This window comes from Pseudophryne corroboree, chromosome 10, assembly GCF_028390025.1.
Source record: "Pseudophryne corroboree isolate aPseCor3 chromosome 10, aPseCor3.hap2, whole genome shotgun sequence".
NCBI classification, from domain to species: domain Eukaryota; kingdom Metazoa; phylum Chordata; class Amphibia; order Anura; family Myobatrachidae; genus Pseudophryne; species Pseudophryne corroboree.
Window position 1 is genome coordinate 200,097,457 of NC_086453.1, and position 288,358 is coordinate 200,385,814.

Consider the following 288,358-nt stretch of genomic DNA (forward strand, 5'->3'; position numbering starts at 1 on the left):
GGATGTCTTCCCCTCCCCCTTTCAGCCATGTGGTGTGGTCTTTGGAATCAAGTGGAGGTTTCTCAAAATGGAGTCTAGCTTCCATCCCATGCTGTATTCAGCATTGACTAACTGCGCAGCGATTGTCTCTCACATGTGTAGTTTTATCTGCAACCATGTTGTCTCTTATTTAATGTTATCATGAGCCATTTCTCTCTATCTCTCTCTTCTTCTCTTCCCCTTCCATTTTCCCATAAATAGTAATTGTATTGTATTGTATTTCTTGTGTAGTTATCTGGTTAGGTAGTCTCTGTTATATTGTAGTGTATCATTTGTACTGTTATCCCCTTTTACAAGTATATTAGATATAATACAGTTAATAGGCTTTGGAACCTAAACCAGTATCTGTGTATTTTCTATAGTGTTAAGTGTTCACTTGAGCGTCGGTGACGCTCAAGCAGCTTTGTAGTTAGTCAGGTTACACAAGGTTGCACTTACACCCTGTGCTCACATTAAGGTATTCAGAGTATTTCATTGGTATAAGGTTTTATCATAAAGGTATAGTGTTGTGAGCGTCTGCATCGCTGGTGACCTCCTCGTGGTCTCGAGCGTAAGCTACGCCATAGCGAATCATTACCCTAGACATAACCAATAACGTGTCCTGTGATCCCTGGGCCGTGAGCGAACGTGACGCTTGAGCGTCTCGCCTACGGCTGAGCGATCGTTACGCAACTAGCGTACCATTACGGTACTTCTTAAGTAAACAGCGTACAGTGTTCTTAGCTTCATAAAGGGTTGTTTATACGACAAGGAATTTAGCATTGTCAATGGTCATCCCAGAGGGGAAGTCGTAAGCCCACTTTTACTACTTCCACCAAGCAATTGACTGTCCAACAGTCCTTTGCGAGGAAGATGAAATATCACAGCAGTCATCCTGTTGCAAAGCGGATAACTGAGGCCTTGACAACTATGTTGGTGTTAGACGTGCGTCCGGTATCCGCCGTTAGTTCACAGGGAACTAGACAATTTCTTGAGGTAGTGTGCCCCCGTTACCAAATACCATCTAGGTTCCACTTCTCTAGGCAGGCGATACCGAGAATGTACACGGACGTCAGAAAAAGACTCACCAGTGTCCTAAAAAATGCAGTTGTACCCAATGTCCACTTAACCACGGACATGTGGACAAGTGGAGCAGGGCAGGGTCAGGACTATATGACTGTGACAGCCCACTGGGTAGATGTATGGACTCCCGCCGCAAGAACAGCAGCGGCGGCACCAGTAGCAGCATCTCGCAAACGCCAACTCTTTCCTAGGCAGGCTACGCTTTATATCACCGGTTTCCAGAATACGCACACTGCTGAAAACCTCTTACGGCAACTGAGGAAGATCATCGCGGAATGGCTTACCCCAATTGGACTCTCCTGTGGATTTGTGGCATCGGACAACGCCAGCAATATTGTGTGTGCATTAAATATGGGCAAATTCCAGCACGTCCCATGTTTTGCACATACCTTGAATTTGGTGGTGCAGAATTTTTTAAAAAACGACAGGGGCGTGCAAGAGATGCTGTCAGTGGCCAGAAGAATTGCGGGACACTTTCGGCGTACAGGCACCACGTACAGAAGACTGGAGCACCACCAAAAACGCCTGAACCTGCCCTGCCATCATCTGAAGCAAGAAGTGGTAACGAGGTGGAATTCAACCCTCTATATGCTTCAGAGGTTGGAGGAGCAGCAAAAGGCCATTCAAGCCTATACAATTGAGCACGATATAGGAGGTGGAATGTACCTGTCTCAAGCGCAGTGGAGAATGATTTCAACGTTGTGCAAGGTTCTGCAACCTTTTGAACTTGCCACACGTGAAGTCAGTTCAGACACTGCCAGCCTGAGTCAGGTCATTCCCCTCATCAGGCTTTTGCAGAAGAAGCTGGAGGCATTGAAGGAGGAGCTAAAAGGGAGCGATTCCGCTAGGCATGTGGGACTTGTGGATGGAGCCCTTAATTCGCTTAACAAGGATTCACGGGTGGTCAATCTGTTGAAATCAGAGCACTACATTTTGGCCACCGTGCTCGATCCTAGATTTAAAACCTACCTTGGATCTCTCTTTCCGGCAGACACAAGTCTGCTGGGGTTCAAAGACCTGCTGGTGAGAAAATTGTCAAGTCAAGCGGAACGCGACCTGTCAACATCTCCTCCTTCACATTCTCCCGCAACTGGGGGTGCGAGGAAAAGGCTCAGAATTCCGAGCCCACCCGCTGGCGGTGATGCAGGGCAGTCTGGAGCGACTGCTGATGCTGACATCTGGTCCGGACTGAAGGACCTGACAACGATTACGGACATGTCGTCTCCTGTCACTGCATATGATTCTCTCACCATTGAAAGAATGGTGGAGGATTATATGAGTGACCGCATCCAAGTAGGCACGTCAGACAGTCCGTACTTATACTGGCAGGAAAAAGAGGCAATTTGGAGGCCCTTGCACAAACTGGCTTTATTCTACCTAAGTTGCCCTCCCACAAGTGTGTACTCCGAAAGAGTGTTTAGTGCCGCCGCTCACCTTGTCAGCAATCTGCGTACGAGGTTACTTCCAGAAAATGTGGAGAAGATGATGTTCATTAAAATGAATTATAATCAATTCCTCCGTGGAGACATTGACCAGCAGCAATTGCCTCCACAAAGTACACAGGGAGCTGAGATGGTGGATTCCAGTGGGGACGAATTGATAATCTGTGAGGAGCGGGATGTACACGGTGATATATCGGAGGATGATGATGAGGTGGACATCTTGCCTCTGTAGAGCCAGTTTGTGCAAGGAGAGATTAATTGCTTCTTTTTCGGTGGGGGTCCAAACCAACCCGTCATTTCAGTCACAGTCGTGTGGCAGACCCTGTCACTGAAATGATGGGTTGGTTAAAGTGTGCATGTCCTGTTTATACAACATAAGGGTGGGTGGGAGGGCCCAAGGACAATTCCATCTTGCACCTCTTTTTTCTTTCATTTTTCTTTGCGTCATGTGCTGTTTGGGGAGTGTTTTTTGGAAGGGCCATCCTGCTTGACACTGCAGTGCCACACCTAGATGGGCCAGGTGTTTGTGTCGGCCACTAGGGTCGCTTATCTTACTCACACAGCTACCTCATTGCGCCTCTTTTTTTCTTCTTTGCGTCATGTGCTGTTTGGGGAGTGTTTTTTGGAAGGGCCATCCTGCGTGACACTGCAGTGCCACTCCTAGATGGGCCAGGTGTTTGTGTCGGCCACTAGGGTCGCTTAGCTTACTCACACAGCTACCTCATTGCGCCTCTTTTTTTCTTCTTTGCGTCATGTGCTGTTTGGGGAGTGTTTTTTGGAAGGGCCATCCTGCGTGACACTGCAGTGCCACTCCTAGATGGTAGAGATGAGCGGGTTCGGTTTCTCTGAATCCGAACCCGTACGAACTTCATGTTTTTTTTCACGGGTCCGAGCGACTCGGATCTTCCCGCCTTGCTCGGTTAACCCGAGCGCGCCCGAACGTCATCATGACGCTGTCGGATTCTCGCGAGACTCGGATTCTATATAAGGAGCCGCGCGTCGCCGCCATTTTCACACGTGCATTGAGATTGATAGGGAGAGGACGTGGCTGGCGTCCTCTCCATTTAGATTAGGAGAGAGAGAGAGAGATTGACCTGAGGCTGATACTGTAGAAGAGAGTGCAGAGTTTAGTGACTGACCACAGTGACCACCAGCAGTGGAGTTGTTTTATTTAATATATCCGTTCTCTGCCTGAAAAAAACGGTACACACAGTGACTCAGTCACATACCATATCTGTGTGCACTGCTCAGCCCAGTGTGCTGCATGCCTGCATCATCTATGTATATATTATATATCTGACTGTGCTCAGCTCACACAGCTTATAATTGTGGGGGAGACTGGGGAGCACTGCAGTGCCAGTTATAGGTTATAGCAGGAGCCAGGAGTACAAGACAGTCACATACCATATCTGTGTGCACTGCTCAGCCCAGTGTGCTGCATCTTCTATGTATATATTATATATCTGACTGTGCTCAGCTCACACAGCTTATAATTGTGGGGGAGACTGGGGAGCACTGCAGTGCCAGTTATAGGTTATAGCAGGAGCCAGGAGTACAAGACAGTCACATACCATATCTGTGTGCACTGCTCAGCCCAGTGTGCTGCATCATCTATGTATATATTATATATCTGACTGTGCTCAGCTCACACAGCTTATAATTGTGGGGGAGACTGGGGAGCACTGCAGTGCCAGTTATAGGTTATAGCAGGAGCCAGGAGTACATATTATATTAAAATTAAACAGTGCACACTTTTGCTGCAGGAGTGCCACTGCCAGTGTGACTGACCAGTGACCTGACCACACTGACCACCAGTATAGTTAGTAGTATACTATATTGTGATTGCCTGAAAAAGTTAAACACTCGTCGTGTGACTTCACTTGTGTGGTGTTTTTTTTTTTATTCTATAAAAAACTCATTCTGCTGACAGACAGTGTCCAGCAGGTCCGTCATTATATAATATATATACCTGTCCGGCTGCAGTAGTGATATATATATATTTTTTATATCATTATTTATCATCCAGTCGCAGCAGACACAGTACGGTAGTTCACGGCTGTAGCTACCTCTGTGTCGGCACTCGGCAGTCCATCCATAATTGTATACCACCTACCCGTGGTTTTTTTTCTTTCTTCTTTATACATACATACTACTACATCTCTTTATCAACCAGTCTATATTAGCAGCAGACACAGTACAGTACGGTAGTTCACGGCTGTGGCTACCTCTGTGTCGGCACTCGGCAGTCCGTCCATAATTGTATACCACCTAACCGTGGTTTTTTTTTCTTTCTTCTTTATACATACATACTACGACATCTCTTTATCAACCAGTCTATATTAGCAGCAGACACAGTACAGTACGGTAGTTCACGGCTGTGGCTACCTCTGTGTCGGCACTCGGCAGTCCGTCCATAATTGTATACCACCTAACCGTGTTTTTTTTTTCTTTCTTCTTCATACATACATACTACGACATCTCTCTATCAACCAGTCTATATTAGCAGCAGACACAGTACAGTACGGTAGTTCACGGCTGTGGCTACCTCTGTGTCGGCACTCGGCAGTCCGTCCATAATTGTATACCACCTAACCGTGGTTTTTTTTTCTTTCTTCTTCATACATACATACTACGACATCTCTTTATCAACCAGTCTATATTAGCAGCAGACACAGTACGGTAGTTCACGGCTGTAGCTACCTCTGTGTCGGCACTCGGCAGTCCGTCCATAATTGTATACTAGTATCCACCCATCTCCATTGTTTACCTGAGGTGCCTTTTAGTTGTGCCTATTAAAATATGGAGAACAAAAATGTTGAGGTTCCAAAATTAGGGAAAGATCAAGATCCACTTCCACCTCGTGCTGAAGCTGCTGCCACTAGTCATGGCCGAGACGATGAAATGCCAGCAACGTCGTCTGCCAAGGCCGATGCCCAATGTCATAGTACAGAACATGTCAAATCCAAAACACCAAATATCAGTAAAAAAAGGACTCCAAAACCTAAAATAAAATTGTCGGAGGAGAAGCGTAAACTTGCCAATATGCCATTTACCACACGGAGTGGCAAGGAACGGCTGAGGCCCTGGCCTATGTTCATGGCTAGTGGTTCAGCTTCACATGAGGATGGAGGCACTCAGCCTCTCGCTAGAAAAATGAAAAGACTCAAGCTGGCAAAAGCAGTAGCACCGCAAAGAACTGTGCGTTCTTCGAAATCCCAAATCCACAAGGAGAGTCCAATTGTGTCGGTTGCGATGCCTGACCTTCCCAACACTGGACGTGAAGAGCATGCGCCTTCCACCATTTGCACGCCCCCTGCAAGTGCTGGAAGGAGCACCCGCAGTCCAGTTCCTGATAGTCAGATTGAAGATGTCAGTGTTGAAGTACACCAGGATGAGGAGGATATGGGTGTTGCTGGCGCTGGGGAGGAAATTGACCAGGAGGATTCTGATGGTGAGGTGGTTTGTTTAAGTCAGGCACCCGGGGAGACACCTGTTGTCCGTGGGAGGAATATGGCCGTTGACATGCCAGGTGAAAATACCAAAAAAATCAGCTCTTCGGTGTGGAACTATTTCAACAGAAATGCGGACAACAGGTGTCAAGCCGTGTGTTCCCTTTGTCAAGCTGTAATAAGTAGGGGTAAGGACGTTAACCACCTCGGAACATCCTCCCTTATACGTCACCTGCAGCGCATTCATAATAAGTCAGTGACAAGTTCAAAAACTTTGGGTGACAGCGGAAGCAGTCCACTGACCAGTAAATCCCTTCCTCTTGTAACCAAGCTCACGCAAACCACCCCACCAACTCCCTCAGTGTCAATTTCCTCCTTCCCCAGGAATGCCAATAGTCCTGCAGGCAATGTCACTGGCAATTCTGACGAGTCCTCTCCTGCCTGGGATTCCTCCAATGCATCCTTGCGTGTAACGCCTACTGCTGCTGGCGCTGCTGTTGTTGCTGCTGGGAGTCGATGGTCATCCCAGAGGGGAAGTCGTAAGCCCACTTGTACTACTTCCAGTAAGCAATTGACTGTTCAACAGTCCTTTGCGAGGAAGATGAAATATCACAGCAGTCATCCTGCTGCAAAGCGGATAACTGAGGCCTTGACAACTATGTTGGTGTTAGACGTGCGTCCGGTATCCGCCGTTAGTTCACAGGGAACTAGACAATTTATTGAGGCAGTGTGCCCCCGTTACCAAATAGCATCTAGGTTCCACTTCTCTAGGCAGGCGATACCGAGAATGTACACGGACCTCAGAAAAAGACTCACCAGTGTCCTAAAAAATGCAGCTGTACCCAATGTCCACTTAACCACGGACATGTGGACAAGTGGAGCAGGGCAGGGTCAGGACTATATGACTGTGACAGCCCACTGGGTAGATGTATGGACTCCCGCCGCAAGAACAGCAGCGGCGGCACCAGTAGCAGCATCTCGCAAACGCCAACTCTTTCCTAGGCAGGCTACGCTTTGTATCACCGGTTTCCAGAATACGCACACAGCTGAAAACCTCTTACGGCAACTGAGGAAGATCATCGCGGAATGGCTTACCCCAATTGGACTCTCCTGTGGATTTGTGGCATCGGACAACGCCAGCAATATTGTGTGTGCATTAAATATGGGCAAATTCCAGCACGTCCCATGTTTTGCACATACCTTGAATTTGGTGGTGCAGAATTATTTAAAAAACGACAGGGGCGTGCAAGAGATGCTGTCGGTGGCCAGAAAAATTGCGGGACACTTTCGGCGTACAGGCACCACGTACAGAAGACTGGAGCACCACCAAAAACTACTGAACCTGCCCTGCCATCATCTGAAGCAAGAAGTGGTAACGAGGTGGAATTCAACCCTCTATATGCTTCAGAGGTTGGAGGAGCAGCAAAAGGCCATTCAAGCCTATACAATTGAGCACGATATAGGAGGTGGAATGCACCTGTCTCAAGCGCAGTGGAGAATGATTTCAACGTTGTGCAAGGTTCTGATGCCCTTTGAACTTGCCACACGTGAAGTCAGTTCAGACACTGCCAGCCTGAGTCAGGTCATTCCCCTCATCAGGCTTTTGCAGAAGAAGCTGGAGACATTGAAGGAGGAGCTAACACGGAGCGATTCCGCTAGGCATGTGGGACTTGTGGATGGAGCCCTTAATTCGCTTAACAAGGATTCACGGGTGGTCAATCTGTTGAAATCAGAGCACTACATTTTGGCCACCGTGCTCGATCCTAGATTTAAAGCCTACCTTGGATCTCTCTTTCCGGCAGACACAAGTCTGCTGGGGTTGAAAGACCTGCTGGTGAGAAAATTGTCAAGTCAAGCGGAACGCGACCTGTCAACATCTCCTCCTTCACATTCTCCCGCAACTGGGGGTGCGAGGAAAAGGCTCAGAATTCCGAGCCCACCCGCTGGCGGTGATGCAGGGCAGTCTGGAGCGACTGCTGATGCTGACATCTGGTCCGGACTGAAGGACCTGACAACGATTACGCACATGTCGTCTACTGTCACTGCATATGATTCTCTCACCATTGAAAGAATGGTGGAGGATTATATGAGTGACCGCATCCAAGTAGGCACGTCACACAGTCCATACTTATACTGGCAGGAAAAAGAGGCAATTTGGAGGCCATTGCACAAACTGGCTTTATTCTACCTAAGTTGCCCTCCCACAAGTGTGTACTCCGAAAGAGTGTTTAGTGCCGCCGCTCACCTTGTCAGCAATCGGCGTACGAGGTTACATCCAGAAAATGTGGAGAAGATGATGTTCATTAAAATGAATTATAATCAATTCCTCCGCGGAGACATTGACCAGCAGCAATTGCCTCCACAAAGTACACAGGGAGCTGAGATGGTGGATTCCAGTGGGGACGAATTGATAATCTGTGAGGAGGGGGATGTACACGGTGATATATCGGAGGGTGATGATGAGGTGGACATCTTGCCTCTGTAGAGCCAGTTTGTGCAAGGAGAGATTAATTGCTTCTTTTTTGGGGGGGGTCCAAACCAACCCGTCATATCAGTCACAGTCGTGTGGCAGACCCTGTCACTGAAATGATGGGTTGGTTAAAGTGTGCATGTCCTGTTTTGTTTATACAACATAAGGGCGGGTGGGAGGGCCCAAGGACAATTCCATCTTGCACCTCTTTTTTCTTTTCTTTTTCTTTGCGTCATGTGCTGTTTGGGGAGGGTTTTTTGGAAGGGACATCCTGCGTGACACTGCAGTGCCACTCCTAAATGGGCCCGGTGTTTGTGTCGGCCACTAGGGTCGCTAATCTTACTCACACAGTCAGCTACCTCATTGCGCCTCTTTTTTTCTTTGCGTCATGTGCTGATTGGGGAGGGTTTTTTGGAAGGGACATCCTGCGTGACACTGCAGTGCCACTCCTAAATGGGCCCGGTGTTTGTGTCGGCCACTAGGGTCGCTAATCTTACTCACACAGTCAGCTACCTCATTGCGCCTCTTTTTTTCTTTGCGTCATGTGCTGATTGGGGAGGGTTTTTTGGAAGGGACATCCTGCGTGACACTGCAGTGCCACTCCTAAATGGGCCCGGTGTTTGTGTCGGCCACTAGGGTCGCTAATCTTACTCACACAGTCAGCTACCTCATTGCGCCTCTTTTTTTCTTTGCGTCATGTGCTGATTGGGGAGGGTTTTTTGGAAGGGACATCCTGCGTGACACTGCAGTGCCACTCCTAAATGGGCCCGGTGTTTGTGTCGGCCACTAGGGTCGCTTATCTTACTCACACAGTCAGCTACCTCATTGCGCCTCTTTTTTTCTTTGCGTCATGTGCTGATTGGGGAGGGTTTTTTGGAAGGGACATCCTGCGTGACACTGCAGTGCCACTCCTAGATGGGCCAGGTGTTTGTGTCGGCCACTAGTGTCGCTTAGCTTAGTCATCCAGCGACCTTGGTGCAAATTTTAGGACTAAAAATAATATTGTGAGGTGTGAGGTATTCAGAATAGACTGAAAATGAGTGGAAATTATGGTTTTTGAGGTTAATAATAATATGGGATCAAAATGACCCCCAAATTCTATGATTTAAGCTGTTTTTTTAGTGTTTTTTTAAAAAAACACCCGAATCCAAAACACACCCGAATCCGACAAAAAAAATTCGGTGAGGTTTTGCCAAAACGCGGTCGAACCCAAAACACGGCCGCGGAACCGAACCCAAAACCAAAACACAAAACCCGAAAAATTTCAGGCGCTCATCTCTACTAGATGGGCCAGGTGTTTGTGTCGGCCACTAGGGTCGCTTAGCTTACTCACACAGCTACCTCATTGCGCCTCTTTTTTTCTTCTTTGCGTCATGTGCTGTTTGGGGAGTGTTTTTTGGAAGGGCCATCCTGCGTGACACTGCAGTGCCACTCCTAGATGGGCCAGGTGTTTGTGTCGGCCACTAGGGTCGCTTATCTTACTCACACAGCTACCTCATTGCGCCTCTTTTTTTCTTCTTTGCGTCATGTGCTGTTTGGGGAGTGTTTTTTGGAAGGGCCATCCTGCGTGACACTGCAGTGCCACTCCTAGATGGGCCAGGTGTTTGTGTCGGCCACTAGGGTCGCTTATCTTACTCACACAGCTACCTCATTGCGCCTCTTTTTTTCTTCCTTGCGTCATGTGCTGTTTGGGGAGTGTTTTTTGGAAGGGCCATCCTGCGTGACACTGCAGTGCCACTCCTAGATGGGCCAGGTGTTTGTGTCGGCCACTAGGGTCGCTTAGCTTACTCACACAGCTACCTCATTGCGCCTCTTTTTTTCTTCTTTGCGTCATGTGCTGTTTGGGGAGTGTTTTTTGGAAGGGCCATCCTGCGTGACACTGCAGTGCCACTCCTAGATGGGCCAGGTGTTTGTGTCGGCCACTAGGGTCGCTTAGCTTACTCACACAGCTACCTCATTGCGCCTCTTTTTTTCTTTGCGTCATGTGCTGTTTGGGGAGTGTTTTTTGGAAGGGCCATCCTGCGTGACACTGCAGTGCCACTCCTAGATGGGCCAGGTGTTTGTGTCGGCCACTAGGGTCGCTTAGCTTAGTCATCCAGCGACCTCGGTGCAAATTTTAGGACTAAAAATAATATTGTGAGGTGTGAGGCATTCAGAATAGACTGAAAATGAGTGGAAATTATGGTTTTTGAGGTTAATAATACTTTGGGATCAAAATGACCACCAAATTCTATGATTTAAGCTGTTTTTTAGGGTTTTTTGAAAAAAACACCCGAATCCAAAACACACCCGAATCCGACAAAAAAAATTTGGTGAGGTTTTGCCAAAACGCGGTCGAACCCAAAACACGGCCGCGGAACCGAACCCAAAACCAAAACACAAAACCCGAAAAATTTCAAGTGCACATCCCTACTATCTACATGATACTGGTGGAGCTTCAAACTAGGGGGCCTAGAAATATTGAATTTCTTGTCCACCGGTCTCCCCCCTTGTAATTCGAGTACCTCATCTATTGCTAAAGGGTACTGTACTAATCCTGACTTGCTCTGACCTTGAGGTACTTGTGAGCACACCCAGCATTCTGTCTGGTTTAAGACCTTACCCACTACTGAGTGGTAATCACTCAATGGATGACGGTCCATGTTGATATTAAGGCTGGACTGACATCTCTGGATGCACCCTCCCTCGACTATGTTCTCACAATTCCTACAAATGCAATTTTCCTCAGCCAATAACCCTTCACAGTGCCTCCGAGCTCCCTGACTACCAGATCGCTTTCTTATACTCGCCTTTGCTCGAGTGATGTGTTGCTCTTGAGATTCTACAAATCCATCCTCGCCATCAGAACCCATTCCAGATCCTTTCTCGACCTCTCTGGGACCCTCACCGAAACAGACTGTCCTGGTCAACAACAGGATTAACAGGAAAACCTGGAACGCAGTCTCTTGGGGTAAGTCCATCTTGTTAAGGGAAGAGAAGGGAAACAAGAAGGGGGAGAAAGAGAAGGAGAGAAGGAGGGTAGTGGGGGATGGAGAGAATAAAAAAAAGAACTGGTGCGACAACCGCCTCTGGTCTCGTTGTTCTCCGCGCTCAGGTGCCGTCTCAGCAGGTGGAATTCATGTGACCGGCGGTCTGCTGACTGACAGTCACATGACCTCCTCCACCATCCCGCCAGCTCAGTATCCCGATGGTCGGCATGCCGACCAACAGGGACTATTTCCACTCGTGGGTGTCCACGACACCCATAGAGTGGGAATAGAACCTGTGGCGACCGCAGGTCCCCACCGAGCCCGCAAGGGGCTTGCTGCACTCGCCCCTCCCCGCCGGGATCCCGGCGTCGGTATGCTGCCGGGATCGCGGCGTCGGTAAGTTGACCGGCGGTCAGGAGACCGCCGGTCAGCCATACTACACCCGTCTCAACAGTACTGCCTCTCAACCTTCCCGGAACAGACACTCCAGTGATACGATGTTCTCTACACTCTGCTCTTTGTCACAAGTTCTCTCTGGGTCAGCGACCTTCTTACAGTGGGACGAGTGGACCCAAGTCTCTCTTTCGGCAACCTTTAATGCTGTCGTGCTGGTTAGCAAGACTTGGTACGGTCCTTCCCACCTGTCATTGAGGCAACCTGAGCGTAGAAAATTTTTAATCATTACATAATCCCCAGGTTCAATATCATGACAATTACTGTTCGGTAGGTTAGGAATCACCAGCTTTAGATTTCTATTTTGATTCCTCAGCTGCTGGTTCATCCTAACCAAATATTTTACAGTCACTTCGTTATTGCATTTCAAATCATCCTGGGGGTCTATCATTACATGAGGTTGTCGGCCAAAAAGAATCTCAAAGGGTGATAGGTTAAGGGGGGACCTGGGAGTGGTTCTGATGCTGTACAATACTAGTGGCAAAGCTTCTGGCCACAACAATCCAGTCTCAGCCATCACTTTGCTCAGCTTGTTCTTAATAGTGCTGTTCATTCTCTCCACCTTCGCACTCGCCTGTGGTCGGTACGGAGTATGCAGCTTGCTATTAATTCCCATCAGTTTGCACATTACCTGAAAGACTTCACCTGTAAAATGGGTACCCCTATCGCTTTCAATTATTCTAGGGATACCATATCTACACACAAATTCCTGCACAATTTTCTTTGCAGTGAATGTAGCAGTATTTGTGGCAGCAGGGAACGCTTCTACCCAATTGGAAAATACATCAATACAGACTAACACATATTTTAAATTCCTACAGGGTGGTAACTGTATGAAATCAATTTGTATTACCTGAAAAGGGCGGTCTGTCGGAGGAATATGGGATGGTTCTGTTGGTATTGACTTTCCAATATTCTTCCTCAAGCAAGTAAGACATGTCATTGCTCTCTTACCCGCATGAGAAGAGAATCCTGGCGCACACCAGTAGGCTCTCACCAGCTTACACATACCCTCTTTACCCAGATGAGTCAGACCGTGTGCCGCCTCAGCTAAGCTTGGAAGATATGCTCTGGGGGCCACTGGCTTACCGTGTCCACCTGTCCAGAGTCCTGAGGACTTCTGGCCATACCCCTTTGACCTCCAGACCGTCTTTTCCTGGAGAGAATACAAATTTTGCATTTCAATTAATTTTTGTGTGTTGATTGTGTTGAATGTCATCAGTGATGTGATGTTCGTTTGTATGGGGGTGCTGGCTGCTGATTTAGCAGCTTCGTCTGCCCGGCTGTTACCAAGTGAGATTGGGTCTTGGTTGTAAGTGTGTGCTTTGCACTTGATAACAGCCACTCTGTCTGGTTCTTGTATCGCTGTTAGAAGCCTTTTTATGTGGGATGCATGCGCTACAGGTGTGCCAGCTGCCGTCATGAAATTTCTGAGGCGCCATAGAGCCCCGAAATCATGCACTACTCCAAAGGCATACCTAGAATCTGTATATATATTGGCTGACTTACCCTTGGCCAATTCACACGCTCTGGTTATGGCGACCAGCTCAGCAACTTGTGCTGAGTGCGGTGGGCCCAGGGGTTCAGCTTCTATGATACCTCTGTCATCTACGACTGCATATCCAGTACACAAGTCTCCCGAGTCCGTCTGTCTGTGGCATCTACCGTCAGTGTAAAAGGTAAAGTCTACACCTCCAGTGGGTTGTCACTGATGTCAGGTCTCGCAGTGAAAGTCTGATTCAGGTATTCCATACAATCATGCGTATCAGTATCTGTACTAAATCCTCCATCACCATCATTCTCATTCTTCACCCTTTGTGCCTGTACAGGCACACTTGGCAGATAAGTTGCAGGATTTAGTGCGCTGCATCTCTTTATGGTGATGTTTACAGGGGCCATTAGTGCTAATTCCCACTTTGTAAACCGTGCCGATGAGACATGTCTGGTTTGGGCGGAGTTCAGTAAGGCTGATACTGCATGAGGTGTATGGATGGTCAGGTTGTGTCCTAACACTACGTCTTCGCTTTTACTTACTAGCAAAGCTATCGCTGCAACACTTCGCAAGCATGTGGGGAGAGACCGTGCTACGGTGTCCAACTGTGCACTGTAGTAAGCTACCGGCCTGCTGGCATCACCATGTCTCTGGGTTAAAATTCCTGCTGCGCACCCTGCACTTTCTGTACCGTATAATTCAAAAGGCTTCCCATAATCTGGCATACCTAATGCAGGTGCCTGTGATAGGCACTGTTTGAGTCTCTCAAAGGCCAATTCGGACTCATCTCTGTGTGAGATCTGATCTGGTTTGTTCGAGGAGACCATTTCTTGCAAAGGTAAAGCCAGTATGGAGAATCCTGGGATCCAGTTTCGGCAGTACCCACACATTCCAAGGAAAGTGCAGATCTGTTGCTGGGTTTTTGGCAGGGTCATGTCGCGAATCGCCTGTATTCTATCAGCGGTGAGATGTCTAAGTCCTTGAGTCAAGCAATGTCCCAAATATTTTACCCTGGTCTGGCACAGCTGCAACTTATCCTTTGAAACCTTTTGTCCCATATTAGAAAGGTGAAACAGGAGCTGTTTCGTGTCTTTCAAGGACGATTCGAGTGAATCAGAACACAGCAATAAGTCATCGACATACTGTATTAATACTGACCCGCTCTCAGGTTGAAAGGATTGTAAACAGTCATGCAAAGCCTGGGAGAAAATACTTGGGCTGTCAATGAAACCTTGGGGGAGACGAGTCCAGGTGTACTGTACTCCCCTGTATGTAAATGCAAAGAGGTATTGGCTGTCAGGGTGCAGAGGGACAGAAAAGAAGGCAGAACAGAGGTCAATGACAGTGAAAAATTTTGCAGTAGGGGGAATTTGCATGAGGATGACAGCTGGATTGGGCACTACGGGGAATTGGCTCTCAACTATCTTGTTTATCCCCCTTAGATCCTGCACTAGCCTGTAACCCCTCCCCCCACTCTTTTTCACAGGGAAGATGGGACTATTGGCAGGACGTCCTGACTAGTATGCCCTGTTGTAGCAATCGCTCTATGACGGGGTACACTCCTAATTCTACCTCTGGCTTCAGAGGATACTGAGGGATTTTTGGAGCTATCCTACCGTCTTTTACTTGCACTACTACCGGAGCTACATTCGCCATCAATCCAGTGTCTTGTCCATCTTTGGTCCAAAGGGAACCCGGTATTTGTGAGATAATTTCCTCTACCTTTAATGGACACTTGTCTATAACAGCAGAATGCGACATTAGCCTTTGAGGGGTGTCTAATATATCTTGCACTTCCTGAACGTGATTCTCAGGTATATCCAAGAAGACACCCTCAGGAGTACAGTATATGACACACCACATTTTACACAATAAATCTCTTCCAAGCAGGTTAGTCGGAGCCGCTGCAGCCAGCAAAAAGGAATGCTTGGTTTGCAAGGGCCCTATCGTAATCTCTGCAGGTCTACTCAAAGGGTAGTGTTGCACTATTCCTGTTACTCCCATTGCCGAAATTGTTTTACCCGTGGTTTTTATACCTACAGTTGAATTTAACACTGACCTGACCGCCCCTGTGTCTACAAGAAAAGGTAATGGTACACCAGCTACATCAACCGTGACCTCAGGTTCACTACCAAGGCTAGCAATCAACTTCACTGGCTGCAGACTACAGGTGTGGCCCAACCCCTATTGTGTGGCGAGACCCTCCGGCAGCGCGTTGACAGCTACGATATGTTGGGGAGGTAGCTGAGAATTTCTGGAGGTCTGCCCATCTCTCCTTGGGGGGTACCTCCTTGTTTCCCCTGCATGTGGCTCGTAACTTCTCCTATGTGGTCCCTGATCCCAATTATGTGAGTAGTAGTGTGGTTCGTATTCTCTGTCTAGGGTTCTATCTTGGCTATGCGCTCTACTATTCCTACAGTCTTTGGCAAAATGCCCTTCCTTCCTACAAATGTAGCATGTTCTAGGTCTGTCCCAAACAACAGGGGTCCGGGTTTTGGCTGATGGGGTTTTGCCGTAAGGGCCTGTATACTTACCGTCATCAGTTTTTCCCCCTGTGACTCCGTGTTTAATGATGTTCCTATCATGCTCGAGAGCGGACTCTCTCAATGCAGCCACTGAGATACCTCGCCAGTTTGGTAGCGAGGTCTGTACCCTTGTTCTGAGTGCCTCCTTCAACCCGTCCATTAATACTGAAACAGCTACCTCCCTATGATGTGCATTGTCTCTAATGTCCTCGATCCCAGTGTCTCTAGCCATTTCCTGCAGTGCTCGATGGAAATATTCGGATACCGTTTCACCTTCCTTTTGTCTTATGGAAAAGATTTTATTCCATTTGACAACAGTAGGGAAATATATTCCTAATTGCATATTGATTTGTCGTACCTTCTCCTGAGTGTACTCATCAGTGGTACTTCTTTGTCTAAATTGCAATCAGTTATGAACTTCGCGGGGTCAATATTGGAGGGTAAACATATCCGTAGCACTGTTCGCCAATCTTTGTTTGTGGGTTCGGTGGCATTACCTAACTCTTTAATGAACCTCTGGCATGCGACTAGATCCTTTCTGGGATCGGGAAATTCTGACATAATTGACCTCAATTCTGTCCGGGACCAGGGACAATGCATGGCAATGTTCCTGATGGGAGTGACTCCCTGAGCGTCAGTCTTCCCATTGGGGACTGCAATCACCCTGACAGGATTTAATTCAATTACATCATTCTGGTTTGATTCTACAATGTGGGGTGCTATGGTTTCTGCATAATGTACGGTACCGTACTTACCTGTGGACACGACCTCACTTATCTCTCCGCTAGGGGGCCTGACTACTGCTCTTGTTGGTTGGGCCGTGCCCACCTGAGTGTCTTGTATGGTGGCTGCTAGAGAGAGTGCCGATATCGTGCTGGGCTCATCTTGTTCGCAATCCTGGGGAAAATTTAAAACAGGGTACAACTGGCAAGGATTAGGGTTAGTACATTTTGCAATTACTCTCTTATTCTGTACCAATGTATCATTGCCTGTAGCCATTTTCTCCCCAACAATATATGGTGGTGGTGCCGTCGCCATTGTTTTCCCGCTAGGTTTGGAACCTGCTGCGCGAGCTAATTCCTTTTGCATATCCCCCTCCTGTTGCCATAAATTTAAACAGTCTGTATGTTTAATCCTTTGTTTCTTGGATTTTATCAGACATATCCTTAACCTTAAGTTCTGTAATACCTCTGGTTCAAAGCTGCCCACTCTAGGGAATGGTACCCTATCATTGTTGGTCATACATATCCACTCATTACATAAACCTTCTGTGTGTGAACCATATTTTTCACACATGATAAACCTTGCTGAGCCTTTTGGCCACAATTCTGCCTGAACCCTGTCTAAACGTCTCTTACTTGAGCAACTGGCTCCTATATTTGTGGGTCTCTTCTAATACCTTTAAAAAATTCCCACAAACACCAAAATACTCAATATAAGTAGACGGTGGAAGTATACCTGAGCGCCTTCCACTCGCTCGCGCCCATGCTGGCCAATACAACGATACACTGTTGATAGCGGATCGCAATGTACCCAACTTAGGGCTCCTATCAGACCTTACACCGTAATTTCTTTCGGTGGAAGTTCTGTTTGGAATATTTTCCTGAGAGAGGCAGTGAAAATTTCCTTTTCGGTATCTTTCAACTGGAATTGTTTGTAGGGTGAAAAACAGAGAAATTAGATAACTATCCTTCACCCTTTCCAGTGAAGCCCACCAGGGAGATTTCCCAAAGTTATCAAAGAAAAACTCCTTTGTCTGTACAATCACGTCTGCATATGCTCTTCCACAGCAAATGTGACACAATAATATCACGTTGCACTATGCAGAACAAACAGACATGTGATGCAATAGCACAGCCTATAGATACTAGTTATCTATATGCCCTACGATTGTTGTAGACCACCTAGTACCAGCTAGTAGACCACCTAGTAGACCACCTAGAGTTGTATGGGATACCACTCAGTCCACCAAGACCACCTAGTCCACTTTTTTTTTAATAACGCAGGGTTGCGAACCCTACGCCACCAGGTCTCTACTAACCCAGTGTGTCCACCTAGACCACCTAGCAGTCCACCTAGTTCTTGGGTTCAGTATCCACTCACTCCTGCACTCGCTCACTCAGATACACTTTATTTTTCTGTACAGAAAATTATCATTCAGACAAGCAGCTTTACTCCCAGAGGCAATACAGTAAATAAGGGTTTTATACTAAACTTTGGAAGCTGGGCAATCTTGTGTTATTGTAGCGTGGCTACTATCCCACCTTTAAACTATACGAACTATCGTGTGGTTATATTATGCGCACACAACGCTACGCAAGCTTGCGTAATTACGCAACCGTGCGTAACTTTATGCCACGTGTGCGGCCTTGCGCTACGTGCACATTTGTTGTACGCTGTCCTCATGTTCCGTACCACGTGTACCAATGTGCGGACGCAATAAAACAACTCACACAATTTTTATAAATGTGAGCAATATTAACTATAATCGCTCACTTAACACGCCACACAGTTTCTTTTCTGTATAAACCTTTATAACTAGGCCAGACTGCGTTTGTGTTTTACACTTACTTCCTTAATATTTATATTATGAATCTAGTAATCTGAATGTTATGGCAACAATGTGGGAGTGTATGCACAGGGTATGGGTGTACGCTTTTGTTGTGTACGCATTTGGCGCCAAAAATAAATTCACATATTTTAAATAGCTTTTTTCCTGCTTACCTTACGAGTTCTTACTAGCATCCCTACAAACCATACAGAGCAGACACCATCTAATCTGCAATTAAGTAGGGTTTTCAGTGTATCCACCGACCAAGAAAAGGATACGTAGGATCCCTGTCCACCCTTATGCTGATAGATTATGTTTGCTTGTGACCTGTTAAGCAGTAAAAATGTGGAAAATCGGACGATGCCCCCAATTGATAATGCTGATTATCTTTACAGGAATAAAAGCTATACCTTAAACACACCGTAAATACACTTTAAACCTTTAGCTGCTGCGGCCGCTATACTTAATTCACACTCTATGCACCATTTACGCCATTAGCGTACAGAGTCCCGTACAGTGTACGGACTTTGCGTACACACGCCGCGCTGGCGGTACAAAGTACTCACAGCGCGTACACACCCAGAGATACACTTTAAACCTTCTACAGCAATGCAATGCAATAATAATAATACACTTTAAACCTTCTACAGGGCAATGAGCACACGGCACCAATTGTGATTTTACCGCTGGGTTCCGACACCACAGTGGATTATTTCTGAAAGGGGGTTTACAATACAAATTATACACTACAATACAAGACAATATATAACAGAATAATGGCTACAGGTCAATGTACATACGTGAGTATATTCGCTTGCGCTTCCCGGTCCGGTCCTCCGTCATCAAATAGATAACGTTGTGAGTCTTGTGTCAGGCCGGGCTGCAGCAGGCTTTATTTATACAAGTCTTCCAAATGCAATACAATAGATGCTGTAATCCCGTTGTCCATTGGACACAGGAATGCACCTTTACAGTACAGGAGAGGTCATAGGTTGATTTGAAAAGGTAGGTGATGTCTTTCTCAATGCTCTTGTGGGTGGTCTCCTCTGGATTCCCGCCGCATACATAATATACAGTAAATACAGTTTATATCTATATTCTGCTTCTGATCTTCCGCAGACCAACACCGGAATGTTACCCTTAAAATACCCTACAGCTGGATACCAAATACCACCTTATAACCTTAGTCTGTCCCCTCCTATCCTGTAAAGGTGAATCCCTTTGTTCTGCAACCATTTAAACAGCTATAACTTTCTGATGTGGTGCAAGGAGACTATGTGTACATTGTGCACTATTTGGATTAAATATGTAATGTGTTTTGATGGCTCTCCATCGGTACACAAACTCTGCCGTAAATACCCATACCACGCGCCGATGCGCAGGTCCGCGGGAGCGACCATACGCAAATTGCGGATATGTGCACGTACGGCAGAACAAGTGCACGCGCAGTGGGCATGTGTGTGCAGTTTGTACGTGATGTGTGTTCTGCAATATTTTTCAACTTTGACAGCTTTGTATTGCTTAAGCTGTCTAAGGAGAAGGGATCTTTTAATCTTGTTGTTGAGCCCTCTAACATTCCAGCTCAAAACCTTAAGTTGGGTTGTGGACATTGGTAACCATGTTGATTAATGGGTCCACCTCTTACAGTCAAATAAGCATCTTCTGGAGTATCGTAGAAACATTCAAAATATATATGGTTACTGATGATGAAGTGCAATATGAATTTTTACCCTCCCTTTTTCCCTTCCAATTATGCAGCAAATCAACATAGGCCACTCCCGTTCCCTATGGGCATAAATAGCCCACACCAAAGATGGTTGATAAGGACTCCCTGACGAAGGCCAATACTGGCCGTTACGCGTTGGAGCATACAAGTACAAATGAGCACTTCCACAATAGACTTAACCAGTGTATACCAGAGTGATTTATTAAAGAACCAGAGGAGGAAGGACGAGAGAGGAAAGAGACGGCACCCATTGAGACTTCAACACGGTCACGTGATCGGACCAACCCGGAAGTGCGGGAGGATGCCGGGCGCAGCAGCGACAACAGAGCAGACCGCAGGCGGAGGGACAGGAGACGGAGCACAAGCTAGCAGGTAAGGGACTCTGTAGGAGAGGAGAAGGCACAGCGGACAGCCCGAGTAGGGCTAGAAGCAGTCCCCTTCCCCTCCTTTCTAAGACTAGTGACCGATCCCCTTTTGTCCAGGATACCGCGTTGCGCTCACCAGAGCGACATCGGGGCAGTCCAGGACTTAGAGGGATATGGTCTGTCTGGAGTCCTCATTACTAAGAGCACCAGCCCTACCCTGACCTCACACTGCCAGCGGCTACTCAGGGGTACCCCATGCTCATTTCCTGGATCCTATCTATATAAAGGACATTTTACAGATCTCATATTGACTCTGGACAATACCCATTTAGGGCATTATCCACTACAGAGGTGGGACGCCACCTTTCTGAAGTGGAACATCAGGACATTTATTCTATTTTTCTCATTGATGAACGTTATTCACGTACCTTCCTGAATATCACTGCTTCATCCATAGCAGCGGAATCCCTCCCCCCCCTTTTTTCCCCAACTTCCCCCCCTACCCTGCAGTTAGCAAACGATTACAGTGTACTAACACAAAATAAAAACACAGTTTTATTTCAACATTTATTGTTTTTTGTCAGTGATTACAATACAGCTAATACCTATTAGAAGTGCCATCACATTTAGTGTGCAAACTTGTAACAATTAGGAAGAGACAAATACGCAATCCTTTCAGGCGCACTTGTGAAACTCATTACTATTAGACTTTGGGTAACAGTGATCACTATATGATCACATTCGACATCAGTTTCAGGAAACATAGCTACAGGGGTTCCACCAAAACTTTTAACTTTAGGAAGGCTAATTTCAGTATGCTTAGATGTGCACTTAACGACATAGAGTGGGAGGTTCTGTTTAATAACAAGAACACTTCGGAAATGTGGGATGTTTTAAAAGGGTTGCTGGATAGCAATATTCATAAGTTTATTCCCATGGGCAGTAAATGCAGGAGTATTAAATGCAAACCGATGTGGCTTAACAAGTAGGTTAAGGCAGAAATGGATAAAAAAAACGCGGGCTTTCAAAGCATTTAAATCTAATGGAAAGGAGGAGTCTTTCAAGTATTACAAGGAGTGTAATAAGAAATGCAAAAAAGCAATAAGAGCAGATAAAATGGAAAATGAAAAGCAACTCGATATAGAGAGTAAAACCAATCCTAAGAAGTTTTTTAAATACATAAATGGTACAAGGTTAAAAAAGGAGAATATAGGTCCATTAAAAGATGAATTAGGAGAATTGATAAATGATGACGAAATAAAAGCGGAAATACTGAACAAATTCTTTTCATCAGCATTCACCAGTGAAGAACTGATGGTGGGAGTAGATCATCAAAATTGTGACAGTAATGATTCATGGTTAGATATTTGTTTAATCAAAGAAGTAGTCCGGGAGAGACTAAGCAAAATTAAGATTAATAAATCACCTGGTCCTGATGGACTTCACCCGAGGGTTCTTATGGAGCTTAGTTCACAACTAGCACGACTCCTATACTTGATTTTCAATAGTTCAATTAGATCAGGCATGGTACCGAAAGATTGGCGTATAGCTGAGGTAGTGCCATTATTTAAAAAGGGATCCAAAAATCTTCCGGGAAACTACAGACCAGTTAGTTTAACATCTATAGTAGGGAATATATTGGAACGGAATTCTAAGGGACATCATACAGGAGTATCTAAAGTCCGCTAGGATTATTAGCAAGAACCAGCATGGGTTTGTGAGGGACAGGTCATGTCAGACTAACTTATTTAGCTTCTATGAGGAAGTGAGCAATAATCTTGATCAAGGAAAAGCAGTGGATGTGGTCTTCCTAGATTTTGCAAAGGCCTTCGATACAGTTCCTCACAGGAGACTGATGATCAAATTAAAGGAGATTGGCCTAGGAAAAACTATTTGCACATGGATAAGTAGCTGGTTGGATAGCAGGGTACAGCGAGTAGTGGTCAACGGGAAGTCCTCAACCTGGTCCCCAGTAGTCAGCGGAATACCACAAGGGTCCGTACTCGGACCACTACTGTTCAACATATTTATCAATGACCTAGAAATAGGCCTGGAAAGCACAGTGTCAATCTTTGCAGATGATACTAAACTGTGTAAGGTAATTAATTCAGAATTGGATGTGGAGTCCTTGCAGAATGATCTATCTAAACTTGAACTCTGGGTGTCTAAATGGAAAATGAGGTTCAATACAGACAAATGCAAGGTTATGCATTTTGGGACTAAAAACAAACTTGCATCCTACATATTAAATGGGGAACACCTAGGGGAAACAGAGTTGGAAAACGATTTGGGGGTATTCATTGATAATAGGCTTAATAACCGTACACAATGTCAAAACGCAGTAAAGAAGGCAAGTAAGGTGCTAGCGTGCATAAAAAGGGGAATTGAGACAAGGGACTCAGATGTAATCATGCCGCTGTATAAGGCATTGGTACGTCCGCACCTGGAATATTGTGTTCAGTTTTGGGCACCATTGTATAAAAAAGACATCAGTGAACTCAAAAGTGTTCAAAGGCGAGCTACTAAATTGATTAAAGGCCTAGAAGGACTGGACTATAAGGAAAGACTTACTAGGCTGAATATGTATATACTAGAAAAGAGGCGCCTAAGAGGAGATATTATTAATATCTTCAAATATGTAAAGGAACATCACAAAGAGTTTTCAGAGGAATTATTTATTAAAAGAACACAGTTTAGACACGTGGGCACTCGCTGCGACTGGAGGAGAGAAAGTTCCGAACACAACGGAGGAAAGGGTTCTTCACTGTTAGGGCAATCAGGATGTGGAATTCCCTGCCAGGGAAGGTTGTAATGGCGGACTCTGTAATTGGATTTAAAAAAAGGAATGAAAAAGCTATCCAAGGTTATAATACTTAAAATATCAACGTGGTTAATCCGGGGGTAACATGAGTTATAGTAGCTAACTAGCCATAAAACATTATTTAGCAAGTATGTAGAATCATCACAACTTAAAACAGGTTGAACACGATGGGCAATTTGCCTCTATTCAACCACAAATACTATGTTATCACTACATGCACTTTCATGGGGGAAACAGTCCTCCAGTGTAGAAATGTGCATCTCAGCATCACTGACCTTCCTGTAAACCCTTTAGCAGTCCTGATGGATAATGGAAAGGTAAGACTGCACCTCCTACAGACGCCGGAATGCCAACAGTATTCAGAATGCCGACAACAGCATCCCAAATAGGTTCACCATCACGGCGTCGGAATCCCATCAGCCAAGATGCCGAATGAGGAGACACCGGCCCGCTTCAGAGGTAAGCCGCTGGGGGAGAGGTTAGATTTTGTATACTTACCTTCCCCTGTCGGGTTTCTCTAATCAGGATGCCGTGGTCGGTATACTGTCCATCGGCATCCCGACCCCTGGCAAAACGAACCCAATCAGCAGAACTCCCTCCCTGTGATGATGAATATGATCTGGCATATTTTTCCAGCTTAGAAGGTGCAGCTGTGTGATGTGTGATGTGTTTTGTTCATATTGAATATGCCCTGCAGTAGAAAGCTGCAGAGATTGATGGGAGTGCAGCTGCAGAGACAACGGGGACAAAATGGTGGTGCCAAGAGTATGCAGTTCCAGGAGCATGCTGACAAACCACAGGAGCTGATGGCACCAGGACCACACCGGAGATCATGTTTGTCCCAGCTTATACAAACCGTGTGTTTTAACAGCCACTTGTGAAGGCAGCCAGCCACCGACAAAGTGCTGCTCAGCTCCCCCGTGTACTCCTCTCTTTTGCCCAGCCACGGGTGGGAAGAGAATGCCCCATGGGAGACAGCATGGTGGTGAGTAAGATGAATGAAGCTGGGGAGCTCGCCTACAAGTCTACTACTCAATGTCCGCCTTGGCCACACCTCCAAGATTGTCTTTTAAGAATACATAATTTGTACAATGCTCTTTGCCACTTCCACACCCACAATTGACTCCATACATCAGGACATCACATTCCAATAAACCGGGTTACGGTCATTAGGTCGACAAGACTTAGGTCGACCACTATTGGTCGACATGCATTAGGTCGACATGGTCATTAGGTCGACACGGTCACTAGGTTGACATGGAAAAAAGGTTGACATGAATTCTTCACAATTTTTTTTTTTTTTTTAACTTTTTCATACTTTACAATCCACGTGGACTACGATTGGGAATGGTAACCTGTGCCGAGCGCAGCAGCAGCAGAGCGAGACACCTTGCCCAAAGCATGGCAAGCGAAGCGAGCCATGCGAGGGGATACGGTGCACTAATTGGGGTTCCCCGTCACTTTACGAAGAAAACAACACAAAAAAATTAAAAAAACTAATGTCGACCCTTTTCCATGTTGACCTACTGACCATGTCGACCTAATGACCATGTCGACCTAATGCATGTCGACCAATAGTGGTCAACATAATGACTGTCGACCTAAGTCTTGTTGCCCTAATGACCCATACCCCAATAAACCATCAGCAGCCATCCACCTCCTTTCCCATACCACTCCTCTCCATCCCTCTTACCAACTCTGACATCTTTCTCCCTATCTGGTGAAGAAGTCATGGCCCTCATCCATCCCCTACCCTTTCTTGCTTTGCTTATTTGTTTATGTACTCTCTAATTGGGTGCTGCAGATCCCAAGTGGTACCATATAAATACAGGAAAATAATAATAATAATAGCAGTAGTACAGTACATGATCAAATTCTCAAAGAGTTCAGCTCTCTGTTGTCTTTATCCCTCCCTGAGTTGCCAGTGTTTTCCTTCCCCTCTCACGAGCTCATTCCTGTGTTGACTCTTTCTGTAATCAGTTTCTGTCTGTTTTTATTGGCTAGGCTTTTGAGAATTACATTTCTCGTCTTCTCTATCTGGTATAAATAGAGATCTTCACCATAATGTTGGCTGAAATCCAGGTCAGCAAAACTGCATGACTCCTCTCATAGTGCATTGTGGTAAAGTAGCCTTTTGGTGATTATTAGATAAGAGCGATTCAACTAGCACCCTGTCTTCACTCAATGTCTGATTTCCAGGGTTTTTTGGATAACACTACTTGTTTTTTTCTTAAACAGGAAATAGCCTAATACAGCAACACACACAGCAGTCAGGGAAAGCTTTTAAATGCTTTCCTTGGAGTCTGGGAGTCAGAATGCAGCATAATACGCCTTTCACATCTCCAATGCCGCATCCCACCTGGGAACTGGAAACGGGTCCTTCCCGGGTGGGATCCGGCATTGGAGACTCTCCTACTCCTTTTGCTGGCTTTCAGACCCGGCAATATGCGGGGTCGGTTGCCATAGCGGTGGGGGGCGGAGCCGGCAGCGGGGGCGGAGGTGGAGGCGGCGCTGGGAGATGAGCTCATCTCCGCACCGCCTCTCCCTATCTAGTAAATGGGGAAATCCATTTATGCAGCCACTGACCTGGTATTCAACCCGGGAATAACACTGCTTATAATCCGGGTTGAATTATTGGGTCATGCGACCCGGGAATTCGGACTTGGCGCTTTCACACCGCACACTGACCCGGCAATATGCCGGGTCGATACCAGGTTATTTGTGCTGTGTGAAAGGGGTATAAGTTCATGATTTATGGATCACTTTACACAAGTACAGGTGGAGTAATTAGTGTGCCTGCAATTTGATACATTCACCTGTGCTCATGTGAGGAGATTCAGAAAACAAACCAGACTACAGGTTTGAGAACCTGAGGACACTTTCAGAACCATGGGGTCTATTTACTAAGCCTTGGACGGAGATAAAGTATTAGCCAACCAGCTCCTAACTGTCATTTCTCCGGCAAGGTCCACAGGTTATCCACAGCATAACATTGGGATATGATGAAGCGACAGCGGATTTGCACCAATCAGTCAAAGCTTTTCGGCCTCCCAACATGCAATGGGCCCATCCATTTATCCCCGCACCCTAGCTCAGACAAATCAATTTTTTGTTTGGTGCGGCAGGAGTCGGACCATGGTCAGAGGGCTGCTGTTTTTTTTAGCAGCCCTAAGCTTTCTCATTTTATTTTTATAGTCTTACTATTTTTTTGAGTGATCTTTCTAAAAAGCATTTTATATGTACCTTAGAAAGAGCCGCTCCAAAAACTCTCCGCCGGGCCGCGACAATGCTTACCCACGAGTACAGTGCTGTTTCGGCGGGCGTCTGTGTCGGATATACTAGCAGGTCCAGCAGACGTTACTAGGCTGTGGCCAGAGCATGAGGAGAAGTTAAGGCATCAGTTCTGCTTAGAGGGGGAATACAGACACAGTGGCACTGCTTTGGGAGGAGACTACCAAACAGTCGCTGACGCGGCTGCCACCTCGGGTGCACCAGCACTAGCCCTTAGGGATCATAGGCTCCAGGAGTAGTATGAGGCCGCGATCCCTAGGGTTGATGTCAGCAGTGGGGAGTCCGACATTCTCCTGGTCGCCCATCCCCCTGGTTCATGACCAGTTTCCTTTGAGTCTCCCGCCATGAACTGTTTTCCCGCTTCTGTCTGAGACGCTGTGTACTAAGGGACCCAGTCGCAGCATAGATGGCTGTGTGACTGATGGATCAGTGTTCACTTGGGCATCTGTGTTTACTATAGGTTCACGTAGAGGTGGTGTACACTAAGAGTGTCTGGATCCACTCAGCGTTCGCAGATGTATTGATCGATCCTGGAAGCGGGGTAAGTCTCCCTGTATCCCACTCTACTGAGTATGGGTTATACAGCATTAAGGGGGACATTTATTAGGCAGTGATAAGAGTGGAAAAGTGAGCCAGTGGAGAAGTTGCCCATGGCAACCAATCAGCACTGAAGTAACAGCTATAATTTTCATACTATAAAATGATACAGAGCTGCTGATTGGTTGATGGGGTAACTTCTCCACTAGCTCACTTCTCCGCTCTTATCACTGCTTAGTAAATGTTCCCCTAAGTCTCTATCTACCTTTTGAGTATGAATAGTTGGATAAGTGCATAATGCATAGGAGTCTGATAATATTACTGTGGTTTCTTTCACTATGGGTCTGAATACGGTTAAAACTTTTATAAAGTAATGCAGTAATATGTTTCTCCTACATACTTGAAATATATCTGTATTTGATTATGTGCTCACATTGCTTATTATACTAATGTATAACATGTGACTGACTGCTAGTGTGATTGCTGACTTTACTATAATTCTGTCAATTTTTTTTCTATCTAATCCAACCCTACCCTGCTGGTGTATAGCAGGTAGGGTCAGATTGTATGTCACTTTAACAAGTCTTAAAGTGATTACAGTCACAAATTGTGTAGTACACTGTGTAAGTGTTGATTATTTATCATGTCTAAGAGCGGCAAAGGTGAGGAAGATACACTCACAGCAACACCAACACTCATATCATGTTTGTCTTGCAAAGCTGGGTTAACCTCTCAGGATCTGGTTCAGGATGGTTTGTGTGCAAATTGTTTTAGCTTTCACCAAGGTCTCTTGAATAGTACAAGGCAGATATAGGTGCAAGTTGACCCCCCTTGGGCTATGTTTGCACAAACATTATCCAGTATAGCTGAGCGGATAATTCCAACTTCTGTACCAGGGATAGGTTACACAATTAACTCTTACATGCAGCTTCCCACCTGCAGTTTATCACTTCCAGCAGCAGCGTCTCAAAAGAAACAGGCTGAAAAGCCAGTGGTAAGTAAATCTATGTCACAACTGAGGGCTGGAGCTGACAAGAGGAAGCCTCTGTTGTAGGGGCTGAGATGTACTTAAACTTTGAGGGTTGGATCAGACCCTTAGACATGCAGGAGGAATGCAGTACAAATGCCCGAAGGCGTGACCATGACAAGTGAGATAAAAGTCTATGGATTTTATTTAGCACAATTCTTGTACAACAGCAGCAGTACTTTTCAAGAATACAATAAACAAGAAAACAACAATAGTTCCTTAGAGAGCTGCAGAATAGTGGATGCCACAGGGTACTGGTAATATCAGGTACAGTTCTTATAGACAAGGAGTTGGAATGTCCTTAACCAGATACCCGACTGCAGAGTACTGAAATAAATATTAGGAACTGGCCAGCAGATGTTCCCTGGAAACTGGCAATACTGTATAATGTGGTAATCTGCTGAGTGTACCGGATGGAGCCGGCCAGATGATGAAGTGTAGAATACTGTGCTTGAATGATGCTAGAGTGCGATGGATATGGAGATCGATAGTGAGTAGATAATCGACGGCGGAGCACCAGTATTGCTTAGAAACAAAACACCACTGGAAGCTTGGCGCTGGAAGCTGGTGAAATGATAGCCAGAAGTGAGACAATGGCAGAGCACTGCGGAGTCAGGCTGCACCGCAAGGTGGAAGGCTGGTGCGGGTCTCTAGTGGAAGTTGGAAGCAGGTGCTGGAAACCTGAAGCAGAAACGTCCACAGAAAGGAGAGACTTGGTAACACAAGGTTTGACAACCAAAGTCAAGTTGACCGTTTCCTAGTTCAGGCACAGGATATTTATACCTGCAGGGAGGCAGGCATTGGCCAAGCAATTAGGCAGATCAAAGTGGAGCAGTGGATTGGTGTAACCAAGACATGTGACTGAAACCAACATGGCTGCGCCCATTTAGCACTTGGAGGGAAAAGTTAGTTTGAGAAAACCATGTGGAAATTCAATAGTAATGGCGGCGGATGCCGCCGAGGACAGGAGACGCCACAAAGACAATCTGCACACTGGAATCACATGAATGATATCAGAAGCCACAGCAGGCAGGAGATGTTACTCTGCCGAATCTGTGAAGTGAAAACATAGGATCAGCGGCGGAGGCCGTGGCGGGCCGGGGACGCCAATCTGAAGTTCACATGAGGCCGCTGTAACAGCGCTGTGGGATGACAGGAGGGAGATGTAGAGTATGGATCTCAGAAACACAGCTGAGATCCGGCCCTGGAACGCTGAGCCAACCTCAGGAGATGTCTAGATGGTAAGTAATGGCGTCCAGTTACCCGAATCATGACAATCTACATGTTCACAGTCTACACATGTTTCAGATGAGGATTCATTGGAGGATGAAGGCTCATTAAGCTCTGGTTCTGCATACAAAGAGAAGGAGGTAGGTCTTAGCTCAGTGGACATAGCTGAGTTAATTAAGGTAATGAAAGCCATTTTATCCTTAGAAGAATCAACAGAGCCTGAGTTAGAATCCAAGTCACCTGTGTTTCAACATCCCAAAACGGTTAAGACTGAGTTTCCTGGGCCAGATCAGCTGACGGAAATCAAGGAAGAGGCTTGGGCTACGCCCAGTAAGAAGTTTAGAATTCCTAGGAAATGGAATCCCAATTATCCTCTTCCAGCTGGAGATTGTTTAAAGAGGGAGGTGGCCCCTAAAGTAGATATACATGTTATTCGATTAGTGCAAAAATCTACATTACCTCTGTCTTCAACATCATTAAATGATGTCATGGATAGGAGAGTGGATGGTTTTTTTAAAAAAAAATTCCCTGTCTGGGGCAGTCATTAGTCCAGCCATGGCTTCAGCTTGGATGGCAAAAGCAGTGGCTGCCTGAGCTGATGCATTGGAAGGAGATCTTTCAATGGCATCTAGAGAGCAAAAATCCCATATGGCACACATAAAACAGCCCGCGATGTTCTTGGAAGAAGCAGCTTTGGATATGGGTACAATTGCCTCCAGGGCATCAGCTTCATCAGTAGCCGCTCACAGAGCAGTTTGGCTACGTACATGGAAAGCTGATTCAGAATCTAAAAAGTTTTGGAGTCTTTACCTTTCTCTAGAGATATTCTTTTTGGTAAAGAATTTACAGATATTTTGGAGTCAGAAGAAAGATCCAAAAATGTAAAGTTTCTTTTCACATATAAATTCAAACCTTAAGTTCCAGCTTTACGGCCCTTTCGGTCTCAAGGAAAAGCTAAAGGGAAAAGTGATGGCAAACAGCCCCAATACAACAAGTCTGGTAAGACTAAAAAGCATTGGGCTACCAGAGGACCGGTTGGTAAAACAGAAAATAAGCCATCAGCCTGATGGTGCAGGCCTCCACCTGGGGGACTCCAGGGTGGGTGGCTGACACCTTCAGTTTGCTCAGATCTGGTAGCAGTCTACAACAGATGCCTGGGTGCAGAAAGTGGTATCTCTTGGTTATGCAATTGCCTTTAAAAAACACCCTCCTCTAAGGTTTTTGTGAACCAGCCCATCTCGGGTAGAGACAAAGTCCAGGGATTTGCAAGAGGCAGTTCAGAAATTGCTTCAGTCAGGGGTAATCATTCCAGTTCCTCCTGCACAATGAGGACAGGGGTTTTACTCCAAACTGTTTCTAGTTCAGAAGCCAAATGGGTCATTCTGGCCCATACTCAATCTCAAAGTGCTGAACAAGTACATTTGGGTACCTTAGTTTCATATGGAGACTTTACGTTCCATCATTTTGGCTATGGAGCCAGGGGATTATATGGTATCCCTGGATATCCAGGATGCTTACCAACATGTTCCTATAGCACTGTCCCATCAGTGCTATCTCAGGTTCGATATCCTCCAACAGCCTTTTCAGTTCCAGGCCCTACATTTTGGATTAGCCACAGCCCATAGAGTATTTACCAAATTTATGGTGGTAATGGCAGCTTCTCTCCACCAGCAGGGGATAAGAATTTTTCCATACCACAACAATTTTTTAATCCTGGCATAGTCTCAGGAATTGCTGTGTCATCTGCAACAGACAATAACGTGTTTGCAGAAGCACGGGTGGCTCATAAATTGGTACTGTCACAGTGGATGACTCACTTGGGGGCTGTACTGGATTCAAGCCTTCAAAGAGTATTTTTAACTCTGAACAAGATATCCAAAGTTCAGTCAAGGATTCAGGAGCTGCTACACATTCAAAGGGTATCCATTCACGCAGCAATGTGTGTGATGGGATTGATGGTGTCAAAATTCGACATGGTGGAGTATGCTCAGTTCCACTCAAGGCCTCTGCAGTATCTGATCCTTGCCAAATGGAATGGGTTTCATCAGATGATAAAAACGCAGACTATGGTCCTTACAGTGGAAGTAAGGAGGTCGTTAGCCTGGTGGATACAGACATCCCATCTGGACAAAGAGAGATATCAGGGAAATTCTGACAACAGATGCTGGGTGTGGAAGGTTTTGTTTCCAGGGGCAATGGACCGAGTAAGAAGGTTGCCTGCTAATAAATATATTGGAACTTCGGGCCATATACATGGCACTGATTCAGGCAAAGGACATCCTTCGGGGAAAACCAGTTCAGATCCGCTTGGACAATGCAATGGCAGTAGCATACCTCAACCATCAGGGAGGAACTCGCAGCCAAAATGAAGTAGGTAAGTCACACACTAAAGTGGGCAGAACTTCATCATCCAGCCTTGTCGCAGTATTCATTCTGGGAGTCCTAAACTGGGAAGTGGATTTTCTCAGTCGACACGCCATTCAAGCAAGCGAATGGGCACTACACCTGAAGGTCTTCCAGACTCTAGTCGACAAGTTGCGGTTGCAAGAGATAAATCTCATGGCGTCCCATCAGAACAACAAAGTTCTCGCATATGGGTCAAGAACAAAGGATCCCAGAGCGATCTTTGTGGATACCCTGTCGGTGAGATGGGACTTTCATCTGGCCTATGTGTTTCCTCCAATCACTTTATTACCCAGGGTGGTGAGAAAGATAAAGCAAGGAAAGGGTGCCGTGATGCTAATAACTCTGGCTTGGCCCAGAAGACATTGGTACACAGATCTGCAGAGAATGTCGACGGATGCTCCATTCCTGCTCCCTCAACATCCAGATCTACTGATGCAGGGTCCTTGTTATCACAAACATCAGGATCGGCTGTCTTTGAGGGCATTGCTCTTGAGACCTCTATCCTGAAGTCAAGAGGATTCTCACAACAGGTAATTCAAACAATGCTCAGAGCAAGGAAACCTCCCTCAGCTCGAATTTATCACTGAATGTGGCAAACCTATATTCATTGGTGCAGTGAATGAAAAATGGACCCTAGGTCTTTCAGAGTTTCCAGGGTCTTAGCATTACTTCAGGCAGGAATGGATAAAGGTTTGAAGGTTACTTCCTTGAGAGTGCAAATGTCAGCATTGACTGTGTGGTTCCAAAAGAAATTGCCAACTTACAGGATGTGCACACTTTTTTCCAGGGAATGCTGCGCATTCAACCTCCTTTTGTTCCTCCTACAGTGCCTTGGGTCTTAAGTTTAGTCCTAAAGGCCCTTCAAGTTGCCCCATTTGAACCACTTAATAAAGTGGATCTTAAATGGTTGACAGCTAAAGTTCTCTTTCTATGGGCCATGGCGTCAGCTAGAAGAGTATCAGATTTAGTATCAGATTTAGATTTGTGTCGTTCTCCATTTCTGATCTTTTATCTAGATATTGCGGTTCTCAGAACTAAATCTGGGTATCTTCCGAAGGTGGTATCTAAATTTCACCTTAACAAAGAAATTGTAGTCTCGGCTTTCCAGGTACCGGGCCTTTCTGCGGGAGATGCATCGCTGGACGTGGTCCGTGCCTTAAGGATCTACGTGGATGGTACCAATGCCATCAGAAAGACAGAATCTCTCTTCATTCTCTATGGATTTCACAGGAGAGGATGGCCTGCTGATAAGCAGGCACTGGCGAGGAGCCTTCAGATGACTATTTCAGAAGCATATTCTCATGCTGATCTCCCTGTTCTGGCTAATGTCTCTGCTCACTCTACTTGTAAGGTAGGTCCATCATGGGCAGCACAACGTGGTGCTTCAGCAGAACAGATATGTAAGGTAGCCACATGGTCTTCCATTAACAGATTCATTAGACATTATGCCTTGGATACCTTTGCCTCTCTGGACGCTGAATTAGGGCGAGGATTCTTCTGTCCAGTCAGGAGTGTCCCCACCACTAAATTGCTTTGGGAAATCCCAATGTTATCCTGTGGATAACCTGTGGACCCTGCCAGAGAAATATACATTATGGTAAGAACTTACTGTTGAAAATGGTATTTCTCCTAAGTCCACAGGATCCACAGGGATCCCACCCTGATGCACCTGATTTGAGGATCCTTTTACTCACTAACCTCTTCCTTCTTGTATGGAAGGGTGTGCATGTGTGTTCTTCTCGCCTGATTTGGGCTATCTATGATGCTCCTGCCTTAAGCTTTAGGAAAACAACTGATTTGTCTGAGCCAGGAGGCGGGGATATATGGACAGGCCCATTGCATGCTGGGAGGCCGAAAAGCTTTGACAGATTGGTGCAAATCTGCTGTCGCTTCATCATATCCCAATGTTATCCTGTGGATCAAAGGTAAGTTCTTACTATAATGTATATTTTTTAAACACAGCCTGTGACATGACAGTTAGGAGCTGATTGGCTGGTACTTTATATCCATCCACTTTATCTCCGTCCAAGGCTTAGTAAATAGGCCTGCATGTCACTAAAATAAATCTGTTTTCTTGAATGCTGTGTCAGCAAAGTGGAATGTTACGGGATTTATGGAGTATATTGTATAAATTACTGAGGCACACAGGGATAAATATTCTACCAAAAGCTAACCAGCCACTAGTTCTTCCTGACAGGCTGTATATACACAAATATTGGTCCATAAGACAAAATGGCTACTAATGTCTAGGCTATGGGTGTAATTAATATTTCATGATACTCATATATTCAAGTTTTTCCCTAGTCAAGAAATGGCTAACAAGTAGGGCAATCTTGGTGGCATCATTTGTGATACATGCCACTAACTCTACCCATCTATATCAAGAGAGAGCAGTTATACTGCAGTCTTTAGGACAAGTCAGGAGAATATTTGGAAGCACCCGCCTCTCTGCACTCCTCACCTACAATCGGCATCGCTAGGTGGCTGTGACATCAGCAGTGACGACTGTATGTGTTGGAGCTGGCACAGAGATATGGGTATCTCTAAACACTGTTCAGACATACACAATTCATTGACAAGTTATACTGGTAATTATTGTCTTGTCATGCAATCTCTAGATTTTCATGGCAATGTCCTATCCTGGATTTCATCCTACTTATTATATCGCTGTTTCAGGGTTTTGGATCCATCTCCTCTACGCTAAAGCCTAGATCCTCGACTTTATACCACCTCCGTTGAAAAACAACAGATTTCAGTATCATCTGTTTGCAGATGACACCAAAATCTACCTAACCTATCCAGATCTCTCACCATCTAGGTTGGTCCGCGTTAATCATGTCAAAGTTGAAAAATATTGTAATGCATATACCCTGTACTAACCCCATGCACATGCCCCCTGCTCATGCACTCAGTCCGCCGTGCGTGCACATATCCGCAATTTGCGTAGGATCGCTCCTGCGATCATGCGCGTGGTATGGGTATTTACGGCTGAGTTTTTGAGCGCGTAGAGGGTTATTAGAACATTACATATTTAACCCAAATAGTTTATTTTGTACCCATAGTTCCCCTACACCACATCAGCGAGTATCTATAGTTTAAACAGTTCCAGGACTAAGGGATTCGCCTTTGCATGATAGGAAGGGTCAGATAAAGGTTAGAAGGTGATGTCTAGTATCCAGCTGTAGGGTATTTTAAGGGTAACATTCCGGTGTTGGTTAGAGAAAGATCGCATGTTCCAGCATATAGCTATGTGCAAAAGTAGAATATAGATATTTACTGTATATTATGTATGCGGCGGGAATCCAGTGGATACCACCCACCAGAGCAGTTGGGGAAAGACATCGCCCATCTTTTCAAATCGACCTATGACCTCTCCTGTAATGAAAAGACACATCTCTGTGTCCAATGGACAATGAGATTACAGTGACCATTGTATTGTGTATGTAACTTGTGTATAAAAAGCCCATTGTTGCCTGGCCGGTCAGAAGACTCTGAACGATTTCTACCTGACAAGCGGAGGACCGGCCGGGTTGCGCTTGCGAACATTCTCACGTATGTACATTCTCTGTAGCCATTACTCTGTTTTAGATTTATCTTGTTAGCCTGTAGTGTATGATTTGTACTGTTTTACCTTTTGAAATAATCCACGGTGGCCTTAGAACCCTAGTAGCGTACAAAGTGCGTAGCACGTGTATTCAGTCTAGCGGCCATAGCGGCTCCACGGTAAAAGTGTATCTAGAAGTATAGCTTTATGGTTTAAGATAATATCGACATTATCAATTGGGGGCATCGTCCGGTTTTTCCTCATACCCGCAGCCTAGCAGGTTTACGCAGACTTTATCTATCAGCAAAGGGCGGAAAGGTATCCCCCGTAAGCCTTTTCTTGGTTGGTGGATACACTAGTGCTGATTAGATAAGCGTCTGCCCTGCATGGTTTGTAGGGATGCTGGAGGGATCCGTAAGGTAAGAACGGAAAAGCTATTTTTAAAGTCTGTAAATTTCTGTCTGGCGCCAAATGCGCACACAACACACACATACACCTGTATTTTGTACTTTGCGTATCTGCTCGCATTATTGCCATAAGTAGCGATTATTAGATTCATTTTGACCTGTACTGAGAAAATTTGTTGCTATTTAGTTAAAATATAGAGTTAATATTTAAGGAAGACGCACACGCAGACTGGCCTAGTTGTAAAGGTTTATACAGAAGAAACTGTGTGTTGTGTTAAGTGAGCGATTATAGTTAAATATCGCTTACATTTACAGAAGTGTGGGATTTGTAGTACTGCGGACGTACGGCCTTTGTACACGTCTCTCGGACAGAGTACGGGACTGCGTACGCAACGTAAAGGCATACACACATGGCGTGTTTACGCAACGTGCGTAAAGGTATGCCCGCTAAGTACAAATCACACAATAACATTGTTTTAGTTTAGGCGCGAGACGGTAGCCACGCGATAATAGCACAAAATTGTTCAGTTTCCAATATTTAGTTTAAAAACCTTTTTACTGTATTACCTCTGGGGAAAGCTATAAGTTAACAGGAAAGGATATTTTTCTGATCAGAAAAACTATAGAGTGTTAGTGTGGGCTGAATAAGGTGTGAATGTATTGAACCCCGGTTAGTGAACTTGGTGATCTCGGTGAAGCTTGGTGAAACTTGGTGAAGCACGGTCTAGGTGAATACGTGCAACGGAGTGTGATAAAGTTTTCGTGGTATTACACTCCAGCTGTTTTGGAGCACAGGGTGGAGACTCCAGTGATCCTACCACTTATAGATAGCAAGTGTCTATGAGCGGTACGATTGGACCGCGTGGTTGTATGGGCAATACGTGACGCAACGTGATACAAAGTTTTGCATATTTGTGCGTAAATCTCGTCATCATACGCGTTGTATGAACCACATGCAAGCGTGATTTGTGTAAAGTAAAGGTTTAGGGAGTTTTCGCTGGTCTCTCAGGAAAATCTCCAGAGGCAGATATTCACTGGGTACGGTAAGTTACTCCTAAAGGCCCAGGGGATATAGGCCGAAGTGGGGCCTGCAACGGCTACACGTGTCTGCTAAAAAAGGCGGATCCGTGATACTCGGAGCAGAAGAAGTTAGTGGAAGAACTTTGAAAACTTCCACCGGTAGACTACTGTGTTTGGTGCATTTTAGGAAGTTTTCCCGTGTTAAAAAAGGTCCACAATGGAAGCCAAGTGCACAACACAGGGATGTTCCTCAGTCAGGTTCAGACTGCAGAGTTCAGACCCAGGGGGTCAGCTCGGTTAGTAATGTGGGGGAAGTATGGTCCCCACACTGAGACCTTTTGTGATGAATGGACACGAATTACTGTGGGGGATAAATCACCATTTCCTGGGATAGGTAGTTTTGACTCAGAGGTGTTGCAGAATTTAAGGATTAGGATATGTCTGTTAAAGTCCCAAAAACAAAGGATCAGACACACAAACTGTTTACATTTATGGCAGCAAGAGGGCGATATGCAGAGGGAACTAGCTTACACAGCCGGTTCCAAACCCAGCAGGAAACTGATGGCAACCGCACCACCACCACCACCGTATATTACAGGGGAGAAAGTGGCTACAGACAATGGCATACTGATATATGATAAGAGTAAAGTTGATAAATGTATTAATGATGATAAGAGTAAAGCTGATAAATGTATTAATACTAACCCGTGCAAGTTGTATCCCATTTTAAACTTCCCTCAGGACTACGAGCAAGAAGATGAACCCAGCACGATATCGGCACTTTCTCTAGCAGCCACCATACAGGACACCCAGGTGGGCACGGCCCAACCGGTAAGAGCAGTAGTAAAGCCCCCTAACGGAGGGATAAGTGAGGTCGTGTCCACAGGTAAGTACGGTACTGTACATTATGCAGAGACAATAGCACCTCAGATTGTAGAGTCAACACAAAATGATGTAATTGAACTAAATCCTGTCAGGGTGATCGCAGTCCCCAATGGGAGGACTGACGCTCAGGGAATCACTCCCGTCAGGAACATTGCTATGCATTGTCCTTGGTCCTGGACAGAATTGAGGACAATTATGTCTGAATTTCCCGATCCCAGAAAGGATCTAGCCGCATGTCAGAGGTTTATTAGAGAATTAGGTAACGCCACCGAACCCACAAACAAAGATTGGCGAACAGTGCTACGGGCATGTTTACCCTCCAATATTGACCCCGCGAAATTCATTACTGATTGTAAATTAGATGTAGAAGTACCTCTCACTGATGAATACACTCAGGAGAATGTACGACAGATAAATCTACAATTAGGAGTATATTTCCCTACTGTTGTCAAATGGAATAAAATCTTTTCCATAAGACAAAAAGAAGGTGAAGCTGCTTCTGAATATTTCCATCGAGCACTGCAGGAAATGGCTAGATACACTGGGATCGAGGACATTAAGGAAAATGTACATCATAGAGAGGTAGCTGTGTCCATATTAATGGACGGGTTAAAAGATACACTAAGTACCAGGGTACAAACCTCTCTACCTAACTGGAGAGGTATTTCGGTGGCTGCATTAAGAGAGTCCACTATCGAGCACGACCGTAATATCCAGAGAACCAGAGAGGCACAGGGAGAGCGGTTGATGGTGATGAGCATCCAAGCACTGGAAGCATCAACTCGACCAAAACCCCAGGCCCCTGGCACGTGGAGAAACCAAGAGTTTGTTATCTGTGTAAAAGGGAAGGGCATTATGCCAGCAATTGTAACAGCACACATAAATTCAGACCCCCTAGACAAGAACACGAGCAAAGTTATGATACACGTAATTGGGATCAGGGATCACATAGGAAAAATTTTGGGCCACACCTGTAGTCTGCAGCCAGTGAAGTTGATTGCTAGCCTTGGTAGGGAACCTGAGGTCACAGTTGATGTAGTTGGTAGATCATTTCTTGTAGATACAGGGGCGGCCAGGTAAACTGTGATTTATCTTTAAAGTTTCCTTTTCATCTCTGACATTCACCGACAGAACTACAGCTCAAACGTCACATGTCTACTCGGTCTTTTCAGAGGTCTGCCCAACCACAGTATATCTTACCAGCATCACTGTGCCTGGCCATGCACAAAGGGTGAGGAGTGGAAATACTGGTGAAGGGAGACTGTGCAGAGATACCGATGGACATGTTGGTGTGACAGCCTGATGGTGAACGCAAATCTGACAAATTTCACACAACAGTTAAACACATTGTAATGCAGAATTTATGTTCCCTACAGAAAGGTCGCTGACTCGGAAAGAATATCGTATCACTGGAGTGTCTGTTCCGGGAAGACTGAGAGGCAGCACTGTTGAGACGGCACCTGAGCACTGAGAACAACAAGACTAGAGGCGGTTGTCGTACCAGTTTTCTTTTTTTTCCTTTTTATTATTTTCTCCATCTCCCATTACCCTCCTGTCCTCCCCCTCCTTGTTTCCTTTCTCTCCCCTTAACAAGATGGACTTTCCCCAAGAGACTGCATTCCGGGTTTTCCTGTTGACCCTGTTGTTGACCAGAGCAGTCTGTTTCGGTGAGAGTACCAGAGAGGTCGAGAAAGGATCTGGAATGGGTTCTGATGGCAAGGACGGTTTTGTAGAATTCCAAGAGCAACACATCCACCGAGCAAAGGCGAGTATCAGAAAACGATCTGGTAGTCAAGAAACTAGGAGGCACTGTGAAGGGTTATTGGCTGAGGAAAATTATATTTGTAGAAACTGTGAAAACATAGTTGAGGACGGGTGCCTCCAGAGATGTCATTCCAGCCGTAATATTAACATGGACCGTCATCCATTGAGTGATTATCACTCATTAGTGGGTAAGGTTTTAAACCAAACAGAATGCTGGGTGTGCTCACAAGTACCTCAAGGTCAGAGCAAGTCAGGGCTAGTACCGTATCCTTTAACAATAGATGAGGTACTTGAATTACGGGGTGGGAGACCGGTGGACAAGAAATTTAATATTTCGAGGCCCCCTAGTTTGAAGCTCCACCAATATCATGTGGATAGATCCTTAGTATGTTTCAACATTTCCAATTCCCGAAAGCCGGGAAATTGGGAAGTGACATGGAATAACCAAACCATAGTATTTTCACACAGAGCCGACAGAATGCCCGTAGACTCTGAACTTATACGCCAAATAGCCGACGATGGAAGGTATTTTCGGTATAGGTATACTCTAGGAAGTAGGACCATGCTGGTTGGAGAAGTATCACCAGGGTACTGTGCGCATATCATACAGCCTGATACGTGTACTGAACAGATGAGAGAGTTAGGGATAGGATTTTTCACTTGGAAGGTTTGCAATATGGTAATGTCATATTCTGTCCCATATGTTCTCCCCGATGATGCATATTTCATATGCGGGAGGAAGGCGTATAAGTGGCTTGCCCCAAACTCAGAGGGATTGTGTTACATTGGAAGAGTGTTGCCAGAAGTAATGACCATAACCCATGATAAGATGAAAGACGTTCACCGCAATGCTCAAGCTCCTTACACTCATACTCACTATGAGCACATCGTTAAGAGACACCTTATAGATAGGACAGAGAACGCAGCCTCTGATTTGATCCACAAATCCACCGGGATTCAATTCCTACTCGCGTTAGACCTCACCCGTACCGCCAGAGGAATTATAAATTATATGTATATCCACGCGCTAGCGAATCTGATAGATAATATCACCGAGATGTATGATGACACCTTCAGGTATACAGGGAGGGAGTTGCAAGCTTACAAAACGGAACTGATCCAGCACAGGATGGTTCTCAAATTATATCACAGCAGTGACAGGCGGGTACTGTGTCACTTTGGCAACTCAGTATGGTGTGAAGTGCTGCACGTACATTACAAACAGCACTGATAACCCAACCGAGGTCATAGATCAAAAGATGGACGATATCTTGCAATTGAAGTGGGAGTTCCGGAGAAGACACAACCTTACCCTTACTGCTGGGAGTAATGAACTGACCGTCTGGGTCTCATGGTTGAACCCACGAAATTGGTTCTCAGGTTTAGGAGAATGGGCTCAGAATGTTATCGTGAGTGTAGGAAAGTTTCTCCTTTGTATCCTGGGAGTTGTCATAATGATTGGTTTGATATTTAGGTGTGTTCGAATTTTAACGCGACGCAAGCGCGGTACCAAAGTGATGAGTTTGAGGAGCGGGGGCATTGTTACAGCAACTGATTTAATTTATGACCCATCAATAGAGACAATGTTGTGATAAGACGTGATTCCACGGTCCGTTTCTTTCACCCGTTTCTCCTTTGTTTTCCCTCAGCAAAAATACACCCATCCGGAGAAGACTACAATCAACATCCACGAATGAATACGCAAATGTCATGTGAATGTATCTTTGATATGTTTCTTATCTTCATCTCTACAACCTTCAGATAGTGACACACATAGTCGACAGGTGATACCCACATATTAGCATTCAAATGTGTTACCCCTCCATGTATAATCAACTAAATGTGCACCCCATTTGTTGGAACAAGAAGCCGAAAAGAGCTCGGTAGTGTTTGTTGGCCCACTTACAGACCCTTAATACGGGATGAGAAGGATTTAATGTATACTTCGCAATACCTTGAAGCTTATCTAGAACATATACGGCACGATGATACATGCCTCTCAGACATGGATTTCATACATACATGCTTTTACTATCCCACTAGGTCATACATTTCCCGCCTACACCTCTCCTCCTACCATCCAATCATCTGTGGATAATGTATTGTATATTTTTATCCAACCATCTATAGATAATGTATTGTATATTTTTATCCAACCATCTATAGATATTGTATTGTATATTTTTCTGTTTAATGTTTAGATAGTGGCAGTTATTGTTGACTGCCAAAGGGTGGACTGTCAAAGTCGAAAAATATTGTAATTCATATACCCTGTACTAACCCCATGCTCATGCCCGCTGCTCGTGCACTCAGTCCGCCGTGCGTGCACATATCCGCAATTTGCGTAGGATCGCTCCTGCGATCATGCGCGTGGTATGGGTATTTACGGCGGAGTTTGTGAGCGCGTAGAGGGTTATTAGAACATTACATATTTAACCCAAATAGTGCATTTTGTACCCATAGTTCCCCTACACCACATCAGCGAGTATCTATAGTTTAAACAGTTCCAGGACTAAGGGATTCGCCTTTGCATGATAGGAAGGGTCAGATAAAGGTTAGAAGGTGATGTCTAGTATCCAGCTGTAGGGTATTTTAAGGGTAACATTCCGGTGTTGGTTAGAGAAAGATCGCATGTTCCAGCGTATAGTTATGTGCAAAAGTAGAAAATAGATATTAACTGTATTTACTGTATATTATGTATGCGGCGGGAATCCAGTGGATACCACCCACCAGAGCAGTTGGGGAAAGACATCGCCCATCTTTTCAAATCGACCTATGACCTCTCCTGTAATGAAAAGACACATCTCTGTGTCCAATGGACAATGAGACTACAGTGACCATTGTATTGTGTATGTAAGTTGTGTATAAAAAGCCCATTGTTGCCTGGCCGGTCAGAAGACTGTGAACGCTTTCTACCTGACAAGCGGAGGACCGGCCGGGTTGCGCTTGCGAACATTCTCACGTATGTACATTCTCTGTAGCCATTACTCTGTTTTAGATTTATCTTGTTAGCCTGTAGTGTATGATTTGTACTGTTTTACCTTTTGAAATAATCCACGGTGGCCTTAGAACCCTGTGGTTTCAACTACAAATCGGTGTTGTGTCCTCACTTTCCTGCAAGGGTTTAAAGCGTATTTATCTGTATAAGGTTTATAAGTTTTGATAAGGTGTACGCACTGCGGGTACTTTATACCGTCAGTGCTACTTAAGGTTTAAGGTATAACATTCATTGCAGTGCTTTGCTGCATAAGGGTTTAAAGTGTAACCATATTATTTTGTTGTATTACTTATAAGGTTAAAAGGTTACCAATTGTGTGTGCGCACGCTGAGCGTACTCTGTACACTCAGCGCGGCGTGTGTACGCCAAGTACGTACCGCGTACGGGACTCTGTACGCAAATAGCGTACAAAGTGCGTAGCACGTGTATTCAGTCTAGCGGCCATAGCGGCTCCACGGTAAAAGTGTATCTAGAAGTATAGCTTTATGGTTTAAGATAATATCGACATTATCAATTGGGGGCATCGTCCGGTTTTTCCTCATACCCGCAGCCTAGCAGGTTTACGCAGACTTTATCAGCAAAGGGCGGAAAGGTATCCCCCGTAAGCCTTTTCTTGGTTGGTGGATACACTAGTGCTGATTAGATAAGCGTCTGCCCTGCATGGTTTGTAGGGATGCTGGAGGGATCCGTAAGGTAAGAACGGAAAAGCTATTTTTAAAGTCTGTAAATTTCTGTCTGGCGCCAAATGCGCACACAACACACACATACACCTGTATTTTGTACTTTGCGTATCTGCTCGCATTATTGCCATAAGTAGCGATTATTAGATTCATTTTGACCTGTACTGAGAAAATTTGTTGCTATTTAGTTAAAATATAGAGTTAATATTTAAGGAAGTAAGTGTAAGACGCACACGCAGCCTGGCCTAGTTGTAAAGGTTTATACAGAAGAAACTGTGTGTTGTGTTAAGTGAGCGATTATAGTTAAATATCGCTTACATTTACAGAAGTGTGGGATTTGTAGTACTGCGGACGTACGGCCTTTGTACACGTCTCTCGGACAGAGCACGGGACTGCGTATGCATCGTAAAGGCATACACACATGGCGTGTTTACGCAACGTGCGTAAAGGTATGCCCGCTAAGTACAAATCACACAATAACATTGTTTTAGTTTAGGCGCGAGACGGTAGCCACGCGATAATAGCACAAAATTGTTCAGTTTCCAATATTTAGTTTAAAAACCTTTTTACTGTATTACCTCTGGGGAAAGCTATAAGTTAACAGGAAAGGATATTTTTCTTATCAGAAAAACTATAGAGTGTTAGTGTGGGCTGAATAAGGTGTGAATGTATTGAACCCCGCTTGGTGAACTTGGTGATCTCGGTGAAGCTTGGTGAAATTTGGTGAAGCACGGGTCTAGGTGAATACATGCAACGGAGTGTGATAAAGTTTTCGTGGTATTACACTCCAGCTGTTTTGGAGCACAGGGTGGAGACTCCAGTGATCCTACCACTTATAGATAGCAAGTGTACGATTGGACCGCGTGGTTGTATGGGCAATACGTGACGCAACGTGATACAAAGTTTTGCATATTTGTGCGTAAATCTCGTCATCATACGCGTTGTATGAACCACATGCAAGCGTGATTTGTGTAAAGTAAAGGTTTAGGGAGTTTTCGCTGGTCTCTCAGGAAAATCTCCAGAGGCAGATATTCACTGGGTACGGTAAGTTACTACTAAAGGCCCAGGGGATATAGGCCAAGGTGGGGCCTGCAACGGCTACACGTGTCTGCTAAAAAAGGCGGATCCATGATACTCGGAGCAGAAGAAGTTAGTGGAAGAACTTTGAAAACTTCCACCGGTAGACTACTGTGTTTGGTGCATTTTAGGAAGTTTTCCCGTGTTAAAAAAGGTCCACAATGGAAGCCAAGTGCACAACACAGGGACGTTCCTCAGTCAGGGTTCAGACTGCAGAGTTCAGACCAAGGGGGTCAGCTCGGTTAGTAATGTGGGGAAAGTATGGTCCCCACACTGAGACCTTTTGTGATGAATGGACACGAATGACTGTGGGGGATAAATCACCATTTCCTGGGATAGGTAGTTTTGACTCAGAGGTGTTGCAGAATTTAAGGATTAGGATATGTCTGTTAAAGTCCCAAAAACAAAGGATCAGACACACAAACTGTTTACATTTATGGCAGCAAGAGGGCGATATGCAGAGGGAACTAGCTTACACAGCCGGTTCCAAACCCAGCAGGAAACTGATGGCAACCGCACCACCACCACCACCGTATATTACAGGGGAGAAAGTGGCTACAGACAATGGCATACTGATATATGATAAGAGTAAAGTTGATAAATGTATTAATGATGATAAGAGTAAAGCTGATAAATGTATTAATACTAACCCGTGCAAGTTGTATCCCATTTTAAACTTCCCTCAGGACTACGAGCAAGAAGATGAACCCAGCACGATATCGACACTTTCTCTAGTAGCCACCATACAGGACACCCAGGTGGGCACGGCCCAACCGGTAAGAGCAGTAGTAAAGCCCCCTAACGGAGGGATAAGTGAGGTCGTGTCCACAGGTAAGTACGGTACTGTACATTATGCAGAGACAATAGCACCTCAGATTGTAGAGTCAACACAAAATGATGTAATTGAACTAAATCCTGTCAGGGTGATCGCAGTCCCCAATGGGAGGACTGACGCTCAGGGAATCACTCCCGTCAGGAACATTGCTATGCATTGTCCTTGGTCCTGGACAGAATTGAGGACAATTATGTCTGAATTTCCCGATCCCAGAAAGGATCTAGCCGCATGTCAGAGGTTTATTAGAGAATTAGGTAACGCCACTGAACCCACAAACAAAGATTGGTGAACAGTGCTACGGGCATGTTTACCCTCCAATATTGACCCTGCGAAATTCATTACTGATTGTAAATTAGATGTAGAAGTACCTCTCACTGATGAATACACTCAGGAGAATGTACGACAGATAAATCTACAATTAGGAGTATATTTCCCTACTGTTGTCAAATGGAATAAAATCTTTTCCATAAGACAAAAAGAAGGTGAAGCTGCTTCTGAATATTTCCATCGAGCACTGCAGGAAATGGCTAGATACACTGGGATCGAGGACATTAAGGAAAATGTACATCATAGAGAGGTAGCTGTGTCCATATTAATGGACGGGTTAAAAGATACACTAAGAACCAGGGTACAAACCTCTCTACCTAACTGGAGAGGTATTTCGGTGGCTGCATTAAGAGAGTCCGCTATCGAGCACGACCGTAATATCCAGAGAACCAGAGAGGCACAGGGAGAGCGGTTGATGGTGATGAGCATCCAAGCACTGGAAGCATCAACTCGACCAAAACCCCAGGCCCTTGGCACGTGGAGAAACCAAGAGTTTGTTATCTGTGTAAAAGGGAAGGGCATTATGCCAGCAATTGTAACAGCACACATAAATTCAGACCCCCTAGACAAGAACACGAGCAAAGTTATGATACACGTAATTGGGATCAGGGATCACATAGGAAAAATTTTGGGCCACACCTGTAGTCTGCAGCCAGTGAAGTTGATTGCTAGCCTTGGTAGGGAACCTGAGGTCACAGTTGATGTAGTTGGTAGATCATTTCTTGTAGATACAGGGGCGGCCAGGTAAACTGTGATTTATCTTTAAAGTTTCCTTTTCATCTCTGACATTCACCGACAGAACTACAGCTCAAACGTCACATGTCTACTCGGTCTTTTCAGAGGTCTGCCCAACCACAGTATATCTCACCAGCATCACTGTGCCTGGCCATGCACAAAGGGTGGAGAGTGGAAATACTGGTGAAGGGAGACTGTGCAGAGATACCGATGGACATGTTGGTGTGACAGCCTGATGGTGAACGCAAATCTGACAAATTTTCTTTTTTTTTATTATTTTCTCTCTCTTTCTCTCTTTTTTTTCATTTTCCACGGATGGTTTATTTCACACAACAGTTAAACACATTGTAATGCAGAATTTATGTTCCCTACAGAAAGGTCGCTGACTCGGAAAGAATATCGTATCACTGGAGTGTCTGTTCCGGGAAGACTGAGAGTCAGCACTGTTGAGACGGCACCTGAGCACTGAGAACAACAAGACTAGAGGCGGTTGTCGTACCAGTTCTCTTTTTTTTCCTTTTTATTATTTTCTCCATCTCCCATTACCCTCCTGTCCTCCCCCTCCTTGTTTCCTTTCTCTCCCCTTAACAAGATGGACTTACCCCAAGAGACTGCATTCCGGGTTTTCCTGTTGACCCTGTTGTTGACCAGAGCAGTCTGTTTCGGTGAGAGTACCAGAGAGGTCGAGAAAGGATCTGGAATGGGTTCTGATGGCAAGGACGGTTTTATAGAATTCCAAGAGCAACACATCCACCGAGCAAAGGCGAGTATCAGAAAACGATCTGGTAGTCAAGAAACTAGGAGTCACTGTGAAGGGTTATTGGCTGAGGAAAATTATATTTGTAGAAACTGTGAAAACATAGTTGAGGACGGGTGCATCCAGAGATGTCATTCCAGCCGTAATATCAACATGGACCGTCATCCATTGAGTGATTATCACTCATTAGTGGGTAAGGTTTTAAACCAAACAGAATGCTGGGTGTGCTCACAAGTACCTCAAGGTCAGAGCAAGTCAGGACTAGTACCGTATCCTTTAACAATAGATGAGGTACTTGAATTACGGGGTGGGAGACCGGTGGACAAGAAATTTAATATTTCGAGGCCCCCTAGTTTGAAGCTCTACCAATATCATGTGGATAGATCCTTAGTATGTTTCAACATTTCCAATTCCCGAAAGCCGGGAAATTGGGAAGTGACATGGAATAACCAAACCATGGTATTTTCACACAGAGCCGACAGAATGCCCGTAGACTCTGAACTTATACGCCAAATAGCCGACGATGGAAGGTATTTTCGGTATAGGTATACTCTAGGAAGTAGGACCATGCTGGTTGGAGAAGTATCACCAGGGTACTGTGCGCATATCATACAGCCTGATACGTGTACTGAACAGATGAGAGAGTTAGGGATAGGATTTTTCACTTGGAAGGTTTGCAATATGGTAATGTCATATTCTGCCCCATATGTTCTCCCCGATGATGCATATTTCATATGCGGGAGGAAGGCGTATAAGTGGCTTGCCCCAAACTCAGAGGGATTGTGTTACATTGGAAGAGTGTTGCCAGAAGTAATGACCATAACCCATGATAAGATGAAAGACGTTCACCGCAATGCTCAAGCTCCTTACACTCATACTCACTATGAGCACATCGTTAAGAGACACCTTATAGATAGGACAGAGAACGCAGCCTCTGATTTGATCCACAAATCCACCGGGATTCAATTCCTACTCGCGTTAGACCTCACCCGTACCGCCAGAGGAATTATAAATTAGAGGTATATCCACGCGCTAGCGAATCTGATAGATAATATCACCGAGATGTATGATGACACCTTCAGGTATACAGGGAGGGAGTTGCAAGCTTACAAAACGGAACTGATCCAGCACAGGATGGTTCTCAAATTATATCACAGCAGTGACAGGCGGGTACTGTGTCACTTTGGCAACTCAGTATGGTGTGAAGTGCTGCACGTACATTACAAACAGCACTGATGACCCAACCGAGGTCATAGATCAAAAGATGGACGATATCTTGCAATTGAAGTGGGAGTTCCGGAGAAGACACAACCTTACCCTTACTGCTGGGAGTAATGAACTGACCGGCTGGGTCTCATGGTTGAACCCACGAAATTGGTTCTCAGGTTTAGGAGAATGGGCTCAGAATGTTATCGTGAGTGTAGGAAAGTTTCTCCTTTGTATCCTGGGAGTTGTCATAATGATTGGTTTGATATTTAGGTGTGTTCGAATTTTAACGCGATGCAAGCGCGGTACCAAAGTGATGAGTTTGAGGAGCGGGGGCATTGTTACAGCAACTGATTTAATTTATGACCCATCAATAGAGACAATGTTGTGATAAGACGTGATTCCACGGTCCGTTTCTTTCACCCGTTTCTCCTTTGTTTTCCCTCAGCAAAAATACACCCATCCGGAGAAGACTTCAATCAACATCCAAGAATGATTACGCAAATGTCATGTGAATGTATCTTTGATATGTTTCTTATCTTCATCTCTACAACCTTCAGATAGTGACACACATAGTCGACAGGTGATACCCACATATTAGCATTCACATGTGTTCCCCCTCCATGTATAATCAACTAAATGTGCACCCCATTTGTTGGAACAAGAAGCCGAAAAGAGCTCGGTAGTGTTTGTTGGCCCACTTACAGACCCTTAATACGGGATGAGAAGGATTTAATGTATACTTCGCAATACCTTGAAGCTTATCTAGAACATATACGGCACGATGATACATGCCTCTCAGACATGGATTTCATACATACATGCTTTTACTATCCCACTAGGTCATACATTTCCCGCCTACACCTCTCCTCCTACCATCCAATCATCTGTGGATAATGTATTGTATATTTTTATCCAACCATCTATAGATAATGTATTGTATATTTTTATCCAACCATCTATAGATATTGTATTGTATATTTTTCTGTTTAATGTTTAGATAGTGGCAGTTATTGTTGACTACCAAAGGGTGGACTGTCAAAGTCGAAAAATATTGTAATTCATATACCCTGTACTAACCCCATGCACATGCCCGCTGCTCGTGCACTCAGTCCGCCGTGCGTGCACATATCCGCAATTTGCGTAGGATCGCTCCTACGATCATGCGCGTGGTATGGGTATTTACGGCGGAGTTTGTGAGCGCGTAGAGGGTTATTAGAACATTACATATTTAACCCAAATAGTGCATTTTGTACCCATAGTTCCCCTACACCACATCAGCGAGTATCTATAGTTTAAACAGTTCCAGGACTAAGGGATTCGCCTTTGCATGATAGGAAGGGTCAGATAAAGGTTAGAAGGTGATGTCTAGTATCCAGCTGTAGGGTATTTTAAGGGTAACATTCCGGTGTTGGTTAGAGAAAGATCGCATGTTCCAGCGTATAGTTATGTGCAAAAGTAGAAAATAGATATTAACTGTATTTACTGTATATTATGTATGCGGCGGGAATCCAGTGGATACCACCCACCAGAGCAGTTGGGGAAAGACATCGCCCATCTTTTCAAATCGACCTATGACCTCTCCTGTAATGAAAAGACACATCTCTGTGTCCAATGGACAATGAGACTACAGTGACCATTGTATTGTGTATGTAAGTTGTGTATAAAAAGCCCATTGTTGCCTGGCCGGTCAGAAGACTGTGAACGCTTTCTACCTGACAAGCGGAGGACCGGCCGGGTTGCGCTTGCGAACATTCTCACGTATGTACATTCTCTGTAGCCATTACTCTGTTTTAGATTTATCTTGTTAGCCTGTAATGTATGATTAGTACTGTTTTACCTTTTGAAATAATCCACGGTGGCCTTAGAACCCTGTGGTTTCAACTACAAATCGGTGTTGTGTCCTCACTTTCCTGCAAGGGTTTAAAGCGTATTTATCTGTATAAGGTTTATAAGTTTTGATAAGGTGTACGCACTGCGGGTACTTTATACCGTCAGCGCTACTTAAGGTTTAAGGTTTAACATTCATTGCAGTGCTTTGCTGCATAAGGGTTTAAAGTGTAACCATATTATTTCATTGTATTACTTATAAGGTTAAAAGGTTACCAATTGTGTGTGCGCATGCTGAGCGTACTCTGTACACTCAGCGCGGCGTGTGTACGCCAAGTACGTACCACGTACGGGACTCTGTACGCAAATAGCGTACAAAGTGCGTAGCACGTGTATTCAGTCTAGCGGCCATAGCGGCTCCACGGTAAAAGTGTATCTAGAGGTATAGCTTTATGGTTTAAGATAATATCGACATTATCAATCAATATCTGTCTGCTATTTAATCTTGTAGATCATCTCACCACCTAAACTCAAAGTTGTTAATATTACTTTCGCCCAATAGTAGTTACCAACCATACATCTCTATTTCTGTTGCCAAGATGACAATAAACCCTACCTACAGTGGGCCTTATGCTCTGCTCATGTGGTACCCATGTTTGGGTTACCACTACTACCCCCATCATGGCCCTAACTGTAGCCAGCGCTGCCTGAGGAAACCTGTCAGTTGAACAAGCGCTGACAGTGTTAAAATTATCTTCTCTGGTTGCCTAGCAATGGCCCGCGGAGAAGGCTGAGGAGGAGGGTACTGGGACCCAGGGGAGCCAATCCATTTGTTCCCAAGAGCGGGAATCAGTGGTGCCAGGGATTGGACAAGGAGAGGCGCGAAGAGGAAGGAGGAGGACCCAGGCAGACTGACCTGAGGAGAGAAAGTGGTGCGGCATGCGGGTGAGGTGCGTGCAGAGCAGGGGAAGAGACGGCCCGACATGCAAGCCGGGAAGAAACACGGCTCGCCACAGCACAGCACAAGGCTCTGCTGCTGTGCTGACAAGCAGAGGAGAGACACGGCTGAAGACATAGCATCACAGGGCTCTGCTGTTCCCCCCTTCCTTCCCTCGTGCAATCTGGAGAGACAGCGGTACCCCAGGCAGCGAACACCAGACTGGGACCAGTGCCAGACAGAGGCGTTGCTACGGCCAGCCTGTGACGGAGGGACGTGGGCTGAAGACCGGCGAGAGCAGGTGAGACACTACTACACCCAGGGACACTCCAGTAGCAGGCACAGAGGAGCTGTTAAGCCACAGAGATAGTCACAACCAGCACGGGATACAAGAGGGGGTGGCCCTGACAGCAGGAGGAAAGGACAAGCAGCAGCTGCAGCCGAAGACAGGGATGCTCACCTGCATGTACTTGAATAAATCTCCCCAAGCTAACTATTATGGAATCACTCCACTCCTGCTGATAAACATTGTAGGGGAAACCAGGGGGACACCCCTAACCCCAAGTCTTCAGCCATAGACCCCAAGAAAAACATGACTTTTTTTAAATAATATTTTTATGGTTAACAAATTCAAGAGCTATTGACAAACATTATGTAAAAAATAAATAGCGACATATAGAAGTGAATTAAAATCTACTTTATAAATCCTAAATAAATTTCTCACTAAAGGTGACATTTGTAGGGTTAGATACGGTATATCAAGAAAATGTGCACACAGAGATATCCATATGCCCTACTTGCTTTTTATGAGTAGAAAAAAATGAATATTTTCTAAATAACAGCATATACTCTTTATATTGTTCTATATTGTTCTTATAGACACATCATCTAAATGGATTTGCACGTTAACTGTAGGTTACTAAAACACTTTATATTAAAAAAAAAATCTTCTTTTTTTATAATTGAAACCAGTCTTTTCAGACACAAACAGCTGTAGGCTGTCTGCTCGAACACGTTTGCACATTCCCAGGTGTGATCATGTGCTCCTACCCAGAACCCCCTGTTCTGTAGAACCTTGAGAAATCTACCATATACTGCAAGCTGTAACAGGTTTTATGTAACAGCAAAATGACATCTGAAAATTATATTGTTTCTTGTTTAGTATAGAGCTTCATATTTTGGCATTGTAACCCAGAACAGATATATTATATGTCACTACTGGATTACATATGTCAAAAACTATTCTAAATGTAAGATCCTACAGGAAAAATGTATTTGTGGTCTTTTAGTATAGACCTGCAGAGGAAGAAACCAGCATGTCACAAAAATTATGCAATACAGTGCAGGCATCCTGGATCATGACAAATAGCAAAAGAAAAGGCCTGGAGAGCCACCTGAATAACTTTAGATATATGCTCATATGTATTATATTGGACAATCTATTGTGATCCTAATGAGGGTGCCCTGAGCTCTGGTATCAGTGTGGGGGTGTTCAGGCACTTTCAGTGCCCTCCCTTTATCCCCTTGCCATTGCACTTCTGCAGTACAAACCTGAGCACCCAACAATTACATCATTATGTACTGCCTATTCCCCAGCTCCCAACGGCAAAACGCGTTCACCATTTCTGTAGTACACGAACAGTGAGTGTTAGTTATATAGTGCTGAGCCCCTTGCATGTGATCTGTTTGTAGCAATTTGGAGGTATAAGTGGAGGATTTATTCTTAGGGGGTATCCAAATGGCCGCTGTAATTTACCGCAACTAATTGTCCCACAGGGGGCTATCTGATTAGACGCGACTTATCTGGGATTTTGTTTCACCTGCCTCATGCGAAAATTTTGAATATATAGTCAAAATCGTAAGAAAAAATCTCACCGTGTGTACACACCATAAGTCAGAACACGAGATGTCTGGCTGAGAAGAGCAAATAAAAGGCTTGGATGGGGAACACTGCTTTGAAATAGGATATCTCCGGTTCCCCAGGGCCTATTTTCAACATTTTGGTACCACTGGAAATAGGGTCCTTATACTCCTGGGGCAACTGCCCATTGAGCTTATACGAAAAGACGGCCCTAATATACAGCGATAAGGATTCTTAACTTTAAGGGCTCACAGCAAGTTATGATTCTTAATTTTAGGGGTTCACAGCCTCTAAGTGACTAACACAGATTACCCACAAGGCAACGTACGCCAGGTCCTATGTCCTGAATTTGTAACAGAACAAAAAAACAGGACTTTTTTTTAGGTCACATACAAATTATAACTGTTCTGTTATAATCCATCTTGAGAACTGGTCAAATTTACAATGATTAATGCAGTAATGCTGTGGTTCCCACACTGTGGTGCCATAGAGCACTTGCAGGGGTGCCACGGGTTGGTGGTAAAGTACCAGATCGAATTTATAGTAAATGTGATAGGCAAAGAGAGCACTGGTGGCTGACAGTCATCCTAAAATATGTGGACAAACAGATGCGCATCCCTGTCCACAACCACATAACTACTCCCCAGGGTGACAGGAGACAAGAACAATTTAATATATTTAATTTATTTTTATTTTATTTTTTTAATTTCTCAGTAGGAAAAATTTAGCCTAGGTGTGCAGTAAAAAAAACAACAAGTCTGATAATCTAGGGCAATATGATTGAAGAAAGTTTGGGAAAGGGTCTTTTTGACATTACAATGGGCTGCAAATCACAGCAATACAAAATGCAAAATGTAGTTGCTTTTATCAATCAGTGTTCTTCCTCTGAAAAGATTTTTTTCTACGTTTTTTCACAGCGGGCAATCAGTTCTGAACTGCGCAGGGTGCCGGCGCATGCCAGAGATGCTATCAGCATCTCAGCCCAGCGATCGCCTCTGCCTGGTTGACAGGCAGAGGCATTCGCTGGGCGGGAGGGCTGGCCGGCGGAGTTGGGCTGCCATTTGGGGGCGCAGTCCGGCCAACGCATCCGTGCCCGGACCGCGCAGGGGGGCAGGCCGTGGCGGCTGCGTGATGTCACACGTAGCCGCTGCGACCCGGAGAACGACAGGTAGCTCCCTGCCAGCGCGCAGGAGCTGCGCTGGTAGCGAGCTACTCTTCAGGTACAAAAGCATCGCCGCCATGCAATGCCTTTGTACCTGTGTGGCGGGGGGAGGGCCAGACATGCGGGGCGGATTAGCCCTGTGCTGGGTGTCCCCCCGCATGTCAGGGTGGCTGATCGTAGCCATGCAAAATTTTGCACGGCTACGATCAGGTCTGAATTAGGCCCAGAGTCACCAGAAATCTAATACTGCCTTGCGAACAGCTCCAGTGAAATGCACATAAGCAGTCAGCACAGCAGCCTAGCATGCACATAGGCATTCGACCCATAGAGGACCCAGCATAGATTCTCTGGCTTTGTGGGTTTCCCACTGTCATGGATATGTATTTCCACCTCAAGTCAAAGTGCGCAGACACCACAGTCCCCATAGCAGTCTATGGGGATGTGGTAAACTGCGAAAATAGATACACCTAAAGGGAATTCAGTGATTTATCCATACCTGCCAACTGTACCGAGGTTCACGGGACAGTCCCATTTTTCTTGAGCTGTCCCATCCGCGGGCAGCAGTATCCCGTGGTGGTGGGGGGGGGAGGGGCAATTGAGAGACCATCTCTCACTTGCTGCTCTGCAGTTTCAACAGGAGAGAGGGACAGAAGGCATGGCAAGCTGCTCACAGAGCACTTGGCATGCCCCCATAGTGATGAAAATGGGGCTTTGGCTCACGATCAACCCCTTTTATAGAGGCCATGCCTCCTTTTTTGGAAAGAGTCCCTCTTTCTGGAGACAGGATGATGGTATGATTTATATGTGTGTTGTTAAATAGGAGAAAACATAAAAATAAGACAGAGAAAGGGGTTATCACTCTTTCCTAAATAGACCCCTAAAAAAAATCACTCTTTATCTATTACATATGCACAGTGAAAACTAGAGATGAGCGGGTTCTGTTCTCCGAGATCCAAACCCCCCGAACTTAACCTATTTTACACGGTTCCGAGGCAGCCTCGGATCTTCCCGCCTTGCTCGGTTAACCCGAACGCGCCCGAACGTCATCATCCCGCTGTCGGATTCTTGCGAGATTCGTATTCTATATAAAGAACCGCGCGTTGGAGATTGAACGGAGAGGACGTGGCTGCGTTCTCTCCCTGAAAAGCTCCGTATCTGTGCTCACTGTGCTGCAAATGTCTGTGCTCAGTGTGCTGCAAATATCTGTGCTCAGTGTGCTGAAAATATCTACGTTCTCTGCCTGAAAACGCTCCATATCTGTGCTCAGTGTGCTGCAAATATATGTGCTCAGTGTGCTGCATTGTGGGGACCACCAGTATATAATTATAGTAGTACAGTACAGTAGGCCATTGCTGTATCTTGCAGCTCTGTGTCAAGTATACTATCCATATCTGTGCTGCATTATTGTGAGCAGTATATAGTAGGACAGTGCAGCATTTTGGTGACCAGCAGTATACATATAATACAGTACAGTAGGTCATTGCTGTATCTTGCAGCTCTGTGTCACTTCTAGTATCCTGATCAGTGCTCAATATCTGCTGCATTGTTGTGACCAGTACGTATACTGTACTGTGCGACGTGTGTTATACACCTGGTGATTTTATACATCCTGTAATCTGTACTGAGCGATGTGTGAGATACACCTGGGTATTACACACCCTGTATACTGTACTGTGCAACGTTTGTGATACACCTGGTGATTATACACCCTGTATACTGTACTGAGCGATGTGTGAGATACACTTTGGGATTATACACCCTATATACTGTACTGTGTGATGTGTGAGATGCACCTGGGGATTATACACCCTATATACTGTACTGTGCGATGTGTGTGATACACCTGGTAATTAACTATACACCCTGTATACTGTACTGTGCGACGTGTGTTATACACCTGGTGATTATACATCCTGTAATCTGCACTGAGCGATGTGTGAGATACACCTGGGGATTATACACCCTATATACTGTACTGTGTGATGTGTGAGATACACCTGGGGATTATACACCCTATATTATTATTATTATTATTATTATTATTATTATCCTTTATATGGCGCCACAAGGGTTCCGCAGCGCCCAATTACAGAGTACATAAATAATCAAACAGGAAAACAGCAACTTACAGATGATGATAGTATAGGACAAGTACAGGGTAAATAAACATAGTTACATCAGCAGATGACACTGGAATAAGTATCAGGTGGCAGAAGACTGCTGGATGTGGTACAGCTGAAGATTATTAAAGTAAGACAAAGGATAAGCACATGAGGGAAGAGGACCCTGCTCGTGAGAGCTTACAATCTAAAGGGGAGGGGTAGACAGACATGGGTGACACAGATGGGGTACATAGAGAATGTGGAAAAGAGGGTTAGGATGAGATTTGGCTGGGTTTGGTGAAGAAGTGGACCCCCAGAAGGCACAAGTCAATACTTAACATTGTAACATTTTACTGGGCTATGCAGGAGAAAATTAAAAATAGGGGAAGGGGGGAAGAATCGATAACTTCTACCGCTTTCAAAAAGGTCAATGGAAGCTGAAATAATGGACAACTACCTCATGGAAGCCAGATACAGTATACCAAACAGTACTTAGCAGAGTTAGGAATGAGTGCTTATGAAATACAGTAACATTTTGTCATAATATTTCAGAAACTGCATGGCTGGTCTCTTGCACTCTTTTGCTCTAATACACCACCTGCTTTACGATTTATATTCAAAAACATTATGTCTCCATAATCCCAAAAATGTCAGTCTTCTTGTAAAGTGGTTTGTTCCTTTGTAAGGGGAAGAGAACAAACGTTCTCAAACAACGGTTTCTCAATTTCTTTTTTCTCTGGGAAAGGATTGTGGATTCGCAGTAATATCTGAGCATTTCTGTAATCAGAAAGCAGCGACTTTCTACAAATGTTTACATTAGATTACGTTTGGCAAAAAAAAAAAAGTACAGAATCCCATTTAGGATGTCTTCACCAAATCGTAGACATAAATATGGAAATCGTCATCAAACTTAATGAAGTACACAGATGGTTTAGCTTCAACTTGATGAATAACCATGCCAGTCCTTTTTGAGCCATCTTCTTTGGCATATTCCACTTGCTTGCCCACCAGGCTGTCCACAACCTCCCCTGGTTCTGTTTCAGCTGGAGGGGAATCATTTGAGTCTGGCATGATCCGAAGATCTCCTTCTTTATAGTCATCTAAAAGTTTATACATATATAAGACTGGGTCCTTTTCATAGGTTATATAATAATAAAACCATGTGTTCATAATAGGTGCTTGTGCTAATACCATCCCTCGCCACTCATCCTTGGAACCATCCTCTGTTTCAAACATATGCTCCACTGCTTTACCAATCATTGTGTCAGCCAAATGGGCATCGCTGATTCAGGATGAGGCAACTCTGTCTGGTAGAACTTCAAGAGCAGACACCCTTTCATCCTTGTGAAGCTCAAGTCCATTGACACAATCAAATCCATCATACTTTATAAGATAGAGGGAGGGATTCACTGGTACTTGATCCAGAACTGTTCCTTTGAAATGGGTTATTGGCCCACTGCCCTCTTTCCACCCATGCTGTATTCTACAGCCTACAATATTTCGCCTTGGCTGGGAGATTGGTTTACTTGGTCCCATATTGTTTCAATGTTTCTTATGAGATGTTCTTTTCTTCATCATATTTGCAGAAACACCTGCATGTGCTGCATCAGCTCATGATCGCTGAGCGGCCGCCTTTCCAAATGGAGTCTTCATTTATCTGTGTATTAAATGGCAGCAGGGCTGGCGAACTAGGGTGAAAAGTGTAGTCACTCCAAGTTTGTTGTAGTCCTTCCAGTCTACATGAAAAAGAACCCCTTCCTTTCCACCTTTCAGAAAAACTCCGACCCTCAATTGCTCTGATCAGAAGTCACTTATCTGGGGCAGATAGGATGTGTTTCCCTCCACTCCCCCTGCAGGTGATGGCTGCGGCACAGTGCTCCCCTGCTGCCAGTTGCCCCAATCCTTCTCCTCCCTCCTTTGTCAGACTCCGTCACCACCGCTGTGCGCTGCTATGGAAGAGCAGCTCCCGCCTCACTTCCCCTGAACTTCCAAGCCCTCCGCTCAGACACTCCAGCGCTCGTTCCCTTCCCTCACCCCCTCCCTCTCCACACACTGCCATATTTGGAGCTGGCTGCTACTATACGGCCGCCTGTCACTCTGCTGCTAGGACTAGGCCTCGCCTTCCTGCCAAATACTGATCCCTCCAGAGCTGCATACTGTATACTGTACTGTGCAACGTGTGTTATACACCTGGTGATTATACATCCTGTAATCTGTACTGAGCGATGTGTGAGATACACCTGGTAATATCTGTGCTCAGTGTGCTGCATTGTGGGGACCACCAGTATATAATTACAGTAGTACAGTACAGCAGGCCATTGCTGTATCTTGCAGCTCTGTGTCACTGCAAGTATTCATTCCATATCTGTGCTGCATTGTTGTGAACAGTATATAGTAGGACAGTGCAGCATTTTGGTGACCAGCAGTATACATATAGTACAGTACAGTAGGCCATTGCTGTATCTTGCAGCTCCGTGTCAGACTCAGTTCTAGTATCCTGATCAGTGCTCAATATCTGCTGCATTGTTGTGACCAGTATATAGTAGTATAGTGCAGCATTGTGGTGACCACCAGTATATAGAAGTACAGTACAGTAGGTCATTGCTGTATCTTACAGCTCTGTGTCACTTCTAGTATCCTGATCAGTGCTTAATATCTGTGCTCAGTGTCCGTGCTGCATTGTGGTGACCAGTATACTACAATACAATAGGCCAGTGCTGTTCTCGCTGCTCAGTGCCAGTTCTCCGTAGTATTATCAGTGATCAGTATAATCAGTTCTCAGTATAATCAGTGCGCTGTTAGATGTGTGCCTGTTTTCCGCCATTAGTGCAGTGAAATTTAGACAATTGATGAAGTTATTGTGTCCCCGGTACAAAATCCAATCTAGATTCCACTTCACTAGGCAGGCGATAATGAGATTTTACCAATTAATATCAGTGACTTATAATTATTAATTACAGTGATCTTGCCAAATAATTCCAGTGATTTTGTCATTTTCTTCCAGTGATTTGGACCAATAATACCATTGATTAGAACGAATAATTCCTGTGATTTTGTCATTTTCTTCCAGTGATTTGGATCAATAATACCATTGATTAGAACGAATAATTCCAGTGATTTGTCATTTTCTTCCAGTGATTTGGACCAATAATACCATTGATTAGAACGAATAATTCCTGTGATATTAAGGTGTTTGTGTCGCTTAGCTTAGCCGTCCAGCGACCACAGTGCACCTCTTTTTCCCGTTTCTTTGCATCATGTGCTGTTTGGGGCCAATTATTTTAAGTGCCATCCTGTCTGACACTGTAGTGCCACTCCTAGATGGGCCAGGTGTTTGTGCCACCCTCTTGGGTCGCTTAGCTTAGTCATCCAGCGACCTCGGTGCAAATTTTAGGACTAAAAATAATATTGTGAGGTGTGAGGTGTTCAGATTAGACTGGAAATTAGAGATGAGCGCCTGAAATTTTTCGGGTTTTGTGTTTTGGTTTTGGGTTCGGTTCCGCGGCCGTGTTTTGGGTTCGAACGCGTTTTGGCAAAACCTCACCGAATTATTTTTGTCGGATTCGGGTGTGTTTTGGATTCGGGTGTTTTTTTCAAAAAACCCTAAAAAACAGCTTAAATCATAGAATTTGGGGGTAATTTTGATCCCAAAGTATTATTAACCTCAAAAAACATAATTTACACTCATTTTCAGCCTATTCTGAACACATCACACCTCACAATATTATTTTTAGTCCTAAAATTTGCACCGAGGTCGCTGTGTGAGTAAGATAAGCGACCCTAGTGGCCGACACAAACACCGGGCCCATCTAGGAGTGGCACTGCAGTGTCACGCAGGATGTCCCTTCCAAAAAACCCTCCCCAAACAGCACATGACGCAAAGAAAAAAAGAGGCGCAATGAGGTAGCTGTGTGAGTAAGATTAGCGACCCTAGTGGCCGACACAAACACCGGGCCCATCTAGGAGTGGCACTGCAGTGTCACGCAGGATGGCCCTTCCAAAAAACCCTCCCCAAACAGCACATGACGCAAAGAAAAAAAGAGGCGCAATGAGGTAGCTGTGTGAGTAAGATTAGCGACCCTAGTGGCCGACACAAACACCGGGCCCATCTAGGAGTGGCACTGCAGTGTCACGCAGGATGGCCCTTCCAAAAAACCCTCCCCAAACAGCACATGACGCAAAGAAAAAAAGAGGCGCAATGAGGTAGCTGACTGTGTGAGTAAGATTAGCGACCCTAGTGGCCGACACAAACACCGGGCACATCTAGGAGTGGCACTGCAGTGTCACGCAGGATGTCCCTTCCAAAAAACCCTCCCCAAACAGCACATGACGCAAAGAAAAAAAGAGGCGCAATGAGGTAGCTGTGTGAGTAAGATTAGCGACCCTAGTGGCCGACACAAACACCGGGCCCATCTAGGAGTGGCACTGCAGTGTCACGCAGGATGTCCCTTCCAAAAAACCCTCCCCAATCAGCACATGATGCAAAGAAAAAGAAAAGAAAAAAGAGGTGCAAGATGGAATTATCCTTGGGCCCTCCCACCCACCCTTATGTTGTATAAACAAAACAGGACATGCACACTTTAACCAACCCATCATTTCAGTGACAGGGTCTGCCACACGACTGTGACTGATATGACGGGTTGGTTTGGACCCCCCCCAAAAAAGAAGCAATTAATCTCTCCTTGCACAAACTGGCTCTACAGAGGCAAGATGTCCACCTCATCTTCACCCTCCGATATATCACCGTGTACATCCCCCTCCTCACAGATTATCAATTCGTCCCCACTGGAATCCACCATCTCAGCTCCCTGTGTACTTTGTGGAGGCAATTGCTGCTGGTCAATGTCTCCGCGGAGGAATTGATTATAATTCATTTTAATGAACATCATCTTCTCCACATTTTCTGGATGTAACCTCGTACGCCGATTGCTGACAAGGTGAGCGGCGGCACTAAACACTCTTTCGGAGTACACACTTGTGGGAGGGCAACTTAGGTAGAATAAAGCCAGTTTGTGCAAGGGCCTCCAAATTGCCTCTTTTTCCTGCCAGTATAAGTACGGACTGTGTGACGTGCCTACTTGGATGCGGTCACTCATATAATCCTCCACCATTCTATCAATGTTGAGAGAATCATATGCAGTGACAGTAGACGACATGTCCGTAATCGTTGTCAGGTCCTTCAGTCCGGACCAGATGTCAGCATCAGCAGTCGCTCCAGACTGCCCTGCATCACCGCCAGCGGGTGGGCTCGGAATTCTGAGCCTTTTCCTCGCACCCCCAGTTGCGGGAGAATGTGAAGGAGGAGATGTTGACAGGTCGCGTTCCGCTTGACTTGACAATTTTGTCACCAGCAGGTCTTTCAACCCCAGCAGACCTGTGTCTGCCGGAAAGAGAGATCCAAGGTAGGCTTTAAATCTAGGATCGAGCACGGTGGCCAAAATGTAGTGCTCTGATTTCAACAGATTGACCACCCGTGAATCCTTGTTAAGCGAATTAAGGGCTGCATCCACAAGTCCCACATGCCTAGCGGAATCGCTCCGTGTTAGCTCCTTCTTCAATGCCTCCAGCTTCTTCTGCAAAAGCCTGATGAGGGGAATGACCTGACTCAGGCTGGCAGTGTCTGAACTGACTTCACGTGTGGCAAGTTCAAAGGGCATCAGAACCTTGCACAACGTTGAAATCATTCTCCACTGCACTTGAGACAGGTGCATTCCATCTCCTATATCGTGCTCAATTGTATAGGCTTGAATGGCCTTTTGCTGCTCCTCCAACCTCTGAAGCATATAGAGGGTTGAATTCCACCTCGTTACCACTTCTTGCTTCAGATGATGGCAGGGCAGGTTCAGTAGTTTTTGGTGGTGCTCCAGTCTTCTGTACGTGGTGCCTGTACGCCGAAAGTGTCCCGCAATTTTTCTGGCCACCGACAGCATCTCTTGCACGCCCCTGTCGTTTTTTAAAAAATTCTGCACCACCAAATTCAAGGTATGTGCAAAACATGGGACGTGCTGGAATTTGCCCATATTTAATGCACACACAATATTGCTGGCGTTGTCCGATGCCACAAATCCACAGGAGAGTCCAATTGGGGTAAGCCATTCCGCGATGATCTTCCTCAGTTGCCGTAAGAGGTTTTCAGCTGTGTGCGTATTCTGGAAAGCGGTGATACAAAGCGTAGCCTGCCTAGGAAAGAGTTGGCGTTTGCGAGATGCTGCTACTGGTGCCGCCGCTGCTGTTCTTGCGGCGGGAGTCCATACATCTACCCAGTGGGCTGTCACAGTCATATAGTCCTGACCCTGCCCTGCTCCACTTGTCCACATGTCCGTGGTTAAGTGGACATTGGGTACAACTGCATTTTTTAGGACACTGGTGAGTCTTTTTCTGACGTCCGTGTACATTCTCGGTATCGCCTGCCTAGAGAAGTGGAACCTAGATGGTATTTGGTAACGGGGGCACACTGCCTCAATAAATTGTCTAGTTCCCTGTGAACTAACGGCGGATACCGGACGCACGTCTAACACCAACATAGTTGTCAAGGACTCAGTTATCCGCTTTGCAGTAGGATGACTGCTGTGATATTTCATCTTCCTCGCAAAGGACTATTGAACAGTCAATTGCTTACTGGAAGTAGTACAAGTGGGCTTACGACTTCCCCTCTGGGATGACCATCGACTCCCAGCGGCAACAACAGCAGCGCCAGCAGCAGTAGGCGTTACACGCAAGGATGCATCGGAGGAATCCCAGGCAGGAAAGGACTCGTCAGACTTGCCAGTGACATGGCCTGCAGGACTATTGGCATTCCTGGGGAAGGAGGAAATTGACACTGAGGGAGTTGGTGGGGTGGTTTGCGTGAGCTTGGTTACAAGAGGAAGGGATTTACTGGTCAGTGGACTGCTTCCGCTGTCACCCAAAGTTTTTGAACTTGTCACTGACTTATTATGAATGCGCTGCAGGTGACGTATAAGGGAGGATGTTCCGAGGTGGTTAACGTCCTTACCCCTACTTATTACAGCTTGACAAAGGGAACACACGGCTTGACACCTGTTGTCCGCATTTCTGGTGAAATACCTCCACACCGAAGAGCTGATTTTTTTGGTATTTTCACCTGGCATGTCAACGGCCATATTCCTCCCACGGACAACAGGTGTCTCCCCGGGTGCCTGACTTAAACAAACCACCTCACCATCAGAATCCTCCTGGTCAATTTCCTCCCCAGCGCCAGCAACACCCATATCCTCCTCATCCTGGTGTACTTCAACACTGACATCTTCAATCTGACTATCAGGAACTGGACTGCGGGTGCTCCTTCCAGCACTTGCAGGGGGCATGCAAATAGTGGAAGGCGCATGCTCTTCACGTCCAGTGTTGGGAAGGTCAGGCATCGCAAACGACACAATTGGACTCTCCTTGTGGATTTGGGATTTCAAAGAACGCACAGTTCTTTGCGGTGCTTTTGCCAGCTTGAGTCTTTTCAGTTTTCTAGCGAGAGGCTGAGTGCTTCCATCCTCATGTGAAGCTGAACCACTAGCCATGAACATAGGCCAGGGCCTCAGCCGTTCCTTGCCACTCCGTGTGGTAAATGGCATATTGGCAAGTTTACGCTTCTCCTCCGACAATTTTATTTTAGGTTTTGGAGTCCTTTTTTTTCTGATATTTGGTGTTTTGGATTTGACATGCTCTGTACTATGACATTGGGCATCGGCCTTGGCAGACGACGTTGCTGGCATTTCATCGTCTCGGCCATGACTAGTGGCAGCAGCTTCAGCACGAGGTGGAAGTGGATCTTGATCTTTCCCTAATTTTGGAACCTCAACTTTTTTGTTCTCCATATTTTATAGGCAGAACTAAAAGGCACCTCAGGTAAACAATGGAGATGGATGGATTGGATAGTTTACTAGTATACAATTATGGACGGACTGCCACGGTTAGGTGGTATAAAAAAACCACGGTTAGGTGGTATATATTATAATAATAATACAATTATGGATGGACGGACTGCCTGCCGACTGCCGACACAGAGGTAGCCACAGCCGTGAACTACCGCACTGTACACTGGTTGATAAAGAGATAGTAGTATACTCGTAACAACTAGTATGACACTATGACGACGGTATAAAGAATGGAAAAAAAACCACGGTTAGGTGGTATATATTATAATAATAATACAATTATGGATGGACGGACTGCCTGCCGACTGCCGACACAGAGGTAGCCACAGCCGTGAACTACCGCACTGTACACTGGTTGATAAAGAGATAGTAGTATACTCGTAACAACTAGTATGACACTATGACGACGGTATAAAGAATGGAAAAAAAACCACGGTTAGGTGGTATATATTATAATAATAATACAATTATGGATGGACGGACTGCCTGCCGACTGCCGACACAGAGGTAGCCACAGCCGTGAACTACCGCACTGTACACTGGTTGATAAAGAGATAGTAGTATACTCGTAACAACTAGTATGACACTATGACGACGGTATAAAGAATGGAAAAAAAACCACGGTTAGGTGGTATATATTATAATAATAATACAATTATGGATGGACGGACTGCCTGCCGACTGCCGACACAGAGGTAGCCACAGCCGTGAACTACCGCACTGTACACTGGTTGATAAAGAGATAGTAGTATACTCGTAACAACTAGTATGACACTATGACGACGGTATAAAGAATGAAAAAAAAACCACGGTTAGGTGGTATATATTATAATAATAATACAATTATGGATGGACGGACTGCCTGCCGACTGCCGACACAGAGGTAGCCACAGCCGTGAACTACCGCACTGTACACTGGTTGATAAAGAGATAGTAGTATACTCGTAACAACTAGTATGACACTATGACGACGGTATAAAGAATGGAAAAAAAACCACGGTTAGGTGGTATATATTATAATAATAATACAATTATGGATGGACGGACTGCCTGCCGACTGCCGACACAGAGGTAGCCACAGCCGTGAACTACCGCACTGTACACTGGTTGATAAAGAGATAGTAGTATACTCGTAACAACTAGTATGACACTATGACGACGGTATAAAGAATGGAAAAAAAACCACGGTTAGGTGGTATATATTATAATAATAATACAATTATGGATGGACGGACTGCCTGCCGACTGCCGACACAGAGGTAGCCACAGCCGTGAACTACCGCACTGTACACTGGTTGATAAAGAGATAGTAGTATACTCGTAACAACTAGTATGACACTATGACGACGGTATAAAGAATGGAAAAAAAACCACGGTTAGGTGGTATATATTATAATAATAATACAATTATGGATGGACGGACTGCCTGCCGACTGCCGACACAGAGGTAGCCACAGCCGTGAACTACCGCACTGTACACTGGTTGATAAAGAGATAGTAGTATACTCGTAACAACTAGTATGACACTATGACGACGGTATAAAGAATGGAAAAAAAACCACGGTTAGGTGGTATATATTATAATAATAATACAATTATGGATGGACGGACTGCCTGCCGACTGCCGACACAGAGGTAGCCACAGCCGTGAACTACCGCACTGTACACTGGTTGATAAAGAGATAGTAGTATACTCGTAACAACTAGTATGACACTATGACGACGGTATAAAGAATGGAAAAAAAACCACGGTTAGGTGGTATATATTATAATAATAATACAATTATGGATGGACGGACTGCCTGCCGACTGCCGACACAGAGGTAGCCACAGCCGTGAACTACCGCACTGTACACTGGTTGATAAAGAGATAGTAGTATACTCGTAACAACTAGTATGACACTATGACGGTATAAAGAAAGAAAAAAAAATACCACGGTTAGGTGGTATATATTGTAATACAATTATGGATGGACGGACTGCCTGCCGAGTTCCGACTGCCGACACAGAGGTAGCCACAGCCGTGAACTACCGCACTGTACTGTGTCTGCTGCTAATATAGACTGGTTGATAAAGAGATAGTATACAATACATACAACAATGAATATACTACTATACTGGTGGTCAGGCACTGGTCACCACTAGTCACACTGGCAGTGGCACTCCTGCAGCAAAAGTGTGCACTGTTTAATTTTAAATTAATATAATATTATGTACTCCTGGGGGCTCCTGCTATAACAACCTGCAGTGCTCCCCAGTCTCCCCCACAATTATTATAAGCTTTGCCTTTTATACATTGATGTGCAGCACACTGGGCTGAGCTGAGTGCACACAGACTGAGTCACACTGTGTGACTGGCTGCTGCTGTGTATCGTTTTTTTTCAGGCAGAGAACGGATATAGCAGAGAACGGATATATATTAAAATAAATAAAAGTTAACTAACAACAACTGCACTGGTCACTGTGGTAAACTCTGTCTGACTCTGCACAATCTCTCTCTCTCTTCTAATCTAATTTCTAATGGAGAGGACGCCAGCCACGTCCTCTCCCTATCAATCTCAATGCACGTGTGAAAATGGCGGCGACGCGCGGCTCCTTATATAGAATCCGAGTCTCGCGAGAATCCGACAGCGTCATGATGACGTTCGGGCGCGCTCGGGTTAACCGAGCAAGGCGGGAGGATCCGAGTCTGCTCGGACCCGTGAAAAAAACATGAAGTTCGTGCGGGTTCGGTTTCAGAGAAACCGAACCCGCTCATCTCTACTGGAAATGAGTGGAAATTGTGGTTATTGAGGTTAATAATACTATAGGATCAAAATTACCCCCAAATTCTATGATTTAAGCTGTTTTTGAGGGGTTTTTGAAAAAAAACACCTGAATCCAAAACACACCCGAATCCGCCCAAAAATTTTCAGGGAGGTTTTGCCAAAACGCGTCCGAATCCAAAACACTGCCGCGGAACCGAATCCAAAACCAAAACACAAAACCCGAAAAATTTCCGGTGCACATCTCTAGTGAAAACTATACATCCCATAGAGACCAAAGAAGTCTGGTCATAATATTTTTGACAGTTGTTTCTTTGGGATTAGTATGAGATCCTGGCGGTCGAAATACAGACGCCGGGATTCTGTAGTTTTAAAATACAGACAGAGGTGAGTAAAGGGTGCTCTACCCTCTCCTCACCCCCCTAACCCTAACTCTCCCTACCCGCAGCCTAACCCTAACCTCCCCCCTTTGTGCCTAACCCTAACCACCCCATGGAGGTGCCTAAACCTAACCCCCCATCCCCGCTACCTAAACCTAACCCTTCCGCCCTACAGCCTAACCCCCGGGGATGCAGCCTAAACCTAATACACACACACCCCGTGGCTTACCTCACAGTGCCGTGTTGTCGTTCAGGATCCCGGTTGTCGGGATTCCAGCGCCGGGATGTTGCTTTCATTTGAATGCCGGTGTTGGCATTTAGACTAGTGTCGGGATCCCGGCGTCGGTATTCTGACTGCCGGGTTCCCGACAGCCCGGATCCTGACTACTTCCCTTTTCTTTGTGTCAGGGTTTTTGCAGCTACTCTCATGTATGTGTTCAGTACAGACCACTAGGACATTTTTTGTCCATTTATTTGTTAAAATATAATCCAACCATTTCTATTGGAGACAGTGAGGTTCCAGAGGCTCTTTCCTGCATGTGTGGTGGGATTGCCCTTTGATCAGTAATCATTGGAATAGCATTCTTGCCCTCATTGTGACATTCTCCAGGTTCCTATTCCTATTGGCCCCTTACATGCCTTGCTTTGTAAACCGTTGGAAGGGATTTCCAGACCCTCGGGTAGACTTTGCACTCATATCCTTAATGCTGCTGAGCTTTTAATAGCGACACAATGGACACAACCTGCAGCTCCGTCAAACTGTAATTAATAAAATTTGGTTTGTTGCATCAATGGAGTACATTACTGCCCTGCTCCACCATTCAGTGAACACATTTATAGAAACTTGGAGCACTTGGTACAGTATTTACATTTTCACAGACAGCTGCTGGGTACTCTATAGACTCTTATTCTAATTTACATTTAACACCCTCTTTTGTCACAAGAATGGAGCCCTTGTTACCCTATTTAATCTGCCCTGTCCTGTTTAGCGCAGATTGTAGCAGTATTGTTCCCCCCACCCACCTTTTTTTTAATTAATTTCCCTCCCTAATCCAGTCCCTCCCCACATTCCTCCCTCAAACAGTTTTGTACATACTGTTACCTTTTTTGTGCAAAAAAAAAGTGGACTCGACAACATTTACACTGTTTGAAGTGTACTTTAAAGTTTAGTGCTTCATGGTACAATACGTTATATTTTGACAATGTCGGCCTAATTCAGAGCTGATCGCTGCTACAACAGCCTTGTGAAACCCTTGTGATCGCCTCTGCCTGATTGACAGGCAGTAGCAGTCGCAAGGCGGGAGGGGGTATGCCAACGGCATTAGAGCGCCATTGGTGGGGCGTGGTCCGGACAATGCAGATGTGTCTTGCGGGTGGTGGGCCGCAGTGGCTGGGTGACATCGCATGCAGCTCTGCAACCCAGAACATGGTGGGTAGCTGCCTACCAGCGCAGCTAGGCTGCGCAGGCAGAGATCTACTTGGCGGGTGCAAAAGCATTGCTGCCGTGCGATCCTTTTGCACCTGTGGGGGGGAGGGGGGAATAGGGCCTGAAATGCGGGGCGGACTAGCCCTGTGCTGAGTGTCCCCCCGCATGTCAGAGAAACTAATCGTAGATGTGCTAAATTTGGCACATCTACGATCAGCTCTTAATCACCCTGTGTTCTTTGATTATGCATATGCTGTATACTTTTGCTCTCCACTATGATAAATAAAGAGTAAGAAAAAAAATCCAGCCAAATTGTAGAATTTAATCTATCTCCTCTGTTTACATCTAGTAAAACTTTGAGGTTACCAATACAGGATTTCAAAGCTCACAAGTCATTACCATGAAGAGCGTTGGTAGGGATATTTCTAACAAACCACAAGGTTCTTTGGCATGAAAATACCTCAAATTGGGGGATTTGCTGTTAAATACAATAGGCCAGATGCATCATCGCTTGGAAAGTGATAAAATGGAGAGTGAAAAAGTACCAGCCAATCAGCTCCTAACTGCCATTTTTCAAACACAGCCTGTGACGTGGCAGATGGGACCTGATTGGCTGGTACTTTTTCACTCTCATTTTATCACTCTCCAAGCGATGATGCATCTAGCCCAATAGCTGTACCCCGTCCTCGATGGTGCCCTCTCCTGTTTCTTCAGCAGCCCACCACTACCGACTACGGTCTACTGGTTAATGCGCATGGGTGACGGACATCTGCACATACACATTGCGCTTCAAGCCAGTGATGACTCAGCAAAGCCACAGAGGTCAATTCATGAATACGTGATAAGAGAGGAGAAGTAAGCCAGTGGAGAGTTGTCCATGGCAACCAATCAGCATTGAAGTAACATTTGTAATTTGCAATGCATACTATAAAATTATATAGAGCAGCTGATTGGTTGCCATGGGCAACTTCTCCACTGGCTCATTTCTCCACTCTGTTCACTGCTTCATGAATAAACCCTGACTTTAGCAAGTACTACTGGGGTTATGGAATGTTCTGAATAGGAGCCCTTACCATTGCGCATACTTTTCTTGATAAATGTTTGCAGTCTAGATGTATCTGGTTGTAAAGTAACAGGAAATACTTTTGTAGAGCACTGTAATCAGATTAGAGTTTTTGCAGCATGTTAATTAAGGAGTGCAGTAATATTATAAGCCCTTCTCATGTGTAGTTGGTTCCCGTAATTCTTCTGAATCACTTCTCAAAAAGGAAAAAACCTCCTACAGTGGCTGTATCATCACTTGGCATAAAAAAAGTTAAATGCAAACAAACTAGATAAAGGAGGTTCATCAAACACGACTTGCACTCACAACAGCTGGGCCTTGTACAGGATTCAAGAAAATAAATTCCATGCTAGGAGCAAGAAAGAGAGGGTGAAGGGAAAAGAGGAGGTTTATAGTTCCCAGTTGTTTCTGGGTCTGTGTGCAATCCACAGTGAGAGGCTGGATCAGGCAGAGCTGCTGAGAGAGGATAGGGCACAGCAACAGAAAGAAAAGGGCTGTAAGTTATTAGGGGGAGCGAAAGACTTTATGCAGATGTTAAGTTGTTCATGACTATCCACTGAGGAGTGATGTCACAGCTTCACTGCGCAGCACAATAACAAGAGCAGAGAACGGGTAAAGCGAAACACAGGTGACCCTGAACAGCAGCAACAAAGCTCAGCTCAAGAGATGGGGATAATGCACAAACTTCTGTTATGCCAACTGGTTATTCTGCACAGTAAGATTTTGCTTTATTACCTAATGTTATACATGGAATTCAGGAATGTGTCTCATTTGTATGAGGTTAGTTGGGAAGATGAGGTCTTGCATAGAACAGATGCAACCTGTAGCTCTCTAGCTGTTGTTGAACTGTACATTGCACACTGGCTGACAGGACATTTTGGGGTACATTTACTAAGTAGTCATAAGAGCGGAGAAGTGAGCCAGTGGTGAAGTTGCCCATGGCAACCAATCAGCACTGAAGTAACATCTATAATTTCTATACTCTAAAATAATACAGAGCTGCTGATTGGTTGATGTGGCAACTTCTCCACTAGCTCATTTTACCGCTCTTATTATTGCTTAGTAAATGTCCCCCTTAGTCCAACAACTGCAGGAGACTACCTGTTGGCTGAATTTGCCAGTGCAGGTGTAAGCAACCTGTAGCTATTAAAGTATTGTGGAAATAAAAGTTGCAGCTTGCCCTGCTAGATGGACATTTATTTCCACAGAAGTGGAACAGAGGACTGAGGTGGAATCAGTGATAACATATTGCATATTGATGCTATTATACAGCACAATAGTGTGTAAGTACATTTCTGTGTGATTTGATGAGAAACATAAAGTAGTTATAATATATGGAAAGATGTTATGAAGCATTTAAATACATTTAGAGGAAAAGAACAACAGTAAATTGTAGGTAAATTTGCATCTTTTGGAGGCGGTTTATGGTCTAGTGTGTTTAATATGTTAAATTTGTGCAAAAAAAAGACAAAGTATTTCTTAAGTGACTATACAGTATATCAGTTGAGTTTTGCAAGTTGAATGCTCCACTGTCACAGCATTGTCTACTAGCTATTAATATAGTCGTGGTCATTGGCTGTCTGGTTGCTGTTGCTGGGCTGCTGTTGGGAGGTATATCATTTTTGGTCCAGCTTGTATCATTTTGTTCTTGGTTCTACAATGTGTTTGCACAGCCATAAGCATTTGGCAGATTTTCCATCTTGCAGTTGGTACAGTTTGTGTAAGGATAGAAAATTCCAAATCAGGGCCAGGTTGAAACATTAGCTATTCTTTCATGTACACCAGGATTTTCCATCAAATACAGATGGCATTCTTATTTAAAGGCGCAGATAGCTCATCATTTAATTTTGAATGTTTTTGTAAATGTTTTTGATATACTAGATGGTGTTTATCCTGTTTTTAGGGGTTTTCCTTTGGATTTTTGTTTAATTGGTTCATTTCCAATGTTTCTAACATTGTGCTGATCAATGAGAGGAACTTAAGTTTACAGTAAACAGATCCTTTCATACCAAGATGCGTACACACAAACACAAACCGCAGACTTTTCCATATCAACTAATACAACCTGTAGATTACTGTACATAGCTATGAACACTGCAAAGCTGTGCAATTCACCATGTACACAAGATGGTTGTTTTTACGGTGAATCTCTGAGTCATACAGACAGTTTAGTGAGCTATTGCAGGCATTTACAGGGGTGTATTCAAGTATTGTCGGAAACTGACGTGTTGTCGGAAAGACGGCAGTTTCCGACTTGTTTAGGTCGGAAGGGGTTCCGACCTATTGAATGCCAGCTCAGATTTTCTGACAAGTGAGGAATTCCGACACGTTTTGGCCCCGGTTCTGACAATATCAATCCGACTTTAACAAAAGTCAGATTGGCATTGTCGTGAACGGCCAAGTCCTGTCGGATTTGGCCGTTCATTGAATACTCAGATATCGAATCCTTTCCGTCGGAAAGGATCAGACATCAGTTGAGTATACCCCATAGTTGTCAATATATCATACTAAAAAGATGGGGCATTTAAAAGGACAAATGGACAGGTGAATGTTGGTAAATAGAAAGGATGTCCGTCACAGAGAGGGACAGTTGAGAGTGGGACATAAACATTTTTGTGGGCACAGTTACATTCCTCAGCAATTCAGCACTCAGGTATTACATAATGCATCCATTTTATATTGTTTTACTAAGAAAGTAACTTCCAATACCGTGGCATAAGGCAGTCATTTTGATGGTGTATCAAAGGACTGACAAATCCACCATACATCAAAACCTGCCCTGAAAATGATTCCATCGCTCCTGTATAGCTTGTGATCATACACAACATTTTTCAGTGCCAAGTCCAGATATTTTTTACTCAGAGAATATGTAATGTACAGAGATGGATAAATAGTGAACTATGGGCTACATTCAGCATGGATTGCAATTGCAGCTGAACGCACACTGATTGCGATCGCTAATCTGCGAAGACCTCTAGCCAAGCCCACAGTCTCATCTGAGATTATACAACCCCATCGCAAATCTAGCCCACTCCCATTGCACACATAGCTACAAACGCAGTATTGCATATATTCACTGCAAATTACAAGAAAAAATGCAGCTCTTATACATCAATGTCAGCATAAAACTGGGAATGTTTGTTTCTTGTTATATTCTGTCAGAATAATGTTAGGCAGGCATTAAGGGTCATGGTATAAACACCATACATACATGTAAAATGTTAAAGTAACGTGTTGCTTACAATAGTAGTAAGTTATGCACAACACTGTGCTAAAATGAGCTTACACCTGACAACATGCATACCTAAAGAAAATTGTTATTTTGTAGATTTAAAAAAAAATATAATTAATTAGGAATGCAGCACACTAAGCAGCATTCCCTGCATCACTACGACCACCATCAGCTGCCTGTGATTTTGGAATTATTAGCTTGACCATCTGAACGTTTGCTGCTGTCATCATTACTTTTACAGTCTGCATACAGATGTAGCCACCTTTATCTTGACTGTTTCTCCGCCTAGACGGGCGTTTAGTCACGCTAAGGCGATAGCTGAGTTTAATCACAGGTAGGCGCGTTGAGGGGATCTAGATACTCATCATGCATTACACATCTCCACCACTGGGTGGCTAATGCTCCACTAATCCAGTACTTTCGATCGTACAGTATAGCGGCGGATTGATCTACAGCTCTGGCAATTGGTCAGTGACGACTGTAATGTTAATACTGTAGGCGTAACGGGAGGCGGTGGAAAAAGATGGTGACCTACTGTAGAGTACTGTATGTGTATGGAGTACTGTATGTGTATGGAGATGCAACTAATTGTGTAAAAGGAAGAATGTACAGGACAATGTATAAACACCGTGCTTTTAAAATACATGAGCGTCTGAGTTCGCTAATGCATAATGGGAATGGAGGGCTAGCAGGAGGCGGTGGAAAATACCGTGCTTTACAAATGCGAGCGTCCGAGTCCTCTAAGGCATAAACCAACACCAATGGGGTGGGGGCCGGGCGCTGTTTGCAGTACTTTTACACATGAAATTGGGAATCCCTCATGAGGTGTCGTGGGCTAGGGGTGAAGGCTCCCACCTCCCATGCTGGGGGTCCAGGGTTCGAGACCTGATGTGCCTTCTTTTTTTTTTTTTTTATTGTAATAATACACTGTATTATTTTATTTACATTGTAAGACAGTCAATGGAAAGGTGCACACAAGTTACATATAAATCAGAGTACATCTGCAGGAGCGATTCTTTACGCTAAATGCAACTACACAGCGGGAATGAAATGAGTGTATTCTGACGCTACTAACTGAGCAAAACAGTACTGTAGATCTTCGGCGTTTGTGTATTGCACAGGACCTGAATTCCCTCCCTGTGCAGGCTCCCAGGGGGGAAGGGCGATGGGGGTAGGGGGAGACGATGGAAAATACTGTGCCTTTGAAATGCAATTACATGAGCGTCCGAGTCCACTATGGCATACTGTAAACCAACACCAATGGGAAGCAAAATCTGTGCTGTTACTTGCTCCATTGCTGAGTGCCTCCTAGGAGCTACTGTAGGAGTCACAGGCGGTAGCCATTTCAATTGAGTCTGCCCTGCTATAGAATTGTATGTGTACCGTACGGTGCATAGAACCTTTACAGTAGAAACTCTCCTGCAGCTTTGGCCTGCTTTATGTAAAACTTGTGTTTTGTCAGTTTGCTATGCGATCGAGCCCGGTGTAACGTAATGTGCATAGACCTCGCTTATCTCTGTGTATTTTGGCTAGGGGATTGTGACGCTCCTTCAGCATTGCCCCGTAGCCTGCACAACTTATGCCATTTCTCACTCCATACCCGAGTGCTGCCTGCCACGAGGTGGGGGTTCAGGGGTAGTGGTCATTTTGCCAGTGTGCTATGCGATTGAGTCCGGTGTACCGTAATACTGTATGCAGACCTAGCTTATCCCCATCGCCCCTGTGTATTTTGGCTAGGGGATTGTGACGCTCCTTCCGCATTGCCCCATAGCCTGCAAAAGGGTTCAGGGGCGGCGGCCATTTTGCCAGTGTGCTATGCGATCGAGTCCGGTGTACCATAATGTGCATACTGTACTGTAGACCTCGCTTATTCCTGTCGCCCCTGTGTATTTTAGCTAGGGGATTGTGACGCTCCTTCAGCATTGCCCCATAGCCTGTACAATCTGGACTGTTACTTGCTCCGTAGCCTAGGGCCTCTGTGGGGCAAGGAGTCATAGGTGGTAGCCATTTCTATTGAGTCTGCCCAGCTACAGAATTGTATGTGTACTGTACGGTGCATAGAACCTTAACAGTAGAACCGCTCATGCAGCTTTGCCCTGGTTTATGTGAATAAAAAAAATAATAAAGTGTCTGAAAAAAACTAACATGCATTCGTACTTTAGGAATCGAACCCGGGACTCTGAGTATAGGAAGCGGAACACTTCACCACTTCGCCGCAGACAGATGAATAAATCCATTGGTTTTGATTATGCTGTAATGGCTACGGGATTAGGACGCTAACATACTGTACAAAATTCCTAATCTTGAGAGGCAATAGTGAACTTCTAACACATCCATTTGCGACAGTGTACACTACTGGTTTTATGTTGTTTTGTCTGCGGGACTTGGACGCTCACATATTCATAAAGTACTGTAGATGGATCATATACTGTATGCTGTACTATTTGCGTCTGTGTCGTATATACTGTATTAAATAATGCAGCGTAATGAGTATTTACTGTATTAAATAATGCAGCGTAATGAGTATTTACTGTATTAAATAATGCAGCGTAATGAGTATTTACTGTATGCAGCGTAATGAGACGCCTTAGTAAAGTAGTCCTTATTATATATTTCAGTATTGTATTTTACGGGAGACCACACGCATGCTCAGTGGTGATTGTAAAAAGCGACATCTGGTGGCTGATCGCAGGTATTACACGTAAAGGTAACGCCAAACGCTCTGTCTGCCTCCGTGCGATTAGGTACGCCTCTCTGTGACTAGGCGCACCTCCCTACGCTGCGTATGCTCGATCGGGACAAACGCCTCAGCCACTCAAGATAAAGGCGGCTACATCTGTAGCTCTCTGTTGAAGCGTTTGCAATTTCTGCAATCTGTTTCTCATATATTGTGATTGCAAGGCCCACAACCATACCTCCCAACTGTCCCGATTTCAGCGGGACAGTACTGCTATTCGGACACTGTCCCGCTGTCCATCCCGCGGGTCGCAGTGTCCCACGGGCGGGGGTCAGTTGGGTGAACCAGTGATCACAGCTGCTCTGCTTTGCAAACAGGGCCGGCCCGCCCGTTACGCGGGTTACGCAAAGGAGTAAGGCGCCACGCTCCCAGCCCGCCAGCTCCTATGCTGTGTGTGCAGAGCCAGATTAAGGAGGTGGCACGTATCCCTGGGCCCCCCTACCTGAAAGGGTTCCCCCGTCACACACCAGAGATAAGATCAGTGATTAATCACCGATCCGCGGCGCCGAAGCAGCGGCCACTAAAGGCCGTCGTACTGGCGGCGCCACACTGCTGTGCTGGGCTGCCGTCGGCCTTGGAATGAATGAAACTCTGTGACGGCTCTCAGTCAGTGGCCGCACAACCTGCAGCAAGGTGCCGGCTCGGGGAGGGAGGGAGGCAGTATGCAGCCACGCAGGGGGAAAAGTAAGCCAGAAGCGTTTTTTTTTGGTAATAAGTTAAAATTAAATAAACAAAGAATATCTATCTCTATACACTGACTATCAGTTTAAGATGAGGCTGCTTCATCTATTTTCAACATGATGAGTATATGCTGCTGTAGCTGTAATCATTGCCACTTAAGCTGTGACTTTGCACTTTATGGTCATCTATATCTTTTTGTCTACTTCTGCATTATATGGATGTGCTGGATAGATATATATATATATATATATATATATATATATATATATATATATGTTCTACCTGGTGCAATATGTGTAACGTGGTCTACCTGGTGCAATGTGTGTAACATGCTCTACCTGGTGCAATGTGTGTAACGTGGTCTACCTGGTGCAATGTGTGTAACATGCTCTACCTGGTGCAATGTGTGTAATGTGCTCTACCTGGTGCAATGTGTATAACGTGCTCTACCTGGTGCAATGTGTATAACGTGCTCTACCTGGTGCAATGTGTATAACGTGCTCTACCTGGTGCAATGTGTATAACGTGCTCTACCTGGTGCAATGTGTATAACGTGCTCTACCTGGTGCAATGTGTATAACGTGCTCTACCTGGTGCAAAGTGTGTAACATGCTCTACCTGGTGCAATGTGTATAACGTGCTCTACCTGGTGCAATGTATATAACGTGCTCTACCGTGGTGTAATGTGAATTGGTACTATTATGTGGCCATGCTCTTTCCCCATGAAGCCACGTCCCTAAATTTTTGGTCATCTATATCTGTCCTTGAATTCAAATATGGGAGGGGGAACACCAATTTACTTTCAGCCAAAGGGCACCGAAATGTCTACAGCTCTGGTGCAGAGTGTCCTGTATGCTACACAGCCCAGCATCACTGTCACCCCCTCCTCCCTCTTGCAACAGTTTTGTAGTGTCCAAGTCAAGTCTGTTTTTATATCTGAATAATTAATAAGATTAATATGAACCTTCATTCCAATGGGACCCAGAAAAGGACGGGTAGGACCCCAATTTTTAAAAGTTAGATTAATTAGAAAATACTTATTTATCGGTTTTGCCCTTTAAGTTTTAACTTTGTGGTAGGCAGTTGATTTCACCCATATTTCACTTAATGCGCTTTAAGCTTTTGTGTGTATAATATTTTCCATCATCCAAGGGGGGCGCCAAAATCTATATTCGCTTACCAAAAAATTTAGGCTTGGGCCGGCCCTGTTTGCAACGCAGCCGGTGATCACTGAATAGATGCCGTGTGCATGCGCATGCCATCTTAACAGTGCGGAGAGGAGAGGAAGGGGCTGCCCAGCTGCTCAAGGAGTGCTGGGCATGCCCCCAAAACAGCAAAAAACGGGGATCGTAGCATGATGCCCTGCCCCCATCACCTGAGGTCCCACCCCCATCACCAGAGGCCACACCCCCTTTCTGACCACGCCTTCGGCACTGCATGTCCCGCTTCACAGATTCAGAAAGTTGGGAGGTATGCCCATAACACACCCTCTACATGGCCCTTATCACAGAAATTGCGGGCCCATCCAACTGAGACGCCTCCACCACTCTTTTTATTGTTGTTAAATGTGAACTCTTCTGTGTTCACAGATACCCAGGTACGATCACAAAGACCAGACTGCCTTCTGTTCGGTTGTGTACACATGCACAATGTGCGAATAACTGCTTACTGCGTGATAATTCGGGGTTTGCAACTGAAACTGAGCGAGGGCCTATGAGCAAGGGTGCCGAGAAGGGGGGGGGGGGGGGGGTGTACTATTTACCCGGGCCCAGGCCTGATTGAAAGCCCCCCCTACATGGTGGCAGCACTTGCAGCTCTTCTCCTCAGCCCAGCACATGCTGCTGTGTGTTGGGCTGCAGTGTGGCCAGGGGGCACTTAAAGTACTATTTTTTTAGTATTTTATTCTAAGTGTGCAGGGCACCACCTCCCATGAATAGGCCACTACCCCTCAACCGCCATTGCCGCCCTGCCTATGAGAGCAGTGCAGGATGAGTCTCCCATGTCCACAATACTTGGGAACAGAAGTATTTTTTATTTCAGATTTTTCCGTATTTTAGAATTTTTGCCTAGCATAATGAGATATATTGGGAATGGGACCTAAGTCTAAACACAGAATGCATTTATGTCTCATATACAGCTAATACACACATCCTGAAAGTCATTTTATACAATAGCTTTAATAATTTTGTGCATGAAACAAAGTTTGTATACACTAAATCATCAGAAAGTAAAGGCGCCACTATCTCAGTCACGCTCAAAACATTTTGGATTTCAGAATATTTGGGATTTCAAAATATTTGGGATATGAGACTCAACCTGTAGTTCAAATTTCAGTGAGAATCTATTACAAACCTGACAATTGTATACTGTCCGACCAAAACATTTATTTTTTTGGGTGAATCTGAGCAGGGCCGTAACTAGGCGTGTGCTAGTGGTGCCTGGCACACAGCGCAGATGCGCTAGAGGTGCAGGACCACCAGCAACACCTGCCTGGCCAATCCGCCACCGCTGCACTGCGGTATCCTGGCCGCCTCTCCCCGCCGTTACCGGCTGGCCCCCAACTGCATTGCCCAGCTACCTCTCACATAGGTAGCCAGACAGCGCTGCAGCTCTCCCTCCGATCGACCCGTGTGCTGGGAGAGATGACGTCTCTCCCAGCCCGCCCCAGCCCATCCACAATGCCCTGCGCTGCAAAGAGCGCAGCGTAGGGCAGGAAGACGGAAGAGGAGAGGAGAGGCGCATCTATCATGCCGGCTCGTTACGAGTGGTGAGTATAGCACACACACACACACACTCGCTTTCTTTCTTTCTTTCTTTCTTTCTTTCTTTCTTTCTTTCTTTCTTTCTTTCTTTCTTTCTTTCTTTCTTTCTTTCTTTTTCTCTCTCTCTCTCTCTCTCTCTCTCTCTCTCCCTCCCTCTCTCCTTCCTTTCCCTTCCCTCCCCACCCATAATGTGTAAAAAAGGGGGACTGCCTGCAGTAATGCTTAAACAAGGGGAACTGCCTGCAGTAATGCTTAAAGAAGGGGGACTGCCTGCCGTAATTCGTAAAAAAAGGGGGACTGCCTGCAGTAATTCTTAAACAAGGGGGACTGCCTGCCGTAATGCGGAAAAATGGGGGACTGCCTGCTGTAAAGCGTAAAAAAGGGGGACTGCCTTCCGTAATGCGTAAAAAAGGGGGACTGCCTGCCGTAATTCAGAAAAAAGGGGGACTGCCTGCAGTAATGCGTAAAAAAGGGGACTGCCTGCAGTAATGCGTAAAAAAGGGGGACTGCCTGCCGTAATGTGTAAAAAAGTCGGACTGCCTACCATAATGTGTAAAAAAGGGGGACTGCCTGCTGTAATGCGTAAAAGGGGACTGCCTGCTGTAAAGCGTAAAAAAGGGGTACTGCCTGCCGTAATGTGTAAAAAGAGATACTGCCTGCCGTAATGTGTAAAAAGAGGGACTACCTAGCATAATGTGTAAAAAAGATACTGCTTTCCATAATGTGTAAAAAAGGGGGACTGCCTGCCATAATGTGTAAAAAAGGGGGACTGCCTGCTGTAAAGCGTAAAAAAGGGGGACTGCCTGCCGTAACGTGTAAAAAGGGGGACTGCCTAGGTTAATGTGTAAAAAAGAGGGACTGCCTGCCGTAATGTGTAAAAAAGGGGGACTGACAAGCATAATGTGTGATAAAGGGGGACTCTGCCTGCCATAATTTGTAAAAAAGGGAGACTTTCATGCTGTAATGTGTAAAAAAAATGGGACTCTGCTGCCATAATGTGTAAAAAAAGGGGGCCTCTGTTGCTGTATATGTGTAATAAGGTAACTGTGCTGCCGTAATGTATAAAAAAAGGTGTCTCTGCCTGCTGTAATGTATAAAAAAAAGGGGACTTCCTACCATAATGTGTAAAATGGAGCTCTGCCTAATGTAATGTGTAAAAGTGAGCTCTGTGACCATGCCCCTTCCCCATGAAGCCACGCCCCTATATTTTTGACATGCACATTGGAAAAAAGTTTTCCCAATAAAACATTGGGGGTCATTCCGAGTTGATCGCACGTAACAACTTTTTATTGCCCGTGCAATCAACTAGACGCTGCCTATGGGGGAGTGTTTTTTTGCATAGCAAGGCTGTGATCACTTATGCAGCCCTGCTATGCAAAAAAAGTTTTGTGTAAAACAAGACCAGGGTAATACTTACTTACCCTGTGCGATGAATCCAGCGTTGCAGGTCCCGGAATTGACTTCAGACATCCGCCTTCCCAACGCCTCAAAATGCCTGTGTTCAGATCTTCACGCCCAGAAAACGGTGAGTTGGCGCCCCGGAACACCTTCCTCCTCTCAAACTTCTTGCGGTCGCCGTTGCGACCGCTTTCTTCTCTAGCAATGACGCACCTATGCAATGCGGACGCAGCACATGCGCAGTTCCGACCCGATTGCATGACTGCGACGAAGCGCAGCATGTGATCGGGGCGTAATGACCCCTATTGCCCTAATGCACACTGTACGTATGTTGAACTTTCCTCCCAGCTCTATGCTAAGCAGTTGTAGTCATCCCTTAAGTCTCCTAATACTGCTAATGACTTAAAAAGTCCATATAAAGAATATAAATAGGAGCCAACTCTCTCACATTTTTGTCTAGATATTATCAGGCACATTCCCTCGTGCTGTATAGGAGGCAACAGAACACTGTGCTGCTCTTGACTGTGTTTGAGTCAGTGTATGTATGGAAACATGGAGTTCTGGATTTAGGTACCACCATGATTTTTAGACAGAACAAACCACATTAGATGCTAGGTTACTTATTTTAGATATACGACAGGGCAGAGAAAAGGACAGACATGAGTATCAGCATTTTTTCTTCAAGGCACCCCTAGTCCAAAAGTTTCTTATTAATAGATAATGCTTACCTGTCACCATTAGGGTCAGTTATGTGGTGGTGGGCATAGTTGTGGTTCTGACTGTACACATATTTTATGATTGGCAGCCACCAGCACTGGTTTTACCTGTCACTTTGACAATAGATTTTTTGGTCCTGGACCACAATTCGAGGCACCCCTGCAAATGTCTTGTGGCACCCCAGGGTAACTAGACACACAGTTTGGGAACCACTGATCTAGGGCCAGCACGGACAGTGTAATTTGTGCCGTAACTAGGTGTGTGCCGATGGTGCCTTGCCCACAGGGCAAATGTACTGCAGACGCACCATCTGGCAGCACACCCCCGGTACGGCCGTTATTGCCAGTCAGTCACTAGCAGTCCCGCCGCTGCCTTTTGTCTCCCCCCTCTGCATGGGAGTGGGAGCGTTGCCGTAGCCAACATCTTCCCCCTGTCCTGCCGCCGCCGTCCCTGAGTCCTGCTGTGTGTGCACGGGAATGTGAGCTGTGCCGCAGCCGCCATCTGACAGCAGTGATCCCGCCACTCCGTCCCTGAGTCTCGCTGGCTGTCTCCTGCTGCCTGTGTAAAGGGGTGCTGAGCGTTGGCGCAACTTGCTCCCGAACCCGCGCTTCTTGTGTAAAAGACAGTGTAGCGGCGCCGCAGCATGGTCCCAGACCCGAGGAGAGTCTCTGTGTGTGGATTCTGGATCGTGCCCCCCCTTCCCCCCTCCCCCAGGTAACACTAACACACACCTCTCTCTCTCCACACGCACACCTCTCTCTCCACACACACATCTCTCTCTCCACACACCTCTCTCTCTCTCTCCACACACTTCTCTCTCTCTCTCCACACACACCTCTCTCTCCACACACACACACCTCTCTCTCCACACACACCTCTCTCTCTCCACACACACACACCTCTCTCTCTCCACACACCTCTCTCTCTCTCTCTCTCTCTCTCCACACACACACCTCTCTCTCCATACACACACAAACACACCTCTCTCTCCACACACCTCTCTCTCTCTCTCTCTCCACACACACACCTCTCTCTCTCCACACACACATACCTCTCTCTCCACACACACCTCTCTCTCTCCACACACACCTCTCTCTCTCCACACACACACCTCTCTCTTTCCACACACACCTCTCTCTCTCTCCGCACACACCTCTCTCTCTCCGCACACACCTCTCTCTCTCCACACACACACACACACACACACACACACACACACACACACACACACACACACACACACACACACACTCTCTCCACACACACATCTCTCTCTCCACACACCTCTCTCTCTCTCTCTCTCTCCACACACTTCTCTCTCTCTCTCTCTCTCTCTCTCTCTCCACACACACACCTCTCCCTCTCCACACACACCTCTCTCTCCACACACACACCTCTCTCTCTCCACACACACCTCTCTCTCTCCACACACACACCTCTCTCCACACACACCTCTCTCTCTCTCTCTCTCTCTCTCTCCACACACACACCTCTCTCTCTCTCCACACACACACACCTCTCTCTCCACACACACCTCTCTCTCTCCACACACACACACCTCTCTCTCCACACACACACCTCTCTCTCTCCACACACACCTCTCTCTCTCTCCGCACACACGTCTCTCTCTCCACACACACACCTCTCTCCACACACACATCTCTCTCTCCACAAACACCTCTCCCTCTCTCTCTCTCCACAGACACCTCTCTCTCTCTCTCCACAGACACCTCTCTCTCTCTCCACACACACACCTCTCTCTCCACACACACACTCTCTCTCTCTACACACACACACACACACACACACACACACACACACACACACACACACACACACACACACACACACACACACACACACTCTCTCTCTCTCTCTCTCTCTCTCTCTCTCTCTCTGTCTCTCGTGCATAAAAGGGGGGAATACCTGCCTAATGTGTAAAGAAAGGTGGACACTGCTGATATAACGTGTAAAAAAAATGGGGGACTGCCTGCTTAATGTGTAAAAAGGGGGTCTCTGTTACTGTAATGTGTAAAAAAGGTGGACTCTGCTGCCTAATGTGTCAAAATGAGACTCTGCTTGCTTAATGTGCAAAACCGGGGACTCTACTACTGTAATGTGTAAAAAAGGGGGACTCTGCTACTGTAATGTGTAAACGGGTACTATACCTGCCATACTGTGTAAAATGGAGCTCTGCCTAATGTAATGTGTAAAAGTGAGCTCTGTCACCATGCCCCTTCCCCATGAAGCCATGCCCCTATATTTCTGACATGCCCATTGACCCTGTTTTGTATATGGGGGGCGCACTGGTGCTGTTTCTTGCACACAGCGCTAAAATGTCTAGTTACGGCACTGGGTGTAATGGTTAGCATTACTGCCTCACAGCACTGAGGTCATGGGTTCGATTTCCGCCATGGCCCTAACTGTGTCGAGTTTGTATATTCTCCCTGTACTTGCGTGGGTTTCCTCTGGGTACTCCGGTTTCCTCCCACAATCCAAAATTATACTGGTAGGTTAATTGGCTCACAACAAAATTAACCCTAGCGTGAATATTGATAGGTACATGTACACTGATAGGGAACATAGATTGTAAGCTCCACTGGGCAGGGACTGATGTGAATGGCCAAATATTCTCTGTAAAGTGCTGCGGAATATGTGTGCTTTATATAAATAACTGGTTATAATAATAATAGGGGGTAAATGTAATAGTGAACTACAGGCATTGGCGGGGTTCCTGATGAGTCTGCATGATGTTTCAAAGTAGCATTCATGTAAAAGGCAAAATTAGGTTGGTTTTACCTTTGAAAAGATTGTTACTTTAAAACCACGTAACTGAAGATTTTTCCTTCAAAACCATTCATAACATTAGTTTAAAGACTTTCTTGGCATTATTGAAAATATTCTAACAACTAATAAAACAAATACTTGTGCTAACACTCTCCTCTATGGTGAGAGACTGTCGACCTAAGTGTGGTCGAGCTAGAGACCGGATACCATTTCCCCCATAGACTTATTTGCCAATTCATCCAACATACAGAAACCACGGTTTGTATCTAGAGTCTGGTCACCAAGTGTTTGGAAGATGTGCACTATGTCTATGATATCCCTTATCTCTTTCCTGCCCATAGGCATTTCTGTCATGGGTCCACACCGCACACATTGCACCCATATCGTTTTAATACTCACCTTTCCAGAGTCCTGCGACGGGCGCTGCAGTCGTGGCAAAAAATTGCTCCCAATATGGCAGCGGCACATGTGCAGTAGATAATTTGCCTCCAGACCATGGTAGGCACCATGTTCCTGGAGACCTGCACATGCGCAGAAGACTTTGGCACAGTGCCGGCAGAGCCGGCCCTAGCCAATTTGATGCCCTAGGCAAAATTTTGTCTGGTGCCCCCTAGCTCCGCCGCTAGTTCTGTATTTGTACCTGCAACACTCAGGTAGTGGGGCCCACCGGGGGGTTACCCTGTGAGCCAGTTCAACTCTGCACAATGCCACACAGTAATGACCATAATACATATAATTCCACACAGTAAAGGAACCTTACACATGTGCCCCACATTAGTAATGCCCATAATACACATAATGCCACACAGTAATGCACCTTACACATATGCCCCACATTAGTAATGCCCATAATACACATATACTGCCACAGATACTGCCACACTTGCTGGTTATACAAAAAGATCAGTATCAAACATGTAGAAACTAGAGATGAGCGCCTGAAATTTTTCGGGTTTTGTGTTTTGGTTTTGGGTTCGGTTCCGCGGCCGTGTTTTGGGTTCGAACGCGTTTTGGCAAAACCTCACCGAATTATTTTTGTCGGATTCGGGTGTGTTTTGGATTCGGGTGTTTTTTTCCAAAAACACTAAAAAACAGCTTAAATCATAGAATTTGGGGGTCATTTTGATCCCAAAGTATTATTAACCTCAAAAACCATAATTTACACTCATTTTCAGTCTATTCTGAATACCTCACACCTCACAATATTATTTTTAGTCCTAAAATTTGCACCGAGGTCGCTGTGTGAGTAAGATAAGCGACCCTAGTGGCCGACACAAACACCGGGCCCATCTAGGAGTGGCACTGCAGTGTCACGCAGGATGTCCCTTCCAAAAAACCCTCCCCAAACAGCACATGACGCAAAGAAAAAAAGAGGCGCAATGAGGTAGCTGTGTGAGTAAGATTAGCGACCCTAGTGGCCGACACAAACACCGGGCCCATCTAGGAGTGGCACTGCAGTGTCACGCAGGATGGCCCTTCCAAAAAACCCTCCCCAAACAGCACATGACGCAAAGAAAAAAAGAGGCGCAATGAGGTAGCTGACTGTGTGAGTAAGATTAGCGACCCTAGTGGCCGACACAAACACCGGGCCCATCTAGGAGTGGCACTGCAGTGTCACGCAGGATGGCCCTTCCAAAAAACCCTCCCCAAACAGCACATGACGCAAAGAAAAAAAGAGGCGCAATGAGGTAGCTGACTGTGTGAGTAAGATTAGCGACCCTAGTGGCCGACACAAACACCGGGCCCATCTAGGAGTGGCACTGCAGTGTCACGCAGGATGTCCCTTCCAAAAAACCCTCCCCAAACAGCACATGACGCAAAGAAAAAAAGAGGCGCAATGAGGTAGCTGTGTGAGTAAGATTAGCGACCCTAGTGGCCGACACAAACACCGGGCCCATCTAGGAGTGGCACTGCAGTGTCACGCAGGATGTCCCTTCCAAAAAACCCTCCCCAAACAGCACATGACGCAAAGAAAAAAAGAGGCGCAATGAGGTAGCTGTGTGAGTAAGATTAGCGACCCTAGTGGCCGACACAAACACCGGGCCCATCTAGGAGTGGCACTGCAGTGTCACGCAGGATGTCCCTTCCAAAAAACCCTCCCCAAACAGCACATGACGCAAAGAAAAAAAGAGGCGCAATGAGGTAGCTGACTGTGTGAGTAAGATTAGCGACCCTAGTGGCCGACACAAACACCGGGCCCATTTAGGAGTGGCACTGCAGTGTCACGCAGGATGTCCCTTCCAAAAAACCCTCCCCAATCAGCACATGATGCAAAGAAAAAGAAAAGAAAAAAGAGGTGCAAGATGGAATTATCCTTGGGCCCTCCCACCCACCCTTATGTTGTATAAACAAAACAGGACATGCACACTTTAACCAACCCATCATTTCAGTGACAGGGTCTGCCACACGACTGTGACTGATATGACGGGTTGGTTTGGACCCCCCCCAAAAAAGAAGCAATTAATCTCTCCTTGCACAAACTGGCTCTACAGAGGCAAGATGTCCACCTCATCTTCACCCTCCGATATATCACCGTGTACATCCCCCTCCTCACAGATTATCAATTCGTCCCCACTGGAATCCACCATCTCAGCTCCCTGTGTACTTTGTGGAGGCAATTGCTGCTGGTCAATGTCTCCGCGGAGGAATTGATTATAATTCATTTTAATGAACATCATCTTCTCCACATTTTCTGGATGTAACCTCGTACGCCGATTGCTGACAAGGTGAGCGGCGGCACTAAACACTCTTTCGGAGTACACACTTGTGGGAGGGCAACTTAGGTAGAATAAAGCCAGTTTGTGCAAGGGCCTCCAAATTGCCTCTTTTTCCTGCCAGTATAAGTACGGACTGTGTGACGTGCCTACTTGGATGCGGTCACTCATATAATCCTCCACCATTCTATCAATGTTGAGAGAATCATATGCAGTGACAGTAGACGACATGTCCGTAATCGTTGTCAGGTCCTTCAGTCCGGACCAGATGTCAGCATCAGCAGTCGCTCCAGACTGCCCTGCATCACCGCCAGCAGGTGGGCTCGGAATTCTGAGCCTTTTCCTCGCACCCCCAGTTGCGGGAGAATGTGAAGGAGGAGATGTTGACAGGTCGCGTTCCGCTTGACTTGACAATTTTGTCACCAGCAGGTCTTTCAACCCCAGCAGACCTGTGTCTGCCGGAAAGAGAGATCCAAGGTAGGCTTTAAATCTAGGATCGAGCACGGTGGCCAAAATGTAGTGCTCTGATTTCAACAGATTGACCACCCGTGAATCCTTGTTAAGCGAATTAAGGGCTGCATCCACAAGTCCCACATGCCTAGCGGAATCGCTCCCTTTTAGCTCCTTCTTCAATGCCTCCAGCTTCTTCTGCAAAAGCCTGATGAGGGGAATGACCTGACTCAGGCTGGCAGTGTCTGAACTGACTTCACGTGTGGCAAGTTCAAAGGGCATCAGAACCTTGCACAACGTTGAAATCATTCTCCACTGCACTTGAGACAGGTGCATTCCATCTCCTATATCGTGCTCAATTGTATAGGCTTGAATGGCCTTTTGCTGCTCCTCCAACCTCTGAAGCATATAGAGGGTTGAATTCCACCTCGTTACCACTTCTTGCTTCAGATGATGGCAGGGCAGGTTCAGTAGTTTTTGGTGGTGCTCCAGTCTTCTGTACGTGGTGCCTGTACGCCGAAAGTGTCCCGCAATTTTTCTGGCCACCGACAGCATCTCTTGCACGCCCCTGTCGTTTTTAAAAAAATTCTGCACCACCAAATTCAAGGTATGTGCAAAACATGGGACGTGCTGGAATTTGCCCATATTTAATGCACACACAATATTGCTGGCGTTGTCCGATGCCACAAATCCACAGGAGAGTCCAATTGGGGTAAGCCATTCCGCGATGATCTTCCTCAGTTGCCGTAAGAGGTTTTCAGCTGTGTGCGTATTCTGGAAAGCGGTGATACAAAGCGTAGCCTGCCTAGGAAAGAGTTGGCGTTTGCGAGATGCTGCTACTGGTGCCGCCGCTGCTGTTCTTGCGGCGGGAGTCCATACATCTACCCAGTGGGCTGTCACAGTCATATAGTCCTGACCCTGCCCTGCTCCACTTGTCCACATGTCCGTGGTTAAGTGGACATTGGGTACAACTGCATTTTTTAGGAGACTGGTGAGTCTTTTTCTGACGTCCGTGTACATTCTCGGTATCGCCTGCCTAGAGAAGTGGAACCTAGATGGTATTTGGTAACGGGGGCACACTGCCTCAATAAATTGTCTAGTTCCCTGTGAACTAACGGCGGATACCGGACGCACGTCTAACACCAACATAGTTGTCAAGGACTCAGTTATCCGCTTTGCAGTAGGATGACTGCTGTGATATTTCATCTTCCTCGCAAAGGACTGTTGAACAGTCAATTGCTTACTGGAAGTAGTACAAGTGGGCTTACGACTTCCCCTCTGGGATGACCATCGACTCCCAGCGGCAACAACAGCAGCGCCAGCAGCAGTAGGCGTTACACGCAAGGATGCATCGGAGGAATCCCAGGCAGGAGAGGACTCGTCAGACTTGCCAGTGACATGGCCTGCAGGACTATTGGCATTCCTGGGGAAGGAGGAAATTGACACTGAGGGAGTTGGTGGGGTGGTTTGCGTGAGCTTGGTTACAAGAGGAAGGGATTTACTGGTCAGTGGACTGCTTCCGCTGTCACCCAAAGTTTTTGAACTTGTCACTGACTTATTATGAATGCGCTGCAGGTGACGTATAAGGGAGGATGTTCCGAGGTGGTTAACGTCCTTACCCCTACTTATTACAGCTTGACAAAGGGAACACACGGCTTGACACCTGTTGTCCGCATTTCTGGTGAAATACCTCCACACCGAAGAGCTGATTTTTTTGGTATTTTCACCTGGCATGTCAACGGCCATATTCCTCCCACGGACAACAGGTGTCTCCCCGGGTGCCTGACTTAAACAAACCACCTCACCATCAGAATCCTCCTGGTCAATTTCCTCCCCAGCGCCAGCAACACCCATATCCTCCTCATCCTGGTGTACTTCAACACTGACATCTTCAATCTGACTATCAGGAACTGGACTGCGGGTGCTCCTTCCAGCACTTGCAGGGGGTGTGCAAATGGTGGAAGGCGCATGCTCTTCACGTCCAGTGTTGGGAAGGTCAGGCATCGCAACCGACACAATTGGACTCTCCTTGTGGATTTGGGATTTCAAAGAACGCACAGTTCTTTGCGGTGCTTTTGCCAGCTTGAGTCTTTTCAGTTTTCTAGCGAGAGGCTGAGTGCTTCCATCCTCATGTGAAGCTGAACCACTAGCCATGAACATAGGCCAGGGCCTCAGCCGTTCCTTGCCACTCCGTGTGGTAAATGGCATATTGGCAAGTTTACGCTTCTCCTCCGACAATTTTATTTTAGGTTTTGGAGTCCTTTTTTTACTGATATTTGGTGTTTTGGTTTTGACATGCTCTGTACTATGCCATTGGGCATCGGCCTTGGCAGACGACGTTGCTGGCATTTCATCGTCTCGGCCATGACTAGTGGCAGCAGCTTCAGCATGAGGTGGAAGTGGATCTTGATCTTTCCCTAATTTTGGAACCTCAACATTTTTGTTCTCCATATTTTAATAGGCACAACTAAAAGGCACCTCAGGTAAACAATGCAGATGGATGGATTGGATACTAGTATACAATTATGGACGGGCTGCCGAGTGCCGACACAGAGGTAGCCACAGCCGTGAACTACCGCACTGTACTGTGTCTGCTGCTAATATATAGACTGGTTGATAAAGAGATAGTATACTCGTAACTAGTATGTATGTATAAAGAAAGAAAAAAAAACCACGGTTAGGTCACTGGTATATACAATTATGGACGGGCTGCCGAGTGCCGACACAGAGGTAGCCACAGCCGTGAACTACCGCACTGTACTGTGTCTGCTGCTAATATATAGACTGGTTGATAAAGAGATAGTATACTCGTAACTAGTATGTATGTATAAAGAAAGAAAAAAAAACCACGGTTAGGTGGTATATACAATTATGGACGGGCTGCCGAGTGCCGACACAGAGGTAGCCACAGCCGTGAACTACCGCACTGTACTGTGTCTGCTGCTAATATATAGACTGGTTGATAAAGAGATAGTATACTCGTAACTAGTATGTATGTATAAAGAAAGAAAAAAAAACCACGGTTAGGTCACTGGTATATACAATTATGGACGGGCTGCCGAGTGCCGACACAGAGGTAGCCACAGCCGTGAACTACCGCACTGTACTGTGTCTGCTGCTAATATATAGACTGGTTGATAAAGAGATAGTATACTCGTAACTAGTATGTATGTATAAAGAAAGAAAAAAAAACCACGGTTAGGTCACTGGTATATACAATTATGGACGGGCTGCCGAGTGCCGACACAGAGGTAGCCACAGCCGTGAACTACCGCACTGTACTGTGTCTGCTGCTAATATATAGACTGGTTGATAAAGAGATAGTATACTCGTAACTAGTATGTATGTATAAAGAAAGAAAAAAAAACCACGGTTAGGTCACTGGTATATACAATTATGGACGGGCTGCGGAGTGCCGACACAGAGGTAGCCACAGCCGTGAACTACCGCACTGTACTGTGTCTGCTGCTAATATATAGACTGGTTGATAAAGAGATAGTATACTCGTAACTAGTATGTATGTATAAAGAAAGAAAAAAAAACCACGGTTAGGTGGTATATACAATTATGGACGGGCTGCCGAGTGCCGACACAGAGGTAGCCACAGCCGTGAACTACCGCACTGTACTGTGTCTGCTGCTAATATATAGACTGGTTGATAAAGAGATAGTATACTCGTAACTAGTATGTATGTATAAAGAAAGAAAAAAAAACCACGGTTAGGTCACTGGTATATACAATTATGGACGGGCTGCCGAGTGCCGACACAGAGGTAGCCACAGCCGTGAACTACCGCACTGTACACTGGTTGATAAAGAGATAGTAGTATACTCGTAACAACTAGTATGACGACGGTATAAAGAATGAAAAAAAAACCACGGTTAGGTGGTATATAATACAATTATGGTTGGACGGACTGCCTGCCGAGTGCCGACACAGAGGTAGCCACAGCCGTGAACTACCGCACTGTACACTGGTTGATAAAGAGATAGTAGTATACTCGTAACAACTAGTATGACGACGGTATAAAGAATGAAAAAAAAACCACGGTTAGGTGGTATATAATACAATTATGGTTGGACGGACTGCCTGCCGAGTGCCGACACAGAGGTAGCCACAGCCGTGAACTACCGCACTGTACACTGGTTGATAAAGAGATAGTAGTATACTCGTAACAACTAGTATGACGACGGTATAAAGAACGAAAAAAAAACCACGGTTAGGTGGTATATATTATAATACAATTATGGATGGACGGACTGCCTGCCGAGTTCCGACACAGAGGTAGCCACAGCCGTGAACTACCGCACTGTACACTGGTTGATAAAGAGATAGTAGTATACTCGTAACAACTAGTATGACGACGGTATAAAGAACGAAAAAAAAACCACGGTTAGGTGGTATATATTATAATACAATTATGGATGGACGGACTGCCTGCCGAGTGCCGACACAGAGGTAGCCACAGCCGTGAACTACCGCACTGTACTGTGTCTGCTGCTAATATAGACTGGTTGATAAAGAGATAGTATACAATACTACTAATATACTGGTGGTCAGGCACTGGTCACCACTAGTCACACTGGCAGTGGCACTCCTGCAGCAAAAGTGTGCACTGTTTAATTTTAATATAATATTATTTATCATGTACTCCTGGCTCCTGCTATAACAACCTGCAGTGCTCCCCAGTCTCCCCCACAATTATAAGCTTTATATACAATACATTGATGTGCAGCACACTGGGCTGAGCAGTGCACACAGACTGAGTCACTGTGTGACTGTGTATCGTTTTTTTTCAGGCAGAGAACGGATATATTAAATAAAACAAACAACTGCACTGTCTCTGGTGGTCACTGGTCACTGTGGTCGTCAGTCACTAAACTCTGTCTGCACTCTGCACTCTCTTCTAATCTACAGTATCACAGCAATCTCTCTCTCTCTCTCTCTTCTAAATCTAATCTAAATGGAGAGGACGCCAGCCACGTCCTCTCCCTATCAATCTCAATGCACGTGTGAAAATGGCGGCGACGCGCGGCTCCTTATATAGAATCCGAGTCTCGCGAGAATCCGACAGCGTCATGATGACGTTCGGGCGCGCTCGGGTTAACCGAGCAAGGCGGGAAGATCCGAGTCGCTCGGACCCGTGAAAAAAAAAGTGAAGTTCGTGCGGGTTCGGATTCAAAGAAACCGAACCCGCTCATCTCTAGTAGAAACTGTCCATTCTCTTCACTATTCAGTGTGTTTGCTGGTGTCTGTTACTCCCGTTAACTGCATGCACTTTACTTTATACTGTGGGAGCTAAATGCTCTGCCCTCCAGTCTGATGTGTCCAAAAGTCACGCTGCACTGATGTTTCATATAGAAATAGCACAACGCAACTTACTGACCACGTTACAGTGCTAGATGGCAGGAGAATTTTACGGTATGGACTGACTAGGAAATAAAGTGTGGGGAGAACACTGCCCATGTTATGTCCCTGCAGACACCTGGGGTTTGCACAGGGATAAGGGACACACACAGGATGGCAGGGTCCCCCTCCCCCATGTTCACAAGCAGTATAGGTGATGTCAGGTTTCTGTGAAGCAGTCTTCCAAAATACACAAGTGTTATCATAAGAAGCCATCCAGTAATAACCTTATATAGTCAGTAAAAATGTCACAGGTCCAGGAATTGCATTTACTGGGCTTCTGCTGTCTGTCTGAGGTCTCACAAGTCAGGGGCATTCAAGCATGTCAGAGGAAGTTTAAGGCACAGTGTGCATTTTTTTTGACAAATGTAAACAGCAGTGTATACAAGTACTGATTGAATACATTTGGAAAGTAACAGTTAGTTTGCGGACTGTCCCTCTCAGCATGAGATGCTGCAGGGACATGCTTGGATGCCCCTAGACATGCTTGAATGCCCTAGGCAAATGCCTAGCCTGCCTATAGCTAAGGCCGGCTCTGAGTGCCGGAGCCTATGGCACCGTACAGAGGAGGGGGCCCATCCGGAGTCAGCACACGGGCCCCCTTCTCTCTAAAACGCCCTTGTGCCTGCCACAGCTCTGTTACTTAGAATGTTACACAGATCGGGAATAGAATACCCCTTTGGCCCACCAGGATTTGATTCCATTTGATCAGATTACGAAGCAAGGTTTCAAAACTGGCATATTAAGATAATACAAAAGTGTAACAATGGAATAAACACTATTAATAATTATACTACAGTATAGATTCACAAACTTATGAGAGGTAATTATGACTAAAATTTTTGTAAAATGAAAGATCCTTAATAAAAACCTGATTGGATGAAATGTGTTAGAGTAAACAAAAGTTCACTCTGTCTCAGTGGAAATTGCACCTTAACAGTCTCAGCTGTTATAATAAGATTTTACTCACCGGTAAATCTATTTCTCGTAGTCCGTAGTGGATGCTGGGACTCCGTAAGGACCATGGGGAATAGCGGCTCCGCAGGAGACTGGGCACAACTAAGAAAGCTTTAGGACTAACTGGTGTGCACTGGCTCCTCCCACTATGACCCTCCTCCAGACCTCAGTTAGGATACTGTGCCCGGAAGAGCTGACACAATAAGGAAGGATTTTGAATCCCGGGTAAGACTCATACCAGCCACACCAATCACACCGTATAACTCGTGATATTATACCCAGTTAACAGTATGAACATAACAGAGCCTCTCAACAGATGGCTCAACAATAACCCTTTAGTTAACAATAACTATATACAAGCATTGCAGACAGTCCGCACTTGGGACGGGCGCCCAGCATCCACTACGGACTACGAGAAATAGATTTACCGGTGAGTAAAATCTTATTTTCTCTAACGTCCTAAGTGGATGCTGGGACTCCGTAAGGACCATGGGGATTATACCAAAGCTCCCAAATGGGCGGGAGAGTGCGGATGACTCTGCAGCACCGAATGAGAGAACTCAAGGTCCTCCTCAGCCAGGGTATCAAATTTGTAGAATTTTGCAAACGTGTTTGCCCCTGACCAAGTAGCTGCTCGGCAAAGTTGTAAAGCCGAGACCCCTCGGGCAGCCGCCCAAGAAGAGCCCACCTTCCTCGTGGAATGGGCTTTTACAGATTTAGGCTGCGGCATTCCAGCCTCAGAATGCGCAAGCTGAATTGAGCTACAAATCCAGCGAGCAATAGTCTGCTTCGAAGCAGGAGCACCCAGTTTGTTGGGTGCATACAGGATAAATAGCGAGTCAGTCTTCCTGACTCCAGCCGTCCTGGAAACATAAATTTTCAAGGCCCTGACTACGTCCAGTAACTTGGAGTCCTCCAAGTCCCTAGTAGCCGCAGGCACAACAATAGGTTGGTTCAAGTGAAAAGCTGATACCACCTTAGGGAGAAACTGGGGACGAGTCCTCAATTCTGCCCTATCCATATGGAAAATCAGATAAGGGCTTTTACATGACAAAGCCGCCAATTCTGATACACGCCTGGCCGAAGCCAAGGCCAACAACATGACCACTTTCCACGTGAGATATTTCAAATCCACAGTCTTAAGTGGCTCAAACCAATGTGACTTTAGGAAATTCAACACCACGTTGAGATCCCAAGGTGCCACTGGAGGCACAAAAGGGGGCTGGATATGCAGCACTCCCTTAACAAACGTTTGAACTTCAGGTAGGGAAGCCAGTTCTCTCTGGAAGAAAATCGACAGAGCCGAAATCTGGACCTTAATGGAACCCAATTTTAGGCCCATAGTCACCCCTGACTGTAGAAAGTGCAGGAAACGACCCAGCTGAAATTCTTCCGTTGGGGCCTTCCTGGCCTCACACCACGCAACATATTTCCACCATATGCGGTGATAATGGTTTGCGGTTACTTCTTTCCTAGCTTTAATCAGCGTAGGAATGACTTCCTCCGGAATGCCCTTTTCCTTCAGGATCCGGTGTTCAACCGCCATGCCGTCAAACGCAGCCGCGGTAAGTCTTGGAACAGACAGGGCCCCTGCTGTAGCAGGTCCTGTCTGAGCGGCAGAGGCCATGGGTCCTCTGAGATCATTTCTTGAAGTTCCGGGTACCAAGCCCTTCTTAGCCAATCCGGAACAATGAGTATGGTTCTTACTCCTCTTCTCCTTATTATCCTCAGTACCTTTGGTATGAGAGGAAGAGGAGGGAACACATAAACCAACCGGTACACCCACGGTGTCACTAGAGCGTCCACAGCTATCGCCTGCGGGTCTCTTGACCTGGCGCAATACTTTTCTAGCTTTTTGTTTAGGCGGGACGCCATCATGTCCACCTGTGGCCTTTCCCAACGGTTTACAATCATTTGGAAGACTTCTGGATGAAGTCCCCACTCTCCCGGGTGGAGGTCGTGCCTGCTGAGGAAGTCTGCTTCCCAGTTGTCCACTCCCGGAATGAACACTGCTGACAGTGCTAACACGTGATTTTCCGCCCATCGGAGAATCCTTGTGGCTTCTGCCATCGCCGACCTGCCTCTCGTGCCGCCCTGTCGGTTTACATGGGCGACCGCCGTGATGTTGTCTGACTGGATCAGTACCGGCTGGTTTTGAAGCAGGGGTTTTGCCTGACTTAGGGCATTGTAAATGGCCCTTAGTTCCAGAACATTTATGTGTAGGGAAGTCTCCTGACTTGACCATAGTCCTTGGAAGTTTCTTCCCTGTGTGACTGCCCCCCAGCCTCGAAGGCTGGCATCCGTGGTCACCAGGACCCAGTCCTGTATGCCGAATCTGCGGCCCTCTCTGAGATGAGCACTCTGCAGCCACCACAGCAGAGACACCCTGGTATTTGGAGACAGGGTTATCAGCCGATGCATTTGAAGATGCGATCCGGACCATTGGTCCAACAGGTCCCACTGAAAAGTTCTGGCATGGAACCTGCCGAATGGAATTGCTTCGTAGGAAGCTACCATCTTTCCCAGGACTCGCGTGCAGTGACGCACCGACACCTGTTTTGGTTTCAGGAGGCCTCTGACTAGAGATGACAGCTCCTTGGCTTTTTCCTCTGGGAGAAACACTTTTTTCTGGACTGTGTCCAGAATCATCCCCAGGAACAGTAGACGTGTCGCAGGAACCAGCTGTGACTTTGGAATGTTTAGAATCCAGCCGTACTGTTGTAGCACTTCCCGAGATAGTGCTACCCCAACCAACAACTGCTCTCTGGACCTCGCCTTTATCAGGAGATCGTCCAAGTATGGGATAATTAAAACTCCCTTTTTTCGAAGGAGTATCATCATTTCGGCCATTACCTTGGTAAATACCCTCGGTGCCGTGGACAGGCCGAACGGCAGCGTCTGGAATTGGTAATGACAATCCTGTACCACAAATCTGAGGTACTCCTGGTGAGGATTGTAAATGGGGATATGCAGGTAAGCATCCTTGATGTCCAGTGATACCATGTAATCCCCCTCTTCCAGGCTTGCAATAACCGCCCTGAGCGATTCCATCTTGAACTTGAATTTTTTTTATATATGTGTTCAAGGATTTCAAATTTAAAATGGGTCTCACCGAACCGTCCGGTTTCGGTACCACAAACATTGTGGAATAGTAACCCCGTCCTTGTTGAAGTAGGGGCACCATGACTATCACCTGCTGGGAATACAGCTTGTGAATTGCCTCTATCACAGCCTCCCTGCCTGAGGGAGTTGTTGGCAAGGCAGATTTGAGGAAACGGCGGGGGGGAAATGTCTCGAATTCCAGCCTGTACCCCTGAGATACCACTTGAAGGATCCAGGGATCTACTTGTGAGCGAGCCCACTGATTGCTGAAGTTTTTGAGACGGGTCCCCACCGTACCTGGCTCCGCCTGTTGAGCCCCAGCGTCATGCGGCGGACTTAGAAGAAGAAGCGGGGGAGGACTTTTGTTCCTGGGAACTGGCTGTATGCTGCAGCTTTTTTCCCCTACCTCTGCCTCTGGGCAGAAAGGACGCGCCTCTACCCCGCCTGCTCTTTTGGGGACGAAAGGACTGTACCTGATAATACGGTACTTTCTTTGGTTGTGAGGGGACATGTGGTAAAAATGCTGACTTCCCAGCCGTTGCTGTGGACACTAGGTCTGAAAGACCATCCCCGAACAACTCCTCACCCTTATAAGGCAAAACTTCCATGTGCCTTTTAGAATCTGCATCACCTGTCCACTGCCGAGTCCATAACCCACTCCTGGCAGAAATGGACAGTGCACTTATTTTAGATGCCAGCCGGCAAATATCCCTCTGTGCATCTCTCATGTATAAGACAGCGTCTTTAATATGCTCTACGTTCAGCAATATAGTGTCCCTGTCTAGGGTGTCAATGTTTTCTGACAGGGAATCTGACCATGCAGCAGCAGCAGCACTGCACATCCAGGCTGAAGCAATAGCTGGTCTCAGTATAATACCAGTGTGTGTATATATAGCCTTCAGGAGAGCCTCCTGCTTTCTATCAGCAGGCTCCTTCAGGGCGGCCGTATCCGGAGACAGTAGTGCCACCTTTTTTGATAAGCGTGTAAGCGCTTTATCCACCTTAGGGGGTGTTTCCCAACGTGACCTATCCTCTGGCGGGAAAGGGTACGCCATTAGTAACTTTTTAGAAATTACCAATTTTTTATCTGGGCAAGCCCACGCTACTTCACACACTTCATTTAATTCTTCAGAAGGGGGAAAAACTACTGGGAGTTTTTTCTCTCCAAACATAATACCCTTTTTTGTGGTACCTGGGGTCACATCAGAAATGTGTAAAACATTCTTCATTGCCTCAATCTTGTAACGAGTGGCCCTACTGGACATAACATTAGTCTCTTCGTCGTCGACACTGGTATCAGTATCCGTGTCGAGTCGACATCTGTGTCTGCCATCTGAGGTAGCAGGCGTTTTAGAGCCCCTGATGGCCTTTGAGACGTCTGGGCAAGCACGAGCTGAGAAGCCGGCTGTCCCACATTTGGCATGTCATCAAATTTTTTATGTAAGGAGTCGACACTTTCACGTAATTCCTTCCACAAGTCCATCCACTCAGGTGTCTGCCCCGCAGGGGGTGACAACACATTTACAGGCATTTGCTCCGCCTCCACATAAGTCTCCTCATCAAACATGTCGACACAGCCGTACCGACACACCGCACACACACAGGGAATGCTCTGACAGGAGACAGGACCCCACAAAGCCCTTTGGGGAGACAGAGAGAGAGTATGCCAGCACACACCAGAGCGCTATATAATACAGGGATTAACTAAATTATATCCCCTTATAGCTGCTATATGTATATTGCGCCTAAATTTAGTGCCCCCCCCCTCTCTTTTTTACCCTTTCTGTAGTGTAGACTGCAGGGGAGAGCCAGGGAGCTTCCTTCCAGCGGAGTTGTGAGGGAGAAATGGTGCCAGTGTGCTGAGGGAGATAGCTCCGCCCCTTTTTCGACTCACATTTCTCCCGCTTTTTAATGAATTCTGGCAGGGGTATTTATCACATATATAGCCTCTGGGGCTATATATTGTGATATATTTGCCAGCCAAGGTGTTTTTATTGCTGCTCAGGGCGCCCCCCCCAGCGCCCTGCACCCTCAGTGACCGGAGTGTGAAGTGTGTATGAGGAGCAATGGCGCACAGCTGCAGTGCTGTGCGCTACCTTGGTGAAGACTGATGTCTTCTGCCGCCGATTTTCCGGACTCTTCTTGCTTCTGGCTCTGTAAGGGGGCCGGCGGCGCGGCTCCGGGACCGAACATCAATGGCCGGTTCCATGCGGTCGATCCCTCTGGAGCTAATGGTGTCCAGTAGCCTAAGAAGCCCAAGCTACCACCAGTTAGGTAGGTTCGCTTCTTCTCCCCTTAGTCCCTCGCTGCAGTGAGTCTGTTGCCAGCAGATCTCACTGTAAAATAAAAAACCTAAAATATACTTTCTCTCTAGGAGCTCAGGAGAGCCCCTAGTGTGCATCCAGCTCGGCCGGGCACAGAAATCTAACTGAGGTCTGGAGGAGGGTCATAGTGGGAGGAGCCAGTGCACACCAGTTAGTCCTAAAGCTTTCTTAGTTGTGCCCAGTCTCCTGCGGAGCCGCTATTCCCCATGGTCCTTACGGAGTCCCAGCATCCACTTAGGACGTTAGAGAAATATGTTTCTATACAGTATATGTGTCTATGGACCTAATTCATATTTATATGCACAGGCCGATTATTAAACAACAAAGCGGTTGTCAGCAAACTGCGCATGTTCTGCGTACACAATGCGTATGTACGAGGGTGTTGCTGTGATCCCGCTCGCACTTTGTTGCAGAGTGATTGACAGGAAGTGGCTGTTTGGAGGTGGTAACGGGGAGATAAAAGGGATTGGTTGGGAAAATGCAGGCGTGTCATGGATGTTTTCGAGGTGTGTAACTTCTGATGGTTGCGTGATCATACAAGAAAATACATGGCATCTGAGTCACTACTGCTGTGGCCAGTCTGTGTAAACATAGGCCAATCATTAGCTCTGATGTTCTTCAGAATTGCATATAAGGGGTTATTCAGAGATGAATGCAGATCGCTGCATTCATCTCTGCACATGCTGAGGGCCGCCCAGCACAGGGCAAGGCTGCCCAGCATGTGTAAGACCGCCTCCCGATATGTCCGCAATTAATTGCGGACGCATCAGAACTAAGCGTTTTCAGAGCAACTGCGTGTGATGTCACACAGCTGCCAAGAAAACGGTCTCGGCCCACCACCGTTTTTCCAACACACCCCACAATCTCGCCCCCGCAACACCATCGCCTGTCAATCAAATTGTGGTCACATCCATCGGCGATGCAACCGTAATGCGTATGGCAGCACAGCTGCTGTGCAGCCGCTGCACATGCGCAGTTTGCCGCCACTGGCAAACCGCTGCATGCCGCTATAACCCCCATAATACGCTAATGTGTATGCAATTGCAATTGAATTTTTGTTGCCTCCTGTGGGCGTCTCTTTTCATTCCTGTGCGGCAGCTTCACTTGCTAACATTAGCAGCTCCGTAGCCTAGAAAATCGCAATTGCGTACAAGCATGAATTAGGCCCTTTGTACATATTTTAAACACACTGTTCACATAAGACCAAGATATATTTAATTTGCATTGTATTCATTTTTTTTTATAACTGTGATCCCCCTCTCGCTCTGCCTTTTACTAGTCTATAATTGGGGGTAATTCCAAGTTGATCGCAGCAGGATATTTTGTAGCAGTTGGGCAAAACCATGTGCACTGCAGCAGGGCCGGTTCCGGGGCTTCTGGCGCCCCGGGCGGCATCAGGGGGCGTGGCTTTGTACAGGGGGCGTGGTCATTTACGCCCCCTGTACAGACTGAAATGATGTGCGGTGCGCGATGACGTCATCGCGCACCGCACAGCAAAGGTCCTCTCCACGAAGGGAAACTAGACGCGTACGCGTCTAGTTTCCCTTCCCAGCGGCAGCGGGGGGGCAGCGGCCAGCGGCAGCAGGGGGGCAGCGGGCATCAGGGGGCACACAGCAGCAGCGGATCTTGCCCTGGTGCGGCGCCCTCCGGATGGCGCCCTGCGCCCTCCGGAAGGCGGCGCCATGGGCAAAAGTCCTGCTTGCCCGTGGCAAGATCCGCTACTGCACTGCAGGGGAGGCAGATATAACATGTGCAGAGAGAGTTAGATTTGGGTGGGTTATTTGGTTTCTGTGCAGGGTAAATACTGGCTGCTTTATTTTTACACTGCAAATTAGATTGCAGATTGAACTTACCACACCCAAATCAATCTCTCTCTGCACATGTTATATCTGTCCCCCCCTGCAGTGCACATGGGCCCTCATTCCGAGTTGTTCGCTCTGTAAAAATCTTCGCATCGCAGCGATTTTCCGCTTAATGCGCATGCGCAATGTCCGCACTGCGACTGCGCCAAGTAAATTTGCTATGCACTTAGGAATTTTACTCACGGCTTTTTCATCGGTCTGGCGATCGTAATGTGATTGACAGGAAATGGGTGTTACTGGCCGGAAACAGGCCGTTTTATGGGCGTGTGGGGAAAAACGCTACCGTTTCCGGAAAAAACGCAGGAGTGGCCGGAGAAACGGAGGAGTGTCTGGGCGAACGCTGGGAGTGTTTGCGACGTCAAACCAGGAACGACAAGCACTGAACTGATCGCAGATGCCGAGTAAGTCTGAAGCTACTCAGAAACTGCTACGAGGTGTGTAATCGCAATATTGCGAATACATCGTTCGCAATTTTAAGATGCTAAGATTCACTCCCAGTAGGCGGCGGCTTAGCGTGAGCAACTCTGCTAAAATCGCCTTGCGAGCGAACAACTCGGAATGACCTCCATGGTTTTGCCCAACTGCTAAAAAATGTCCTGCTGCGATCAACTTGGAATTACCCCCTTTGTTCTTCTCAGTTACCTCTATTGCTAGATTGTAAGCCTTCCTGAAGAACTAAATGTTAGTTTGCAAGACTTTTTGATTTGCATTCTCATTTTATTGTGGGGATTTAAGGATTGACATTTAGCATCAGTGACCGCCCTCCATCCCTGTTTTTAAATATAATGAGTTCTTTCCAGAATGGAATTTAACACATCTGTTGTGTTCTTTAGAGACAGTGGTGGTCATTCCGAGTTGTTCGCTCGCTAGCTGCTTTTAGCAGCATTGCACACGCTAGGCCGCCGCCCTCTGGGAGTGTATCTTAGCTTAGCAGAATAGCAAACGAAAGATTAGCAGAACTGCTACTAAATAATTTCCTGCAGTTTCTCAGTAGCTCCAGACCTACTCCTAGATTGCGATCAGCTCAGTCCGTTTAGTTCCTGGTTTGACATCACAAACACGCCCTGCGTTCGGCCAGCCACTCCCCTGTTTCTCCAGACACTCAGTTACCACCCAGAAACGCCCCTTTCCTGTCAATCACTCACCGATCAGCAGTGCGACTGAAAAGCGGCGCACGAACAACAGCAAAACTGCTAAGTTTTTAGTTAAATAACTAAGCGCATGTGCGCTGCGTACCATGCGCATGCGCATTTAGCAACAAATCGCAGCACAGCGAAAATCGGCAACAAGCGAACAACTCGGAATGACCACCAGTGAGAAGCCAGAACAAGGATCTGGATAACCCAGAGAAGGACAAGAAATAGAGGCTGATACAGAATATTTAAGCAATACAGAACACTGCCAGTCAATTCTTTCTCTAGTTACTTGTTGCTTCAGTTTTACGAAGCATTCTTATTCCTAATACAATGTGGTGTAGTAATGTTTTGTGTGTTCTTTCCTCTCTCTTCCTAGCGATAGTTTTGTCAGTTGTAGGTTTCAGGATAATCTGATGAGCGCTACAGCATGTCCCATTAGTACAGTCTCGGATACAGCTGTGTCCTCCTACATCGCTGCTGCAGTCACGTTAAACAGTCCTTCTAGTTGCGCCTAGTTGTGAGCAAGTTTACTAACGCTGTGCTTCTATTTGTTCATTTTTGCCCCCGAAAATGTAAATAAGACGCACAAGCATGAGGCATACCTATATTCTGTGTGCAACTGTGGCTGTAGCTGCATATAAAATGCTACGTTACAGTGTTTTCCAGGGGGAACCGTCGATAAGGCTGTATGGAGGGTGTCAAAAATGCCTGAGCACTGGGCTGGCTAAATACTCCTGGCAGGCTGCCAGTGAGACAGCTGTTGGGTGCCGGATTCAGTGCACTCCTGTGTCTCCAGTCCTGCAGTATTGTGTGTGTGTGACCCATCGTGACACATGTGGCACATGCGCAGAGAGATTAGACGAAACTTGCACAGAGAAAAAGAAACATGGGCCCTCATTCCGAGTTGATCGGTCGCAAGGCGAATTTAGCAGAGTTACACACGCTAAGCCGCCACCTACTGGGAGTGTATCTTAGCATGTTAAAATTGCGACCGATGTATTCGCAATATTGCGATCACAAACTACTTAGCAGTTTTAGAGTAGCTCCACACTTACTCTGCCTGTGCGATCAGTTCAGTGCTTGTCGTTCCTGGTTTGACGTCACAAACACACCCAGCGTTCGCCCAACCACTCCCCCGTTTCTCCGGCCACTCCTGCGTTTTTTCCGGAAACGGTAGCGTTTTCATCCACACGCCCATAAAACGCCGTGTTTCCGCCCAGTAACACCCATTTCCTGTCAATCACATTACGATCGCCGGAGCGATGAAAAAGCCGTGAGTAAAAATACTATCTTCATAGCAAAGATACTTGGCGCAGTCGCAGTGCGAATATTGCGCATGCGCACTAAGCGGAATTTCACTGCGATGCGATGAAAAATACCGAGCGAACGACTCGGAATGAGGGCCATGATGTCTTCCAGAGTACTTTATTACAGTATTTTTGCAATCAGATTGGGGGTGGGTGGGAGTGGGGGCACTGACTGATGGGAATACATACTTTTTACCGGTGGGCGGGATTCCAGCTGTCAAGATCCCGACAGCGGCATCCTGCCTGTCAGGGGCGAGTGCTAAGAGTCCCCTTGCGAGCTCACTGTGCTCACTGCGGGGTCGGTGGCTCGCTGTGCTCGCCACAGCTTCTCTTCTCACTCTGTGGGTGTCGAGTACACCCACGAGTGGAAACAGCCCCTGTGTGTCAGCATTGTCGGCTGTCGGGATTCCGGCGTCGGTATCCTGACCGCCAGAATCCCGACAGTCGGCAAATTGATTGCATCTTGACTGATGCTATATCAATATGCTATTATACTCTATTTTAAGTACTACTGTGTATAGGCTAGGCGATGGGGTCCTGCATGCTGCAATCAGTGGGGCACTGATATATAATCAATAAAATCACACTGCCTGAAGAGGCTACTAACGGGTATTATAAAATGCTGATATAAAATATAGTCAGTGAGTGGATGTGGTGCAGTCAGTGCAGGGGGAAAGTAATATGCTGTAATAGAATATAAGGAGGAAAAACAACATATAATGTAAGAGGCAGTGCCGGCTCCAGGCACGTTCGAATAGAGCAGCAGAACAGGGCGCCACACTTAATGGGAGCCGCTGGCTCTCGCCGCCATAATTGAGCCTGCCCTGGAGCCAGGTCCCTGCCTGCACAGTGTCCACCCAGCGGCCCACCTCCCACAGCCCCCATGTAAGCGGTGCCGGCCCGTAAGCCAATCATAGCTCGTGGACCAGCAGCTAAGGCTCCTGATTGGCTGCCAGACCGCAAGCTTTGATTGGCTCACGGACCGGCGCATAATTGGAGCTGGGGAATCACTCGGCTGGAAAGCTGGCGGCTCCCTCCTTCCCCGTCCTCCCCAGTTCCTGCTCTACACTCTTCTCTCCGGCTCCGGTGGCAGCGCCCCCATGTCATGCCCTCCTGCATACAGTGCGTAGAGTCCCACTCCCTTCGCATCCTCCCGTCTGCGCTTCCCACACATCAGCTGAGATCTACAGTAGCAACAGCTCCCTTTCTCCTCTGCTCCTCTCACATGCAGGCTGAGAGATACTCCCCCTTCTGTATCCACACACAGTATCAGCAGCGGCAGCCACACTAACCTGCCAGAGCCTTCCTCCCTCTATTACCATGAACATCATTGTATGTATCTGGCATTGGGGGCATTTCTGGCACTGTGTGGACATGTGTATCTGGCACTGTGGGTACATGTGTATCTGGCACTGGAGGCATATCTGGCACTGTGGGGACATGTGTACCTGGCACTGGGGGCATATCTGGCACTGTGGGACATGTGTATCTGGCACTGGGGGGCATATATGTATCTGGGTTCCACAGGGAATACATAGGGGTGTAGAGATGGATCTTGATCCAAAGGCACCAATAGGCTAAAGCTTTAGACTGTCCCAGGATGCATTGCGGGGCCTCCTATATAACCCCGCCTCCAGGCACTGTGAGCTCAGTTTTGTTAACCAGTCCAATGCAGAAGCAGGTAAAAGAGAAAGTAGATGTTAGTCACATAGGGGGTCATTCCGAGTTGTTCGCTCGGTAAAAATCTTCGCATCGCAGCGATTTTCCGCTTAATGCGCATGCGCAATGTTCGCACTGCGACTGCGCCAAGTAAATTTGCTATGCAGTTAGGAATTTTACTCACGGCTTTTTCATCGTTCTGGCGATCGTAATGTGATTGACAGGAAATGGGTGTTACTGGGCGGAAACAGGCCGTTTTATGGGCGTGTGGGAAAAAAACGCTACCGTTTCCGGAAAAAACGCAGGAGTGGCCGGAGAAACGGAGGAGTGTCTGGGCGAACGCTGGGTGTGTTTGTGACGTCAAACCAGGAACGACAAACACTGAACTGATCGCAGATGCCGAGTAAGTCTGAAGCTACTCAGAAACTGCTACGAGGTGTGTAATCGCAATATTGCGAATACATCGTTCGCAATTTTAAGATGCTAAGATTCACTCCCAGTAGGCGGCGGCTTAGCGTGAGCAAATCTGCTAAAATCCGCTTGCGAGCGAACAACTCGGAATGACCCCCATAGAACCACGTTCTCACGACATGAGAAGGGACTAGCGGCTAATGCCATACAAACCCAAAGATGCTAAGCGCGTCAGAGTGTGCGCCCTGTGGAACCCAGTGTACCTCACAGAAAGATATTTAACCATGGTAAGTCTGCCATAAATCTCCTTATTTTCACCCCCCCACTACACACACAATTAGCAGCCTTGCACATAACAGCCACAATAGTGTTCCTTACACATAATGTTTCCAGTATAGTGCCAGATACACATAATGTTTCCAGTATAGTGCCGGATACACATAATGTTTCCAGTATAGTACCAGATACACATAATTACACCAGTAGTGCAGTGCCAGTTACACATAATGACCCCGGTAGTGCACTGCCAGATACACATAATGACCCTAGTAGTTCAGTGCCAGATACACTTGTTCTTAACTAACTCTGTCTTAGTATTGGCATGTAGAACACTTAAGTGTTTGTAAAACCACGGCGCTGATGTACAGGCGGGTTTACAAAGGAGACCTTGCCCTGCAGTCCCGGAGACCAGTCGTATCTATTTTAGAAAATGGCGCCCAGCGTCTCAGTCAGGGAGTGAGGGAGAGTGTGAGGCAGCTCCAGGGAGGGAACACCAGCAGTAAATGGCGCCCGGAGCTGGAGGAGGGGCTACAGGTCAAGTGTCTTTTCCCTTGTGCTGGTCCTCACCACTGTGTACTATGGAGCCTTATTAAAGTGGAAATTTTACTATCCAACCTGTGCTCCCATGCTCTGGTGGATATAGTGGGGTACCTGCTCTGTCACAGGGTCCATGCTAGCATCGCGGTTCATCTCCTTAAACCGCGACCAGAACGCAATTTAATGGCGGGTCCCACCTGGGGGACCCTCTTACCTCCTCCCTTAGTAGCAGCCACATGATCCAGGAGAGTGTCTGCAGTGGTGTGCCTAGGAACCGGAGCGCCTCTGCCGCAAGTACCCGGGAGCAGAGCCAGCAGTAGTATGTGACGCCGCTGGGGAGGTGATGGAGCTGCAGCACAGTATATCACACTGACATAGGAAGTGCTGCAGCCCTTGAAGTCATCTAAAAAGGTTTTCAGGGCTGCCTAGCGCAGCCCCCCTGTTAAGTGACCTGATTCATGCAGGCCCCAACTCTAAAACTGAGCTCACAGTGCCTGGAGGCGGAGTTATAGAGGAGGCCCCGCAATGCATTCTGGGAAGGTCTAAAGCCTTAGCCTGTTGGTGCCTCTGGATCAAGATCCATCTCTACACCCCAATGTATTCCCTACGGAACACAGTGTACCCCGTTGCAGAAATATTTATTTATAGTTTGAAGTTGCGAGGCCACGCCCACTTATCCATGGGGTGGGGGGTGCTCTGAAATTTTCTTGCTCAGGGTGCTAGTAGGCCTGGAGCCGGCCCTGGTAAGAGGCATATATCAGGAACGAAAATATAGTGCTATGTATTGTTTGAGGGTGAGGGGCCCCAAGTCGGTATCCTGCTTAGGGCCCCATGAGGTCTAAATCCACCTCTGTTCACATCTTGTGTAAAAAGACATCCACTGCCGGCTTCTGTGATCCGCTGATGCATCTGAAGACACAGCATCAGATTCACTACGTGACCATCTTCAGCTCATCGGATGTCTAAAGTATCCCTCAGGTTACTTAAGATGTCTGGCAAAACTATGCTGCTGAAGCCAGTGAGACTGCATACGAGTGCACAGCCACTGGCTTTGGCACAGCCAGAAAATGCGGAGCATCTCCTGAAATGCTCCTCAACGCCACCTGAAAGGACAGCAGCATGTCAATCATGCTGCAGCTTTCCGGGCACTGCGACCGATGTAGCAGAAGCAGATCTGCATATGCGCAGTGCGACTCCTGTGCATGCACAGAACAAACACCATTGAACAATTGCGTGAGCGTTCAAGTAGTGTCCTGAATCAGCCCCTTATTCCTGTCACATCATTACATGAGTGAGAATGCAGGGCTGCTCCAGAATCACTCTGCGAGGATTACTTACACTGTTCAAGGCTGCAAATCCCAACTATTCAGAAATACTCTTATTTGTCTATTGCTTGGCTGCTACCGTACTAGTGCAGATATTCACCTTTCAGCAAACATAATAAATAATACTCCGGTATTTTTACTTTGATTTCTATGACTCCAGGACATATTATTATTCTAAACTCAGCACATTTACTCTATGTGAGACAAGTAACAATAACCTGAGACGTATCTGGGAAATGTGTAGTATCAGCGATAAACACACCTGTGCTACAGTATGTCATTTGTTTGTTAGCTTGGAGGAATGCGCCTCTCTCATTACCCTCTAGTAATAAGCCTGTGCTACCATAGGTAGGAATACATTATAATTCTAATCAACTCAGCACTAACAACACATGACTGCATTGACAGATTCACAAACTGTGCAAGGTAATAAGCAATGATTTCTGATGTCTCTAGAGATATATAGAAAGAACTGAGCATTATTTCTACATGACAAGCAAGATTTTATATAGGAAAGGGGTTTAACATCCCTAGTTTATAGGAAAACTTGTCTTATTATTTGCAATAGATTTATCAGTGTTGCTCAGTGACAATGGGGGTAATTTAGACCTGATCGTAGCAGCAAATTTGTTAGCAGTTGGGCAAAACCATGTGCACTGCAGGTGTGGCAGATTATAACATTTACAGAGTATTATGTTAGTGTATTAGAATGCTTAATATTTGTAGACACTCCCTTACTAATCTGTGTAAGCCTGAATCTTCAGTGATGGTCCCTGGGACCAGGGGGATGCTGGGAAGTGGGTGGTCCAGTGTGCAGTGTGCCTGGAGTTGGTAATGAAATAAACAGCACAGCAATGAACTCACATGTCTCTGTGTCCTTATGACTGGATTTACAAACATATGAACAAAACATGGTGTCAGAAGAAGTTTAACTTGGACTGCTAGTGGTCTCAGAGTGTGAAAGAATCTTGCAGAAGTCTGTAAGGCTGTGATACTCAGTGTCTGCAAAGCCTGCCGTGTGCACCTGTCTTCAAACAGTGAGTAACCATGGATAAACTGGCTACTCCAACCGGCATGCTTATGTCTGGTTACTTGTCTGAAAACTGGAAAAGATTTAAGCAAAGGTTTAATATATATCGTGCTGCATGTGGAGCTGATACAGAGGCTGACAAAACTAAGGTATCCATTTTCCTCCATGTGATAGGAGAGGATGTGCTGGACATTTATAATAGTTTTCAGTTTGCTGAGGGGCAGAATATGGTGCTATCTTCTATAATGCAAAAGTTTGAAGATTACTTTGTGCCAAGGAAAAATGTGACATATGAAAGATATAAGTTTTTCACATGTGATCAGAAGTCTGTAGATGGATTTGATCAGTATGTTACAGAGCTGCAATCACTCAGTAAAACCTGTGAGTTTGGTGATTTAAAGGATTCACTGATTAGAGATCGTATTGTCTGTGGAATACCTGATAATGGACTCGGAGAGAGACTGTTGAGAGAGCAAGACCTAACACTAGACAAAGCAGTGACTATGTGTGGATCTGCAGAAATAACTAGATTTGAAGCCAAAATGTTACACAAGGAAGTTGATGCTGCTGTCCATATAGTTCAGAAAACAGAGCCAAGCAAACCTCCATTCTCAAGAATGGAGCAGTCTAAGCCACAGTCTAACAAGGAAATGTGTAGTAGATATGGAAATGCTCACAATCCTAAAATGTGCCCTGCATATGGTAAAACCTGCATGAAATGTGGTAGACTTAATCACTTTGCCAAATGCTGTAAAATGAAAAGTCAAGCAACCAAAGTGCATGCTGTTAAACAAACACAGGAATTCTTTGTGGATTGCATTGAACTTTGCAGTGCAGATAAGAAAGAATGGATTGTCCCTTTAACTGTTAACGAGATTGTCATTCCCTTTAAGCTTGATACTGGCGCGCAGGTGAATTTAATATCGTTTCAATTCAAGACTATAAGACTTTTAGAGTAAAACCTAAAATTCATCCAGCCAAAGTAAACGTTACAGGGTACACTGGGGAGGAAATTCCTGTGAAAGGTACATGCTTAGTGACACTGAAATATAAGGGACAACAGTTTAAAACATCTCTACTGGTTGTGGATAAAAATGTGCAACGGATTCTAGGATTAAGTTCCTGTGAGAAACTAAGTTTGCTAAAGAAAGTTTTTATGGTGACATCACAAGTAGAAGATGACTGCAAATCGATGTTTACAGAATACAGAGACTTGTTTGAAGGTCTAGGTTGTTTGCCTGGAGAGCATAAAATAAATATAGACACGCAAGTTTCTTCAGTGATACACCCTTGTAGAAAAGTGCCGTTTGCGCTGAGAGAAAAACTGAAACAAGAGTTAAATCGCATGGAAGCCTTGGGTGTGATACAGAAAGTTGATGAGCCTACTGAATGGGTAAGCTCCTTAGTAATTGTTGAAAAGAAAAATGGACAACTCAGAATATGTCTAGACCCCAGAGATTTAAACAAAGCTATTAAACGAGAACATTTCAAACTAACAAGCAGAGATGAAATCATGTTGCAATTTGCGGGAGCAAAATGGTTCAGTAAATTGGACGCATCTTCAGGATTCTGGCAAATGAAGCTAGATGAGGCCAGCTCAAAGCTATGTACATTTAATACACCAGAAGGTAGATACAGATTTCTTCGACTACCATATGGAATATTGTCTGCTCCAGAAGTATATCACAAAAAGATACACATGATTTTTGAACATATTCCAGGTGTTGAAACAATGATGGATGACATTATTGTCTGGGGATCTACAAAGGAAGAACATGATTCTAGATTGAGACAAGTAATGGAACTTGTCAAGAAAGTGAATCTAAAGCTAAACAAGGACAAATGTGAATTTGGCGTGAATACACTTACCTTTATGGGTGACGTGGTCTCGGATCAAGGTGTAAAACCAGACCCAAGGAAAATATCAGCCATAGTGAACATGGATCGTCCTAACAACAAAGACGACGTCAACTCTCTGAACGAACAGCCTCTCTTAGATGGTTGTTGGACAAAGATAACGAGTGGATGTGGTCACATGAACAAGAATAAAGTTGGCAAAACTTGAAACAGATCATTACAGAGCAACCAGTGCTAAAATTCTTTGATCCTGCGAAAAGATTAAGAATTTTAGCAGATGCTTCGCAATTTGGCCTAGGCTCAGTGCTGTTACAAGAACATGAGGATACATGGCAACCAGTAATCTATGCATCAAGAGCACTGACAAGTGCTGAAACAAGGTATGCTCAGATAGAAAAAGAACTTCTAGAGATCACATATGCATGTGAGCGATTTCATCAGTTTGTGTATGGTCAAACATTTACAGTGGAAACTGACCACAAGCCATTGGTAGCTATCATGACTAAATCATTACATGACTGTCCCATGAGAATTAAATGAATGCTTATCAGACTACAGAAATATGATGTACACTTGCTGTACTGTCCCGGCAAATACATGTACATGTACATGATACACTTTCTCGTGCTGTGGACAAAAGTGAAGGTTCCAAAAGTCTGATGGATGAAGAGATAGAAGCCTATGTTAATTTGATCGTAGCTTCTCTACCAGTGTCTCTTGCAAGACAAGAACAGATTAGGAAAGAAACTGAGACAGATGACACAATGAAAGTGTTGAAAGACATCATTCTGAAAGGTTGGCCAGCAGAAAAACATGCGTGCCCGCTGTCTATCCATGATTATTGGATGTACCGCAGTGACCTTACAGTTGTCGATGGTATTATTTACAAAGGCAATAGGTTTGTCATACCTGCACGACTAAGAAAAACTATGCTGTGCAAGATACATGAAGGCCACTTAGGAGAAGAAAAATGTAAGCGGGAGCGCATGAAGTTATGTATTGGCCAAGAATGAACCAAGACATAGCACACACTACAGCTACATGTGAATTATGTCTTACGTATAGATCAAAACAACAAGTCAAGCCACTGAGTCCTCACGCAGTGCCAGAGAGACCGTACCAGAAAGTTGGCGCACATTTGTTTGATTGTAATGGGAAAAAGTACATTGTTGTGACTGATTATTACTCTAACTACCCTGAGGTGAAGACACTACATACAACTACTAGTAAAGCCGTAATCAATTGCATGAAGTCAATCTTTGCAAGGCATGGTGTTCCTATGGAAGTGTTCACTGACAATGGTCCTCAGTTTTCCAGTGCTGAATTTAGACAATTTGCTGATGAGTGGGAATTTGTCCATACTACGTCAAGTCCCCACTATCCACGCTCAAATGGGTTGGTGGAAAGTTCAGTAAAAACTGTAAACAGTCTCATGAAAAAAGCTCAAGAAGGTAAAGAAGATTTCTACAAAAGTCTTTTAACCTATCGCAGTACACCTTTACAGAATGGACTTTCTCCTGCACAAATGCTGATGGGAAGGAGGATTAGAGCAAATCTCTCGGTACATGATGAACTGCTTAATACACATAACTCAGCGTTGGTCAGACTGAGTAAGGAACGCCAACAGGCGAAACAGAAACTGTTCCATGACAGGCGAACAAAAAGCTTACCTGATCTAAAATCGGGTGACCAAGTCCGTCTCAGAGATCACGAGAAAGGTATTTGAGTGCAGAAAGGTATTGTGCAAGCACAAGTAGCACCAAGATCTTATACTATATGTACAGAGCGTGGAATGGAAGTAAGAAGAAATCGGGTTGATTTAAGATCTCAACCTAACCATAATGAAGACAACATGACTGAAGAATACCCTTCATCTGACATGTATGATGATCCTCATAATGGTGAACAAACCACGATTCTAGAAAGGTCCAACATGGTAGATGAAACACAGACTGTGTATGAAAGACCCAAAAGGGAAATACGCAGACCTGAGACACTAATTGAAACGTGTTAGATGATGTTCTTAATATGACGTTGTTAATTGTTGCATTGAAGCGTACAGGTCTTATCTTTAAAGAAAAGAGGATGTGATGTTAGTGTATTAGAATGCTTAATATTTGTAGACACTCCCTTACTAATCTGTGTAAGCCTGAATCTTCAGTGGTGGTCCCTGGGACCAGGGGGATGCTGAGAAGTGGGTGGTCCAGTGTGCAGTGTGCCTGGAGTTGGTGATGGAATAAACAGCACAGCAGTGAACTCACATGTCTCTGTGTCCTTATGACTGGATTTACAAACATATGAACAAAACACAGAGAGAGTTAGATTTGGGTGGGTTATTTTGTTTCTGTGCAGAGTAAATGCAACAGGTAAGTAAGTGGAATGTCTATGCAGATGCAGGTGTTAGTAGATGTACCTGGATTCTTCACCCGGGACCACCTCTTGGAACGGATCTCACTGCTGGAACCTTAGGCAGAGGGACGAAGAACCCCCACCCCAGAGAACCTAACACACGAGTCATCACACGTTAGGACGGTGACATAAAGATTTATTATTCAGGAACAAACTGGTCACCGCTGTGGTATTAATGGGTTAAAAGGGAAATACAATTTCACGTAGGAGAAACAATCCGCACAAGGATATACAATAATGTGACAATAATATAAATTTACAATGGACTAGGATAACACCTCATACCTGTTACACTGACTCTAATGTGCTTTTCAGTTACAGTACCCTAATATGTCCACCTGGTGGCAGTGTAACTTTAACTGACACTGCAAGCTATTGCTGACTAGAGCATATACTCAGTTCGTAGCTAACCTTAGGTAGCAAAAGGGTCCCTTTAAGTCTTGGGCGTGTAAGCACCCTACAAGTTGCAGTCTCAAATGTAGCAGGTGAAGCACCGTCAATAGCAGAAGTTAGCACAGTTCTGAAATGTTAAATAGCAGGCAGAAAATAAGCGGTATGGGCAAGCAGTTCAATGAAGAATAAAGGAGGGCATACAGATTCCTAACATGGCTCGGTCAATATGAGTGCATGCATTAGTTGGCAAATCTAACAGAGAACCCTTGTATGCAGCACATCATTAACTGGCAATGGCTCTTCCTTGAGTCTAACGTAGCGACACTTTGGGGTGAAGCATTACAATGCACGGCAGGCACACTTCTGTAAACTATCGTAGCAGATGTGAGTACTTGCAGACAGTATGCAGTTGAAGTCTTGCGAATGCTTAATAGTAACAACATGCGAGTGAGGTTTTAAGTATGGTGCAGTCAGGAAAGCAGTTCTTTAACAAGAGGGGTACAGATGGGCAGCGGATAAATACAAGCTGTGGAATGTCTGAGGTGCACGAGAGGTCCTCACCTGTCTGGCACACTATCCTAGGCAAATGTCCCTAATGCTGTAAGGAGTTTTCTCTTAATTAACTAGTTTAAGTTTCCTGAGCTCTGATCGGAGCAATATAAAAGCAATGTGCAGCGGTTGCACAGGACTTTACAGTAGTTCATAAGGTAGGTACACCTGTCTCTCACTGACTGGCTGTTGTCAAGGTCTCTGCCTGCACATCATTAATGGGTCGGATCTTTGTGCTGCTGGGGACCTCCTTGTAGTATTGCACACTATTAGCCTCTCAACAGACTCTAAATATTCATCTCCCTTGCTGGCTCGCACACTAATGCAGGGTCTTGCTAATTACATATAAAGACACTCTTGAGTCTCACTGCACTATGTGGATTCACTCAGTCTCTCTCTCTCTCTCTCTCTCTCTCTCTCTGACTCTCTCATCTGACCCCTATTCAACTGTGTATGCGGAGCTGGGTGGCTTCGGGTTTCTAACTGAGGGCATTAGCTGGAGTGTCTATGCGTTAGAGTTAGGTACCTGCTATTAGCGGCCTTACCCATTCCCCTCTATCACCTGGGACCTTTCCTGGCAGCTTCTCTCAGTACTGGGCAGGCTGGTGTCACTGCAGCGGCTGGCAGCTCTCACATCAGTCTCCTCAGCGGCAGCTCCGCTCTCCATGGCGTGTCTCCTCACAGCAGTCTCAGCGGCAGCTCCGCTCTCCACGGGTGTCTCCTCACAGCATTCTCCTCAGCAGCAGTTCCGCTCTCCACAGCGTGTCTCCTCACAGCGGTCTCCTCAGTGGCAGCTCCACTCTCCACAGCGTGTCTCCTCTCACACACACTGGTGCGAATCCCGCCTCCTCTTTTTCCCGCTCTGCCACAGCCAATCAAAACTCCCTTCAGCATTAACAGGATGGGTAGTACATGCCCTCCAAGTGTACCTTTTTACCAGGTACAGTACCTTTGTTATGGTCTGTACCAATTTTTGGCTCTCCAAACTTCCATTGACCAGTGACCACGCCCCATTTACCCGTGGTCACGCCCCCTTTCCTAGTTTGTACCGATTTTTCTGTGTAAAATGTTGGAGGGTATGTTAGTAATCGAAGTTCAGCAATGGGAAAATTAGGGTACCTTACTCATGTCTTATCCAGTCCAACAGTTCCCTGCAATGCATACCTTTTGTAGTAAAAATTAAGGGGGTCCAGTTCAGAGTGTCACATAAATTAAATACTGCCTGCAATTTAGATTTCAGTTTGAACAAACCCCACCCAAATCTAACTCTCTCTGCGCATGTTACATCTGCCACCCCCGCAATGCACATGGGTGGTCATTCCGAGTTGTTCGCTAGCTGCATTCATTCGCTGTGCAGCGATGAGGCAAAAAAATGGCACTTCTGCGCATGCGTATGTGGCGCAATGCGCACGCGTGGCGTACTATTACAACAAACGATGTCATTTTACACGGGGTCTAGCGATGCTTTTCAGTCGCACAGGCAGCCGCAGAGTGATTGACAGGAAGTGGGCATTTCTGGGTGTCAACTGACCATTTTCATGGGAGTGTTCGAAAAAACGCAGGCATGCCAGGAAACACGCAGGCATGGCTGGGCGAACGTAGGGCGTGTTTGTGATGTCAAAACAGGAACTGAACAGTCTGAAGTGATCGCATGCGCTGAGTAGGTTTAGAGCTACTCAGAAACTGCACAAAAAAACGTTGTAGCCGCTGTGCGATCCTTTCGTTCGCACTTCTGCTAAGCTAAAATACACTCCCAGTGGGCGGCGGCATAGCGTTTGCACGGCTGCTAAAAACTGCTAGCGAGCGATCAACTCGGAATGACCACCATGGTTTTGCCCAACTGCTAACAAATTTGCTGCTACGATCAGGTCTGAATTACCCCCAATAAGCAGCAACAAAGCTCCAACATTTCCTAGTGCATACAAAAAGTCTTTAGTTAGTATGTCTGTGTTACTTTGGACAATAATCCATAAGATATTATGAAACTTATGTGGGGAAAAGCTACAGGAGTGTGGAATCCAGACAGGCAGCTATAGCAGCTAGAAAAGTATACTTTTATTGGGGTGGTCTTCAGTATGCCGGCTGTCGGGATCCCGGCGCACAGTATACCGGCGCCGGGATCCCGACAGCCGGCATACCGACACTTATTCTCCCTCGTGGGGGTCCACGACCCCCCTGGAGGGAGAATAAAATAGTGTGGCGCGCGTAGCGCGCCACCGTGCCCGCAGCGTGGCGAGCGCAGCGAGCCCGCAAGGGGCTCATTTGCGCTCGCCACACTGTTGGTAAGCCGGCTGTCGGGCTCCCGGTGCCGGTATGCTGATCGCCGGGAGCCCGACCGCCGGCAAACCGTACTACACCCTTTTATTGATATCTATAAAAGTGATCCCTAAGGGCTTATACACACGGGTGTTAAAAAACAACGCTTGTTATAAGCATAGGCAAATCCTTGTGCTTTATCTACACTTCCAACAGTATTTAAAACATGTTCTAGAACCCTCCCAGCAGTGTAGCCTACTATGATGAACGTAAAGCTGCACTACCACCTAGGGAGGGGGCTGAGCATTATAGCTCCGCACTGTGACCAAGGGATTGCTCTGTACCATACTTGTTGACACATAGGGGTATATTCAATTAGGGTCGAAAACTGCCGTCTGCCGAAAAGACGGCAGTTTTCGACTTTTTAAGGTCGAATCGTGATTCGACCTATTCAATCCCAGCTGGGTTTTTTTCGACAAGTCTGGGAATTCGACTTGCCAAATAGTACGTGAATCGGCGGTATAGCTGCCGATTTACGTACTTTTGAGGGAAACGGAGCTAAATTCGACAGGATTTGGCCCCGTTTCCGACCATCTCAGTCCGACATAAATAAATGTCGAACTGAGATGAGGGACCTTACAGGAGGAGAGGGGGGAGATCCGTGGGGAGACGGGGGACAGCCGCGGGCATACAGGGGAGAGCAGCACTACAGCACAGCGCTGCAGCTGGATGTCTCACAGCCGCGCCGCTCATGGCAGCGTCCACCCGGCTTCAGCAAGTGAAGTCACGCTTGCTGGAGCCGGATGGACACTGCCGTAAGGTCAGGCGGCTGTGAGACATCCTTCTGCAGCGCTGCTGTAGCGCTGCTCTCCTCCGTCTGCCCTCGGCTGTCCCCGTTGGTTTCCCCCCTTTCCTCTGCTCTAAGGTCTCATCTCAATTCAACTTTTTTTAAAGTCGAATTGAGATGGGATTGAATAGGGGTTGTCGGATCCATTCCGGTAAATGCATGTCGGAATGGATCCGACCCTAATTGATTATACCCCATGGAGGCCCATTTACAAAAATTGCATATGCAATGTGATCTCTGCACAATATTAGATATCATTGTGCTGCTGTGGCTTCTGTGCATGCTCGGTCCCACCGATAGCACATGCGAGGTTGCCATTGCTGTGGAGGGTTATAGAGGAACCCTCTCACGGTTAACTACGAGAATTCCAGAAGTTGGTGAATCTAGCAGCATAGCATTCCCCATAGAAACCTATAGGGGTTGCGGCTGCCAGTGGGAATGGAGGGATTGCAGCAGGAATTGGAGATATCTGCTGCGGTCCCTTGGTGATCCTGTACATTTGGGGGATACTAAATATTTGTGATTAAGCAGCAAATATTTAATGATAAATAGGCCCTTATAAGTTTCCTCTGTGGGAAAAGCAAGTGGGTGGTGATAGAGGTAAGCCAGGAATAGTTTTGTCGTCAGGCCACACCCCCTCATGGTAAAATGGCACGCTTCACTCAAAATTTAAATAGGTGATGGGGCTAAATAACGCACTTACAATACAATCATGTTGCTAGGCCCCGCCTCCTCCTGATGAACAGTGGATTCTCAGCATTAATCTCCCTATTCTGTCCACTTCACTAGGAAGTGACCGGAATGCAGGAGAGGTGCACACTTTTCCAAGGGTGCAGGGAACTACCCGAAAAATTGTGTGTCTCCCACAGGTTCCAGGAAAATAGGCAGGTGTGCTCTGTGTTTTTCCTCGGGCACAGTGGTTAGTTTCACAGTCTGACTGAAAAGTGGGACTGTGTGATATATTGGAGTGGGTGTGAGCATGAAAACAAATGAAAAAAACCACAGACATTGTAACATTTGAGACATTGCAAATTCTCATTGGTTCTCCCATACACTAGCCTACTTTAAAGTGGCAAACATTACATTGTACATTACTGATCACTTCCGTAATACTCCATTATACTGTACTAGGTACTAGTGTTAATAGGGATCATTCAGATGGGGTTATTATTGCTATATCATGCAAAAAAAGTACAGATGTTCAGTACTTTGTACATGCGCAGGACCCGTGTTGTGCATGCACAGACGCGTTCTGTGACGTCGCAAGCAACCCAGTGATTGACAGTCTGATGTCATTTTGGGGGCAGGAAGGGGGCCCTGTTGTGTTCCGTTTACAAAAACGGAGGAGTGTCTCCGCCATTTAGGGTGAGGGAAGAAGTCAAAGATTTCCTTGCCTCTACGACGGGCGGCTTGCGCAGCACCATGGGTTCCACAAGCCACCTGATGGTAGGTGCTTTGATACAATGCTGTGTTCTAGGATGCAGCTCAGATCCCTACTGCAGCAGGAGGCTGCGGTAGGGAGGCTTCCAAGGAAGCAGCAGCGAAAGCAACTCTAACCGCATCTGAAAGACCCCCTATGTGCGCTGCCAACAATGTTGAAAAGTAAAGCAAAGAGGACACTTCAGAAAGTTGCACACTCACTTCTATTCTGTTTATGGCTGCCAGCCTTAAAGTGCATTTACCAGGCTTTAATAATGCAACATGAACACCAGAGGTTAAAGTGGGGGGGAACGAGGTGGAACTGAGTTCCACCACCTGTAATGGTAGGGGGAACTAGTTCCACCATATCTATTGCCTTGCACAGTAATTCCAACAGAAAAGACCACCCCATCATCTGCGTCAATCGATGATACAGGCTGCACTAGTGTTACTGATGAGCTGCAGCCACCTACTCCTTCCTCAGGTCCTGGTGCCTCCATGATCCTCCTCCATGAGTTCCACCACCTCACCTGGACCACTTTAAGCCCTGATGAACACCATATATGAATGCATGTGTCTATGAGACCAAAATATTTAGAAGCAACGTTATTTTTCTCAGTGTGGCTACCTTGTCCCTTGGATTTGTCCAGCATATAAAATGGGTAGTGTAAATGTGTTATTACGAACAGGCCAGGATTTCAGTCTTCCCTCCTCTAGGGGTAAATGTACTAGCTTACAAAATGCCAACCTCAGCGGGTTCCTGGCTAGTCTAACCAATGTTTTCGCCACTTTATTGGCATGGTTAGAACAAATGTGAAAGCGCCGCCCCACTGTGTCCCCCAGTTTTTGATGAGGAGATACGTTCTGCAGATGTGCATAATATAATATTTAAATATTTTAAAAAATACTTTTTAAACTATATTAAATTAAAAAAATGTTAAAGAACAATAATACATGTATGCCATTTGCTATTCCTATGGTTTGGAGGGAACCAAAGGGCCATTCAGCTGATTGCTATTTCTGCTTAACTAACATTAGAAGAATTACATCTAAAACAAAATATAGAGCTAACTATCCTAATTTGCCATCTACAATATGGCCAGTTTTAAATAGTGTTTCCTGTACCAAAGTGTCCAGATTTTGCGCAGATCCAGTACCCTGCTGACTATTACTGGACCATGAAGAGAGACATCCAAAGGCAGAATATGCCTGATAATCATCATCTACAACTTTTAGGTCAGCCAGAACGAGGTGTATATTTATCATTTACAGTACGTAAGTACTAATTTAATAAAACTTTAAATGCATGTCACAAAAAAAGCCTGCCCGATGGAAAAAAATCTGAATGCATATAATTCAGCACAAAAAATACATTTGGATTCAGTTTATTTAGTTCTTGTAAAAGAAAAAAAGTTTATGTAGACCACTGTAGTTGGTAACTCCACTAAGGTGGTTGCCCCAATAAGCTACATTATGTTGTTGCTGTCAGTAGAAGTATATTGTGCTGTAATTGCATATATAATTCTGCAAAGTAAAATCCCACTGCAGGAACATTTTATGGTCAGATGCAGTGCTAATGTCTTGTGACCCGACAAACAATGACAGGAGGTGCACATAATAGTTTATTTTATTATTTTTTTACATCATTTGATCCTGTGTCTTATGACATTTGAATGACAGGTGACTGCATGCAAATTGCTGGGTGGAACCATTCATTCCTACTACATTTAGTCATCCTAACTGGCATCATTTGTTATACATGAAGAATAAGGGCCGTATCTGTCTTCACTTCTCCGTGGGCAGAGATTTGGCAAATTGCAGTCTGTCTGCATGAATGGAGAGAGAATAACTGTCATAAAGGCATGGAAAGCATTTAACCAGGCACAATTGTGTTTAGTGGAATAGAAAATGAATACGATTTAAGAAACAAGAAATATATGATACTGTAGTAAAGTATTCAGAGATAAACTGGTGGTTGTCAAGAGATAAATGTACGAGCAGAGGAAGGCAATGTGATTGACAGAGTAATGAACAAGCACAATAGAAAAAGCTCAGTGTAATGCAACATAAATAGAGGGAGCAAAATCAAACAGAAAATCAACTTTCATATGTCAGATACGAGCAACCTTCGTCAGTCACTACTCACTACTTTTCTTGTAATGCTATGGGTAGGATGTACTAAAGCAAAATAAGGGCAAAAATTAGATAACTGCCAGTTTCAGAATTTACCCACATTTCCCCTATGTACCAAGCTCTGGGATGAGATACATTCCGGAGCTTGGACCTGGTGAGTAATGCCATCTGTAGCTGGCATTACCCAACAGAAGCCTATGGCCATCTCTTCGCAATTTCCCCTGAGAAGGATCCAGCTGGATCCCTCCCAACACCCCCGTGGCAGCCGCATCAAACTGCGTATGCGCAGAAGGACTCTGGGGCCCTAAAGCCGGAAGTTCTTCTATCACAAAGGATAACTCTCATAGGGAGGGCTGTCCTCGCGCATTTCTAGGTACATACCGGCATTATTAATGCTGGCATGTACCCGATAAGTGGCGGGATTTAGATGCACTTAATAGCCCGAAGGATGGGATCCTGGCTGTCGATATACCGATGCCAGAATCCCGAGGGATGCCAGAAGCCCATCGTCTAAATCCCAAAAGTAGGTCAGATCCTGGTGTCAAAAAACAGACAGCCAGTATCCTGATTGTTCTTCCAGTCCTACGGTGCGCACGCAGGTGGGGGGCTTTGGGTTTAGACATTAGAAGGGAGGTTATTATTTATTATTTATTTATTAACAGTTTCTTATATAGCGCAGCAAATTCCGTTGCGCTTTACAATTGGAAATAACAATAACAAACTGGGTGATAACAAACAGTCATAGAGGTAGGAAGGCCCTGCTCGCAAGCTTACAATCTATAGATAGAGTTAGGGTGCAGGGATGGAAAAGGTCTTCTTAGGTACTGGGGAAGAAGGGTTAAGTTTAGGCACTTAGAAGGGGAGGTTATGCCTAGGCACCCAGCGGGGAGGGTTAGGTTTAGACAGAGGGGAAGGGAGGGTTAGAGTTAGGCACCACCAGGCAGAGTTAGGGTTAGGCACCACCAGGAAGGGTTAGGTTTAGACACCCACAAGGGAGGGTTAGCGTAGGGGGCAGGAGAGCGTTAGTGTACTTTCCACGGAGCTGGATTCCGATGGTCGGGATGCCTCTGTCGGTATACTGGCCATCCAGATGCAATACATAGTACATCCCTTTATGAGTGTGATGAGAAGGTGTTTTTTTTCCTTCCTCCTCTACTTCTTAAGGGGGAGACTCCAATCCTCCATTCACATCAGGAATCATGACATGTAAAAGAATATAATACAATGGTGTAGTATGTCTTCACTGGGTCACACTTCACCCCAGTGATTCGGATTAAATGAACAATGGGTGTTGAGCCTCCACCAAATCTTCAGAAAATAAACGTACCCAAACTCACACTATAAGGGTATGTTGTAAACATATAAAGGTATCTTTGTGTGAAAATACAGTAAAAAAAGACCATCTGAAGGGCGTACCCCAACTCACAGTGACTAGGGGTGAATGAAGCCTATAAAGGTTTCTTTAGGTGAATACTTCAAATCATAGCGTACCCCAACTCACAATTCAACAGATGTTTATAATCATATCACGGTTTCTTTCACTCTCCAAGTAGCCAGACAGAAAGATCGATATGAAGAAATTTATTCCATAAAACTCATAAAAATATTCCCATTGGAATGTCCAAAAAGATAAAACTTGTATTTTTAAAAAAGGCCTTGATAAAGATCTCTTGCAGAGATTGAAACGCGTTGGCAGCAGACAGGAGCTTTGTTTTTTCTGTTCTTTCCACCTGGACCTTGGATTCTGGATGCACCGATAAGAACTCCGGAAATTGCATGCTCAGGTGATATACACCAGGTGTCCAAGCCAGGTGATGTGATTGTTTATTTATGCTCCTTTTTTAAAAATACAAGTTTTATCTTTTTGAACATTCCAATGTGAATATTTTTATGAGTTTTATGGAATAAATTTCTTCATATCGATCTTTCTGTCTGGCTACTTGGAGAGTGAAAGAAACCGTGATATGATTATCAACATCTGTTGAATTGTGAGTTGGGGTACGCTATGATTTGAAGTATTCACCTAAAGAAACCTTTATAGGCTTCATTCACCCCTAGTCACTGTGAGTTGGGGTACGCCCTTCAGATGGTCTTTTTTTACTGTATTTTCACACAAAGATACCTTTATATGTTTACAACATACCCTTATATTGTGAGTTTGGGTATATTTATTTTCTGAAGATTTGGTGGAGGCTCAACACCCATTGTTCATTTAATCCGAATCACTGGGGTGAAGTTTGACCCAGTGAAGACATACTACACCATTGTATTATATTCTTTTACATGTCATGATTCCTGATGTGAATGGAGGATTGGAGTCTCCCCCTTAAGAAGTAGAGGAGGAAGGAAAAAAAACACCTTCTCATCACACTTATAAAGGGAAGTTTTGAATTCTATCTCCCAGCGCTTGATGTTATATGTTTGCTCATTTCTTGTATCCATTTCTGTCCACAATAGAGGTTGGTGATACCTCTAGAGCTACATATTGTTCAGCTGCAGGGTGCGCCCGAACAGATCCACTTTGTCTTTTTGTTTTTGACATAGTACATCCCGCCCAGCTGCGTTTCTAGAGAGGAGGGGACCCGTGTTGGGTATGGGTGACCGGCGGTTGGGAGGGGGGAAGGGCTTGAGCACAACACAGCCTCTTGTCGGCATGCCGACTGTTGGGATTTCCACTGGGCAGGATTCCGGCTTCAGAATAGTGACCGGCGGTCACATTACCACATCACGTAAGAACAAGCATGCCAAAAGTTACCCAATGCTGACAAACAACTTTATTCTTGTATTATACGGCATGCATGGAAATATGCTCACTTCCCTTGAGATGATATAAGAGATAAATAAAAAGCACCTGATCAACCAATAGGCTACATACTACACCACATGTTATCTCTCCTGACCCCTCGATTGGCAGTGTCCAGCCCAGCGGCGGTTTAACAGAGATGGCGGTACGATCTCAGGGGAACATGGCATTTGCTTTATTTTCCCCAATGATTTCAGCAGCCCTAAAAGACAGGTTAGTATAGTGAATGGCTGCAGGGTGTGCATTGCGGGCCTCCCTGGGCTCAGGGGCCCGTACGTACTACACACCTTGCACCCATTATAGATATGCCAGTGGTCCAGCTGTTCAGTCACTCTAGTGTGTGGTGCAGTGAGCTCCCTCAGTTCACTCAGAGTAGCTACTTGCCAATAGTCTAAAATTCTCTGGGACATTCCCAAGTTGATGCTTTTTCATGGACCTTGGTTCTCTGAGTTCCAAACTCAGGGTCTTGAAGTCACATGCAGAATTTTAGTTTGTGTGCAGGTCCGCCAACAGTTCTGGCGGGCTCTGGTACAAGGAGGGGACTTGGCCAAATGGAGGTGGTGTGACCAGATCCCCTCCATGAAAAAAAAACCAGTAAGTATCTGTTCTGTCTGTCTGTGAAGCGTCCGTGCGCACCGGTGTCCAGGGCAGGGACGCCGGTGTCCAGGGCGACGAGGTGCCGGATGCGATCGCTCGCTCCTACACTCACGCAGGGGGAGAGAGAGGACAGGCTGCCACCGCAGCTGCCTCTCTCCCCAGCTTAGCAGACAGCACTGAGCAGTGTGTGCTGAGCTGGGGTAAGTCAGGGCCGGATTAAGGCTCCATGGGGCCCGGGGTACTTAATACAAGGGGGCCCCCTAAGTGCTATATATAGTGTATATAGGGGGGGGGGGGGGTTATATATATATATAGAGAGAGAGAGAGAGAGAGAGAGATATCACACATATGAGCAGAGAGCTGTTAGAGGCAGTACAGTAAATATTACTGAACAAAAATATAGAAGTCACATTTATCAGATGTAGAAAAACAAAAAACAATATTACACTGTCACATGGTAGGTGGTATAGTATGATGCTGGGGAATGCTTCTTCTAGCATCTAAGGGCACGCAAGCTGCTGGTTACAATAGTACAGGTCTGTATAATCTGCCTGTCACAAAATTAATTTTCTGACAGCCCTACTTCAAGACGGAAACATAATACACGCACAGCATACCTACAAACACACACATAGCATACATACACACAACATACACAGACCATACATACTGTACATACACACAACACACACAGCATACATACTGTACATACACACAGCATACATACATACACACAGCATACATACATACATACAAACACACATACATACTGTAGCATACTTACACACAACACACACAGCATACATACATACATACATACATACATACATACATACATACAAAGTAAACAAACAAACAAAACACACACACACACACACACACACCATTAAGCACTAACCATACCAAGAGAGAAGAAGAGCTGGAGGAGATTGTCACTGCCGGAGTCCCTGTCAGCGGTGCTCCTGCTGCACTTACTCAGTAGCTCCCTCTGCTGCCTGCAATGTATGCAGCGCTGCAGAGAGCTCTGCTGATCAGAACTCTCTGTGAGGAGCAGCCGTGCGTGTTTGCCCGGTGGCTCTGATTGTGACTGCAGGTGTGACCAGCCAGTGCAGAGTTGGAGACAAGGCTATCTCCATCTCTGGAAAACAAATTTGATCCGTGCGGGAGAGGTTTGGGGGGAGGGGGGTTCTGCACCACTGCCACTAACGGCAGAACTTTATAAAACAAAATCAAAAAATCATGTAAACGTCCAGTGCTTGATGGCAGGCAGGGGGCCCCCAATATAAGGGGGGCCTGGGGTACTGTGTCCCCTTGGCACCCCCCTTAATCCGGCTCTGGGGTAAGTGACTAGTGCAGTGGCAGCTTCTCCTCTTTCTTGTTCAGTTTTCTGCAGGAGGGGGGGAAGCGGGACCCTCCAACAGGCCCTTGCCAGGGTAAAGAGTAACCCCCCCCCACACACACACACACTTTCGGCACCACTGGTTGTGTGTCAAGCCCCATCTGCTAATTGCATAGCCATGGTCCCTGATATTGGTGCACTAGTTCAAACTGTGGGGTACATTTACTAAGGTGGTATTCGATTCTACTTAACATTTATCTAGCTGCTTCTGGCAGATAATAGATAGAATCTGATTGGTTGCTATGGGCAACATCACCAGTTCTAAAAAAAACTCCCACCTTAGTAAACTTACCCCCCCCCCCCCCCCCCAACCCCCCAAGTCAAGCAGGATTGGTGCTCCTGGTAATTGTCTCCCAGTGTATTATGTATTGCAGAACTACATGTCAGTGAATTTATAACGTGACCACTGAACATGATTATGATGTCACTGTTTGTGTTTTAAATAATCAAATTTACTATAATTTATAAACTTTGAGCATAGGAATAGAAAATGAAAATTGCATTTACTATATAGAATAATCCAAACTGTAGTTTGTTGTTGCAGGGGAATACCAGCGGCTGGGATCCTGGCTGTCATAATCCCGTCAGTGGAATCCCGCCCACAAGTATGCTGGCAGTGGGGAAAACTCTAGAAAGCCCCTTGCAGGCTCGCCGCAATGCGGGCGCGATGGCTTGCTGCGCTCACCACCGGTCGGGATTCCAGCATCGGTCTCGTGATCTTGCAGGATACTCAGAAACAAGGGCCTATCTGAGGACACTTATGCTAGGGATAAATCCTCACAACCATATCTGTCTCTGCAATCTCCCTAACCGCTGATATCATCTCACACAGGCCCAGATTTATCAAGCCTTGGAGGGTGATATTATTATTATTATTATTATTATTATTATTATTATTATTATTATTATTATCCTTTATTTGTATGGGGCCACAAGGGTTCCACAGCGCCCAATTACAGAGTACATACGCACATAATCAAAACAGGAAAACAGTGACTTACAGTTGAAGATAATATAGGACAAGTACAGGGTAACTAAGCATAACTACGCCAGTAAACGACATAGAGATAAATTCCAAGGTGGCCAAAAAACTACAGGATTTGGGCGGTTGAGGACTATTAAAGTAAGAAAAGGATAAGCACATGAGGGCCCTACTCGTGAGAGCTTACATTCTAAGGGGATATAAATTGTACGGTGATAAAGTATCAACCAATCAGCTCCTAACTTCCATATTACAAGCTGTGTTTGAAAAATGGCAGGAGCTGATACTTTATTACCATGCAATTTATCATCACTCTCCAAGGCTTGACAAATTTGGGCCTTAGTCACTGCAGATATGTATAATACTCACATTAGCATAACTAAAATAGTGACACTGAGACGTATATGGAGGGCATAAAGGGTTATCTTTATTTAACTATTATTATACCTAAATCCACCAGATCTACTCATCAGGCCTAGATGAGATGCTAACTGCCAACCACCACACACACTCAAGGGGATATTCAATTGTTATATCACCCCCGATTTCCAATCTAAATTGATGGGAAATCGTGGGGCAATATTCAATTGATCCCCGTTATCGCGCATGTCGCCCCCAAAGCATTTCAGTTTAGCCCAGTAAACAGGCAAATCCCGAACAAACCAATGGGCGCAATCGTGAAAAGTCCTGTTTGGGCGTCCAGACGGGTCACGCGTCTCAGCTCACAACCCCTGGGGATAGCAAGCTATAATGATGATATAGCTCCAGTCGGCAGAAACAATTGAATAGCAGCCGGTGGGCACAAACAGGTAGGGTGGGGGGTGGGGGCAATTGCCAACTCCCCTCCCAGTGACTCAGATACAGACCATCCAGGGACAGCGGAACTGCTGACACCAGTAGGGTAGCATCAGTTTAACCCATGTATTGGCAGGGAGAGCACCTTAAGAACTATGGCAAGACAGCTGCTGTTACCATTCTCTCCGCACTCCAGAAAGCTGCAAACCATGGGAAGGAGGGTGGTTTAATGCCAAACGATGAGGAGAAATAATACTGAAAGCCCACCTACAAAGCTCTTCTTATTTAGCATCCTGTAACCCAGGGCTACACCCATTATGACACGCTAATAACCTTATCACCTGCTTTGCCAGTGTAACATGATTCACCATAGTGGTTTAAATCTCCGCCAGACACATAAAATGTCTTCTGTCATTCTGAGTAACTATGTACATATTGACTTGACTATGGGGGTCATTCCGACCCGTTCGCAGGCTGCTGTTTTTTCGCAGCTGTGCGAACGGGTCAGTTCTGTGCATGCACGGCGGCCGCAATGCATAGGCGTGTCGTTGCCTATCGACGGCCGTCACTGGGCAACGACAAGAACAAAGAAAATTGATGGGAGGAAGGCATTCCGGTGTGTCAACTGACCGTTTTCTGGGAGTGGTGAGGAGAAAGCAGGCGTGTCCAGGCATTTGGAGGGCAGATGTCTGACGTCAATTCCGGGACCAGCAACGCTGGATTCATCGCACAGGGTAAGTAACTCTTACCCTGGTCTTGTTCTGCACAAAAGTATTTTTGCATAGCAGGGCTGCAAAAGCGATCGCAGCCTTGCTATGCAAAAAAACACTCCCCCATGGGCGGCGTCTAGTTGATCGCACGGTCTGCAAAAAGTTGCAGCGTGCGATCAACTTGGACCCCCAATGCTATGCTGCAATTCTAATTAGATTATTATAATGCTGTTTAAGCTAAACTTCAGTAGAATAATTATATAGCATGACTAGTCTGCATGATGGGATAATGAAAGAACTGGTTTCCTATTTGACATCTATGCTTTGGTTTTTAGTGTCTTTGTTCTTCAGCTGATATTCATACAAACCCCTGTAATTCCTCTACTATATGTCATCAAAGTGTTGTACTGTGTTAGCCATGGATAGTAGCTTTCAAGGCTACTATTACTTAGGGCCTGATACAGAGACATACACTAATGCAGCTGCAAGTGCCATTTTCTATGCAATACAACTGCTGATATCAGCAAGCAAAGCTGCCGACCAGAAATGAAAAGAGAGGCCCACCAGAGCTACCGCAGCTCATTCGCAGTTACATACACATACCCAGCCTATACACACGCCTGCGTTTTTACAGCCACTCCCCGCTAACACCATGTTAACACCCCTAAATGGTCCCTTCTTGTCAATCACTTTGTGAAGGAATCCTCATTGCTTGTGAGTTCACAGCGGCACCTCGACGCATGCACAACATGAATGCAGCACATGCACAGTCTCCCGATAATCGCTCCATTCCATGAAACATCGCCTTTGCTTACTTCTCTGAATCAGGCCCTCTATGTTTGCACCTCTTTAATCTGTTTCCAGTGACATGGAAAGAAGAAATGGAATACATGCCCACTAGTAGCACCAACTCCATGGTCTATCTCTGCTACATTGGTGATATCCTGATAGATTGGACTGCAGGTGAAGAGGGCTTCTTTCCTGAAAAAGCACAATACGCTCCATAATAAAAATAAACTAAACAACTGAGGAATGGAAGTCAGTTCATTGAAGACAACAACCTACATTAAAGCACAGTAAAGACAACACACTGAAAATCAACAACTTCCACCTACAGTACCTAACATCCTACGTATTTGTTAAATTAGTGTGTTCCCACACTGGTAGACAATGGGGTATATGCAATTGCGGTCGAATTACTGAAAATGTCGAAAAACGGGACATTTTCGCCCCCCCAAAAATTCGACAATGCAATTCAGTACTTTTCGTCAAAAAAACGGACTTTAATGGAGGGAGCTGTGCGATGCGCTGTCTGCCAGCAGACGCGCATACAGCCAATCAGGAGAGTGCCACGAAGTAGTGCTTCCTGATTGGCTTAAGAGACCTTTCTGTGACAGCAGTCTCTGCATTCGGGGAAAGGGGTCCCATGTGTAAACATGGGACCCCTTTCAGTCCGCCTGGTCCGGGTGTTCGTTTTTTTTATTTGCCAAGTACGTGGATTATAATCTGGACACTGGATCAGGTGAGTATAATTTTTTTCACAGGTACACCGTGGATTCTACGTGGACAGAGGTCGGCGTGTGAACATAGGTAAGTATGTATGTGTCGACATGTGTGTAATAAAGTTTTACTCTCATGGTGTGCGTGTCCTGTTTTTATTTGGGTATTTTTTTTTCAGTAGAGCTACAGGTACAAGCGGGCCCGTTTTTCTCCCGCATGCTGGTACTTGTGGTTCTCCAAGTACCAGCTTGCGGGGGAGGCTTGCTGGGACTTGTAGTACTACTGGAAAAAACTATATTCTTTCAATTTTCTCAAGGCTATCAGCCCCCCATCCGCAGCCCTTGGATGGGGGGGACAGCCTCGGGCTTCACCCCTGGCCCTTGGGTGGCTGGGGGGGGACCCCTTGATTGAAGGGGTCCCCACTCCCCCAGGGTACCCCGGCCAGGGGTGACCAGTTGGATATTTAATGCCACGGCCGCAGGGCGCTGTATAAAAGTGACCCCCGGCTGTGGCATTATCTGTCCAGCTAGTGGAGCCCGATGCTGGTGTAAAAAATACGGGGGACCCCTACTCTTTATGTCCCCCGTATTTTTTGCACCAGCACCAGGCGCAGAGCCCGGTGCTGGTTTTAAAAATACGGGGGATCCCCTGTCATTTTTCCCCCCGGATTTTTAGAACCAGGACTGGCTCGAAGAGCCCGAGGCTGGTTATGCTTTGGAGGGGGGACCCCACGCAATTTTTTTTCGGGTTTTTTACAGTTTTTTCCGTTTTTTTTTAAATCGGATCAAAATCCGTCAAATCGGCCGTTTTTCGACAGCGGGACTGTCGAATCCGTTTTTTATTGAATATGTTGAATTTTGGCACCCACTTGCCGGAATTCGACGGTCGAATTGTGTCGAATTAAAAAACGGGCGAAAAATTGCCGCGATTCGCCGGTAATTGCATATACCCCAATAAATACTGGAAAATAAATTCTAATATTTGTTAGATTATTGAGACTATACAGTATGTCTCTTTTTGACCTGTTGACGGTGCACCATGTGTTCAGTAATGTCTTACTGGATATGCATATGCAAGGAAAAAGAAAGAAAAACCCTTATCAGGCGCACTTATTAAAGAAAAAACAGAAATATAATGAGAAATTAATGAAAACATAGCATTTATTAGTGTTGTTAAAATAAAGGTTCCCCGAGAAACAGACAAATCACAAATTAACTAAAATAGTATTAGTGCCTCACGGCACTGTTAGAAAGGTTACACAATTAACATTTCTACTCCCAACTTGGGTAATAGGCATCAGAAAATTCCAGTCATAATTGATCCTAGATTAGATTATACAACAGCGCACCCTGATAGACAATTCTTAAAATAATGTTTAGAGGTCAAATGAGCATATTAATTATTAACGTTTGGAACTCCAGTGTAGACTCACCATATAATTATTGACAATATGTGATTAAGCTGAATAGGACAAATTTCTGATTTCTGAGCAAATCTGAAAATATGACTGGGAAATACTGCAATAGAAACAGCCAAAAGATGGTAAAAATAGTAGAAAAGATAGCAGTGATTCTGCTTTCAATGTTGGACTGGAATAATATTGTTAGCCTATACCTCCTACACTGGGTATTCCCTGGGGGTCTCCTTCCAGGTACTGACCCAGCCCTACACTTTATAACTTCCAAGATTGAACGAAATTGGGCATATACAGTGTGGTATAATAGGTTACAGTATTACGCATCCAGATTCATTGATGAGAGTTCATGAATGAGTAACATAGTAGCATAGTTTCTGAGATTGAAAAAAAGACAATTTGTCCATTGAGTTAAACCTGTTAGAGATCTCCTACACTGTAATTTTTTTAAGACTAATTTAAACTGTGGTGAATGTTTAGCCGTTATGTCTGTTCCTCTATTTATTTATTTTTTATTACTATAGTGCGTGATTTGTCCACCATAACCCTGTATATCCTTATCCTTTAGGAATTTATCTAGCCCATTCTTAAAAGCAATGACCGATTCTGCCATTACTACTCTATCAGGCAGGGAATTCCAGATACGTATTGTTCTTACTGTGAAGTAACCTTTCCATCTCAGTGTGCAAAATTGCCTCTCCTCTTACCGAAAATAACTCTCCTGCTAGCTCTGTGTATTGTCCCCTTATATATTTGTAGATATTAATAATGTCCCCTCTTAATCTCCTTTTCTTCCAGTGTAAACATGTATAGCCTTTCCTCGTATTCTAGCGTCTCCATCCCCTTAATCAATTTGGTAGCCCATCTTTGAACCTTTCCTAGTTCCAGGATATCCTTTTTGTAGTTTGGTGCCCATTGTTGTGCACAGTATTCGAGACGTGGCCTCACTCTTGTCCCTTGCATCAATTCCCTGCTTTATGCATGCTAACACCTTGTTTGCCTTATTTGCTGCATTCCTACTTTGGGTACTACTGCTGAGTTTGTTATCAATGTGAACACCTAGATCTTTTTCCATTACAGAATCCCCTAGTTTTTCCCCATTTAGTATGTAGGTAGTATATTTGTTCTTGCTACTAAAGTGCATTACCTTACATTTGTCAGTGTTGAACCTTATTCTCCATTTTGCTTGTAGAGGCAAGTTCAAAGGAGAATTTTTATTTTAGAATTAAAAAAATATAGAAAAATTAGATGGATCTGCATTTTGTGTTAGACAATAAAAAAAAGTCCTGCCAGTTGCAAAACTACTGCAGGAAAAATGGTTTTATTGAATCACCAATGAGAGTCCATGAATTATAGGTTAGTAGTAAGTCACTGAAACTAATTCGTTTGATATCTTAAGTTGCTAGAAACATCCAAGTATCAAAGAAATATATGAAACAGTATATCCAGATGTTGTGAAATCAGAGTTATACAGTGTATCCAGCAGATTAACATGGAGCAGTCAGAGTCACAAATGTGTCACATTTGTCTGTTTATTAACAAAACAGACACATACAGTAAATTAGGTTACAATCAGAAAATAATCCAGTGAGTTCCTCCTGGCTAGACAATCAACCTAAAATGTTGTGCTGTAAATTACCCCTTATGGAACATAGTGAAGCGGTAGGTATGGTATAGTCTCCTAATTAGTAAGCAGTGTTGTATCAGTTTTGACATTTAAATACAGTACCAGTGATATACTGATTATTAAATAACAAGAAGCACTCTCTGTGCATAGTATAAAGTGAGCAAGTATCGTAGAAAATCCGGCCTATAATTATAAATGCTTAGGCTGTCAAAAGAAAAAAGGAGAGAGGTATATGTAGTGCAGTGCCCTCTGAGAGGTTATAGGCTACTCAGGCATGTCCAAAGTCCGTCCCAGGGGCCAATTGCGGCCCGTGCTGTCATTTCCACCGGCCCGCAGCCTCTGCTCATATTTCCCATCTGCTCACATTTTCACCGGCCCGCAGCCTCTGTGCAGCCGGAAGCAGGCGGAGCAGTAGACGCGGGACACCAGAGGGCGGGACACAAAGTGACGACAGCGCAGTCCAGTGGCGACCTAGCAGCAACTGATAGTGGGGCCCCGCAAGCGTCCATTTACCTTCCCATGAGAGGCGGTAGGACTTTCCAGCTTTCTTGCTGTTTGGAGCAGGTGAGGGGGTGCCGGCCGCCACTGTGAAGCTGTGAAGTTTTTGCCGTCTTTCTGGTGAGTGTGCAGGGGGTGGGTGCAGGAGTGCTGGACAATGCTGCCATATGCTGGAGGGAGGGGGGATTAGGGGTATTGGCACACTGTGTATGGATGATTCTGGCAGCACTGCTGGGGGCATATAATGTGTATCTGGCACAGGGGGCATTTGTGTATCTGGCAGCACTGGGGACATTTGTGTATCTGGCAGCACTGCTGGGGGCATTTGTGTATCTAGCAGCACTGCTGGGGGTATTTGTGTATCTGGCAGCACTGCTGGGGGCATATAATGTGTATCTGGCAGCACTGTGGGGGGCATTTGTGTATCTGGCAGCACTGCTGGGGGCATATAATGTGTGTCTGGCAGCACTGCTGGGGGCATATGTGTATCTGTCACTGGGGGCATTTGTGTATCTGGCAGCACTGCTGGGGGCATATATTGTGTATCTGGCAACACTGAGGGGGGCATACTGTATAATGTGTATCTGGCAGCACTGTGGGGTCATTTCTGTATCTTTCTGCACTGCCGGGGGCATATAATGTGTATCTGGCAGCACTTCTGGGGGCATATAATGTGTATCTGGCACTGGTTTAATTTGTGCATCTGGCAGCACTGGGGGGCATTTTTGTATCTGGCAGCACTGCTGAGGGTATTTGTGTATCTGGTCGTCCCCCACACATTTTCACCTCACCAAATCTGGCCCTCTTTGCAAAAAGTTTGGACACCCCTCGGATAGCTAATTGAAGACCGCCCTGCTATAGGGCTAGGAGGTCTAAATTACCTGATACCACCGCCAATGACACATGTCCCACGGGTTCCCGCCGCATCTGGAGACTGAAAACAGCTGTCGGCTGGATCCCTGTTAAAGGGTAGTAGCCGCTGCTGGTGTTGCTGGAGAGGTCCCGCTGCTGAAGGCCGTCCGGAAGACGCGTTTTGTCCGTATGCCGGGATTGTTCACTTCCTGTGTTTTACGACACTAATAAATGCTACGTTTTAATTATTTTTTCATTATATTTTTTCTTCTTTCTTTAATGAGTGCGCCTGATAAGGGTTTTCCTTTATTTTTCATTTGTATGTACCTAATATCCTGTATACCAACTTCCAAAGCAAACGTATAAAATCCATTAATTAAATATATATATTTTGAGGGATGGGTTCCTTTTTTTCCTGCCAGGTCGCCCTGAGCATGTAAATACACTATAGTATCCTTGGTTATTGAGGGTGTTTTATATCTTGTATTTCTAGCAGTGGAATGCACCACATTTCCTGGTTGGACTAGATGGAAGCACGGAAGTTCCGGATATACTTTTGTTGTAGTGGAATGCCCAAGGTTGAATCCACCTGGTATTTGATTGGCTGCAGGTGGTGCGCATGAACTTCTGGCTAGTACCTAGTGAGGCTTTACATAGCGGCTGCTGGATGAGGCTCCACATGGCGAATGCTTTCAGTAGGAGGACCCGTGGAACGCAGGCCGTTTCCGGTCATGGCGTCGGGTGTGTTTGTTCTCTTAAATGTGTGCAGTGGAATGCACCACATTTCCTGGTGGGCATAGGTGGAATGCACGAAAATTCTGCATAGATTTTTGTTGTAGTTAAGTACTCAAAGTAGAACGCACCTGGTGTTTGATTGGCTACAGGTGGAGCGTATGAATTTCTGGCCAAGACTTAGTAAGGCTTTTAGTACAATATAAAATATTAAAAACAGCTTATCTGTAGTGTGGCTCTTCCAACCACACTGTCTGTCTGCCTGTAGCAGAGGACGAAACGCGTTGAATGAGACAGACAGTGTGGTTGGAAGAGCCACACTACAGATAAGCTGTTTTTAATATTTTATATTGTACGGGCAATGTTATAACTGTGGATCATATGTTTTGTGTAATAAATGTGTTAAAAACTATATTACACTATTGGTTGCTTTCTGGTCTCTCTCCTATGTATTGTGGAACACATATGAGGGATTTCCGAAAATTTCTCCATTGACATTTGGCACGCTGGTTCATGATACAGTATACGCTGGGTCTATAGGTGGTCAGAATTCCACCTTGCACGGTACACCTCCCATTTATAAGGGCGTTATAAATTGGTGGAGGGTACCTTAACACCATTGGTAATACACTAGGAGGCACCTTTTCTCTTACGTCCTAGAGGATGCTGGGGACTCCGTAAGGACCATGGGGATAGACGGGCTCCGCAGGAGACATGGGCACCAAAAAGAACCCCAGGTATGGGTGTGCACCGGCTCCTCCCTCCACGCCCCTCCTCCAGACCCCAGTTTGATACTGTGCCCAGAGGAGACTGGGTGCATTACAGGGAGCTCTCCTGAGTTTCCTGAAGAAAAGTATTTTGTTAGGTTTTTTATTTTCAGGGAGACCTGCTGGCAACAGGCTCCCTGCATCATGGGACTGAGGAGAGAGAAGCAGACCTACTTAACTGCTAGGCTCTGCTTCTTAGGCTACTGGACACCATTAGCTCCAGAGGGAGTCAGAACGCAGGTCTCCCCTTGCGGTTCGTCCCGGAGCCGCGCTGCCGTCCTCCTCGCAGAGCCGGAAGATAGAAGCCGGGTGAGTATAGGAAGGCAGAAGACTTCAGAGGCAGCAGAAGACTTCAGAGCTTCACCGAGGTAACGCGCAGCGGTAATGCTGCACGCCATTGCTCCCACACGACACAGAAGAGAATCCCCGCCAGTTTGTTTGAAAGAGCGGGACCGAAGCCCGCCACTGAGGGGGCGGAGCTTGTCCCTCAGCACTCACCAGCGACATTTTTCTCCACAGCATACGCTGAGAAGCTGGCTCCCCGGACTCTCCCCTGCTGATCACCGGTGACAGAGGGTTTTAAAGAAGGGGGGGGGGGCACATATTTGGCGCAGTACATATATAATATAAAGAGCGCAATATCTGGGTAATTTTTTCCAGGGTTATTGGCGCGGGGTGTGTGCTGGCATACTCTCTTTCTGTCTTTCTGTCTCTCCAAAGGGCCTTGTGGGGGATCTATCTCCAGATTAGAGATTTCCCTGAGTGTGTGCAGTGTCGGTACGTGTGTGTCGGCATGTCTGAAGCGGAAGGCTCTCCTAGGGATGAGGTGGAGCGCATAAGTGTGGTGTCTCCGTCGGCAACGCCGACACATGACTGGTTGGATATGTGGAATGTTTTAAATGCAAATGTAAATTTATTGCACAAACGTTTGGACAAAGCAGAGTCCAGGGAATGTACAGGGGGTCATGCCCTGCCTTTCCCTATGTCACAGGGGCCTTCTGGGTCTCAAAAACGGCCACTTTCTCCAGTAGTAGACACTGATACCGACACAGATTCTGAATCCAGTGTCAACTATGATGATGCGAGGTTGCAGCCAAAATTGGCAAAGAGTATTCATTATATGATTATTGCTATAAAGGATGTGCTGCATATTACAGATGATCCCGCTGTACCTAATCCAAGGGTCCACATGTTTAAAGAAAAGAAGCCTGAGGTTACTTTTCCCCCTTCTTATGAATTAAATGAGTTATTTGAAAGTGCTTGGGAAACTCCAGACAAGAAACTGCAGATTCCCAAAAGGATTCTTATGGCGTATCCTTTCCCGATCAAGGACAGGATACGGTGGGAATCCTCCCCAAGGGTGGACAAAGCGTTGAGGCGCCTTTCTAAAAAGGTGGCGCTGCCGTCTCAGGATACCGCAACCCTCAGGGATCCTGCTGATCGCAAGCAGGAGACCACCTTGAAGTCAATTTACACACATACTGGTACATTACTCAGGCCGGCAATAGCGTCGCCTTGGATTTGTAGCGCTGTAATCTGCTGAGATGGATACGATGGATTAGGAAACTATTTTGTTGACCCTGGGCCATATTAAGGATGCGGTCCTTTATATGAGAGAGGCTCAGAGGGATGTGGGCATACTGGGTTCCAGAACGAACGCTATGGCGATTTCTGCCAGGCGAGCACTGTGGACCCGACAGTGGATGGGTGATGCCGACTTGAAACGGCATATGGAGGTTTTGCCTTACAAGGGTGAGGAATTATTTTGGGAAGGTCTCACGGACCTAGTTTCCACAGCTACTGCAGGTAAATCAACTTTTTTACCTTATGTTTCCTCACAGCCTAAGAAAGCGCCACATTATCAGATGCAGTCCTTTCGGTCGCATAAATCCAAGAGAGCTCGGGGATCTTCCTTTCTTGCCAGAGGTAAGGGCAAGGGGAAAAAGCTGCCAGCTACAGCCAGTTCCCACGAACAGAAGACCTCCCTGGCTTCTACTAAATCCACCGTATGACGCTGGGGCTCCGCTGAGAGAGTCCGCTCCGGTGGGGGCACGTCTTCGACTTTTCAGCCAAATCTGGGCTCACTCTCAGGTGGATCCCTGGGCAATAGACATTGTTTCCCAGGGGTACAAGCTGGAATTCGAAGAGGTGCCTCCTCGCCGGTTTTTCAAATCGGCACTGCCGGCTTCTTCCCCAAAGAGGGAGGTAGTTTTGGCAGCGATTCAAAAGTTGTGCAACAAGTGGTGGTCAAAGTTCCCCTGCTTCAACAGGGGATGGGCTATTACTCAACCCTGTTTGTGGTCCTGAAACCGGACGGTTCGGTCAGACCCATTCTGAATTTAAAATCCTTAAACCTATACTTAAAGAGGTTCAAGTTCAAGATGGAATCGCTCAGAGCGGTCATCGCAAGCCTGGAAGGGGGAGATTATATGGTGTCCCTAGACATAAAAGATGCATACCTTCATGTCCCCATATATCCTCCTCATCAGGCGTTCCTGAGGTTTGCTGTACAGGATTGTCATTACCAATTTCAGACGTTGCCGTTTGGGCTTTCCACGGCCCCGAGGATTTTTACCAAATTAATGGCAGAAATGATGGTGCTCCTGCGCAAGCAGGGTGTCACAATTATCTCCTGATAAAAGCGAGATCGAGAGAACAGTTGCTGGACAGCGTTTCACTCTCCCTGAGGGTGTTGCAACAGCATGGTTGGATTCTCAATCTACCGAAGTCACAGTTAGTTCCAACGACCCGATTGCCTTTCTTAGGCATGATTCTGGACACGGAACAAAAGAGGGTTTTTCTCCCGATGGAAAAAGCCCAGGAACTTCGGAGCTTGGTCAGGGACCTGTTGAAGCCAGACGGTGCATCACTGCACTCGAGTTCTGGGAAAAATGGTGGCGTCTTATGAGGCCATTCCATTCGGCAGGTTCCATGCAAGGACTTTTCAGTGGGACCTTCTGGACAAGTGGTCCGGGTCACATCTACAGATTCATCAAATGATCTGCCTGTCCCCCAGGGCCAGGGTATCTCTCCTGTGGTGGCTGCACAGTGCTCACATTCTAGAGGGTCGCAGGTTCGGCATTCAGGACTGGGTTCTGGTAACCACGGACGCGAGCCTCCGAGGTTGGGAAGCGGTCACGCAAGGAAGAAACTTCCAGGGTCTGTGGTCAAGCCAGGAAGCTTGTCTGCACATCAATGTGCTGGAATTAAGGGCCATATACAACGGCCTTTGTCAAGCGGAGACCTTACTTCGAGGTTTACCGGTTCTGATTCAGGCAGACAACATCACAGCAGTGGCTCATGTAAACCGCCAAGGCGGCACAAGGAGTAGAGTGGCAATGGCAGAGGCCTCAAGGATTCTTCGATGGGCGGAGAGTCATGTAAGCGGTCTGACAGCAGTATTCATTCCGGGAGTGGACACTAGGAAGCAGACTTCCTAAGCAGACACAATCTGCATCCAGGAGAGTGGGGACTTCATCAGGAAGTCTTCGCAGAGATTGCAAGTCAGTGGGGACAGCCTCAAATAGACATGATGGCTTCACGCCTCAACAAGAAACTTCCGAGATATTGCGCCAGGTCAAGGGACCCTCATGCGGTTGCAGTGGACGCACTGGTGACACCGTGGGTGTTTCAGTCGGTCTATGTGTTCCCTCCTCTTCCTCTCATCTCAAGGATACTGAGAATCATAAGACAAAGAGGGGTTCAGACAATTCTCATTGTTCCAGATTGGCCTCGAAGGGCCTGGTATCCGGATCTGTAGGAAATGCTCACAGGAGATCCGTGGCCTCTTCCTCTCAGGGAAGACCTGTTACAACAAGGGCCCTGTTGGTTCCAGGACTTACCGCGACTGCGTTTTATGGCATGGCGGTTGAACGCAGGATCCTAGCGGAAAAGGGCATTCCGGATGAGGTCATTCCTACTCTGATGAAGGCTAGGAAGGAGGTGACAGCGAAACATTATCACCGTATTTGGAGAAAATATGTGTCTTGGTGCGAAGCCAAGACTGCTCCTCCGGAAGAATTCCATCTGGGCCGTTTTCTCCACTTCCTGCAGACTGGAGTGAATTTGGGCCTAAAATTAGGCTCCATTAAGGTTCAGACTTCGGCCCTATCCATTTTCTTTCAAAAGGAATTGGCTCCTCTTCCGGAAGTCCAGACTTTTGTGAAAGGGGTGCTGCATATCCAGCCTCCTTTTGTGCCTCCGGTGGCACCATGGGACCTTAACGTGGTGTTACGGTTTCTTAAGTCTCACTGGTTTGAACCTCTTCAAACAGTTGAATTGAAGTATCTCACTTGGAAAGTGGTCATGTTATTGGCCTTGGCTTCGGCGCGGCGAGTGTCGGAGTTGGCGGCTTTGTCTCACAAAAGCCCTTATCTGATTTTCCATGTGGATAGAGCTGAGTTGCGGACTTGTCCGCAATTTTTGCCTAAGGTGGTTTCTTCTTTTCATATGAACCAACCTATTGTGGTGCCTGTGGCTACGAGGGACGTGGAGGATTCTGAGTCCCTGGATGTGGTCAGGGCATTGAAAATTTATGTGGCCAGAACGGCTCGGGTTAGGAAAACAGAGGCCCTGTTTATCCTGTATGCAGCCAACAAGGTTGTCGCTCCTGCTTCTACGCAGACTATTGCTCGCTGGATCTGTAACACGATTCAGCAGGTTCATTTTACGGCTGGATTGTCGTTACCAAATTCGGTAAAGGCCCATTCCACTAGGAAGATGGGCTCTTCTTGGGCGGCTGCCCGAGGTGTCTCGGCATTACAGCTTTGTCGAGCGGCGACTTGGTCGGGTTCAAACACTTTTGCAAAATTTTACAAGTTTGATACCCTGGCTGAGGAGGACCTCATGTTTGCTCATTCGGTGCTGCAGAGTCATCCGCACTCACCCGCCCGTTTTGGAGCTTTGGTATAATCCCCATGGTCCTTACGGAGTCCCCAGCATCCTCTAGGACGTAAGAGAAAATAAGATTTTAAACCTACCGGTAAATCTTTTTCTCCTAGTCCGTAGAGGATGCTGGGCGCCCGTCCCAGTGCAGACAACATCCTGCAAGACTTGTATATAGTTGTTGCTTACATAAGGGTTCTGTTTCAGTTTGGATCAGTCTCGGACTGATACTGTTTTTGTTTCATACTGTTGACTGGTTCGTATATTCCATGTTATATGGTGTGAATGGTGTGGCTGGTATGAATCTTGCCCTTGGATTTCCAAAATCCTTTCCTCGTACTGTACGTCTCCTCTGGGCACAGTTTCTCTGGCTGGGGTCTGGAGGAGGGGCGTGGAGGGAGGAGCCGGTGCACACCCATACCTGGGGTTCTTTTTGGTGCCCATGTCTCCTGCGGAGCCCGTCTATCCCCATGGTCCTTACGGAGTCCCCAGCATCCTCTACGGACTAGGAGAAAAAGATTTACCGGTAGGTTTAAAATCTTATTTTTTCCACTTGTAATCTTGTAATTTCATATATATATATATATATATATATATATATATATATATAAAACTATGTTCAGGCAGCACTTCCCATATAGTATTGAAAAGTCCCGGTGCCCTCCTTGGGTAACCTGGCGTGGTTAACCATATGATAGCTTTCCAATGCAGGCGGCACTCGGATTGAAGACAATAACACAGGTTAATTTCAACGTTTCGAAGTCATTTAATACCTCGTCGTCAGGGGTAATACCCCTGACGACGAGGTATTAAATGACTTCGAAACGTTGAAATTAACCTGTGTTATTGTCTTCAATCCGAGTGCCGCCTGCATTGGAAAGCTATATATATATATATATATATATATATATATATATATTATATATATATAATATAATATATATATATATATATATATATATATAAAAGTGGTAAAGTGGCCACGCCTGTTGTTGTGAGCAAATGTCATGGTGCCCTCCTTAATAAAGATGCAGATGCGGGTAGAGGTTCAATCAATTCTTTAGTAAAACACAAGTGCAGTTAGGGCCAAACTATGCCCTAGCTGCACTTGTGTTTTACTAAAGAATTGATTGTTTACCAAGTCCGTTGAGTGCCGCATGGTTCCTCAATATCGTGGAGGGACGCGCCAGCCCCACTCCAGGGAACCTTTACCCGTATGTGTATATATATATATATATACATATCCATACACACAGTATTGTTTTCATGATCACTCAGCTGGACATGTTGAGAAATAGAAGCAAAACTAAAAAAAAAAGTTGTTCAGGCTTCTGTAGTTTATTAAAATGAGACTTTGATGGTAGAGAGGGGGGTGAAAGGAATTTTGAAGGTTTATTGCGAAACCAAAAGACGTACTGAAAAAATAGAGTTTATTAGTTGCAGTTTTAGCAGCCATCTGCATTCAATTTAATCTATTTACACATGGTAAAGGCTACTGAGGGAATGCATACCCATTACTGGCAAAGAGTGTTTTTCTTCAAGTGAAGCTGGACATATGAATTGCTCTACACCATTAACATGGCTGACCTAAGCTGTGTTTGTGCTTATGACAGTGTTTAAATACACCAGAATTGTAAATGAACAAAATATAAAAGTTGATAAAAATGTCACGGCTATATTTCAATACAGGTATTTAAGACTCTTTAAAAAATGAGAGCACTAGCATGTCTGAGTATGGCACCTAGCAATTGGACACTTGTAACCAGGACAAAATAAGCCACACACCATTCTGCATAGTCGCCTTCCTGCAACGCCCATTTTTTAGAGGATACTGCGCTACTTTCAAGGCCTGTCAAGCCAAAATGTTATTTGGTTACAACTTAGAGGAAGCCATTTGGCTGATCCAGTAGTAATGAGAATAGTCTTTTCAATTGACTAGAATCTAGCCTGAGAGAGAATGGATATGCTAAAAATTAGTTCTGTCCACGATATCAGTGTGCATCTATTATGTCTTGAAATGAAAAATTGTGACGTTTAGTTAAAGGAAATGCCCATTCAATACATTATATACAACTAGTTAAAAGCCCAGCAAAATGACGGACACCAGGGCCGCACTGCTGGGGGCATTTGTGTATCTAGCAGCACTGCTGGGGGTATTTGTGTATCTGGCAGCACTGGGGGCATTTGTGTATCTGGCAGCACTGCTGGGGGCATTTGTGTATCTAGCAGCACTGCTGGGGGTATTTGTGTATCTGTCAGCACTGCTGGGGGCATATAATGTGTATCTGGCAGCACTGTGGGCGCATTTGTGTATCTAGCAGCACTGCTGGGGGTATTTGTGTATCTGGCAGCACTGCTGGGGGCATTTGTGTATCTAGCAGCACTGCTGGGGGTATTTGTGCATCTGTCAGCACTGCTGGGGGCATATAATGTGTATCTGGCAGCACTGTGGGTGCATTTGTGTATCTAGCAGCACTGCTGAGGGTATTTGTGTATCTGGCAGCACTGCTGGGGGCATTTGTGTATCTGGCAGCACTAGTACAGGGGGCATATAATGTGTGTCTGGCAGCACTGCTGGGGGCATATAATGTGTATCTGGCACTGGGGGCATTTGTATATCTGGCAGCACTGCTGGGGGCATTTGTGTATCTAGCAGCACTGCTGGGGGTATTTGTGTATCTGTCAGCACTGCTGGGGGCATATAATGTGTATCTGGCAGCACTGTGGGCGCATTTGTGTATCTAGCAGCACTGCTGGGGGTATTTGTGTATCTGGCAGCACTGCTGGGGGCATTTGTGTATCTAGCAGCACTGCTGGGGGTATTTGTGCATCTGGCAGCACTGCTGGGGGCATATAATGTGTATCTGGCAGCACTGTGGGTGCATTTGTGTATCTAGCAGCACTGCTGAGGGTATTTGTGTATCTGGCAGCACTGCTGGGGGCATTTGTGTATCTGGCAGCACTAGTACAGGGGGCATATAATGTGTATCTGGCAGCACTGCTGGGGGCATATAATGTGTATCTGGCACTGGGGGCATTTGTATATCTGGCAGCACTGTGGGGGAATATATTGTGTATCTGGCAGCACTGCTTGGGGCATATAATGTGTATCTGGCACTGGGGGTATTTGTGTATCTGGCAGCACTGTGGGGTCATTTCTGTATCTGGGAGCTGCCGGGGGCATATAATGTGTATCTGGCAGCACTGTGGGGGCATATAATGTGTATCTGGCAGCACTGCTGGGGGCATATAATGTGTATCTGGCACTGGGAGCATTTGTGCATCTGGCAGCACTGGGGGGTATTTGTGTATCTGGCAGCACTACTGGGGACATTTGTGTATCTGGTCGTCCCCCACACATTTTCACCTCACCAAATCTGGCCCTCTTTGCAAAAAGTTTGGACACCCCTCGGATAGCTAATTGAAGACCGCCCTGCTATAGGGCTAGGAGGTCTAAATTACCTGATACCACCGCCAATGGCACATGTCCCACGGGTTCCCGCCGCATCTGGAGACTGAAAACAGCTGTCGGCTGGATCCCTGTTAAAGGGTAGTAGCCGCTGCTGGTGTTACTGAAGGGTGTGCTGGAGAGGTCCTGCTGCTGAAGGCCGTCCGGAAGACGCGTTTTGTCCGTATGCCAGGATTGTTCACTTCCTGTGTTTTACGACACTAATAAATGCTACGTTTTAATTATTTTTTCATTATATTTTTCTTATTTCTTTAATGAGTGCGCCTGATAAGGGTTTTCCTTTCTTTTTTCATTTGTATGTACCTAATATCCTGTATACCAACTTCCATTATACACAACTAGTTAAAAGCCTAGCAAAATAACGGACACCAGGGCCGTATTATGGGTGGGGCAGTTGTTACTCACACAGGAGCTGCCCGGTTTCTAGAAGTCCTGCTGCTGGGAGCCGGGCGCTGCCATGCTGAGCAGATTTGTGTTTGTGTATCTATGTGTAGCATTAGCCTTTTATATATATATATATAGATGCGATGTATATCTGTAATAGGCAGGCTATAATGATGCTACACTATATACACCAATACTGGCACGTGTAAGCTCACCAGTCCCCTCACAGCTCCTGTCTTGTTGCCAAGTTTCGATATGGCAAGTAACTTTGGGTTGCAGCACAGTATACGGAGAAGGAGGTGCAGAATGGCCCTCATTCCGAGTTGTTCGCTCGTTATTTTCCTTCGCATCGGTGCGATTTTCCGCTAACTGCGCATGCGCAATGTTCGCACTGCGGCTGCGTCAAGTAAATTTGCCAAGAAGTTTGGTACTTTACTCACGGCATTACGAGGTTTTTTCTTCGTTCTGGTGATCGGAGTGTGATTGACAGGAAGTGGGTGTTTCTGGGCGGAAACTGGCCGTTTTATGGGTGTGTGAAAAAACGCTGCCGTTTCTGGGGAAAATGCGGGAGTGGCTGGAGAAACGGGGGAGTGCCTGGGCGAACGCTGGGTGTGTTTGTGACGTCAAACCATGAACGAAACTGACTGAACTGATCGCAGTGGCAGCGTAAGTCTCGAGCTACTCAGAAACTGCTAAGAAATTTCTATTTGCAATTTTGCGAATCTTTCATTCGCAATTCTGCTAAGCTAAGATACACTCCCAGAGGGCGGCGGCTTAGCGTGTGCACTGCTGCGAAAAGCGGCTAGCGAGCGAACAACTTGGAATGAGGGCCAATATGCGGTATATAGTGGGAGCAGTATATGGAGGTGGGTGCCGTATATAGGGGGCACTATATGGAGAGGGAATGCGAGGACTGGAGTCCTGAGCCCTTACAGAGAGAGGGGCCCACTCCTGGCTCCTACCACCAATACCTGGAGCGCTCCACCAGGCTGCGCAACAACAGCAGGCTGAGACTTCTTAAAACAAGCCATCCCTGTGCATTTTGTCTCAATTAATAATTCCTGCAGGTCCACAACATCACAATGTGTGACATCACATAGGGGTGGAGTGGTGCGGCAATTTTTCTTTTTTTGTGGGGGGGGGGGGGTTTGGCTTTCTATTTTGTCTGTCCCGGGCCCCGTAATTTGTAATGGCAGCCCTGAGGGGTAGTATATGGTGAGGGTGTAGAATATGGAAGAGGATGGGGGTGCAGTATATATAGGGGCAGTAAAAGGTGGGGGGTACAGTGTACATGGGGGGGGGGGGGGGGGGGTTGTCCCGAACAGATTGTTATTAAAGGCAACTGCCACACCAAAAACCTACCCCTATCCCCCACTGTCTCCCCAGCACTCTAATATGCAGCAAGTGTGAAACAGTCTGATCAGTACTTTTATCCAATTAGAGCGAGGTAGGCTGTAACATCTCCCTGCATTATCACTTTCACTTTCAGCTGTGACTGCTTGCAGCAAACAAAGGAATCATTTGGTCCTTGGGGTGGCCTCTAGTGGCCGCAGGCACATATAACATAGGTGAAGAGATTTTTATTATATATTTATTCATATCCTCCAACTGCTTTGATGGTTTTCAAATAGTATTATTCATTCGTATTTTGCCTTATGGTTAAAATTAACCTTTAAATGACATTTCAGGGCTGCCCTGATGAAGCAAACACTGCAAAGCGCGATCCGGCTTCTCTAAGCTGTGCTTCTTGATGTTTATGATGATTATAATGTTTAACCAATATATTGGCCCTCATTCCGAGTTGTTCGCTCGGTAAAAATCTTCGCATCGCAGCGATTTTCCGCTTAATGCGCATGCGCAATTTCCGCACTGCGACTGCGCCAAGTAAATTTGCTATGCAGTTAGGAATTTTACTCACGGCTTTTTCATCGTTCTGGCGATCGTAATGTGATTGACAGGAAATGGGTGTTACTGGGCGGAAACAGGCCGTTTTATGGGCGTGTGGGAAAAAACGCTACCGTTTCCGGAAAAAACGCAGGAGTGGCCGGAGAAACGGAGGAGTGTCTGGGCGAACGCTGGGTGTGTTTGTGACGTCAAACCAGGAACGACAAGCAGTAAAATGATCGCAGATGCCGAGTAAGTCTGGAGCTACTCAGAAACTGCTACGAGGTGTGTAATCGCAATATTGCTAATACATCGTTCGCAATTTTAAGATGCTAAGATTCACTCCCAGTAGGCGGCGGCTTAGCATGAGCAAATCTGCTAAAATCCGCTTGCGAGCGAACAACTCGGAATGACCCCCATTATTTCTACACTGTGATACTGCTTACCTGACTTTAAAGGGACAGCAGCACAACAGCACAGTGCAGGATAGTGAATTATTTGAGCGTTCTGTGGGGGTCATTCTGACCCGTTCGCACACAGCGGTGCGAACGGGTCGGAACTGTGCATGCACTGCACCCACAATGCGCATGTGCATCGTTACCCAGCGACAGCTGTCGCCGGACAATAACCAGAAGAGAGAACAAAGTGATTACTAGCTCGATCGCAAGAAGATTGACAGCGGGGAGATGTTCCGGGGCGGATACTCACTGTTTTCCGGGCGTGGAGATCCGAACGCAGGCGTGTCCAGGCGTCTGGAGAACGGTTGTCTGACGTCAATCCTGGAACCTTCATCGCTGGATCCGTCGCACAGGGTAAGTAAGTCTGACCCTGGTCTTGTTTTGCAGGAAACTTTTTTTAGCATGGCAGGGCTGCACAAGCGATCGCAGCCCTGCTATGCTAAAATACACTACCCCATAGGCGGCGTCTAGTTGATCGCACGAGCAGCAAAAAGTTGCTATGTGCGATCAACTTGGAATGAGGGCCTGTATCCACATTGTGTGCTGTTTAACAAGAGCTGAGATGGTATATACTGCAACACACAAAGTGAGAGGATAGTATCATTAGAAACATATGCTACAATACAAACAGGTTTAGATTGCAGACTCCAGTGAAGTGGATGACTGAATGATTCATAGGAGTTTGAGAAATCTTTATACCTATACAAATGGATAGAAAATGACTCCCATAACATTGACTGTTAAATACATTGCCCCACAGTAACGGGGAATAGTGCATATAATATACTAGAACCCAGAAGAGCACATTAAGCTGCAAAAGCTCAGTGAGAGGGAACTTATAATGCAGCTACAATATATAACACAGAGTGTGCAGCAGCTGGAATTAAGTGAAATGGAACATTTATATTGCGAATAATGGGAATTACTGATATATAATACTCTACCCTTTAAGGCTGTTTGCCATATAGTAAGAGGACTCCTTTGAATATTCAGCAACATTGTTGTTTTCATTATTAATTTTCTATTACACGAGTACTTATATTACTGGAATTATCTCCTATATAATTGCCCAGATCTGTCACTCTGTGATTGTGTGGCTAACTCTGGGCATGGCTAGGAGCTCTCATTGGGTTAGCAGCGGGTCTATCACACCCAGTCCACAGCTGATTGGGCGAGAAACGCCCTCCCACACAGGTTACATCCAATGGAAGGCTCTGTCCTTTGGCTGCTGTGAGTTCTCAGAGCAGGATTAACAGTGGGGCTGATGGAGCTGCAGCTCCAGCTCCACACCCCAAAATAGGCCCACTGCATCTGCATCAACATACCGTCCAACAATGTACACATAAAACTCGGTATAAATTCGAAAAGGGGGTGTGACCACGGGTACAGTGGCGGGCCACGCCCCTTTCCTATACTTTCAATGAAAGTTTTGGAGAGCCAAAAATCAATACAGACCATAAAAAAAGGTACTGTACCTGCCAAAAAGGTACAGCTGGAGGGTATGCCACTGCATCTGCAGCAAGTCTCTGCACCGTAGATAGGGGGGGAATCCTTTTACTGCAGCATCCTACGGAGGTCATTCTGACCTGGTCGCTCGCTGCAGTTCATCGCAGTGCAGCGATCAGGTCAAAACTGCACATGCTCAAGGCACCGCAGTGCGCCGGCACATGGCTGATGGCTGTCGTTGCCTAGCGATCACCTCTGCCTGATTGACAGGCAGAGGTGGGAGGGGGCGGCACGGCAGCGTTTGCTCGCAGGCATGGCTGGACCATAAGGTGGGCGGGCCACAGTGGCTGTGCGAATCCACACGCAGCTGCTGCGAGTCGGGCAGTGACGAGTAACTCCCGGCCAGCCGCAGGAGCTGCGCCGGCTGGGAGTTACTCTTCAAGTACAAAAGCATCGCCGCTGTGCGATGCTTTTGTACTTGTGTGGGGGAGGGGGGGTGGCCTGACATGCAGGGCGGACTTGCCCTGTGCTGGATGTCCCCCCGCATGTCAGTGTAAGTGATCGTAGCTGTGCTAAATGTAGCATAGCTACGATCAGGTCGGAATGACCGCCTATGTCCTGCTGCCAGTCCGCCTGCCCCCTCCGGCATCAATAATCCCCACTCCCAAGCCACGGTGCACATGGAACAAAAGCTGCTGCGGCCACTGGCATAGATGTATATGAAAGCGGCGCAGCGGAAGGCTTTCATAGTTCTCCCAGCGCAACATACTCTCTGAGCCCCAGAGCCTCCTCTGCGTGTGATGTCACAGAAGTGCCTCACAGCCGCGCCCAGATCCCCAGACTTTGCAACACAGCACCTGGGCTGCCGGCCTGGAAGCCCTGAGATGGCTAATGTAACGGATAGAGTGGGTGATATCGCGGAGGGTAATGTCTGGACCCTGACACTGTCACTGCACAGCACTCTCACCTTTTACATTGATTCAGCGAGTCAGTCAGTTCTGCCAGCCAGTCACTATTGTTAGCGCCGGTGTCCCATGGCTCCGCATTACAGGAAAGTATACGCACTAAATAAACTACAGCTCCCAGCAACCCTTAGCGCCGAAGCATTCAGGCGCTAAGGGCTGCTGGGACCTGTAGTTTATTGAGTGCATTTTCTTCCCTGTAATGCGGTGCGATGGGACACCGGCGCTAACAATAGTGATTGGCTACTGCCAAAGGGAGGACAGCATCCTAGCTGCTTCCAGGAGGAGAAGCATTACCTGCATCTCCCCCACTTGCAGTACCTCCGGGCCCCATCCGTGGCACCCGCACACACACCCTCCACCACCCACAGTGGCTCCAGACCCCCACCCGCGGCACCCCTGCACCCGCGGTGGCTCTGGACCCCCACCTGCGGCACCCAACCCTCCCCCACCACCGCACCAGCCCCTCCCCCACAACCACCCCTCCCGTGGCCCCCATCCCCCCCGCACCCGCCACTCCCCCAACCACAGCACCTACTAGGTGATTCATTAGGCCCTGCGTGCGCTGTTCACACTGTTGCTAGGGGCTACAACCCCTTAACCATTGCACACCCTTTGTCCGTGCAATATTTAACCACTCACACAATTATGATTGGCGGTAATAATCCATATAATACAACTATTGCACACCACAAGAGCGTGCAAGGGTTAAGGGGGCATAGCCCCTCACAACGGTGTGAAGAGCATCTGTAGGGCGCGATGAATCACCTAGTTGATACATAATATCCTATCTGTTAAGGCTTTTTAACATAAATATTAAGAAGATTCCACTGGAAATTTAGCCACATTGTTGTCATTAATACATATCTTTCTATACTGTATGAGTCTGTATACTGCCTGTGGAATTTGTTGCTCAAATCAGGACTTCACAAAGGATTAAAATGAAGTAAAGTAATATTCACAGTGGCATAGTACGTGGGGTAGATGTGTGAAGCAGTGAAAAGAGTTGCCCATGACAACCAATCAGATTTGAAATAACATTTAACAAGTGCAAAATGATACATAGCAACTGATAGGTTGCCATGGGTAACTTCTCCACTTTTCACTGCTTTATGTATCTACCCCATACACCCCAAGGTTGATGACTCTTAGCCAGAGGTAAGTGGTCAGTATCTGTCAATGGCAGAGAACAAATAAGCAAGCTACTCCAACCCCTGCCCTCCAGCATAAAACTACCTAGAACATTTCAGCACAAATACTTGCATAGCATCAGAGCCAGCAGAACCCGCTCAGCAAAGGGATGCAGTGCAGGGAGGCGCCAGCCAGGAGAGGTGCTCTCCTTGCTCTGCATCTCCGTGCTGTGTGCTGTTGTTGCCAGCTGCCGCCGCGCCTATCCGTGTGCAAGCAGCAGCAGCCGACAGCCTGGATCGCGGTTCTTCTAGTCCCCACTCCAGCTGCCCCGCCGCTGATGTAATCTCCTGTTTCCGGGAGCAGAGAGCTGCAGTTACTGCTGACTGCAGTACTGCCAGGAGCCACTAGATGTCCCCATCTCCATGGAGCCATCTCATCACCTGCCAGGACTCATGAGCAATACAGAGACTACCCAGAACCAGTAGGAGGAACTAAGTGATTTTTTTTAATGTGTGATTATCTGTCTGTCTATCAATCAATCTATCTATCATCTATCTGTCTGTCTATGGGTCTGTCTATCATCTATCTATCTATCTATCTATCTATCTATCTATCTATATGTGTGTGTGTGTCTATCTATCTAATATCTATCCATATCTATCTATCTATCTATCTATCTATCTATCTCTCTCTATCTATCTATCTATCTATCTATCTATCTATCAATCATCTATCTATGTGTCTGTCTATTATTTATCTATCTGTTTATGTGTCTGTCTATTATCTATCTATGTGTCTGTCTATCATCTATCTATGAATCTGTCTATTATCTGTCTATCTACAGTATCTATCTATTTATCTATCTATTGGTCTGTCTATCATCTATCTGTCTATCTATCTATCTATCTATCTATCTATCTATCTATCTATCTATTTATTTATGTGTCTGTCTATTATCTATCTATGTGTCTGTATATCATCTATGTGTCTATCTATCTATCTATCTATCTATCTATCTATCTATCTGTATCTGTTTGTCTATATCAATCTATATACATGTGGGGGTAGATTTCCATTCTCTCTCTCTCTCTCTCTCTCTCCCTCTCTCTCTCTATCTATCTATCTAAAGAAATGGAAATTTATAGTGGTGCTCATAGGATCAGACACACAGTTTATAAAACACGTCCTTGGAGCCAAAGGATATAAAAATTGTACATTTATTTTACAAATACATTAAACACATTTGGTGCACCTAATCATAGGAATTAAATTAAAAAAACTCAATTCAATAACACAATCTAATGTATAATTATACAAATGTGTTCTTCTTTCTTTCTATACAAATCCACAGTTTACAAAACTGTGGATTTGTATAAGACAGAAGGACAAATTTTAATTTTTATATATTAGATGGGAGCGAGTGCGCAAATGTATAGTTTGCAGGGGGCGCCGAACACCCTTGCACTGGCCCTGCATAGCATTGTGCCTACTCGGGATGCTTATAATAACTGGTTGCCACTATGTTATTATACATTGGTGTTCCTAGAGCTTTTAATATAGCAGTGTAAGCACTTAGCAGGATAATGCCAATGAAATCATAATTATAGGGTATCTGATGTAGAGCATGGCTGGGCTTTATATATTGTTGCTCTGCTTCCACCAAGGTTATGGCCACATCCAAACATCTATGTGGTTTGTGGCCAAAGCCTTTAGATGGAAACAAAATGTAATATGGCTGATATATATTGTAAAAGTCCAGCACACAGATGACTTATTTTCTGAATAATTACTACAGGGTCTACTGTGTCTTTTTCCTATTATTTTCATAATATGCCACCCATATCAAAAGTATTAAGGAAGTCTGGAAAAAGACAAATAGCTCTAGTATTGAGAAAATAAAGTAAAGGAAGTTTTCCATCTCAGTGTAACTGGACCATCCATCAGGCAACCTAGGCTCCAGCCTAGGACCTCAAGGGTCTAGGTCACCATAGGGTCTTATTCCAGTTCTGTCTCTTTTTTGTTTCATTTCTTGAAACCATACACACAAACTCACACAATTGTTGCAGTTCTGCTGTTTAATTGTATTACAGGTTAATGGTTTGTTTTTAAGGTGGCTGAGTTAGGCAGGTTACAACAAGTAATGGGCTTCATGGTACATCTAAATATTGTAATTCATTATTAATTCTAGAGGACATTTATGAGGCACAAAACAAAAAACAGTTGTGCCTACCAAATGCCGGCATCTTGACTGCATCCCGTGCCTATATATCTGCCAGAAAGCATGGATTTATTGAGCAAGATGGTGGAATTTGCATAGCAGCAAGAGTTTGAAGAAGATTTTATTTTGTGGCATTATATTAATGAAATTATGTAAATTGGTAATAAGATAGGTTCCTAGTCACATGGTGTGGCACTCTGCAAACACAGTGGCGCACGCGGGGGGGGGGGGGGGGGGGTCTGAGTACCCAGAACCCCCACCCCCCTTCCCTGATCAGCCAAATTCTTTTTATCAGAGGCCGAGACAGATGTGTCTCCGTCTCTATACAAACCGCGAGCGCCAGACAGAAGCTCCTACTGCTGCTGCAGGGAGCTTTCGCCGGAATAGCTCAGCCTCTGCCCAGAGGAGTGTGGAAATTGCGTCTTCCTGGTGTGTGTTTATGTTTGTATGTGTATCTATGTGAGTGCCTTATGTTAATATATATTTTTATACACATACCGCTGTGCTTGTAGTAGCTGAAATATGGAGTGCCTGCTTGCTGGAGATATGTTTAATATATATATATAGATATATATGTGTGTGTGGGTGTGTGTATGTGTATATATATATATATATATATATATATATACACACATATACTACATACGGAGGGATCAGAATGATTTCAGGGCTGACGGGATCCCAGCGGTCGAAGGCTTGCTGCACTCGCCACGCTTCAGGCCCGGTGGCGACCTTTTTCACCACAAGGTTCTATTCCCACTCTGGGTTGTGGCATGGACCTCCACCCAAGTGGGGTTTCTGCCCGGTGGTCGGGATTCCAACCATCGGCATTTCAATGGCTGTCGGGATTTTGGCATTGGAATTCCGCCTGCCTGGATCCCGACAGTCGATGATATGAAAATCCTGCCTTTGCCCCTGAAACAGTCTTGAATATTAGAGAATGCATTCTTATGGCTCCATCCCATATTTTTAGAGGGACCTGTTTTGCTGTTCCATGAAGTACATTTCTGAGCGAAGTTCAAATTGTATAAGAATATGAGGAGTTTTGTATAAATCACTCATATTTTAGGAGTGCTGGATTTTCATTTAATGCTTACATAATACGCTGCGCGCCAAATGATAACTATCTGCCACTCCACACAGCTAGGTGCAGTTCTTAGTTGCAGAGCCACATCATGACAGCGGAGGGCGATGGCTGAGAAGACCACCTACTGGTACAAAACCAAGGTGTTGTAGTGCCCCTTTGACGTACTCTTTTTTTATGCAAAAGTCTTATTCTTTTGTGGTTCCTTACCGATGGGTGGATATAATTTAGTAGTGATTGAAGTGTCAATATTTTTTTTTAAATCTTGACATATAAAGTAGGTTGTGCAATACTGACCACACACATAACCAAATTGTGGTTCTACATCTTTATATTTTTATTTTATTTTGCGTAATAAATGTAATTATAAAAGCTTTACATTAATAATTCTAATAATGTATTATTTACAAATTATAAACAGTTTGTTATAGGCTTAATTAGGGCTGAATTGAGCCGAGATCATGAATGGTTTGGCTCAGAAGTACAACTGAAGGATTGCCATAAGACTGAGGTAAATTAAACCTGGAGGATGTAAGAAGAGTTTTTGTGTAAGTCAGGTATACCTAATAGCCTGCTGAGTTCTACCGGATATGTCTTGTGTCAGCTTTTATAGGGATCTGGCTGCTGGTCTCTTTGAATTGTGAGTCATCCTAACCCTCCCTACTTGGATTTGGGTTGTTTCTGTTTTTCTTAGTCGTTGGCTATTTTGTGATGGGAAAAGAATGGCAGCTCATTAACTGGGTTGCAATACTTCCATTTTGGGTGCACTCACTTTCATTAACTGTTGGCTGTACCACTGAAACAGAGGTAGCATCTTCATCTTCATCGGTGGGTAGTCATGTTATATTTGTTTGTGTTATTTGGTACTCTTGGCGTTATCTGACTGCAATGTGTGTTGTTGTTTGTGGTACATGTACATTGATGGGTTACATTGATTTTGGCAGTCCTTTTCTTTTCCATCATACAGTTCTTTCCCCATTTAGCTTTATTTTATGCTTTCAAATAAATAAATAACTAACAATTTCTGTACAAATTATATGTCTCCGTATCTTTATTTTAGAGATGTAGGAGAATATTTACTGAAGTGTCCTTAAAACCCAATCAAATTCTATGCACCTTCTAAAAGATAATAGCTAGAATCTGATTGGTTGCCTATGGTCAACATCTTCATTTCTATAAACCCGCACTTTAATAAATATACCCTGTGAGATTTTACATTTTGTAGAGTTGCACATGTGAAGCACATTTGCTGTAGGACGGCTCTGCTCTTTTGTTGTCAGTGCAGAGGCCTGGGAGGTGGGTGCAACTGAGCTTGGCATACCCCCTTCACCACCAGGCTGCACCCACTGTAGTTATACCCGTGGTTAGACCTGCATGGGTCTGTGTGTGCAGATCTACAGTCTGTCCATGCAGTTGGGCTGAGGGCCAGACTATAATGTCTGTGACGAGAATGAGTGAAGAGGTCACCATTTCATATTATGCCTCAGGCAGCACATCTCTCTGAATGGTCATTATTCTAGTTGTGCTTCTTACTAATGTGAGGAATTGCTTATGTCAGTGAGTAGTATTTAAACTTTCTGGCACTGAACCAAGCATATACTATTGGTATGAAGTCTTCATAGGTCTAACAAGTGTATGTTTGTTTTGCAGGTCCGTGTGCTTATTTATACTCAGGTAAGGTTCCTCTTTAAGTACATTCATTCTTTTCACACAGTGGAATCAGAGAATGAACCCTATTAACGTATAATAACTCGATCAATGTGCATCCGACGTTGCATCTTTGTACACAAGCAGCAGATCTGAGATGCTTCCAGTGGACGTCTGGATACAAATCCCAGCAGCTAGGACATTTGCATAGTTCTGAACAGTCATTGTATACTAAATTGCGGCTGCGACAACTTTTGCGCAAATCTCTGAAGCTGGCCCTAAGACACAATTCTCATAAGGATCAATGATTCCTATGTTATATATGTGCTATGTCCATGTAGAAAGGATATATGAAGAGGGCTCACCAAACCAAACATAAATGTGATTTATCATTTCAAATGTACCACTTTAGTATTTATATGTATAAAGGGTTGATTGAGTGACTGACCACAATTTAGAGCGTAAGTTATCAAAATAAATTATATGTATATTATTATTTTGGCTACAGTACCTTATCATGACTCTGAGGGTTTTAGTGGACTCTTATCCCAAGAGATGTAGTATGGTATGCCGGTGGCCGGGATCCCGGCGGCCAGCATACCAGAGCCGGGATACCGACCGCCGGTATACCGGCAGCTGGGTGAGCGCAAATGAGCTACTTGCAGGCTTGCTGTGCTCACCACGCTGCGGGCACGGTATTTATTCTCCCTCCAGGGGGGTCGTGGACCCCCAAGATGGAGAATAGTTGTCGGTATGGCGGGTGTTTGGATTCCAGTGCCGGTATACTGAGCACCGGGCTCCCAACAGCCAGCATACCTAATACCACCCATCCCAATCTGCGATGATTTAATACTTCTAGTCTGGGGGCTCTGATTCTAATGACCCCTATGGTGCTCACTAAGAACAGCTGCAAGGCAGGATGGACTTCACAGCCAAGAGCTCGCAGGTTGTGGCCCCCTGACTAGCACAGGATGAGATTGGTAAGGGATGTAGGTGCACTTGCCAACTTGTAGGAGAGCCACTGTGGAGCAATGAATGAGGCTTCGCAGCAGTGATGTTGCAAACTGCTGGAGCAAAGTGAAGGCAAACACACAGGTGAAGCTGCAGGACTGCAGAAACAATGTGCACTAGAGATGCTGCAGGACTGCTGGAGCAGTCAGGCAGGCTATATGCACAGGTGAAGCTGCAGGACTGCTGGAACAGTGTGAGAAGTAGTCAATGGGATAACCCTGCATGAAACACATACACTTGCTGTGTTTTGCTAGTAAAATCATTGCCCTTTTCAATATCAGGCATAAACCCAGCACTTTGTAAATGAACCCTCAAATCTCACCACTGATTAAGTAATGACATGAGATCTCACAGTTTATATGGGTTTCATTCACATAAGTAAACACATTTATAATGGCATCACCTGTGTATTGCATTGCAATTGTCTCACTTCTTTATGTAATTGTGTTATCTCCTTCTGTCTATCTCTCCACAGTGCCTGCAAGTCAGGAAAATCCACAGAGTGTGGTGGTATCAGTATCTAACATCAGTGCACCAATTGGGTCCCAGGCTCATCTAATCTGCCAAAGTTACCGCATGGTGTGGACACAGGACAACCTACTGGATAGACAGCGAGTTGCACATTGGGACCTATATAGCAGCCATGGGGTCTACCGCGGGGAGCGTCTACTGGACAAGTTTTCTGCTGGGGACCAGCGTATTTATAATGGATACAACCAGGGCCGGATCCTGGTGTCACAATCTGCTTTCCAAGATGGCAATTTTTCTTTAGTGATAAAAGGTATAATACTGTATGTCACTGGACACACAGTGTACATACTTCAGTTCAAGACATTATTACTATTAGATGGTAGTTGTATAGTGATGAATGGGAATTTTTCTGTGAAGTTCATTGGTCTAGCATGTTTGCTTGGTTATGTCTTAGTGGTTATTGGGAGGCACTTGTTTTATGGGATTATAAAGCTTCGACCTACAGTAGCATCTGTTTGTGATTGTCAATACTCTGGCAAAAATAAGATTTTAAACCTACCGGTAAATCTTTTTCTCCTAGTCCATAGAGGATGCTGGGGACTCCGTAAGGACCATGGGGTATAGACGGGCTCCGCAGGAGACATGGGCACTATAAAGAACTTTAGAATGGGTGTGCACTGGCTCCTCCCTCTATGCCCCTCCTCCAGACCTCAGTTAGAGAAACTGTGCCCAGAGGAGACGGACAGTACGAGGAAAGGATTTTGTTAATCTAAGGGCAAGATTCATAGCAGCCCACACCATCCACACCGTATAACATGGAATATACTAACCTGTTAACAGTATGAAACAAAACTGCATCAGCCCGAGACTGATCAAAACTGTAACATAACCCTTATGTAAGCAAAAACTATATACAAGTCTTGCAGAATTTAGTCCGCACTGGGACGGGCGCCCAGCATCCTCTACGGACTAGGAGAAAAAGATTTACCGGTAGGTTTAATATCTTAATTTCTCTTACGTCCTAGAGGATGCTGGGGACTCCGTAAGGACCATGGGGATTATACCAAAGCTCCAGACCGGGCGGGAGAGTGCGGATGACTCTGCAGCACCGATTGAGCAAACATGAGGTCCTCATCAGCCAGGGTATCAAACTTGTAGAATTTAGCAAAAGTGTTTTAACCCGACCAAGTAGCTACTCGGCAAAGCTGTAAAGCCGAGACGCCTCGGGCAGCCGCCCAAGAAGAGCCCTCCTTCCTAGTGGAATGGGCCTTTACTGAATTTGATAACGGCAATCCAGCCGTAGAATGAGCCTGCTGAATCGTGTTGTAGATCCAGCGAGCACAAACAGAGCTTCTGTTTTTCTAATTCGAGCCGTCCTGGCTATGTAAATTTTGAAGGCCCTGACTACATCAAGGGATTTGGAATCCTCCAAATCTCCCGTAGCCACAGGCATCACAATAGGTTGGTTCATATGAAACGATGACACCACCTTAGGCAAAAATTGAGGACGAGTCCTCAACTCTGCTCTATCCACATGGAAAATGAGATAGGGGCTCTTATGAGACAAGGCCGCCAAGTATGACACCTGCCTTGCAGATGCCAAGGCCAATAACATGACCACCTTCCACGTGAGAAATTTTAACTCAACAGTTTGAAGAGGCTCAAACCAGTGAGATTTTAGGAACTGTAACACCACGTTAAGGTCCCATGGTGCCACTGGGGGCACAAAAGGAGGCTGAATGTGCAGCACTCCCTTTACAAAAGTCTGGACTTCTGGGAGAAAAGCCAATTCTTTCTGGAAGAATATAGAAAGGGCTGAAATCTGTACCTTAATGGAGCCTAAATTTAGGCCCATATCCACTCCAGTCTGTAGAAAGTGGAGAAACCGGCCCAAGTGGAAGTCTTCCGTAGGAGCATTCTTGGCTTCACACCAAGAAACATACTTCCTCCAGATACGGTGATAATGTTTCTCCGTCATCTCCTTCCTAGCCTTTATCAGAGTAGGGATGACTTCCTCCGGAATACCCTTCCCAGCTAGGATTTGGTGTTCAACCGCCATGCCGTCAAACATAACCGCGGTAAGTCTTGGAACACGCAGGGCCCCTGCTGTAACAGGTCCTCCCTGAGAGGAAGAGGCCATGGATCTTCTGTGAGCAGCTCCTGAAGATCTGAATACCAGGCCCTTCGAGGCCAATCTGGAACAATGAGTATTGTCTGCACTCTTTTTCGCTTTATGATTCTCAGTATCTTTGAGATGAGAGGAGAGGAGGGAACACATAGACCGACTGAAACACCCATGGTGTCACGAGAGCGTCCACCGCTACTGCCTGAGGGTCCCTTGACCTGGCACAATACTTCCGAAGCTTCTTAATGAGGCGTGACGCCATCATGTCTATTTGAGGCAGTCCCCAAAGACTTGTTATCTCTGCAAAAACTTCTTGATGAAGTCTCCACTCTCCTAGATGGAGATCGTGTCTGCTGAGGAAGTCTGCTTCCCAGTTGTCCACTCCCGGAATGAATACCGCTGACAGAGCGCTTACGTGATTTTCTGCCCAGCGCAGAATCCTGGTGGCTTCCGCCATTGCCACTCTGCTCCTTGTCCTGCCTTGGCGGTTTACATGAGCCACGGCTGTGACGTTGTCTGATTGAATCAGAACCGTTAGCTCGCGAAGAATATTCTCCGCTTGTCGTAGGCCGTTGTATATGGCCCTCAATTCCAGTATGTGGATGTGTAGACAAGCCTCCTGGCTTAACCACAGTCCCTGAAAATTCCTTCCTTGTGTGACTGCTCCCCATCCTCGGAGGCTCACGTCCGTAGTCATCTGAACCCAGTCCTGGATGCCGAACCTGCGACTCTCTAGAAGGTGAGCACTCTGGAGCCACCACAGGAGAGACACCCTGGCCCTGGGGGACAGAGTTATTTTCTGATGTATTTGAAGGTGGGACCCGGACCACTTGTCCAGAAGATCCCACTGAAAAGTCCTCGCATGAAACCTGCCGAAGGGGATGGCCTCGTGGGTCGCCACCATTTTTCCCAGTACTCGAGTGCACTGATGGACTGACACTCTTTTCGGTTTTAACAGGTCTCTTACCATGGCCCTCATTCCGAGTTGTTCGCTCGCAAGCGGATTTTAGCAGATTTGCTCATGCTAAGCCGCCGCCTACTGGGAGTGAATCTTAGCATCTTAAAATTGCGACCGATGTATTCGCAATATTGCGATTACACACCTCGTAGCAGTTTCTGAGTAGCTCCAGACTTACTCGGCATCTGCGATCAGTTCAGTGCTTGTCTTTCCTGGTTTGACGTCACAAACACACCCAGCGTTCGCCCAGACACTCCCCCATTTCTCCGGCCACTCCTGCGTGTTTTCCGGAAACGGTAGCGTTTTTTCCCACACGCCCATAAAACGGTCTGTTTCCGCCCAGTAACACCCATTTCCTGTCAATCACATTACGATCGCCAGAACGATGAAAAAGCCGTGAGTAAAATTCCTAACTACATAGCAAATTTACTTGGCGCAGTCGCAGTGCGGACATTGCGCATGCGCATTAAGCGGAAAATCGCTGCGATGCGAAGATTTTTACCGAGCGAACAACTCGGAATGAGGTCCCATGTTCTGGAGTTCTTGGGCTTTTTCCCTCGGGAGAAAAACCCTCTTCTGTTCTGTTCTGTGTCCAGAATCATGCCTAAGAAAGACAGCCGAGTCGTTGGAACCAACTGCGACTTTGGTAGATTTAGAATCCATCCATGTTGCTGTAGCACTCCCAGGGAGAGCGACACGCTTTTCTGCAACTGTTCCTTTGATCTTGCTTTTATCAGGAGATCGTCCAAGTACGGGATAATTGTGACTCCTTGCCTGCGTAGGAGCACCATCATTTCCGCCATTACCTTGGTGAACACCCTCGGGGCCGTGGAAAGCCCAAACGGCAATGTCTGAAACTGGTAATGACAGTCCTGTACAGCGAATCTCAGGTATGCCTGATGAGGAGGATATATGGGGACGTGAAGGTATGCATCCTTTATGTCCAATGACACCATAAAATCTCCCCCTTCCAGGCTGGAGATGACTGCCCTGACCGATTCCATCTTGAACTTGATCCTTTTTAAAAACAGGTTCAGGGATTTTAGATTTAGAATGGGTCTGACCGAGCCATCCGGTTTCGGGACCACAAATAGGGTTGAATAGTACCCCTTCCTCTGTTGCGTTAGGGGAACCTTGATAATCACTTGCTGTTGACACAGCTTTTGAATTGCAGCTAAAATTATCTCCCTCTCTGGGGGAGAAGCTGGTAAAGCCGATTTGAAGAATCGACGAGGAGGCACGTCTTCGAATTCCAGCTTATAGCCCTGGGATACAATTTCCATCGCCCAAGGATCCACGTCCGACTGAACCCAGACGTGTCTGAAGAGTCGAAGACGTGCCCCCACCGGTGCGGCCTCCCTCAGGAGAGCCCCAGCATCATCCGGTGGATTTAGTAGAAGTCGGGGAGGACTTCTGTTCCTGGGAACTGGCCGTAGCAGGCATTCTCTTCCCTCTACCCTTACCTCTGGCGAGGAAGGAAGAGCCCCGACCTCTTCTGGACTTATGCGACCGAAAGGACTGCATCTGATATTGAGGAGTTTTCTTTTGCTGTGGGGGAACATAAGGCAAAAAGGTAGATTTACCCACGGTAGCTGTGGAAACCAGGTCCGCGAGACCTTCCCCAAATAAAACCTCACCCTTGTAAGGTAAAACTTCCATATGCCTCTTTGAGTCGGCATCACCCGTCCATTGGCGGGTCCACAGTGCTCGCCTAGCCGAGACCACCATCGCGTTGGCCCTTGAACCTAGTAGTCCGACATCTCTCTGAGCGTCTCTCATATATAAGACTGCATCCTTGATGTGACCTAAGGTCAACAAAATGGTATCCCTATCTAGGGTATCAAGATCAGCTGACAAGGTATCTGTCCAAGCTGCTACCGCGCTACAGACCCAAGCCGATGCTATAGCCGGTCTGAGTAAAGCACCAGTATGTGTATAAATTAATTTTAAAGTTGTTTCCTGTCTGCGATCAGCAGGATCTTTGAGAGCTGCCGTGTTTGGGGACGGTAGCGCTACCTTTTTGGATAAGCGCGTCAAAGCTTTGTCCACCCTGGGCGAGGATTCCCACCGTACCCTGTCCTGTGCCGGGAAAGGATACACCATAAGAACTCTTTTGGGAATCTGCAGTTTTTTGTCTGGAGTTTCCCAAGCTTTTTCAAATAACGCATTCAGCTAATGCGATGGGGGAAATGTTACCTCAGGTTTCTTTTCCTTAAACATGTGCACCCTCATGTCAGGGACAGAGGGGTCATCTGTGATATGCAAAACATCTTTTATTGCAATAATCATATAATGAATACTTTTGGCCACCCTTGGGTGTAGCCTTGCATCACCGTAGTCGACACTGGAGTCAGAATCCGTGTCGGTATCAGTGTCTGCTATTTGGGATAGGGGGACGTTTTTGAGACCCTGAAGGGCCCTGTGACACCGTCAAAGCCATTGATTGACTCCCCGTCTTATCCCTGGACTTTACTTTGTCCAATCTCTTATGTAACAAGGTCACATTTGCATTTAAAACATTCCACATGTCCAACCAATCAGGTGTCGGCGTTGCCGACGGAGACACCACAATCATCTGCTCCACCTCCTCTTTAGAAGAGCCTTCCGCCTCAGACATGCCAACACAGGCGTACCGACACCCCCCACACACACAGGGATTATATATATATATATATATATATATATATATATATAATATGGAAACAAAAAGTTCAGCACTCACCAAAGTGAGCTCACTTATCCTCACAACATCAATGAATAAATGAATAAATGATGGGGGTTTAGTTAGTGAATTGGCCAATGCACGGAAGCCTTTTAAAAGCCATGCAGTTCATGGCAGGTACACCTTACACCAAGTGGGCATATTTGCAGTTATATTATGTGATACAGTTGCCAGGTTTTAATTTTTATGATTTTGTGATAGTGTAGGACCTGCATGAAGGTGGGGTACCTTGGCGAGCGGTATGCAGGCTTCCGTGCATTGGCCAATTCACTAACTAAACCCCCATCATTTATTCATTTATTCATTGATGTTGTGAGGATAAGTGAGCTCACTTTGGTGAGTGCTGAACTTTTTGTTTCTATATTTTTGAGTAGGTGGCCGTGGGCTACATACACCCCACCCTATTAGTGGCGAGTGCGGATACTGCACCTCGCTTCTGGGGTGGCGAGTGCTGTGGTTTTCTATTTGCTGGTATATATATATATATATATATATATATATATACACAGAGAGAGAGAAAACCACAGCACTCGCCACCCCAGAAGCGGGGTACAGCTATGCACTTACCACTCAGAGGGTGGGGTGCATGTAACACAGCACTCTCCACCACAAAAGCAGGGTACACAGCTGTACTTACCACTCACAGGGCGGGGTGCATGTAGCCCATGACCACATCGCTCAAATAAATACAAACAAAAAACTCAGCACTCACCAAAGTAAGCTCATTTATCCTCAACAATTCAATAAATAAATGATGGGGGTTTAGTTAGTGGATTGGCCAATCCACTAACTAAACCCCCATCATTTATTTATTGAATTGTTGAGGATAAGTGAGCTTACTTTGGTGAGTGCTGAGTTTTTTGTTTGTATATATATATATATATATATATATATATATAATGACAGTTCCCCCGATAAGGCCCTTTGGAAAGACAGAGAGAGAGTATGCCAGCACACACCCAGCGCCAATAATCCTGGAAACAAAATTCCCAGATGTGGGTGTGTGCTGGCATACTCTCTCTCTGTCTTTCCAAAGGGCCTTATCGGGGGAACTGTCATTATATATATATATATATATATATATATATATACAAACAAAAAACTCAGCACTCACCAAAGTAAGCTCACTTATCCTCAACAATTCAATAAATAAATGATGGGGGTTTAGTTAGTGGATTGGCCAATCCACTAACTAAACCCCCATCATTTATTTATTGAATTGTTGAGGATAAGTGAGCTTACTTTGGTGAGTGCTGAGTTTTTTGTTTGTATATATATATATATATATATATATATATAATGACAGTTCCCCCGATAAGGCCCTTTGGAAAGACAGAGAGAGAGTATGCCAGCACACACCCAGCGCCAATAATCCTGGAAACAAAATTCCCAGATAAACAGCGCTTTTATATAATCATATAGATAAATCTATACACTCACTGCGCCTTACAAGTGCCCCCCCCCCCTCTTTTTTTTGCCCTCTGTCACCGTGTTCAGCAGGGGAGAGTCCGGGGAGCCAGCTTCTGCAGTGTACTGTGGAGAAAATGGCGCTGGTTAGTGCTGTGAGATCAAGCTTCGCCCCCTCAGCGGCGGGCTTCGGTCCCGCTCAAATTTATTTATACTGGCGGGGGATTATAAAATATATTGCCACCGCAGCCTATATATCCATATGAGCCAGTCCTAGAGGTTTATTGCTGCCCAGGGCGCCCCCCCTGCGCCCTGCACCCATCCGTGCCTGCAGTGTGTGTAGTGTGTGGGAGCAATGGCGCGCAGTGTTACCTCATAGAAGATCTGAAGTCTTCAGCCGTCTTTGAAGTCTTCTTTCTTCGTATACTCACCCGGCTTCTATCTTCCGGCTCTGCGAGGAGGACGGCGGCGCGGCTCCGGGACGAACGGCGAGGTGAGACCTGCGTTCCGACTCCCTCTGGAACTAATTGTGTCCAGTAGCCTAAGAAGCAGAGCCTATCATTTAAGTAGGTCTGCTTCTCTCTCCTCAGTCCCACAATGCAGGGAGCCTGTTGCCAGCAGTGCTCTCTGAAAATAAAAAACCTAACAAAAGTCTTTTTCAGAGAAACTCAGGAGAGCTTCCCTGTAATGCACCCAGTCTCCTCTGGGCACAGGATCTAACTGAGGTCTGGAGGAGGGGCATAGAGGGAGGAGCCCGTGCACACCCATTCTAAAGTTCTTTATAGTGCCCATGTCTCCTGCGGAGCCCGTCTATACCCCATGGTCCTGACGGAGTCCCCAGCATCCTCTAGGACTTAAGAGAAAACTATACAAATCAATAAAAATCACTGTGTATATTTGTAGATCTATGATGTGTTGCCTTAATGGGGAGGGCAGGAAGTTGCATCCCTGCTCTCCACGTGTTATTCAGGAAGTGCCTCTGCAGCCATAGCCAGATTAAGGGGAGGCGTAGGGGGTTACTGTATCCCGGGACCCCCACTATCAAGGTGTCCCTTGATTGGAGCACACTGACATCCCTAGCTGCCCTCTTGAGCATCAGCAGAACCAGGCAGCAAGAATGTGAGCAGGACAGTATGCTGTCCAGACATAGACACAGAAGTATCAGGTTTCATGAGCTAACAATGGAGCTTCCTGACTAGGGGAGGTATATAAGGGGGGGGTCGAGCTGTAAGCGACTCAGGGATCCCAGTTTCACCTCCCCCCCTTCCCGATTATCTGGGTCTTGTGCAACCTGCTATCTAATGAAAGTATTCTGGTCTAGAGAAAGAGAGAAACACACACAGAGAGTCCTCCTGAGTCCTGTCCCACTGTGTCCTGTCCCAGTACAGACATTGCTGCTATTCTTGCATGTGACAAGATAAATTATAGATTTTCTTTTCTTTTGTATTTTAAGCTTGTTTAAGTTGTCTTTGTTCTGCTACAAGAAACCTTTATTAAATAGATGTCTCTAAATTAGGTGGAGCTATGAGCAGCACCATGGCATTATTAAACTATTTGTTTAAATTTAATATACACCATTGATTTAAATTTAATATACACAATCCATACCTCCCAACATGACCAATTTCAGGAGGGACAAAATGGTCTTTACCTGGACTTCCCTCTTAATTTATGATTGCAATCACCTGTGTTGAAATACCTTTCTTATCAATGAAATAGTTCAACACAGGTGACACCAATAATATATCAAGATGAAAGTCCAAGTAGAGAGCATTTTTGCCCTCCTGGAATGGGTCATGTTGCGATATACACAATCTAGTATACACCTCCCCCCTCCCCCCCTTCCCCCTGGCTCCCCTGTCTGAATTCCTGGGCCCCACACAGGCTTAATCTGGTCTGTCTGCAGCCATTATTCAGTATGATGCAGTGAGTAAAGACACACTTCTGCAGTTCTACAGAGTCCTATGGTAATTTTTCACAGACCGCTTTACAATATTCATACATTGTTGGAGAAACTGTAACAGAAATAAGAGCTGATATGTGTATTTGTGTTTTGTTTTCAAAATAAACCAAACTTTTGCTACTGAAAATCTACTACTTGTAATGCAGACAAATAGTACATCTAGGAGCCTTTTATTGTTTTACTATAGATAGCACCTAAACGGATACAAGAAAAGTCTTTCCAGCGAACCTGTCATCTACACGGGTTGGGTATGTGTGACTGGTCACAATACCAAAATCGGGATCCCGGCTGTTATATGGCGGCTCGGTGGCTCGGTACGCTCGCCACAGATTCTATTCCCACTCGATGGGTGTCATGGACACCCACGAGTGGGAATAGTCCCTGTTGGTCGTCATGCCGACCGGCGGGATTTTCAGATGCCGGGATCTCGGCATTGGTATTGTGACCAGCTGGTCACTTAAACGCATCCCATCTACACCAAGCAAATCCAGCCATTTGTAACCTGAACCAATGTACACAACAATACTACATTTTAATAAGGAACAAGTTTCATCAGACATAAATATTTTATGATTCAGAGATGTCATTTCGTTCACAAAATAACTGCCTCTACTGTACAAAGGCATCAGGCACCGTTTAATGAACTGTACAAATTACATGTCACATACAGTATGTATCCAGACTTTCACTTTCAAAAATAGTAATCCAAAAAAAGAAAAAATTTACTAATCCAATAAGATGTTAATACACTATTATAACTGTAAAGCCTGTACTCATAGGTTCATTTATTTGTGTGTAGGTGTGCTGGCGAGTGATCAAGGACTGTATTCCTGTAATCTTCATCATCATTACTGCCACCTGGATGAGACCGTCAAAGTTCAGCTGAACACCACCAAGTCAGGTAGGAGTCTTAAGATTATAAGTGAAATGGCTTCACTAACCATAGAAGCTATAACTGTAAATAGTGAAGTGGTTTATAGAATTTGGAGACAGTTTTATTGCTGTTAACTTGCTGATTTCAACAACAAAAAATATTCCTTGTGCCTAATTAGAATTATGGGGGTCATTCCGAGTTGATCGTAGCTGTGCTAAACTTAGCACAGCTACGATCATCTTTCCTGACATGCAGGGGGACGCCCAGCACGGGGCTAGTCCGCCACACATGTCAGTCCGGCCCCCCTCGCAGAAGTGCAAAGGCATCGCACAGCGGGATGCCATTGCACCTCAGGAGTAGCTCCCGACCAGCGCAGCTTTAGCGAGCTGGCCGAGAGCTACTCCTCGCTCCCTGGCCCGCAGCTGCTGCGTATGACGTCACGCAGCCACTGTGGCCCGCCCCCCGTTCGGTCCGATCACGCCTGCGTTGGCCGGACAGCGCCTATGAAATGGCGGCCAAACACTGCCGTTTCACCCCCTCCCGCCCATCGATCGCCTCTGCCTGTCAATCAGGCAGAGGCGATCGCTGTCCTGCTATGGCCTTCGGTCGCCCCGCAGGCGCACTACGGCGCCGGCGCATGGCACCACTAAACTGCTAAACGCAGAATAGTAGGAAATAGAGAATGGTGCAAGGATGAAGAAGACCAACAGGCATAACAAGCCAAGGCACAAGGAGGACATTTCAAGAAATACATTAAATGTCAAAATAGCCAGACATTAAGCATAATACTGTAAATAAGAAGTAATAGGCAAGGTAAATAATAAGGAAGTGTCATGTGATCACCTTACATTTGCTACTTTTATATGAGTCAGGGGCTCGTAAGTTCATCCCAGTCACCCGGAGGCATGTAGGGGGTTTTGCCCCCCCCCATAAAAAGAGGAAAACAAATATGGTGTGTACTGTATGTGCGTGTGTGTATGTATATATCAGGGTTCACCGGCGGATCCCATCTTACAGTCCAGCAGCAGTGGCGGTGCACCAATGCTTGTTGTAGCGCGGGCTGAGTGGTACCTGGTGGGAGCCGTCCTGTCCCCTATTGCAGGTGTTAGCAGGGCTCCTGGGACAGAGCCAATTAACTATGCAGCAGCAGTGGGTGCACCACAGATCTTCATTGGAAGCTGCTGTAAACCACACAGGTGTTGCTTTACATGCAGATGCTCCTTCAGGGCTTGGAGCCTGGAGGCTGGCATCTCCATTGCCTCTGTGAGTTACGCCCCTGATGTGAGGACAGGTTGAGTCTCCTATATCTAAAATTCCAAAATATGAAATATTCTGAGATACGTAATTTTGTGAGTGCAACTGAGATAGTGACACCTATGCTTCTGGATGGCTCAAAGTACACAAACTTTGTTTCATATACAAAATGATTAAAAATATTGTATAAAATTATCTTCAAGCTATGTGTATAAGGTATATCTGAATTATGCATAATGCACATAATGCATTATGTGTTTAGACTTGTGTCCCATCGCCACAATATCTCATTATGGTATGCAATTATTCCAAAATACGGAAAAATCTGATATCCAAAATACTTCTGGTCCCAAGCATTTCTGAAATAGGAGACTCAACCTGGTGTCTACTTTTGACAAACCCACTTTAATCAGGCACCACCCTCATTGCATTGTTTAGTTTGGTTCTTTCTCCTCAATCCCTGACTGTTACCTTGTGCACTGGTGGGCTTATAAGGAAGGTGGGAGCATAGATAAAGGGATTAAGGGAGAGATGCAGGGCATACTGTACCCTGGGCCCCCCTTTATCAAGGGGTCCTCCGGCCAGAGCACACTGACATTACTAGCTTTCCCTCTTAAGCAGCAGCAGAACCAGCAGCCAGAATGCAAACAGAACAGTATTCAGTGCAAGCAGAGACACAGGAATATCATGTTTCATGAGCAACCGACAGAGCTTTCTGACCAGAGGAAAGATAGGATGGTGGAGAGAGCTGTAAGTGACACAGGTATCCCAGCTTCCCCTCCTCCCTGCCTGGGTGTCTGAGTACTGTGTAAACTATTATGCAACTGAACCATTTGGGTCTAGATATAGAGACACCCTCAGAGAGTCCTCCTGAGTTCTGTCCCAGTGTGTAAGTAGTACAGAGGCTGCTGTTATTCTTGCATGTGACAAGATAAATTAGTTTATTTTCTATGTGTATTTTAAGGATATGTTGTCTTTGTTCCACTACAAGAAAAGTTTATAAAATAGTTATCTTTCAATTAGGTGGGGCTATAAACAGTGCCCAGGCATTATTAAACTATTAGTTAAAAGTTAGAACTAATATACACTATTGGTTTAAATTGAATATACACAATCTATACCTCCCACCATGACCCATTCCAGGTGGAACAAAATGCTTTCTACGCGGACATACTTCTTAATTTATGATTGCAGTCACCTGTGTTGAAATGTCTTTCATATCATTTAGAAAGTTCAACACAGGTGACGCCAATCATATATTAAGTGGGAAGTCCAGGTAGAGAGCATTTTGTCCCTCCTGGAATTGGACATGTTGGGAGGTATGCACAATTTAATATACATCCCCCACTTTGCATTGGGGTTCCCCTGTCTTAAATGCCCCGGGCATCCCCAAGACTTAATCCAGCCCTGGGTGGGAGATGTATCAGTGCTTGAATTTATACTGTTAACAACACACACAGATGAAGGGCACTCAAGAAGATACAGGTGTTCTCTTTTAGAAAATTTTAATAAAATATATCTATTACATAGATTACATACTAGTACAGGCTGGTTAATACAATAAAATAAAATTAAATCAAAAAGACAATGTTATAAAGCACACAATGGTTATTTGTACTCAGTTAAAAGCTGGTCTGAGAATCAATGGGCAATTGTTAGTAGCATTTTATGCATTAGAAGCAGTTTAGTCAATTAGTAGTGTTTGAGGCGTATAGATATGTAAAGCAGGTACATGCATCTCCTGGTTTAAATTATTCCAAAGCAATTTTGGCAGCAGCGATGAAAAGGAAGCAGTTAATATTCACCTTCTGTATATGGTATTCTGAATTGCACAGTGCATAGTAATAGCTAATTCATTAAAAAGTTCCTGGTGACAAACAGCAAGTTTCTCAAATACCGTGCTGTGGGCAGGTAACTCCCGACTGCTGGTGCTTCATACCTCTTCTTGCAGCTTTTTCCAGAGTGTCCGCATCCCTTGTGCAAACGGTTATCACAGACTGCCAGCGGCTGGTACAATAAGTGGGTTTTTTAGCGCATTTCCCCGCCTCTCAACAAGTTCAGCGGCTTCCTCAGAAGGCTTCCTTGTTAACCGTCCGGTACTAATATGTAATCTATGTAATAGATATATTTTATTCAAATTTTCTAAAAGAGAACACCTGTATCTTGAGCGCCCTTCATGTGTGTGGTTTGCTAATTTCCTGGGAGCTGAGTGGTATCCCCATAGTGGCAGCCAAAGGCACAAGTGTCAGCTTTGAGACATATTTACAAAAACTATCAGCACCAGATAATTTTGTGGGTTTTTTACTGTTAACAATACAGATACAATAAGTTCACCTATTAGTAAACAATGAATAAAAGTAAAGCTGTCAATATAAAATAACTAAATAACTGTTAGCAAGAAATCTGCACAGAATTTGGAAACACGTTTAACTCATTTAGTTTGATTGCACCTTCTCACCTTTTTGTTCCTTTTAGAGCGCAGGGTAAAGATGTACTGGGATGGAGAAAAGGTCGTTGTTGTGGCTTTAGTTGGTTCCACTGTTGTTCTACCCTGTGAGAACTGGAACCACATATGGACAGACCGCCATCGTGAAGAAGACCAACAAGTGGTGCACTGGGATCGCCAAGCCCCAGGGATCCCTCATGACAGAGCTGACCGCTTGGTTGACATGTATGCATCAGGGGAGCAGCGGTCTTATGGTCCCCTCTTTATCAGGAGGAAGATGAATATCACAGATTCATCTTTTGAACATGGAGATTTCTCACTTCTAATATCAGGCTTAACAAAAGGAGATGAGGGAATCTATTCGTGTCATCTACACCATCATTACTGTGGGCTCCATGAACGCAGGATTTATCATCTGACAGTCTATGATCCACCCAAGGAGCCTCCCAAAAAAGAAGAACCCAAGAAAACCAACATGGGTTCAGCACCAGCCATAGGTAGTACATTGTAATCAGTAAAAGCATATGTTGAAATACTATCCCTTAGTAATTACGGGAGCCTCTATTTTCCATGTAAAACCATGCGTGGTTAAATTCATGAATGTTTTAGGGTATAATTCCTTGTTATTGTGTACTGTGTGACATATACAGTACTCTGCATCTATTGGCCAACGGGAGGTGCTTACCCGAGAGGGAGAGTATTTTGAGATGAGATTTGAGCTGGGGTTGTGGGGTGAGTTATTTGAAATGGATTCTGGAGGACACGGAGACCCAGTGTAAGGAACTGCAGAGTGGTGCAGCAGACGTGGAATTGTGAGAGAGGAAGATCTGTCTTGCTGCGGCATTTTAAATGGACTGTAACTGGGATAAATGGTTGAGGGGCATACTAGACAGAAGAGGGTTGTAGTGGTCAAGGGACAGACTAAATGGGTCAAGAGGTTCTTATCTGCATCAAATTCTATGTTTCTATGATAGAAGAGTGGATTAAAGTTTGGTAACATCTTGGATAAGGGAATTGTGTATTCCGGGAATATCACTAGTTTCTAGTGAGTCAATAGTTTCATGTCACCTGCCTCAGTTTTGTCACTGGTTTTTATTTAATTGATACAGTAGGTGGCATTCTTGTGTCCACCATATGGCTGCCTCATTGCATGTAAGTGACGGGTTCACTTTCTTTCATACATGTTACCACAGGGCATTTGGGATTACAAATGTAACATATAATCCACCATTCCTGACAACTGCAGTTTGGGGATGACTTTCAGTCAGATGAATCTATGCCAGATTTGTCTTTCTGTGAACTGGGCGTTTTGGTCTGAAAACTGTGAGGCAACAACGAAATCACATGAAACTGTACAGACTTATGGGAGTGTAATTGTGCTGTCATGAGTGTGTAGGTAATGCTCTGTGCTATTCTAAACCGTGCACGGGGAAGGGAAGCCTATTTCTAATAGTTTTTGCAAATAACATGGGGCTGGTAGAATTGCCAATACTAATGATTAGGGTAGGGTGTAAAATCAGTGGGCGGAACATTAGCCCTATATAAGCTCACATTAGCATAAAATCTGGCTTCCACAGCGACCCGTAAATACAGCCACTTCGTGTCCGACTCAGCCCCCATACAGGAGCCTCTATACTCTTCCTATCTCATATGTTGTGTTCTGCAATCCTGTCCACAGATTCCACCGTCGTCCGGGAAAACAAAGTGTTTAATGTTATAATTCCGGAAAACAGGCTTCACTTATTCCAACAACTCGGATACATCTTGGCAACTCTGCTGCTGTTCCTTCTCCTCCTCACAGCTGTGATCCTCATCACCCGCAAGCATCGCAGCAAAGGTAAGTGACACTGACACTAGCTGTGCTACAACTTTTTCCTGCTAGTATTTTCTATTTGCAATACATATTCACTGGCAAGCTGCTCAATCAGATTAATTATGTCAGGTGCTAAAAGGGAGTGGTAATTCTGGATAAGAAAAACATTTTGGTATCCCTAATGCACACTGAGTGACATTTGAAATAACACTACATAATAGCAAAATATACAGAGATCTTGGTTGCTTATATTTGCAAATATAGGGTTTAAGCAAAACCCAAAGGCCAAACGGCAAGGTGTCTCTATTTCACTGGGGGTCCTTAACACTAGGTATGAGTCCGGGGCGCGGGACCCCACCACGCCAGCACACAGGTGAAAATTAAGGACTTAGTAAGGGTTAATTAAGAAGCACATAGGTGCTATGTGTGATAGTATTTTCTATTTACAATTCGTAACAATAACAAAACTATGAATTAGGATAAATCAAATTTAAGGAAACATGAAGTTGGAATAACTTTTAAAAAATAAAAAATAAAAATGTCTGTATATAGAAAAAGAGGTAAATATACTGACATTTATTAGATTGCATTTCTATACAAGTTTTAAAGACTTTATTTGTTTACGAAAGGAACTGAAAGCCTGAAAAAGGGGCTTATTGATAAATGGATGACTAGAAGTCCGTTCTGTATGGGCTTTAAAATGGGTAGTAATCCTATGTCAGCCCCACTTTACAGTATATTATGTATTCTCTTTTATCAAAAAGAGCTATACGTAGGGATAGAAAATACAAAATTACATAGGTATAAGGTGAGCTATTACGACGGAGCAGAGATGGTTGGTGGATCGCGACAGTGTGGAGTGGGGCAAGCAAAAGTCAGAGCTGGGGAAGGAGGGGTGGTAGGAAATAGCAAAATGGAAGGTGCTTATACTGTAGTACATATGACACCAAAACTGGCTATTGAATGTAAATATTATGTGTACATACAGAGACTCATAGGGGGAAACTCAGTTAGCCGCAGGACTTCCCACAGCTTTTAGCTCCTGGGTTAATTGCAGTAAGGCAAGAATTGTGGGTTAAGTACTCAGAGCTATGCAATTACCATGAACCGTAAGCCTGTAGTAAGCCCCGAGGGTGCACTTAATGAGGATTCTGCTTGCATCCCTACTGAGATGTAAACAGAAATCTGCATTATGTGTATCACCTGGGCTCACTGCGGGCAGTCATTGAATAGCTTCAGGTTCTGATTTTAGGAGCTAAAAACTTGCAGTAAGTCCTGTTGCAAATTGAATTGCCCCAAAACGTGGAGAGAATAAATTTCACTGCTAGGCAGTCCTGGAGTTCATGTTGTGATTAACCCATACCTCTACAGAGCTGTTCACATTGGGATTCCATACAAATTGAGACAAAGGCACCCAGGCTGATGTATTAATTTATTTTTTACATTAGTAAGACGTGCAAAATACATAATTGAGAAATGAAAGAGCTTACGTTCTACATTTTACATCACAGTTATAATGATTTGGAAGGCAGCTTACTGGTCAGCTACTGTGGGTTGTCTAATTAGCTGCCCAGAGTCTTTAAATCTTGCTCGAGTTTCTACTGCCTAGAGCAGTGATTTTCAACCTTTTTTTACTCACGGCACACCAAACAATATTTTAAAATTCCCAAGGCACACCATCAGTTCCCCACAGACAAATAAAAAAAACCCCACACATTGGCCCTCACAGTAAAATAAAATTCCTCACATACATTGGCCTACACAGAAAAAGCAATACATTGCTAACCACATAAATCCTATTGCTCCCAACATGAATTATTCACATTGTTCCCCCAATAAATCCCTAAATCCTTTTTCTCCCCACATAAATCCTAGGGAAATCCTATTGTTCCCCACAGGAGAAATAACATAACAAATATTAGCCCCTTCCTGTCAGCTGTTTTCATCCCTGTCCCTCAGTGGCAGGAGTGGTTCATAGTGGAGTGCTGCGAATACGGAGCAGCGGGTGGTCGGGCAGGTGTGGATGTGGGTGGGCAAGGAAAGCTGTGGATGCAGGCGGGAGCTGGAAGATGTGTATGCAGGTGGGTGGGTTGGCTGGGTGGTGAGACGCGGCAGCCGTGACCTATGATATCACACTGCTGCGTCTTCAAGGCACAGGTTACAGCCACAGCATAACTGATCCTCTAAGAAAAGCCCGGGCCAACAGTTCATTCTGAAGGTGCAGGAAGCTGCTCTGGCTCCGCGGCACACCTTGCAACTTGTCGCGGCACACTATTGTGCCACGGCACACTGGTTGAAAAAGCCTGGCCTAGAGTAATAGCAGAGAGTAATAGCACCCTTTGGCCCTCATTCCGAGTTGATCGCTCGCTAGCTGCTTTTAGCAGCAGTGCAAACGCTAAGCCACCACCCTCTGGGAGTGTATCTTAGCTTAGCAGAAGTGCGAACGAAAGGTTAGCAGTTCTGCTATTAAATATTTTCATGCAGTTTCAGAGTAGCTCGAAACTTACTCCTACCTTGCGATCACTGCAGACAGTTCAGTTCCTGTTTTAACGTCACAAACACGCCCTGCGTTCGGCCAGCCACTACCCCGTTTCTACAGGCACGCCTGCGTTTTCTGCTGACATGCCTGGGTTTTTTAGCACACTCCCGGAAAATCGGTCAGTTACCATCCAGAACCGCCCCATTCCTGTCAATCACTCACCGATCACTTGAGCGATATAAAACAGTCGTTCGGCCATGTGGAAAACTACAAAGTTTTGTGTGAAAGTACTTAGCGCGTGCACACTGCGGCCCATACGCATGCGCAGAACAGCTGATTTTTAGCCTGATCGCTATGCTGCGAAAAATGGCAACGAGCGATCAACTCGGAATGAGGGCCTTAGTCTTTAGTGCATACTAGTTGGTAATGGGATTTTATGTAGAAGCCTATAAATATTGTTCTTCTTTAACTTAATCTATTCAAAATGCTGTCTGCTCTGTGATTTATAAAAATATATTTTAGCACTCTGTGGCAGTACAGATCCAGACCAATGAATGTATTGCAGTCTTCTAGGTAACATAAATGCACTGATTAATAGACATGGGCATTGCCAGTGCTTTTACAGCAGGATAAGCACATTACAATCAGTCAAGCTTATTGTCCTGATACACTGTCTCAGCTATAGGGGTGACTATAGTTGTCTTTTAATTAAACAAAGGAGGAAGTGCAGCAATAAGTGTAAAACTGAAGAAAAAAAAATACTTAGAAGTAGGAACATTTGTAAGGGCAGTACGATGGTGTAATGGTTAGTATTACTGCCTCACAGCACTGAGGTCATGGGTATAATTCCCACCATGACTCCAACTGTGTGGAGTTTGTATATTCTCCACGTACTTGCGTGGGTTTCCTCCCACAATCCAAAAATATACTGGTAGGTTAATTGGATCCCAAAAACATTAACCCTAGCGTGTGTGTACGTGTGGGAGGGAATATAGATTGTAAGCTCCACTGGGGCAGGGACTGATGTGAATGGCCAAATATGCTCTGTAAAGCTCTGTGGAATGTGTGTGTGCGCTATATAAATAACTGGTAATAAATAATCATTTTAAATTGTAGGTTTAGATGCAATTTAACAAGCCCATACTAAGCTAAGGCAGTGCAATAGAACCACCCAAAAGGAGATTTACATGTGACAACAACAATATAGGCCTTATTCTGAGTCGAACGCAGTCACGGCTATCCTTGTGTCTTTTGCCACAATTGTACCTGCAGCTTTAAGCTTATGCCGCTACACAACCCTTCCTGGTGTTCATCTGTGCAGTTTTATGCTTATGCCACCGCACAGCCCTTCACTGGTGTGCATCTGTGCAGCTTTATGCTTATGCCGCTGCACAGCCCTTCACTGGTATGCATCTGTGTCACTTTATGCTTATGCCGCTGCACAGCCCTTCCCTGGTGTGCATCTGTGCAGCTTTATTCATATGCCACTACAGAACCATTCCCTGGTGTGCATCTGTGCAGCTTTATGTTTATGCCACTACACAGCCCTTCCCTGGTGTGCAACTGTGCAGCTTTATGCTTATGCCACTACACAACCCTTCCCTGGTGTGCTTCTGTGCAGCTTCATGCTTATGCCGCTGCACAACCCTTCCCTGGTGTGTATCTGTGCAGCTTTATGCTTATGCCGCTACACAGCCCTTCCCTGGTGTGCATCTGTGCAGCTTTATACTTATGCCGCTACACAACCCTTTCCTGGTGTGCATCTTTGCGTTTGAATGTGCAAGTACTGAGGTGCCCACTCGCAGTGTCTATCGATGCTGCATTACTTGGTTGGTGCGTCCTTAGATGCAACATTGGTCGCATCATTGAAACTTGTACCAGCCCTATGGTGTAAAATAGTCAATCGTATTAGGATAAAACTATTTTGCATTGTATATGTATAATGCTGATACCCTGTGTGGAGTGAGTGCTCCGTATATAGGAAATGGGATGGCACAGCAGAAGTGCGAATAGGATGGGCTGAGTTTCTAAAGGGTCTTTACTAACCTTCACCCACGCCAGAACTGCAGCATGTGGAGGGTAGCTCCTCCTCTCCTCACTTCGGTCACAAGATTGTGACATCAGATCCCTGGCGCCGGTGGCAAGAGCAGGACCACCTGAAAGGGCAGAGAGGAAGATCTAGGGACTTGAAAATAGTATTTCTGGCAAAGTCTCATCATGGTGACCCATGTCCTCGTCACCCTTTACATATATGAGCACCATATACTACAGAGCGCATTAGTGACCCCTATATACTACAGACAGCATTAATAACTGCCATATACTACACATAGCATTGGTGACCATCATATACTACAGACAGCATTAGTGACCTCTATATCATGATACGGTATCCATTCACATGGTCGACCATGTTATGATCGGCAGTCATTAGGTCGACCACTATTGGTCAACATTGACATGGTCGACATGGACACATGGTCGACACATGAAAATGGTCGACACGTGAAAGGTCGACATATGAAAAGGTCGGCATGAGTTTTTAACTTTTTTTTCTTTTGGGGAACTTTTCCATACTTTACGATCCACATTAACTACGATTGGAACGGTAAAGTGTGCCGAGCGAAGCGGTAGCGGAGCGAAGGCACCATGCCCAAAGCATGGCGAGCAAACGCGGTGCACTAATTGGGGTTCCCAGTCACTTTACGCAAAAAATGACACAAAAAAGTTAAAAAAACTCATGTCGACCTTTTCATATGTCGACCTTTCATGTGTCGACCATGTGTCCATGTCGACCATGTCAATGTCGACCAATAGTGGTTGACCTAATGACTGTCGACCATAACATGGTCGACCATTCATACCGGAACCATCATGATACACCTTCACCACAACAGCGTGTGAGTAGTTTACAAACTGCACTGTTTCAGAAATACTGCCACCTTTGGCCCGAAAGCCAATAATCATCCCTTTGCAACATGGATAAATCGCCCCTTTTACCCATGACAACAACAAGTGATATACGTGCAGATGGCCTATTACACACCTTATATACACACCAAGCCAGCACATGACACGTGACATACTCCATGGGCTACGCGCTGCTGATGTAAAATGTAGAGGGTGGTCATAATAATGTGACTATAGATATTGTAAATAAGAAACAACAGCTACAGCAGCTTCATTTTGTCAACGTTTCACGTGTCTTTTAATGCACACCTTTCGTCAGTATATATATATATATATATATATTAGCTGTATTAACCGCATTGCCCGGGTTTAAATTTCCAGTTATTCAGTTATCAATGAGTTGGATGTAACTGTCAACATATTAAAAATAATTATTAGCTTACTAGCCCTTCCAACACACCCATGAGGAGGCTGCCCAGTGTCGTTTTTGTTTTTGGGGTGTCGCCATTAACCCTGATCCCCAGCTTTTCTTTCTATTCAGTTTTATAATCACTTTTCCATTGTGAGATGGGTGTAAAGTTTTCATTCTGTTATCAATGTTGCTATTCAAAGGCTTTTGGGCACACAACATTTTTTGTCTTCTCACCTTCATTTCTGTCAGTTATTTTAGTTCATTGAGATGTGGTTTTGTCAGTCAGTTATTTCAGGTTATTGAATTATGGTCATGTCTGTCAGTTATTGTAGTTCATTAAAGTTTTCATCCAAATTTATCCAGTGAAAAGCCCAGACAGGCTCCCTGTGTCAAAGTTCTGCCCAGCATACACCAACGTGAGGGTCTGACCGGGACTCCAACCCCCTAGTATGTCTTCTGGGATCCAATGTTACCAGTCTATGAAGTTTTCTTCCAAATCCATCCAGTGGAAGGCCCAGAACAGGCTCCATGGGTCAAAGTTCTGCCTGGCACATTCCGCTGTGAGGTCCAAACGGGACCCTAACCTCCTAAAACATTGAAAGTTTTCCCAACTGTACCACTTCGCGTTGGTTTCATCCCAATCGGTGCAGAGGTGTCTGAATGCATAACCGGACAGACAGACAAACACACAAACAAACAAACACACAAACAGACCAAAGAATTATATATATATATTATCCCTTTTATCACTCTCCCAAAACAGGCGGCAGTCACGGGTCTATATGACTGGAACAATAATGACACAGGAGTCTCCTGTGTCGTTATTGTTCCAGTCATATAGACCCATGAGTGCCGCTTGTTTTGGGAGAGTGATACATATATATAAATATGATAAATGGTCCTGGCCTCAAATTTTTTGAGTTGAAACCCCACCAGTATTTTAAGTTGGCTAATGAAGAGTACGTGTACCAAGTTTGGTCCAGATCCATCAAGCCATGTAGTAGATAGATAGATAGATAGATAGATAGATAGATAGATAGATAGATAGATAGATAGATAGATAGATAGATAGATAGATAGATAGATAGAGCAAAACTTGGCACCCAGGATAATTGGTAAGTGCCCTCCTTCAATTGAGTATTCAATAGGTCCTGCCAGTATGGAGCATATTAGCCCCCATTGAAAGGAATAGGCGGCACAGTTTTAATTATATTAGTAGATTGTGCATTAATTATATTAGTAGATTGTGCATTAATTATATTAGTAGATTGTGCCAACGTTTCAAGACCGCTTAGGGCCTATACATCATAGTGTGCAAATAATAATAAAAAAAAAAAGGATTACTTTTTCATAATATACAGATTTAATTAAAAAAAACTGTACCACCTGTTTCTTTAAACAGTGTGCAATGCTCTTTCGGGGAAATGCAGACGAAGGGCAAATGGTATTAGTTTCCTAAGTGATCTGCATCCCATTCCCATGGCAATATGGCTGGTGCCCCACCCCCCACCCCACCCACCCACAAATATAAATAAAATGTATATTTTCCTAAATGACAAGGTGGCAATATTATTATGTGCCCAATTTCCCATGTGTGCTTCAGTCCCCCCTCCTCATTACACATGTGTGGCTCTGTAAAGCAGGGCTTTACCTGCTCTGTGGCACAACGACAGAGACAAATCAACGTGTAGATTATTTTGTTTGCTAATGAGCCAATTAACATGTTTATGCGATGATTCATAGCCTATGTTACTTGAAGGATCTGAAGGAACATTTCAGTGAACACCCGATTAAGGGCCTAATTCAGAACTGATCGCAGCAGCAAGTTTGTTAGCTAATGGGCAAAACCATGTGCACTGCAGGGGGGGGGGGGGGGGGGGCGGGCAGATATAACATGTGCAAAGTTAGAGTTAGATTTGGGTGGGGTGTGTTCAAACTAAAATCTAATTTGCAGTGTAAAAATAAAGCAGCCAGTGTTTAAGCTGCACAGAACCAATATAACCCACTCAAATCTAACTCTCTCTGCACATGTTATATCTGCCCCCCCTGCAGTGCACATGGTTTTGCCCATTAGCTAACAAATTTGCTGCTGCGATCAGGTCTGAATTAGGCCCTAAAATCAGTTCATTAGCTCTTGAGTGTATCGCAAATATACATACAAACAATTTCATAAAATATATGTATGTGTGTGTGTAGTGTGTGTTTGTATGTATGTGTGTGGTGTATGTATATGTGTGTGTGTGTGTGTGTGTGTGTTTGTATCTAATGTGTGTATACGTATATGTGTGGTTGGTGCATTCTACATTTTAGCCACAAGATGTTCTCACACTGTTTATTTTTTTATTTTGTCTGCTAATTAGCCAATTGACATGATAGCGAAATTATTTATAGCCTATGTTACTCGGAGAATCTCAAGGAACATTTCAGTGAAAACACAATAAAAATTGGATCAATAGTTCTTGTGGTCACCCCGCATATACATAGAATTTTATATATACATAATGATACTGAGACGATTATCCCAATACCAGCAGAATTAGAGGAATCATGTTTATGCAGAAACCAGGGAAAAGATACCAGTAGAATCCTCTTCCACTAGTTACACATGTGAATTGTTAGTGCTTTTTCATTACCTAATACTATGATTTTGAGATAACTTTTTATTTTCTTTACAGGTTATGGCTACAACCTAAATAAATCTCAAGGGTAAGTAATTTTCACTGAAGTTTCCATAATGTGGAATAAATTAAAGGGGTGACGCTATTCCAAACTTTAAATGTAAATTGTTCCCTCATCAATGAGAAACTGTTATTTATATACAATTGGAAACAAAATCTGTTTTGACAGGAAAGAGGTGAACATGAAGGAAATTTGCCTGAGGCCTCCTGATATTGTGCAATACAAAAAGGAGGATCTTCAAATCGGTAAGTAGCTAAGATTTATAAATAAATAAATAAGCCTCACATACAACAATGAGAGTACACTGGGAAAAATTGTAATACCTGTAGTAATATTCAAAGCATAATAGTATATTTAGATGGAGTACTTACTGTAAGCTCATGTAAGTGGGACAAACTCTTTAATGTGGTGCATCACATAATATTGGGCAAAGCATCTTTCTCTGACGTCCTAGTGGATGCTGGGAACTCCGTAAGGACCATGGGGAATAGCGGCTCCGCAGGAGACTGGGCACAACTAAAGAAAGCTTTAGGTCACCTGGTGTGCACTGGCTCCTCCCACTATGACCCTCCTCCAAGCCTCAGTTAGATTTTGTGCCCGGCCGAGGTTGGATGCACACTAGGGGCTCTCCTGAGCTTCTAGAAAGAAAGCATAGAATTAGGTTGTTTATTTTCAGTGAGACCTGCTGGCAACAGGCTCACTGCAGCGAGGGACTAAGGGGAGAAGAAGCGAACCTGCCTGCTTGCAGCCAGCTTGGGCTTCTTAGGCTACTGGACACCATTAGCTCCAGAGGGATCGACCGCAGGCCCAGCCTTGGTGTTCGGTCCCGGAGCCGCGCCGCCGTCCCCCTTACAGAGCCAGAAGCAAGAAGAGGTCCGGAAAATCGGCGGCAGAAGACATCAGTCTTCACCAAGGTAGCGCACAGCACTGCAGCTGTGCGCCATTGCTCCTCATACACACTTCACACTCCGGTCACTGAGGGTGCAGGGCTCTTGGGGGGGGCGCCCTGAGCAGCAATAAAAACACCTTGGCTGGCAAAAATACCACAATATATAGCCCCAGAGGCTATATATGTGGTAAATACCCCTGCCAGAATCCAGAAAAAAGCGGGAGAAAAGTCAGCGAAAAAGGGGCGGAGCTATCTCCCTCAGACACACTGGCGCCATTTTCTCTTCACAGTGCAGCTGGAAGAAAGCTCCCCAGGCTCTCCCCTGTAGTTTTCAGGCTCAAAGGGTTAAAAAGAGAGGGGGGGCACTAAATTTAGGCGCAATATTATATATACAAGCAGCTATTGGGGAAATTTCACTCAGTTATAGTGTTAATCCCCACATTATATAGCGCTCTGGTGTGTGCTGGCATACTCTCTCTCTGTCTCCCCAAAGGGCTTTGTGGGGTCCTGTCCTCAGTCAGAGCATTCCCTGTGTGTGTGCGGTGTGTCGGTACGGCTGTGTCGACGTGTTTAATGAGGAGGCTTTTATGGTGACGGAACAGATGCCGATAAATGTGATGTCGCCCCCTGTGGGGCCGACACCAGAGTGGATGGTTAGGTGAAAGATATTAACCGACAGTGTCAACTCCTTACATAAAAGGGTGGATGACGTAACAGCTGTGGGACAGCCGGCTTCTCAGTCCGCGCCTGCCCAGGCGTCTCAAAGGCCATCAGGGGCTCAAAAACGCCCGCTCCCTCAGATGGCAGACACAGATGTCGACACGGAGTCTGACTCCAGTGTCGACAAGGTTGAGACATATACACAATCCACTAGGAACATCCGTGACTTGATCCCGGCAATAAAAAATGTGTTACACATTTCTGACATTAACCCAAGTACCACTAAAAAAGGGTTTTATGTTTGGGGAGAAAAAGCAGGCAGTGTTTTGTTCCCCCATCAGATGAATGAATGAAGTGTGTGAAAAGCGTGGGTTCCCCCCGATAAGAAACTGGTAATTTCTAAAAAGTTACTGATGGCGTACCCTTTCCCGCCAGAGGATAAGTTACGCTGGGAGATATCCCCTAGGGTGGATAAGGCGCTCACACGGTTGTCAAAAAAGGTGGCACTGCCGTTTTAGGAACGGCCACTTTGAAGGTACCTGTTGATAAAAAGCAGGAGGCTATCCTGAAGTCTGTGTATTTACACACTCAGGTAATAGACTGAGACCTGCAGATCGTGCTGCTGCAGCGTGGTCGGTGACCCTGTCAAACATGAGAACATATTAAAGACGTCGTCTTATATATGAGGGATGCACAGAGGGATATTTTGCTGGCATCCAAAATGAATGTAATGTCCATTCTGTCAGGAGGGTATTAGAGACCTGTCACTGGACAGGTGATTCTGACTTTAAAAGGCGCATAGAGATTCTGCCTTATAAGGGTGAGGAATTATTTGGGGATGGTCTCTGGGACCTCGTATCCATTACCTCAGGTTTCCTCACAGACTAAGAAAGCACTGTATTATCAGGTACAGTCCTTTCGGCTTCAGAAAAGCAAGCGGGTCAAAGGCGCTTCCTTTCTGTACAGAGACATGGGAAGAGGGAAAAAGCTGCACCAGTCAGCCTGTTCCCAGAATCAAAATTCTTCTCTCGCTTCCTCTGAGTCCACAGCATGACGTGGGGGCTCCACAGGTGTAGCCAGGTACGGTGGGGGGCCGTCTCAAAAATTTCAGCGATCAGTGGGCTCGCTCACAGGCGGATCCCTGTTTCATTCAAGTAGTATTTCAGGGGTACAAGCTGGAATTCGAGATGTCTCCCCCCCGCCGTTTCCTCAAATATGCCTTGCCGACAACTCCCTCAGGCAGGGAGGCTGCGCTAGAGGCAATTAATAAGCTGTATTCCCAGCAGGTAATACTCAAGGTGCCCCTACTTCAACAAGGACGGGGTTACTATTCCACACGGTTTGGGGTACCGAAACCGCATGGTTCGGTGTGACCCATTTTATATTTAAAATCCTTGAACACATACATAAAAAAATTCAAGTTCAAGATGGAATCGCTCAGGGCGGTTATTGCAAGCCTGGACGAGGGGGATTACATGGGATCCCGGGACATCAAGGATGCTTACATGCATGTCCCCATTTACCATCCTCGCCAGGAGTACCTCAGATTTGTGGTACAGGATTACCATTACCAAGTCCAGACACTGCCGTTTGGACTGTACATGGCACCGAGGGTGTTTACCAAGGTAATGGCCGAAATGATGATACTCCTTCGAAAAAAGGGAGTTTTAATTATCCCGTACTTGGACAATCTCCTTATAAGGGCGAGGTCCAAGGAGCAGTTGCTAGTCGGGGTAGCACTATTTTGGAAAGTGCTACAACAGCACGGTTGGATTCTAAACAGTCCAAAGTCACAGCTGGTTCCTACGACACGTCTACTGTTCCTGGGGATGGTTCTGGACACAGAACAGAAATAAGTGTTTCTCCCGGAGGAGAAAGCCAAGGAGCTGTCATCTCTAGTCAGAGACCTCCTGAAGCCAAAACAGGTATCGGTGCATCATTGCACGCGAGTCCTGGGAAAAATGGTAGCTTCCTACGAAGCAATCCCATTCGGCAGGTTCCATGCAAGAACTTTTCAGTGGGACCTGTTGGACAAGTGGTCCGGATCACAGCTTCAGATGCATCGGCTGATAACCCTGTCTTCAAGGACCAGGGTATCTCTACTGTGGTGGCTGCAGAGTGCCCATCTTCAAGAGGGCCGCAGGTTCGGCATACAGGACTAGGTCCTAGTGACCATGGATGCCAGCCTTTGAGGCTGGGGGGCAGTCACACAGGGAAGAAACTTCCAGGGACTTTGGTCAAGTCAGGTGACTTCCCTACACATAAATATTCTGGAACTGAGGGCCATTTACAATGCCCTGAGTCAGGCAAGGCCTCTGCTTCAAAACCAGCCGGTACTGATCCAATCAGACAACATCACGGCAGTCGCCCATGTAAACCAACGGGGCGGCACAAGAAGCAGGATGGCGATGGCAGAAGCCACAAGGATTCTCCGATGGGCGGAAAATCATGTGTTAACACTGTCAGCAGTGTTCATTCCCGGAGTGGACGACTGGGAAGCAGATCTTCTCAGCAGACACGACCTCCACCCGGGAGAGTGGGGATTTCATCCAGAAGTCTTCCAAAGGACCATTGGGAAAGGCCACAGGTGGACATGATGGCGTCCCGTCTCAACAAAAAGCTATAAAAGATATTGCGCCAGGTCAAAGGACCCTCAGGCAATAGCTGTGGACGCTCTGGTAACACCGTGGGTGTACCAGTCGGTTTATGTGTTCCCCCCTCTGCCTCTCATACAAAAGGTACTGAGAATAATAGGAAGGCGAGGAGTAAGAACGATACTCGTGGTTCCGGATTGGCCAAGAAGAGCTTGGTACCCAGAACTTCAAGAAATTATATCAGAGGACCCATGGCCTCTGCCGCTCAGACAGGACCTGCGGCAGCAGGGGCCCTGTCTGTTCCAAGACTTACCGCGGCTACGTTTTGACGGCATGGCGGTTGAACGCCGGATCCTAAAGGAAAAGGGCATTCCGGAGGAAGTCATTCCTACGCTGATTCAAGCCAGGAAAGATGTAACTGCAAAATATTATCACCGCATATGGCGAAAATATGTTGCTTGGTGTGAGGCCAAAAAAGGCCCCAACAGAGGAATTTCAACTAGGTCGATTTCTGCATTTCCTACAAGCAGGAGTGTCTATGGGCCTAAAATTAGGCTTCATTAAGGTACAGATCTCGGCTCTGTCGATTTTCTTCCAGAAAGAACTAGCTTCAGTACCTGAAGTTCAGACATTGTAAAAGGAGTGCTGCATATTCAGCCCCGGTTGTGCCTCCAGTGGCACCTTGGGTTCTCAACGTGGTGTTGAGTTTCTTAAAATCACATTGGTGTGAGCCACTAAAAACCGTGGATCTAAAATATCTCACGCGGAAAGTGGTCATGTTATTGGCCTTGGCTTCGGCCAGGCGTGTATCAGAATTGGCGGCTTTGTCATATAAAAGTCCTTATCTGATTTTCCATATGGATAGGGCAGAATTGAGGACTCGTCCCCAGTTTCTCCCTAAGGTGATATCAGCTTTTCACTTGAACCAACCTATTGTAGTGCCTGCGGCTACTAGGGACTTGGAGGATTCCAAGTTACTGGACGTAGTCAGGGCCTTGAAAAATTATGTTTCCAGGACGGCTAGAGTCAGGAGAACTGACTCGCTGTTTATCCTGTATGCACCCAGCAAACTGGGTGCTCCTGCTTCTAAGCAGACTATTGCTCGCTGGATTTGTAGCACAATTCAGCTGGCGCATTCTGCGGCTGGACTACCGCAGCCAAAATCTGTAAAAGCCCATTCCACAAGGAAGGTGGGCTCATCTTGGGCAGCTGCCCGAGGGGTCTCGGCTTTCCAACTTTGCCGAGCTGCAACTTGGTCAGGGGCAAACACGTTTGCTAAATTCTACAAAATTGATACCCTGGCTGAGGAGGACCTGGAGTTCTCTCATTCGGTGCTGCAGAGTCATCTGCACTCTCCCGCCCGTTTGGGAGCTTTGGTATAATCCCCATGGTCCTTACGGAGTTCCCAGCATCCACTAGGACGTCAGAGAAAATAAGATTTTACTCACCGGTAAATCTATTTCTCGTAGTCCGTAGTGGATGCTGGGCGCCTATCCCAAGTGCGGATTGTCTGCAATACTTGTATATAGTTATTGCCTAACTAAAGGGTTATTGTTGAGCCATCTGTTGAGAGGCTCAGTTATTTTCATACTGTTAACTGGGTATAGTATCACGAGTTATACGGTGTGATTGGTGTGGCTGGTATGAGTCTTACCCGGGATTCAAAATCCTTCCTTATTATGTCAGCTCGTCCGGGCACAGTGTCCTAACTGAGGCTTGGAGGAGGGTCATAGTGGGAGGAGCCAGTGCATACCAGGTGACCTAAAGCTTTCTTTAGTTGTGCCCAGTCTCCTGCGGAGCCGCTATTCCCCATGGTCCTTACGGAGTTCCCAGCATCCACTACGGACTACGAGAAATAGATTTACCGGTGAGTAAAATCTTATTATTTCACATATAAATAGAAATTAAGGGGCATATTTACAACTGGGCAGTTTGGTAAAGCAACCGATGATCAGCGGATTTGACAAATAGTTTTAAATGCTAAACTAGCCTGGCTCAGAGCCAGCATGCGTTACTGCTGCTGACTTAAATCCACTGGTTAAAGTCGCCAATGATATGTGGCTTTGACAAACCATGGGTTAGTAAATCTTGCCCTGAATGTCTTCGTGGAAGTCTGATAATTATTTAAACCATATATCATAGCTGTCCTGATTTTGTTGGGACAGTCCCAATTCATTGGCCTTGAAATCGGCCAGGACTCACCCTAAAATTGGCTTAGTATCTGGACATGATATGTGAATAAATAGGGAAAGGTATCTCATAGATATTGCTATGCTCGAGTCACAAAATGTCCCTGGTTGGAAGGGAGACTAAAGTTTCCTAAAGCTGGGTACACACCTGGCCATTTAAATGTGCCCAGCCAGTTGAGATGTCAGTCGCCAGCGGTCCCTGCAGCAAGTGCTGACCACCCTACACGCAGCCAGATGCAACAATATATCTGTAGATATAGCGGCCATCGGCTGTGCTGCAAGGCCAATGTTACATGTCTGTGAATTACGTCATTCACAGATATATTGTGGGTGTACACCCGCTGACAGGCTCGCAACGTATAGGCCGTTTGATTGAACAATCGACATATATCGCTCAGTGTGTACCCAGCTTAATTGAAGTGAATCTTTAAGGTTCTTGGCCTACTGTTAAGGTGTGTACACATGGTGAGATTTCGCCTTTTGATTTTGACTTTATAGTTAAAATCGCAAGGAAAGTTAGTGGGAATTGCAAGGTGTTCAGCAGCTTGTGATACTGATGCGATCCCGATGCGCGGTCCTGCGGGGTCAGTATCGCAATGCTAGATAGACTGTGCAGGCAAGTCAATCTTGACTATCTAGTGTGCTATCCAGGGCCGTCTTAACGGCAGTGTAGGCCCCTGGGCACAGCAATGCATTGGGCCCCCTACTCATCCTCCAGCGGTAGGGGTGGGGAGTGCTATCAGCGGCAGCTATGATGTCCCGTGGGTGGTAGGGGGTGTTCTATCTTCCGCTCAGCATGTAGGACCTGGAGCAGTAATTTCTGCTAATTGCTCCTTTACTGCACAGATTGGGCGGGAGGAAGAACACTAAACTGTAGAAGAGGGCATTGGGCTGAATGAAGAGGCCCCGGTACATGACTTCCGGGGTGGTAGGGGGTGTTTAATACACAGGGGAGGGATGGATAGTGGAGTAGGCTTAATATTCATCATTTTCTGGTGGGAGGGCAGCTTGCTTGACTGCAGATATCTCAAGTTCCTGAAAATATATTTCTTTGTTTTGAATGGGATAAAAAAACTAGAGATTCCCACCTTTCAGAAGGTTTTGGGGACTTGGGGATCAGAGTTTAGGAGCCAGAGCAATCCTCCAATGAATATATAAAACTGTATACCAGGCGCGTGGAGCTGGAGCAGGGACCAGCTGCTGGAAGGCTGATATCTCTGGTTCTTGGCACAGTAGAGACAAGCTGCCAGCGTCCAGCAAAAGGGGAGAGTCCCAGCTTTTGGATTATACCCTCAGAAAAACTCTAAGTCAGACAGAACCTGAGATATCTGGCTGGGAAGAGCAATTAACAGGCTCGGATGGGGACCACTGCTTTCACGTTGGATATCTCCGGTTCCCCAATGCCGATTTTCAAAAATCTGGTACCCCTGGAAAGAGGGGACCCTCAGCTATCAGCCTAGGGCCCTTATACTCCTGGGGCCCTTGGGCAAGAGCCCATATGGAAAGATGGCCCTGGTGCTATCTAGTACAAAGCATAGTCAAAATTGGCACTTAGTCAAAATCGTACATAGACAAAATCGAAAGTACAGATAGTCTTGGTGGTTCTGGGATCTGGGGGAGTTCTAGGGAAATCGCATAGTCAAAATGGGGCATAGCAAGGATCTCATTGTGTGTATGCACCTTTAGAGCAGGTATTTACCAACAAAAGTGAAAAAAACAAAAAACAAAATACAGATACATGTACTTTTATTACACCAAACAACAAATAAAGGGGCAGATGTATTAACCTGTAGAAGGCATAAGGAAGTGATAAACCAGTGATAAAGCAGTGTTAAGTGCAAGGTGATAATGCACCAGCCAATCAGCTCCTAACTGTTAATTTACATATTGGAGCTGATTGGCTGGCTTGTTTATCACCTTGCACATATCACTGGTTTATCACTTCCTTATGCCTTCTCCAGGTTAATACATCTGCCCCAAAGTACTCTATACAGGATTTGCTATCCCGGCAAACACTGGAAGTTCCATAATGAAGGACCTTATGCAGCTTAACTTCCAGTTTTGTTAAGAAAACAAAACTGCAACTGCTAGCACTCGCATCCTGGGGGCCGCCCAGCACAGGACAAGGCTGCTCAGCATTTGAAGTTATTTCTGGAGCAATTTAAGCAAAGGCCTCCTGTGGTGCAGAGCAATCTTGGGTACAGTGGGGGCGGCTGCTACAGGGCCCAGAGGTGAGTGAGGCCTGCCAACACTGGATCCCTACCACCTCAGAGCATATGCGTAAGTTCATACCAGGCGCCCGGAGGCAAAATAAAAGGTGGTGCCCCCACAGTGGCTCCAACTTGCACATGTGCTGACGTCCCAATTTTGGTCATATGGAATCTTTATTTTCAGGTGCTGCATGCAAATAATAAATAGCCTTGTGGGGGGTTTTATCAAAGCACAGAGAGAGATAAATTTGTGAGAGATTAAGTACCAGCCAATCAACTTCTGCCTAATATTTTACAGGCTGTGTTTGATAAATGACAGATAGGAGCGGATTTACTAGTACATTATCTCTCACAATTTTATCTCTCTCCAAGCTTTTATAAAGCCCCCCTAAAAGTTTTATTATAATAATTATGCATTTCCTTGAAACAATTTTTGCTCTCCTTTCTTTCTTCATATGAGACACAGCAGCAGAGCTGTAGCTCACTATAATAGATTACACACTTTGATCTATTATCACACAGTCACAGTCCAAGCCTCTTCACATGAAGAGGGCTGCAAAGTGGGTTTGTAAACTTGGACAGCAGTCAGCAGTGACTGTAGCAAATCACTATGAAACGAGTGGAGAGAGATCTAGTTCAGCAGCCCCATCTGTCTTTCTTTCTTTCTTGGTCCCCTTTGACAGCTGGAGCCCGGCGGCAATGTCTCTAGGAGTTACACCACTGCCCCAGAGGCCCCCTCCCCTCCGAGACACCATCAGTACTCTCTGAAACCCCAAACATAACAGAGTCATCCTCTGTGTAATACATGTATAGTGGGCACATGTGCTAGTTACGCATGCTGAAAAAAGGCCCCCGGTCGGCATAATTTCTTGCCACAAACCTCACTTTTGTTATGGGGGCCAGAAATGCAGTACTACAGCCCTTCATGGGCCCCTAGTAGCAGAAGGGTTAATGTATTTTTCTGTACAGTTCAGAAACAGCGCAAACACTGCAAAAGCGGAACATAATAGACAGATGATTCCTAGACACTGGATGTGGCTCTAAGTTTATTTTCCATGTTTATTACTGGTTAACTTCATATCTTGGCAACAGTGAACAAGATGTTCTACCCACACTGAATTCTTGTGTATATGCTATGGGTAATATTGCCACCTAAGTACTACTGTGCAGGGTGTGGAAGAGGAGTGAAACTTACCTACAAATAGCCTATAAATGTTCTTTTATGGTTCTAAGCTTGTTTTTAAAAAACTCATAAAAATATCTTTTAAACCAGAATATAAAAATAACATTCTGAAGGAGCGTGCATCCATGGAGAGAACCTTCACTCCAAAGAACATCGACTTGGACATTGGTAAGCAAAGCCCATGCTTTCATTTTCTCATACCACTAATTGGTGGCTCCAGTAGAGACTGATTTTTATGCTAGGGAACACGCAGCTACATCAACAATGCAGGCACAGAGCAGCAGACATTTCAAAGTAAATACATTACACACAACGAATGGAAGTAATAGTTAGCGGAGACATTATAGAACCTCAGTCTCTCGGGACACAGCGCAAAGGGGAGGAATTTGGCTGGAGATCAGTTAAAACATTCTTTGGAACAGGCCGTGAGTTCTAATAAGTAGGTCCAGGATGAAAGTGAATCTTTGTGGTGTTTTTAAAGAGAGAGTGATGTTGGTTAGTGATAATACAGCACAAACACAAGGGTTTAGTATCTAGCAGTGGCTGTGAACAAGTAGATTTTGGGACCTGGTTGGTTACACAGCTATCTTATTGTAAGAGCAGTATATAGGGCTTGCATAAACATAAAAGACATGCCCACACATTTTCACCATCTCTTTACTGTTGCAAAAAGGATTTGCAATGATAACTCTCCACGCACATTTTTTGGGGGGAAGTAAAATGTAATCTGAAAAGTATTGGAAAGGATTCTCTGCAGTAGAAGCAAGGGAAAGGACTTTTTGCAGAGATATGAAATTTAACTCCAGGCAAGTTTTGTGATGAAGAGTATAATTGTATGTTTCCTTTCACCAACAGAGCTTCGCAAGGAGTATTGTAAATAGGATATAACTTGTGCTGCTGGCTGGCCCAGAAGCTGCAACTTCAATAAAGAAAATGAATTTAAATGTTCTTCAGCATCTTCATTCAGACTGTTTGCTACTTTTGTCTGTGTCTCCTTCACATGCTGCCGTATCTTCAGATCACTCTTCCCAATAGCAGCAACATTTTCAGCAGAGATAAAACAGTATATTAAAGACATTTAAGACGCATCAGTGGAATGTATACATTGTTCTATACTATTTACCTAGTTTTCCGGTAACTTGCAAGAGATTGATTTCATAATAACTTTTCAGGTACTTTTTTTACCGTAATGATAAAGTAGTAATGGCTTGCTGCAATAGCTTCCTATAGAACCATCTTATATAAACAGCAGGCAGTATATTATGTGTAAAACCAATGGCTTTTTTCCTTTTGGACTTACAGGGGATGTCCACTGAAACCAAGAAAGTGCTGTGCACACTGGTATTCGCTCATTGTGTCTGCCCTCCATTCTGTTGTTGACAGGAGAGAATGATAAAATAGAGGCTTTTCTAGAGCTCATTGATCTTCATTGTAGTGTACATGGCGATCTTAGGAAAGTGTATAGTGGGGCGAGGGGATGGGTGAAAAGTAGAGTGTTTTACTTTCTGCCATCCTAGCCCCATCATCTGCCTGGCATACTTGTATGAGCTTCTGTATTTCCTTCATTCAGCTGAGTAAATAATAATAGAGGGCAGATAGAATTATAGACTGTCTAGGGTAAATCAGTTTAAGGGTCGAGCAGTTTTGTAGATACATGTAATTGCTGCATGAGTACAGTTTTATTATTATTTGAGACATGTTCAGCCCAGCAGTGGTCTGTTGTTACAGAAATGCAAAGTGATGCTTCTCAGAAACCATTTATCTAACTGACCCTCAGGCTGTCAGGGGTCTATCATTCATAACCAGGCTCAATTCTGTAACTGCTCGTCACTGATAGTCTATGGGAAGTTTACAAAGCATTGTAACAAAGTATTTACAAAATTGCTTGTCTACTCATAGTAAGTAAATTGATCACTAAACATAAATGACAAGTTACCTTAAATAAAGAAAATAGCTCATGTTGAAAATGTAGACAGAACTTGAGATATTTGAAATTATAAAATAAACAATAGGAAACAGCGCTATAATCAAATTAGATTAAAAACATTTTAATAAACAATGCTATAATAAGAACAATTTCTCACATATGTAGGGAAACGTATCTGTTGATAATACACAGGTATAATAAGAAGGTGGAGAGGTCCAGTACCTTGTGTATAAATCCTGACACGTTTCGCTGCACCAGGCAGCTTTTTCAAAGACCTTTGAAAAAGCTGCCTGGTGCAGCGAAACCACTGATTGAGGAACCATCATATGGACAACAACACCAGCAGCATCATCCACTGTGAACTGGGATCCTACATCTTGCTTGCCGTCATGGCCATGTGTGAGTAAAAGTCAGTCTTACATCGGATATTCTCTAATAGGGAGTGCATTAATTGGTGGACTATATCCAGATACTTCTTATTATATCTGTGTATTATCAACAGATACGTTTCCCTGCAAATGTGAGAAATTGTTCTTATTATAGCATTGTTTATTAAAATGTTTTTAATCTAATTTGATTATAGCGCTGTTTCCTATTGTTTATTTTACCCCTTACTAGGGAGACTGACTATCTCCCACAACAGCTGCTAGGAGAGACAGCTCATGTGTGCGCCAGACATTTATATACTTGTTATATAATTTTTTCTATATTTTAAATTGTATTTGCCTATTGTACAGCTGAGGATAAGCTATTGTTCTCTGATATCAGCTATTCCGGGCTCAGAGTCGGTAAATACACTGGCATTGTGTAGGGTTGCTGACAGGATGTCTGTTATGTACTGTATATGAAAAATAGCTTCTTCAGTTCTGGTAAAGTCTGTAAAGTGTATATGGTTGTAGTGAGCCAGACTGGAGGTTCCCCTGTGGTACACTCCCATATACTCCCATATATTTGTTGATATCATGAGTTGCTCTTCTGTAATTAAACTTTGCTTTAAGGATCCAGTCATTGTACAGCTAGACAGTTTGAGTACTTCTAGTTTATCACTCCAATGTGTTCATATATAGTTGGATTTATATTTTCTTCACACTGAAAAGAATATCACTGAATACAATTCTTGGCGCTGGTCAACATCCGCGTCTATTTTCCACATAGTAACAGAATGAGTGGAAATTATACAAGGGTATTGTAGCACTCCTGCACAGTATCCCCTAAGATCCAATCAGTGGGAATTGTTCATCCTATTAACCTGTATAAAGGAAAATGTAATCACCTAAATTTAATGCTAAGCATTTCAATTGTGTGATTTATCCTAACTAATTTTAATTGCCCCAGCAAAAAAACTGCACCTTTGCTAGGGTTTTCTCACCTGCAGCCTAGCGCTGTTACTTAAGTGTCACTGTTGCGCACAGTAGTTTGACCCAATGTGAACCAGTGAAGACACCCATTGTTGGTTATAGATAATGCTATCTGAATCTTGCATTTCTGCCATTTGTTAATTGTGCAGACAATGCAGTCCCCATAGCAGGCTATGGGGATGTGGTAAACTGCAGAAATACAGGGCTGCAAGAAGAAACTTCTGCCGGATCCCTGTTGCTCAGTAGGGGGAAGCAATAACAACCCATATTTCTGGCAATAAAAACCCTAAAAACACTTGTACAGGAAACAATAATTAAAAAAAGAAATAAGCAGTTTCTGTTGTGGGATTAATATTCTGAGGTCATGCAACTATGAATTGTACGTGTAGCCTAGCCATAAGAGTCCAGGGTGTTATAATGATTTTATATTGTTACAATAAAATTCCATTGCATGTAACAGGATCTCATCTGACATTTAGTTACTATACACTGTAACAAGTTGATAAAAGTGACACCAAGCAAATCTTATTGGTTACTAATCTTTTCATTCTTAATATCTGCTCAGTTCTGGACTGCAGACTAGCGGCACTTTAATACACCACAATTATCTACATGCCAGGTTTAAAACAGAACTCCATCCATATTTCAATGTATATCCCTCAATCCATAGCAAGATGATTTGTTAGTCAATATTATTCTCCATTCTAGCTGTCTAATGAGCAAAAATATGTATTAGGAAAACAATTGGGGGAAAAAAATTAAGGTCTTTCACAGTTACCCAAATCCCTCTGCCGCAGTGATTACAGCAACGACAGCCGGCCATATAATGGGGATGATGCACATGTGGATGCCAGACTAGTCTGAGCGTCAGTATACATTCAGGTTGATAGGCTACAATAGCATACATTTGCTGTATTATAGCCAGAAGGGCTAGGGATTAAAAGATGCACGTTTCAAATACAAAAGCTTAATCAGGATGTCAGATATATAACATCCATATCATTTCCTGATTTCAAATGATGCTTTGGTGATATTATACATGTGATGTTTCATTATAGCAGTGTTACTAGGTTGCAGCAAGTCTGTAATACATTACAACAGGCACACTAAGCATTGATATTCCACACAGGACATTTCTAACCCTTTTTTAAGTGTTTTATTTATGTCCTAATCAATGTCACAGGCACAAGTTGCAGAACAAAGACTGTAATGTAAAATCTATTATATATTCCATTTGTAAAGTTTGATCGTTTTATGTAGAATACAATATTGACATGTGCTTAATTGGAAAATAAACTTAGATAAACTCTAATACCTTAATTGTGACTTCTGTAGTTTGTTATACAATAAAAGATATCTGTTTACATTATTTTTATTATTATTATCCTTTATTTACGGGATCAAGCGTTCTCAGGGAGGGTGTCTGACGTCAGTTTTGGTCCCGATCAGCCTGCTCTCCTCGCATTGGAGGAGTCAGTCCTGGGCTGCGCAGAGACTGCACAAAATCAGTTTGTGCAGCTCTGCTACACGTGCGATCGCACACTTGCACAGCGAAAAAACACTCCCCCTGTATGCGGCGACTATCTGATCACAGGAATGCAAAAATAGCTGTCCAGCTATCAGATCTGAATGACCCCCTTCAACACTTAAGGTTACGTTTTTCACCTGCAAAATGTGCAAGATATTTGTACAATACTTTTCAAAGTTTAGCTGATCTCTGCTACAGACACCTCATTCTGGGAAAGAAGTCGTTTCTGTTATTATTATGCACAAAGACTATTCACAAAGTCAAAGACTCTCATATACTGTATAGCAAAGACCCAAGAGCAGTGTCGGACTGGAGCATGAAGGGCCCACCGGGAGTATGCAGTGGTAGGGGCCCATGATTAGAGGTGTGGCCAGCCTCCAAAGGGGGTGTAGCCAGCTACCACTGAGGTTTGCCTAACAATTATAGAGTACCTGGTCTGGACTCCTTGATAATTTACATAGTAATTAATGCTAGTGCATGCATGATAATGTGCCAGATTAATGACAGCAATGTACTGTAGAGAATACATCATAATACTGTGCAGTATAAGGTAACATATGTATAATATATAAATCAAGTCCACAGTCTAGAACCTGATCCCTAGGGCAGGTGAGCCCCCAGGCAGTGGGGCCTACCAGTGGTTTCCCCTGTACCCCTGTGGGCCAGTCCAAGCCTGCCCAAGGGGATGGATTTATTGTTGCAGTTGCAAATAATTATGAGTTGTACAAACATTTAGCAAGTTATCGCATTCCTTTGTTAATCTTCTTTCAAACACAGCAAGTCTACGGTTCATGCGCTAAAAAAAATAGGAATGAGCTTAAAGCAACCTCTGCATTAGCCCTGTACCGAAGCCCTGTAAAATTTCAGAGCGAACCGCACCCGCTGTGAGATTAAGTACTGTATACTTCATGGTGCAATAATCCCTCTGTCCATGCATTTTTTTTTTTACTAAATACTAACTAAAGAGGAGTACAATTTTCACATATACTACAAAGGTATTTAGATATTTACAGGGCTTTTTAACATGCAGCCCTCCAGCAGATATGTAACTACATATCCCATCATGCCCTTCAAAAGCTTTGTTATTAGGGCATGCTAAAACTGTGCCAGGGCATGTTGGGTTATGTAGTTGCACAGCAGTTGGAAGGACACATGTTGAAAACTCCTGCTGTACACCAGGACTTGTCCTATGTAACCTAGTGCAAGTTATACCCCTTTCAGACTGGCAGAGCCGGATCGCACCCGGGAATTTGTACACAGCTGCTTCCCAGGTGTAACCTGTGCTGAGACCCCTTTCAGACTTGTGGCCCAACCCAGCATATTGCCGGGTTGGTGACGTCACACTAACGCTACAGGAGGCAGCGCTTGGAGATGATCATCTCAAGTGTTGCCTCCTCCTATGAAGAGAACGGGTTCCGGGTCGCCTTGACCTGGCTTACAGTTCACACTGCACTGCATCCCGGGTCGATTCCAGCTTCAACCCAGGTCATGACCTGGGATGAAATGCCGGGATGCTTGACCTGGGATATTCCTCTAGGACCCGTTCACACTGAGCAAAATCCTGGGTTAATGCACGTTCACGTGCAACAACCTGGGAAATGTATGCTAATCTGAAAGGGGTATTAGTTCTCTGAGCTTAGCCGTTATCACCTCATCTCTTAGTGGAAAGGACCTGTCCACATATAACTGAAGACGGTTCCAGCAGTATACCGGCAGCGGCATCCCTTCTGCTGGAATACCAGCAGCGAGGCAGCGAGTTCCCTCTCTCACAAGCAACTTGCTCTGTAGTAATTATCTCTTGGAACGAATAACTCAGGGGCAGATGTATTAAGCCTGGAGAAAGGATAAAGAAGTGATAAAGCAGTGATAAGTGCAAGGTGATAACGCAGTAGCCAGTCAGCTCCTAACTGTCATTTTTCAAATCCGCAATGATTGGCTGGTGCATTATCACCTTTGCGCTTATCACTGGTTTATTACTTCTTTATCCCTTTTCCAGGTTAATATATCTGCCCCTCAGTCTTTTTCTCTCTCACAAATAATGTATTTTTGCTGGTTAATTCTGTGTTTAAACGGGGGTCTCTCTTCATGATTCTCAATCAAGTGCCTGGGAGCACCCCTTTTTTCCATGCATTTGTGAGTAGTATGTGTGTGACAATAGACAATAGGGCTTAGCACTCACCCTCCTGCAGTCCACACCAACAAACAGTCTCTGCTACTCACTCCAAACTTCACAGGTTATTTCAGTCTCTCCCGGACTCTGTCTCAGTGGTTTCAGCTCTCTCAAAATGGCCACTGAATCCGCGCCTCTGTATAGGCCTAGCGGTGTCTGGTCCCCGGCTGCGACGTCTCACACCCACTCTCCTAGTTCTACACACTCACTGAAGCACCCCGCTGCCTTAACTCGATAGCGCTGCACTCCTCCGCCTCACGTGACCTCCTGGTGTGCCAAGTCAACTCTTTGGCTCTGCTCCTCGCCACACATCCAGCTCCTTCAATGGCTTCTCTCTAACAATTATGTCACCGTCCTCTTCTCCCCACAAGTCTCTGTCCAATCGGATCCTGCCACCTCACTGCACAGAACATGTGACCAGGCTCTGTTCCATTCCATTAACTCCTGCTGTTCCAGTAAAACTTACAAGGTTAGTCTAGCTCTGTGATTTGCGCTCTGTAAATAGCATGAAACGTGAATCCGCTTTAAACTACAATACAATTCCTGACAGCCTGCAGAACTCTTTGTGACATTTCCTAGAATGGCGGAGTCTGAGAGGGCCTATCCTAGGAAGGAGGCTGGGAGCAATGAAAGGTGAGAAGGAGCCCAAGACAAGGAGGTGTCTAATAATATAATATTGCTGGCGCTGAGCAGTGTGTGCTGTCAGGTGTTTATTGAAAGGAGGGAGGAGGAACTGTGAGGTGATTAACCACCTAACTGACAAATTTCCCCCACAAAAACACTCAGAAATTGTAATTATTTTAATTACTTAATAAAGTTTATATTAAAATATTTTATACAAAAAAATATATCTAGGGGGTGTTTTGCACCCCCCTCCATATCCCCCCATGTCCATAGGCCCCCATTATAAAGTAACTTCCCACCCCCATTGGCAATAGACCCCCACCAGTGGTGTTAAATACTAATATATAGTAGCATGAAAAATCCATGATTCATACCCCACCCCCCTGTGAAAAATCCCTTTTTTGCACACACTCCCAATACCCTATAACCAGGGTATTTTTTATTATTATTTTACCCCCCTCCAGCATCATTTACATATATACCTTTATCTCCCCACATCACCACTGGTTATAGTTCCCCCCAGGGGGTTAGCTCCCTATGGACATATATCACCCCCCTCCCCCAAAGCAGAGCTCAGCTGATCTCTTGCAGAGCTCAGACAAATTGTGCAGGGAGAGTAAGAAAGTTCCCCTTCCCACTCTGAAATTACACTCCATGGCATTCTATGACGTGATTCCAGCAGTGATGTCAGCGGTCAGAGACATCAGCATTACTGCCAGTTCTGGGGCACACAGTGGGTGCAGCATGTCGCATTTGATGCGACCTGGCCAGGTAATGTACTCCTGGCTCCTGGTTAATATAGTGGGGTTTTGTGAGGTGATTATTGAAAGGGGGGTGGGGTGCCTGTGAGGTGCTTACTGAAGGGGGGTGCTGTTAGGTGATCATTGAAGGGGGAATGCTGTAAGAGGTAGACATTAAATGGGCTGTGGCAGGGTGCTGGAACTGGAAGTAATAATTTCAATCCAATGTATTTTAACATTAAGATTAAGGAACTAATGGCCAAAAAGAGGCGAGCATTCAAAAAGTATATATTGGATGGGAAGGTAGAGTCATTCCAGTACTATAAGGATTGTAACAAAATATGCAAAAAATAAATCAGAGTGTCTAAAATAGAAATGGAAAAGCTAATAGCAAAGGAAAGTACAGCAAACCCAAAAAAGTTTTTTTAAATACATTAACAGCAAAAGATTAAAGAAAGAGAGTATAGGTCCTTTAAAAGGCAAGTTGGGCATCCTAATCAAAGATGACAATGACATAGCGGATAAATTAAACAAGTTTTTCTCATCTGTATTCACAAGAGAGGGCCAGATGGTGGGATTGACACATAACCTCAGCAATTATACTGTCCCACTGCTAACTGCTTATTTAAGTGAGGAAGTAGTCTGTGACTGATTAAGAAAAATTAAAATTAATAAATTACCTGGTCCTGACGGAATTCACCCAAGGGTTCTCATGGAGCTCCACTCCGAATTAGCAAGACCCCTATATTTGATTTTCAATGACTCACTTACATCAGGCATGGTCCCCAAAGACTGGCATATAGTGGAAGTAGTGCCAATATTTAAAAAGGGAAGTAGATCAGAACCGGGTAATTATAGACCAGTTAGTCTTACATCCATAGTAGGAAAAGTACTGGAAGGTATTTTAAGGGGTTCCTTGAAACCAATAAGGTTATTAATAGGAACTAACATGGTTTTTTGAAGGATAGATCATGTCAAACTTACTTTATAGGCTTTTATGAAACAGTTAGTGTGAACCTAGATCAGGGTAAAGAGGTTGACGTAATCTTTTTAGACTTTGCTAAAGCTTTCCATACAGTACCTCACATGAGACTTATCTACAAATTAAGAGAACTTGGGCTAGGAAGCTCAATATGCACTTGGGTTAAATACTGGTTGGATAAAAGGGAGCAGCGAGTGGTGGTAAATGGTACTTTTTCAAATTGGATTAAACTGAAGTACTAAGTGGTGTGCCACAAGGGTCTGTACTTGGACCACTATTGTTCAACATTTTTAAACATGATCTAGCAGTAGGTCTGTAGAGCACAGTGTCAATTTTTGCAGACAATACCAAACTGTGTAAGGTTATTAATTCAGAGGGGGATACTGAGTCTCTTCAGGATGACTTACAGGTATTTAAACTGGAAACATGGGCAGCAAAATGGAGAATGAGGTTCAATATAGAAGAATGTCAGGTAATGCATTTTGGTATCAAGAACAAAAATACTACCTACATACTAAATGGGGAAAAACTAGGGGACTCTATACTGGGAAAAGATTTAAGTGTTCACATAGATAACAAACTGAGCTGTAGTACCCAAAGTAGGAATGCAGCAAAAAAAAGCCAGCAAGGTATTAGCATGCATAAAGCGAGGAATTGACGCAAGGGATGAGAGTGTTATACTCCCATTATATAAATCACTAGTAAGGCCACATCTCGAATACTGTGCACAATTATGGGCACCATATTACAAAAAGGATATCCTAGAACTAGAAAAGGTTCAGAGACGGGCGACCAAATTGGGGATGGAGACGCTAGAATACGAGGAATGGCTTGCTAGGCTAGGCATGTTCACATTGGAAAAGAGGAGATTAAGAGGGGACATGATTAACATTTACAAATATATAAGGGGACAATACACAGAGCTAATGGGGGATTTGTTTCTGGTAAGATCGTCACAAAGGACACGTGGTCCCCTGCTTAGGTTAGAGGAGATAAGATTCCACACACTGAGACAGAAAGGTTTCTTCACAGTAAGGACAATACGTAATTGGAATTCCCTGCCTGAGAGAGTAGCAATGGCACACTCAGTCACTACTTTTAAGAATGGGCTAGACAAATTCCTGGTGGATAAGGATATACAGGGTTATGGTGGGTAAATCATGCATAAGGGGGCGTGGCTACTCAAAAGGGGGTGCGGCCACTCAGAAGTGGGCGTGGTCAGTGTAGTAGAACCCCTTATACTATCTAGTACTGGTGTCCCTTTCACCTTATAGCACACGGTACGAGCCGAAATTCACAATATAGCACACGGTACAAGTTGAAATTCACATTATAGCACAAGGTACGAGCCAAAATTCACATTATAGCACATGGTACGAGCCGAAATTCACATTATAGCACACGGTACGAGCTGAAAGTCACATTTTAGCACATGGTACGAGCCGAAATTCACATTATAGCACACGGTACGAGACGAAATTCACATTATAGCACACTGAGTAAGCCAAAATTCACATTATAGCACACTGAAAGAGTCGAAATTCACATTATAGCACACTGAATAAGCCAAAATTCACATTATAGCAAACTGAATAAGCTGAAATTCACATTATAGCACACTGAATAAGCCAAAATTCACATTATAGCACACTGAAAGAACCAAAATTCACATTATAGCACACAGAATGAGCCGAAATTCACATTATAGCACACTGAATGAGCCAAAATTCACATTATAGCACACGGTATTATCCACAATTCACATTATAACACACGGTATGATCCACAATTATGGGAGAGGGAGAGTGACAGCAGGGACATAGGGACAGTGACAGGGAGAGTGACAGCAGGGACAGTGACAGAGAGAGTGACAGGGAGAGTGAGACCCCTACCTATCCCCTATTGATTATAGGCACATTGCCCCAGGGACACCATGCAAAATACCTGACCTGTCCCTGCAGACACAGGCTGGTGGGAAGGGAAACACGGTATGGCCCATTTTCAAGGACTCCACCCCACCACCCTGTTCTACACGTTTTGGGCCTCGAGGTTCTTGCAAGGGCAGCAATGCCCTTAGGACCTTTTTGGATGTTGCCCTATTGTTGCTGCTTGTGAAGAGGCCCCCTAACAGTTCAGACTTTAGAGCCCCATAAATGTAGGTCCGCTACTGTAGACTAGAGATGTGCGGCGGGCACTTTTCATGTTTTGTGTTTTGGTTCTGATTCCACTTTCGTGTTTTTGGTTTTGGCTTGGTTTTGCCAAAACCACCCTTTCATGTTTCTGTTTTGGTTTTGGTTTTGGATCTGGATGATTTTTTTTAAAATAACATAAAAACAGCTAAAATCACAGAATTTGGGAGTAATTTTGCTCCTACGGTATTATTAACCTCAATAACGATCATTTCCACTCATTTCCAGTCTATTCTGAACACCTCACAATATTGCTTTTAGGCCTAAAAGTTGCACCGAGGTGGCTGTATGACTAAGCTAAGCAACACAAGTGTGCGGCACAAACACCTGGCCCATCTAGGAGTGGCACTGCAGTTGCAGACAGGATGGCACTATTCAAAAACTAGTCCCCAAACAGCACATGATGCAAAGAAGAAAAAGAGGTGCAATTAGGTAGCTGGATGGCCAAGCTAAGCGACACAAGTGTGCAGCACAAACACCTGGCCCATCTAGGAGTGGCACTGCAGTTACACACAGGATGGCATATTTAAAAAAATAGGCCCAAAACAGCACATGATGCAAAGAAGAAAAAGAGGCGCAATGAGGTAGCTGTATGACTAAGCTAAGCGAGACAAGTGTGCGCCACAAACACCTGGACCATCTAGGAGTGGCACTGTAGTTACACACAGGATGGCATATTTAAAAAATAGGCCCCAAACAGCATATGATGCAAAGAAAAAGAGGCGCAATGAGGTAGCTGTATGACTAACCAAAGCGACCCGAGTGTGCGGCACAAACACCTGGCCCATCTAGGAGTGGCACTGCAGTGTCAGACAGGATGGCACTTAAAAATCTAGTCCCCAAACAGCACATGATGCAAAGAAGAAAAAGAGGTGCAAGATGGAATTGTCCTTGGGCCCTCCCACCCACCCTTATGTTGTATAAACAGGACATGCACACTTTAACAAACCAATCATTTCAGTGACAGGGTCTGCCACACGACTGTAGCTGAAATGACTGGTTTGTTTGGGCCCCCACCAAAAAAGAAGCAATCAATCTCTCCTTGCACAAACTGGCTCTACAGAGGCAAGATGTCCACCTCATCATCATCCTCCGATTCCTCACCCTTTCACTGTGTACATCCTCCTCACTGAGTATTAATTCGTCCCCACTGGAATCCACCATCACAGGTCCCTGTGTACTTTCTAGAGGCAATTGCTGGTAAAGGTCTTCCCGGAGGAATTTATCATTCATTTTGATGAACATCATCTTCTCCACATTTAATGGAAGTAACCTCCTACGCCGATTGCTGACAAGGTTACCGGCTGCACTAAACACTCTTTCGGAGTACACACTGGAGGGGGGGGCAACTTCGGTAAAATAAAACCAGTTTGTGCAAGGGCCTCCAAATTGCCTCTTTTTCCTGCCAGTATACATACGGACTGTCTGACATGCCTACTTGGATGCTGTCACTCATATAATCCTCCACCATTCTTTCAATGGTGACAGAATCATATGAAGTGACCGTAGACATGTCAGTAATCGTTGGCAGGTCCTTCAGTCCGGACCAGATATCAGCTTTCGCTCCTGACTGCCCTGCATCACCGCCAGCGTGTGGGCTAGGAAATGTTATCCTTTTCCTTGCAGCCCCAGTGACGGGAGAAATTGAAGGAGGAGCTGTTGACGGGTCACGTTCCGCTTGAGTTGACAATTTACTAACCAGCAGGTCTTTGCACCTCTGCACACTTGTGTCTGCCGGAAAGAGAGATACAACGTAGGCTTTAAACCTAGGATCGAGCACGGTGGCCAAAATGTAGTGCTCTGATTTCAACAGATTGACCACCCCTGAATCCTGGCAAAGCGAATGAAGGGCTCCATCCACAATTCCCACATACTTTGCGGAATCGCTCCATTTTAGCTCCTCTTTCAATTTATCCAACTGCTTCTGCAAAAGCCTGATGAGGGGAATGACCTGACTCAAGCTGGCAGTGTCTGAACTGACTTCACGTGTGGCAAGTTCGAAGGGTTGGAGATACTTGCACAACACGGAAATCATTCTCCACTGCGCTTGAGCCAGGTGCATTACCCCTCCTTTGCCTATATCGTAGGTGGATGTATAGGCTTGAATGGCTCCAGTCTTTGGCACGCAGTGGCAGAATGCCGAAAGTGGCCCGCAATTTTTCGGCCCACCGACAGCATCTCCTGCACACCCCTGTCATTTTTCAAAAAATTCTGCACCACCAAATTAATTGTATGTGCAAAACATGGGATGTGTTGGAATTTGCCCAGATGTAATGCACGCACAATATTGGTGGAGTTGTCCGATATCACAAATCCCCAGGAGAGTCCAATTGGCGTAAGCCATTCTGCAATGATGTTCCTCAGTTTTCGTAAGAGGTTGTCAGCTGTGTGCCTCTTATGGAAAGCGGTGATACATAGCGTAGCCTGCCTAGGAACGAGTTGGCGTTTGCCAGATGCTGCTACTGGTGCCACTGCTGTTGTTGCTGCGGGAGGCCATACATCTACCCAGTGGGCTGTTACAGTCATATAGTCCTTAGTTTGCCCTGTCCGCATGTCCGTGGTTAAGTGGACACTGGATACAACCGCATTTTGTAGCACACTGGTGACTCTTTTTCTGACGTCTGTGTACATTCTCGGTATCACCTGCCTAGAGAAGTGGAACCTAGATGGGATTTGATACCGGGGACACACTATCTCCATCAATTCTCTAAGTCCCACTGAACTAATGGTGGATTCCGGACGCACCTCTAACACCACCATAGCTGTCAAGGCCTCAGTTATCCGCTTTGCAAAAGGATGACTGCTGTCATATTTAATCTTCCTCACAAAGGACTGTTGGACAATCAATTGCTTACTGGAAGTAGTACAAGTGGTCTACCGACTTCCCCTCTGGGATGACGATCGACTCCCAGCAGCAACAACAGCAGCTTCAGCAACAGCAGGCGTACCACTCAAGGATCCTACGGAGGAATCCCGGTTAGGAGAGGACTCCTCAGTCTTGACAGTGACATGGCCTGCAGGACTATGGACGTTCCTGACTGAGGAGGAAGTTGACGTTGAGGGAGTTGGTGGTGTGGCTTGCAGGAGCTTGGGTACAGGAGGAAGAAGGGATTTAGGTTTCAGTGGACTGGTTATGCTCTTACCCAAAGTTTCACAACTTGACACTGACTTCTGATGAATGCGCAGCAGGTGACGTATAATGGAGGATATTTTTAGGTGGTTAACATCCTTACCCCTATTTATTACAGATTGACAGAGGCAACACACGGCTTGACACCTGTTGTCCGGATTTGTGGAGAAATAATTCCACACCGAAGAGGTGACTTTTTTTATAGTTTGCCCAGGCATCACAACGGGCTTCTTCGTCCCAAGGACAACAGGTGTCTCCCCCAGTGCCTGACTTAAACAAACCACATCACCATCAGAATCCTCATCGTCAACTTACTCCTCAGCGCCAGCAATACCCATATCCTCATCCTGGTGTACTTCATCAGTGACATCTTCAATTTGAATATCAGGAACTGGACTGTGGGTGCTCCTTCCAGCACTTGCAGGTGGCATGCAAATGGTGGAAGGAGCCACCTCTTCCCGTCCAGTGTTGGGAAGGTCAGACATCGCAACCACTGACACACTTGGACTCTCCTTGGGGATTTGTGATACCATCTCAGAGCGCACAGTTCTTTTCTGTGCTCTTTCCAGCTTAACTCTTTTAATTTTTCTACGGGAGGATGAGGGCTTCCATCGTCATGTGAAGCTGAACCACTAGCCATGAACATAGGCCAGGGCCTCAGCCGTTCCTTGCCACTCCGTGTCGTAAATGGCATATTGCCAAGTTTACGTTTCTCCTCAGACGATTTCAATTTCTTTTTTTGGTTCTTTTTACTGAACTTTGGCTTTTTGGATTTTACATGCCCTCTACTATCACATTGGGAATCGGCCTTAGCAGACGACGTTGATGGCATTTCATCGTCTATGTCATGGCTAGTTGCAGCAGCTTCAGCACTAGGAGGAAGTGGTTCTTCTTGATCTCTCCCTATTTTATCCTCAAAATATTTGTTCTCCATTATTTTTTGGGAGTTATATGAGACAATATGCGGCACAGGAATGATTGGAATGACTGATGACACAGGACACTACCACTGGTCTGATGCAGCACAACAGGTTGTTATAAATATTATACTGCAGCAGAGAACATATAGCAGCAGCGTATATCATCACTGGAATTACTGATGAGACAGGACACTACCACTGGTCTGCACAACACAGCACCACTTTATACAGCTACAGTGGATATATGGCAGCAGAGAACACCAACACTGTGACTGGCTGGACTGATGCAGCACAATACACTGACTACACTGGACTGGTCTGCACAACACAGCACCACTTTATACAGCTACACTGGATATATGGCAGCAGAGAACACCAACAGTAGGCAAAGTTCGGTAGAGTTCGGTTCTCAGAGAACCGAACCCGCTCATCTCTACTGTAGACACTTATTATTTTGACATAAAATTGTGCATATAAATTGATTGGTGATTGACTAACCTTGACACACTCCATTTTAATTTTATAGGTACAGGTGTAATCTCAAAAAAGGTAAAGATACATTAATTCAAGTACCTATTATGGTAATGTTCCCCAGTAACACAACACCTTAGGATAAAAAGTGTTTTACGTAGTCCCTGACTGATTCTCCATTCTTTACTGGATGGTACTTTCATAGGGAACTCAAATTATACTACTGTTACTCTATTGCCCTGCTGGTGCACCTGAACGGCTGTATAGCAGCTTACACACATTCATATTCACAGTATCAAATTAAAAAAGGTTTCTAATCTTCCGATAACAGTCTAATCGCTTGTCGATTCCCTCCTGCTACAGTTACTTTTATTTTATTTTTTACTTGTGTACTTTTTTTATTGAGATGTTTTTCAGATATACAGCAAATACAGATGTATAACAAAACAAACTTGTACATGTCCATGAGCCAGAAGAATAAAACATTGGTTACAAGCATACTGTATATGCAGTTGAGTGACGTGCTTATTATGATAACTATACATCTACTCAGGAATATAAGAAGGATATTAATGGTATAGTATAACAATTACATTCATATAGGAATACTGTGCCGTAGACTTCTACGAGACCCGAGCATTCAAAAGTATTAGCAGTATTAAGTAGAGACAGCTATCATATTGAAGTCCGTGACAAGCCGCAAAGTATTCAAGTATTCCACCTATCCCTTTTAGCAAAATATTGGGTGAGAGTACCTCTAGCTCTACACATGAAACGTTCATGACCCGCTACCTCATTCACTAGCGCTCTCCAGTGATATATGTTAGGTGAGGATGGAGCAAACCAGGTGCGGGCTATTAGAACCTTAGCAAGAGCTGTGAGGCAGAGCATATATTTGTAGATAATGGGCGTGTGGGACTCTGCAAGATCTAAACCAAATATGCATAAAGCAGGTGTCATGGATGGTAGAGTGGGTTCTGTGTGTAAAATATCCGCCCATACAGCCTTCCAGAAATTATATATGTTAGGGCAGGACCATAATAAGTGCCAAAAGTCAGCATCAGGGGCACCGCATCTGGGGCAAGTGGTTTCCGATCTCAGGCCCGCTCTACACATGCAGAAAACCCGATGTAGAATATAAAATGAAATTTGCTGGCACCTGATACAAGGGGTTGAAAATTTAGTAGTGCATAATATTTGATCCCATTGGTCCTCCTCTAGTGTGCCCACATCCTGTTGCCATTTAACACACAGGGGATCAAAAATAGATGCGTTCATCCGGGCATTAAGAGTAGCATATATGTATGAAATCTGGCCCCTAGTGCCTCATGCTAGTTACTTAATGATTTTTTTTATCATGTAGACTGGAAAAAATTACCTGTAAGCGTGGTCCAACAGGAAAGTAAGTAGGATTATTAAATCAGTATATGGTAGAGAGGAGAACGAAAAACTTTTTCTGGGGCAATCTTTAAACTGATGTGTATAGTACATTAAAATATAACTTTAATATTAACTTACTTGAAATCAACAATAATTTATTTACAAACACACATGAGCTATAATGTTGGTAGATGAAATATGCATACGATACCTAATAATCAAATTCAATAATAATTATGTCAATAATTTTATTCCATTTTGATCAGTATCATACTAGTTTTTATGTGGCTTATTACACAAAAAAAATACACAACCCTTTATTAATTTTAATTTATTTTATGATAAAGTATAGCTTTGGGATATGTTTAGTAACCTAAAACAAAGCTTTTCTCCAGCGTTTTAGCTGGAGAAAGCCTAAAATATATTTTTCGATATTTAGTAACGTGAAAAGTGCAGAGTAATCACTGATTTTTCAGACATTTCATTTGTTTGCACAGTCCTGCAACCCCATAGGTTTCAATGGCTATGCACAAATGGGTTGGGGCTGTAGTGCCAGCTGCTGGGATCCCGGCGGTCAGCATACTGACCCCGGGATCCAGGCAGCAGAATGCCGGGCCCGCTGCGCCACAACAGGTTTTATTCCCACTCTACGGGTGTTGTGGACATTTCTAGCGTTCGGGATCCCATCGTCGGCATGCTGACCGCCGGGAACCCAAGCACCGGTCTTCTAAACGCATCCCTGCACAAATGGTACTTATAAAGATGTTAGAAGCGAAACTTCTCTCAAAAACGTAATGCCATCTTTGGGAGAGAGTTCTCTTCCTGCTTCCTGCCAGAATGTAGCACGTTTGTGGGTCCCTCAGACCTGTGGTCAGTGCATCATGGACACTGGGCTTCAAAAGATGTTGCCGCCTTTGACATTTCTGAATGTCTGCAAAAAGAGCCCACCGGAGGTCACATTTCACCTTGCCAGGACAGGTCCTTTCCCAACAAGTGCTTTCATAGAAATATGTAGAAATCTGAATGCAGATTCAACATAAGTGATCATAATGGCAGTAAAGTCATAAACTTGGGAAGCACCATGATGTCACTGGAGAGATATATGGTGTCAGCGTGCAACCATAGCAATACTGCTGATTTACAGCTGTCATATACAGTATACAATATACATAAACTTTTAGCCAATAAAAGAGAATACTGTAGAAAATGAAAGCCAATGCACAGATTACCTCAATATATAAGTGAAGGGAAAATCTAGATTATATCACCACTTATATTTTACAGAGAAGTAAAGCTATTTATTTAAGAGGTTAAGTGAGGAATTCAATTAACCACGGTAAATCACCACAGCTAATTGATACCTGGGGATAATTCAGTTATCATGGCTAGTCGGCACTCTAGAGCAGTGATTTACAACCTTTTTCAAGTTGCGGCACACCAGCCAAGATCTTAAAATTGCCAAGGCACACCACCAGCAACACCCCCCCCCCCCCCCCCAAAAAAAAAACCCCAAAAAAACCCCACACATTGGCCCACACAGGGATAAAACTCACACATTGGTCCCCGCAGTAATTGAACACATTGCCCCCCCCCCCCCCCCCAGTAGTGCCACACATTTGCCCCCACAGTAATACCACACATTAGCTCCCACTGTAATAAAACAGATTTATAGTAATGCCACACACCTGCCCCCATATTAATTATACACACCTGCCCCCATAGTAATTATACACGCCTGCCTCCATAGTAATTATACACACCTGCCCCATAGTACTTATACACACCTGCCCCCATAATAATGACACACACCTGCCCCCCAGTAATGCCACACACCACACACCTGCCCCCCATAGTAATGCTACACACCTGCCCCCCCCCCCCCGTAATTCCACGCATTGCCTGCCTGCCCCCACCCACTGTAATTAAACAGATTAATATATATATTTTGATATACAGTTACACAGTACCTGTACAAAGGGAACCTGAAATATTTCCCTCTCAGTGGGGAGAAGTGAAAGCAGGCAGCACGGAGCGAGGAGCAGCAGTGGGCGGGCAGACATGAATCTGACGGCCTGGGTAGCATAGCGCTGCACTTCCGTGAAAACAGCCCTGCTCTCATGGAAGTGTAGCACTGTGCTACCCGTGAACTGGATAGTAAGGGCGGCAGAAGTCATCTGGGGCCGGCGGCAGCGGCAGGTCTCTAATGGCTGTGGAGGGCACCCCTGGCTGGCAGCAGCGGCGGGTCTCTAGCGGCGCGGAGGGCACCTCTGGCCGGCGGCAGCGGCGGGTCTCTAATGACGGCGGAGGGCACCTCTGGCTAGCGGCAGCGGCGGGTCTCTGGTGGGCGGCGGTGGGCATCACGGGCGGGCGATGGCAGCACACCTGGCAATTCCTCGCGGCACACCTGTTGAAAAACACTGCTCTAGAGGATTTTGTTTAACCTGCCCTGAGGCAGGAGTTTCAAATTTCACAATAAGTGCAAAAAAACAAAACAAAAAACTGTTTTTAATTGAATTACCCCGAAAAATCCGTTTGTTTGCAGTAAATTTACCGTAATCAGTTGAATTTCCCCCTAAACGAATTGTCTTTGTAGAAGACATACAAATGATACAAACATATATTTTTTTAAATAAATAAAACAATAAAAACTTCAGCGCTAATACGGTTCTCTGGTTCCAATTTTTTGCAACCCTTCAAGCTTGAGGATTTAGTGCATTCTTCATAAATATTGTTAAATACCTATACGCTATGACCAATTTGATAATAAATGGTCACTGCAGTGTTCCACTAGAGATGTTAAGAGGAACCCAGCAGGGCTGTCCTCTGTCACCTTTATTATTCAACATTGCAAAAGACCCTTTGAGTTGTATGTTAGAAAACAATGTAACATTTAGAGGCATCTCATTCTCTATAGATTCACGAGTGTTAAACTAACAGTTTTTGCGGACGATGTTCTGCTTTATATAGCAAATCCCACCAAATCCCTGGCTCATGTTTTTTCTCTTGAGAGAGATTTCCTGGAAGGGGGTAATTTAATTTCTTTCTTGCATCACCATGATCAGGAGGTTTCACCATGTATTAATCCCTTGCTATGGAATATGAGGAAGATATGGCATATTGTTATACATAAAGCTGGATTGAATTCCCACAAATCTTTGTTTCTGCTTTTCTACGAGAACCCTAATTTCCAATATGGTTTGGCGTTATATCCATTCACAATATGACGGGTGGGAGGCGTAACTAATCTGGGCTGCTTGGTGAATAGAAATGCATACTGTGGGGTAAATTTACTAAGATGGGAGTTCTATTTAAGATGGGATGTTGCCCATAGCAACCAATCAGATTCCAGGTATTATCTTCTAGAAGGTGCTAGAAAAATGAGAAGTAGATTCTGATTGGTTGCTATGGGCAACATCCCATCTTAAATACAACTCCCATCTTAGTAAATTTACCCCTGTGTATTGACATTCTCTGAAGGGAATATATATGCTATCCCGGCATATGGGATGCCGGCTGTCAGTATACTGACAGTGGCATCCCATCTGTCAGAATTCCGGCAGTGAGGCAGTGAGTCCCCTCACGGGCTCGCTGGCGTGGATCCATCAGCCGACTGGGGATAACCAGCAGTGGTCAGGACTCCGTCTGCCGGTATTTTACCAGTTGTTGGGATTCTGGCATCGGTCTCCTAATCCCGGGATCCCGGCAGCTGATATTTTAACAGCATCCCCTCTGAATCAATAGAGAAGTATAGTACTCTGTTGGGCTACCGCCTGGCCTTCCTGCAGGCCAAACATTATCTGAACTTGATGGTTTAAGTATTTTCGAGTAAAGATTAGCAGAATACAGTAGATACCCTGTTGTTTGGTCGCTCGAGACTTAAGAAAGACATTTCCTTTTATTATTGGTGTTTTAGGGACAATTTGGATCACTCACCCTCCTCAAGTGGATTAGCACAGTGCTTATTGAAGTTTGCTGCAACATATGTGGCACCTCGGAAAAATGTTGTGTGTGCCGCTTTAAAGTTTACTTACAGGTTCACAACAGAAAGGGAACGTGCTGGAATAGCAGGAGTTAAGTGTAGACCCTAGTCCGATCACATAGTCTGGATACTGATGGCTGATTGGACAAGGCAGTCTGAGAGCAAAGGAACCTTGTGGGAAGAAGGTGAAGTCTGCAGGTGTAACTGGAGGTGCTGGACGCGTGCTGAGTAAGAAGAAGCAGAGCGGGAGCTGAGAACAGATGCCAATCGCAGGGTCATGCTGGTCGGTGAGAGCAGCACTGTAGAGTAGAAGCAGCAGGGTGGTACCAGGAAGCCGAGAGCAGGGTGAGAGAGTGAACTGTTGCAGCTGGAGACTGGACCACGCTGGGCCTGGTGAAAAGCGTGGACGCCGCAGCCATCTTGTAATAGTGAGGAGCCGTTGAAACTGTCCAGCAAGTGAATACCTCTGTCCTAGAGTTCTAAGTGAGTACATTAAGATTGTGACAGGCAGACCAGGCCCCCAGTCCAAATATCCAAGTTGTCACCTGCTGTGTGGTGTAAGGGGCGTGGACAGCATAGCGACATATTCAAAAGTTAGTCCCTGTTGAGGAGTCAGTTAAGGCAATCATCCCCTGCTTTAACACTATTGGGACACCAGAGATTGAATTATTTGTGCAAGTGAAAGTACTGTAAGTTCCTTTAACTAGAAGAGACTGAATTTATGTAACCAAGAGACCCTCATTGCCAATTGAGTTATATTTGTCAGGAGACACTACCATCCCTTCGCTAGCTACATCTTCTTTTAAAATAAGGCTGAGATACAGTGACACTATTACAACCCAGGATTCTTTATATATCTGTGTGCCAATTTCCCCATTGCAACGCTGTGGCACCACAGAGTTCTGCAAGAGCTCCAATGTTATTTGCCTGTGAAGATCTTTACACCTTGGCTAGAGAGTGCTAGAAATTTAGTAATTGTTATTGAAAAGTGTGTCTTTCATTACCCTTTTCATCACCACATTATAGATTGTGATTGTGATTTTCATATGCCAATATTTGTGATTCAATTGATTGTCTTTTGTATTTTGAATGATTCATTGTGGTGTGAACTATAACCAATTGGCTTCTCTTTATCTTCCTTCGATGCCCAATTCTTCTTTGGATTATTCAATATTTAATGGTAATTAACCAATCATGATCTTCAATCCAGATTTCATTGTGGCTCAAAAAAGACATCCTGGTGGAATTGCTGACTCACTCATGTTTTGTATCAATCTATCCTACCTCTCTGAGCAAGGCAAAAGGTATGAAGAGAAACATTTCATGGGAAAGGTCAGTCACATAGTCACCCAACACCTGTGATACCGCTCTCAAGCACTTAGGCTGGGTACACACTTTGCAATATGCACCCGATATATCGTCCGATCCAGCAGATCAGGCGCTATATTGTTCACATCATCCAGTGTGTATTCACTATATCTCTACCAATGTGCACTCCCGCGGGTCATTACCGATGTACAATTTCTTTAGTTTTCACCTTGAAATCTAAACATATTGTACAAGACTGGATGTGGCCGGGTGCCGTCATCCAGTATTGCAAAAGATCAGCGTGTATGCATGATATCGTTTGCTGGGGGAAATCTTGTACGATGTCACATCTGATGTGCATTGCAAATGTGTACCCAGCCTTAGACATACCCGCCACACCCGCCAACCCCGGGGTGTTACACTTGGCATCATGACCAGATTGCAGAATCCAAAATAGGAAGAGCTCAAGAACAAGTGTGTGTATATATATATATATATATATATATATATATATAATAATGTCCCAAACCCTCCACAGCCAGGATGGGTTAGTGCCTGGCCAGAAGCCCTTCAGCAAGTCCAGTTAAACCTTTGATGCTACCTTATTACTTTGGTGCCCCCTGGCTACCTACATATTCAGAAGTATCAAGGGACACATAACATGATACCCTTAAAGAGTTTAGAAAGAAGATGCAATCCATGTTTCACTTGTATGCATTGACAGATTCTCAATAAGTGGAAATCCTAATGAGGCAACTTAAAGGTTCGGCTCTGCGAAAAGTAGCGTCATGGCACCTAGAAGAAAAGAAAACAGCAGATAGTTTTGCAAGGGCTTGCCAAGATATTTGAACACACCATTCCTGAATTAAAAACAAAGTTTTATTTCAGAAAACAATTAGAAGGAGAAATATTAAGAGACTATGCATTGGGATTGCAAGAGTCCTTGCGAGCTGTTAGCACAGTGGATGAACAAGAAGTTAAAAAATTAGCAACGTACCAATCAGTTGCAGCGAGGACACCGGAGAGTACGAGGTTCCAGTGGGGAGGACAAGAAAGGAGAAATCACTTATCGGAGGCTTAACACCAAAAGTCAAATCCAGGAACCACTGTTTTTTAAGAAATCAGATGTGGACCCCAAGGCACAGAGTTCATGAAGAGTGAAGAAGTCGTGGTGAAACTAACAGTGACTGTAAGAGATGTGAGAGATGGTTCAGGTCCAGTGAGAATATTGAGTCTACAAGTGATGATCCCGCAGCTGAACGTGCAGTAGAGAAGAGTGATTTCTCTAGACCCCATGTGCTGGCTCATATCACCCATAGGAATTCCTGAACCAATGGAACCAGCCCACGTACTTCAACTACCTCATACCCCTCAATTAGAACCTGTACACTGTCAATATCAGGAGTCTTACCTCCGGTCTAGGGTCCCGGGGGTTACCTTCCCGGTGGTTGATGTGGCGGTGGGGGGCTGCTGCGGACAGGTCCTTTGGGACATAAGTGCGGCTTCTGGAGGCCGGGGGCCAGAGTCTGGGTAGCTGAGTGCTGCGGCAGGGAGCCGCTGCAGCAGAGGTCTCTAGTGTGAACATGGCTCCCGGGAGTCAATGGCCAAAGCCTGGTGTGTTGTGTGCTGCAGCTGAAAGTGTCCTCAGTGCTGGAGGATGCCATGTTGGAGAACAAAGCTGTGCCAATAGCTGATCCCACTCTGTGTCTAGCCAATCCTGTGCTGCTTTCCCTTACAAAAAGGGGCTGGTTCAGAGTGAGAGTGACAGTGCTTCAAGTTACTTTCCTGAGCAAGGTACTCTAGCTCTGTGCTCCCAGGTTGCTCCAGGTGCCCTGGTTCTGGTTAAGCTATCGTCTGACTGTTACCTATTGCTGCAGCAGTGCCGTTGCTTAAAGCCTATCACTACTCGTGAAGTGCTCACGGGGTCCTAGGTTGTAGAGGAGCTCCGGCTGTTAACAGTAGTTCCCGTGGACATCAGTGTTCTCCAGCCTCGCCTTAAAGTCACAGTCATAGTTTCCAGTTCTTCATTCAGTAATCTTCAGTCTCATCCTGAAGTCACAGCCACAGTCTACAGTTCTTCATTCACTGTCCTCCAGTCTCGTTTTAAAGCCACAGCCACAATCTTCAGTTCATCAATCAGAGTTCTTCAGCATTGTCTTTCATTCATTTACTTTATTCTTCAGCTCAGTCATTTTGAAAACCTCAGTCTTTGTGAACCATCGTTGCTTCATTAAATCTTACTTTTATATTTTCTTCATCATCCATATTACTTTCTTGAGCTTCTCATCCCATGAGAAGGAATTACATTCAGTCTCCACGCCTTCCTCCTCCTCAGGCACCTGTCTACCAAGTCCAACCTCAATTGCCGGTTCCCAAACACCCGCCTAGCGTGATAGACAAGAGTTACCCGCAAGTACAGAACCAGTGGTGGCAGAAGAGAATAAAAATGCCCCGTCAGAAGGTCAGAAAAAAGTACTACAGGAATACTACCTCTCAGGAGAAGACAAAATACAAGAAATGTACTGTACCAATAAGTTATTTGGGAAAAGTATCTTATTATGTTGAAGATGTTATGTTTCGCAGAGGTCAGACCTGTGAAAAATTGTTATGTGGCTGTCAGGGCGAGTCAAGAGTTGAGTCCAAAATGCCAAGGTTTCTGTTTAGGTCTAGTTAGGGAGAACCTCAGTTTGCGTGAGGACATGCATCTTTTTAGCGGGGAGGAATGTGGCACACTGGAAAAATGGTGTGTGTGCCCCTTTTATAGTTACACACAGGTTCGCAGCAGCACAGTGAGAGCGCGGCACAGCAGGAGTTAAAGCCGAGACCCTGGTCCAATCACATGATTGTGATGGATACTGCTGATTGGACAGGGGCAGCCTGGGAGAAGAGAGCCTTGTGGGAAGAAGAAGGTGGAGCAGTGCAGAGCGAGAGGCGGTATTGGAACGCTGCCCGCATGCGGAGCTGAGAGGGAGCAGAGAGACCAAGTGACAGCCACAGGTCGCAAGGGTGCTGCTGGAAAGACAAGTGCTGTGTGAGTGGGTGTTGAGACACTGCAGTTGGAGACCATACACTGCCAGGCCTAGGGAGATGCACGGCTGCTGTGGCCATTTTGGGACTGAAAGGAGCCATTAAGGACTGGCTGAGCAAACAAACGCCTCTGCTTAAGAGGGTCTGAGTGAGTACAATAGTATATAAATAACAAGAGCCCTGGGCAAGCTTGACAACCAGGCTAAGAAACCCCTATCTATTTCTGTGAAAAAGTAAAGGCACAGACAGCATCACGCCACATTGCTTAAGTTAGACACTGCAATGCCACAATTCCACCAGCCAAACACTATAAGGAGTTTATTGAGGCAATCCTTCCCTCTACCCAGCGGCAATTCTAGAGAGGAGGGGACTCGTGTGCAAACTCCGTGTGTGGGCCCCCCTCCTCTCCTGTAGCCGTCACAACCGCTGCTAGCGCTGTCAGCGCTGAGACTCTGGCACAGTGCCAGAGTCTACAGCGCATGCGCAGGACTCTGAAAAATGGCTGCCGCGCCATTTTTCCGGAGTCCTGTGCATGCGCTGTAGACTCTGGCACTGTGCCAGAGCGTCTAGCATTCAGTGCGCTAGCAGCGGTGGTGACAGCTACGGGAGAGGAAGAGGCCCACACACAGTCGCCGATGGACGCTGGAAAGGTAAGTATAGAAGAAATGGGTGCAGAGTGTGCGATGTGGATCCCCTCTGTACCCAGGGTCCCATGTGCACCGCACACACTGCTCCCATTATAGATACGCTAGTACCTCTACCACATTGAGACTAAGAGATTCAGTAAAACTAAGTTGTGGTAATAGTGCTCATTTATTTTGAGAGACTGAATTTGACAAGTTTGTGTACAGCAATGTAAGCAGGACAAGAGACAGAGGGGGTTATTCAGGTTGCATCACTAAGCAATGTGATCATAATATCCCCATTGATGGTACCAGTGTGCACATGAAGGTCCCATCCTGTGTGTGCGCGGCCTGGCCAATGCAATAGTATCGCATTGGCTGCAAATACCTGTACCTTATTGACAGATCAACAGGCCGTTACAGGGGTGGTGTGAGGAAAATGGGAGCAAGTCTTTGGCATTTTTGCAACGGCTGCGTGACGTCGCATGCAGTCGCTTCAATTGGAAAAATGGTGGTGGGCCGTCTGCCTTCGCTGCCAGGCTGCGGGGGGTCATCCACAGTTGCTGCAAATGCAATTAAATTGTGGCTGCAGCTGCTGGGTGGCCTAGACAGCATGCTGGGCGACCTTGCCCTGCGATGGGTGGCCGCCAGCATGCAAAAATAAAAAGGATTGCAGAATCTGCTTTTTAGAAAAAAAAACAGAGTTTGCTGCATTGAAAAGACCCTCATCCCTTCGCTAGTTACATTCTCTTTGCATAGAACTGTGAACAATTGACTTTGATATTATCCAGGATTACCCCCTTTCATTTGTGTGACATACTGGGGCACAGTAGATTTTTACCTGAGCTCCAATGTAACTTGCCTGTGAAGATTGAAATAGCTTGGCTAGGGAAAACTAGAAAGTTAGTGTTGATTATTGCTAATTGTATTTTTCAACACTCTCCTCATCGCCACATTATGATTCTAATTATTTCATGCCAGTATTTGTGATTCTAATATGTTCATCTGTGATTCCAATGATATTCTGCCATGCTTATGTGATTCTACTTATTGTCTTTTGCATACTGAGTGCTCCTTTGTAGTGTGAACTGTAGCCAATTGTCTTCTTGTTGTTCATCTTTTACACTCCAAATTCTTCACTTTTGTGATTATCCAAATTGAATGCCATTTAATCATCATCTTTAATCCAGAGTTCATTGCAGCTCAATAAAAGACATCCTGATGGAATTGCTGACTCACTCCTGTTTCGTATCAACCTATCTGGTCCATCACATAGCCACCCAACACCTGTGATACCTCTCTCAACCACTTAGATAAACCCGCCAACCCCAGGGTGTTACACTGCCACATTGCTGCATCCCTGTTCCTATGTTTTCATGCATGGTTGAGTTGCTTGGCCTTGTTTCCATGTCGAAGGTACAGTATGGCTTTTTGGCTACAATTCTTCCAAGAAGACCCCCAAGAAGATCACTTCTGGCAAGACTTCTCCGAACAGTAGATGGATGTACCTGGTTCCCACTGGTTTCTGCCAGTTCTGAGCTGATGACACTGCTAGACATCTTCTGATTTTAAAGGACAGCAAAAAAACAGATTGTAATAAAAATGCACCCATAGCCTATGGCATAGCATATACAACTACGTATTTCCAACATGTACAGAACCAAATTGTCCACAATAGTATAATACTGTACATAGACAATGACACAGACTTTGCTGAGGAAATAATTTTGCAGAAGACAAAATCCCCAGTACATGGGGACATCTAGGAACCATATTATATATAGCCATGTATGATACCTCACATTTGAATTTATCCCTTTCTGTTTTTCGTCCTGTGAACTCATTTGGAATCACAAAAGTAGGACCTAGGAGACAATTATGTGTTTTAGCTACTGCCTTAGTAGTATGATGAAGTAATTTTGTTAGAAACAAATTCAACCAAACATTAGGGTAAAGGTTGTAGGAAGGGTAAAATGTTCCTCTTCTAATCATGTTTTGAAATTAATTACCATCCTTTATGACAGTGATGGGGAACCTTTGGCACTCCAGCTGTTGTTGAACTACACATCCCAGCATGCCCTGCTACAGTTTTGCTATTTAGCCATGCTAAAACTGTAGCAGGGCATACTGGGATGTGTAGTTCAACAACAGCTGGAGTGCCAAAGATTCCCCATCACTGCTTTATGAGGATCCATTTGCAGGTAATATATTGTATTTTGCTATGTGTACTACTAAGCACTCATGCACAGTGGTTCCATTTCAAAATGTCTGCTTCTGTATTTTGAACTTCAAATACATTTCTAAAGAACCTTCATTATTAATTTCATATAGTTCATTTTACCCTTGGATCCAGCGCTCCTCTGTCTAAGAGAGATGGGTCCCACTCCCATGTGTTGAGTCACTGGGGAGGAAGAGCAATTGCCAGAGGGGGCTATTCAACACTCTCTCTGATGTGTAAGGGGTGTATATACTAAGCCTTAGTGGAGATAAAGTGGATGGGGACAATGTACCAGCCAACCAGCTCCTAACTGTCATTTTTCAAACCCAGCATGTGACATGGTAGTTAGGAGCTGAATGACTGGTACTTTATCTCCTTCCACTTTTTCTCCATTCAAGGCACCTAAATCTGCATCTTCTGGAATGCCAGAGGAGCACTGGCATATTTTTAATGGGTGCAGTGTGTGCAGTGCACATGGGCCCCCGGGGTCCAGAGGGGGCCCACACCGCACACCCATTATTTTTAATACTACCCCTCTGGAGTCCAGCGGCGCAGCAGCAGCACTGTAGGAATCACTGGGAAAATGTTGCGCACTATTTTCCCAGGGTTTCTCGTTTTTGCAGTAGGAAAACCACTTGTAAAATGACCACTGCGCCATTTTTCCATAGATCTGCGCATGCTCTCTAGGCTCTGGGACAGCGCTAGGGTCCCCTAGGGACCCTAGGGACCAGGTCGCTAAGCGCTGCTGGCTAGAGAAGGGGGGCCCTGACAGAGCCTGCACACGAGCCTCCTCCTCTCTAGATACATCCCTGCACAGGAGTGAAGACTAAGGAAGTGATGTCAAAGGCCAAGGAAAGCGTGGCACCAGTGGGAATAGAGAAGCAGGAGAAGTGCAAGAGTTTGGCTATAGAGGAGGTAGACACAGCTATTGTTAGGACTGTATAATATATATATATAAATAAAACAATTTAGAATAGGCACTCACTGTCAAAAAATGACATTTTGATTGAAGTAGAAGCAAAAAGTCTCTTTAATTACTCACAGACCATGAAAAAAGTGCAAGCGTGCATAATTGTCGACGTGACGTTTCGGTCCACAAAAGACCATCATCAGGACCAGCAACAATGCATCCTATCACCAGAGCAGCAAAAGAGCAGAATGAAGCACCATCACCATCAACACGCATATATATATACCAGAATGCATTACCCAGAATTCACTGTCTCAGAACTGGTGCATCATGGGAGATTAAATACAACATACCATTAGATAGTCAGATATAAATTAAATTCATCATCTTACTATCACTGATGTCAGCGCCACAGCGCTGAATACATGTTAGCAAGGACAACATAGATAAATAGCCAAAGAGCGCTAAACAGCGCTAATGGCCCGGGACCGGAAGTGCCCGAACATGGAAGTGTCCCAGCACATCAGTAATGCTGTGGAACGCATCCCGCATTTCCGGAACTGTCATGCGTTCCACAGCCGAATAACGCTTGTTCCACCAATTTAAACACACTAACAGTGACCCAAAAGTCACATATCCAACCACAATAACAGTATCAAACAGACACTCATTAAGATAAATAGCCCGGAATCGGACGTACCTAAACCCGGAAGTGTCCCTGCGCATCAGTAATGCTCTGGAACACATACCGGCATTTCCGGAGTTTAAACACATTAACAGTGACCCAAAAGTCACATATCCAGCCACAATAACAATATCAACGAGCAGTCATTGAGACAAGTACGGATATTGGGGGTCAATCCGAGTTGATCGTAGCTGTGCTAAATTTAGCACAGCTACGATCATGTTCCAAGACATGCGGGGGGTACGTCCAGCACAGGGCTAGCCCGCCCCGCATGTCTGTCCCCCCCCCCCCCCCCCCCGCGCACAACCGCACAAGTTCAAAAGCATTGCACAGCGGCGATGCTTTTGTATATGTTAAGTAACTCCTTGCCAGCGCAGCTTCTGCGGCTGACCGGGAGTTGGTTGCCGCTGCCCCTGGTCACAGCGGCTGCGTGTGATGTCACGCAGCCGCTGCGGCCCGCCCCCCGCACAGTCCGGTCACGCCTGCACCACAAGGGGCTCATTTGCGCTTCACCAGCTGTCGGTATGCCGGCGGTCGGGATTCCGACGCCGGTATGCTGGCCTGCTGGGAGCCCAACCGCTGGCATAACATACTACACCCATACTGCCATATATGTCCAGCGGTACTGCCGTATAATTCCAGTGATCCTGCCATATAATTCCAGTGATCCTGCCATATAATTCCAGTGGTATTGCCGTATAATTCCAGTAATCCTGCCATATAATTCCAGTGGTACCTGCGTATAAATCCAGTGATCCTGCCGTATAATTCCAGTGATCCTGCCGTATAATTCCAGTGGTACTGGCGTATAAATCCAGTGATCCTGCCGTATACTTTAAGTGGTACTGGCGTATAAATCCAGTGATCCTGCCGTATAATTCCAGTGATCCTGCCGTATAATTCCAGTAGTGCTGGCATATAAATCAAATCCAGTGATACTGTTGTATATGTCCAGTGGTACTGGCGTATAAGTCCAGTGATCCTGCCGTATAATTCCAGTGATCCTGCCATATTATTCCAGTGATACTGTTGTATATGTCCAGTGGTACTCCCATATAATTCCAGTGATACTGCCGTATATATATATATATATATATATATATACCCTGTTGCAAAGCGGATTACTGAGGCCATAACAACTATGCTGGTGTTAGACGTGCGGCCGGTATCCGCCATTAGTGCAGTGGGACTGCAGTGCCAACCCTAGATGGGCCAGGTGTTTGTGCTGCACACTTGTGTCGCTTAGCTTAGTCATACAGCTACCTCATTGCCCTCTTTTACTTCTTGGCATGATGTGCTGTTTGGGTACTATTTTTTTTAAGTGCCATCCTGTCTGACACTGCAATGCCACTCCTAGATGGGCCAATTGTTTGTGTCGCTTAGTCATACAGCTACCTCATTGCACCTCTTTTACATCTTTGCATGATGTGCTGTTTGGGGCCTTTTTTTATATCTGCCATCCTGTCTGCCACTGCAGTGCCACTCCTAGATGGGCCAGGTGTTTGTGCCGCACACTTGTGTCGCTTAGCTTAGTCATACAGCCACCTCGGTGCATCCTTTTGGCCTAAAAACAATATTGTGAGGTGTGAGGTGTTCAGAATAGACTGGAAATGAGTGGAAATTAATGTTATTGAGGTTAATAATACCGTAGAATCAAAATTACCACCAAATTCTGTGATTTTAGCCGTTTTTATGTTTTTTTCAAAAATCATCCAGATCCAAAACACGAAATGGTGGTTTTGGCAAAACCAATCCAAAACCAAAACACGAGCGGGGAATTAGAACCAAAACACAAAAAGCACCTGCCGCACATCTCTATCCTAAGTGACTATCTGATGGTATGTTGTATTTAATCTCCCATGGTGCACCAGCTCTGAGACAGTGAATTCTGGGTAATGCATTCTGGTATGGCATCCTTTGTGGACTGTAACGTTACGTCGACAATTATGCACGTTTGCACTTTTTTCATGGTCTGTGAGATTAGATTAGACTTTTTGCTTCTACTTCAATCAAAATTAAATTTTTTGACAGTGAGTGCCTATTCTAAATTGTTCTAAATTGTTGATCTTTGGATCTTAAATGGAGCACCACACTGCTGCTTACTAATTTATATGGGTGCGGATATTTTGAATTAAATATACTGTAACACTGTAAGGGAACAAGGTGCCGTTTCCTGGGGTAAATGGCAGCAAGCAGCAGCTGAGGAATCATACAAGTCCAGTTTGTGGTGCAACTGGCCACAAACAGTTTTATTAAGCAGAAAATAAAACAAACATCAAAAGAAAATACCTTGCCTGTCCGGCACTAACTAAACACAGGACGTTCCTAACTATCTCTAAACAAAAACACAGAGTTCTACAGTAAACACTGTATAGCTCACTTGTATAAGGAAGCGTGTTTCTCCCCAGATGAGATTTGCTGCAGTCACCCCAGGCAGTCTGCGCACACTGATCAGGCCAGCAGCCCTATAACACTCTTACACAGCTGAAACCTGATTAGCCCTCTGTGAGGCCAAAAACCCGAACTGGGCCCAATGTCTGGAACTTGCCCTCTCTCTCTCTCTCTCTCTCTCTCTCTCTCTCTCAGGGCCCTTATCCAGCTTTTCCAGTAAACTGAAAAGGTTCTAACAAAACATTTTCCTAGAACATGTAAGACAAGAACCTGGGACAAACATACCTGCCCTCAAACACTATTCCAGTGTTCTTGTCACATATCCCCCTCCCCTGTTTCGACCTAGGGGCCGGAACACTTGTAGCCCCCAAACAGAAGATGCGGGACAATGCATCTGCGTTGGCCAATTGTGTACCCGGTCTATGTTCGACAGTAAACTTAAAATCCTGCAATGCTAGAAACCATCTAGTTACATGAGCATTCTGACCTCTATTTACATCCATCCATTTTAAAGGGGCATGATCTATCACTAGTCTGAATTGTCTACCCAAGAGGTAATATCTCAAGGTATCTAGTGCCCACTTAATGGCCAAAGCCTCCTTTTCCACAATGGCATACCTTTTTTCATGCTCATTGAGTTTCCTACTCAAATAAATGATAGGGTGTTCGTCCCCATCTCTGGTTTGGGACAACACAGCCCCTATTCCTACCTCTGAGGCATCCGTATGTACAGCAAATTCTTTTGAAAAATCTGGTGTTATCAATACAGGTTGTGAACACAAAGCCACTTTTAACGCTTGGAACGCTTTTTCTGCATCAGGGTTCCATTTCGCCATATTTGACTGCTTCCCTTTGGTAAGGTCTGACAACAGCACTGCTGTGGTTGCAAAATTGGGAATAAACCATCTATAGTACCCAGTTATTCCCAAAAAAGCCCTTACCTGTTTTTTATTCACTGGACGAGGCCAGTTTTGAATAGCATCAATTTTATTCAATTGGGGCCTAATCAGACCTCTGCCTATGTTGAAGCCCAAGTATTTAACCTCCTCCATTGCGAGGCAGCACTTCTTTGGGTTAGCAGTTAACCCTGCTTCTCTGATTGAGTCCAGTACGGCTTGTACTTTAACCAAGTGGGACCCCCAGTCCATACTGTGAATTACCACATCATCCAAATAGGCAGCTGCATACTTTCTATGGGGCCTCAAAATCTTATACATTGCCCGTTGAAAGGTTGCTGGAACCCCATGCAACCCAAAGGGTAACATCTTATACTGGTATAGCCCATCCGGAACCGGAAAGGCTGTTTTTTCTTTTGCTCTATCAGTTAAAGGTATTTGCCAGTACCCTTTGGACAGGTCCAACGTGGTGAGAAACCTGGCTGTTCCCAGCCTTTCTATAAGCTCATCCACACGGGGCATGGGGTATGTGTCAAATTTGGACATCTCATTTAACGTACGAAAGTCATTACAGAAGCGTATGCTACCGTCTGGCTTCGGGATGAGAACTATGGGACTGGACCACTCACTGTTAGATTCCTCTATGACTCCAAGTTCTAACATGTTTTTAACTTCTTTAGAAACAGCTTCTAGCTGAGCTTCAGGAATACTATATGGCTCTAAATTGACCCTGACCCCTGGTTCTGTGACAATGTCATGTTTTATTATGGCCATTCGGCCAGGCAGCTCTGAAAATATCTCCCTATTTTGGATGAGAAATTCTTTATCCTGATTGTTCTGATCAGCTGATAATGTCTCTGACACCTTTACTGCGGGAAGCAACTGAGATGAAGACACAGAAGGGCCAGGCTCCGCTAACAGAGACAACCTATCTTTCCAGGGTTTGATTAAGTTAACATGGTAGATTTGTTCAGGTTTTCTCTTTCCCGGTTGGTATACTTTGTAGTTAACCTCATTCACTTTTTCCCTAATCTCAAATGGACCCTGCCATTTAGCTAGGAACTTGCTTTCCACAGTGGGTACCAAAATAAGAACTCTATCTCCAGGAGCAAATTCCAGTATCTTGGCATTCCGGTTATATACCCTCTGTTGAGCACTTTGGGCCTGTTCCATGTGCTCTCTGACAATGTCCAACAGCCCCGTTGGCCTGTCTCCAGGGCCAGTATTTACAGTCTCTGCAGTCCTGCGTTCTCTTAACCGCCCAGCAACGTTTTACCACGGAACAGTCTTACCAGTCTTTACTGAAGGGCGCTGTCGAGGATCTATGGGTTGCTGGGTGGTCATCAGTAGTTCCTCTGCCACTAGATACCTCTCTACCATGTCCACTAACCGGTCAGCAGTATCCAGACTTCCATGGCTCACCCACTTGCGCAGAACCATGGGCAAAGATCTCAAATAGCGGTCCATGATGACTCTTTCAACCATCTGGGGACCAGTTAATGCCTCTGGCTGTAACCATTTTTTTGTTAGGTGAACAAGGTTATGCATCTGGGAGCGAGGAGGCTTCTCCATAGCGTATACCCAACGGTGCACCCGTTGTGCTCGTACTGACAGTGTGACTCCCAGGCTGGTCAGGATCTCAGTCTTTAGTTTATCATAGTCCCGAGCCTCATCAGGGCTTAAATCAAAGTACGCTTTTGGGGGTTCACCTGACAGAAAAGGTGCCAGCAGACTGGCCCACTGTGCTTTCAGCCAGTTCTCACGCTCGGCAGTCCTTTCAAACGTGGTCAGGTAGGCCTCCACATCATCAGCCTCTGTCATTTTCTGCAGGAAGTGACTGGCCCATATAGAACTAGAGCTGGTCGGAGCACTGACGGCCACATCTCCAATCCGGGCTGCAAGGCTCTGCACCACTTCTGCTAAGGCCTCTCTATCCTGACGCTGTTGCCTGTAAAGTTCGTCAATAGCCACCTGCTGCTGTCTCCAATTTTCCTCCATTGCCACCTGCTGCTGTCTCCTATTTTCCTCCATTGCCACCTGCTGCTGTCTGTTGGCCTCCTGCTGAGCTGCTGTAGCTTGCAGCAAGGCTTTAAGCAGTTCCTCCATGACTACAGATTTTTCGGGCGGCTTTGTAGATGCTTTCACCCAGGACATCTATCGAATACTCAGGGGTGAGTCTCAGCAACTTCCCACTGGGCTGTATCTGCATGAACCACAGTTTTCCGCAGGCCTCATAAAGCTGCTGCTTTCACTTATGCGCAGAACGGCATGCTCGCATTCTCCACCAAGTTGTAACACTGTAAGGGAACAAGGTGCCGTTTCCTGGGATAAATGGCAGCAAGCAGCAGCTGAGGAATCATACAAGTCCAGTTTGTGGTGCAACTGGCCGCAACCAGTTTTATTAAGCAGAAAATAAAACAAACATCAAAAGAAAATACCTTGCCTGTCCGGCACTAACTAAACACAGGACGTTCCTAACTATCTCTAAACAAAAACAAAGAGTTCTTCAGTAAACACTGTATAGCCCACTTGTATAAGGAAGCGTGTTTCTCCCCAGATGAGATCTGCTGCAGTCTCCCCAGGCAGTCTGCACACACTGATCAGGCCAGCAGCCCTATAATACTTACACAGCTGAAACCCTGATTAGCCCTCTGTGAGGCCAAAGACACGAACTGGGCCCAATGTCTGGAACTTACCCTCTCTATCACTCTCTCAGAGCCCTTATCCAGCTTTTCCAGCAAACTGAAAAGGTTCTAAAAAAACAAAACATTTTCCTAGAACATGTAAGACAAGAACCTGGGACAAACATACCTGCCCTCAAACACTATTCCAGTGTTCTTGTCACAATACATATATACATATACCAAGATTACAGAATTGCCAGGATTTCAGAATTGTTCAAGTTGTTTACATTATATCCTGCTCTTGTTGCTAGTGATACAACCTTGCTACTTCTAGAACCATCTAGGACTCTGACCCATATTTAAAGAGCTCTACTGGTTTCCAGAATTGGTCAGTACATCGCATTTATGAGTAACCTTCTATAGTTCCCACAACCATTCACTTATTGCCAGTGCTGTAACCCATTTGTCTTCTAACTGCCTAACATTTTAAGTGCTTATTGTCAAAGCAGGGCCAGCCCCAGATTGCGCCCTGTGCAAGACATTTTGGACACCCCCCCAATCCACCTACATAAATAAAACTCTTAGTAATTAGTAGCACACATTGGCCCCCACATGTGTGTGTTTTTTTTTATAAGAAAAATAATATTATTAATAATAATAATAATCATTATTATTTATAATAATAATAATAATAATAATAATAATAAAAAAATACATACACATTAGCCCCAAGGAGAGAAAAAAACACACACACACACACACACACACACACACACACACACACACACACACACACACACACACACACATTGACCCCCATAGATAAGAAAAAAAAAACAGTGTCGCCCACAAGAAAAAAAACACATTGACCCCCACACGAAAAAGTATAAACACATTGGCTCTCGCAGGAAAAAAATAAAACACTCATTATGACAGAATGTATAATTTCCTGATCTAAAGGTGCATACATACTGGGTGTTTTTGCCCAGCGTGTATGCACAGCGATGATCGCTGACATTGCTGGGCTGAAAAGCGCTCAGTGCATACACACTGAGCTATTTTCCCCCCTGCCCAGCGATGTCAGCGGGGGTGAGCGGCTTTCCATAGCAGGACGCTATGGAAAGCCGTTCACCCCGCCATTCATCTACTGGTAATACCAGTAGATGAACGGTGGCCGCCAGCGATGAAGCAGGAGCGCACATCAGCGCTCACCACTCATCTCTTGTGCATACACACTGGGCGGCTTTGAGTTGAAAGCAGCTCAACACACCAAAAGTGACCTGCTCTCAGCTCAAAATCGCCCAGTGTGTATGGGCCTTTAGCCTCATAATATTTTGGGAAGCCTGCCACTTACCCATAAGCTGTAGCTAAGCAGCCAAGTCTCTCAAAGAATATGTAATTATCAGTCACTGATCTCTCTCCCTCTTCCCTGTAACCTTATACACACACTATAAAAAAATGTTTGCCTAAATAAAACTGCATACTTTCACAAAATGTCTCATTTCCTGTACTAAAAATCTCAGGACTCTTTCTTATACCTTAGTACAAAAAAAAGAAAGAAAACATTTGGCATTTGAAATTTCCATTAGTATAATAGAGCCTAACAAAAATGCTTCCATACAATTACAATGTTCCATACATGCTGTACATGGAAGGTTTTATGCATATTGCACACATTGTGAATCAGGGTTTTGTTCTATCTCAACTTGTGCTGTTACTCTGAAGTGTGACTCTCCATCCTGAGGGTCTATTTAAACACAATCCCCCCAAATATGTTTATCTTTGCCCCCTAGCCAGCACAGTTTCTCTGATAAGCAGCATACCACTCCCCCCATAATGCTACATAATACATCCACCCCACAGACTCTAACATGACAGTTAGGAGCTGATTGGTTGGTACTTTATCTCTTTTCACTATATATCTCAGCAAGCTCTGATAAATGCCCCTTAGGTAATTTGCCCCAAACCCTAAATGCTATGAACAAACTAGTTAAAAACCCAAGGAGTTGATGTATCAAGCAGTAAGTAGGCACCAGTAGGCAAGTTGCCCGTAGTAACCAATCAGTTTTGAGGTAACATTTATCAAGTACATTCTATAAAACGATAGGTAAATGCTGATTGGTTGCTATGGGCGACTTCTCTACTGGTCCACACCTCCACTCTTTTCTCTGCTTGATCAACCCCTTAGTTTTTAGTATTGCTCCATTATATCTTCATTATTTTCATTGCTGTAAGCACAGTCGCAACGAGGTGGGGGCTAGGGGGGGTATGCGACCTGGGCATGGAGTGAGAGAGGGCGCCGGCGCAAGGAGGTCAGCTGAGTCATGCAGTGCTGGACGGCGCAGGGTTGAAGAGGCGTCGTCCCCGCTCCGCCGGGACGCTCCGGAGATCTGCTGCCCAAAAAACTGAAACACATGTACGGCACCACTTCACACAATCATAGAGGCGCCACTTCACACATGCTAACCTCTGCCAGCGCTGTGTGTGTGTGACGCTTCAGAAACTGAGAGGAGGGGGCCCTGACTGATACAGCAGATCAGCACTAGAAGTCTGGAAAGGTAGGGACAGGCTATATGTGTGTGTGCAGTGTACTGTAACCCAGTGTGTGTTGGAGCAGTGCAGTGTAACCTGTTGTGTGTGTGTGTGTGTGTGTGTGTGTGTGTTTGTGTGTGTGTGTTGGAGCAGTGCAGTGTAACCTGTTGTGTGTGTGTGTGTGTGTGTGTGTGTGTGTGTGTGTGTGTGTGTGTGTGTTGGAGCAGTGCAGTGTAACCTGGTGTGTGTGTGTGTGTGTGTGTGTGTGTGTGTGTGTGTGTGTGTGTGTGTGTGTGTATGCTGGAACACTGCAGTGTAACCCAGTGTGTGTGTACTGGAGCAGTGCAGCGTAACCTGGTGTTGTGTGTGTATGTTGGAGTACCCGGGATGGGTACTTAATTTGTATGTATAGGAGGGGTGTATTTAATCACAGTATATTGGGGAATGTGTATATACAGGGGCATCTATATATGTTAATTGGGGTGGTATGTGTATATTCAGGGGCTGTGTATATATGTACAGTACTGTTTATTACTTTCCCCGGGTGACAGATACCCTAGTTTCGGCCATGCTGTAAGCTCTTAGCTTTGTAACATACTGTATATATACAAATGCATGCAGACGTAACACCATATCTAGAAAAGCAAAACATTAAATGGTGGCCTTTGGGCGTTTGCATGAGCTCCTGAAGGAATCCGTTGTGCTCAGCTGTAACAGAGCAGTGTAACATTCCTGGTTATCTGGCAAATTATTACAGCATGTGGGATATGTGCGGATGAAGCAGTGTTTCCATTTCCGACCTAGCAGACAAAATCTTTTGGCAGGTCCATTTTGGCAGCGATATAAAATGAATAAGGCTTCAAACTGAGAGGGTGGCTCATTATATTTTCTTGGGGTTAGAAGTTGGTGTTTTTTAAATTTACAATTCTGTACTTTCCCAGAAAATGCATTAAAAGGAATAAAGTAGAGTAATAAATTGGCTTCCTTACATACAGTATCTGCTCACATGCCTGTTCTTTTTACCAGGGATAAGCAACCTGTGGCTCTTTAGCTATGGAGCTCCAGGGCATGCTGGGACTTGTAGTTAGACAGCAACCAGGGAGCCACATGATGCTACCTCTCCTGTATGCCAATTTTTTTTCTTTTATTAATACAAAATCTTGGTGTAGGGCAGTAAGAATAAAAGATGTTCAGTTACTTGTACTATACAAATAAAGGTAAGAGATTGGTATACTTCTTACACTGAAAGTATTGAGCCCAATGTTATGTGTTATGTACTGTATTTATTAATGGATAACCATACTTATGAACTATAGCAAGTTCCCTGGAGTTTAATAGGGATCAGTACTAAATGCCGCCGGTCGGAATCCCGGCGGTCGCATCTTGACCGCATCCCGTTTAATATCCTCACCCCGTATTTAAAAGCAGTTTTATATTTTATATAGTGATGCCTTCTGCAGAAAAACAATGAGTTTCTGAAAGCGCAAAGCATAATATTTAATTGTTCGCAAATCTGCCTAGTTGTCAGCCTTCCACGGCTGGCAGGATAGGTGCTCTCTGTGTTACATGGTGGTCATGGTGATGTTCTCTGCATTATATAATGGTCACTGTGATGATTCTGCACGATATTGTGGCCACTGCAAAGCTTTCTGCTCTCTGCACTGCATTATATGGAGGTCACTGTGATACTGTGGTGAGTGAGGTAATTTAATACAGGCAGTAATACTTACCTTTGAGATAGTGGAGCCTGCATTCTCCATTTACAAGTGAAGACACCTCAGAACTATATAACAACTGCAGTAGGTGCAGGCTATGGATGTGCACAGGGCCATTTTTGCTGGATTTGGTTCTAATTTGTCAGCAGGATTTGGATTTGCCAAACCGATGTGAATGGCTTTGGATTTTTTTCAAAAATTGACAAAAAAAAGCTAAAATCACATAATTTGGACCTTTTATTGACACTAGAGTACTATTACTAGAGATGTGCACCAGACAGTTTTCGGGTTTTGTGTTTTGGTTTTGGATTCGGTTCCGCTGTCGTGTTTTGGATTCGGACGCGTTTTGGCAAAACCCCCCTTAAGATTTTTTGTCGGATTCGGGTGTGTTTTGGATTCGGGTGCTTTTTTTTTTAAAAAACCCCTCAAAAACAGCTTAAATCATAGAATTTGGGGGTAATTTTGATCCTATAGTATTATTAACCTCAATAACCATAATTTCCACTCATTTCCAATCTATTCTGAACACCTCACACCTCACAATATTAATTTTAATCCTAAAATTTGCACCAAGGTCGCTGGATGACTAAGCTAAGCGACCCAAGTGGGCGGCACAAACACCTGGCCCATCTAGGAGTGGCACTGCAGTGTCAGACAGGATTGCACTTAAAAAAATAGTCCCCAAACAGCACATGATGCAAAGAAAAAAAGAGGTGCTCCAAAGTCGCTGGATGGCGGTCGCTGGATGGCTAAGCTAAGCGACACAAACACCTCAATATCACAGGAATTATTTGTTCTAATCAATGGTATTATTTATTGATCCAAATCACTGGAAGAAAATGACAAAATCACTAGAATTAAAAGCCAGTATCACAGGAATTATTCGTTCTAATCAATGGTATTATTGGTAAAAATCACTGGAAGAAAATGACAAAATCACTGGAATTAAAAGCCATAAGGCGCTCATAACTTTATTGTGATTACATAAACCTTTTCTTAAGCTAGCTTATCACTAAAATAAAACGACACACACACTGAAATAAAGACACGGACACGGTAGCTGGAGTTAAAGGTCAGACAATATTTATTGATCGCTGACCAACTCTTTAAACTATAATTGTGATCGAATTGGAATTAATTTAGATTATAGATTTCAATTTAGATTGGAGGATGGAAAAAGAAAGTCGCTACCAGACACCAGCACCAGTCACCTAGATGAAAACCACCAAACCAAGGAGGGGAGTACCCAGACCCCGCCTCCTTCCTGCATAACCCGCATTGTGCTGGCCTCACCACTCTTTTCTCTGGCAAACGTTCGGTTCCCGCAGGGGAACGTCTAAATGTCCAACCGCAAGAGAAGGACACACCTGCCGTCCTTCTAAAGAGGGTGCCCCACAATGACCACTTATGCCTGTGTGACCGCTGGTTGGTAGCGACTTCCCGCCAATCTGGCTTTCCATAGCCAACTGAAGAACAAAAACAAATGAAATGCAATCCGGGAGGGCGGGCGGGCATACAATGAATGGCAAGAGGAAGTCTGAGGCACATGACCCTGCCCTATATACTATCCTAAGACCAACCCATTACACTTGATGGACAACCCTCTAATCCAATAGGAAAAACCACCGGAAAAAAAACTGATCTGCCTAGCAACTGCTTAGTCATCAAACAACCAATCACCAAAAGTTGGGCTCTTATATGACCTCAGGCCTATGCCTGTGCTTTCAGCTAATCTAAGGCGCCCATAACTTTATTGTGATTACATAAACCTTTTTCTTAAGCTAGCTTATCACTAAAATAAAACAACACACACACTGAAATAAAGACACGGACACGGTAGCTGGAGTTAAAGGTCAGACGATATTTATTGATCGCTGACCAACTCTTTAAACTATAATTGTGATCGACTTGGAATTAATTTAGACTATAGATTTAAATTTAGATTGGAGGATGGAAAAAGAAAGTCGCTACCAGACACCAGCACCAGTCACCTAGATGAAAACCACCAAACCAAGGAGGGGAGTACCCAGACCCTGCCTCCTTCCTGCATAACCCGCATTGTGCTGGCCTCACCACTCTTTTCTCTGGCAAACGTTCGGTTCCCGCAGGGGAACGTCTAAATGTCCAACCGCAAGAGAAGGACACACCTGCCGTCCTTCTAAAGAGGGTGCCCCACAATGACCACTTATGCCTGTGTGACCGCTGGTTGGTAGCGACTTCCCGCCACCAGAGGTTTGCAAAACCGCCACCGCCATCCGAAACCAGCAAACAAAACCCAACTAAGAACAAACTAAATAGCCCTAACGAAAAGGACCAAAAACATCCTCCAGGAAAATCTGCACTCCGTCCGGAGAAAGATGAACCCCATCCTCCTTGTAGAACTGCCGATTACGCAGCACCAGTAAAGGATGCCTGACCGCTACTCCACCTATGGCCCTGACAAAGAGAGACACTGCCGAATTCACCTTCTTGCGGGCCTTCTCCAGAGCAGAGAAACGCACCGCACCACGCCAATAAAAAAGGCGGCACTATCTCCGACCAAACAATGCGTGTTGGCCAGTGACAACGAATCACCACCAAATCCGCCTTAATGGACAAAATTAAATCTATGCCCTTAACTCGACCTAAATCATTCCCCCCTAAATGAAGGATAATACAACTAGGGCGACCCCAGCGGTGCTCACGGGAAAAAAGGAGCCGCAACAAATCACCCCACAGCATGCATCTGACACCTAACCAGCGCAATTCCCTAGACCCAAAGACATCAGTTGCCCTAAGTGCCATGGGATGCCTCGCCGCCCAAAAAATATAGGAATGGCCAACCAGCCATACATGCTCCCCAAAATCAACGACAGCTGAAAAAGAAAAACACCCTAACATCAGAATTGTGAACACAAAAACATACATAATGCATAACAGAATAACCCAAGTGAAGGAGAAAAATCAAAAAACCTCCCGTGGACCTTGATAGAACAGCCAATTGAAATTAGGCCCCCTCGGAGGAAAAATTAAAAAATTCACTTCACACCCTCGATTCCTGAACGGTAAGCGTTCAAAAACCGACGTGTAAACACGTTTTTGGGTTAGCGCAACAGGCGCACCTACATCTTATCCAAACGGACATAAGACCTATAGGAGGCAGACTTCCAACGGCCCAGCTCCCGAATAGCCGCCGGGGATGAACCCGTAGCCGCTGCATGGGTAGCCGCCCCAATCCGAAAGGAATGGGTACCGAAGTCCGCCTCCCGCAAGCCCAACGCCGCCAAACATTTCTTAAACACAGCACCAAATTAAAACTTCGTCAGCAGGCCAGCGTGCGCGTGCACCAGCAACTGGTCGCCCCCCGAAGGCCGCAACCGTATATACTCCTGCGTCAACCGCAGTGGGCAAACACCCGCTTCCTCCTGGGCCTCCAAGGACACCCAGCGACCCCGACCTGCTTGATCTGTCTTGGACCGCACAATCCTACAGAGCAACAGGCCATCCTGCATGCGCACATTCCCGTAAAGCAGACCCGACTCCCGAGATGCCTTGCTGCAGGCCACTAACTCGCTCACTCGGAAAGCCCCAAAAAAGGCTAGGGCATACGCACAACTAAACAAAGCCACCTCGAACTCCGAGGTCGCAATTTGAGGCAGCACACGCAGCAACTCTGTTAGAAGCTGCAACGTCACGGGTCTACGGGAGTCCGCGGGCGCCGGACGCAACCTAGTTCAACCTTTAAGCGCTCTGGAAAGGACAAACGACCCGGTGGGGTCCGTCATCCCGTGGAGCCGCGAGTGAAAAGAAATGCCTGCAAGGGCAGATGACATGGCCGCTTTTGACCTACCCGTTTGGTAATGTTCCCAAACAAAGGCCATCAAGACGTCAGCCGAGGACTCACCTGCTACACTGTACCTACTTTGAAAGACCGACCAATCGCGCCAGGCTGCATCATACGCACTGAGAGTGGAAGGAGCCAAAGCACACCTGGCCAGAGCAGCTAACCCGATTCGACAATCTGCCAGACAGAAGGCGGGCACGGTAAACCCTCCGCCGCCGCTCCCGGAACCAACACCCGGAACTTATCAAATTGGAACCGAGACAATGCATCCGCAATTCCGTTGTCGATTCCGGGAACGTGACGGGCCATGAAATTAATATTGCGCCGCAAGCAAACTAACACTAGATGCCGTAGCAGCCTCAAAGCCTGCGGAGAGGAGGAACGCTGATTATTAATCGCGTGTACCACCCCCAAGTTGTCGCAACGGAACGAGATGTCCCGATTCGCGAACTGGCAGGCCCACAATTCAAGAGCCACTATGATCGGGAACAACTCCAGCAAAAGGAGGTTCTTGGTGAAACCCCGCGTTACCCAAGAGGCCGGCCAGGCAGCAGCGCACCATGCCCCGGCAAAAAACGCCCCAAAACCCTGACTGCCCGAGGCATCCGTGAACAATTGGAGCTACCTGCTGGAACAACAAGGCGAAGGCCACAAAACCTCCCTGTTGAAGGACACCAGGAAAGAGACCCAAATCCGCAAATCATTCCTGATCTCGCGGGAAAGGTACACGGTGTGATGCTGCCGGACCGTCCCCGCCGTGGCCCGTTCAAGTTTGCAACAGAAAACCCTACCCATGGGGATAATCCGGCACGCAAAGTTGAACGAACCCAGCAAAGACTGAATCTGCTTAAGCCGAACCCTGCCCAGTCATTAATTAAACCCACAAGCTTACGCACTTTATCCTCGGGTAGGCGACAGCAACCCGCCACTGTGTCTATCTCAATTCCTAAATAGCTAAGACAAGTGCAGGGGCCCTCACATTTGTCCTGCGTGGCGGGCACCCCCAAACTTTCGAACAAGGACCTAGCCACCGACAGAATATCCCCACAGATCGAACTGCCCCCTGGGCCCACAAAGAGAAAGTCGTCCAGGTAGTGAGCCACCCCGAGTTGGCCGGAGGCGGCCTGGACGCACCAGTGCAAAAACGTGCTAAAACTCTCAAAGTAGGCGCAGGAGACCGAACAACCCATGGGGAGACACCGATCCACGTAAAACTCGTCCCCCAGTTTGAAACCCAGAAACCGCAGGGAATCCGGATGCAGTGGAAGTAGCCGGAACGCCGACTCTACGTCCAATTTTGCCAACAGGTCCCCCGGACCACAGTCCCGCACCAAGCGCAGAGCGTCATCAAAAGACTGATAACGTACCCTGCACACGGCCTGCGGAATAGCGTCATTAACCGAAAAGCCCGGAGGGTGCGACAAGTGCTGTATCAGGCGGAACTTGCCCGGGGCCTTCTTGGGCACCACCCCAAAGGGGGAAATGCACAAGGAGGGTAGAGGGGGAAAGGCGTAGGGCCCACACATGCGCCCCAAGCCGATCGCCGCGTCCACCTTCCGCCGGACCTCCTGTGGGAATTCGCGAGCCGATTTCAAATTCTGGCGCGCCACCACGTGCACCGAATCCGAAATGGGCAGACGAAAACCGTGCCGAAAACCCCCCAAGAGGAATGACGCTGCCGACTTGTCGGGGTATAAGCTCAGCCAGCACCGCAATTCGGGAACTCGAATCGGGGAGAAGGCCTTACTTGCCAATTCCCCCGGCCTCGGCTGGAGTGGAGGGCTTACCGCTCGCCGCCGAGGTGCAATCTTTGGCCGGGTGACTGGCCCCGCACAACTTACACGAGTGGCGAAAACGACAATTCACCCCCTTGACGCATTTGCCCTCGTTGTAGGCAAAACACTTCCCTTTCCCCATCGAGCGGGAACCCGGATCCCCGGTCGCCCCGGGCTTCTTGACCGTGGTGTCCGGAGTGGGCTTAACCTGCTGTGTGACCTCCAACCACACCTCGACATCCTTAAAACCCGCGGGCAGGATGGGGTTACCATCTTGATTACGATGGAATTTCTCGTCGTAATCCCGCCAAGCGGAACCTTTGGATTTTAAGTACATGTCATGAACTAAAAACAAATATTTAACTAAATTGGAATACTCCGCGGGTCGCGATTCCGTGTAGCAACTGCAAGCAGTAAAAACCAAAAAACCTCGCAACCACTGGTGAAAATTGCGGAAAGCACTTTCCCCAATGCCACCCGGTTTCTTAGCTGCGTCAAAACCCTGCCGCATCTCATCCGTAAGGGTGAAGATGTCAACGTACTTCCCCTTCCGGATTTTTTCTTGCATCCGCTTACGAACCCCCCGTGTAACTGCCGTGTTGGCGCAATGCACCATCTCCGTATAATGGGGGGGGTCGGGGGGATTGCCGACGCCGGCGCTGCCACTTTCCACGATTCCTTCGCCATGCGCCACGCGATAAGCCTAGCTAATTTACGCGGCCGCCGCGGAGAACCTGAAGAAACACTGCTAGACGAGGAAGAAGAACTTGACGAACAGTGTGAAGGAATAGCGTGCTCACCCGTGCTCGAAGGACCCGGAACAGCATCGTCCGTTGCACCCGGCTCCGGTGGCGGCAGAACCTCCCCCGTCGGTGCCGTGGCCGCGGCCCTCTCCGACCTCCGTCCCCTCCGCGACGCAGACCCGGAACCAGCCAGCACCTGTGAGGAAGAAACAGAAGGGACAACAGGCGCAGGGGAAACCAGCGCATCAATGGCAATGGGGGTAACAGGCGGGGGAGGAGGCCAAGCCCAGTTGCTCCGCGGTGGGGGGCCAGCGGGAAGTGGCGGGGCAGGACCCCCAACTGAGGGGTACGCAAAGGCTTGGGGAAGGCAGCCCCAGCCCCAGTAGCGCCCCCTATGGTGTAAGCAGGCCACCATGAAGGATGCTGCAGGTAACTGACCGCCCCCGAGATTCCAGACGAAACCGGAAGGAACTGGGGAGGCGCTGGGGGGGCAGCAAAAATTGCGCTAACGGATTCGCCCCAGCCGTGGACGCCTGGAATGCGAGCCCGAAAAGGCAGGGGGGGAAACCGTAACCCGGGGGCCGCCGACCGACCACGTGGGCTGGACGCCGACGCCCGAGCTGGCAACGTACGGGGAAAATTGTGGGGCGGACGTAACTGGTAGTCCTATGGACGGCGCTCCGGCAGCCGCAGGGAACGCCGGCGCAAGAGGCCAGGGAAAGCCACCGGGAAAAAAAATTACCCCCAGCGAACCATTGAGGCGCGGCAAACGAGAGAGCAGGGCCGGGTAGGTGGAACGCCGCCGCGATGGACGACTGAGTCGCCACCAGCTGCAGCGCCCCCGGCGGGCCAGGGGGAGGAGCCTGGAGCCCGACGCCCGGGGACGACACCACGGGAAACCGAGCAACGGGCGACTGGGAGCCCAGCCAAAAGGCTCCCGATGCGGGATTCCCGTCCGGGAACCCTCGCCCTGCAACATTAGGAGGGGCGGGTGCCGCTGCAGTCCCAGCCACGCCCCCCACCCCGAAGATCCCAGGGCCCGACCCCAGCACCCCATCCCCAACCCTATATATGGGCGCCACAGTTCCCCCCCGTAGGGAGGGGTACATCCGCCTCAGCTGCGGGTCCGGGGGCAGAGGGCACCTCACCCTGCTGCCCCAGAGTTATTATCCCTGTGTGCGCATGGAGCCCCCCCTCTCCCCCCGCAGCCACGCCGCGGCCGCCCGGCACCACGTGGGCGCCCGAGCCACCGCTCAGAGCTGCCGGCGGGGAGGGAAGGGGAGGCCCGGCGCCGACTAGCGCGCCGGGCGAGGAAGCCGCTGGAGGTACTGAAGCCGCCGGGGATGCCGGTGACCGCGGCCCGGCCGAGCCGCGCGGCCCGGCGACACGAGCAGAGCAGCCGCCGGCCGCACGCATCGCGCTGGCAGGGGAGCGGGCCGTCGCGGCCCGACCCTGCCGCGCGCCCGCCGCCGCCGAAAGCATCCTACGGGGGGCCGCACTACGGGAGCGGGGGGTGCCCACGGCCTCCACGAGGCGGCGGGAGGGGGGAGCGGAACAGCGTGGACGCGGCATCAGAGGGGGGGAGCAGCAATACAAACACTGTGAAGCACTATATATAACAGTAAGGACCACCACAAGGAGGGGGGGGGGAGTGCAGATCAAAACAAATGAATACACAAAGGGAACAAATATTCTAAGTACTGTGCCAATATACTTATCCTTCCTGGGCCATACAATGAATGGCAAGAGGAAGTCTGAGGCACATGACCCTGCCCTATGGGGGTCATTACGAGTTTTTCGCTCGGTAAATTTTTTCGCATCGCAGCGATTTTCCGCTTAGTGTGCATGCGCAATGTCCGCACTGCAACTGCGCCAAGTAAATTTGCTATGCAGTTAGGAATTTTACTCACGGTTTTTTCTTCGTTCTGGTGATCGTAAATGTGATTGACAGGAAGTGGGTGTTTCTGGGCGGAAACAGGCCGTTTTATGGGTGTGTGCGAAAAAACGCTACAGTTTCTGGGAAAAACGCGGGAGTGGCTGGAGAAACGGAGGAGTGTCTGGGCGAACGCTGGGTGTGTTTGTGACGTCAAACCAGGAACAACAAGCACTGAACTGATCGCAGATGCCGAGTAAGTCTGGAGCTACTCAGAAACTGCTAAGAGGTGTGTGGTCGCAATTTTGAGAATCTTTCGTTCGCAATTTTAAGAAGCTAAGATTCACTCCCAGTAGGCGGCGGCTTAACGTGTGTAAAGCTGCTAAAAGCAGCTTGCGATCGAACAACTCGGAATGAGGGCCTATATACTATCCTAAGACCAACCCATTACACTTGATGGACAACCCTCTAATCCAATAGGTAAAACCACCGGAAAAAAAACTGATCTGCCTAGCAACTGCTTAGTCATCAAACAACCAATCACCAAAAGTTGGGCTCTTATATGGCCTCAGGCCTATGCAGCCTTCAGCTAATCTTATCACAGGAATTATTCGTTCTGATCAATGATATTATAGGTCCAAATCACTGGAAGAAAATGACAAAATAAATGGAATCAAAAGCCATTATCACAGGAATTATTCGTTCGAATCAATGGTATTATTTATTGGTCCAAATCACTGGAAGAAAATGTCAAAATCACTGGAATTAAATGGCAGTAATGTCGGGAATTATATCAAATGGCAGTACCACTGGACATATACGGAAGTGTCAGACATGATGGCACTTTAAAAAAAACTTTTTTTTTATATGACAGGGACAAACCCACTGTCCTAACAATTGGCAGGGCTGATTAAACAAACAGCCAGGGGGAAACTCCTGAATCCAGTTTCTAACCCTGGGTAATAATTTTTATTACCCGGGATATAATAATAATCACTAAGGCTCCCCTGTAGTGATGTAGATGATATCCCCCCCCCCCCAGTGGACCCCCACATGAGCACGCTAAGGGAGTAGAATCCAAACTCGGAACCCGTGCACCTGTAGAGGGTGCAGACTTTCTGCTCTTTCTATGGCCTAGCCTCGTGCAGATGTTTGCCCTCCCGAATTTTCTCGATCTGGCAGCCCAAGGGGACTGCATCAGAGAAGCAGAGTTACGTCTTCTCACAGGTGGTGCTGCGGAAGGATTTGTATTCAGAGTGTCCCCAAGCGATGTCTCACCTGCGAAGGGGAGGTACCTCTTGGATTCGGCGTCTGCGTTCCATTGGCGGATCCAGAGACCTCTGCGAGCCGCTACTGCCATGGAGGATGCTCTAGAATTCATCAGCCCAATGTCCCTCATAGCTTTCACCATGAATTTAGCCGAATCCTTTGTGTGACCTAGAATCAAGACAACATCATCCCTATGGATTGTATCAAGGTCTTCTATTAAATTGTCTGACCATTTTAACATAGCCCTAGCTACCCAAGTGCATGCAATAGTGGGCGGGCCTAAGGGCGGCTCCAGTAGCCGTGTAAATGGATTTTAGAGTTGTCTCTATCTTGCGGTCAGTTGGCTCCGTTAACGAGGCCGAGCCTGGTACAGGTAATGTAATTACCCCTGATGGCCTGGACACCAAAATGTCCATTATGGGAGGAATCTCCAATCTCCTTCTATCCTCCTCAGGAAAGAGATATGTCTTAAGTACTTTATTGGGGATGTGAAAAACCTCTTCTGGGTTTAACCAGGATCTTTCAAATAGAGTATTCAACTCTTCCGAAACCGGGAATGTCACTAATGATTTTGCAGTTAGCATACAAGAATTTTCCTCTATTTGTATAGCTATTTCTAACACATCCCTAATGGCATTGATAAATTGCTGAATTTTATATTCCAATCTATCATAGTGCCCCCTCTAACTTCTGTGTCAATCCCTGTGTCGGCATCGATGTCCGCGTTGGCCTGCAAGACCTGTGTATCAGGAGCTGAGTGGGTCCTAGATGAAATGGACTGATCCATATCTAGAGCATTCTTCGTAGCTTTTTTCCAGCAACTTAATAGAGTATGCCCTAATGAACTCTGAGGAATCTTATTTCCTAGGCTATCCAGCCATTCTGTCTCTATCCTAATGGGATGAAACCACTCAAGGCAATCCTGAGTACCTGGTACAGACTCCTCTGAGGAAGACACCTCCACAACCTCCAAAACATTTTGTTCTGACATGACACTGACCAGTGATACTGAGCACTGTTCAGGATACTAGAAGTGACACGGAGCAGCAAGATACAGCAATGGGCTACTGTACTATACTACTATATACTGGTCACCACAATGCAGCACTGACACTGAGCACAGATATTGAACACTGTTCAGGATACTAGAACTGACACTGGGCAGCGAGAACAGCACTGGACTACTGTACTGTACTACTAAATACTGGTCACCACAATGCAGCACTGACACTGACCAGTGATACTGAGCACTGATGAGGATACTAGAACTGACAATGGGCAGCGAGAACAGCACTGGACTACTGTACTGTACTACTATATACTGGTCACCACAATGCAGCACTGACACTGAGCACAGATATTGAGCACTGTTCAGGATACTAGAACTGACACTGGGCAGCGAGAACAGCACTGGACTACTGTACTGTACTACTATATACTGGTCACCACAATGCAGCACTGACACTGACCAGTGATACTGAGCACTGATAAGGATACTAGAACTGACACTAGGCAGCGAGAACAGCACTGGACTACTGTACTGTACTACTATATACTGGTCACCACAATGCAGCACTGACACTGACCAGTGACACTGAGTACTGTTCAGGATACTAGAAGTGACACGGAGCAGCAGGATTCCACAATGGGCTACTGTACTGTACTACTAAATACTGGTCACCACAATGCAGCACTGACACTGAGCACTGTTCAGGATACTAGAAGTGACATGGAGCAGCAAGATACAGCAATAGCCTACTGTACTGTACTACTATATACTGGTCACCACAATGCAGCACTGACACTGCAGAGATATTGAGCGAGCACTGATGAGGATACTGGAACTGACACGGAGCAGCAAGATACAGCAATGGGCTACTGTATTGTAGTACTATATACTGGTGGTCACCACAATGCAGCACTGACACTGAGCACAGATATTGAGCTTTTAAGGCAGAGAATGTAGCCACATCCTCTCCGCTCAATCTACAATGCACGAGTGAAAATGGCAGCGACCCGCAGCTCTTTATATGGAATACGAATCTCGTGAGAATCGCGAGGATCCGACAGCGGTATGATGACGTTTTGCCTCATTTGGGTTAACCGAGCAAGGCGGGAGGAACTAGTGTAAACCACGTGAACTTCGGGGGGTTCGGATCTCGACGAACCGAACCCGCTCATCTCTAATTATTACCCTCAATAACATTATTTTCCAGTCATTTGCAGACAATTTTGACCACCATAAAGCTCACAATGTGTTTTAGGCCAAAGTCTGCAGCAAGCTGGCTGGTTTACTAAGCAGCAGACCAGCGGCACAAAGACACGGCGGTTTATAGCATATCTATGAAAAATCGTCATTGCCATCCTCATCCTCACCCTCATCAGTGTGTACATCCTATTCACACAATATTTGCAGATTGGCTTTGTTTCATCTCCTCCTTCAATTCCTCCAGCTGATTTTCCAAAAGCCTAATTAGAGGAATCACCTGGCTCAAGCTAGCAGGTGGCTACTTCAATGGGTTTGAGCACCTTGCACAAGACAGAAAGTATTCTCCACTGCACTAGGCTAAGGTACATCCCCCCTCCTCTCCCGGGGGTATATTTACTAACCTCCCGATTTTGACCGATTTGGTGTTTTTTCATCAAAGTGTCATCTCGGGAATTTACTAAACTGAAATCTCGGCAGTGATGAGGGCATTCGTATTTTTTTTTAAATCCAAGTTAAAAAATACAAATGAATACACCATCAGTCAAACACGGCTGTTTAGGTATAGAACTCGGTAATTTACTATTCATTCGTATTTGTAATCTCTACCGTGAACGTGCATTTGCGGCCGTGAAAAAAACCGATTCGTAAAAAAACACGGGAAAAAAATAGACCTGCTTTTGAGAAACATGTTTACATGTGTTTCTAATTCTACATTAATCACACCTGCATTTTTGGCCCTTTAAAAGGGACACAAGCACATTTTACAAATCTCTCACTCTGAAATGGCTGATGCCGTGTGTGTTACAGATTTTTTGTTTGCTGTGGGATACCTGAGACTGTTCCATCAGGCTACACGAAACCAGGGCCAGGAAACTGATCATGGTCAGCAGGTTGTAAAGGTGCCACGGAGGCTGCGCAGGCCTTGTTGTTTTAGGGGGCGCTTAAACTTAAACACATTGGCCGATGACCAGGTCATACAGATGTACCGGCTAAATAGAAACAACATTTTCCGTCTGTATGACCTTGTCAAACTGGACCTAGACCCTGAGACAGCACGCTCTCGCTCTGTCTGAGGCCTGCACAAACTCTTAGCTGTGTTGCACTTTATGGCTACTGGAAGCTTTCAGGCTGTGACTGGAGATGTAATTGGAATCTCACAGCCCACCTTTTCTAAATATTTAAATCAGGTGAGGTAAACCATACATACTCCTCTATGTCTAAGTATAGATTCTGTAATGTAATATTACACAGTCTTGTATTTCTTACAGGTCATGACACTCACCTTATATTTTTTAATGTCCACTCAGGTTTTGGATGCTTTGGATACACACATAGATGCCTCTATCTGCTTCCCTACCCAGGAGTCGCAGTGGCATGCACTCAGGGTAGCTTTCTATGAGCTTGCTGGCATGCCCAATGTGCTGGGTGCCATAGATTGCACACACATTGAGCTGAGACCACCTAGGGGCAGGCAATAAATTTATACCAATAGACATCTGGCACACTCCATTAATGTCCATGTGGTTTGTGATGCAAATCTTAAAATTATGAGTGTTGTTGCGGGTTACCCTGGCGGCTGCCATGACTCCTTCATCCTCAGTCAGTCATCCCTCTTTAATAAATTTGAGGCCGGACAAATGCCCGATGGATGGCTGCTGGGTAATTACCATGTATTTTGTGTGTATGTGTGTTAGCCTCAAAATGGTCAGTATGTTTACAGTTTGTTGCCTAAACCAGATGTCCTAATGTTGCCTATATCTGTCTTTCAGGTGAAGGGGATATGGCTACTTCTCTTGGCTTCTTACTCCATTGTCCCAACCTGATTCCCCTGCTGAACACAATTACAATAATGCACATAAGTGATAGAAAGATGTTTTGGTGTGCTGAAATCTAGGTTTCGGTGCCTGGATAAGTCTGCTGGGCTTTTGTTGTATAGTCCCTCAAAGGTGACTAGGATTGTGTTCTGCTGCTGTTTTCTTCATAACATGTGTTTGCAGCAACATCTGGCACATGTTGAGGAGGAGGAGGATGACGTTGATGATGAAGAAAACAGTCAGCAAGTAGAGGAGTTAGAAACATCTGGCGACAGTGTGAGTACAGATGTAGGGAGGCAGTTAGGCAAGAACTTATCCTGCGTCATTTTAGCGATAAGTGTTTGTTTCTGTGTTATTTCTGTATTTAAAAATATGGAGTCAAATGTTATTACAATATCAATGTAGCTCTTGCTCAAGACAAATATAGTTATGTGATTGTAGTGTATGTACTATATATGTGTTTCTGTATATCTGTGGTGTAGCAGTTACCTTTACAAATGCATATCTATATATTGTTTGGTTTTTAATTTTTTACATTAAAAATCATTTTGATCTTGTGATGTGAACATTTTCAACAATGATAAATTTCAGTTAACTATACCATAACAAACTAACCCTGGTTTGTGTATTAGTTTGTGTTTGTGTTGTGTTTCATTGTATGCTGTGCTTCCATTTGTGTATGCTAAAGACCCTTACATAATGGACCTTGAGTAATGTCTTGCATTTTGCTTACCACAAATTGGCTAACACCAAAACTAAACTATATGTCGTACTGTTTTTTTTGGGTGTTGCGGTAATGAATCATGTTAGGCATGTTGTTTACCGTTACTCAATACCATTTTCGTGTTATACTGACAGTCATTAACAAATACAATTTGCCACATATAGCGTTTTAGTAATTTATTACCTTACAACACTTTTTTTGTGTGTACCACAATTCCATATTGTTGTCATATGGTGGGGATTAGTGTCTATCCTGCTGCAGGGTTGCTCATTTCTTATGGGGTTGTTTGCTGGCTGCAGAGGTTTGGGATGGCACATTGGATCGTGTTCTGGTGGATCTTCGAACTGGGGAGGTAACTGGGGTCTGACTAGGCGTGGTGGTCCCTGAGCTTGATCCTTGTTGCTGTGATGACAACACATTTAGGTTTTGGCTCAGGTTGTTTAGGCTTGCTGTAAGTTGTGTTGTTGAGGCTGTGTTGTTGGAGATGATTCTGGACAGGCTTTCAGTGATTAACTGATTGTTTTGTATGATTTGAATGAGGGCGGCTTGTTGATGGCGGTGTTGCTCATCCATTATGCGCTGAAAACTAGCTATAAGTTGGCTGTTGTCTGCTCTCATCTGCTCCATTGTATTGGCCACTCTGCCAAGTTGCACATTCAGTGTGCTTGAGTTTCTACTGAGTCTAGGTAGATGATGCGGCAGGCTGGCGAGATATTGCCTGTGTGTACGCAGACAGGCATGGTTTTGGGCCTGTTGTGTGGCCCAACTGTCCCAAAACGTTTGGTCAATTTGTGGCTGGGGTGGTGTTGGGCTCAATTGGGGGGTGGGGGATGTTTGGGGTGGTGGCGTTATGTCAGCCGGTGTGGTTGGCTGGTTATCAATTGCTTGCAGGTGGAGTGTGAATGTTTGCTGCAAGTCTGTTTCCTGTTGGGGATCCTGGGGCATGATGTCTGCATCTGTATGGGGTTGAAGACAGCAACAATTTAGTAAGTGTTGGTCTTCTGGTTGTTTACAGCTTTATGTAAACATGCATGACTTATTAACAGAGCCGGCCCTAACCAATATGATGCCCTAGACAAGATTTTGGCTGGTGCCCCCTAGCACAACCGTTGGTTCCACCTCTAACCTTGCACCTCTTTCCCAGCACCATCACCCCTCACCCATAACAGTCCTTATTTTGGTGTTTGTACCCCTATATTTTAAAAAGGAACAGTTCGCACATTTGGTGCACAGCCCAAAAAGGGGTGTGTTTTTGCTGGCAAGGGGCATGGCCACACAATAGTACCCCCAATTCAAATTGTGCCACACAGTACTGCAACTTTATTCACATTTGATCATGAGATCCATAATTCACATTACATCCCACAGTAGTACCACTTTACCTTATAAATGTTACTCATCACAGTAGAGCTCCTTATTCACATTACATCACACTGAATTGCTCCTTATTTACATTACACCACATCCTATTGCTCTTTATTCACATTAGACAATACAGTAATGCCCTTTCTATACGCAACGCCACATAGTAGAGCACCTTATGCACATAATGCCACACATTAGTAATGCATTTATACACATAATTCCACACAGTAAAACTCCTTACACATATGAGGCACATCATTAATGTCCTTATAAACATAATGCGTCTTACACATTATGACAACCTTTAATAATGCCCTTTTACACATAATGTCCCTTACACATATGCTGCACATTATTAATGCCCTTATACACATAATGACACACATAGTGCCCCCTACACATTTGCTGCAGATTATTAGTGCCCCTATACACATAATGACACATATACAGTAGTACCCTGTTACACATATGCCGCACATTGTTAATGCCCTTATACACATAATGACACACATAGTGCCCCTTACACATATGTTGCACATTATTGATGCATTTTTACATGACACACATAATGCTTGTTACACATATTCAGAACACTACTGCACAACCAACCCACTCACATGCACACAGCACTCACACTGCCACTAACACTGTGACCTCTGCCTCTGCTTGGATACAGATGTGTCCTCATATATCTTGCCTCAATGCTAACGACAGGCACCTTTTTTTATTAAAATGCATCGTATTTGCATTGCTATGTAGCTAGGATGCACAAGCAGCTTCTGCTGATTAAAATGATATGCAGCATGCCTATATACTGTGAGACTGTGGATGTATCTGCATTTGAAATGCTACACACAGAATATAGGCATGCTGCATATCATTTTAATCAGCAGAAGCTGCTAATGCCCCTAGGCATATCAAATGCCCTAGGCAATTGCCTAGTTTGCCTATGGCCGGCTCTGCTTATTAATATGCATGTTGATCATTAAAAACAGAGTGTGGGCAACATTTAGAATGTACATTAATATTGTAACAAAAATAGTTTGCTTCTTACCTAACCTACTCATTGAAACAATTATTAATGTAAATGTTGGCCTAACACCTAAATTACTGGTCAAACACGGAGAACTCAAAATAAATCAACTGCCACCAATTACATATTAGGGTTACATTTTGGATTAGGATAACAAACACAATACATTAAATGAGAAGATTAATACACTCATCCATTGTGAAAGGATGTCAGTCTTGGCCACTAAACATTTGATTTACAATAATAAAATTCATATGAAAAAAATAGTGCTTGCCTGAAGTGGGAACACCTATTTAGCGCATATTGTAAAGTGGTGATATGAACCCATACCTCCCAACATTCTGAGGGCTCAAAGAGGGACTCCTGCGCGCCCAAAAGGGGGTGTGGCCTAACCAAAAGGGGGCGTGGTCTCGTGGCACTGCCGCGATCGCGAGTCATGCCCCTGTTTTTCATCACTAAAGGGGCATGACCAGCGCTCTGTGAGCCGCTGGCATGCCCCCTCTCCCTGTCTTCACTGAATAGACGCTGTGCGCATGCGCACAGCGTCTATTCACCGCTGCTCTGCTAAGCAGAGCAGCGATGACAGGAGCCTCCCAACTTCCCCTTCCACACCGCGGGACACTGCAGCCCGCGGGTGGGACAGCGGGACAGTCCCAAAAAAACGGGACTGTCCCGCGAAAATCGGGACAGTTGGGAGGTATGTGAACCACTAAATTAGGCTAACCGTGTGCTTGCTGGTGTGGATCAGTACAAGGATGATTGTGTGCTTTTGGTCATGTGTATTTTGTGTGCAAAAACACTGTGTAAAATGTAATGTAATTATTTGTTTTTGTGTACTCACCAGACAGCTGAGGGGATTGTGGTTCATTGGATTGCGGACTGGCCAAAATGGCTTCTGGTGGCTGAGCCGTCACAGTGGAGATGCGCCGTTGTGGTGGAGAGGATGCGGGTGTCGTTGCTACCTCAAGACGAGGTCTCTTGCTTCCCCTCTTCTGTCGACTGGCAGACCCCTGTGAAGGTCGACTTTGTGGAGTGTGTTGTGCTGAGGAAGTTCCTATGGGTTACAATAAAACAATTATTTATGTTTTTCTTAGTGTTTTCAGAATATGTATCACTAATTATTATTTACCTGCATCGCCAGCATCAGCATCTCTTGGCAGTGTGGTTTGTGTCCTGGCTGTGCTGGGTCTCTTTCATACTGTATAAATATGAAGATTGTGCTTATGTACATTATATTCTGAGTGCATATTTGTAAACAAATACATTTTGTGATGTGGACATATGAAGAACATTATTATAATTTAATTAAACTTTGGATATGGTTTTCTGTCTGACTTCATTGGGTGTGTATAGTATAATTATGAACCAATTACACCAACAAATCCATACCCTAAGGTGCAGAATTAACAATATTAGCCAACTACAAAACCAACCGTGGATGTTTAACACAACAAGAATATTAGTCTCTAACAAAATCCATTAGTTCAGAAAAAAAAAAAACCAAATATAATAACGATGATGTTCAGGCTCACGCTGGGATCCAAGTCTGGAGGGAACATCCGAGTGAGGATCTGGTGCGCTCGGTTCCCCGGCGTCGGACTGGTTCAGATTCCATAGAATCCTAGCTGCTCATTGCTAGTGCTAGCATCGTAATGCAACAGATTTTTCTCTCCCCCTACAAACATTTCACTTTTTAAAATGTTGATGTTTGTGTTCAAGCAACCCTAGGGTGACTACTGTTATTTTAATAATAATAATAATAATAATAATAATAATAATTATTATTATTATTATTTTATTTATTTAGCGCTCTTTCTCCAACAGGACTATGGAGTGTGTGTGGCTGAGTCTTTGCCTAGCTTCACCCAGTTGCTGGTTATAGGGCTGGGTGCAGTGGTGCAAGTAGAAAGAATAGGATTTTAATTACCTACCGGTAAATCCTTTTCTCGTAGTCCGTAGAGGATGCTGGGGTCCACATTAGTACCATGGGGTATAGGGGGCCATTCCGACCCGATCGCTCTCTGCAGTTTGTCGCAGCGCAGCGATCGGGTCAGATCTGTGCATGCGCCGGCGCTGCAGTGCTCCAGCGCATGCTGGATGGCCGAAGGCCGTTGTTCTCCCGGTCAGCCACAGGAGCTGCGCTGGGCGGGAGCTACTCCTCAAATGCAAAAGCATCGCTGCTGTGCAATGCTTTTGCATTTCTCTGGGGGGGAAGGGGGTCAACACTGACATGCGGGGCGGACTAGCCCTGTGCTGGCCATCCCCCCGCATGTCTGAGTGCCTGATCGTAGCTGAGCTAAATTTAGCACAGCTACGATAAACTCGGAATGACCCCCATAGACGGGTCCCTTGGGAGCCATGTACACTTTAAGAGTTTAATAGTGTGGGCTGGCTCCTCCTTCTATGCCCCTCCTACCAGACTCAGTCTACAAATTGTGCCCGAGGAGATGGACATACTTCCAGAGAAGGAAATACACAAATAGTGGTGAGATTCACACCAGCTCACACATAACAACCAAAATCCAAGCTAACCAGCTTGAAACAATTCAGCAACTGCTGAACAACAATACTTAACCAAGTAACAATGCAGTACTTAACCAAGTAACAACGCAGTACTTAACTAAGTAACAAATGCAGGAAAACGAAGCACTGGGCGGGCGCCCAGCATCCTCTACGGACAGAGGCGTATCTAGCACGGGGCGAGCAGGGCACGTGCCCTGGGCGCCATGGCAGCCCCAACAGAGGGGGGCGCCACCGGCACCTGCACGGCCCACTCGCCCCATGTGTCAGGGATTCCGCCGGGGTAAACTTTATACTTTCTTGCAGTGTCTGGACAGGGGAGGGAAGGGGGTGCGGGACAGTGTGTGTGTGTGTGTTAAGTGTGTGTATGTGGGACATTGTTCTTGTGGGACAGTGTGTGTGTGTGTTAATTGTGTGTGTGTGGGACAGTGTGCATGTGTGTTGTGTGTGGGACAGTGTGTGTGTGTTAATTGTGTGTGTGTGTGTGTGTGTGTGTGTGTGTGGGACAGTGTGAGTGTGTTAATTGTGTGTGTGTGGGACAGTTTGAGTGTGTGTTAATTGTGTGTGTGGGACAGTGTGCGTGTGTTAATTGAGTGAGTGTGTGACAGTGTGAGTGTGTTAATTGTGTGTGTGTGGGACAGTGTGAATGTGTGTTAATTGTGTGTGTGTGGGACAGTGTGAATGTGTGTTAATTGTGTGTGTGGGACAGTGTGAGTGTGTGTTAATTGTGTGTGTGGGACAGTGTGAGTGTGTTAATTGTGTGTGTGTGGGACAGTGTGAATGTGTGTTAATTGTGTGGGTGTGTTAAGTGTGTGTGTGTGTGTGTGTGTGTGTGTGTGTGTGTGTGTGTGTGTGTGACAGTGTGAGTGTGTGTTAATTGTGTGTGTGTGTTATTTGTGTGTGTGGGACAGTGTGCGTGTGTGTGTGTTAATTGTGTGTGTGTGTGTGTGTGTGTGTGTGGGACAGTGTGCGTGTGTGTTAATTGTGTGTGTTAATTGTCCCGGCGGTTATTGGCGTCTGTAGTGTGCGCCCCGTCCTCCTCCGCTGCCGCTGACAGGAGCGGCGGTGTGCCGCTCTCCCACTCCTCCGCCGGCTCCGTCCTCCCGTCGTGGCCCTGCAGTGTGTGCCGGTCTCCCCAGCAGCAGCAGCAGGTTAGTCTCTCTCTTCCCCCCCCCCTCCTCCTCCTCCCCCCCCTCTCTCTCTCTCTCTCTCTCTCTCTCCTTCTGTGGATTGAATTTTGTAAGTATCATTTTCATTTTTACAGGTACCCCTATTGGATTCTACTGGACAAGTAGACGTGATCGGCGTGGGATGTAGGTAAGTAATCTGTCTCTCATTTTTACAGGTACCCCTATTGGATTCTACTGGACAAGTGGACGTGACCAGCGTGGGATGTAGGTAAGTAATCTGTCTCTCATTTTTACAGGTACCCCTATTGGATTCTACTGGACAAGTGGACGTGACCAGCGTGGGATGTAGGTAAGTAATCTGTCTCTCATTTTTACAGGTACCCCTATTGAATTCTACTGGACAAGTGGACGTGACCAGCGTGGGATGTAGGTAAGTAATCTGTCTCTCATTTTTACAGGTACCCCTATTGGATTCTACTGGACAAGTGGACGTGACCAGCGTGGGATGTAGGTAAGTAATCTGTCTCTCATTTTTACAGGTACCCCTATTGAATTCTACTGGACAAGTGGACGTGACCAGCGTGGGATGTAGGTAAGTAATCTGTCTCTCATTTTTACAGATTCCCCTACTGGATTCTACTGACAAGTGGACGTGATCGGCGTGGGATGTAGGTAAGTAATCTGTCTCTCATTTTTACAGCTACCCCTATTGAATTCTACTGGACAAGTGGACGTGATCGGCGTGGGATGTAGGTAAGTAATCTGTCTCTCATTTTTACAGATTCCCCTACTGGATTCTACTGGACAAGTGGACGTGACCAGCGTGGGATGTAGGTAAGTAATCTGTCTCTCATTTTTACAGGTACCCCTATTGGATTCTACTGGACAAGTGGACGTGATCGGCGTGGGATGTAGGTAAGTAATCTGTCTCTCATTTTTACAGGTACCCCTATTGAATTCTACTGGACAAGTGGACGTGACCAGCGTGGGATGTAGGTAAGTAATCTGTCTCTCATTTTTACAGGTACCCCTATTGGATTCTACTGTACAAGTGGACGTGACCAGCGTGGGATGTAGGTAAGTAATCTGTCTCTCATTTTTACAGGTACCCCTATTGGATTCTACTGGACAAGTGGACGTGACCAGCGTGGGATGTAGGTAAGTAATCTGTCTCTCATTTTTACAGGTACCCCTATTGAATTCTACTGGACAAGTGGACGTGACCAGCGTGGGATGTAGGTAAGTAATCTGTCTCTCATTTTTACAGATTCCCCTACTGGATTCTACTGACAAGTGGACGTGATCGGCGTGGGATGTAGGTAAGTAATCTGTCTCTCATTTTTACAGCTACCCCTATTGAATTCTACTGGACAAGTGGACGTGATCGGCGTGGGATGTAGGTAAGTAATCTGTCTCTCATTTTTACAGATTCCCCTACTGGATTCTACTGGACAAGTGGACGTGACCAGCGTGGGATGTAGGTAAGTAATCTGTCTCTCATTTTTACAGGTACCCCTATTGGATTCTACTGGACAAGTGGACGTGATCGGCGTGGGATGTAGGTAAGTAATCTGTCTCTCATTTTTACAGGTACCCCTATTGAATTCTACTGGACAAGTGGACGTGACCAGCGTGGGATGTAGGTAAGTAATCTGTCTCTCATTTTTACAGGTACCCCTATTGGATTCTACTGTACAAGTGGACGTGACCGGCGTGGGATGTAGGTAAGTAATCTGTCTCTCATTTTTACAGATTCCCCTACTGGATTCTACTGGACAAGTGGACGTGACCGGCGTGGGATGTAGGTAAGTAATCTGTCTCTCATTTTTACAGATTCCCCTACTGGATTCTACTGGACAAGTGGACATGACCGGCGTGGGATGTAGGTAAGTAATCTGTCTCTCATTTTTACAGATTCCCCTACTGGATTCTACTGACAAGTGGACGTGATCGGCGTGGGATGTAGGTAAGTAATCTGTCTCTCATTTTTACAGCTACCCCTATTGAATTCTACTGGACAAGTGGACGTGATCGGCGTGGGATGTAGGTAAGTAATCTGTCTCTCATTTTTACAGATTTCCCTACTGGATTCTACTGGACAAGTGGACGTGACCAGCGTGGGATATAGGTAAGTATGTGTGAGTGTGTCAGTGTGTTTTAATAAATTTTTACTGTCACGGTGTGTGAGTTGTGTTTTTATTTGGGTATTTTTTCTGTTGTAGAACTACAGGTACCGGCGGGCCCGTTATTTCCCTGCATGTTGGTACTTGAGGTTCTCCAAGTACCAGAAAGCGGGGGAGGCTTTCTGGGCCTTGTAGTTCCAGAACAAAAAACAATATTCTTTTTTTACTTACATGGCTATCAGCCTCCCATCCACAGCCCACGGATGAGGGGGACAGCCTCGGGCTTCACCCCTGGCCCTTGGGTGCCTGGAGGGGGGGTGACCCCTTGATTTAAGGGGTCCCCACTCCTCCAGGGAACCCCGGCCAGTGGTGACTAGTTGGGGGGGTAATGCCACGGCCGCAGGGACCTACATAAATGTGTCCCCCGGCTGTGGCATTATGTCCCTGGCTAGTGGAGCCTGGTGCTGGTTTTAAAAATACGGGGGGGACCCCTACATCTTTTGTCCCCCGTATTTTTGGAACCAGGACCGGACTAAGAGCCCGATGCTGGTTGTCTAAATACGGGGAACCCCTGTCCAATTTTTTCCCAGTATTTAAACAACCAGGACCGGCTCAAAGAGCCCGAGGCTGGTTATACTTAGGAGGGGGGACCTCACTCAGTTTTTTTTTTACATTTTTAACCCATTCAGACCCTTCTCCATTAAGTTAATGGAAGCCCTGGACAACAAAATTGCATTCATGTCCTCCTCCCACTCCCTTCCCAGTCCCAAACACAAATTATTATTTTTTTCTATAAAAATGTACAATATATCACAAGTATGATGAGCAGGCATGCAGCGGGCATTGGCGGCTTTAGACTGAGTTGCAAATTAGTGGCGGAGGGCTGGGTCAGTTGATGGTGGGCGAGTTTGTAAGCCATTGGTGGTGGCAGCGGGCATCGGCTCAGAGGCAGTGGCGGGCATTGGCTCGGTGGCGGTAGGGGTCATCGGCAGGATTCGGCAGACATTATGGCTGTAGTGCCTCACCGCACGCCACTGACCTCACCGCACGCCACTGGTGTGTGGGACAGTGTGCGTGTGTGTTAATTGTGTGTGTGGGACAGTGTGAGTGTGTGTTAATTGTGTGTGTGTGGAACAGTGTCAGTGTGTGTAAATTTTTGCAGTCCAGTGTGTGTGTGGGGGAGAGGAAAGTAAGAGAATGTGTGTGTGTAGTCTGAGTGGGTGTGTGTAGGATTTGGGGGTGGCCAGTCTGTGTGTGTGTAATCAGTGTGTGTGGGATGTACTAATGGCCATTTACCGAAGAGAGATATGTATTAAACCACGGGCACTGAGATGCCCTTCTCACTCACCATCCAGCTGGGTGGGCGAGCCGGGCGGGTGGAAAGCCAGCAGCAGGGGCAGCATGCCGGATATCAGCAGCCGAGGGTAGGGGCTGTAATGCACGTGCGGAGCCCAAAGCCGGAGATCAGCAGCATGTTGACCGGCAATAAGCAGCTTCTGCTTCCGCGTTCAACATGCTGCTGATCTCCGGCTTTGGGCTACGCAGGGTTCGGGGGATGGGTGTCCTCTGCCGGTGTACTGCAGCTCCGGGGGTGCGGGCTCCGGAGGCTTTCAGCACTGTTGAATATCCAGCTGCCTCAAGTATGTACAGCCCGCACCCTCTGCTGCTGATATCCGGCATGCTGCTGCTGGCTGCCCCCCCGCCCGGCTCGGCCACACAGCTGTATGGTGAGAAGGGCATCTCAGTTCCTGAGGTTTAACACATATGCCTCAGAAAATGGCCTCTGCGGTAAACGATACTAATGCTTACCGTGATAGTAACAGCGGGGAGGAAGGCGCACATCGGGATCCTGCAGCATGAAACAAGAACCCCTTCAGAGCGCTGCAGACCACACTGAAAAGGGTGCATACCCGGTGCGGTGCTCTGCATCCCGGGTGGTGCCGAAGATGTGGAGTGTCGGAGGTGGCAGAAGCGCTGCAGCTTGGGGTGAGAAACCGCTGCAGCCCTTCCGCTGCTAAACTCTGCAATTAGTCTATTAAGGGGGTGGGCTCCCTCATCATAGTGCCCCACAGGCCATGTTAATTCTGGGGGTAGGATCCCCTAACTCTATAATGGGAATTTTGGCTCATATCATGTGCTGTAACGTGAATTTTGGCTCATACCGTGTGCTATAATGTGAATTTCGGCTCATACTATGTGGGGTAATGTGAATTTTAGCTCATTCCGTGTGCTGTAATGTGAATTTCGGCTCATACCGTGTGCTGTAATGTGAATTTCGGCTCATACCATGTGGGGTAATGTGAATTTTGGCTCATACCATGTGGAGTAATGTGAATTTTGGCTCATACCGTGTGCTATAATGTGAATTTCGGCTCATACCGTGTGCTATAATGTGAATTTTGGCTCATACCAGGTGGGGTAATGTGAATTTCGGCTCATACTGTGTGCTATAATGTGAATTTCGGCTCATGCCGTGTGGGGCAATGTGAATGTCGGCTCATACTGTGTGCTATAATGTGAATTTCGGCTCATACCGTGTGCTATAATGTGAAAGGGGCACCAGTACTAGATAGTGTAAGGGGTCCTACTACACTGAAGGACACGCCCCTTTTGAGTGACCACGCCCCTTTTCCGGAGCGCGCGCGCCTTCGGCGCGCGCATAATTGCTGTCTGCACTCTTTTATTCCACCTTCAAAGATTCAACTTCAACCACTGCACCTACATACATACACATACATACACACCCTGACATCTTTATATGCAGTGACACCGGTGGCGTCTGCACATACTTTCCTTTTGTATTTTTTTTTTTATTATTATCATTTTATTAATTTATTATAATTTTTTTTTTTTTTTGGGGGGGGGGGGGGGCGCCATTATTGATCTTGCCCTGGGCTCCAAAAACCCTAGTTACGCCTCTGTCTACGGACTACAAGAAAAGGATTTACCGGTAGGTAATTAAAATCCTATTTTCTCTTATGTCCTAGAGGATGCTGGGGTCCACATTAGTACCAGGGGGTGTACCAAAGCTCCCAGTACGGGAGGGAGAGCATGGTCCTCAGAGGCCAAAGTATCGAACTTGTAGAACTTAGCAAACGTGTTTGATCCTGACCAAGTTACCACTTGACAAAGTTGTAAAGCCGAGACACCCTGGGCAACAGCACAGGAAGAACCCACTTTACGAGTAGAGTGGGCCTTAACAGATTTTGGACACGGCAAGCCTGCCGTAGAATAAGCATGCTGGATAGTGCACCTGATCCAGCGAGAAATCGTCTGCTTAGAAGCAGGACACCCAACCCTGTTGGGATCATAAGGGACAAACAGAGCGTCCAACTTTCTGTGATGAGAAGTTGTCTTCACATACATCTTCAAAGCTTGTACAACATCCAAGGACTTTGAAGTAATTGAGGAGTCAGTAGCCACTGGAACCACAATAGGTTGGTTGATATGAAAAGCCGACACAACAATCGGAAGAAATTGCTGACGCGTCCTGAGCTCAGCTCAATCTGCATGGAAAATCAAGTAGGGGCTCTTGCAGGACAATGCCCCCAATTCCGACACACGTCTAGCAGATGCCAATGCCAATAGTGTGACCGCCTTCCGAGTAAGAAACTTGACCTCAACCGCCTGTAAAGGCTCAAACCAATCCGACTGCAGGAACTGCAGCACCACATTAAGATCCCAAGGTGCCGTAGGAGGCACAAAGGGAGGCTGGATGTGCAGAACCCCTTTCAAAAATATCTGAACCTCAGGAAGGACAGCCAATTTTTTCTGGAAGAAAATGGACAAGGCCGAAATCTGGACTTTTATGGAGCCCAAATGTAGGCCCACATACACACCTGCTTGCAGAAAGAGGAGAAACTGCCCCAGTTGAAACTCCACCGTAGGAAACTTCTTGGATTCACACCAAGACACATACTTTTTCCAATTTCGATGGTAGTGTTTAGACGTTACTCCTTTCCCAGCCTGTATCAGGATAGGAATAACCTTGTTCGGATTGCCCTTCCGAGCTAAGATCTGGCATTCAACCTCAATGCCGTCAAACGTAGCCGTGGTAAGTCTTGATAAGCGAACGGCCCCTGTTAGAGGAAGAGGTCCCGGATCTTCCAGCAGTAACTCCAGAAGATCCGCATACCAAGCCCTTCTTGGCCAGTCTGGAGCAAAGAGGATCGCCTGAACTCTTGTTCTTTTGATTATTTTGGGAATCCTTGGGATGAGTGGAAGGGAACACATATACTGACTTGAACACCCATGGAGTTACCAGGGCATCCACCGCCACTGCCTGTGGGTCCCTCGACCTGGAACAGTACCTCCGAAGCTTCTTGTTGAGGCGGGAGGCCATCATGTCTATTTGAGTTACGCCCCAAAGACTTGTCACCTCTGTGAACACCTCTGGGTGGAGGCCCCACTCTCCTGGATGGAGATCGTGTCTGCTGAGGAAGTCCGCTTCCCAGTTGTCCAGTCCCGGAATGAAGATTGCTGACAGCGCCACCGCGTGCTTTTCCGCCCAGAGGATAATTCTTGTTACCTCTGACATTGCAGCTTTGCTCTTCGTGCTGCCTTGTCGGTTTATGTAGGCCACTGTCGTTACATTGTCCGACTGAACCTGAATGGCCTGATCTTTCAGAAGATGTGCCGCATGCAGAAGACCGTTGTACACAACCCTTAGTTCCAGAATGTTTATCGGAAGGATGGATTCCAGACTTGACAACCTTCCTTGGAAGGTTTCCCCTTCGGTGACTGCTCCCCAACGTCTGAGACTTGCATCCGTAGTTAGGAGGATCCAATTATGAATCCCGAACCTGCGGCCCTCTACTTGGTGAGAAGTTTACAGCCACCAGAGGAGTAATATTCTGGCTTTCGGTGACAGACGTATCCTCTGGTGCATGTGAAGATGAGATCCCGACCATTTGTCCAGTAGATCCAGATGGAAAGACCATGCATAAAATCTTCTGTACTATAGAGCCTCATAGGAGGCAACCATCTTTCCCAGAAGGCAAATGCACTGATGAACTGATACCCAGGCAGGCTTCAGGACATCCCAGACCATTGCTTGTATAACCAACGCTTTCTCCTCCCGCAGAAACACCCTCTGTACTTGAGTGTCAAGGACCATCCCCAGGAAGGACAGTCGCTTGTCGGCTCCAAATGCGACTTTGGAAGATTCAGGATACATCCATGATCCTGGAGTAGTTGAGTTGAGAGAGCAATGCTCTGTAGCAGCTTCTCCCTGGAAAACGCTTTTCTGAACAGATCATCCAGATAAGGAATTATGTTCACACCCTGCTTATGGAGGAGTAGCATCATCTCTGCCATGACATTGGTGAACACCCTCGGTGCCATGGAGAGGTCAAACGGCAGTGCCCGGAACTGATAGTGACAGTCCAGCAGCGCAAATCTGAGATAAGCCTGGTGATGCGGCAAGATCAGAATTTGAAGGTACGCATCCTTGATATCCAGGGATACTAGAAACTCCATCTTGAATTTGAATTCTCAAATAAGGGTTCAACGACTTTAGATTCAATATTGGCCTTACCGAACCATCCGGTTTCGGTACTACAAACAGGTTTGAGTAGTTACCCTTTTTGTTAAGTGAGGTGGATCTGGAACAATAACATTTGACTTTAGCCTGATTTGAAGAATCTATGAGGTGGGAGTTCTTGAAACTCCAGTCTGTACCCCTTGGTGGCAATATCTTGTACACAGGGGCCTAGGCCTGATGATGCCCAGACATGACTGAAATTTCTTAATCTTGCTCCCACCTGCCTGATCTCTAGGCTGGGAGGTCCACTGACATGCCGAGGATTTTGAAGAAGCAGAACCAAGTTTCTGTTCCTGTGAACCTGTTGGTGCAGATTTTCTGGATTTCCCCCGAACTCCTCTAAAGAAAGTGGAAGGGGGTTTGGACTTTTTAACTTTCACCGTCCGAAAGGACTGCATTGTAGACGTAGGATAAGATTTCCTAGTAGGTGGTGTAGCTGAGGGAAGGAATGTTCACTTACCCGCAGTTGCCGTGGAGATCCACGCATCTAACGCTTCCCCAAATAGAGCCTGACCTGTGAAGGGTAGGTTCTCCACACTCTTCTTGGATTCCGCATCCGCAGACCATTGGTGCAGCCAGAGTCCCCCGTGCCAAGACAGCCATGGAAGAAGCCCTCGCATTGAGGTGGCCAAGGTCCTTCATGGCCTCTACCATGAAACCTGCAGAGTCCTGTATGTGACGTAAGAACAATTCAATGTCACTTCTATCCATAGAATCTAATTCCTCTAGTAATGTGCCTGACCACTTTACTATGGCTTTAGAAATCCACGCACAAGCAATAGTAGGCCTTAAAGCTACGCCAGTAGCTGTGTATAATGATTTGAGTGTAGTCTCAATCTTACGGTCAGCCATCTCTTTTAAAGCGGTGGACCCTGGGACAGGTATCTCTTTTTAGACAACCTAGACACAGAAGCGTCTACTACAGGCGGGATTTCCCACTTTGTCCTGTCCTCCTCAGGGAAAGAAAAAGCAATGAGAACCCTATTTGGGATCTGGAATTTTTTCTCCGGGTTTTCCCAGAATTTTTCAAACAATGCGTTTAATTCCTTAGACGCAGGGAATGTAATAGAGGATTTCTTATTATCAGTAAAGTAAGTCTCCTCTGCTGGCTCAGGTACCTTATCAATAATGTGTAAAATGTCTCTAATAGCCTCAATCATGAGTTGCACCCCTTTAGAAAGTAATGCATCTCCCCCCTGTATATCCCCATCACCGTCCCCTGTATCAGAGTCGGTATCCATGTCAACTTGTATTACCTGGGCAAGAGCACGCTTCTTAGGATAATTAATTGGGGTCTTTGAAGAGGTAGTGGGAGCTGAATACGACAAAACCTTAACAGACTTTCTCAAAACCTGTGTTTCAGTCTCATTTTGAGCTATCCGTGATGAAATCTGGGATATCATTCCCCTAATAGAATCCACCCATGGGAGTTCAGATTCAGAAGGCTGGGACAGTATATTACAGTCCTGAGTACAAGGAATAGACTCTTCAGGGCAAAGATACACACTCTGCAGCACAGGATACAGAGTTCTTAGACATGTTTATGGGAGCTACACACACACACACACACACACACACACACACACACACACACACACACACACACACAGGAAAATACAGACTCAGTTTCCCCCAGAGTACCTTCAGAGAGCCACAGAGTATAAGGAGCCAGCCACACAGCGCCCCAGTAGGCAGTTTATACAGTAAACAGCCGGCGCTTCCTGAATAACCTTAGTAGATTAAACAGCTAAAATCTCACTCTACCCCCTGTCTATAACACCCTGGTACTGCAGAGGTAAGCTGGAGTTATGTGGAGGGCAGTGCTCCCTGTCAGCGTCTCTTCAGTGTGATCTGCAGGGAGAAAATGGCGCTGTTGAGTACTGGATCCGCTCTGAGAAATAAACCCCGCCCCCTGTAATGGCGCGTCTTCCTGCTTTCAGTGTTTATACTGGCCTGAGGTGATTTGGCTGCTAACAGTGGGATTAACCCCTGTTAGCCTTCTGTGACCAGTGTAGGGTATGTGCTCTGGCTCAGGGCGCCCCTCACAGCGCTGCACTACAAGTACCGCTGAGCCCTCCGGAGCGCAGCCTGGCAGCTGCGCTCCTACCCTTGTGCCGTCATTTTCCTGCCGGTGACCCACTTACCGGGGCGCCGGCGTCATACTTACCACTCCATCTTCTGGCTCTGTTAGGGGGTGGTGGCCATGCTGCAGGAGTGAGCTTGTGATCAGCACCTACAGGAGCTCAGTGTCCTATCTGCGGAGATAGAGAACCATTAACCTCTAGGGTTGTTTCTACTCCCCCCCTAAGTCCCACGAAGTAGGGAGGCTGTTGCCAGCAGCCTCCCTGTACCTAACTCTTTAAAAAAACAATAAAACTAGAAAAACTCCTATGGAGCTCCCCTAGCTGTGACCGGCTCCACTGGGCACTTTTTCTAAACTGAGTCTGGTAGGAGGGGCATAGAGGGAGGAGCCAGCCCACACTTTTAAACTCCTAAAGTGCCCATGGCTCCCAAGGGACCCGTCTATAGCCCATGGTACAAATGTGGACCCCAGCATCCTCTAGGACGTAAGAGAAAATGTCTTATAGGTACTGTGTGCGCGTCCATGGTACAAATGTGGACCCCAGCATCCTCTAGGACGTAAGAGAAAATGTCTTATAGGTACTGTGGTACGCGTGCCAAAAATGGGTGTGGCCAAATGCTACATGGGGCGTGGCTAATGAAAATGGGGGTATGATACACATGGGGGGGCCAGGTACACATATGACTCCAATAGTGCCAGATACACATATGCCCCCACAGTGCCAGATACGCCCCCACCGAGCAAGATATGCTCCTACAGTGGCAGATACACAGATGTCCCACGGTGCCAGATGCACAAATGCCCCACAGTGCCAGATGCACAAATGCCTCACAGTGCCAGATACACAAATAGCCCCCAGTAGTGCCATATATGCCCCCACAGTGCCAAATACACATTGCCCCAGAGTGTCAGTTAGACATTGCTCCAGAATGCCAGATACACATTGCCCCAGAGTGTCAGATACACATTGCCCCAGAGTGCCAGATACACATTGTCCCAGAGTGCCAGATATGCCCCCACTGCGCCAGATACACATATGCCCTCACAGTGCCAGATACACATATGCCAGATATGCCCCCACAGTGGCAGATATGCCCCCACAGTGCCAGATATGTCCCCACTTTGCCAGATATGTCCCCACTTGCGAGATACACATTGCCCCAGAGTGCCAGATATGCCCCCACTTTGCCAAATACATGTGCCCCCAGAGTTCCAGATATGCCCCCAGAGTGCGAGATATGCCCCAGCAGTGCATCTCACCGTTGTTTCTGCTGCCTGGGGCTGGCACTGTCTTTTGTTGCTGGCCTGATGCTGGGGAGAGAAGAGTGCAGCACACAATCCTCCTGCCCTAAGTCAGGTCTCCGCGCCCTCCTGCGACGGCGGCATCCTGTATATTAGATAGATCTGGTGCCAATCAGGGCTCGCGGTACGGCAAAAGAAAGGTACGGCAGCGGCAGCTCCTGATTGGCTGCCGGTCCATGAGCTCTGATTGGCTCACGGACCGGCGTTTCAGTGCATGCCGCCGCCGCCAGGGTCAGGGGAGTCGGGCAGGCAGGAGAGGGGCAGGAGAGGAGAGGCACATGCTGCACTCTCCTCTCTCCACACCCAGTGTCTGCAACGTGGCGGGCCGGCGGTACAGCGGTATGGCTGGTAATTTCTTTCCGGTACGCCGTACCGCCCCGTACCGCCATACTTGCAGCGCAGACTGGGTGTGATATATTTTGTCAACTTTCATAATTTCGACATGAGTGTAATATTGATATGTTCATATTATTGACCAGTAGCATGTCTTGATGCTTGTCATGATGACATTGACCATGTTGACATTCATTATATCGGCATCATTAGAACGTTGACAAAACATGCCTGGTGGCCTAACTGTGACTTACCTGGTATGGTGGGTCTGGCAGCACCAGAGGTGTCTTCCAGGGGCGTCGAAGCGGCATTGCGAGAGCATTGTGGGTAAACGGGGCATATCGTAATCGTTTTTGGGGTGGCTGCGTGATAACACATGCAGTCGTTCCGATAAAAAAAATTACGAAGGACCTCCTGCCAGGCTATGCTGGGAGGGGTTCACCTTAAGTTGTTAACTGTGGACATATCGCGGGGTGGCGCCACACACATGTTGGACGACCTTGCCCTGTGTTGGGCGGTCCCCAGCATGTGAGTACATGGACACAGATCTTGCTGCGGAAAGCTAGATCTCATACCCTCCAAATGTATCTTTTTGGCCAGTACAGTTCAGTTTTTTTATGGTCTATACAGGCCAAAAAGGGCCTTGTACTGATTTTCAGCATTTCCCTTGTCCTATTGACTCCTATAGCAGCGCTGCGTGGCCATGCCCACTTTACCCGTGGCCATGCTCCTTTTCCAGATCTGAACCTATTTCTGCTTTAATGATGTTGGAGGGTATGAGATCTGCATCCATCTCTGAATAACCCCCTATGGGGGAGATGCACTAAGCAGTGAAAACAGTAGAGAAGTGAGCCAGTGGAGAAGTTGCCCATGGCAACCAATCAGCTGCTCTGTATAATGTTATAGTATGCAATGTATACGTCAATGCCGATTGGTTGCCATGGGCAACTTCTCCACTGGCTCACTTCTCCAGTCTTTTCACTGCTTACTACATCTCCCCCTATATCCCGGGGTTTTCTGGAATGCATCCATAATTCCTTACACACACGTGAAGGTTAGGTAGAGCATTGTGCTTCATTAAGAAAATGGTTTCAGTTTATTAAGTAATAAAAAAGAAATGTTACTGCTTACTTGTTTACTCCCAGACAAGTGCTCTGCTATTGTATGAATCTTTCCTAGGATTGCGTCTCCATAAAGACAGAGCCCTGGTGGGAGAATACTGTTATGTCCAGCTGGAACATAGACGATAAATTCTTTGCAAACTTTGCAATCCACACCCAGCTTCTGCAGCTGAAACATTCCTTCCTGCACTCGACTATTACAACTAATATGTGTTCCTTCAGCAAATACTGTGTAGGTCATTCTGGTTGGTTTAGAAGACAAAATCTAGGTTCTATAACAAATAATGAAATGCATCCAACAATTTAACAAATGTATATTTATTCTGAACTTATAAACAATTTTCTTAAACCTAAAGGGGGGTACACACGGAGAGATCAGTGCTCAAATACTAAGCAATCTGACTAGATTGCTTAGAAATTGAGCACGGATCTCTCCGGGCGAATGCCCCACAGAGATATCGATGCGCGGCCCTGAGCATCGCCATCACTGACATTTGGCATGCCTGCCAAATCTAGTGATCGCTCATTTCACCTCCCGGTGAAAGCACCCCTCGCTCAGCACACATCGCGCCATGTGCTGAGCGAGGGGAGAGATGTGTGCTGAGCAGTCTGTGATAGATCGCTCAGCACACATCTCTAATGTGTGTACCCCCTATAAACAGCCTTATACATCCCCACTTCATTTACACCAACTTATCTAAAATAAAGACTCGGACAACAGAAATTGGCGTGAAATGGTTCAGCTTTTAATTTTAGGAGGGGAGCCTATTTGCAACTAACTCTGAATAAAAATGTCCCTCCTCTAACTATGTTGGTGGGGGAAGAACGGCTCAATAGAGATACCATAAAACTTGTATTCCAAAAATGAAAAATAACATGTAAAAATATAAAAATAAAATGAGTCACCAAAAAGAGGGCCATCTGCCCATACGGTCAAGAATGGTCCTGCTGCCGCTATCCATGACCATACACAACTCACAAGAGTAGAGTTCATCACCCCACCCTTACAGGGACTACAAATACATCAAAACAGGGCCACCTGTCTGCCTCAACTTGAGCCGACAGCTCAAGTGGCATAGGTGCCCACCTGGACCAGTGATGCCTCCCTAGGAAACCGTCACCATGCCCTGCAACTTTCTCAAAAGGAGCTGCCCCCCAGGAAAAAATAACAACTACCTATCATACAACAAATCACAAAAAGCCGTTCTGAAACCGGCCAACAGCAAGTTTCCTTACAAATTGGCATTGCCACCATAACCTAAAAGAAACACCTTTAAACAGCCCTCAAGGCCCTAACTATATCCTCCAGAAATATCACCATCCCAGCGTCAGACAGGTGCACTCCATCTGCCCTATAAAAGTGCTGGTCTCTGAAAGAGATCCTCCCGTGCTGTATCGCAAATCCACCGTTCTGGCAAACTGCCCTGCCGACCACGGAATTGACCCTCCTTCGAACCAAGTCCACTGCACCAGGCCTAATGGCGTTCCTCCATGCCCTCCTGGGAACAATCTCGGACCACAATATTGTACAAAACGGCCAATCTCGCACCAACTGCACCAAATGCCTGGCCATCTCACACCGAAGATCGAGCCCAGTCCTCGATGTTAAATCATTACCCCCTAAATGAACAACTAAGAAAAGGGGGAAACCAAAACAATGTATCGATTGCAGCAACAACTGCCTAAAACCCTGTCAACGTAAACCCAACTGATCGATCCACCAGAACAATGACAATTCCGGAAACTGTTAAAAATCTGCGATTATATAAGTGGTTGGGCACTCATTCAAGCGGATGCTGTACACATATTGATATATGCGCACTGCGCATGCAAATGAGCCCCACTGCGCATGCACAGTGAGTGGCAAGGCTTTAGTCACAAAGAGTATCAGGAAGTAAGCGTTTGGGGGTGGTAACGGGGGAGTGGTCATGCAAACACAGGCGTGTACTCGCCGTTCAAACAGCGTTTTCTGGGAATGCATATAACTTGTTACTAAAGATGTGCAGTGGGCATTTTACGTGTTTTGTGTTTTGGTTTTGGTTCTGGTTCCATGCTCGTGTTTTGGATCTGGATTGGTTTTACCAAAACCACCCTATTCGTGTTTTGGTTTTGGATCCGGATAATTTTTAAAAAAAAACATAAAAACAGCTAAAATCACAGAATTTGGGGGTAATTTTGATCCTACGGTATTATTAACCTCAATAACATTAATTTCCACTCATTTCCAGTCTATTCTGAACACCTCACACCTCACAATATTGTTTTTAGGCCAAAAGGTTGCACCGAGGTGGCTGGATGACTAAGCTAAGTGACACAAGAGTGCGGCACAAACACCTGGCCCATCTAGGAGTGGCACTGCAGTGGCAGACAGGATGGCAGATTTAAAAAATAGGCCCCAAACAGCACATGATGCAAAGAAGAAAAAGAGGTACAATTAGGTAGCTAGATGGCTAAGTTAAGCGACACAAGTGTGCGGCACAAACACCTGGACCATCTAGGAGTGGCACTGCAGTGGCAGACATGATGGCAGATTTAAAAACTAGGCCCCAAACAGCACATCATGCAAAGAAGAAAAAGAGGTGCAATGAGGCAGCTGTATGACTAAGCTAAGCGACACAAGTGTGTGGCACAAACACCTGGCCTATCTAGGAGTGGCACTGCAGTTGCAAACAGGATGGCACTTAAAAAAAACTAGGCCCCAAACAGCACATCATGCAAAGAAAAAAAAGAGGTGCAATGAGGTAGCTGTATGACTAAGCTATGCCACACAAGTGTGTGGCACAAACAACATGGGACGTGCTGGAATTTGCCCAGATGTAATACACGCACAATATTGGTGGCACAGGAGAGCATACCCCTAAATCACACACACACAGCAAAGCCTGTAAATTTAATTTGGATAATAATAACCCTTTTATTTGGAGCTATTATAATAATATGCAGCACAGGCTAGCGTACCCCTACACCACACAGGGCAAACCCTGTAAAAAAAAATTGGATAATAATATAAGTAATGTATACTGTATAAGCCTTTTATTTGGAGTAAATAACATACAGCACAGGACACCACTGGACTTATGGCAGCACAAGACACCACCACTGGACTGATGCAGCACAAGACAGCACCACTGGACTGGACTTATACGGCAGTACCCCTGGATTTATATGTCAGTACCCCTGGATTTAAACGGCAGTACCACTGGAGTTGTACAGCAGTGTCAGACAGGATGGCACTTTAAAAAACTAGTCCGCAAACAGCACATGATGCAAAGAAGAAAAAGAGGTGCAAGATGGAATTGTACTTGGGCCCTCCCACCCACCCTTATGTTGTATAAACACGACATGCACACTTTGACAAACCAATCATTTCAGTGACAGGGTCTGCCACACGACTGTGGCTGAAATTACTGGTTTGTTTGGCCCCCACCAAAAAAGAAGCAATCAATCTCTCCTTGCACAAACTGGCTCTACAGAGGCAAGATGTCCACCTCGTCCTCCGATTCATCACCCCTTTCAGTGTGTACATCCTCCTCCTCACAGAGTATTAAATCGTCCCCACTGCAATCCACCATCACAGGTCCCTGAATACTTTCTGTAGGCAATTGCTGGTAAAGGTCTTCCCGGAGGAATTTATCATTCATTTTGAAGAACATCATCTTCTCCACATTTTGTGGAAGTAACCTCCTACGCCGATCGCTGACAAGGTTACCGGCTGCACTAAACACTCTTTCGGAGGCAACTTAGGTAAAATAAAGCCAGCTTGTGCAAGGGCATCCAAATTGCCTCTTTTTCCTTCCAGTATACATATGTCACTCATATAATCCTCCACCATTCTTTCAATGGTGACAGAATCATATGCAGTGACAGTAGACATGTCAGAAATCGTTGGCAGGTCCTTCAGTCCAGACCAGATGTCAGCACTCGCTCCTGACTGCCCTGCAACACCACCAGCGGGAGGGCTCGGAAATCTTATCCTTTTACTCGCAGCCCCAGTTGCGGGAGAAAATGAAGGAGGAGCTGTTGACGGGTCACGTTTCACTTGAGTTGACAATTTTCTCACCAGCAGGTCTTTGAACCTCTGCAGACTTGTGTCTGCTGGAAAGAGAGATACAACGTAGGCTTTAAACCTAGGATCGAGCACGGTGGCCAAAATGTAGTGCTCTGATTTCAACAGATTGACCACCCTTGAATCCTGGCAAAGCGAATGAAGGGTTCCATCCACAAGTCCCACATACTTTGCGGTATCGCTCCATCTTAGCTCCTCTTTCAATTTCTCCAGCTGCTTCTGCAAAAACCTGATGAGGGGAATGTCCTGACTCAAGCTGGCAGTGTCTGAACTGACTTCACGTGTAGCAAGTTTGAAGGGTTGGAGAACCTTGCACAAGACGGAAATCATTCTCCACTGCGCTTGAGACAGGTGCATTCCCCCTCCTTTGCCTATATCATAGGTGGATGTATAGTCTTGAATGGCCTTTTGCTGCTCCTCCCTCCTCTAAAGCATATAGGGTGTTGAATTCTACCTCATTACCACCTCTTGCTTCAGGTGATGGCAGGGCAGGTTCAGGCGTGTTTGATGGCGCTCCAGTCTTCGGCACACGGTGTCTGAATGTCGAAAGAGGCCCGCAATTTTTCGGGCCACCGACAGCATCTCGTGCACACCTCTGTCATTTTTCAAAAAATTCTGCAGCACCAAATTAATTGTATGTGCAAAACATGGGACGTGCTGGAATTTGGCCAGATGTAATGCACGCACAATATTGGTGGCGTCTGATATCAGAAATCCCCAGGAGAGTCTAATTGGGGTAAGCCATTTTGCGATGATGTCCCTCAGTTTCCGTAAGGGGTTGTCAGCGGTGTGCCTCTTACGGAAGGTGGAGATACATAGCGTAGCCTGCCTAGGAACGAGTTGGCGTTTGCGAGATGCTGCTACTGGTGCCGCTGCTGTTGTTGCTGCGGGAGGCAATATATCTAACCAGTGGACTGTCACAGTCATATAGTCCTTAGTCTGCCCTGTTCCACTTGTCCACATGTCCGTGGTTAAGTGGACAGTGGGTATAACTGCATCTTTTAGGATACTGCCCTGTTCCACTTGTCCACATGTCCGTGGTTAAGTGGACAGTGGGTATAACTGCATCTTTTAGGATACTGATGACACGTTTTCTGACGTCTCTGTACATTCTCAGTATCTCCTGCATAGTGAAGTGGAACCTAGATGGGATTTGGTACCGGGGACACACTACCTCAAACAATTCTCTAAGTCCCACTGAATTAATGGCGGATACCGGACACACGTCTAACACCAACATAGCTGTCAAGGCCTCAGTTATCCGCTTTGCAACAGGATGACTGCTGTCATATTTAATTTTCCTCACAAAGCACTGTTGGACAATCAATTGCTTAGTTGAAGTAATACAAGTGGTCTTCCGACTTCCCCTCCGGGATGACGATCGACACCCAGCAGTAACAACAGCAGCGGCAGCAACAGGAGCAGTAGGCGTACCACTCAAGGATCCTCCGGAGGAATCCCGGTTAGGAGAGGACTCCTCAGTCTTGCCAGTGACATGGCCTGCAGGACTACTGACATTCCTGACTGAGGAGGAAGTTGACGTTGAGGGAGTTGGTGGTGTGGCTTGCAGGAGCTTGTGTAGAAGAGGAAGGAGGGATTTAGGTGTCAGTGGACTGCTTACACTCTTACCCAAAGTTTCACAACATGACACTGACTTCTGATGAATGCGCAGCAGGTGACGTATAAGGGAGGATGTTCCTAGGTGGTTAACGTTCCGACCCCTACTTATTACAGATTGACAGAAGCAACACACGTCTTGACAACTGTTGTCCGGATTTGTGGAGAAAAAATACCAAAGAGGTGGCTGTTTTGGTATTTTGCCCAGGCATCACAATGGGCTTTTTCATCCCACGGACAACAGGTGTCTCCCCCGGTGCCTGATTTAAACAAACCACATCACCATCAGAATCCTCCTCGTCAACTTCCTCCTCCACGCCAGCAACACCCATATCCTCATCCTGGTGTACTTCAACAGTGACATCTTCAATTTGAATATCAGAAACTGGACTGTTGGTGCTCCTTCCAGCACTTGCAGAGGGTGTGCAAATGGTGAAAGGAGCCACCTCTTCCCGTCCAGTGTTGGGAAGGACAGGCATCGCAACCGACACAATTGGACTCTCCTTGGGGATTTGTGATATCATCTTAGAACGCACAGTTCTTTACTGTGCTTTTGCCAGATTAACTCTTTTCATTTTTCGAGCGGGCGTATGAGGGCTTCCATCATCATGTGGAGCTGAGCCACTAGTCATGAACATAGGCCAGGGCTTTAGCCGTTCCTTGGCACTCCGTGTTGTAAATGGCACATTGGCAAGTTTACGTTTCTCCTCAGACCATTTAAATATATTTTTTTGGGTCATTTTACTGAACTTTTGCTTTTTGTATATGACATGCCCTCTACTATGACATTGGGCATCGGCCTTGGCAGACGATGTTGATGGCATTTCATCGTCTATGTCATGACTAGTGGCAGCAGCTTCAGCACTAGGAGGAAGTGGTTCTTGATCTTTCCCTATTTTATCCTCCAAATTTTTGTTCTCCATTATTTTTCTGCAGTTACAGTATATAACACAATGGGGGTAATTCCAAGTTGATCGCAGCAAGAATTTTGTTAGCAATTGGGCAAAACCATGTGCACTGCAAGGGAGGCAGATTTAACATGTGCAGAGAGAGTTAGATTTGGGTGTGGTGTGTTCAATCTGCAATCTAATTTGCAGTGTAAAAATAAAGCAGCCAGTATTTACCCTGCACAGAAATAAAATAACCCACCCAAATCTAACTCTTTCTGCACATGTTATATCTGCCTCCCCTGCAGTGCACATGGTTTTGCCCAACTGCTAACAAAATTCCTGCTGCGATCAACTTGGAATTACCCCCAATATGCGCCACAGGAGAGCGTACCCCTACACCATACAGGGCGAACCCTGTAAAAATTATATTTGGATTAAATGTTAATAACCCCTCTATTTGGAGTAAATAATATACAGCACAGGACACTACCACTGGTCTGATGCAGGATAACACAGTGACACTGCAAGGGACTTATTATAGAGACACACTGGACATATGGCAGCAGAGGATACCACCACTGTGACTGGTCACGGGACTGACTGATGCAGCATAAGACACTACACTGGACTGAGCAGCACAAGACAGCACTGGAATGACCGCCCCACTTTCCCGCCCACACAGACACTGAGGACGGAGACACGTCCTCTCACCACACTCTCCAGGACTGGAGTGAAAATGGCGGCGACGCGCGGCTCCTTATATGGTATCCAAACCCCGCAAGAATCCGTCAGCGGGATGATGACGTTTTGCCCCGTTCTGGTTTCCGAGTCAGGCAGGAAAACCCGAGCTGGGTTCGGATCCGGGCTCGGGACGTGAAGTTCGGTAGGGTTCGGTTCTCTGAGAACCGAACCCGCTCATCTCTACTTATTACTGGAGAAGCCTGTGCATCTCAGGAGAACAGCCCAGACTGTGCGTCTACAGAGGCACTCAGGTTCAGCATGGCGACCCTATAAGAGGGCTGGACTGACCACTGTCTGTAGTGGTCAGTGTTAGGTAATGAATCAATTATAAGCAATATACTGTAGGTACAAAAGTACTATCATGTGTATAATGGCCGTCATTCAGATGTGGTTGGAGGTGCAACGTACTGATGTTTGGTACTTTACGCATGCGCAGGACACGTTACTGCACATGCGCGAATGGATCCTGTGACACAGTGATTGACAGTCTGATGCCGATTGGTGGCTAGGAGGGGGGGTGACGGCCCCCGTTTGTGAAACGGAGGTGTGTTGCCACTGTTTAGGGGGATGGTGAGACCAGGGATCTCCGTCGTTGCACAGAGATTTCCTGGCCTCTGCGACAGCTTGTGCATCTCCATGGGTGCTGCATGCTCCCACCGGTCCTCTACAACCCTGGTCACCGGCTCCTAACCAAGCTATCGCAGTGTCCTGCCTTGCTAGTGACCAGGTATCGCCCCTCACCGGCCTGTCTTCCCTCCCAACCTCACTGACCTGTAACCTCCCAACCTCACCCCTCCACAGCCTGTCTCCCCTCCCAACCTCACCGGTCTGTAACCTACCAACCTCACACCTCTCCAGACTGTTTCCCCTCCCAACTTCACCAGCCTGTAACATTCCAACCTCACACCTCCCTTGCCTGTCTCCCTTCCCATCCTCACACCTCACCGGCCTGTCACCTCCTCCCAACCTCTTACCACAAACAAGCACACAATATAGGGGCCATACCTGGCATAATGTGTATAAGGGACTCTAGCTGGCGTAATGTGTATAATGTGTTGTACCTGGCGTAATGTGTGTAATGTGCTGTACCTGGCATAAAGTGTATAACGTGCTCTTCCTGGCATAATGTGTATAAGGGGCTGCACCTGGCATAATGTGTATAGCATGCTCTACCTGGTATAATGTGTAAAAGGGGCTGTACCTGGCATAATGTGTATAAGGGTCTCTACCTGGCATGTGTATAAGGTACTGTACCTAGTGTAACGTGTGTAAGAGGCTCTATTTTGTAATGTAATGTGTATAAAGGACTCTACTGTGCGGTGTAACGTGAATAACGGACACTATTGTGGGGTGTAATGTGAATTGACACTATTCTGTGGTCATGCCGCTTCCCCATAAAGCCACGCCTCTATATTTTATGCGCGCGCTGTCCCAATTTTGAAAATTGGGGGGAGTGTCAATTCTCTCTCTGGCACAGGGCACCAAAATGTCTAGTTATGGCTTTGGTACTTTGCATCATACCTTCAATATTAAACAGAGTTAACACTTAGTGTGACCGGACAGTCCCGTACGAGAGCCCTCACTGCTTTGCATCTCGTCCCCAGTCACAGAATAGTGTTTTAGGTCACACGGGACCTGGCCAATTAGGGGATTTCCGCTTACCGTCAGTAACCACCCGTTACTGACTCCACCCACTGTGCAGTGGGCAGGTACTATGCTGCCACCACCTACTCCTACCCTGCCGTAGCATCTGGAACCACGGTTCTGCTCTGTATGCATCGACACGCTGTCTTACCACACCTGTGTGGTGTTGACGAATCCCCACTAGTCGCTTGACTAGGCCTCTACCCGGTAGCTGGCTGGAAGCGGAGCATGGAGACGCTGGGTGCACCCTGGACAGCCGGAAAACGGAGCTAGGTTTTGCTTAGGCCTGCAAGTCACAAGATGAAGCGGTCGGCTTGAGACAGAAAATCTTTATTTGCCCAAAATAGTCTTAAGAAAGACTCAGCAATACAGCAAGATGTTTGCAGCACAAAGTAGTTGGTATAATACACCTCTGAAGCTCACAGGCCTCCTCTTTTTATACAGTAAAACCACAATGCATCTCAGGGGGTAGTCCACCCTGAGTCCTTCCATCCAATCAGGATATCTTACTAAATATAAATAAATAAATTACATTTTAAAAGTATATAACTGCAAAAAATAGGATTTTAATTACCTACCGATAAATCCTTTTCTCGTAGTCCGTAGAGGATACTGGGGTTCTATTTAGTATCATGGGGTATAGACAGGTCCACCAGGAGCCATGGGCACTTTAAGAATTTGATAGTGTGGGCTGGCTCCTCCCTCTATGTGCCTCCTACCAGACTCAGTCTAGGAAACTGTGCCCGAGGAGACGGACATGCTTTGAGAGGTGGATAGATAAAGATAGTGGTAAGATTACAAACCAGCACACACAAACAGAGGAAAGCTATGCTAACCCAACTTTAAACAGGAACAGCAACAGCTGAACCAACAATACTTAACCAAGTAACAGTGCAGGAAGAACAATGCACCGGGCTGGCACCCAGTATCGTCTACGGACTACGAGAAAAGGGTTTACGTCCTAGAGCAGCCGTGGCCAACCTGTGGCTCTTGAGACACATGCGGCTTTCTTTATTCAAATGTGGCTCCCCACACTCAAAATCACGTGATCACAACAGATCCGGACAGCATTACGATGACTGAGAACTGAGGGAGCCAGATACTAGAAGTAAGACACCTACTGGCAAACAGAGGACACATAAGGTGCTGCTGCAATGGCACGAGGTGTGTGTAGTGGGGGGGCTGTAGTGACACATGAGGGTGCTGGCTGGAATGACACAGCAGGATACTGGCTGGAGTGACCCATGGGGGAGCTGAAGTGTATTATGTGAATCTGGCTTTTTCAATATATTTTATGTGGATCTTTCTTTCTCAATTATTTTATGTGGAAGTGGCTTTTTAAATGTATTTTATGTTGGATCTGGCTTTAAAATTGTCTTTTATGTGGATCTGGCTTTTTAAATTTTTTTTTTTTTACCAGGAGCATGGCCTAGCAGGCACAAGGACGCACCCCATTTTTGCATGTGCACTTTCAACTCGATGTCGGCTCTTTGACGTGCCTAACAAGATTTTTTGGCTCTTTGACTCTGATTGGTTGGCCACCCCTGTCCTAGAGGATACTGGGGTTCCATTTAGTACCATGGGGATGTACCAAAGCTCCCATACCGGGGGGGAGAGTGCTGAGGTTCCTGCAGAACTGATTGACCAAACTGAAGGTCCTCAGAGGCCAAAGTATTGAATTTGTAGAACTTAGCAAACGCGTTCGAACCAGACCAAGTAGCCGCTCGGCAGAGCTGTAAAGCCGAGACACCCCGGGCAGCCACTCAGGAAGAACCCACCGACATAATAGAGTAGGCTTGTACAGATTTTGAAACCGGCAAACCTGCCGTGGAATAAGCATGCTGGATAGTGAGCCTGATCCAGCATGCAATTGTCTGCTTTGAAGCAGGACACTCAATTTTATTGGGATCATATAGAACGAACAGCAAGTCGGATTTCCTGTGACAAGCTATTCTCTTTATGTATACCGTCAAAGTCCTCACAACAACCAAAGACTTTGAAGTAGCGGAAGTGTTGGTGATAACCGGAACCACAGTAGGTTGGTTGATGTGAAACGCAGACACCACTTTAGGAAGAAATTGCTGACGAGTTCTGAGTTCAGCTCTGTCCTCATGGAAAATTAAATAGGGGCTCCTGTGAGACAAAGCCCCCAGCTCCGACACAAGTCTTGCTGAAGCAAAGGCCAACAGTGTGACGGTCTTCCATGTAAGGTACTCCTATAATGGTTCAAACCAGTCCAACTGGAGGAACTTCAGCACCAAATTGAGATCCCAAGGTGCCGTGGGAGGCACAAAGGGAGGTTGTATGCGCAGAACACCTTTCAAAAATGCCTGGACCTCAGGGAGAGAAGCCAATTGTCTTGGAAAGAAAATGGACAAGGCCGAAATCTGGACTTTTATGGAGCCCAGACGTAGGCCCACATCCACACCTGCCTGCAGGAAAAAGCAAAAAATGTCCCAGGTGAAAATCCATAAGTTCTGCTCTCACACCAAAAGATGTTTTTCTTCCAAATACGGTGGTAATGTTTAGACGTTACCCCCTTCCTGGCTTGGATCGTAGTCAGGATAACTTTATTAGGGATCCCTTTTCTGGCTAGAATCAGCCATTCAACTTCCATGCCGTCAAACCTAACCGCGCTAAGTCCTGATAGACAAATGGGCCCTGTTGCAGAAGATCCTCATGAAGAGGTAGAGGCCACGGATCCCCGAGAAGCATCTCTAGAAGGTCCGCGTACCAGGCCCTTCTTGGCCAGCCTGGAGCAATGAGGATTGCTTGAACCTTTTCCCTTTTTATTCTTTTGAGAATTCTTGGGATCAGAGGAAGTGGAGGAAATGCGTACACCATCTGATAGAACCGTGGAGTCGTCAGAGCATCTACCACCACTGCCTGTGGGTCTCTCAACCTGGAACAATACCACTTGAGCTTCTTGTTGAGACAAGAGGCCATCAGGTCGATTTGTGTATATCCCCACTGACGTATCAAGCACCTGAACACTTCTGGGTGAAGGCCCCACTTCCCCGGGTGCAGGTCATGTCTGCTGAGGAAGTCTGCTTCCCAGTTGTTTACTCCCAGAATGAAGACCGCTGCCAATGCCACTGTGTTTTTTTCTACCCATTCTTGACACCTCTGATATTGCTGCTCTGCATTTTGTTCCGCCCTGTAGGTTTATGTACGTCACTGCCATTACATTGTCCGACTGGACTTGAATGGCCCGATCCTGAAGAAGATAAGAGGCCTGCAGGAGGGCATTGTATATGGCCCTGAGTTCCAGAATGTTGATTGGTAGGACAACTTCCTGACTTGACCATCTTCCTTGAAACTGCACCCCCGGGGTGACTGCTCCCCAACCACAGAGGCTTGCCTCCATGGTTAACAGGATCCATTCCTGAATTCCAACCCTCCGACCCTCGACGAGGTGAGAGGTCTGTAGCTTTACAGAAGGGAGATCCTGGCTTTTGGCGACAGACGAATCCTTTGGTGCATGTGAAGATGCGATTCAGACCATTGTCCAATAGATGAAGCTGGAAGGGTCTTGCATGAAACCTTCCGTATTGAAGCACCTCGTAAGAGGCCACCATTTTCCTCAGAAGGCAAATGCATAGATGCACCAAGATCCGGGTTGGCTTCAGGACATCTCGAATCATCAACTGGATTACCAACGCCTTTTCCAACGGAAGGAACACTTTCTGCGACTCCGTGTCCAGTATCATTCCCAGTTATGGGAGCCTGCGTGTTGGCTCTAGGTGAGATTTCGGAAGGTTCAGAATCCACCCGTGATCCTGGAGAAGTTTGGTAGAGAGGCCAATGCTGTGCAGCAACCTCTCCCTGGACGGTGCCTTTATCAGAAGATCGTCCAGGTACATAATTATGTTCACTCCCTGCTTGCAGAGTATAAACATCATCTCTGCCATCACTTTGGTGAACACCCTCGGTGCTGTGGAGAGACCAAATGGCAGGGCCTGGAACTGGTAGTGACAGTCCTGTAGTGCAAATCGTAGATAAGCCTTGTTGATTTATGGAATCTTATATAACATATATTTATTATATCATATATTGATATAATGGTTTATGTATTTTATATCTGCAAATATATTATAATAGGCTTACAAATAGGTGGGCTCATAACAAAAGGGGTGATGTTTAGTACTGGTCCAATCACACAATATGTAATGCGTGGACGTTCCTATTTTCATACCTGTGATTGGCTCAGATTAAAGGAGCTATATCTCTACTGTCCAGGAAATATTTCCAGGCAAAGCCTAAATATACTTTACAGAGATATATAATCCTGGCTCATTGAACATATAAGTACTATACTTTGACTACAAGTCAGTTGTCCCAACTTGCAGAGCCTTATATAATATATGCAGATTTCATGTATAACTTTAGTGATTCCGAAAATGAGTTCAAGACTTGGAATACCAGCTCTATTTTGTCTAGTACATTTATTATAGGTGATACAAATTACAAGATAAGATAACACAATGATAATAAATCTTATAATTTATCTAAACTTCCTTAACCATGGTACATACATAAAACACAAACAGTTTTACAAACTTAAACAATTAATACACATACTATACACTTGCAAGAATATGTGAGGGCATAATTCATAGCTACCGTCTTAGGATCCTGACTCCCTCTGGACTTTGTTCCTTCCTCCTCTCCTTCTAACTCTCTATCTATCAGACTGCCCCTTATATCCTATATTCTACCAATTCAAAACTAGTATATGCCCACAGTTTCCAATGGAGTACATAATTATAGGTTTTGACAGATTCCAAAGTGTAATAAAACGTTCTCTGCTAACTCCGTCCCACGGTGGTGAGCATGTAGAGAATTTTGGGATCATAAAGTTTGGTATTCCTTTATCCATCAGAGATCTACCTTTGTATGGATGTGTAAACGATCTATTTCGCCTAGGCCCTAGGGTGTTAGCATAAATGATTGTGACCTGTTTATAGTGCGTTTGATCCTATATTATCATTGCCTCTGGCCAGCAGTATAACTGGACAATAGGCCAGCTGGTTGATGTACTCTCTAAAGGTATGAAGATCTTTGATTGTGAATTCCAATGTACCCTGTTCATACCAGTAACTGTTTGCATATTATGAGACCTGAGCTAGGTGACCTATTGACTTTATCCACCAAGTTATGATTATTTATTTGCTGTGTGTGAATCAAGTATACAGTATACATATATCTACATATCATGTAAACTTTGATTTAATTGTACTTGGTATAGCGCAGATCAGACGTTAATCCTTTGATTAATACAGATATGAATAATGGCATGGAAGGGATGAATTTGTGTAATGCTCAATGTATTGTGTATTCTGGCTATATGGCTTACACAGAGAAAACCTGTCTCTTACATAATGACCCATAATCTTGCAGTAAAACACACAGAAATACATGCTACTAAATTCTCAAAACATAAGACTAATACATTCAAACCTATTTAAGTTATACCTTACAATAATATATATATACACACACTCTTAACTGGTTAAAATCACATTGGGTAATAAATCATATTATTTAATTTACATAATTTGTTCTAACTTTGGTACCTACTAAATTATATTGTTATGTAATGGTCTATATGGCAACAGTCGCCCCCTTGTGGCCGTGAGAATTGATGATGATGGCCACACATACATTAACATAATAATTGCTTATATCTTGCATCTACCAGTTTTTCTAGCTTACTGCGTTCCTGCCTTATAAGGCGCTTAAGCCACAATATCAGTGAAATTAAAATGATTAGCAAGATTGTTTGACCGATCAGCAAGCCCTTTAAACCAATCTCCAGCCAGGTGTTTGTCATGGTTATTTCAAAATCTCCATCATGCAGTAATTTATTTAGTGTGGCATCTGCCTTCTCAACCATGTTATTAATTTGAACTATGTGTGTGTCTTTCCTATCCAGGAGTTTCTGTAAATCTAAGGTTAAACTATCTATGTGTATGTTGAACACAGGTATATATTCTCCAAGGTTTGAGATTTCTGGTTCACTATCTATATTTATGTCCTCTTCATAAACGGGGATTGGGGTGATAACCGTCTGACCAATGGTGGTATACTCATGTGGGCTAAAGCAGAAATTTGGGTTTGGCACTGGACATGACTTTTCCCCATACAAGAACTCTCCGTGATTTGTGACTATGCAGTACTGTCCATTCATGTTGTATGTAACCTTCACCGCTGGAGTTCTCCATTTTGTTAGCTGCACTGGACAAGCAATGTCTCTGGCTGTATAGCTGGTTGATGTATTTGGCTTTGCACTGTGTTCAGGTCCTCCCATATCCATATCTTTGCTGGGAATGGTGGCAAGTTCATTTATATCTGTGATTAGGGTACTTGGTTTACTTGATTCTAGGCCGCAGATTGGCGTCTCAATTTCGAAAACATTGCAGCGACACAAGTATTGGTTTCCCTTGACTGCACAGCAAGCAGTATGTGGAACTTTCCAGATGTCGTCGACTCGGACCAGTAGTTCTGGTAGGTCCAGCCGCTCTTTGTAAATGTCCTTTTCCAAATATCCAATGGAGTGAACTGTAGACAGTTTGTCAAATAAAGACTTGCTTGGGTCGAACACAGGTAGAGAAATGGTAAAGGAGACATATAGGATATCGCTGACTGCACAAGGTTGCTGCTTGTTGTAACAACGGGGTGAACCTCTATTTGGGTGGGGGGTCACAGTGCCTAAATTCCTAATTGTGGAGATGGGCAGAGGTCTGCAACCATCTCTTGGGGTATTTTCCCCATGCCCAATGTCAGATTGCGAGCAATACCAATTGGTCAGGTCATTATCTCTTAAAATGTCAGGTATTCTACCAGATTGTAGGTCTCTAATTACATGTGTGATTGCGTTGAGGACATAATTACCATATGCAGTGCATATTATTTCTTTCCCCACCTGATTTTGTCTGGCTTCTCTATTGTTCAGTTCAATGATTTCGTTTATCTTGGCTTGGGTCTCTGAAAACAATCTTGCTATATCATGCATGTTATAAACAGTAAATTTTTCTTCACTGGCCAGACCCTCAATGCCCTGCAGGACAGGCTTCAAAACATATTGCCCCTCTTTCTGCTCAAAATTGCCTATGTGTCTGCGGATGACTTCCAAATCCGCCCTATTCCAAATTGACATCCCGGAACCAAACAGTCCAGGGATGGATCCAATGATCCCATCTAAGCTTTGTAATTTCCTGGATCTAAAAATACCTTTTTGGTTAGGGGTTGCCTGTCCTGTGTATGGGTCTTGAGTTCTGCTCTGGTGAGAAGCAACAATATCTACTAGTAATGAAGCATAGAATAAAGAAACATTACTATTTACACAATAACCAAATTCTGCCATATTCCATTTTGATAGATTTAGGACTACTGGTACATGTATATATTGTACATTGTTTATCAAGGAACCAGGAATGGAGGTGGCAGTAAGGCCACTTGTGGGTCCTTCACTTGTTGGTGGGCACTCAGCTGTTTTAGTAGATGGCAGTGATTTAGCCTTTGTTGTGGTACTTGGGGGAGTAGGGTCTCTTTTCTGGGACACATTCAGTGTGATGCTCCCAGGAACATAAGTCCTCTTTACTGTGGGTGGATTCCCATACATGGGAATGGGGATGATAAAACCATATATCCAGGTTCCTGTGTCTGTAGGGTTTGCATGGCTAAGCAATAGTGATCCATTTGGAAAAACATGTATTCTACCCATGTAATGTGGTGAGTTTCCTGCGTTTCCATTATCCCAGGCTTTAATTTCTTTGTCTGCTGGGCCCCACCAGGATACCTGTTTCCCTGTTGTGCCTTGTACTGACACTGGAAGGAGGATGGATTCTCCCTCTTTACAGTGAATCGGATTGGCTTCCACTCTAATTGAAATGTTGACCTCACTGGTACACTGGATCTGGAGGCTCACCACGAAGGACAGGACCAAAGTCGGGATTCTCATTTTTCTGTAAAACCAAAACAAAACAAAATAAAATTATAAGAAAGAAAGAGAGATGCGCTACTCAGTTGACCCTTCTCCTTTGTACAGTTTAATCTGATTGGCATGTACCCATTTGTCCTGCACTTTCTTTGCATCGTTGATTCTTAATTTGTATACTGAGGGACTCAGTCTGTCCACTATTGAAAATGGTCCTCTCCATTTCTTGCCCAGACCATGGTCTGTGGGTCGGAGTTCTAGAAACATGACCCTTTCTCCAACTTCCCAACAATTTTCTCTTACACCTTTGTCAAAATAAGCCTTTGCTTTTCTCTGTGCTTTCCCTAACTGCTGTGCTGCAAACAGATGAACCTCTGTGAGTGCTTTTTGCAGTTTTGTAAGGTACTGATCCATTGATAGTCTATCAATAGTAGGGGTGTGTAGATCTATCCAAAGGTGCTCTGGCAATCTCATTTGCCTGCCTGTCATTAATTCAAAGGGGGTCAATCGGGTCGCTGATGAAGGTGTGGCCCTTATTGCCATTGCCACTAGGGGTAGCAAATTATCCCAGTTCTTACCATTTATGCCAACAAACTTTCTCAACATAGTTTTGATCTGTCTGTTGGCACGTTCCACCTGTCCAGAAGATTCAGGATGAAAAGGGACATGGAAGCTTTGTTTTATTCCCAGCATTTCCAGGCATGTTTGCATCACATTACCTGTGAAATGTGAACCTTGGTCTGATTCAACCGATGTTGGAAGGCCCCACCGTGTGAATATCTGATCAACCAGAATTTTTGCTGTGCTCAGGGCTGTGTTACTTTTAGAGGGAAAAATTTCTACCCATTTTGAAAATAGGTCAGTCACAACCAACACGTATTTGTTATTTTTAGCTGTGGCAGGCAGAGGGCCCATGTAATCAATTTGTAAGGCATTCCAGGGACCTTCCCTTCTCTGGATTCTCAGTGGAGCATTTATCTTTCTAGGTGCTGGGTTAACTTGGGCACATACCACACAGTTGTCACAGTATTGCTGTACATCTTTTACCATATCTGGCCACCAACCTATTGTTTTTAGTCTCTGCTGTGTCTTTTCTACACCCTGGTGTCCACCTGTGGGGAGGTCGTGTACAAGATATATCATTTCATTCCTGTACTCTTTTGGGACTACCCATGTTGTATCTTCCCCATTGTGGATAAGCATTTCCTTGTCCTCTGTTAGTGTTAGATTTGGTGTGTGTTTTGCCAATGTATTTCCCTCTGTTAAGTCCAACTCCTCATTCCTCAACTTTTGTATGATTTCTTTAATTTCAGGGTCCTGCATTTGGATCTCTGAAATGTCTGGTGCATTTATCATCTCTGGCCTTTTTGCCACTGCACATACAAGAGGGCACACTTTTGGCTCTGGGCTTGCTTTCGGTATCTGCCACAGCTCCCCCTCTTGTGCCCCTTGTTTGGCTAAAAGGTCAGACATTTCATTCTGTTCATGGTGTGGTGATGCAGGTGAATGCCCTTTGACTTTACAGACCCAGGGGACATGTGTTAGACTCTGTGCCAGGGAAACTATGTACTGGAGAAGGTCTGCATATTTAAGAGGGCTTCCATCAGATGAGGTATACTGATGAGTTTGCCAAAAGGGCAAAAATTCAGTAAGGGCATTACACACCCATGCTGAGTCCGAGTACAATGCGATTTCATGTTTGTGGTCTTGGAATAATTCAAGGGCATGTGCTACTGCTGCCAGCTCAGCGTACTGTGCAGACTTTACATCACAAGATCGAAAAACAGATTGTGGTGTGGTTTGGGGATGCATTATGTACAGACCAAAACCTGCATGGGGTGACCCATGTACATAAAAACATGAACCATCTGTAAAGATCTGGGTGGTTTGTTCAGGGGCTGTAGCCTCCTGTGGCATTGCTCTAAACAAATGTTTTGAATGGTCAGCTGGGAGTAAGTCACATGTGTGTGTCAGTCCCTGGTATATTAATCCATATGCACAGGTGGATGGACTGTTAGTTGCCTTCACTGTTATATCTCGATCCTGCAACAAAAGGGCCCAATGTGCTAACCTGGCATTAGAGACATTCCCATCTTTGATTCTGTCTGTGAGGAGGAACCTTGTTGGTGTGTGCGTGGAATGTAAGATGATAGGGTTCAGGCCTATCATGTATGTGAACTGTTTTACTGCCCAAAATGTGGCAAGAAGGTGTTTTTCACACACAGAGTATTTTAATTCCACTGGTGTCAGTAACTTTGATGCATAAGCTATGGGCCTTTGCTGTGCATGTATTTCCTGTGACAGGACTGCAGACATGGCTGTTTCTGTTGCTGCTGTCTCTAAGTGAAAGGGTAACTGTGGGTCTGGATTTGCAAGGGCAGGGGCACTAGCTAGTGCTTCTTTTAATGTTTCTACTGCCTTTGTGTGACTGGGGGTCCATTCCCATTTTATATCCTTTTTGAGGAGAGAATAGAGAGGTGCAGATATTTGTGAAAAATCAGAAATGAAGGACCTAGAGTAATTTACCAACCCCAGGAAGGATCTCAGTGTAGGTATGCTGACAGGAAGGGGTAAACGAAGGATGGTTTTTACCTTATCTGCCGATATTGTTCTCCCATCAGCCGTAACACTGATCCCCAGGAAGGAAACAGATTCCCGTAAAATCTGAGCTTTAGATGGGTTACACTTCAAACCTGCGTCTTTGAGGATGCCAAGGAGTTCTCCCAGTAGCTGAAGATGCTCTTCCTTTGTCTCTGTTGCTAGTAAGAGATCATCTACATACTGCAATAAATTCTTGTGGGAAGAAAAATCAGTTAAAATTTCTCTCATCGTAGTATGGAAAAATGATGGAGAATTATGGAAGCCCTGTGGAAGACATGTAAACGTGTATTGCTTTCCCAGAAATGTGAAGGCAAATTTGTATTGACACTCTTCAGATAGAGGCAGAGACCAAAACCCATTTGAAATATCTAAAACTGTGAACCATTTATGCTCTGGGCTTAACATTTTTAGAATGTCTGGCATTGACGCAACAGTGGGTGCGCAGCTAAGCGTAAGGCCATTAAGTTTGCGGTAGTCAATTGTGAGCCGCCAGGAACCATCCGGTTTCCGTACTGGCCATATTGGCGCATTGTTAGTGGATACACATGGTCTGATTACACGCTGCTCTAACAGAGAGTCAATTGTTTCTTGAATGAAGCTTATGGCCTCCTGTGGGAAATTGTACTGCTTCTGTGGGGGAGGGTCAAGACCACTGACTTCAATCACCTTGTTTACCTTCCCACAGTCATGTTTGTGTTTAGCAAAAGCATCCTGAAACTGTTCAAGTAATGGTAATACCAAATCTTTGTCAGGATGATCAACATTAGCCTTAAGCACATCATATTTCGCATTATTGGGTTTTACAGCAGCAATTACATGGGAATCTGGTATAATTACAACCTCAGGTGTTACATTAGGAGAACTCTGCAGAAGTAAAAGGTTAGTCAGATCCAATATACACCCATTAGGGATCATAAAGTCAGACCCTAATAAATTAGTTTCACTTGGCAGTGAGGCTAATGCAAATGTGTGAATTGCAGATACATCTCCTATTTGTATTTGGAGAGGGTTTGACAGCACTGTATCTACCTTATTCCCTGCAAAGCTTTGGAGATGTATTGTTTTTCCTGCTGACAGAGGAGAGTGATGTGGCTGATCATCATGTAGGATTGATATGGCGGCACCGGTGTCTAGTAACATTGTGTGCTGGTGGCCCCTGACCAGAACCGAGACTTGAGGGCGCCCGCACCTATCTAAAGTGATTGGTGCAACTATCCTTGGGGCCACTGACTGTCAATTTTTCTCCTTTTGTGTGTCAGCTTGCTGCACTTTGTTTGCTTTTTCTAAATTCTCATACTTCTCTTTTATGGCCTGTAGCTGGTGTCTTAGCTCTGTGTAAGTGGGACCCTGGTGTTTAAACTCTGTGTCCTTTCCTCTGTTCCCAAAATGTTGTGAGTAACCCATGTGTCTATTCCAAGCTCCATCATTTGAATGTCCTTGGTATCCTCTACCTCCACCTCTAAAAATGGATCTCTCTTTAAACATTCCCCCTCTCCTTTGTGACCCTGTGTTCCATCGTGGGTTAAATGGTGTGTTTACCTCCCCTGGAATGTGGGGCCCTTCAACCACCATTGGTTTACCTTCTGATTCTAATGCTGCAACCCTCTTTATAACACATTTCTCATTCCTTTCTGCCATCTTACGTTGCTTACTGGCCTGTACTGCTTGAAAGGACCGCTGCATTAATCCCATTATTTTATCATAGCTATGCTTTACGGTATCTATCAAGTGTTCACACTTAGCTTTAATTGTGGGGTGCGAGTTATGCACCAACAAGTTTTTGAAATCTTTGCTGTTTTTCTGACTGTTGTCATTTTTGCTGTTTCCTGCACTATATGCTGCCCACAATCTATTTGCATATATTAATGGGTTCTCCTCACTTTGCTGTTTGATTTCATATGCAACCATTGTGCCTGCTACTGAAGGGTTAATTATCTTTTGTAGCTCCTCTACAGTTTCTTCATATGTACCTTTACCTTCTTTAATCAGATCTGGCAAAGCGCTCCAAGCAGCTAATGGAATTGTTAATTGCAGTACCTTAACCTGATCAGTGAGATTTCTAATTCCTAGAAGTTCACACCTCTGCTGAACATTAGCTGCATGGGAGGTGATGTGTTCTCCTGAACTCATTTTTCCAATCATATCTGCCACTCCCATAAGTGTTTTTATGGGTTGTGGGGGATGATTGGCACTAGGGGCCCTTGAGTGAATGGCCTCTCCTTCACTATTGAATCCCAATAGGGTGTTCCTACTCTCAGTGAGGAATGCTGGCTGTTTATGAGCCCTGTGTGCCTCAATTTCTGTCTGTACTTCTTCATCACTACTATCTGTGCCTATTAATATAGAGCACTCCCTATTCGCTGCTGATTCTGCAAACTCTCCCATTGCTATGGGTACCCTGAGGGTAGATTCAGTAGAATTCCCCTCTCCCCAGCAGTCCTCTCTGTCCTCATGATTTGTGTCCCATTGTTCTCTTTCATATGCATAGATAGGATATGGGGCAGTGGCTGCAGTTCCTATCCTAATGTTTGCAGCAATATGTCCTTTCAGAACAGATATCTCTTGCATAAGCTGCATCTCCCTGTCCACACAAGGGGTATGGTCAATTGCTTTCCCTTTCATACATTCTGTGAGCTGTCCCTGCATAACTTTATATGCACTTATTATCTCATCTCTCTCTGTTGTAACCTCTGTTAGAGCTCTCCTACATTCTGTGGATTCCCTCTGAGCATTTTTATGTTTCTGTAACACTTCATCCTGGGAGATTTTACCCATGTCATTAAGTGTTGTTAAAGTTTTAATTTGGATATTTAGCTGATCTATTTTTTCCTTGCTTTCTGTTTCTTTTAAATTAGATTCTTCTCTACATTTTTGTAGGGTTTTAGCTAAACTGCTTAATTTAGCATCCATAGCCAAACAGGCTGCATACAAGCCTGCAATGGCTATTCCTTTCTGTTTCCTTTTCTTTGATGATTTAATTTCATCATCAAACAAACCCTGGACATAGCTCCATGGGTTTTCTTTTAATTTGGCATCACAAGCAAAGTCTGTACACTTTTGCTTTGTGATGTATTTCACTACAATGCTGTCTATATTTGACATTGTAGCCATTTTACAGATTTATTCCCTTTCGTTATATGTATTCTATCACTGAGAATTACAAACTTTTAGTATTTGGGAACAATATTTCCTATATTTTGCACGTGGTATCCTCCCTTATCTGTTCGCTAGCCTGATAAGTTAAACTCTAACACCCGTGTTTTTTTAATTTCTTACTTTAGGCCTTTTTTAGAAAATAAAATTCTCTAGTCATTTGCAACTTATTCCACTGTGATCTTGTATTTTGCCCAGCGGGCTTATAGCCCTTGCGCTGCCCCTAAATATTGTATTTAGTCAAAATTGATACTGAATAATTCCAAGTCCCTTCCGTGGTCGCCAATGTTGATTTATGGAATCTTATATAACATATATTTATTATATCATATATTGATATAATGGTTTATGTATTTTATATCTGCAAATATATTATAATAGGCTTACAAATAGGTGGGCTCATAACAAAAGGGGTGATGTTTAGTACTGGTCCAATCACACAATATGTAATGCGTGGACGTTCCTATTTTCATACCTGTGATTGGCTCAGATTAAAGGAGCTATATCTCTACTGTCCAGGAAATATTTCCAGGCAAAGCCTAAATATACTTTACAGAGATATATAATCCTGGCTCATTGAACATATAAGTACTATACTTTGACTACAAGTCAGTTGTCCCAACTTGCAGAGCCTTATATAATATATGCAGATTTCATGTATAACTTTAGTGATTCCGAAAATGAGTTCAAGACTTGGAATACCAGCTCTATTTTGTCTAGTACATTTATTATAGGTGATACAAATTACAAGATAAGATAACACAATGATAATAAATCTTATAATTTATCTAAACTTCCTTAACCATGGTACATACATAAAACACAAACAGTTTTACAAACTTAAACAATTAATACACATACTATACACTTGCAAGAATATGTGAGGGCATAATTCATAGCTACCGTCTTAGGATCCTGACTCCCTCTGGACTTTGTTCCTTCCTCCTCTCCTTCTAACTCTCTATCTATCAGACTGCCCCTTATATCCTATATTCTACCAATTCAAAACTAGTATATGCCCACAGTTTCCAATGGAGTACATAATTATAGGTTTTGACAGATTCCAAAGTGTAATAAAACGTTCTCTGCTAACTCCGTCCCACGGTGGTGAGCATGTAGAGAATTTTGGGATCATAAAGTTTGGTATTCCTTTATCCATCAGAGATCTACCTTTGTATGGATGTGTAAACGATCTATTTCGCCTAGGCCCTAGGGTGTTAGCATAAATGATTGTGACCTGTTTATAGTGCGTTTGATCCTATATTATCATTGCCTCTGGCCAGCAGTATAACTGGACAATAGGCCAGCTGGTTGATGTACTCTCTAAAGGTATGAAGATCTTTGATTGTGAATTCCAATGTACCCTGTTCATACCAGTAACTGTTTGCATATTATGAGACCTGAGCTAGGTGACCTATTGACTTTATCCACCAAGTTATGATTATTTATTTGCTGTGTGTGAATCAAGTATACAGTATACATATATCTACATATCATGTAAACTTTGATTTAATTGTACTTGGTATAGCGCAGATCAGACGTTAATCCTTTGATTAATACAGATATGAATAATGGCATGGAAGGGATGAATTTGTGTAATGCTCAATGTATTGTGTATTCTGGCTATATGGCTTACACAGAGAAAACCTGTCTCTTACATAATGACCCATAATCTTGCAGTAAAACACACAGAAATACATGCTACTAAATTCTCAAAACATAAGACTAATACATTCAAACCTATTTAAGTTATACCTTACAATAATATATATATACACACACTCTTAACTGGTTAAAATCACATTGGGTAATAAATCATATTATTTAATTTACATAATTTGTTCTAACTTTGGTACCTACTAAATTATATTGTTATGTAATGGTCTATATGGCAACAGCCTGGTGAGGCAGCCAGGTCGGAATGTGAAGGTACGCATCCTTGATATCCAGAGATACAAGGAATTCCCCTTCCTCCAGACCTGAGATCACTGCTCTCAGAAACTCCATCTTGAACTTGAACACTCTTAAGAACGGGTTCAAGGACTTGAGGTTCAGAATTGGTCGTCCGGTTTCGGTACTACAAACAAGTTGGAATAGTACCCCTTGTTGTGTAGATGAGGTGGAACTGGAACAATGACTTGAGTCTGTACCAGTTTTTGGATGGCCTGCTGTAAAGTTATACTTGCCTCTTGTGAAGCTGGTAAGCCGGATTTGAAGAATCTGTGAGTGGGAGCTCTTGGAACTCCAGACTGTAGCCTTGGGAAATAAGGTCTATTACCCAGGGATGCCGGCATGAATTTGACCAGATGTGACTGAAGAATTGTATTTAAGCTCCTACCTGACAGACCTCCAGGCCTCGCAGTCCACCATCATGCTGAAGGCTTTGAGGAAGCAGAGCCTGAGCTCTGTTCCTGAACACCTGCAGTTGCTGGTTTGCATGGTTTACCTCTTGCGCCTCTGGAGGCCGTAGAAGCACCTCTGGGTTTTCCCTTAAACTTGGTTGTCCGAAAAGCTGAATAAGCTTTCCTGGCTGGGGGAGCTGCGGAAGGAAGATACGTAGACTTACCCGCAGTAGCTTTTGGAGATCCACCTGTCTAGTTCATCTCCAAACAAGGCCTCTCCTGTGAATGGTAGGCCTTCCACGCCTTTCCTAGAGTCCGCATCAGCAGTCCACTGGTGTAGCCACAAGCTCCTGCGTGCTGACACTGCCATAGCGGTGGTGCGTGCATTAAGCAAACCAATCTCTTTTATGGCTTTCACCATAAAGTTCGCAGAGTCCTGTATATGCTGCAGGAGTAAAGCAACATCCCCCCTAGACAAGGAATCTAACCCCTCAATTAGGTTACCTGACCGTTTAGCAATGGCTTTTGTGATCCACGCACATGCAGTAGTGGGTCTTTGGGCCACCCCAGTAGCTGTGTATAATGA

The 288,358-nt window shown here is 45.5% G+C and overlaps 1 protein-coding gene across 1 annotated transcript; it reads left to right on the plus strand.

Moving 5' to 3' along the window:
• The first annotated feature begins 69,917 nt into the window (after positions 1-69,917).
• Positions 69,918-191,695, plus strand: MXRA8 (matrix remodeling associated 8). Its single transcript, XM_063943024.1, has 10 exons — positions 69,918-70,217; positions 154,425-154,448; positions 155,908-156,213; positions 165,878-165,979; positions 169,682-170,149; positions 171,331-171,489; positions 179,942-179,972; positions 180,114-180,190; positions 189,761-189,838; positions 190,526-191,695. Exons 1-10 carry the CDS (start codon positions 70,169-70,171, stop codon positions 190,549-190,551), a joined length of 1,320 nt encoding a protein of 439 aa, XP_063799094.1. The 5' UTR covers positions 69,918-70,168; the 3' UTR covers positions 190,552-191,695.
• The last annotated feature ends 96,663 nt before the right edge of the window (positions 191,696-288,358 follow it).

Excerpts from the sequence above, each read along its gene's own strand:
- MXRA8 (XM_063943024.1), top strand. The coding sequence starts at position 70,169 with ATGGGGATAATGCACAAACTTCTGTTATGCCAACTGGTTATTCTGCAC. Across the intron at positions 170,150-171,330 it reads GGGTTCAGCACCAGCCATAG|ATTCCACCGTCGTCCGGGAA; the intron begins GTAGTACATTGT and ends TCCTGTCCACAG. Across the intron at positions 179,973-180,113 it reads AACCTAAATAAATCTCAAGG|GAAAGAGGTGAACATGAAGG; the intron begins GTAAGTAATTTT and ends CTGTTTTGACAG.